Consider the following 288,358-nt stretch of genomic DNA (forward strand, 5'->3'; position numbering starts at 1 on the left):
GACTCGCCGACGAAGGGCTGCACAATCAGGTCCACTTGCACATCTGGACCAACATTTAAACCAGCAAGGAGTGGGGTCCAGGTCCATGATTCCCTGAAAGTGGCCACAGGAGGTAATAGAATTGCAATGAAGGTGTCATGTATGCCTGTCTTTATTAGTCCAGTCATCGAGTTCAAGGGTCAAGAAGTTATGTGGCGACTTTATAAAACTCTGGTAGATCGCATCTGGAGTACTGGTTTAGTTTCTGTCTGTTCCATTTCAGGAAGTATAAAACCTTTGGAAAGGGTTCAGGAAGGGTTTACCAGGATGCTGCCTGGACGAGAAGGTGTATGCTATAGAGAGAGGTTAGGCAAACTGGAATTGTTTTGGGTGGAGCAGCAGGAACTGAGAGGAGGTTTAAAAATAGTTTATCAGCTTATGAGGGGCACAGGTAGAGAGCTAGTATCTTTCTCCAAGGGTCAAAATGTATATTACCAGAGGGCATGCATCTAAGGTGAAAGGGATAAAGTTCAAAGGAGATGTGCAGGGCAAGATTTTTACACAGATGGTTGTGGGTGCTAAGGGTGGTGTTGGAGGCAGATACAATGAAGGGTCTTTAATAGGCATATGAATTTGAAGATAACAGAGGGAAACGGAACATTATGCAGGAGGGATTAGTGTGTGAAGGCACTGTTAGCTCAATTAGTTCAGGTCAACATAGTAGTTTAAACGGCCTGCTCTATGTTCTAATGGATGGTTGGCAAGAACCTCATAGGCCAAAGGGCCTTTTCTAATGCTGTATGTCTCAATCATTCAATGAAATCACCTCCAATGTTTTACCATTTTGAATTACATAATAGGCAACATCTGCAGGGTTTTCCCAAATTTTCCATGCCATGGACCCCTACCATTAACCAAGGCATCTGTGCACCCCAGGTTGGGAACCCCTGCTCTAGATTCTTCATGGCATTCAGAAAAGGGGTTGACTTCCTCATCGGTTCTTGCTCTTACTGATCTTGCAACAAGGAGGTGCTTGCTGATCACAGCCACAGATGGTTCTCACCACTAGAGGGCCTGAGCAACTCACAGGCTTTTAAGTGAACATCATGCACTGCAAAGATACTGGGGAAATCTTAGAGACAAACCATCCGACAGGCGGAGAGACCCGACCAGCACTCAAGTTGAAGCTACAGTGCAGCTGCCTGCTTGGTCTTTAAACAACTGGTCCAAAAGGGTAAGTCTGTGGACTCATTGCAGATTCTATGTTCTGTGGAAGTCTTGTTGCTTATACTTTCTTTTAGATAAGGAACATAAAAGAGTGGAAAGTGCTATTTATGTTTGAGCTGCTTTTAATGAAGAACCCATATGATGAGTAACATCTGATGAGTTTTCGATTCACTTTCGTGCTCTTCTTTGAGTGGGTTCGTAGAGAAAGAGAAAGATTCTCTGTTGTAAATCAGTAAAAAAAAGAGTTTAAAGCATTTGAACTAAAAAGTTGAATTAAAATGTCAAGCTCAGTCGGACACCTTGCTCACCATGTTGGTTAACGAGACTTGCAGAAGGCCTGTACTGTGGTGTGAAGTTCCGTGCTGCTGCTCAGACCTTATCCATCACCGCCTGCTGGTTTTCTTCACTTTTTGTCTCTCATTGACATTACAAAACATGGGCTTTGAGTAGAGAATAGTTTGATGCTCTGCTGCTCTGTCCAAATAGCTATTTAGAACACAGAACATACAACGGTACAGAGCAGGAACGGGTGCTTCAGTCCCTTATGCTTGTGCCAAACATTTACTGAACTAAATGCATTCTCTTCTGCCTGTTCATGATCTGTATCCTTCCATTGTCTCCATATTCATGTATTATTCTAGCTCCCTCTTAAATACCAGTATTGTATTTGCCTTCTCCACTTCCCCTCAACAGCCCATTCCAGGCACTGTCCCTCAACCTTGCCCATTACACCTCCTTCAAACTTTCTTCATCTCACATTAAGTATCTGTTCTCTAGTACTTGACATCTCTACCCTTATAGAAAGATTCTGTCCACCCTATATATATCGCTCATTATTTTATCAAATTTTATCTGTTTTTCTCTCATCCTCCGTCTCTTAAGAGAAAACAGTCCAAGCTTGGCCAATCTCTCACTGTAGCACCTGCCCTCTAGTCCAGGCATCATCTTGGTAAATGTCTTCTACACCCTCTCCAGAGCATCCACATCCTTCCTATAATGGGGAGACCAGAACTGAATGCCAATACTCCAGATACTGTATATCCTAGTCAGAGTTTTTGCCTGACAAATGAACACTAGAATGCCTTATGTTTTCTTTACCACCCTGTCTATTTGCACTGGCTGTTTTCATGAACAATGGACTTGGACTCCAAGGTCCTCTGTACATCATTGCTGTTGAGGGTCCTGCCATTAACTGCTTATTTCCTCTTTACATTTGACCTCCCAACGTGCAACATCACACTTTGCTCAAAATAAATTGCATCTTCCATTCCTTTGACCATATCTGTTACTGGCCTATATTCTGCTGTATCTTTTGACAGCCCTCTACACTGCGCATATTACACCACCTTTTGTGTCGTCTGCAAACTTCCTTACCCAGGCATCTACACTTTCATCCAAGTTATTATACCACAAACAACAGGGACTCCACTGCTGATGCCTATGGAACACCACTGGTTACAGACCTCTAGCCAGTATATTACCCTTCTGCCACTACCCTCTATCTTCCAAAGGCAAGCCAATTCTGAATCCAAACAGTCAATTCACAGTGGATCTGTGCATCTTAATTTTCTGAATGACCCTCTCATGAGGGACCTTGTCAAACACCTTACAAATATCCACTGCCCTATCTCAATAATTTCCTCTGTTATCTCCTCAAACATCTCAATCAAGTTTGTAAGACATATTCTCCCTTGCACAAAGCCATAGCAACTGTCCCTAATCAAAGGTTCATTTATTATCAATGTATAAACTCTGAAATTCTTCTTCTCTGGGTAGCTAGGAAACCAAGAAAGATAGAAAGGCAACACATCATCAACCCCCAAATCCCCTTTTCCAAACGTTCATAAATCTCATCTCTAAGAAGTCCCTCCAATAATTTCCCTATCACTGAGGTGAGATGAACTGGCTTGTACTTTCCCTGCATTATCCCTATGTCCCTTCTTGAATAATAAAGTGACATTGGTTACTCAGTTTGTTGAAGTGTGTTGTGATAACACCTGAACAATATTCAAAATGATTATATGATAATTAAAATGATAATGATTATAAAATTGGCTTTTATAAATCATTTGAGACCACTGTAATTCAAATGTATTTGGAGTGGATTTGATTGTTTCTTAAATAAAGAGAAGTTTACTTTTAGTGGATTCGTCCATTTATGATGAGCACAGAGAAGCTGCAATGTGACTTCTGCTATTGTGCCATTTGAGTACAAAGCTGACGGAAAAGTATTTGTGGTAGATCTTTGTGTGATAGTGTAAAAATATCTTCATTAGTGACAATGGATATAAACAACTGAAGAGAGAGAGAGATTACACTTTCAGAAGAGATGTACCATAATTCTGCCTGGATGAGAAAGCATGTTTTATGAGGAAAGATTGAATGAGCTAAGGCTTTTCCTTTTGTAGAGAAGGAGGCTGAGAGGTGATTTGATAGAAGTGTATAAGATGGTAAGAGGAATAGACTGTGGACAGTCCCACAGATTTATTCCAAGGGCAAAAATCGCTAACGCAAGGGGCAAGCTTTAAAGATGTTGGGAGGAAAGTATAAAGTGGAGTTCAGGGTTTTTTTTTAACGCAGAGAGTGGTAGATATGCGGAACACACTGTGTGTAGTGGTAGAGGCAGATACATTGGGGGTATTTAAGAAACTCCTAGATAGACACATGGTTGAAATGGATGTCTCTGTGTGAGGAAGGGGTTAGATTGATCTTGGAGTAGATTAAATTGTTGACACAACATTGTGAGCTGAAGGGCCTGTTGTGTGCTGTAAGGTTCTATATCCTATGTTCAAAAATCTACTCAACAATGTTTAGCTGCCAGCTCTGCAGGTTTATTAAAAGGTACTGAACTAAAAAACATACACACACACACAAAATGTAACAGATTCTGTGCTGTATTGGACAACTTCCATCATGGCAATGGCAAAAACAGTCTTATTGGTCTGCGCACACTTGAGATGAAATGTGAAAACAAAATGTGTGATATGAGACAGGTGAGATGGGTGAAGTGATATTGGGATTGCACATTTAGTGAAAGTCTACATAACTCCCTCTCTCAAACACCAAATTTCTTGCATTGGGCATGCTGTAAAGCTCCATGGATATGAGAGGAGTGGACAAATTATCGTGATGAATATTAAGGTTCAAAGGTTTAAAGGTTCATTTATTATCAAAGTATACAACTCTGAAATTCTTCTTCTCCAGATAGCCACAAAACCAAGACAGAAAAGAATGGCTGCATAATCATCAGCCTCCAAATCCTATCTCCCTGCACAAAAAAAACAAAAATGGAACAGGCACATTGACCCCCAAATCCCCCTCCCCTGCACACAAAAAAATGAACAAGATTGGGCGAACAGCACAGAGCATAAAATCTATAAGGCTGAAAAAATTCCATAGTCAAAGTCCATATCGAAAATGCAGAAAACATGGGTAACATTCTCCAGGCACAGCGGCAGCCTCCTTCTCCGGGAATTGAGAAGAAAATAGAAAGGGATCTGATTTTACTTAATGAGATATCACATCATACATACAACATTGTTTGAGATACAAAAGACTGCAAATGCTATAATCAGGAGGAACACATAAAAAGTTGAAGGAACTTATTCAGTCAGGCAGCAATAGTGGATGGAAATCAACAATGTTTCAGTTCAAGACCCTTCATCACTCCAGGTGAAGCATTTCAACCTGAAAGGTCGACTGTCCATTTACTCCATAGACACTGCTTAAAAATCTTGAGTTCCTCCAGCTTTTTGTATGATGCAATATTTAATTGATATCTGTGAAGTGTTAGAGGAAAACTAATTTCTGTAATTGTAGCCATTGAACCCCATTGGACATTCAATGCCAACAGCTGGATGTTTATCAATCACAGTGGAGTGTCTAAATCAAAGGGATTTTAGTTTTAAATTTAATCATGCTTTCCATGTTACAAAATGGCTTCCATCCAGTCCATAACCATATATGGTATTGTGAATTCCAGCTGGGAGGAGTAATAAATATTTGGAGATGTTTGTGCACAAATTTAAGTGTGGATTTTAAATGTATGTTTATCATATGGATTGTCATTTGATAGACTGTTAGAGTAGTTTAATATTGATTGTCATCTGTAATTTGTGCTTTGATGGTACCTCAACCATTTGTACTTATCCTAATGAGCAACAAAACAGTTACTATTACCAGCAATGATGGGATATTGTTGCACAAAGATGTAACAAGATCATAATTAAATGTAAGGTTAAAGAGAGGTTTTCTCTACTGAAAACAGTGACAAGAACAGAAAGAAGTAGACAAAACAAGATGAGAGGCATTGATTGTGTGGATTTTTTCCAGGGCTGAAGTGGCTAACATGATGGGGCACAGTTTTAAGGTGCTTGGAAGTAGGTATAGAGGAGATGTCAGGGATAGGTTTTTTACGCAGAGTGGTGAGTGCGTGGAATGGGCTGCCGACGACGTTGGTGGAGGCAGATACGATGGGTTCCTTTATGAGACTCCTGGATAGGTACATGGAGCTTAGAAAAATAGAAGGCTATGGGAAACCTTAGGTAATTTCTAAGTCAGTACATGTTCGGCACAGCATTGTGGGCCAAAGGGCCTGTATTGTGCTGTAGGTTTTCGATATTTCTATGTTTCTAAGACAGATATCAAAGTTCAGACTTATAAGCAAATTTATTATCAAAGTACATACCTGAACTTGGGTGTCCTTCTGCAGGATTCTCTAAAGGTTAATTTGCAGGTTAAGTCTGTGGTGAGGAAAGCAAATGCAATGTTAGCATTCATTTCAAGAGGACTAGAATATGAAAGCAAGGATGTAATGTTCAGATTTTATAATGCACCAGTGAGATCTCACTTGGATTATTGAGAGCAGCTTTGGGCACATATCTTAGAAAAGATATTCTGAAACTGGAGAGGGTTTAAAGGAGGTTCACGAAAATGATGGCAGGATTGAACGGCTTGCTATATGAAGAGCGTTTGATGTCTCTGGGCCTGTATTCACTAGAATTCAGAAGAACGAGGAATGACCTAGTTGAAACCTATTGAATGTTAGAAGGCCTTGTTAGAGTGGATGTGGGATGATGTTTCTTATGGTGGGAGAGCCTGAGACCAGAGTACACAGCCTCAGAATGGAGGGGAATTCTTTTAGAATGATGAGGAGGAATTTCTTTGGCCGGTGAGTGGTGAATCTGTGAAATTCATTGCCATACGTACCTGTGGAGGCTAAGTCTTTATGTATATTTAAGGCAGAGTTTGATGGATTCTTGATTGGTCAGGGCATGAAGGGATGCAGGATAAAAGCAGGAGATTGGGGCTGAGAGGGAAAAAGGATCAGCCATAATGAAATGCCAGAGCAGACCAATGGTCCATACCTTATTGTCTTATGTCACCATATACAACCCTCAGATTTATTTTCTTGCATGCATTCAGAGTGAATACTAGAAACACAATGGAAAGACTACACCCAAAAGGACACATAAACAATCATTGTGTAAAAGACCTCAAACTGTGCAAATACAAAAAGAAAAAAAAATAATAAAAAGTAAGCAATACATTTCAAAAACATGAGATGAAGATCACTTGAAAGTGAGTTTATGGGTTGTGGGAACATTTCAATGATGGGGCAAGTGAAGTTGAGTGAAGTTATCCCCTTTGGTTCAAGAGCCTGATGGCTTAGGGATAATAACTGTTCCTGAACCTGGTGGTGTAAGGCCTGAAGTGCTTGTACCTTCTTCCCGATGAGAGCAGTGAGAAGAGAGCATGACCTGGGTGGTGAGGATCCGTGTTGATGGATGCTGCCCATAATAGACAGGACCACATTCACTACTTTTGGTAGGCTTTTCCATTTTAGGGCATTGGTATTTCCATACCAGGCCATGATGCAACCAGTCAATACACTCTTCACCACATATCTATAGAAGTTTGTCAAAGTTTTAGATGACATGTCAAAACTTCACAAACTTCCAAGAAAGTGGAGGCACTGCCATTGATTCTTTTCTTTTGTAATGGCACTTATATGCTGGACCCATGACAGATCCTCACAAATGATAACACTGAGGAATTTAAAGTTGCTGACCCTCTCCACCTCAGATCTCTCAATGGGAACTGGCTCATGGACTTCTGGTTTCCTTCTCCTGACGTCAATAATCATCTCCTTGGTCTTGTTGATATCGAATGAGAGGTTGTTTCTGTGACACCACTCTGCCAGATTTTCAATCTCCCTTCCATGTGCTGATTTGTCACCACCTTTGGTGCAGTCAGTAAACTTAAATATGGCATTGATACCGTGCTTCGCCTCATAGGCGTGAGTATATAAAGTGAATAGATCAGGCGGCTAAGTACACAACCTTGTGGTGCACCTGTGCTGATGGAGATTGTGGAGGAGATGTTGCCTATTTAAACTGACTGGAGTCTGCAAGCAAGGAAATCAAGGATCCAGTTGCACAAGGAGGTATTGAAGCCTTGGTCTGGAAACTTGTTGATTAATTTTGAGGGGATTATAGTATTGAATGCCAAGCCGTAGTCAATAAAGAGCATCCTGATGTATGCATCCTCGCTGTCCTAATGTTCCAGGGTTGTGTGAAGAGCCAATGAAATGGCATCCAAAGTTGACCTGTTGCTCCAGTAGGCAAACTGGAGTGGATCCAAGTTGCTTCTCAGGCAGGAGTTGATATGTTTCATCACCAACATCCCAAAGAACTTTATTTCCTTTTTTCCACAGAAAAAAAGCTTTAATATTTTGTTTTCTGATTATTATTGATATACTGTTTAGCCTGGTTGATAGTTTAACTTTTACTTTACATATGGATATGTTATCTTCATTATTTTGATGTATTTTTCTCTGTTGTTGATTTTCAATAATAATTAATAAAAAGATTTAAAAAGAAAGGAACTTCATCACAATGAATGTTAGTGCTACTAGATGTTGTTCTTCTGAGGCACCAGTATAATTGAAGCCTGCTTGAAGCAGGTGGGTACCTAAGACACTCGAAGCGAGAGGTTACAGATATTGGTGAACACTCCAGCCAGTTACATCCATGAGCTCTGAAGTACTAAAAGATTCACCCATTTGAACTGCACATGGAATGAGTATTAATATACTTGAAAGTAATAAATATTGCTGCAAGTCAAGAGGAGGTTACAGAATGGAAAATCTGACATTAGGTGAAAAGAACAAAGGTTATCTCATTGTTGGCAGTAGAGCCCCAGAAATATGAGATGTCACTGAGTTTGCTGGTACCACTGACCACAGACAAGATCTTGCAAAGACATTGCGAAGAGAGAAGTAAACTCATGCCTTTGAGGAAATGCAAATTTAGCACTTGCAAACAAGGGTCAGCACAATCTGACTAATGCAGTATAATTATTAGACACTTTTCGGTTGGCTGCTGAGGGGGTGGAAATATGTCTCTACCAAGGGAGATGAAAGGCGCTCCTTTCCCCCGCTAGCTTGCAGATCAGCCTTGGGCAAGGTGGTGCACCTGCTTCACCCCCTGATCGGGGTCATGTGAAGTCATGGGAGCAGGTGGTGGATGGTCAGAAGTTCAGCTGGTGCACGTCACAAATTCTGGTTATATGACCACTGAGGCCAGGCTGATAATCACAGAAGCGAAGTGATGATGGCTGGGGTCACCTGTCTTGTGAAGACTCTTCCTGAAAAAAGGCAATGGCAAACCACCTTTGTCGAAAAATCTGCCAAGGACAATCATGGCCATGGGAAGACCATGACTGCCCATGTCATACGACATGGCATATAACAGACAAATGCTGTCGGATCGTTTAGTGTGTGTGTGATGGCGAATGGAGGAATTCAGGAAAAAACTTGCTTACACCCTAAGGTTCAAGGAAGCATGTAGAATAGCCGTCAGCATGGTGCTGGCACTGGACAATGTGAAACATCTTCAGTAAGGGCATCATTATCAGTCCTTAGACTTCATAATGACAGTGAGGCTTCTTCATGGGCAAATTCAATGGGAAAGCAGTCGATTACCTGAATACCACTGGGGAAAGATAAGTGTTAAAGGCATGAACCTTGCCTTGAATGTTATGGAAACCTCAGTGTACAGCACTTGCACAATGTAGCCTGGAACGAAAATAATCGTGGTAGTCTTTGGTTACAAGGGGGTAAGGTCATAGAACTGTTCTGCTGGAGGACCATCCAAAGCTGGAACTGGATAATCCGTCGCATCCTTGAAGAGGAGAACAGTGGCAATACAGTCAAGTTCAATGTAAGAATGTATTAGGATACCCATTGGTACTTTGGGTCTGGATATGTATCATCTGCCATAGAAATGTCTGAAGGAAATCTGGAGCAGGCTAAATTGGGTCTGATTTAGTGTGAATAGTTATTCACAGCCATCAGTTTGGATGAAGGCCCCATAAACGATTTGGATGGAAGGAGGCAAATGGTTTGTCAGAATCCCACGGTGATGTCTATGATATTGTTAGAACCCACAGACAATGGGGAAGGTAAGGAGCTCGACACAGGGTGAAAGAGGTTGGTTGTAACAAGATTATTTCAATTCTCAGATATTGCTATTACAGTTGATATTAGAAAATATGTAATACAATTGTATTAAATATTATGCAAAGTCAAAGTAACAATTGGAGTACAGGGTGTAAGATTAGTTATGTATGAAGCCTGTTGTGTGAACAAAGTCACCAGAGACACAGTTGGTTTATATGAAAACTAGCCTTTTTATTCGATATTCACATTCACAAATAAGCTGACAGCCCATTGGAATTACGAGAGAAAGAGAGAGAGAGTGTGAGAGGGAGGAGGAGAGAGAGAGAGAAAAAAGAGAGAAAGAAAGAGACCCTTTTGGAGCAAGAGGTTTGCCTGACCCAACTCTACATGACATTTTATCTACTAAAGATCAAAGGGCAATTCCATATTTACAATGCTTCCTTTGAACTACACACCACCTTACACCCCCGTCTTCGAATTCACAGGACAGACACCAAAATGACACCTAAATAACGAATTTAATCAGCATTGTCTAGTGTACCAATTAACTGTGGTGTCTTCCAATTTACTGTGATTCATTATCTTAGGAACCTATTATTCAGAGCTGCATTTTAGATTTAATCCATAGTTCATATTCAAATCTGAAGGCTGTTGGTTGAAGTCAGTTGCTGACATTATTTGCTATATGTGCTAACTCCAAAAAATGCTCTAACAAGGTGTAATTGAGAAGTAATCTATGGGAATTACCAGTTTCTAGAATGAATACAGTAAACATCTTGAGTTTCCTGCATTGAGTTGAGAGAGCTAAGAAAATTATAAATCTCCCATTAAATTAATAACTATGAATATATATTTACAAAGGTTCAAGGGTTCATTTATCTTCTCTAGATAGCCACGAGAAAAATGAAATACTGGTTCAGAGAGAAATAATAAACCACCCCCTCCCCCGCACAAAAAAGAACAGCAACACGATCTTTTATTATGCATAGTTGGTTGATAGTTTAAATTGTTTGCTATTTTTTTTAAATGGGGAGCAGTATCTTACCAAGTATATATTTAAAGAATTGCACATACAAGCATAGAAAGATTGTTGGTATGTTGTCATTGCTATTAGTTGAGTAAAGTCTGTCTTCAATAAGCAAGTGTCAGTAGTTCCATCCTTGTTCTTGACTTTGTGCCCATTGGCATAACACAAAAGCCCACATCCTAAGAATGAATACAAAATAGCGCTGAAATAGTTGTCCTGCGATTCCTACCTCTGCACTCCTACAATGTTCTGCTCATTAAGTTGAACAGATCAAAGTCAGATAACGCAATGTATGCCTTTACTTAGGCCCACAATGAATGCAGCAAAATATTGTCAACATGATTTTAACCTTAATCTCTCCTGTTGTTCCGCTACTGTGAACCCTAGGAGAGAATAGAAAATGACAAAAGAGAAATTACTGCAGGCTCAACAATCAGTAGTGGAATAGGTGCATAAGGGAAAATTAATTGTCTCGACTACACCATTTGTCTGTCAGCACAAACCAGGCACATAATTTGCATTCTGAGAATACTGTTCCAGCTATTCATATGAAAGACAATGCATCTGATTAAAACAACAGTAATGGAAGAGTGGTACAGTGCACAAATTTGAACAGCACCTTAATGCATTCTTCCAGCATGGAGACAAAAGATTTTTCAAAGGTCAAATCTAATGTCAGAGAAATGTTTTTTCTTCACAAACATCCACGAAAACAGAGAAGCGCCCCAAAGGACAAACGACAGTTAAACATGAGAACCCCAAAGTAACCCCCCCAGCTCCCCCCTTCCCACACGTAAGCAGCAGCGAGCAACGATCCCCCCTCCCCCCACCAGCAAAAAAAACGCGCATTGGTACCATCACCGAGTCCAAGCGTGCGCTAAGCATTAGCGAAGTCACAGACCAAGGTTACCCCAAAGGCTTCACATTTCATCCGACATTGGACAATCCACAGGTTCTCTCTCTTCCTTGGCAAGGAGGAGGGAGATGTCCCCCATTTTCACAGCGAGCAGGACACATAACAACAACCCGCTGGTTTACGATGTCAGAAGTACATTTTATCGCTTTTTCCAAGCTCTGTGTCCGAAGATCACAAAGACCTTGGGTCTTCGGGCCCACAGTGAAAGATTTTCCGACCTCGCCAATGACACTCGAGTCTCCTGCTGTGACACCAACCCTCGATCCGCCCGTCTCCAGAGCACCAAGATCTTAGGCTTCCGAACCCGATCAAGACTCTCAGGCCAAACCCTTGGCATGTCGAATAACGGCCAGTCGTGGAACCCTGAGAACGGGTCCCATTCCCCAAAGAACCGAAGCCTGCGTGCAACTCCAGGTCAGGGTCTTCAAAAGAACCCTGAAAGGGAAAAATAGGGATATTAAAGGTAGAAATAGAGCTGTTTCTGAAGATGCCGTTAGGCACCATCATCCTTCCTAAGCTCCTTATTTTATCCAAATAATCAGAATCTATTGTGAAATTTGTTGTTTTGGCAGCAGCTGTACAATGTAATACATAAAAAGAAAAAAAGTGAATTACTGTAAGTATATATAATTAAATAGTCGATTAAATAAGTAGTGCAAAAATAAAAATTAAAAATACTGAGGTAGTGTTCATGGGTTCAATGTCTATTCAGAAATCGGATGGCAGAGGGGAAGAAGCTGTTCCTGAATCATTGAGTGTGTGCCTTCAGGCTACTGCACCTCCTTCCTGATGGTAGCATTGAGAAGAGGACATGTCCTGGGTGATAGGGTCCTTAATGATGGACAGCACTTTTTGAGGCATTGCTCCTTGAAGATGTTCTGAATTCTGTGAAGGCTAGTGCCCACGATGGAGCTGACGCAGGTTATAACTTTCTGCAGCTTATTTCAGTCCTGTGCAGTAGCCCCCACCACAAAACCAGATGGTGATGAATGCTCTCCACTGAACATCTGTAGAATTTTGCGAATGTATTTGATGACAAAGCAAAATATAGAAGATAAAACTGATTGAAGAACAAGCTGCTGGAGGAATTCTGGATGGAATCTTGGCCTTTGAGAGAGAGAGTGATACTTCAGAATTGCAAAGCTTTTGTTGGATTCCTTTTCCAGACCTTTGCTCATCTTTGAGCATATACTTCAGGAGAGGAACTTGAGCTTGTAGATGATTGACCCAAAAGCTTTAAGAGGCTACCTACATAAACTTCCTTGGTATTGTATAACACTATAAGCTTAAGATCTTTACAACATATAGGATGCATTTGGAGAAACAAATTCCACTAGTGGAGGAATCTAAAACCTGAGGGTATAATCACTGGATTAGTACATGGCCTTTTAAGATTAAATCAAGAAACTTTTAGCTCTTGTACTGTGGTATCTGAGGTGGTTGTTGAGGTCTGTATGGGCCCACTGACTTCGCCACAGGTAGGGCAGGAGGTAACTGAGAGGTGGGGAAGGTATACTTTGTGAGGATATGGAGGATGTGTGACCTTTCTGGTGTTTTACATTACGTTCCTGGGTGCTCCCTATAAATAAAGACATTGCCAATTGAACACTTTTCCCCCATTTTTAGCAGTTCCTTCAAGTCGGGGGGGAGGAGATGTCACACCTCCTGGAGGAGGTTTTGAGGGCTTCCTTGAATCGATTCTTCTCGCAATTGGTAATCTTTTCCCTAGGACAGACCTGAGAATGGAGTGATAATTTCTGAATTAATGTAGGGCATGCAAGACAATTTACCTGCTCAGCAGAACTAACTGAGGCTACATCCATACTAGACCGGATAATTTTGAAAACGATAGGCGTCCACAGCAAGTGTTTTTTGAAAATACCTCCGTCCACATTAAAACGGGTATTTGGGCAGATCTCCTTCTACTGGGCATGCACAGGAAACATCTACAGAGTTCACTCGCTTCGACGAGTACGCCCGACTCCGACAGTTTGGACCAAGCAACAGGTGATGGCTGTGACATGTTCGGTGTCGAATCTCTCTGTGAAAGACTTGGTGTGCGTTCGTCCAGTTACAGACTAGAAAAACTTCATTGCCAAACGACGGACAGCTGTTGGCTCTCGTGCAGGGGGACTTAAAACTAAAAAAACAAATACTGGAGCATATGGAGGCAACCAACAGGGAGTTCACGGACAGCATGACCTGGCTGACGACGAACATTGAAAAACTGACTAACTCTGTTGCAGAGGGATTTGCAATGATGAAGAATATGATGGCTCCCCCCCCCCCCCAGTATTTTTCACCGCCACAATACCAGCCTCACAGCCACTACAATAGAACATAGAACATAGGATAGTACAGCACAGTACAGGCCCTTCGGCCCACAATGTTGTGCCGACCCTCAAACCCTGCCTCCCATATAAGCCCTCACCTTAAATTCCTCCATATACCTGTCTAGTAGTCTCTTAAACTTCACTGGTGTATCTGCCTCCACCACTGACTCAGGCAGTGCATTCCACGCACCAACCACTCTCTGAGTAAAAAACCTTCCTCTAATATCCCCCTTGAACTTCCCACCCCTTACCTTAAAGCCATTTTCCTTTTTTGGCCTTAACATTTTCATGTCTATGCCAAACATAAGCTACTACTTAAAAATGACATTTTGGAAGTAGTGACAATTGCATCTATTGAATGTTTGCACAAGCAATACTTTAATAAAACACCTTGTTAAATGTATAAAACATGTCTGCATCAGTGTTATCCTGTATTTCCATATAACTTTATAGAGAAGTACTTGCATAAATAGGTAAACCACCTTTATACAAGCAAGGACAGAAAACAGGGCAAAGTGTGTATACTTATTTATTCAGTATTCAGTAAGCTATGGGTCAAAGTATTTGGTGAGTAATTTCTAACTCTTCTGGCTTCAGTCTCGTTGCCATCTGTCCTGAAATTGTTAGGTTGTGTGGGGGGTCGAAATTAACTTAGACAATAAAGTAAACAACACATGCGTGAAGCCATCCGCCGTTGTTGTTGTGGTGTTGGAGGTTGCATTCAAGGAAACAATGAAAAGCCGCGCTGCCGCCGCGATCTGTTCCGGCACGTCATGACAGCGTTTTTAAAAAGAGCCGTTTACCCCGTACACACTACACTGGCCATTAGGCGTTTTCAGATTTATTCACTCTGGAGAGCGTTTTAGAAAAGCTCCATTTTCGGGGGAGGAAAACACCGTTTCAGTGTGGACGGAGGGTCAAAACGAAGAGAAAAAGCTTCGGTTACGGACTTATCCAGTCTAGTGTGGACGTAGCCTGAGTGTAAATAGAGCTTCAGTTCTGGAGATATTTGCTCTGGAGAGGATTGTGACTTTGATTTGCTTAACATACCGGTGACCTGGAAGCTTTTTGAGAAGCAATGTTGGTGTTGTGCTATAGAAAGTGATGATGTAATGAGTGACTTTGCTCACTGTACTTCTTCCAGAATTCATCTCATGTTGAGGAATATGTTCATTGTGCCTCAAAACAAATTGAATCCACACTGTTATTCAGAGGACAGCTCTACACTTCTATAGATGCACAGTGGACAGTATCCTGACTGATTGCATCACGTCCTGCTACAGAAACACCATTGCCCAGGAACAGAAAAGCCTACAAAAAAGTGATGCATACAGCCCTGTCTATCACAGGAAAAACCCTCCCCACTATTGAGCACATCTACAAGGAACACTGCCATAAGAAAGTAGCATCTATCATATCTATCCAGGCCATGCTCTCTTCTCATTGCTGCCATCATGAAGGACGTACAGGAGCTTTGGTCCCACACCAACAGGTTCAGGAACAGTTATTACCCTTCGACTACCAGGGTCCTGAACCAGTGTGGAATCAGTAACTTCACTCATCTCAACACTGAAGTGGTTCCACAAACAATGGACTCACTTTCAAGGAATCTACAACCCACCTTCTCAGTTTGTGTTTATCTATCTGTCTATCTATCTATCAATCAATCTACATACTTATTTATTGTAAGTTTTTGTTTGCATGGTTTTTCTGTTTTTGCACAATTGATTCTATTGCAGTTTTTTGTTCTACTGTGAACGCCTGCAAGAAAATAAATCTATGTGGTATGTGGTGACATATACGTACTTTGATATTAAGCTTACTTTGATCTTGAATTTTGAAATGCATCGCTTGTGTTAACAGCCAAATAAGACAATAATAAACTCAGAGAGATTCAGGTTAGAATCAGATTCAATTATTTATCACATTTAGATCAAAGCATACAGTGAAATGCAACGTTTGCATTTACAACTAGCACACTCAAGGATTTGCTATGGGCAGCCCACTCTTTTCATTCTGGTACCAATATAGCATGCCCATCATGTTTGGGAGAATAATGCAGGCAACAACAGCACAACAGTAACAAAACCATGGAAATGGTTTGAGGAAGCTTCTTCGGATGACACCACTGACTCCTCTGTACAATTACATTTGATTTCTTTCATGAGGATGATCAATATTAAGATCTTCCAGATATTTTAAGCACATCCTCCTCTTCTTGAAAGTTGTAATTAAAAGCTGCCAAAATTTTGAATTTCGCTGGGGTACTGTTTTCTCTTGAGATTTTATTGTTCATCAGTTTATGATCTTTATAATCAGGTGTGGCATGAGGACTGAAATTCAGTCAAGGCCAAAATTATGGTGGAGGTGTATTTTTTTACACTGGACAGTGAGTGCCTTTCAGTGGATGGTGACTGACTTTTCATCCTTGAGAAACTTCAGCTTTTCCTACTCCTTGCTGTCAGCAAGCCTTACCAGAAGATTACTCTTTTCCAACTTTGATATTGAAATCACCCAGGAAGATCAGTTTGCCTCTGTATGGGCGAATGGTTTCTCAAGGCTTGACCAGGAATCATTCATACAAAAGTAGAATTGATTTCCGTTAGATACTGCAATCAATACACATTGACCCAAGATGTTCCTCTATGTATCTCAGTCTGATTGAATGGAATAGACTTATATTTGGAGTGACCACTTACACTCCCAAATGGGTAAACATAGGTACTCCACTTTAAATCAGAAGGAAGTCTGAGATAAGCCATTAAAATAGGAATCATACTTAACTATGAGTTCATTAAGGTTTATGCCAAGCCTCTCACAACCACCTGGCATAATTTTGGTGGACAGTCAATAGAAGCCTCAGTGACACAGCTACTTACCATTGGGTTTTTAGCAGGGTGGCAGAGCAAGTTTGTCCTCACATTTACTTCCTGTCTCTCTCTCCATCCACTGAACCACTTTGAGACCTAAATGTAAGCTATTAAAGTTGGTTAGGTTCCTTAGAATAAAACAAGAATTCATCTTGCCCTTGAACTTCTCTTTGCTGACAATAACAATGCCATGTCTTCATATCTTCATTATATTGAGAACCCACCCTTTACAGCAGAGTTGCACAGTCTGAAAGAAATGGGTCAGTTTTATGGCAGGGAGGACAGAATATCAGTACCTATGTTGACATAGTTATTGCCGGAATATGGTGTAACTTTTCTCAGTGGTTACATGGTTGGCATTGAATACAGAGGTGATTTAGCTGGTTTGTTGCATAAATAAGCTTTGTAGAATATATTTACCTGATTGTTCCCTCCATTCCTTTGTTATGTTCCTTCATTTGAAGGAGAGGTTTATCTGAGTTAGATCAAGGTAGAATTTTGGCGCAATGGGTTCTAGTTTCCATAAGGCCATAAGATGTAGGAGCAGAATTAGGCCATTTAGCCCATTGAGTCCGCCCTGCCATTTCATCACTGCTGATCCAATTTTCCTCTCAACCCCAATCTCCTGCTTTCTCCTCATATCCCTTCATGCCCTGACCAATCTAGAATCTATCAACCTCTGCCTTAAACCTCCAGACCTGGCCTCCACAGCTGCATGTGACAAAGAATTCCACAAGTTAACCACCCTCTGGCTAAAGAAAGTCCTCATCTCCATTCTGAAAGAGCACCCTTGTATTCTGAGGCTGTGTCCTCTGGTCTTAGACTCTCCCACCACTGGAAACATCCTCTGCATATTCAGTCTATCAAGGCCTTTCACCATTCAATAGGTCACAATTAGGTCACCCCTCATTCTTCTGAGTTCCAGTGAGTACAGGCACAGATTCTTCAAGCACTTTTCATAGAACTATCATTTGTCATATGGAGTCATTTTTGTGAACCTCCTTTGAACTCTCTCCAGTTCCAACACATCCTTTCTAAGATAAGGGGCCTAAAACTGCTCACAATACTCCAAGTGAGGCCTCACCAGTGCTTTATATAGTCTCAGCATTACATCCTTTTTGATAAGAATCTTTTTGACCAAATATCAAAGTCCCATTTTTGTTTTAATTTATTTAGAGACACAACATGGTAACAGGCTGTACTGTTCCAACAAGTCCGCACCACCCAATTATGCCCATATAACCAATTAGCCACTAACCTGTACATATTTGCAATGTGGGAGGAAACCAGAGCACCCAGAGGAAACCCATGGTCACAGGGGGAATGCACAAACCCCCTATTGAGTGTGGTGGAATTGAACACAGGTCACTGGCACTATAATAGCGTTATGATAACCGCTATGCCACCCTGCCACCCAATGTGGTGATCTCAGTTGAAACCTGATGGGGTAGATGAGGAAGAAGATATTTCCCCAGATGAGTGAGTCAAGATCAGGGCTCAAAATACCGAAATGGTTATTCAGGACTGAGATGAGAAGAAATGTGTTAATCCAACAGAGCTGTGGAGGCCCGCTTGCTGAGTATAATTAAGACAGAGATTGATGGATCTTTGCAGGGTAATGAAAGTAACCGAGGGTTGTGAGTGGGAAAATTATGCTGATACAAAAGCCATATTCTAACTGGATGGTAGAAGAGATATGGGGGCGGAATGGCGTACTCCTGCTTCAGTTTTTCACAATTATATGTTGTAGCTATTGCTCAGTGTCCCCCAGTTAGTGTTTAGTTTTGCTACCCTTTACCCACTCAAAACAACATTAAACTCATAACTAAGCAAAGTTATGCAAACAATGTGAGAACCCTACTCTGTGCTCTGCAAGATCTGCTCAATCAAGATGCCCATTTTACGTTTATGAGGCATTACAGTCTAATGATTCGCATAAACTCTCAATCAGCAATCCTGAAATATGATCTCCTGCAACAGCTTTGCATTATTTTCAGCAGTAATATGTTGAATTATTTTAAACAAAATAATGAAAATTCTGTTGCTGTCTGTGGAAATGGAAACAAACTATTTCCTCAACATCATGATCAACTGGGGTTTTTTTTTCCACTGTGTGAAACCGATGAATCTTCTCCTTTTATTTATTAGGCTCTGGGTAGGTTTTTCATAGTTTTTAGTGTATGTTCCACAGAGTCAACAAAACATCACTGAAGAAGAGTCAACCATTTAAGTTTCAAATGGTCAGGTGTTGGCACAGTCAGACCAAAATCTGGAAAAAGCTTCAAGGGGAGATGATGGAAGTGGATACAGTTACAATTTTTAAAAGGCTTTCGGACTGTACTTAGCTGGAAAAGGTGTAGAAAGATAGGGGCCTAATGTGGGAAAATAGCTTGGCATAGATCAGTATCACAATGAGCATAGATAAAGTGGATCTACTGTAACTGGCACGGTTCATGCTATGCGATTCTGTGATCACAAATAAAACATCAAGAGACATCATAGAATCATAGAGATTTAGATCTTAGAAGGAAGCATGTTGTTGTTGCCATCTAAGGACTAGTTCGTACCACTTCTCAGCTCTACACTGCCGTAAAGCGTTAGGAGCTCAGTGAAGTAATTTTTTAAATTCTGACAACAAGCTCTGCTCCCGGCACACTGCCAGGAAATGAATTCCAGGGCCTTACCACACTTTCTCTCTCTATAGATACCATTCAAACTGCTGACTTGTTCCAACATTCTCTGTTTGTATTTTGGCTTTCCAGCTTCTGAAGTTGTTTTGGGTTTCAGAAAGTCTGAGGACTTGCACTGCTTAGGCCTCATAATCTTACTATCGGTTCACATGCTTGCGGCTTTTCACTGAAATGCAAGCAACAAATGAATGCTTCCTCCCTGTGTCAGGGACTAGATTTTGACGTGATATATAAGGTGTGGTCTGACCAGAACACTGAACAACTTGTGCAAAAACTCTGCTGCAGTTTTGGGTTACTGATAACAGTAGAGACTTGGATTCCAACACAATCAGAGTGATGTGGAGCGAGTTCCTTGCTATGGTTACAAGTGTCCTGTATGTTTTTGAAACAGAAATTAAACACGTTTCAGAGATAATAGAAGGTTTTGCCAGCTGAGAAACCATTATGTATGTTCTTCGGGGAAGTGGTGATAGTTTAGTAAGAAGGTGCAAGGGAGCACCATTTCACCGAATGGCACAAACTTTGTTGCTTGATCCTTTAGAGCAGAAAATCCCAATGGGAACAATTGCTTCGACTCATTGTTCCCATGTGGGATGGATTGACCCATCCTTCTCTGACAAAGAACAGGCCATTGCCACATCAACTATGGATGTTGCGGGTAGAAGTCAAAAGTGTTGGGAACCCAAAGCCGAAGCTAAATTGATTGAATCATTGGAGTCAGCGCTGCTCTGTTGACACAATAACCTTGGCTTTGATTAAGACTGACCCTATCGCTTCTCGGCCTTTTGGCTAAGATCAAGTGTAAGACTGACCCTATAAGACAGGCTCATACTGTACCTACTCTAATGCTTGAGGCCCACACTGTTTGTGAAGCGCTTCTGTGTATTAAATATAACAATGAGTTTTTGCTAATTGTACATTGATGCCTTGGCACACAGTGTTCTCATGTGCCACATGAACAGCTTACTGGGTCATTATTTCATTTGGAGGTATAATGCAGAGTAGGCCCTTCTGGCCCTTCAAGCCACACTGCCCAGCAACCCCCAACAATCTCAATGTAACCCTAACCTAATCATGGGGCAATTTACAATGACAAATTAACCTACCTGGTACGTTTTTGGACTGTGGGAGGAAACCGGAGCACCTGGAGAAAACCAATGCATTCCATGGGGAGGATGTATAAAGATTCCTTACAAAGGATGCTGGGATTGAACTCTGAACTCCGACGGCCTGAACTGAATGGAGTTGTGCTAACCACTACGCTACTGTGGTGCCACTGTTACGATTAATGTTGTTACTATGGTCAACCAGACGCACTCGGTGTGAGAAAGTGGGGGAAGATGACATCAAATACTTATCTCAACAGTTCACTGTTTTTTCCTGATAGTCTGCAGGATGTCAAATTTAACTCTTTCACACTAGGCAGCGACTGAACACTGACACCATACTTGGGAAGGATTCCTCTTTCTCTGGAGTCACATTTCTTCCCAAATGTATACAATATAGACTCACAAATAAGAAAAAAAGTCTGCAGATGCTGGAAATCCAAGCAACACACACTAAATGCCGGAGGAACTCAGCAGGACAGGCAGCATCTATGAAAACGAATACAGTCGACGTTTTAGGCTGAGACCCTTCACTTTTAGCTATTGAGTTTATTTAAATTTTGATAAAGCTGTTCATAATGTTGCTGGTATTTATATATTTATCCACATTTTATTCCATATCCATACTTCAACTTCTAAGTTTACTTTTTATATAATTTTTTATTCTTATAGTTGTCGAATGCTGTTTTTTTTTGTTTTATGTCGCTCCAACACACTGCAGCAGTTTCCTAATACATGTAAATGTATGTGGTGAATAAATTTAATCCTTGTCCTTGATAATGAGGTGCATAAGATGTGATGGATTTCTGGGCCTTAACCTTTATAATGAAAGTTTAGTAAAAGGTTAGCATTAAGTAAGTTGATCAGCATAAGCATTTGAGATTTAACAAGAAACTGCAATTAGTTCATATAAAGTATTTGATTCTTCCTTCAGCACAGCAATGAAGAATAGTAATAAACTTACAAGAAGGGATACACATTTGGCAATTAAATGTGATACATATCTAACTAAACTGGAGACCCAGATTGACTGGAAGATCGTTGATGTATTCACTCTTTCTCTCTTTCTGCCCCCGAACATTTCTGGCTTGTCATATACATTTTGATTACATACCAAGCAACTGTGTGGAAATATTAATGATAGCAGCCAAAGTATCAACTTATGACACAGACTGAGGCCATTTCAACCATTGGGTGCATACTAACTCCCAAATGAGCAATCCCCTCAGACATATTCCCTTCCCACATCCACTCTGTGGCCACCTCATTAGCTACGTTCTGTAGCTAACAAAGAGGCCGCTGAGTGTGTGTTTGTGATCTTCTGCTGCTGTAGCCTATCTGCTTCAAGAAGCAATGTGTTGTGAATTAGCGATGCTCTTCTGCACACCACTGTTGTAACACATGGTTATCTGAGGTTGTACTGCCTTTCTTTTAGCTTGAACCAGAGCCTTTTTACTCTGACCTCTGTCACTAACAAGGCATTTTCACCCACAGAACTGTGGCTCACTGGAAGTTTTTTGTTTTTTGCACTATTCTATGTAAACTCTAGAAACTGTTATGTGTGAAACTCTTAGGGAATCGGCAGTTTCTGAGATACTCAAACTACCCCATCTAGTGAACAATCATTCCATGGTCAAGGTTTTTAGATCGCACTTTTCCCCATTCTGATGTTTGGTCTGAACAACAATTGAACCTCTTGACCGTGTCTGCATGCTTTTATGCATTGAGTTGCAGCCACATGATTGGATGAGTAGATATTTGCATTCACGTACAGGTGTACAGATGTACCTAATAAAGTGACCATTGAGTGAATCTCCCTGTATCCTTGCAACTTATTCTCCTCCACAAGTGGCCATCAACACCCCATTGACTCTTTTTGTCTTTCACCTATGCTGAGGGTCAAAATGTAGAAATGTGCCTTTGAGCTGTTGGAGCAAATTTGGGCACTTGGAAGCAACCAACATGGTGGCAGAGAGCATCGAAGAATCTGCTGGAGGAACTCAATGGATTGAGCATCATCTGTGGGAGGAAAGAAATTGCTGGTATCTCAGGTCAAAATTCTGCATTAATTCCACTCCTCCCACCGATTCTGCTTAACCTATTGTTTTCCAGCAGAGTGTCTGATACTCTGGATTCCAGCAACTTGTGTCTCCTCGGTGACAGAGAGAAAGTGCATCCGAGGTCAGAATTGAACTGACGTACTGAAGCTGTGAAACACTGTGCCACTGTGTTAACAAACAAAAAAAATATGGAACATCTGATGAAATGTGTGTGTCATTCAATAGAACACTAATTTGGAAGTAAGGTGTTGGACATATGAGTGATTTGGCCTGTCTGCTGGAGATAAACTAGTGTATAAGCTCTTCTTGGGCTTCCAGCCGTGTACAGCTATCAATTTTAACCGACATTTCGATGATAAACTCTGCCATCATCAGGGATGATGCCTGGACACGTCCAGTCCGGTGGTACTTATTGCCCCGTGGTATTCCAGTTCTTGACTATAAACAAGGTGGGACAGCAGAAACCTGTTTGGATGAGGACCAACTAATCAGGAGGGATGGACAATGGGATTATAAATACCATCAGACTAGACATGCCCAGGCATCACTCCTGATGAAGATGGTAGAGTTTGACATTGAAATGTTGGTTAAAATCAATATCTGTACCTGGCTGGAAGCCTAAGAAGAGTTTATTCATCATATACGGTGGGAAAACACCAGATCCTCTTTTAACCTAGTGTAAGGAGAAAGAGACCACTTGGCCCGTCATGTCTCAGCTGGTTCCTGAAGAAGTTCTCCAATTAATAGCTGTCCACGGCTCCAATTCAAGTAACCCTCCAAGTACACTTCTCAGGAATTTATTCAATTCTTGAGCTGAAATTACTCCAACTGTCCTGTCAGAAAGTGCATTCCAAAACATGATAGGCCACAAGGAATCATTTTCTTGATCCTTCAATTGTTGCTTTGCCAATTATCTTAAATTAATGAAAAAAACTGCACATCTGAAAATATGAATGAAAAGCAGAAATCTCGGCACTTTTAGCAAAACGTGGAAAGAGAAACAGAGCGAACATTTCAAGTTGAAGATACGTCATCGACAGCTGCTGGGTGTTCCCAGAATTTGCTATTTTTATCTTATAACTGTGTCTTTACTCAACGACTCTTCAGCCACTGACACAGCATTTCATCATTTACTCTAACAAAATACTTTTTTCTTGTGAAACAACAGGCCCAAACCTCTTCTTGATTGCTTTACCCTTCTCTGCCCATTACATAACTGAGTTCACCTCTTTAGTATCATTTACTCATTTCCGCACCCTCTTCTGGAACTTAACGTCCTTTCCACAGAATGCCGCCCAGAAATGGACAGAATACTTCAGCTGCGACTTCACTAATGCTTTTAATCATTCAAGTTCATTGATGTGATAAGCAAACATACATGGTATGAACGCCATAAAAATAGGTTTTTGCAGTGGTGAGGCATAGTTCAAGATTATAGCCCAAATTTGTAAACCCCAGAATACTGTATAACGCAAAGAAAAAGGAGAAGGAAAAAATCGCATGGGCCCTTGAACTTACTCTTTCTTTTAATAAATTCATCAGTGTGCATATGTTAGGCTCTGGTCCACTTGTCTACCTGTTTCTCCATAACTATTTGTTTGTTTGTTAGGTGCTGTGTTGTATCACGTGGGCGATCATGGTCTTTCCATGACCATAATTGTTCTTGGCAAATTTTTCTAAAGAAGTGGTCTACCATTGCCTTCTTCTGGGCAGTGTCTTTACAAGACGGGTGACCCCAGCCATTATCAATATTCTTCAGAGATTGGCTGCCTGGTGTCAGTGTTCGCATAACCAGGACTTGTGGTGTGCACCAGCTGCTCGTATGACCATCTACCACCTGCTCCCATTGACTGAATTGAATTGACTTTATTTCTTACATCCTTTACGTACGGGAGAAGTAAAACTGTGAGGAGCTTCGTCTGAATGTGCAAATTATAGTAATTTCTAATAAATAGTATACACAGTAAGATTTACAACACATTCAATATAGCTTAGAAATACAATTGTGTCAATGTGAATTAATCAATCTGAAGGTCTGGTGGAAGAAGCTGTCCCAGAGCCCGTTGGTCCTGGCTTTTATACTGCGATACCATTTCCCAGATGGTAGCTGCTGGAAGAGTTTGTGGTTGGGGTAACTTGGGTCCCCAATGATCCTTTTGGCCCTTTTCACACACCTGTCACTGTAAATGTTCTGAATAGTGGAAGTTCACATCCACAGATGTGCTGGGCTGTCCACGTCACTCTCTGCAGAGCCCTGCAATTGATGGAGTACAGTTCCCGTACTAGGCAGTGATCCTGATCGGGGGACTAAGCAGGTGCTACACCTTGCCCAAGGGTGACCTGCAGGCTAATGGAGGGAAGTAACGCCTTACACCTCTTGTGATAGAGACGTATCTCCACCCCGCCACCATAACTGTTTCCTCCCCTATAGAGCAAAAATCTGTCTTAACCTTGAATGTAATGAATGATTCACCCTCTACTGTTCCCTGGGGTAAAGAATTCCAAAGGCTCATGACTCTCTCAGGAAAGTAATTTCTTTTATGGCTGTCTTTGCCACAAGCCAAAGTGATGATAATCATTAAATTGGTTTTACTGATTGATATTTAAGGAGTATTGACTAGAACAAAAGCCCAGCACTGTTTCAGAGCTTAATAACTACCTGTGAGAGGTGATGGATCCTCAGTTTAATTTCCCATCACTTCTGACATGTAGTGGTCATTCAGTAATCCAGATTTAGTGCTCAAGCCTCATGAGTGGGACTTGAATCCAAAGCTTTATGATTAGATGCAAGGGAGCTACCAACTAGACCATGGCTGAGATAATATTAACAATATATTTTTTTTCTTTCTTGCAGGGCTTCACTCCTCTGATCGGTCTGTGTGTGGCTAAAATGGCCACCACTAGTCCAACATGGTATCATTTGAACATCAGCCGAGCCAAAGCTGAGGAACTTCTCGCTAAAGCTGGAATGGATGGGAGTTTCTTGGTGAGGGGCAGCGAATCAGTGGTTGGAGCATATGCACTTTGTCTGTTGTAAGTATCTCTTAATGAACATGCAAAGATTAATTGCTCTATTAGGGACTCCTGTTAAAAATATGCTGAATCTCTAGAGCTACCATTGTAGTTTGAGATGAAACAGAAAATAGTCATAGTTAAGCTGATGTATTTCTGTGTTGTTTCTCAATTCTGAGAAGTTTTCTTTCCAATGTATTTAATTTCTATGTATGAGGAAGAGGAAATAAAGAGCGAAATAGAGAGGGAACTTATCAGTGAATTGATGATTCATCTGTAAGAACAGCCCACTGTTTACTTACTGGTTTTATGCAGATCTAAATAGGTTGTTCTCAATAACTGAGAAGTTGAGAATGCCAATGAAATACTGTAGGTCAGAAGGAAAGAGGGACTAAGAGGTTTTAGAGGATGTCGCCTTACATCCTTACAAGGATGTCGCCTAGATTTGAGGACCTGATTTATATGGAAAGTTTGTATAGATTTGGACTTTATTCCATGGAGCGTAGGAGAATGAAGGGAGATTTGATAGAGGTATACACAATTATGAGAGGTATAGGTAGGGTAGATACAAGCAGGCTTCTCCCACTGAGGTTGGGTGACACTGAACTAGAGTTCACGGGTAAAGGGGCGAAAGGTGAAAGAGTTAAGGGGAAGCGGAGGGGGAGCTTCTTCACTTAGAGGGTGGTGTGAGTTTGAAATGAGCTGCCAGCGGAAGTAGTGGATGTGGATTTGATTACAACATTCAAGAGAAGTCTGGATAATTACAGATGGAAGGGGTATGGAGGGCTATCATTCAGGTGTGGATTGATGGGGCAGGCAGCATAACAGTTCAGCATGGACTGGATGTGCCGGAGGGCCTGTTCCAGCGCTGTAGCACGGTATGGCTTCTGTGGCAAATTATCTATGTTCTACACTGGAGATATCTTTCTGCAGAAGTCAATTGGAATTTGAATTCTGTACAAATATTGCTTTTGACATTGGGCCTAAAAAATATTTTAAGAAGCTGTTGAAATGCTGTTAGATAAAGACGGGCACTAAAAATGATGGACAAACAGAAAGACAAAGTGAACTGGAGTCCTTTCGTACTATAGCACCTTCATATTCTACTATTGGCACCATGGGATTGTGCCCTTATTTTTCTCTGTACATGACTAACAACAAGTCATGTAAATGACTTGAGGTCAGGAATGATATGCAGAACCTATCATTCAATCCTTCTCTCTTCTGCCCTGCACTGAAGGGAAGTGATCAGGAAGGAGACACATGGCAATTGTAATCCTCCAGCACTGGTAATGCTTACTTCTGTAATCGGATTCTTACGAAATTGATTGCAATGTTCAAGGCCACCCACAAAGTAAACATTATCAATTAGTCAATGCCTAAACCTGAACATCTCCTTTGTGTTTTTTTGTGTGGTAGAGCCTCGTGTGGGAGAACTTAACATATGCAGTTTCTTATTATTTATCTTCTCCATTACAATTGCTGGTCCAACATTGACAGTAGGCCTAAAAGCTGTAGCTTGCCCACAGAATATGTGGGCTAAGAAACAAAGTGGAAGAAAAGAGGTTCCTAAAAGTCCTCTACTTCCATGAAGGAGCTGGAGGATGACTGCTGTCATTTCTTAGACTGATCATCACCAAGTTCAAGTTTAAGTTTAAGTTTAATTATCATTCAACCATAGATGAATATAGCCAATCAAAACAGCGTTCCTCTGGAGCCAAAGTGCTGTACATTACCAACAGCACACAGCTTATAGCACATAGCACAAAAATCACATTTGGTTATGTTTTCAGGAGGAAACCATATAATCACGAAGAGAGAAAAAAATATATAACCCAAGTCCCTATGTGGCAAGACAAGCTGTGTCATGGTCCAGCTGGTTCTTCCACTGAGTGAACACTAGAGGGCAGCTCTACTTTGGCATCTCCTCCTCTGGGCGAATCCCACCGGTGACCCCATAACCTCAACCTAGCCTTAGTCCTCAACCGAGTCACATCTGAGGCAACACAGCTCCCTCTTTGTCAGTCTCACCCACCTTCCAGTAAACCGCACTGGTCGTACTCTAGATTACTAATGTCCAACAGGGCCTTGCGATCACAATAAAAACACCCAGGACAATCACTTGCACTGTGCACCTTCTTGGCACAGCAAGTCCTGGTTACAACACGACAATGGTATGCAATAAGTCCAGCTCCATCACTATCGAGCAACTTACCGATGGGATAATCCAGCTGTACCTGATGCTCTTAATATCCAGCAGTGACTGGGGGTCATAGAAAAGATTTATAAAATGAACAAAAGGACCTGTGAGTGGACACGGAGTGGCCACTGCATCGGAGCACACCACCTTCTTACCGGATACTACCTATTATGGCTTCGGGAACAAAGGAAGTTCATAAGGGATCTGGACATGGCCATTTCCATGATTCAAGTGTGGAAGATGGAAGTAGGGAGTGTGGTATGGGAGTGACATTTAGGCTGAGAAATAGAAACCTGCTGACCACAAATCCATTCATTTTCAACTAAAATCCCATTTTTTTTATGTTGATGGCAGAGGGATACTATAGAAGATTAGCTCGATATAGATATTGATATCCAGGTGTTTATATTTAAATCTGGGCAAACACCAAGATATAGTAGCTCTGGACCATGAGCTGCTTAATAGGGTTAGTGTGGTTGGGTACTGGATGGTCAGAATGAAACAAGTGGGCTGAAGGCTTTATTCCTGTGCTGAATAACTCACAAACATCACAGTAATTGCATACAAGCCCTGCAGAAAACGTTGTTGACCCTCTGACATCCATTTGGTTAAATTCTTTGGTCATATCAACCAAGCATTAAAAAACCTGCTTACATACATGAATGCATTAGAAGGGCTTCAACAATACCAAGTATGAGTTAGTTGCTGTTAAACCTGTCCTGAATACACATAAAAAATGCTGGTGAACGCAGCAGGCCAGGCAGCACCTATTGGAAGAGGTACAGTCGACGTTTCGGGCCGAGACCCTTCGTCAGGACTAACTGAAGGAAGAGTTAGTAAGAGATTTGAAAGTGAGAGGGGGAGGGGGAGATACGAAATGATAGGAGAAGACAGGAGGGGGAGGGATGGAGCCAAAGCTGGACAGGTGATTGGCAAAAGGGATATGAGAGGATCATGGGACAGGAGGCCCAGGGAGAAAGAAAGGGGGAGGGGGGAAGGTCTCGGCCTGAAACGTCGACTGTACCTCTTCCTAGAGATGCTGCCTGGCCTGCTGCGTTCACCAGCACTTTTTATGTGTGTTGCTTGAAATTCCAGCATCTGCAGATTTCCTCGTGTTTGCTGTCCTGAATACATTCATTTCCATATGTTGGGTACAGAATGAAATTTCCTTATAAATAAACACAGTTTTTAAAGTTATTTTTTCAAGATAAAGCTTCAGTTGAGTTCCATTGCAGGAGATTATGTGCATTTTTCTCCTAATGTGTGTTTACAAATGTATCATTCTCAAAGTGCACTGTATTTCTTCATCTGCCCGGTCCTCTCCAGTCCTGTGACCTCTACTGTCAAAAATGAGTTCAATATCATCCTCTTCTGCATTGCCTCTGAAGGCGAATGCAGAAAGCACCTTTGACCATCTTTTGAAGTCCATTGGGCAATGGTCAGTATGAATGCTCTGGAAGCTTTGTGGGAGAAGGACACAACAGATGGTTTCCTGAGCAGAGTTTAAAAGTCATTTGGCAGAATGTATCAATGGCTGAACCTATAAACAAGCACCAAGACCTCACTTTGTTGAGAATGAGGGGACCCTGCCATCAGATCTTTTGTACACACTGTTGGCCTCATGAACTTCAGATGTGCCAATGCCTATGAGGTCACCAAACACAAATACTTAACTGCACGGGTTAAAGGTGCAGGTGCTTTATCACCTCCCAGCTGCAATTAGGAATGGGAAATGTCAGAGGTACTCTCATCCTATAACTAGGAAAGCTATGGGTTCACAATCAAACAATCTGTTCTTTTTGCCTGTTCTAGAATAAGTTTTGGTTAGCCAACTGATGTATTTTCTTCAGGAAACTGAAAACCTGAACTTCAATTTGTCATCTGAGCTGCAACTTGTTCAACAGAGCAATTGCCAGTGGAGAAAGTACAATGACCTAGTTTTAAATGTTCATTACTGGTTTTCAAGTCAGATGCTTCCTGTATAGAGATTGTCATCTCCGTTCGTTGCACTTCCTCGACTATTCACATGCAACAGCTTCCATTAGTAAATCATTTTGTCTTCAATTCCATTTAAATGCAGGCACATTTTGTTTCATTTTTCCCCAATATTGTCTGAATGTTATAACAAACAATGCAGATTTCGGAGAATGGGGGTTGAAAGGCATAATAAATCAGCTGTGATGGAATGGCAGAGCAGGCCCATTGGGCTGAATGGCCTAATTCTTCTTCCACATCTTATCATCTATTTAAACCCATTGTGCTATAAGTTGCAATATGTCGGTTTGTGTGAGCAAGCAAACTAGAAATTTGTCTAAAAAGTGCATAATGTTAAAAGGAGCCAAAGCTCAGAAACAGAAGAGATTCTGTAGATGCTGGACAACACATACAACATGCTGGAGGAACTCGGAAGGTTAACACGTCAGTCTGAAAACAGAACCTTGTATGTTCACAAGCAATTGTTTCCTTTTAACAGAATGCTCTAAAAGCACCATCAGCACTCCATTTCCAAATTATAATACAAATTCCAAACGCGAGGTCAAGTGCTTTGTCTTAACTGCAGAAACTTTCAGTGAGGAAAAGCTAAGTAGCTAAAGCCGTCTATTTAAATTTGGAAGGTGTGTGTCCTTTTTAAAATTGTCTCTGATGTTTCCTCCGCTTAAATGTTTGTCATGCTGGCACCTGGTGTTTCTCTTTGCTAAAACATTCATTATTCTTGTGGTAGTGAAGGTCATGGCCAGAGTGGACAATCATAGTCCTTTTTCCAGGGTAGAAACAGCAAGTGCAAGAGGGCATTGCTTTGAGATGAGAGAGGGGAAGATTAAAGGAGATAGATAGATAGATAGAGAGAGAGAGAGAGAGAGAGAGAGAGAGAGAGAGAGAGAGAGAGAGAGAGAGAGAGAGAGAGAGAGAGAGAGAGAGAGAGGGAGGGGGAGGGAGAGGGGGAGGGGGGGGATATATATATATGCCTGGATTGTTCTGCCAGGGGAGGTGGTGGAAGCAGACCTCATAGCTACATTAAGGGGCATTCAGATGGGCCCACGAACAAACAGAGAATGAAGGTATGTAGATTATGTGCAGGCAGATGGGAATAGTTTAATCATATAACCATATAACAATTACAGCACGGAAACAGGCCACCTTGGCCCTTCTAGTCCGTGCCGAACTCTTACTCCCACCTAGTCCCACCAGCCTGCACTCAGCCTATAACCCTCCATTCTTTTCCTGTCCAATCCAATTTAACTTTAAGTGACAACATCGAACCTGCCTCAACCACTTCTGCTGGAAGCTCGTTCCACACAGCCACCGTTCTCTGAGTAAAGAACTTCCCCCTCATGTTACCCCTAAACTTTTGCCCTTTAACTCTCAACTCATGGGCAGCACAAACATCTTGGGCCAAGGTGTTACAAATAGATATTAAGCTCACTTCAGACATGGGCTTGTTGGGTTGGATGGGCCTGTTACTATGCTGTATCTCTAAATAAATAAATGGACAATGGGTTGAGGCATGTGGTGTGGAAAATTATGGGCTCCACGTCCAGTGTTTTAAATGGTATGAAGGATCAGTGAGGTTATTGCTTATATAAATTGTCATCTGGATGAGAGAACAGTGGAAGACAAGGCCGAATTGTAATAATGTCTTAAAGCTGAGGTTGGACCAGAAGATGCAAATTAATCTAAGTCCATTATTTTTCTTAATATTCTCAAATCACTGAAACCTTTTTTGTTTGTAGCAAATACTGATTTCCACTCCCATCTTCATACCTGCCCTTTACACTGATCTGCCAATATCACCTCCCCCCCCCACACACACACACACACACACACACACACACACACACACACACACACAGCCTTTGTCCTCCAATCTTTTAAATACCTGATAATTTTTTTTATCCTATTTTCATTTTTATTGAGGCACCACAAAAAATTCCCACCAGGATCCTTTAACTTTGTAGTTGCTGCACTTTCAGTAATTTTGGCAGAGATATCTAATGGTGTTTAACCTTTATTAAATTTATGCCAAGAAAGCTCTTTTTTGATCACAGTAAAAATCTTCTTGCAATGAACCCAGAATGCACCTTCTCACATAATGAAATGTCAAAAATAACATAAGTGCAGTACCACATCACATCAGCAGAACCACTGACAACTAAAATTGACCTAAAATGAAAGGAACACAAGAAAATACTCTGCCACAGTTTGGCCATTTGCTGTCTAACTTCTTTGCTAACTTCCGCTAACTTCTTTAAAAAAATAACCGTTATCTTCTCTATAAACACTTGAAAGGCCTTTGGGGTGGATTTGGGCAGAATCAAATTGATTCTTTTCATGCTGGCTAATGACAAATTCTATAAACATTTTGGCCTATAAATGTTAACCTTGAAATGTTATATGAGAACGTGTGGGTTCATGCAGAGAAAATTATGCTTCTACTCTCTGTAGACCAACCTAGGCTTTGGTATACTCCTCTGCTGAGTACTGTGCTTCCATCTGCTGGTAAAGTCTTTATATTTAGTACTTTGGCAAAGAGGTGAATGTGGTGGAGATCTAAAATCTATATCATTTCTGAGGCTGGTATTGTCATTAGACATTTGTACCTGAACACCAAGAAAGCAATTGGCTGTAATCTCAAAAAAGGTTCTGCCTTCACTGCATATAGATATTGTCTGTCCACAAAATTCAACCTTTCTATTGAAACACAACCCATTTCTGTCGATCAATAATGATACTAATACGCAGTGTCCAGCAAGAATTGGCTGAAAATTCAGTCACTGAGCTCTTAGGTTTCTAATGTGACTACTGCTCAATGTTGAGTTATAGAACATGGAGTGCATGGCTATTCAGCCAACAGATGAGGGATTGGGGATTTGCTGAACCGAATTTGCTCTCGAGTGCAATAGAAGTTTATCTCTTCCATTATTTAGGTTTTATTTAGCAGACTTTAGAGATGAGTGACAAGTGTGGGATTTACATTCAGTGAGGATTTTTGTGTCTGTAGTGTGCTTTATACTCCCCTCATTTGTCCATTAAACTGGTAAATCAGAATGAAGGAAATAGAAATAGTTGCAATCCCTTGAAGCCACTTTCTGTGATTCATTAGAACCAGTATTCACATTCTCAACAATACCTTCTTGGCTTCACCCTTTGTCCCCAGTAGGCTCGGACTCGCTTTGTGTCTAATTATCTGATTCTCTTGTTGCCCAATGGCTCTCCATTGACCATATGCATCTACTGAAATCCACAGAACCCTCAGGTTAGAAGTTCCAAAGATGCACTGCCCTCTCATCCCTGTAGTAAATGGCAAGCCCTTAACATAGATTCTGCTGGTTCTTCAACTGGAGCAACACCCTCTCTATCCAGTGAGGATCTCAAATATTTTTATACCTTTCAACATGATTGCTTCTCTTTCTTCTAAACCACAGACAGATTGGTACCATTCAGCTTGGTCTCTTTTAACAAGGTGGTTCTGACTTTCAGGACTGAGTGTCATTATTAACATTAAAATATCAAAGTTCAAAGTAAATTTGTTATCAGAGTATGTATATGTCACCATATTCTACCCTGAGATTCATTTTCTTGCAGGCATTCACAATAGAACAAAGAAATACAATAGAATCAATGAAAAACTACACACAAAACAAACATTGACCAACAACCAATGTGCAAATACAATGAATAAATAATCAAATAATGAGAACATGCATATGCGGTAGAGTCCTTGAATTGAATCCATAAGTTGTGGAATCAGTTCAGAGTTGAGATGAGTGAAGTTTAGCAGCCTGATGGTTGAATGGTTATAACTATTCTTGAACCTGCTGGTTTAGGACTTAAGGCTCCTGTACCCACTTTCTGATAGCAGTAGTGAGAAGAGAGCATGGCCTGGATGGTAGTGATTCCTGACGATTGATGCTGCTTTCTTGTGGCAGTGCTCATTAGTATATGAGCTACATAATGTGGAGGGTTTTGCGTGTTATGGACTGGGATCTATCCTCCAATTTCCGAAGGAATTTCTGTTCTTGGACAGTAGTGTTTCCATACCAGGCTGTGATGCAACCAGTCGCAATACTCTCCACTGTGCACCTATAGAAGTTAGTCAATGTTTTTGATGGCATGCCAAATCTGTGCTAATTTCTAAGAAAGTAGAGGCACTGTTGTGCATTCAGTGTAATGGCTTTTACGTGCTGGTCCCAGGACAGACCCTCTGATATCATAGTGCCAAGGAAATGAAAGTTGATTACCGTTTCCACCTCCAGTCTCCTAATGAGGACTAAGTCATGAACTTCCTATTTTTTTTTGGTAATGGAATATGGTGTTTTGACTCCTTTTAAACATGTTCTTCTTTCTTGAATCTATCATCCTGCAGATTCAGGACCAGGTCATATTGTCAGTGTCCAATGGCAGATATGTGAACTTTCAGTTAGATTTCTGAATTACAAGGGAGAAGATTTTTCTCTCTTCAGTCTGTAGTGAATTATAAGGGAGTAATTTTCTTCCCAGCTGGCGTCAAAGAGTAGAGTACAGGAAGTAATCTCCCCTAGCCAGCTTAAGAAATGAGTACAGTGTTCAAAGCTTCCTCTATCTACAGAGTTTAATAGTTGCAAAATGAAAACATCTAGCAGTTACTATAATCCAATTACAGTGCCTGCAACCTGGTTCAATTCCCGCTGCTGCCTGTAAGGAGTTTGTATGTTCTTCCCGTGAGGACGTGGGCTTCCTCCCACAGTCCAAAGACGTGCGGGTTAGTTGGTCACCAGGGTACAGTTGGTGTCATACGGGCTGTTACTGTGCTGTAAGTCCATAAATCTAAATCTTCAGAAACTTGACAAATTAGTTAGTATTGCAGCAAGCCATGGACGGAAACTAATTATGCTAAAAAGCTGAGTAATACAGTTACTGGCCAGAGTCGAACATAACCGTAATTGGTAAACATTTTGACAGAACACTGCAATTTCACTCGGCTTTGAGTCATGGAGTCACTGAATCATACAGCTCTTTCATGCCGACCAGTGAATACCTTTAGTATTAATCCCTTCACCCAGTACTTGATCCACAGCTCTTCGCACTTAAGATATTCAAGAGTTCATTGGGACACAGCTTAAATGCCGTCCATGGCCAGCTCCACTGTTCTCTCAGGAAGCCTATTCCAGGTGCTAAACACACTCTGGTTGAAATATGTGCCATTTCACATGCCCTCTAAATCTCTTCATCCTTAACCTAAACCTATGTCGTCTAGTTTTATCCATCCCTGCTATGGGGAAATGTTTCCTGCCATCTACCCTATCTACCCTATTGAAATTCCTCACAATTTTAAATTCCTATATCATGTCCCCTCTTATTCTCTGCCACACCAGGGAGAATGGATTTTTGCTTCTTCTGAGGCTTTATAAGGCACCGGTCAGACTGCATTTGGAGTACTATGAGCAGTTTCGGGGCCCCAGATCAGCAAAAAGATGAGCCAGCATTGAAGAGGGTCCAGAGAGGTTCACAAGAATGATTCCAGGAATGAAAAGCTTAACATATGAGGAGCATTTTATAGCTCTGGGCCTGTACAGTACTCCAGGGGGTTTAGGAGAATTAGGCAAAATTTCATTGAAACCTATCGAATATCAAAAGGCATAGATAGAGTGAACGTGGAGAGGATGTTTCTTGTAGTAGGCAAGTCTAGGACCAAAGAGCATGGCCTCAGAATACAGCTGTCTATAAATTCATTGCCGCAGGCAGCTGTGGAGGCCAAGTCATTGGGTCTATTTAAGGCAGAGGCTGGTAGATTCTTGGTTAGCCAGGGCATGATTAAACACAGTGAGAAGGCAGGAGATTGGGGCTGAGAGGAAAATGGATCCACCATGATGAAATGGCAGAGCAGACTTGATGGGCCAAATGGCCTAATTCTGCTCTTATATCTTCTCTTATTATAGTCTAAACAGAGGCAAAACATTGATCAATAAGGGGGAAAACAGACTATTGCTACATTCCAATCTGACATCATTTTGTCTTTTGAACTTTAAATATTTTTTTTAAACATATACCAAGGAGAAACAATATTGAACTTTTTCTTCACACCTTCCAAGTAACCATTAACCTTTTCCCTTAGAATATTTACTGTGTTTTCCCAGCTACTATTCTTCTGTTCCCTACTAACGCTCTTGAAAAGAGGAACCAAATTTGCTGTCTTCCAGTAAGCTGGTATCTACAAGGGGAAAATATAAGAACCTCAGTTGAAGCCCGAGCAGTCTCTGCCCTTGTCTTTCGTAACCTGGATTAAATCCCATCCAGTCCTGGAGATTTATCCACCTTAAAGCCCTCAGAAGCCTTTTTTCATGGAACCTGTAAGAGACCTATACATACCCATTACCGAATTCTCCATCTACTTCACCTATTCTTCCTTGTTTCACCCTGGTTTGTTCATGGTGGCCCTAATGACCTTACCTTTTACTTGTATACTCTTTCACCCTTCATACACAGTACTTACAAAATACCCGCAGATTTACATTAGTCCTGCTTGTTTGTGATTTCTCATGATCTCTCTTAGACTTCTGAATTTCCTTTTAAGTAAGTTCCTCCCTACACTACTTCCTCTTTATGATAAGCTCCCTCATTATTAGTTTCCAATACCTGTCATATGCTTCTTTTTAATCTCTTTATCCAACACTCATAATCCAGGGTTACATCTGGATTTTACTTTAATTGGAACAAGTTGGCTTTGAGCTCTTCAGAAGTCCAGAGATTACAATGTTGGAGGTCCTCCTCTTTAAATAGCTGCCTAGTTCCCTAATCACACAAGATGCTGAAGGGACTCGGCTGGTCAGGCAGCATCTGTGACGGATATTCACTGTCCAGTGCCATGGAACTCTGTTTGTGAATCTCAGCTCTCTAACCTAGCAAACTCAATAACACTACACATCTATAGAGAGAAATGGACGTACGGTGTTTTGGGTTGATAGAATCATCTGGACTGAAAGACAGAGGGGAGTTAGCCAGTTCGGAGCTAAGCTCTGACCTCCAATTTTAGATGTTTTTTTCTCATTTTATCGGGATACTTTTGTGGACAAAGAGAGAGGGATTAGGAGTCAGATTAGTGTTTTAGGGACAGGAATATGGGGGAGTTAGAGGAATTAGAAGATAGGCTGGAGTCTTAAATCTCCACTTCGATTTCGAAGGACAGCAATGTGGATATGGAACATCCTCAGTATGTCCAGCTGGATGTCAGGCTGATGGACCTGTGTGGGTGAAAACTGATGACCCTGTCAGGGTCAGCAAGCTGTTAGCAGGTTTCAGAATCAGAGTTCCAGCCGGGCAGGAGGAATGAGGTCCAATGCTCCCCCAGGGTTCACAAATCTGTGAGACTAGAGAGTGAGGCCTAGTGTTCAGGATCCTGTCATCAGTGAAGCAGACTAAGAGGGCTGCTGTTCAGTGATGGGTGGGACTTGAGGTCAATGCTGAGGACTGAGGCCTGAAGATTGAATCGGAAGTCCAAATGTCAAGACCCATTGGCTGGAGTCTTAGGTAGACAAGTCACTGTGAGTCCACTGGGGTAATTGCAAGTACAATGTCTGAGCATCTGCATTCGAGCCCAAGTCCTTGTGGTTAAAGCGCAATGTATGTACTTGGGTGGAAGGGAGAAAAGACACTTATTTTGCTGTTATTGTTTTGCTGCTTGTGGTATTCCGTTTCATTTTGTTCTGCCGAGCATGTTATATTCATACCGAAATATGTGGCGACATTTGCAGACTGACTCCACATACTCTCAGGTGTATTGGTTGTTAACGCAAAGTGACGCGTTTCATTGTGTGTTTTGATGTACATGTGAAAATAAGCTTAAATCTTGGATCTTGAATCAATAAAATGGCGGAGGGAAGGGTGGAGCAAGAGTTGTCAGGTGATACATGGATTCAGCTGAGGAGGGATTATAGGCACATGGAGGAAAGGATTGAATTAGTGACAGAAATTGGGAGGTGATGGATGGAGGTATCAAAGAGTTGAAATTGATAGAACCAGATAGAAGAGGGAGGTGGAGCATGGACTCAAGTGAGGGAGGTGTGAAGGGCAGAGGAGAAAGATGGGAACCGGGGGGAGCGGTAGGGGGGGACCTAAGGATGAAGTGTGTGGGTGGTGAGCAGATGAAGTTCTCCCCATGACCACATGGGTTTCCTCTGTGTGCTCTGGATTTCTCCCACAGTCCAAAGACATTACGATTGGTAGATTAATTGATCATTGTAAATTGTCCTGTGATTAGGCTGGGATTAAATCGGGGGTTTGCTGGGCAGCGCAACTTGAAGGGCCAGAAGGGCCTATTCTGTGCTGCATTTCATAAAGTCATAAAGTCATAAAAAGCTTCAGCTCATCTAGTCCGAGTTGAACCACTTAAACAATCTCATCCCTTTGAGGTTAACCAGGATGCTACATGTCATCAAACAGTTCAATTATTAAGATAACACTATAAAACATAGGAGCAGAATTAGGCCAATTAGAATTAGTCTGCTGATTTGATATCCCTGTCAAACCCATTCTCCTGCCTTTTTCCTATAACCTTTGATGCTTTTAATAATCAAGAGCCTATCAACCTTAGCTTTAAATGTACCCGGCCTCCATAGCCACCTGTGGCAATGATTTCCACAGATTCACTAATCTCTGGCTAAAGAGAGTACATCTCTCTTTACTTTATCTTTATCTATTGACTACAACTCTGTCTTTAATACTATTATTCCAAATAAACTGATTCCTAAGCTCTGGAACCTGCGCCTTAGCACTCAGATCTGCAGCTGGATCTTCAACTTCTTCACAGACAAGACCCAGGCTGTAAAAATAGGGGACAAGCTCTCCTCTACAATCACTCTGAGCACCGGTGCCCCACAAGGCTGTGTACTCAGCACCCTGCTGTACTCACTGTACACCCATGATTGTGTAGCCAAGTTTCCATCAGACTCAATATATAAGCTTGCTGATGACACAACAATTGTAGGCCCTATCTTGGGTAATGATGAGTTTGCATACAGAGAGGAAATTAAGAACCTGGTGGCGTGGTGCGAAGACAATAACCTATCCTTAATGTCAGCAAGATGAAGGAATTGGTTGTTGACTTCAGAAGGAGTAGCGGACCGCACAGCCCAATTTACATCGGTGGTGCACAAGTGGAACAGGTCAAAAGCTTTAAGTTCCTCGGGGTCAATATCACAAATGACCTGACTTGGTCCAACCAAGCAGAGTCCACTGCCAAGAAGACCCACCAGCGCCTTTACTTCCTGAGAAAAAGAAATTTGGCCCGTCCCCTAAAACCCTCACTAATTTTTATAGATGCACTGTAGAAAGCATTCTTCTAGGGTGCATCACAACCTGGTATGGAAGTTGTCCTGTCCAAGACCAGAAGAAGCTGCAGAAGATCATGAACACAGCACAGCACATCACACAAACTAATCTTCTGTCCTTGGACTCACTTTACACCACACGCTGTCGGAGCAGTGCTGCCAGGATAATCAAGGACACGACCCACCCAATCAACACACTTTTCATCCCTCTTCCCTCTGGGAGAAGGCTCAGGAGCTTGAAGACTCGTACAGCCAGATTTGGAAACAGCTTCTTTCCAACTGTGATAAGACTGCTGAACGGATCCTGGCCCGGATCTGGGCCGTACCCTCCAAATATCCGGACCTGCCTCTCGGTTTTTTTGCACTACCTTACTTTCCATTTTCTATTTTCTATTTATGATTTATAATTTAAATTTTTAATATTTACTATCGATTTGTACTCCAGGGAGTACAAAGCGCAGAACCAAATATCACTGTGATGATTGTACGTTCTAGTATCAATTGTTTGGTGACAATAAAGTATAAAGTAAAGTAAACACATTCCTCCTCATCTCTGCTCTAAATGGACATCCCTCCATTCTGAGGCTATGTCCTCTGACCTTAGATTCCCCCACCACATGAAACATCCTCTCCACGTCCACTCTATCAAGGACTTACAACATGCTGATTTTGTTCTATGCTATCGTGTGCCTCCAAGTATCCTGAAATCACACCCTTAGCTCGACTCCAACATCTTCCCAACCACTGAGGTTAGACTAACTGACCTATAATTTCTTTTCTTCTGCCTCTCTTCCTTCTTGAAGATTGAAGTGACGTTTACAAATTTGCAGTCCACCAGAGCCATGCCAGAATCTACTGATTTTTGAAAGACCATTACTAATCCCTCCACAATCTCTTCAGCCACCTCTTTCAAAATCCATCTGGTCCAGGTGATTTATCTACCTTCAGACCTTTCAGTTTCTCAAGCACTTTCTCCCTAGTAATGGCAACTTAACTCACTTTTGCCCCCTGACTCTCTCAAATTTCCAGCATACTGCTAATGTCTTCCACAGTGAAGAATGATGCAAAATACTTATTTAGTTTGTTTGCCATTTCCTTGTTACCATCTCTCCAGTGTCATTTTCCAGCAGTCTGATATCTACTCTTACCTCTCTTTTATACTTTATATATCTGAGGAGATTTGGGGTACCTTCTTTGATATTATTGGCTAGCTTACCCCTACATTCTACCTTTTCCTTCTTTATGACTTTTTTAGTTGCCTCTGTTGGTTTTTAAAATCTTCCCAATCCTCGAACTGCCACTGATATATACTCTACTTATGCCCTCTCTCTGTCTTTTATTTTGCTTTGGCTTCTCCTGTCAGCCACAGTTGTGTCAGTCTGCCTTTAGAATATTTTTTTCTTCCTTGGGATGTATCTATGCTGCGTCTTCCAAATTGTTTCCAGAAACTCCAGCTATTCATGCTTTGCCGGCATCCCTGCTAGTGTTCCCATTCAATCAATTTTGGAAAACTCCTCTCTCATGCCTCTGTACTTCCCTTTACTCCACTGTAATACTGATTAATCTGACTTTAGATTCTCCTTCTCAAATTACAAGATGATTTCTATCATATTATGATTACTGCTCCATAAAGATTCCTTACCTTAAGCTCTCTAATCAATTCTGATTCATTGCACAACACCAATTTGAGAATAGCTGATTCCCTAGTGGACTCAACCATGAGCTGCTCTAAAAAGCCATCTCATTGGCGTTCTACAAATTCCCCCTCTTGGGATCCAACACCAACCTGACTTTCCCAATCTACCGGCATATTGAAATCACCCATGACTAATGTAACATTGCCATTTTGTCATGCATTTTCTATCTCCCATTGTAATTTGTAAACCACAGCTTTGCTACTGTTTGGACCTTTTATATAACTTCCATTAGGGTCTTTTAACCCTTGCAGTTCCTTAGCTCTATCCACAGTGATTCAACACCTTCCAATCTTATGTCACCTCTTTCTAATGATTTGATTTCATTTTTTAACCAACAGAGCAAACACACCCCATCCACCTTCCTGCCTGACATTTCAATACAATGAGTATCTTTGGATGTTAAGCTCCCAGCTATAATCTTCTTTCAGCCATGACTCAGTGATGCCCACAATGTCATACCTGCCAATCTGTAACTGTACTGCAAGTTCATCTACCTTTATTTCATATACTGTGTGCATTCAAACATAACACATCTTTAAGATTAAATGGTGGTGAAGAAAGCTTTACCTTTTATAGAGCTGTTTTCTTTTTTGAGTTATTTGTGTGTAGGCCAGAAGTTGCAAGAGTTGAAAAGGATTTTAAAGGTTATAAAAGGGGCAATTTGTTTGTGCAGGGGTGGGAGAGCAGGGGGAACTTTTCTCTTAGGCTAGGTCATGACCAGTGCCAGTGCTAAGAGTTGGCAAAGATAGGGACAAGCGCATAGTGAGGGTGAGAGAGAGAAAGGAGAGGGGAACAGTTTAAACAAAAGGAGAAAAATAAATAAGTAAATCACTGAAAGGAGAAATCAATGTTCATGTCAGTGGCGTATCTAAGGTACGGCAGGTATGGCACGTGCCCTGCGTGCCTCTTGAAGCGGGGAGGGAGCACCACTGAGCAGTTTCTATTAAGGTCAGACAAGTCATCCTCAGATAGCGAAAAAAGAATTTTCTTCAGATGTATAATCTATCTTTGATTATCATGGGTGAGAAGCACTAGGATGACCTTATTTCAGAGCATTGTGTAAGAAGGCCATGAAATGTTACTTCATGAAGAAGAAGGAAAGTAGAGCTGAAGGACAGAAGAGACAAAAGTTAGAGGCGGAGGAAGCCAAGAAGTCGAGCAAGTTCTTCATGCCCTTCTTTGAAAAGCCCGAAACAAGTAGTTCAACATGTTCCATGGAGTCGCCTGCACCTGCTACAAGTTTGTTAGAATCCGAAGGTGGATCAAGTACAAATGCGTCACAAGCTGAGGAGGAAGTCAAGTTAGATAAATCCGAGTATGATGAGATTAAGAGTGAGGCTGCCACAGAGAACATGGACAAGACAGAAGGAAAAGATAATAGTGGTGGTGGTGATGTTGAGTTTATTGACGAGATTGAACCTGACGATAATGAACCTAGTGAACTGGATGGTGTCAAAGAGCCTCAAACTGTCATACCAGAAGTGATTGAACAGCATGACATTGGACTTCTGAAGTTCAACAAGGATACTGGAAAAGCAATTCTGCCTGACGCATTGAGAACAGACATAATAAAGCTGGGTTCAAAATATTTCCAGAACAGTGCGGGGCCTTTCCTACCAACAAATAACTGCTCAATGAAAAAAACTTGGTTCAAGAGGAAATTGGGAAATGGCCATTGTGAAGAAGTGACTCGCTCATGGCTGGTCAATTCCCCTTCTGAAAAATCTGCATTTTGTATCTGTTGTCTTCTCTATTCCCAGTCAGACCATCAATCCTCATTGGAGCGGGAAAGTGGATTCAACCAGTGGAAAGCACCTGAAAGGATTAGTGTTCATGAAAATGCCAAGAATCATCGGGAATGCTTCACACAGTGGAAAGAAATGGAAAGAAATTTAGCTGAAAACAGGGGAGTTATTGACGCGGTATTTCAGTCACAGATTGAGAAGGAAAAGCAGAAGTGGTGTGATATCTTGACAAGAGTCTTTCACTGCATAAGATTCCTTGCGACTCAGAACCTGCCTTTGCAAGGACACAGGAAGTCACTTCAGCTAGGCGATGACTCCAATGTGGGAAATTTCCTTAGCTTACTGAAGCTACTGGCTGTCTTTGACCCTGTCAAAGAGAACACCTCACTCATTTGGAGTGCAAGGACAGAAGCAGTGAAGCACATTAACAAGTACTTTGAGGAGATATTCAAGTTCTCCAGGACATGATAGACAACGAAACTGAGACCAGTGAAACAAGAAGTGACGCAAGGCAGCTGTACAACTGCAAGTTGAATCACGATTTTCTGATTTTGCTAGGATTTTGGAACAAAGTACTTATTGCCATTGACCGTATTCAAAAGAGGTTGCAGGATCCTAACATGAACTTCCGCGATGCTGCCCTGGATTTGAAAGTCCTCCGAGATCATTTTTATGATGAAAGAGAAGTGTTGGTCAGTGCATCACTCGAAGAAGGAGTCGGTCTCTGTCAAGAATGGAATATTGAATTTGAAAGACGTCAGAGACGAAAGAAACGAATGGCTGATTAGAACTCGAGGGATGTTGAGTTAACAGCTAAGGAGGAAATGGAAAGAGTCATGAAGGGAACACTCGACCGTCTTCACAGAGAAATGGATGAAGGGTTTGCTCATTTGCACAACACTGACGCTAAGTTTGGGTTCCTGCTCGATGTCAAGGGACTGTGTTACGGCACCGACAGCAGCGACCTAAAGAAGAAGTGTGAAAATTTGAGCGAATTGTACAGCCCTGATGTTGATGGACAGCAGCTATATGAAGAAATTCTGGATTGCAGAATGTTGCTGTCAAGGCAGATCAACATGAAAATATCAAGACCTGAAGAGCTTCTTGAATTTATTGTTCAGTATGGCGATGAGAGTGTCTTCTCCAATCTTTGCATTGCTATTCAGATAATGCTAACCATCACAGTTTCCATCACCAGGTGTGAGAGCCTCCATGGGTCAAGGCAGATTCTGTGACTTTGCTCTGCTGAGTGTAGAAAGAGAAGAAACTGAAAAAACTAACTTTGATCACATCATAGACCAATTTGCATCAGTAAAAGCAAGGAAGCTGCAGTTATAATTTTCATGTAGTGCCATAATTTGTTAACTAAAAGATTAACCAGCTTGACTTGTATTTTTGAGCTGATATTATGGTAAAGTTATCTAAAAGATGGGTGTCAGATGTTTGGACGGGGTGCAATTTCAGTGCTTGCCATAGGCGCTATTTTCCGTAGATACGCCCCTGGTTCATGTCATCAGGTTAAAGGCTACCCAGACAAAATATGAGATGTTGTTTCTCCACCCTGAGGGTGGCATCATTATGGCATAAGAGAAAGCCATGGACCGACATGTCGGAACAAGAATGGGGATAGGAATTAAAATGATTGGTCACCGGAAAATTCTGCCTTTTATAGATGGGGCAAAGACTGCTTCCATCAGAAGAACACAGTTCCCTCTGTTCTTTAAAATCAGATGTATTTTTGCTTGTCATTCAATTTATGCAATTCATTTCTGCTTCTTTTGATGATTTTAACTCAAGGTTTCATTTCAAGGGTAGCTAACACCCCATTTGACTCAACACTATGAATGATCAGCACGGATTTTGAAAGGGAGAATGATCAACCTTTTGAAACTTTATTTTGAAGAAGAATATGATTTACCTAGATTTTCAAAAGGCCTTCACTAATGTATCACATTATAAGTCAATGAATATGATCAAAGAAATCAATCAGGCAATAACTTGCAGACTAGAACAGCCGACTATTTGTGTGTTGCTAAAGATTTCCAGCAGATTCAGAAACTCTTGTGTTACCTTATCCATCTTCTGGTTTCACCTGTCACCTGTCAGTTTGTACTCCTTCCCACTCCCCCGCCCTCGCCTTCGTATTCTGTCGAAGGAAGGGTATGTTGGCATTGGAGAAGGTCCAGAGGAGGTTCCTAAGAATGACCCTGGGAATGAAAGGATTTGTGTATGAGCAGCGTTTGATGACTCTGGGCCTGTACTTGATGGAGTTCAGAAGAATGGGGGTGGGGGGAGGGGAAGGATCTCATTGAAGCCTATATTGAAAGGCCTAGACAGAGTGGATGTGGTGAGAGTGTTTCAAATAGTGGGGGAATCTAGGACCACAGGGCACAGCCTTAGAATACACCCCTTTAGAACAGAGATGAGGAGGAATTTCTTCAGCCAGAGGGTGATGATTAATTCTTCATGGACACTTTCTGTGAACATATTGGTATGGGTATAACTTTATTATTATTTGGAGTATCTTCTGGTTGTGAAAGATAATATATAAATGCAGTATTTTTTTTTATTTTCACTGAACTGAGCAAGTTTAGGCTTGAACCCTCCCTTTGTGGGGCTTAAACCATAACCTTTGGAGATGTAATCCACTTTCTCCCCATTCTTTGAGTAAAGATGTTACTTCTACACCACCTCAACATTCAATTTCTTTGTGACTGCTTCGTGTTGATGGCTTTCAGTTTGCACATTCTCGAAGAATGTTCTCTATCAGAACCAATCACCACTTAGAAGAAAAATCACATCTTAGTCTTCTCTTCTGATAAGACAGGAAACTCATCAGAAGAGTTTGCCATGCCATGAATACCTTTACTTTCTTAGCATTACTTTTGTGAACCATTTTATTCTCACCAATGCTCCCATTCACTTTTTATTATGTGCCAACAAGAACCATGCACAGTATTCTAACCAGAGTTCAAGAGAGGATTAATAGAACACCTCTGATTTTTAGTAGTGGTTTGCTTTTGTAATGACCTTGTTAATCTTTGCCAAAGTTTGATCCAAGATCATTGTTTTCCTGGACTTGTACTTTCCATATAGAATATGGAATATAGAACAGTATAGTTCAGGAACAGGCTCTTTGGCACATAATGTTGTGCTGAATTAATTAACTTCATAATCAAGAATTTTTACAGACTTCTATAGATGTGCGGTGGAAAATATACTGACTGGTTCCATCATGACCAGGTATGGAAACACTAATGCTCTTGATCAGAAAACCTACAAAGAGTGATGGATACAGCCTAGTCTATCATAGGTAAAGCCTTCTCCACCATTGATCACATCTCCAAGGAGCGCTGTCGAAAAAAAACAGCATCCAACATTAAAGACCCCCACCATCCAGGCCATGCTCTCTTTTCACTGCTGCAATCAGAACGGAGGTACAGGAGCCTCAGATTCCACAAGACCAGGTTCAGGAACAAATATTACCTCTCAACCATCAGGCTCTTGACTCAGGAAGAATAACTTCACGCAACTTCACTCACTGAACTGGATCCACAAACTATGGACTTATTTTCGAGGTCTCTAGAATTCATGTTCTTCATATCTATTGCTTATTTATTGATTATTATTAATTAGTTTTTTCTCTCTTCTTGCATCTGCAAAGTTTGTTGTCTTTTGCACAGTGGTTGCTTGTCTTTGTTGTGTGTGGTTTTTCATTGACACTATTCTGTTTCTTTGTAGTACGTAATGACATATATGTATGTAGTTTGGTAATAAACTTACATTGAAATTTGAAATGTCCAAGTAGCGGTGTTCCACCAATACAATAGCTGGTAGATACAAAATGAGTCTCTCTACACATTTGATATTCAAGTCTTGAGGCTTGGTTTCTGCTTTTATGATCTGTAGAGAGGGTTAATGAGTTACTATTTTTAAATGAGAGAATCTACACTCCAGTAAGCCAAGAAGAAGCTGTGCTTTCATTTCTCCTTCAGTAGGTCAGATGAATACAATGGAATTTTCCACATTGCAAACCTCGAGGTGATCAGGAAACTTTTGACAGATCCTGTGAGTGAATGTGGCCATGAATACGGAAACATTGTTTTGAACGACTTGGGTTCATTCATTAGCAAGATGTGCTTGACTTAAACCGGAAATCCACAGATTTGCAAATGCTTGCAAATGTTCAAACTAATTTGCATAAACATTCTAAAAACTCGTTGCAAGTGTTAAATATGATAAGAATGTGAAAAATTAATGTGTTTGTATATTTATTGCAAGTCAGTAAAATAAGAACTGCTTTTATCAAGGAACTCACTTGCAGGCTCTCAGATCCTTGCACAGAACAGATGAACTCAGATATTAACTGCATGTCTGGCAGGCACCATGTTAAGGAACAAAAGAGACAATTTGATGTGACTAACGCTCAAGAAATTTTTCTACTTTTACACCACACAAAAACAGAACATGATTACCAGCTATGTCTGATTCAGTAGGATGACATTTTAACAAAGTAACACACAGAAAATGCTGGAATGACTCAGCAGGCCAGGCTGCATCTATGGAGAGGAATAAAGAGTCAATGTTTCATTCTGAGATCTCCTCTGATGAATAGTCTCAGCCTGAAACATTGACTCTTTGTTCCTCTCTATAGATGTTGCCTGACTTGTTGAGTTTCCTCGACATTTTCTGTGTTTTACTCAGGATTTTCAACATCGCCAGAATCTCTTGTGTTTACTTTTTAACAAAGAACTTTTTGGGGATTCTATATCATAGCTTTAGTAAGCTGTTGTGAAAAGCCTGGTTTCATATGTAATAAGTTATGAGCTTAGTTTGTTAAAAATATATTTTTCAAAGTAGAATTTTGAAGTATTAGTTTATTCCCAACCTGGGGCCCATGGACCTCTTGCTTAATGGTATTAGTCCAGGGCATAAAAAAAGGTTGAGAACCCCTGGTTTATACTATCAAATTAAATCTGTTGCAGGATTTTGAAATTTCAAAGATTCAAAGTACATTTATTATCAAAGTATGCACACAGAATGCATCTCTTTGATTCCTCTACCTGCAGGCAGCCAAGGAAAACAGAAACACCAATGAACCCATCCAAGAAAACATCAAACACTCAATGCACAAACAAATTGCACAAGCAACTAAAAGCAAAACAACAAACCAGGAGTCCACTGGGTTCAGTTTAGTTTAGCTCCACTCCGTGCCACTAGCCCACTGCAGGCTGCAGGACCATCCCTCAACAAAGTGTCCCAGTCCACATCGATCAAACTGATCATAAACAGCAAAAAAAATAGTAACCAGAATCCAAGAACACATGCAACATGAACCTCAAAATTTCCCAAAATGAGACTACAGCCTTGCTGATCAATCCTTGCAATATGGTCCCAGGATTCCTGCACTTTTCTCCAACAGCTGCCATTGCGAAGGAAAGGAAGGCAGGTCAAATGCAGACAAATGTCGGTGAATAGCTGCCCATCTTCTGCTCTCGTCCTCATCAACTTCGACCTTGCTCGCCACCTCAAATCAGAGAGAAGCAATGGAGTTAATCAATATTTCCTCCCAGCCGCACACTCCACTCCAAAATTCACTGAACTCCCTCACCAGATTGCTCAAAATCACACAATTAAAACGTAAATCACCCTTTCATTCACAGCTTAGTAGTAGAATCGTATTTAAAAGACGAAGAACTTGTTTTGTGAACTGTCTGCAAGGACATTGCCATTGGTTGCATTATTCACTGGCGATATCTTGAAGGAAATTCAATGTTTCTAATTGAAGTGCACCAGATAAAAGCTAGTTATTGGCTTCAGGAAGTGGAGGGATGCAGATGATCTTGTCTACATCAAAGATGTTGAAGTTGAGAGCGTCAAGTTCCTAGCAGGACATATGGATGTCATAGTCAAGAAAGATTTACCTGCTTCTCTACTTCCTCAGGACGCTAAAGACAATTGGCATATCCTCTTCAAACCTCCACACTTTTTTTATCAATGTACCTTGGAAAGCATCCTATCTGGATGCAAAGCATCTTAGTATGGCAACTCCTCATCATGTGACCACAAGAAACCGCAGAGTTGTGGACATCGCTCAGCACGTCAGGAAAATCACCCTTCCCTCCATGGACTCTGTCTAAGCCTCTTGCTGACTTGGTAAAGTAGTCAGCATAATCATAGACCCTACCCACTTTGGACATTTTCTCTTCTCCCCTCTCCCATAAGGCATAAGATACAAAAGCTTGAAAGCATTTACCACCAGGCTGAAGGACAGATTCAATCCAATTGTTACAAGACAATTAAATGGTTCTCCAATAGGATAAGTGGGGCTCTTGACTTCACAACCTACCCTGTTAATATCTTGCACCTTATTGTCTACCTGCACCACACTTTCTCTGTAGCTGTTATAATTTATTCTGCATTCTGTTTGTAATACCTCAATGCACTGCATAATGTTTTGATCTGAAGGTAGAGCAGTGGGTATAGTGTATATGGATTTCATTAAGACATTTGATAAAGTACTCCATGCGAGGTTTCTTTAGAAAGTAAGGAGGCATGGGATCCAAGGAGACCTTGCTTTGTGGATCCAGAATTGGCTTGCCCACAGAAGGCAAAGGGTGGTTGTAGATGGTTTGTATTCTGCATGGAGGCCGGTGACCAGTGGTGTTCCGCAGGGATCTGTTCTGGGACCCCTCCTCTTTGTGATTTTTATAAGTGACCTGGATGAAGAAGTAGAAAAGTGGGTTAGTAAGTTTGCTGATGACACTAGGTTGTGGGAGGGGGGGGTGGGTCTGGAGGGTTAGTCTGGAGGGTTGCCAGAGGTTACAGCAGGACATTGATAGGATGCAGAACTGGGCTGAGAAGTGGCAGATAAATGTGAATTAGTTCATTTTGGTAGGTCCAATTTGAAGACAGAATATAATTTAAATGGTAAGACACTTGGCAGTGTGGAGGATCTGAGAGATCTTAGGGTCTGTGTCGATAGGGCACTCAAAGCTGCTATGCAGGTTGACAGTTTTGTTAAGAAGGTGTGTTGGCATTCATCAACCATGGGATTGAGTTCAAGAGCTGTGAAGTAATGTTACAGCTGTATAAGACCTTGGTCAGACCCCATTTAGAGTACTGTGTTAAGTTGTGGTCATCTCACTACGGGAAGGATACAATAAAGAGGGTGCAGAGGATATTTACAAGGATGTTGCCTGGACTGGAGGGCGTACCTTAGGAGAATAAGTTGAGTGTACTTGGCCTTTTCTCCTTGGAGTGACGGAAGATGAGAGTTGACCTGATTGAGGTGTATAAGATGATGAGGGGAATTGAACGTGTGGATAGCCAGAGGCTTTTTCCCAGGGCTGAAATGGCTAACATGAGGGGGCATAGTTTTAAAGGGCTTGGAAATAGGTACCAAGGGGATGTCAGGGGTAAGTTTTTCACACAGAGAGTGGTGGGTGGTTTCTGGAGTTGGTTACATGGTCAGCACAACATTGTGGGCCGAAGAGCCTGTAATGTGCTGTAAATTTCTATGTTCTATGTTCTATCTGTATGAACAGTATGCAAGACAAGTTTATCACTGTATCTCAGTACAAGTGAAAATAATAAACTACTGTATTTCCAATTATAGAAAGCAGCAGAGTGACAAACCAAATTACTTCAGAGGTCAATCATATGATCTATATTTGTTTTAGCCAAACTGATACCTTTAGTGTAAGAATTTATTTAGCAGCTTGATTTCTGTTCCTATTGTCAGCATACAGGAATAAACAACTCTTGTTTAAATGCAGCAAAATTATTCCCTGTGCTGTTAAATATTTTGCAGAAAAATCTGCTTGCAGTCACTTTCATTCTTAGCTGTCCAGGTAACTCAATAGAATTGTGTGCTTTTATCCAGGAAACATGTCAAATTTAGTTGTTAAATAAATTAAATCTTCAATTATTAAACCAATGATGTTCTGACTCCCTCCATCCCTGTGTTAAGTTTTTAAAAAATTTCCCCATAAAACAAACATACGCACACACCCATGCAAACACTTTCAAATCAAGTTTTTAAGAAGTGTGAAGTTTCAGTATTTCTGTTTGCCTGGTGTTAGAACATAGAACATAGAACATTACAGCACTCTGCAGACCCTTTGGTCCATGATGTTGAGCCAACCTGTTAACCTACCCTAACCCCTCCCTCCTACATAGCCCTCCATTGTCTATCATCTATCAGCCAATCTAAGAGTTTGTTAAATGACCCGAATGTTCCGCAGTTATCACCTATCCTCCATCTCCCGTCGCCAAGAGTTTGGTTCTGTTACTGATGGATTGCATCTTCTGGATATTCATCACCCCACAGTTAGATTGATGGGAGACTTGTGGACATCAAATATGGCACAGTAACATAATGGTTATAGTACCATGTTTTATAGTACCAGTGATCAGGGTTCAGTTTCCGCCAATATCTCTAAGGAGTTTGTATGTACTCCCCGCCACCCTGTGGGTTTCCGCGGGGTGTTCTGGTTTCCTGCCACAGTCTAAAGATGTACTAGTTGGAAGGATAATTGGTCATTGTATAGTGTCCCATGATTAGACTAAGGTTAAACCCAGGGTTGCTGGGCGGCGCGGCTCAAAGGGCTGGATTCCAAGCCATAACCTCAATAAATAAATAAATACATTCAGTAACTACTTGTCTGGGTAATTATGATCACATGTCTTGCTGCAGCAGAACATCAATAAGGTTTCTGGTAATGCTCCATCTGATAGGCCAGGAAATTTCCCCACTGGATGCACTGTGCAAAAAGTTCTCACCGAGACACTGCCCACAAAAATACCCAAAATCACAATCGACATGGCGGACCGCAGGCTCTGACTATCTCAATGTGGGAAGTACAGTAGTGCAGCTAGTAATGTTGCTACTTAACACCTGGATTCAATCCTCACTTCCAGTGTTGCATGTACAGGGTTTGCAGCTTCTCCCTGTAACCACATGGGTTTCTTTGGGAGATCCACTTTCTTCCAGCATCACAAACACATGCAGCTTAGTACATTAATTGGCCACTGTATTATGTGGGTGTGCAAATGTGGTTAAAATAGGTGCTTAATGTTTGACTTGGACTTGATAGGCCAAAGGGCATGTTTCTGTAATGATGTCACTTTGACTAACATTATTGCCTTATTGAGAAGCATATTTGTGAGAAAAGGCTAAAGTAATAACAAAATAGGTTTTACCTACAATGAAAAGTAAAACCAAATGAATTGTTCAAATTTCAAAGTAAATTTATCAAGTATATACAGTATATGTCATCATATACTTGAGATCCATATTCTTATGAATATTCACAGACAATACAAAGAAGCACAGTAGTGCAAATGAAAAAAAAAGTAATAATAAATAAATATCAAGATCATGAGTTATAGAGTCCATGAAAGTGAGTCCGTAGGTCGTGAAATCAGGTCAGTGTTGGGGTGAGTGAAGTTATCCCCTCTGGTTCAAGACCCTGATGGTTGAGGTGTAATTACTGTTCCAGAACCTGGTGGTGTGGGACTTGAGGTTCCTGTATCCCCTTGCTGATGGTAGCAGTGAGAAGAGAACATGGGCTGGATTGTAAGGGTCTTTGATGATGGATCCTATTTTCCTATGATAGTGTTCAATGGTGGGGAGAGCTTTTGTAGGTTTTCTGTTCAAGGGCATTGGTCTTTCCATACTAGACCATGATGGAACCAGTCAGTATTCTCTCTACTGCGCATCTATAGAACGTTGTTAACATTTTACGTGGCAGCCTGAGTCCTTGCAAACTACTAAGAAAGTAGAGGTGCTGCTGTGTCTTCTTTGTAACAGTACTTGTGTGTCGGACCTCTGAAATGATAATGTTGAGGAAATTGAAGTTGCTGACCTTCTCCACTTCCGATCCCCTGATGAGGACTGGCTCATGGGCCTCCAATTTCCTACTCTTGTAGGCAATAATTGGATGACATTGGAGTGAGTGGTTGTTGTCCTGGCTCCATTCAGACAGATTTTCCATTTCTCTCCTATATGCTAATTCATCACCACCTTTATTTTGCCAACAACAATGGAGCTATGCATAGCCACACAGTCATAAGTATAAAGTGAGTAGAGCAGGGGGCTAAGCACACAGCCTTGTGGTGCACGTGTGCTGACAGAAGTTGTGGAGGAGATGTTGCCAATCCAATCTGACTGGGGTCTGCAATTGAGGAAATCGAGGATCCAGTTGCGCAAGGATGTATATAAGCCAAGGTCTGGAACTTAATGATTAGTTTTGAGGGGATGATGGTGCTGAATGCAGAGCTGTAGTCAATGAAGAGCATCCCAATGTATGCATCTTTGCTGTCCAGATGTTCCAGGGTTGAGTGAAGAGCCAGTGAGATGGAATCTGCTGTGGACCAGTTGAGCCAGTCGGCAAATTGGAGCAGATCCAAGTCACTGCTCAGGCAGGAGTTAATATGTTTCATCGCCAACCTCTCCAAAACCTTCACCACTGTGGATGTAAGTGCTGCTGAACAATAGTCAAAGAGGCAGATTGCCACGTTCTTCTTGGGCACTGATATAATTGAAGCCTGCTGGAAACAGGAGAGTCCTCAGACTGCTGAAGCAAGAGGTTAAAGATATCAGTGAACACAACAGCTGGTTGAGTAGAGCAGGTCTTTAGTACTCAGCTATGTACCCTGTCTGGGCCTGATGCTTTCTGTGGGTTCACTCTCCTGAAGGATGCTCTCATGTCAGCCTCAGAGACTAAAATTATAGGTTCATCGGGGGCTGTGGAAGTTCATGAAGTTGCCTCCATGTTTTGTTGGTCAAAGTGTGCATAAAAGGCATTGAGCTCATCTGGGAGCAAAACCTTGTTGTCATGTGTACAACTTGGTTTTTACTTTGTAGGAGATGATAGCATTCAAGCCCTGTCATAGCTGTCGAGTATCCTTCTGTGATTCAAGTTTGGTCCAGAATTGCCTATTCACAAGTGAGATGGCTTTCCGGATGCTGTACGTGGAACGCTTGTATTTTAATTTGTTGCCAGATCTGAATGATACTGATCTGGCCCCCACCAGATTGTGGACCTCTTGGTTCATCCAGGGCATCTGACTGGGGAAGACTGAACGATGTTGTGAGTACATACTTGTCCGTGACTAACTTTATAAAGATCGTGTCAACCTTGACGTATTTGTTCAGATCCTCTGATGAGTCCTTGAACATAGCTGTAACCAATCCTTTAGCTGCTCCTCTGCCTCCCATGACCAAGGCTGTCATCCTTATCTTAGGAGACTTGCTCTTTAGCCTCTACCTGTATTCAGGTAGAAGGAGGAGAGCCGGATGATCAGATTTCTCAACATACAGTCCAAGAATGGAACAGCAGGCATTCTTAATTTAAGTGTAAGGGTAGTCGAATGTGTTGGGGCCCTAGTGCTGCAGGTGATATGTTGATGATAATTGGACAGAAATTTCTTCAAGCAAGCTTTACTGCAGATACCGGCAATGGGGGTAGACTGTTTGACTGTTTCTTGTTTGCTAATCATGGCACTCAATACATCAAGCGCTTGCATGTGCATTTGGCAGCATGTAAACTGCAGTCAGGATCACAGAGGAGAACTTTCTCAGTAAGTGGAACAGACCGCTGACCTGCTACCCTGCTGCAAAATGATGCACTGTAACATAACCACAAGAGATTCTGCAGGTATTGGAAATCCAGAGCAACACTCCTGATGAAGGTTCCCAGTCCTGAAACATCGACTGTTTATTTCTCTCCGTAGATGGTGCCTGACCTGCTCTGTTACCATTTTGATACAATTTTATACAAGCAATGTATTGAATGTCAGAATGATTTATGTTTTATTTTTGTTATTTTTCAATGCTTGGTTCAATAACCAAAAATAACACAATGAAAGAAATCTGCATTCTTTTCATCACTTTATGGATTCCCCTGAGTTTTTTCCAGCCAATGTTTATGTATTTAGTACTGTAATTTTGCAAAGTCAAAGTAAAATGCTACAGACACTGAAAATCTGAAAGAGATTGGAGTGTATCTGTGTGAAGAGAAACAGTCTTCTGACAGAGTCTTTGAATGGAAATGTTAATTTTGTTTCTCTTCCCACGGATACAGACTGACCTGCTGAGTATTTCCAGAATTCTTTGCTTTATTTGTGTATTTGTTTCAAAGAATAGTTCATATTCAGAATGAATTCAGAGAATAATGAGCTACAGAAATGAAAGGTGATGACTAAGAGAGAAGAAATAAACTACAGGTATATAAAGGGAAGGAGGACAAGACGGAGACAGAAGAATCTGAACCAACAGCCTCCTATCATAGGGAATGGGAAAGACATTCCAACAATCATCTTTTTCTCAATATGATCCTTATCTGTAAAACAATGATATCTCTGATCACACCTAGTATGATAACAAGTAATGTGCCTACTTTCTCCCTACAGGTATCTAAAACAAGTTTATACATATCGGATCTTACAGGATGAGGAAGGGTTTCTGGCTGTACAGGTAGGCAGAATGTTCTTCTGTGCTCAGATTGGTATGATTTGTTTCCTGTTAACTAGTCAATCATCTTTCTCCCCATGTCACACTGTGTGACAAGCTGACTGTGTGTGTGTGTGTGTGTGTGCGTGAGTGCATGTGTGTGTGTGTCTCAACAGTGAGAAAGGAAATTCTGAACAGCAGTAACCAAATAAAAGAGATGATATTTACCAACAAAGTAAGAAATAGAAAATTCAGTGATTTATGCCTGCAATACCTCAGCCTACTACAGTGATGGTAGACAGGAAATACCACCTGAATGGATATAGCTCCATGGAGTCAGCCTCCACTTTACACACAACTCAGAAAATGTTTATAGTTGGCTTTCCAAATCCACTCCGCTGACCATAGGTACCCAATAAAGTGGCTACTGATTGTGCATGTATGGTCTTTGCTGCTGTAGCCCATCCACTCAAGGTTCAAGATGTTACAGAGATGTTCTTCTGCACACCACTGTTGTAACAAATGGTTACTTGAGCTACTGGCACCTTCCTATCAGCTTGAAAACGTTTGGCCATTCTCCTCAGACCTCACTCATTAACAAGGCATTTTTGCCAACAAAGCTGCTGTTCACCGAATGTCCTTTTTTTCCATTTTTCACGCCATTTTCTGTAAACTCTAGAGACTGTTGTGTATAAAAAGCCCAGGAGATCAGCAGCTTCAGAGGTACTCAAATCATCACATCTGGCACCAACAATCATTCCACAGTCAAAGTTGCTTAGATCACATTTCTTCCCTATTCTGATATTTGTGTGAACAACAACAGAACCTCTTGACAATGTTTGCATGCTTTTATGCATTGATTTGCTGCTACATGATTGGCTGATTAGATACTTGCATTAATGAGCAGGTGTATAGGTATACCTAATAAAGTTGCCACTGAATGCATGCTCAGATTTCCCCAAAGACAAAACCCTTTGGTAATATGCTTCAGTGTTAAATTTCAACTGTTAGTTATGGAATCATATGACTCAAGAAGCAGACTGTGCAACTGTGACTGCGCTGGATTCTTGAAAGCTTTTCAGTTCAAAGTTCAAACTCAATTTACTATAAAAGTATACAACCCTGAGATTCATTTCCTTGCAGGCATAAATCTGATAAGCATAATGGAATCAATGAAAGACCGCACCAACAGGGCATACAACCAGTGTGCAAAAGACAAGAAACTGTACAAATAAAAAAGAAATAATAATAATAATAGTAATTGCTTCATCTGTACCTATTAACGCATGTCAACCATTTCCTTAATAATCATGAAAATGTGCCTGAATTTTTGACAGAAGATAAAACATATCTTTTACCTAAAGGGGAATCACAAAAGATCCATCAAAAATTCATCCTATTACTTGTTTACAAACGATTAATAAAATTGTACCATCATTATTCTCATAACTAATCACCACTCACTTGGATAATCACAATATACTTACAGAGTGCCGACTGGATGCCATAAGGGTATGAAAGGATGTGATGAACAACTGCTTAAGGATTTCATAATTCTAAATCGAACCCGGTGGAAAAACAGAAATCTTTCATGTTGCTATTTTGACTAGTAAAAAGCACTTGACTCCGTACCATACTCATGCTTAATAGAATTTCGTAATCTATATAAACTACACCGAATACATGTGAAATTCCTCCAACATTTGATGAAGCATTGGTGCACTATAATCACCCTATCTATTAACAACCTAAAAAGAACAGCCACCTTTATCAAAATAAACCGAGGCAGTTTCCAAGGCAACTCTCTAAGTCCACTATAATTCTGTCTTGCTTTGAAACCACTCTCTAAGTTACTGAATTGGATGAAAAGCAGATATCAAATCAGAAATAATGAAATCATTTATATATTGACACACCTTCTATACAGGGATGATTTGAAATTATATGCATCTTTATCAGTAAAGCTAAAGCAATTAAGCCAAATAGTACAACTATATTTTCATTTCCATGTATTTCCTTTGAACCCTCTCCAGTTTCAGCACATCCTTTCTAATATAACAGGCCCAAAACTGCTCACGATACTTCAAGAGAGACCTCACCAGTGCTTTATAAAGTCTCAACATTACATTCTTGGGTATATTCAAAGCAGAAGTTGATAGTTTCCTGATTGTTTGGGGCATCAAGGGATATGATGAGAGGGCAGGTGTATGGGGTTCAAGGGGATTCGGGATTAGCCATGATGAAATGATGGTATGGACTCGATGGGCTGAGTGGCCTAATTCTGCTCCTATGATTTATGGACTTATGGTGGGCATTCTAGAAATTTCCCCTCTTGGAATTAAGCACCAGCCTGATTTTCTCAATCTACCTGCATATTGAAATCCCCCATGAGTGTTGTAACATTGCCCTTTTGACATTCATTTTCTATCTCCCATTGTAGACCACATTCTTACTACTGTTTGGTGGTCTGTATATAACTCCCCTGCAGTTCCTTAGCTCTATCCACAAGGATTCATCACCTTCCAATACTACGTAACCTCTTTCTAATGATTTGATTTCATTTTTTTTTTATCAACAGAACAATACCACCCCCTTTGCCTTCTTATCTGTCCTTTTGGAACTGTACAATGTGTATCCTTAGATGGAATATGCAGAACATTAAAAAATAAAGAAATGTGCAATAGAGCTAAAAGAATACAAAACAGAGTTGCAGGGTACAACACAACCGATGGATGAATATGGAAATAAAATTATCTGGGACATCGACAAGCAAAGAAAATAGACCCTAGTGTGATAAAGGAAAAACCTCTGACAGAATTTAATTCAAGGCTTAATAAAATCTGCCAAACAGAACTCAACAGTAAAATATAGCAAATGCAATATATACCCATATTAAAGCTCTGCCCATGTTAAAGTATTCTTTTGGCATAATATCTTGGTTTGAAATTGATTTGGAAAATTTTCAAAGAAAAATAAGAACTGAAATGACGAATCTCAGAAAACATTATGTAAACTTGAATGTGCTTAGATTGACACTACCTAGGCCACAAGGGGGAAGAGGAATAATAGACTGTAAAAATCCACACAACAGTTAAGATAAATCTTCTAAGGATATATTTCTATCAATGAAAACAGGATTCAGCAATCTGCACGAGCAAATGCAATTGTGATAAGAAGTAATACCACTGAAATTAAATGAGAGCACAGCCCTGAAAAATGAAGAAATTATCACTATTGAAGAAAAAGTTAATCAATGGAAGAGCATGACCCATCATGGAAGACATCCCCATAATCTGAGCAGACTAGATGTTGACAAGGAAGCTTTGAATGCCTAGCTTAGAGTAGGCGACCTCTTCATAAAAACAGAGGAGTTCCTTGTGGCGATACAGGACCACGTGGTTAACACAAAAAAAATACTAAAAGACCAACAAATTCAAGATGTTCAGAGTAGAAATGCTAAGAAAACCCAGAAACAATCCAACAAATTACAAAATACTATAGCAGTTTAACTCATTCTGATTACTTACGCATGCACAATTAAGCAGCAAACATGATTCACCAAAATCTTGCTTCAAAATACAAATTCATAAAATAAATTGTACTTTACTATAAATACAAGTCTGATCCATTTTTAGAGTCAGAATCCCATAAATTATATTAAGAGCAATCCTTTTTTACAGATAGGACAATCCATAATAACCGTCTGGATATAATAATACAGGATAAACAAGCAAGGACAACTTACTTAATAGATTTAGACATTCCAAACACACTTAATTTACAGAAATCAGTAAGTGAAAAGCACCAGAAATATGCTGACTTAAAAGAGGAAATTGAAAGACTTTGGAACATGAACAGGGTATACATTTTCCCAATAGTAATACCTACAACAGGTGTTAGAAGGCACTACACAATAGCATTAAACAATGAAGTCTACACAACAATACATACGTAAACCTTCAGAAAGCCACAGTACTAAGCACCACATGAATAGTCTGAAAGCTCCTAGCAATTGAAGTTTTGCCAGGTTGAGCTGAGAACATGAGATGAAAAGTCCTTGAAAGTCAGTACGTAGGTTTTGGGAACATTTCAGTGACGGAGCAAGTAACATTGAGCTATGTTACTCATTTTGGTTCATAAGCCTGATGGTTGAGAGGCAATAATTGTTCCTCATTCTGACAGCGTGAGCCCTGAGGCTCGTGTACCTTCTTCCTGATGGCAGCAGTGAGAAGAGACTATGATCTGGGTGGTGGAGGTCTGTTAGTCTGTATCAAGATAAAGTTGGTAAACTGCACATAAGTTCATATGACATTGTTTTTATGAACCTTTTCACACACTCCTTCAATTTTTGCAGATGTTATTTCCATTGAAAGTTCAGTGTGATCTCTGTTACATATAAAAAATTTGCATAGCTATCATACACGCAAGAGATTCTGCTGATGCTAGAACCACAGAGTAACATGCACAAAATGTTGAAGGAACTCAGAAGATCAGGCGGCATCTATGGATAGGAAGTGTTGACATAGAGCTCGAGGCCCTTCACCAGAACTAAAATGAAAGGGAGAAGAAGCCAGAATCAGAAGGCTGCGGGTGGGAGTAGAAAACAAGCTGGAAGGCATTGGGTGAAGCCATGTGAGGGAGCCAGGTACAGGGAGGTGGAGTGGGAAGCTGGGAGGCAATAGGTATAAACGCATAGCTATCATATTATTCTCTTGAGCTGGGTTCTGATTATTGTTACAGATTATTGGTATCTGCACCCAGAAGGTTGATAATCTTCTTTTGTTAACTTGTAATTTTTATTTCTCCAAATATATATCCAGTTCCTGGATACCAGAAAATTGCTTACTGATAGAATAGACTTGAATTCTCTGTCAGGACACTGGAGCAGGGATCCAACTGCGGACTCAGTACTGTGCACACAATGATATTAATTGAGTAACAGATCCCGAGGTGCAAACAAAGTCGGGCGTCAAAGTTCAGGCAGAGATCGAAACATCCAGAGAAATCCAAAAACCAGAACTGGGAAACAGGCAGAGTCGATATTCAGACGGACAGAGTTCAGAATCAAATGCTGGAAAGGCTCAGGAAAACTCATTGGCACAATCTGGCAACAAACAGGTGAAGACACAGGACTGAAATACACTGAGCAATAAACAGAGAGGCAGCTGATAGGTGGAGCACAATGAGACACAAGTAATAATGAGAGACAGATAAGAGACGGAGTACTCAGTAATACAGGGGCCGGAGTAGAGCAGGAGCGGGGACAGGAGCACATGGTAATACAAAACCACAGATTGATAGCTAGGGGAAACGCACAAAAAGACAGAGTTCAACTGAAGGTACTGACATTCTCTGATGATCTCCTGTGACTCCAGAGTAGTGTCACTGGTTTTTAGATCAATGATGTAAATAATAAGCCAAATAATATTTACACCTGAGGAAACGCACCTCACCATTGCCCCACCCCACAATCATGGAAATGACACGGATATTTTTGTCCAATCCAATGATCAGCCCTGAGATAATTTCCTATTTGCCATTGCTATTGAAATATGAAGATCTGAGTCAGCATCAATAATGTGATAATTTTTTAAAGAAGAATTAAGTAGTTCTGTATTCATATCAATATATATGGATCCCAGATAATGGTCTAATACTTCTTTTGCCCTGTCTGTCCATCTGTATGAAACACAAGTTGGGTGTTCACGGGAGACACCATAAACCATAAGATGTTGGAGCAGAATTAGGCCATTTGGCCCGTCGAGTCCACTCCACCATTTCATCATGGCATATCCATTTCTCCTCTGAGTCCCAATCTCCTGCCTTCTCCCTGTATCCCTTCATGCCCTGACTAACTAAGAATCTATCAACCTCTGCCTTAAATGTACCCAATGACTTAGCCTCCACAGCCACCTGTGGCAAAGAATTCCACAGATTCACCACCCTCTGGCTGAAGAAATTCCTCCTCATGTCTGTTCTAAAAGGACATCCTGCTATTCTGAGGCTGTGTCCTCTGGTCTTAGACTCCGCCACCACTGGACACATTCTCTGCACATCCATTCTATCAAGGCCTTTCAACATTCAATAGGCTTCATTGAGGTTCCCCCACATTCTTCTGAATTCCAGTGAGTGGAGGCCCAGAGCCATAAAACACTCCTCAGATGACAAATCTATCAATCCTAGGATCATTTTCGTAAACCTCCTTTGAACCCTCTACAATGTCAGCACAACCTTTTTTAGAAAAGGGGCCCAAATCTGCTCACAATAGTCCAAGTGAGGTCTCGCCAGTGCTTCATAAAGCCTCAGCATTACATCCTTGTGTTTATATTCTAGTCCCCTCAAAATGAATGGTAACATTGCATTTGCCTTCCTCTCCATCGACTCAACCTGTAAATTAACCTTTTGGGAACTCTGCACGAGTACTCCCTAGTCCCTTTGCACTTCAGATTTTTGAATTTTCTCTTCACTTAGAAAATAGTCTATGCTTTTATGTTTAATAGTCTACGCAAGGGACTGCAGATGCTGGACTCTGGGACAACAATCAATCTGCTGCAGGAACTGAATGGGTTGAGCCGCATCTGTGGGAGGAATGTAATTGTTGATGTTTTGGGTCAAAACCCCATATTTAGTCTCAAATGCAGGGTTTTGGCCTGAAACATCAACAATTCTTTTCCTCCCACAGGTGCTGCTTGACCCATCCAGTTACTCCAGCGGATTGTTTGTTAAGCTGTAACTGGATTTCCAACTGCTATGGGGAAACTTCTGTTTGGGAGTTGAATCTCTGTCACTTTCAGTGTGCTAATCGGGTGTTGGGAATATAAGAAACACTAAAATAGAAAGCAAAAAATAAAAATCAGGACATTTGAACATGCTTACTTTAAGGAATAGTTGTCATAATCAATATGATCATGATACCCATCTGTAGCAATATCCCGATGGAAAGATAATTTGTTTCCATCCTATTTTAAAAACAATTTGTTACTTTATCAGTCTTTAAAGTCTCGTATAAAACAAACAATCCTTAGAATGCACAAAACACACACGAAATGCTGAAGGAACTCAGCAGGTCAGGCAGCATCAATGGAAATGAATAAACAGTCGACGTTTTGGGCTGAGGCTCTTCTTCAGGACCAGAAAGGAAGGGGAAAGATGCCAGAATAAAAAGGTGGGTGTTGGGGGAGGAGAAGGAGGATAGCTAGAAGGTGATAGGTGAAGCCAGGTGGATGAGAAAGGTGAAGTGCTGGAGAGGAAAGTATCTGACAGGAGAGAGGAGTGGACCATAGGAGAAGAGAAGAGTGGAGGGGACCTAGGGGGAGGTGATAGGTAGGTGAGAAGAGGTTAGAGTGGGGAGTAGAAGAAGAGGGGAGATGGAGGGAAACATTATATTTGCAATTCCATTTCTTAGTGTGAAATTTAATGCTTTGTTCCTGTTAATCTTGTTAAACTAAATAATCTCTCAGTTATCACATCCTTCGAGTTGCTGAAGTCAAGTACTGTTGTCTCCACCGTGGCTCTGAATTGAGACAGTTGGCAGATGGCATTCACAACGCAGCTGTGTAGAGTGGGTTGGTGCCATGCGTGAGTGAGAGGCCAATGGAACCACACAATGAACAGATTAACCACACTGCATTTAAGCTTATTTGAACTTAGTTATAGTGATAGCAATCTCCAGAGAACATGGGGAAGTCCTGTATTTGTTTAGTTTGAACTTTTAGTTTATCTTTAATCTCTTTATTTTGCTCAAATTTGAACCATGATATGTGTATATCTGTTAATCTTTTAAAACCAAATCAAGCTTTTTTCTCATGGTGGGTGAAAGGTGAAATATTTAAGGGGAATCTGAAAGGGCACTTCTTCACTCAGAGGTTGTTGCAAGTGTGGAACAACCTGCCAGGGGAGATGGTAGATGCAGTTTCAATTGTAACATCTAAGACATGTTTGGATGGGTAAATGGATGTAAGGTGTATGAAGTACCATGGGCAGGGTGTAACTAGATGGGACTAATCAGAAGGGCAAGGTAATATGGACTAGATTGACTGAAGGGCCTGTTTTTGTGCTGTGGTGCTCTATGACTCAATAACACTATAAGTGCAAAATGAAAATAGAGGGTTGATATCTTACGTTTTACAATAAGCAGTTTCATTGTAAATGTATCATTGAATTGAAGCAGACTATACCTCCACAAATATAAATTCACCAAGCATCATTGGGTAAACGTAAGGTAGAATTGATTAAATCTTCTTGTCAAACTACGGTATGTTTAGTCAGAAACGCATGACCAGCGCTTCTGTCACTATCAGCCATTTTGTAGCTTGTCTTAATTTAAAATGCAAAATATAAGCTAAATGTGGGCTGTTTTGTATCTTTACCCGTGAGGTTCTGTTTAGAAAATTAGCAGGGAGAGGATGTTTTCATCTTCTCATCATGGGCTTCTTTAATCTACGTGTGTAAATTTGAAGCTTTATCATCAAGACATCTATTATTTTTCCTCAAAAAATTGAACATTTGTTTTTAAACCAAATATTCATTTTGTTTGTAATCCCCAATTTCTGCCTTTGTTGTAGATTTTTGCAGGACAATCACTCTTATTTTTTTCTCAGCAGTCGCCATGCAGGCTCTTCAATGATGTATTTCTGCCTAAAGTGTCAAGAGTTGGTTCTTCATAGCCAAGCGTAGAATAATGTCTGAGTGTGTGATCAGCTTCCTTCAAGAATACCACAAGCTTCTTGGTTTGGAGGCTTGTATACCTCAATGACCCAGAAAGCTATGCTAGATGGAATCAGGGCCTTATGCTTCCGCTTTTCATAGGGTCACCCATGTCAACCAGGTCAAAGGTTAGAATCTAGACTAAGGAGCAGTCCACTAGTCCTCCAGGTTCAGAGGTTCAGCTCAGTGTTAACAACTCTGACTGGTCAAACAAAATTGCAAACATTATGCAAACAGCAATGAAGAATCTTTCTACATCTGTCTGTGATGGTATGATGGCCAAGGACAGATAGAGATGGAGGACCTTCATTGCTGCCCTAAATGCCAGTTGGCATAACAAGTAGTAGTTGAGTAAGTAAGTGTGATCAGTTTTTTCCATGAAGAGATAGAAAATACCAATTCTACATGTTAAAGAAACAGTGTTGAATTTTACTGGAATGAGGATGGGGGATGCTTCCAAGGCAATTGCATCTATAAATGATTGGGTAATGAAATTAGAAAACTATTTGTTTAGGGAAAATGCATCAAAGAAATTTTTTAAACTTCTTGATGCAATGAGCACAGAAAGAAAAGGTTTCCTTGTTCAGGGGAAGTCCTGCTATATCATTCATCAGGAGGCATTATCTCCTTTCTCTAAAATGTATATAAACTGCAGTCTCAAGCAGGCTTTTGAAATCAAACTAGAACTGATAGAAGGCCTGGAAAGTTGTGACCGCACTTTCCAGGGTCAATGACTTGAATTCATTTATTCTTATCTCAAGAATATTTCCCTGATGTTGTAGTGAGATGCTGCCTACCTGCAGAACAAAGGGGTTAACTACATACACTTGCCCATCTATTAAGATGTTCCCACAACCAATGATCTCACTTTAAGGACTCTTTATCTTGTTTCCTTATGTTCTCGTTACACCTATCACCTTCCAACTTGCACAACTTGTCTTCTGCATGCTGGTTGATCTTTCATTGATTCTGTTACTATTCTATTGATTTGCTGAGTATGTATGCAGGAAAAGGAATCTTAGAGTTATATATGGTGGCATATATGTTCATTGGTACTAAAATTTACTTTGAACTTTAAACTTTTGATTCCATGATCAGTTTGAAAGTGAAAAAAGGGTATTAAAATCAATTTATTGTATGGGGGGGGGGGTGGGTTAAAAAAAGCAATTGAGCCAATGTGGGAATAGTGCACTAGTAAGTCTTTAAATGGCTGGAAGAAATAAGTAGTCTAGTGCAAAATTAGCTATTTTTTGGGAAAGATGATGAATGGTTGCTGTGGTGAGGAGAAACGTTTTAAAAATATATAATCCATGTGGTGGACATGAGAATGAGTTACAAGGTAATTGTAGACAAGGGGTTCTCAACCTTTTTTATGCCATGGAGCCTTACCATTAACCAAGGGGTCTGTAGACCCCAGGTTGGGAACTCCTATTGTAGACAATAGGAATAATTGAATTTATCATTTGATGCTGAAATGCCATGAGGAGGACATGGTAAATGCTGGAAGAATTCTTCCCCAGAAGATAAAAATCCAAAGAATCAGAATCAGGTTTATTATCAGTGTCTTATACGATGGGAAGTTTGTTGTTTTGTGGCAGCAGTACACTGCAAAGACATAAAACTGCTACAAATTACAAAATGAATAATAGGAAAATAAAGGAATAATGAGGAAATATTCATGATGTTTAGAAATCTGATAGCAGAAGGAAAGCAGCTGTCACATAATCATTGAGTATGGGTTTTTAGGCCTCTGCCATTCCTCCGTGATGGTAGTAACAGGAAGAGGACATGACCCAGATGACGAGCGTTCTTCGTGATGGATGCCGCCTTCTTGTAGATACCCTCGATGGTAGGGAAAGTTGTGCTCATGATGGAGCTGGCTATGTCTACAACCCCCTGCAGCCTTTTGCAATCCTGTACATAATGCTGTGAAGAAGAAATTTGTTCTTGCTAACTTAGTTATCTGCTTTGAATAGTGGCTGTGCATTTTACTTGGACAAATTCATTTTTGTTTCTGTCAAAGCAACACAAATGTCAGAAATTTTACAGTGCACATCTAAACTTTATCATGTTCTGTCTGAGTAGACTCCAACTGAACATCACAAATATGGATCTTAGAAATTTCACCCCTCTCCCTCACCTCTCATTCTCCATTCCCCATTCCAGCTCCCCTCTCACCTCTTCTCTTCTCCTCACCTGCTATCATTTCTCTCTGTTGCCCCTTCTCCTTCCCTTTCACCGAGGATCTATTGTCCTCTCCTATCAGATTTCTTTTTTCTTCAGCCCTTCACTTCTTACTTCAACCACCACCACCACACCCGCCCCCCCGCCGCCCCCACCCATCCAGCTTTGGCCACACCGGATTTCATCAACCACTTTCCAAGGTTGTACCCCTTCTCTTCTCCCACCTTTTTATTCTGGCTTGTTTCTCCTTCCTCGTCTCCTGAAAGGGCTCTCAGCCTGACAATCTATTCCTCATATAGATGCTGCCTGACCTTCAGAGTTCCTCCAGCATCCTGTGTGCGTTCCTCTATTCATGAAATTAACTCGTGACTGAGGACAAATGGGCACCTTGGTTAAAGTGTTTGACTCATCTGATTTCCTGCTAAGTCATCCAGGAAAGTCTCCAAAACCTCCTGCTTTGCCGTTTCATAGCCAGTTATCGGATGATTCTAAACTGAGAGAATTTGCAATTGGATAACACCTATTTATACCAACAGGCCATACCACAATGTTTTGTGAGCAGTGACTTCTCTCTGAAGTGCAATGCTTGATATTTTGAACAAACATGACATGAATCCTTATAGCTTGATTCCTCAAGAGCCATAAGAACAGAAATAGGACCTGCAGCCCAAATGGTCTATGCCAACCAATCAACCAATCTAAGTCCATCTAATCTAGTTCCATTTGGCACATATCCCTCTAAATATTTCCTGTCCATATACCTAATAAATGGGGTGGCTGATCAGTTACCTTATTTGGTGCTGATGATGATGGATTATCAAACAGGGAATCATTAACTGTTTTGTCTCCTACAAAACATACATGACAGCTCCCTATAAAACTGGCTGCTATTCATTGGCAACTCAATTTAAAATTTATTCAATATGTTTTCTGCTTCATGCTTCACCAGCAACTCCTGTAAACCCTCTGTGTGTGTTAATTCCTTTTCTTACTACCTGTCTTAGACTTTGCTTAGACTGACCTTATCTTCAACCTTAGTCACGAACTCCACCCCATCCCAGACCAATGTTTGAAGCAGACCCAGATTTTGTCAATTTTCAATGGTGTTTCGAATCACACATCTCTTTCAGGGCTTATAATGTCCGTATCTATCTTAGTACCACCAAACACTGTTAACATTTTTACCATTAGTATTTTTCCAGTTTATCTCACTTATTCTTCCTATACTTCATATTTCATAGTTTGAGCTCATAATTATGCACTTTTCCAGAATGTTCTATTCACTTCTTGACTGCACTGTTTCCTTCTTCCTTCTGCATTCCTCATCCACATTACTATGTATGAGGACAAGATCTCAGTATCAAAAATTCTCAGTTTTGTTTTCAAATTAATTTCAATCTTTTTTAGATTTATTTAGATTTACAAGCCTCTGAGATTTCTCTGCTCCCCCAGTGTGCGCCTTCTGTCACTTCTATCACTTTACATCAACAACTATCCTAGGTATTCGCTACTGGAATCCCCACAAATATCTCCATTTCACTGCCCCTTATTTCCTTATTGTTAGCATGATTTGACTTCTTTTGATGACGTTTTAGTCTTTGTTTATGTATATCTTTTCATAAATTATGTTGTATTTCCTTATTTTCCAAAAAGAAATGCCTGAAAGAAAATGAATCTCAAGGTGGAATACGGTGACATATTTGTACTTTAATAATAAATTTACGTTGAACTTTGTACTTTAAATTACCTTTACCATTCATCACACGTCAGCAGCATTCAAAGGCTGACTGGGATTTCAATTTGCTTTTCTCCAATCTTCTCATGCAGAATCGTTTCAGATAGCATAGAAGATAGTTGGACACGAAAGCTTTTTAGTTTTTAAAGAGTTCATTACTTACTCAGATTGTTTTCCACTGGTCACAACAGTAGCATGAAAAGAAGAACTGAGTGTGGTTTGGTGCCACTTCAGCCCTCTTCTGATTTGACTAGATAAAACGTGGTCCGGAGTTCCTTGCACTATTTCTGAGCTGCAGCATTTGGTTTAACTAGTATTTTTAGCTTAGCAAAATTTTTGCATTTTGCAGAGTTGGGAACTCCTATTGTAGACAATAGGAATAATTGAATTTATCATTTGATGCTGAAATGCCATGAGGAGGACATGGTAAATGCTGGAAGAATTCTTCCCCAGAAGATAAAAATCCAAAGAATCAGAATCAGGTTTATTATCAGTGTCTTATACGATGGGAAGTTTGTTGTTTTGTGGCAGCAGTACACTGCAAAGACATAAAACTGCTACAAATTACAAAATGAATAATAGGAAAATAAAGGAATAATGAGGAAATATTCATGATGTTTAGAAATCTGATAGCAGAAGGAAAGCAGCTGTCACATAATCATTGAGTATGGGTTTTTAGGCCTCTGCCATTCCTCCGTGATGGTAGTAACAGGAAGAGGACATGACCCAGATGACGAGCGTTCTTCGTGATGGATGCCGCCTTCTTGTAGATACCCTCGATGGTAGGGAAAGTTGTGCTCATGATGGAGCTGGCTATGTCTACAACCCCCTGCAGCCTTTTGCAATCCTGTACATAATGCTGTGAAGAAGAAATTTGTTCTTGCTAACTTAGTTATCTGCTTTGAATAGTGGCTGTGCATTTTACTTGGACAAATTCATTTTTGTTTCTGTCAAAGCAACACAAATGTCAGAAATTTTACAGTGCACATCTAAACTTTATCATGTTCTGTCTGAGTAGACTCCAACTGAACATCACAAATATGGATCTTAGAAATTTCACCCCTCTCCCTCACCTCTCATTCTCCATTCCCCATTCCAGCTCCCCTCTCACCTCTTCTCTTCTCCTCACCTGCTATCATTTCTCTCTGTTGCCCCTTCTCCTTCCCTTTCACCGAGGATCTATTGTCCTCTCCTATCAGATTTCTTTTTTCTTCAGCCCTTCACTTCTTACTTCAACCACCACCACCACACCCGCCCCCCCGCCGCCCCCACCCATCCAGCTTTGGCCACACCGGATTTCATCAACCACTTTCCAAGGTTGTACCCCTTCTCTTCTCCCACCTTTTTATTCTGGCTTGTTTCTCCTTCCTCGTCTCCTGAAAGGGCTCTCAGCCTGACAATCTATTCCTCATATAGATGCTGCCTGACCTTCAGAGTTCCTCCAGCATCCTGTGTGCGTTCCTCTATTCATGAAATTAACTCGTGACTGAGGACAAATGGGCACCTTGGTTAAAGTGTTTGACTCATCTGATTTCCTGCTAAGTCATCCAGGAAAGTCTCCAAAACCTCCTGCTTTGCCGTTTCATAGCCAGTTATCGGATGATTCTAAACTGAGAGAATTTGCAATTGGATAACACCTATTTATACCAACAGGCCATACCACAATGTTTTGTGAGCAGTGACTTCTCTCTGAAGTGCAATGCTTGATATTTTGAACAAACATGACATGAATCCTTATAGCTTGATTCCTCAAGAGCCATAAGAACAGAAATAGGACCTGCAGCCCAAATGGTCTATGCCAACCAATCAACCAATCTAAGTCCATCTAATCTAGTTCCATTTGGCACATATCCCTCTAAATATTTCCTGTCCATATACCTAATAAATGGGGTGGCTGATCAGTTACCTTATTTGGTGCTGATGATGATGGATTATCAAACAGGGAATCATTAACTGTTTTGTCTCCTACAAAACATACATGACAGCTCCCTATAAAACTGGCTGCTATTCATTGGCAACTCAATTTAAAATTTATTCAATATGTTTTCTGCTTCATGCTTCACCAGCAACTCCTGTAAACCCTCTGTGTGTGTTAATTCCTTTTCTTACTACCTGTCTTAGACTTTGCTTAGACTGACCTTATCTTCAACCTTAGTCACGAACTCCACCCCATCCCAGACCAATGTTTGAAGCAGACCCAGATTTTGTCAATTTTCAATGGTGTTTCGAATCACACATCTCTTTCAGGGCTTATAATGTCCGTATCTATCTTAGTACCACCAAACACTGTTAACATTTTTACCATTAGTATTTTTCCAGTTTATCTCACTTATTCTTCCTATACTTCATATTTCATAGTTTGAGCTCATAATTATGCACTTTTCCAGAATGTTCTATTCACTTCTTGACTGCACTGTTTCCTTCTTCCTTCTGCATTCCTCATCCACATTACTATGTATGAGGACAAGATCTCAGTATCAAAAATTCTCAGTTTTGTTTTCAAATTAATTTCAATCTTTTTTAGATTTATTTAGATTTACAAGCCTCTGAGATTTCTCTGCTCCCCCAGTGTGCGCCTTCTGTCACTTCTATCACTTTACATCAACAACTATCCTAGGTATTCGCTACTGGAATCCCCACAAATATCTCCATTTCACTGCCCCTTATTTCCTTATTGTTAGCATGATTTGACTTCTTTTGATGACGTTTTAGTCTTTGTTTATGTATATCTTTTCATAAATTATGTTGTATTTCCTTATTTTCCAAAAAGAAATGCCTGAAAGAAAATGAATCTCAAGGTGGAATACGGTGACATATTTGTACTTTAATAATAAATTTACGTTGAACTTTGTACTTTAAATTACCTTTACCATTCATCACACGTCAGCAGCATTCAAAGGCTGACTGGGATTTCAATTTGCTTTTCTCCAATCTTCTCATGCAGAATCGTTTCAGATAGCATAGAAGATAGTTGGACACGAAAGCTTTTTAGTTTTTAAAGAGTTCATTACTTACTCAGATTGTTTTCCACTGGTCACAACAGTAGCATGAAAAGAAGAACTGAGTGTGGTTTGGTGCCACTTCAGCCCTCTTCTGATTTGACTAGATAAAACGTGGTCCGGAGTTCCTTGCACTATTTCTGAGCTGCAGCATTTGGTTTAACTAGTATTTTTAGCTTAGCAAAATTTTTGCATTTTGCAGAGTTTAGGTTTAGCAGTGTGTCAAAATACTGTGCCATTTCCTGCCAGAGATATCCGATACAAGTAGCAATGATTCAGAAACATGTCCCTTCTGAAGAGAAATTGCAATCAATTTTATTGATTCAACATTAATGACCAGCCATGTTTTAACCAGGGCATAGAACCAGGTCCAAAACTGAAGGATTAAAACACCCCAGACAGTCCTTCCAGGTGAGGCGACACTTCACCTGTGAGTTGGCTGGGGTGATATACCGCGTTCGGTGCTCCCGATGTGGCCTTTTATATATTGGCAAGACCCGACACAGACTGGGAGACCGCTTTGCTGAACACCTACACTCTGTCCGCCAGAGAAAGCAGGATCTCCCAGTGGCCACACATTTTAATTCCACATCCCATTCCCATTCTGACATGTCTATCCACGGCCTCCTCTACTGTAAAGATGAAGCCACACTCAGGTTGGAGGAACAAACACCTTATATTCCGTCTGGGTAGCCTCCAACCTGATGGCATGAACATTGACTTCTCAAACTTCTGCTAATGCCCCACCCCCACCTCGCACCCCATCCGTTATTTATTTATATATGCACATTCTTTTTCTCTCTCTCCTTTTTCTCCCTCTGTCCCTCTCACTATACCCCTTGCCCATCCTCTGGGTTTTTCCCTCCCTCCCCCCTTTCCTTCTCCCTGGGTCTTCTGTCCCATGATCCTCTCATATCCTTTTTGCCAGTCACCTGTCCAGCTCTTGGCTCCATCCCTCCCCCTCCTGTCTTCTCCTATCATTTTGGATCTCCCCCTCCCACTCCCACTTTCAAATCTCTTACTAGCTCTTCTTTCAGTTAGTCCTGATGAAGGGTCTCGGCCCAAAACACCGACTGTACCTCTTCCTAGAGATGCTCCCTGGCCTGTTGCATTCACCAGCAACTTTGATGTATGTTGCTTGAATTTCCAGCATCTGCAGAATTCCTCGTGTTTGTGGATTAAAACACTGTCATCCTGTGGAAAATCACAATTTTCTTGCTTTTTACACACTCCACTTCTCTTTATCCTTTCCTGAGGCTTGTGATTCCTTGTTTGAACTGTAGCATCCTTTTACCATTTTACCCAACTGGCAAGTTGAGGCAGGGAAATGTTGGCAGAGCTTATTTTCCTTGCCCACCCCTCTTCCTTGACAACAATATTGGCAGCCATGTTTTCATTTCTCCATGGTTTCACAACTTCACTTCTGATAAGGAGTCCAGAACCCTAAAACATTAATAGTTACTCTTTCCAAAGATGCTGTTTGATTTATTGAGTGTTTCCACCACTTTCTATTTTTATTTCAGATTTCAAGCATCTGCAGGTGTTTGATTTTCTGTTAACATCACTACTCCCACTACAAAGCCCACAGATCTGACAAAACCTTCAATCATATTTTAAGAAGGGCTCTTTCTTTAACTCAGTTTCCTGCACAGGATATGTGGATGTAAATTTCTGCCTCAATTTATGGTCGTTATGTGTCTCCAGTCCTTCCTTGTCCCAGCTCCCTCAATTCTAAGCCTTGGTGCATGTCTTGCTCAACTGTGCAACAAATATACCTGCTGTCGACACACAGAAACTACTGGAGAAGTTCAGCAAGTCAGGCAGCATCTATGAAAGGAAGTGAAGAGCCAATGTTTCGTGCTGGGACCCTTCATCAGAAATTATACAAAATGCTGGAGGAGCTCGGCAGGCCAGGTAGCATCTATGAAGTGGAATAAGCACTTAATGTTCTGGGCTGAAACCGTTCATCAGAATGATGAAGCATCTTGGCCCAAAACATCAACTGTTTATTGCCCTCCATAGATGCTGCCCAACCTGTTGAGTTCCTCCAGTATTTTGTGGATTCCAGGAGCTACAGTCACTTATGTCTCCATTGGTGTCCATGCCTCCGAATGACTTTGTTGCAATCTCTGGAATTCCTTCACCTCTCCTCACTTCTCTATGATCCTTCTTCAAAACTCCGCAGACAGTCTCTTTATTTGGGTTCAGATGATTTATCTGCTTCTCTCTGACGTGCCGAACTGTCTACTAACTAGTAACTGTCCACTGAAGTACTTCAGCAAGTTTATCCTGAAATCACTGGTACTCTTATTTCCTTATTAGTTTTATGGGTGACTTGCCTTTCACTGTTCTTCAGGATCTGGCTGTCAGTGGCAAGGATGGTATTAGTTGCTCTTGAGAAAAGGGGTGATGTGTCACTTTCCTGAACAGCTGGAGTCCTTCTGCTGACAGTTCCCACAGCGTTAGTTGGACAGTTCTACAATTTGGACCCAAGGCAAAGAAGGGATAATAATATATTTCTAGATCAGGATGTGGCGTGATTTAGTGGCGAACCTGCACATGATGGAGCTCCCGTTTATCGGCTGCCCTTGTCTTTCTTGATAGTAGAGATTGTGGGTTTGGAAAGTGCTTTTGGAGTGCATTGTTTTTATGTGGTGCACACAGAATCCACTCTGCACTAGTGTGGAGGCACTGGATATTTAGATTGATTGATAGTGTGTCAGCTGAATGGGCAGCTTTATTTTGTGTCCTAGAACCTTAGTGCCATAGAATACTGTACTACAACACAAAAACAGGCCCTTTAGTCATAGTCATAGTCATACTTTATTGATCCAGGGGGAAATTGGTTTTCGTTACAGTTGCACCATAAATAATTAAATAGTAATAAAACCATAAATAGTTAAATAGTAATATGTAAATTATGCCAGAAAATAAGTCCAGGACCAGCCTATTTGCTCAGGGTGTCTGACCCTCCAAGGGAGGAGTTGTAAAGTTTGATGGCCACAGGCAGGAATGACTTCCTATGACGCTCTGCGCTGCATCTCGGTGGAATGAGTCTCTGGCTGAATATACTCCTGTGCCCAACCAGCACATTATGTAGTGGATGGGAAACATTGTCCAAGATGGCATGCAACTTGGACAGCATCCTCTTTTCAGACACCACCGTGAGAGAGTCCAGTTCCATCCCCACAACACCACTGGCCTCACGAATGAGTTTGTTGATTCTGTTGGTGTCTGCTACCCTCAGCCTGCTGCCCCAGCACACAACAGCAAACATAATCGCACTGGCCACCACAGACTCGTAGAACATCCTCAGCATCGTCCGGCAGATGTTAAAGGACCTCAGTCTCCTCAGGAAATTGTGTTTGGCCCATCTAGTCCATTCCAAACTATTATTCTGTCTAGTACCATTGACCCGCACCCAGACCATTGTCCTCCAGACCCCTCTTACTCATGTGTGAATTTCTCATAAGTGTTGAAACTGAACCCACATCCACCACTCACCCCATGCTCCGAGTGAAGACTTTCTCACCATCAAGACTGTACCAGGAAGGATGAGGATTGCTCTTAACTTGTTTTGCAATCTTTAGGCAAAATCACCCATCATCTTGCAGACCCATGTTGATCTGCCATCTCCTCCAGCGCAGATGCTCCACCGTGCGCCTTGCAATCCTAGTGCACCTTCTCCTGTTATCCTGTGCTTCCATTAGGTGACTCTGCTGATGCTTATGCTCCTTGTGCCTCACAGATTCAATAACTCCAATTAGCTGAGCCTCACCCCCTCCCTGACCTCAATACCTTCAGTCCCCTTTTAAAATTGTGGAGCTAGCAAAGGAACAGACTTCTGATCTTCCCTTTCATTCATGATATCATGGATCTTATGTGTGATAAGATTTCTGTGCCTGCGCCCTTTGCAAAATCAGCTTAATCTTCCCCAGAGAGCTTCCACTCCCCTTTTGGATGCTGTAAAATTTCTTAACCAGAAAGAATAAGAACAGGCTGAAACAATCAGTTTACCAGAAAAAAAAATTAGCATACAGATCATGGGAAGGATATAGAATTTTTTATAGTTTCCCATTACCATTCTACCAATAAAGTGCTGGGTAAAGAGGTGACAATGCCAAACAGGTTCAGAGCACTCTACTGAAGAAATTCACTCATAGGGGCAGGAATTGAAAGTATTTCTCAATCACATCAATCAACTACTCACAGCTCAATAAAACGCATCACTTAGATCACTGCTTCCCTCCCAACCCTCTGCAATCCCCCCCATCACCCTCCATGCACATGAAGCCCCTTTTTACAGGGCGTCTCTAGAAGCAGCTTGTTAGCCCCTCGCTAACAGCCACCAGACTTAGAGCCGAGAAAACCCACTTTTCTCCAGCTTCGTATATCTAGGGTGTATACGACTTTGATCCCGCCAAATCCGTGGGGTTAGAATGTCTTGCCCACCCATCCCCAGTTTTTGTGAATGCTGTGTGATTTACTGCCCTGCAAGAGCTCGTCGGCATGAAATAACGGATCGCACTCTTCATGCAATTATAAAACATATTTGTGAATGTTAACTTAATCAAAGAGTTAGTAAAGAAACGAAAGAAAATAAACAAAAGGGCCCATTATAATGAAACAGTCAAATGTTCACAGCTTGGAGCTCAAATCTGCCAAAAGCCATTTTCACCAAGCCTCGGTAAACCTCCGCACCTTGGCTCCATCGAATTGCATTTTCCCATCAGATCGAATCCTATGACTGATTCTCTCCAGCGTCTTCTCTCTTCATCCCCCGCTGAACCAAAAGACAAAAACCCACTGCCAGTGTCAGTCACAAAGCAGTCCTCCCCAGCCTCTCTAGAACCTTCTCCCCGTTCCACTCTCCTGACTGGATGGCCTGCATTCCAAAGCATCCCTTATCTCTAACAGCAGCCCAAATGCTGCTTCTACTGAAAGACCATGACATGAAATACCCTACAACACTAGCAGTAAAACCTTTACCAGGGCGTTACACACACATCTGTGAGGGGAAAAATATCCTATCTGAACACACACACAGATTTACAATGTATTGGGACGTGAGTAAGGATACAGAAAAGGTAGGTTACTGATCCCTGACAGGACCTGGCACATGGATGATATACTAAAGGGTTACTGTGAGCCAAACAAAGGGCAGCATGGTAATGTAGCAGTTAGCAAATCACTATTACAGTGCCAGCAATCAGTGTTCAATTCTGTTGCTCTCTGAAAGGAGTTTGTAGGTTCTCACAATGACTGCGTGGGTTTCCTCTGGGTGCTCTGGTTTCCTCCCATATTCCAAAGATGTATGAGTTACGGTTAGTAAGTTGTGGACATGCTATGTTGGTGGTGGAAGCATGGTAACACTTGCGGGCTGTCCCCAGGACATCTTCAGACTGTGTTGGTCGCTGATGCAAACAATACATTCACTGTGTGTCCTGACGTTCGAACTACATGTGCCAAATAAAGCTAATCTTTCCTTACCTCTAACTGATGCAAATTTTTACAGAAAATAATGGTTTGAGTTCAGAAATCTCAGAAGTCAGTTTTCTCAATGGTCTCTTGTGATTGTGCTTTATTGCAGACTGAGAAAGGGGTTCCAGTGAAGAAGTTCTCATGCCTCATGGATCTGATGTTAAATTACCAGCAACCATACCAAGGACTGGTGACACCATTGCAATATCCCGTGGAGAGAGAAAATGAGAAAGAGATCATAGATGATTTGTCAGGTGGTCCTTTGTCAGCAATCATTAATGAATGAGCCTGGGAGAAGGCGGGAGGATGGGGTTGAATGAAAAAAAAGTTATGATTTGACGGCAGAGCAGACTCAATGGTCTGAGGGGCCTAATTCCACTCCTATAGTTTTGTGGTCTTATGATTTGATAACATGGGTGATGTAAGCCCCCGGGAAGTGTTATTGAACAGTGAGACCTTGGAGTTCAAGTACATAGTTTCCTGAAAGTGACAACACTGGTAGACGGAGTGGTGAAGAAGGTGTATGGTATGGAATAAATATATGACATTTTTTAGCAGATAAATAGTGTGAATAGGTTCATAATACAAATGCCTTTTTTCAGGAATTGCAGAGTGGTATGACTATGCATGTTGTTCTGGCTGTTGTTTCCAACAGCTTCCTCACTCACACAGATCATGGCTGCCGGACATTATGCAGTTCTCCTTTCCCTTGCAGATGGTGAGGATGAGAAGCCAGCCTTGCCACCTCGTCCATTCAGTGCTTCCATCACCACTGCCTCCGAGGCAGGGAACATGATAGTTCAACAACTGCAGGAACGTTTGCAGGAGGGATCTTTGAAAAGGTATTTTTCTTACAAAGTATTTTCAGTGTTGAGATTTGAAATAAAAACACTTCTGGCTTAACACAGAGAGAATAGTGTCTGTTAATGTGCCCTGCTTTAAGCAAGGGGAGAAGTGATACCCTGGTAACAAAATAAATCGGTGTGAAAAATGAAATTTGGGATCGCTGAAATAATTTCATGATGCATTATGCTCCATATTGCAATGAAAGCTTACCAATTTGGATTAGAGTACATGGAAGCCAGCCAATAAGCAGTGAAATTATTGTGAGGTTTAAAGAAAGTCAACTAAAGAAAAACTGAAACTGTAAGAAACAAATTAACATCTAAATACAGAATATAGTTGATTGATGGATATAATAAATCTAATGCAGAAAGTTCTGGAGGAGACTAAGGTAGAGACATGGAAAGAAACTTGGTGACAATAAAAGTGAATCTGAAAATCATTTAATATTAACAGAAAAATATCCTACATGTTCAAGGAGGCTGTCCCCAGATAATAACAAGTACTGCTAAAGTAAAGATTAGCTTTACTTGTCACATGCACATCAAAACATCAAAAGGTAAAATGAAGACGTCAGTCCTCACGAAGTGTCTCTGCCCGAAACGTCGACTGTACCTCTTCCTAGAGATGCTGCCTGGCCTGCTGTGTTCACCAGCAACTTTGATTTGTGTTGATAAAATGAAGTGTGTTGTTTGTGTCAACAACCAACACTGTCCCAGGATGTGCTGGGGGCAGCCTGCCAGTGTTGCCATCCTTCCAGCATCAACACATCATGTCCACAATTTACCAACCCTTACGGCTTTGGAATGTGGGAGGAAACTGGAGCACAAAGTGGAAATCCACACAATCACAGAGAGAATGTACAAACTCTGTACAGACAGCAGTTGGATTAGAACCCAGCCTGTTGGCACTGTAAATCTTTACGCTAATCACAGCCCTACTGTGCTGTCCCAGGCATCCCTGTCCATTTAATCCATAAGTCTACTACTACTACTACATCGACTCAGGCCTAGGGGGCCGGCGTCGGGCACTATGACGGACTCTCCACTTCTCCCTCTCCCTCATCAGTGTATTCAGTTCATCTACATTAGCCGCGCCGCTGTCTTCTAGGAGCGTGTTGACCATAGTCTTGGGAGGGCACCCAGGGTTCATCCTCCCATGCTTGGACTCCCATATGATGACTAGGCTGGCAGGTAGCTCAGGGTGGTGTACACAGTGCCCCGCTAGTTGCAGTCTTCTCGCCTCGATTTTAGTGGTGAGCATCAGTAGGTCGTTATAGAGCTCAACGTTCATCATGTGCTGTTGCCAACACACGTCAAGAGTGCTGGCAACAGCATATCCATAGGTCTATAAGTCTCAAAATCGGCTAGATAGCCAGATCTTTTACCCAAGGTTGAAGGGTCTAATACTAGAGAGCATGCATTTAATGTGAGAGGAAGTAGGTTAAAAGGAAAATGAGTGGGGCAAATTTTTTTACACAGAGAGGGGTGGATGCCCAGTATGTGCTGCCTGGGTGCTGATGGAGGCAAATATGACAGGGGCATTTGGAGGGGCTCTTAGATAGCACAGGAATGCACAGGAAATGAAAGGATTAGTTCAGTTGGAAATTTGATTACTAATTTAATCAGTTCAGCACAATATTGTGGGATGATGAGCCTGTTCCTGTGCAGTACTACGTTCTATGGTTTTGTCCTTAAGTCAGAAAGTGCACAAAAAGTACACGATATGCTAACCCCATACCTCCACAGTACCTGAATGAATGGCAACAGGTGAATGATAGGAAAGAACAATTACTAATGATCAGTAGAGAGGAATTGCAATCCATAGGATCAAGCTTTTATACTTCCAGTGTGTCAGAGTTTTGAATTCATTGATGTTATCTGAGCTCTTTCATACATAAGACTGTCCATAACTGAGGTATTCATGGCCCGTGGATGGGCTGTACAATTATAATTAGTAAATGTGAATTTTGAAATCTGGAAGGAGTGATAAGGGAGTTGTGAAAATGGTTATGAATATTCAATTCCTACTGTATTCATGCAAACAGGCAACGAGGAGAAGAAATGATAAATAAAAGATAAATATCAGAGGAAATAGGCTAATTGAGGACTAATTATTGGGAAATGGTAGCATATATCTGAGGATCATGAGAAGAATAGGAATATATATTTCAAAAACTACAATTTAAATTCTTGCATTCTGCTGAGTGTGAACATGGGCTGAAGCAGGGGTTCCTAACCTAGGGTTCACGGACACCTTCACTAATGTTATTGGACCATGGCATAAAAAAGGTTGTGAACCCCTGGGCTGAAGAGTGACTTATGTCATCCTTGTCTTATAATGGATGTACAGTGCTAATGCAGTTAGTTCAGCACATGTTGTAAGGAAAGACATGAAATCTTCGAATTGAGATGTAATCAGTAGTTATCAGGAATTTCCAAAGGGAAGATTATGATGGCCAAACCTTGAAGGAGTAACAGTCCTGGTAAATAGAGGAAGAGCAATGAGTGTAGAGATAATGGAAACCCATTGGCAAGGCACCAGACATACATAAACGAATGGAGAAAACTAATCAGCGTGGAATTGGACTCCATGATGATATAGGAAGTCATGCAGTATATCATGCCTGACGGTTGTGGAACCACTGTCCAGATTAATGCCATTTACCAGCACTTACTGTGAATTTAAAAAGACCTGGCAGAGGTAATGATAGAGGTAGATACATTAGGGGCATTTAAGAAACTTTTAGAAAGGCACACCAATGTAGAAAAATGGAGAGTTAAGTAAGAGGGAATAGTTAGATTGGTCTTAGAGTAGGTTAAAAGGTCCGCAGCACACCATGCGCTGAAGGACCTGTATTCTACTGTAATGTCCTATGTTCTAAGACATCCAACGGCTGATGATGTTTCTGCCTCTAGCACATTTCATGCAGTAGACTCTAAACACCTACTCTTATGGATGAAAAGATATCCTTGTCTTCACTCTACTCATTCTACTAATACCTTTGGTTTTAGATCTTTCCTATTTATTCTAGCCTTTTCAAAATGTTATCTCACTCTCCCCAGTATCTTTTATTTCAAAATAAACAGTATTAGCTTAACAAATCCTTCCTCAGAGCTAAATATTTCCAGTCCTGGCAACACTCTAGTAAGTCACACATCTTTCCTGTTATGTGGCAACCAGAACTAAATGCAGTTTCAAACTGTGGTCTAAATACTGTACACTGCTCTAATATTATCTTCCTGTTTCAAACCGTAAACCTCACCTAATAGTTGCCTTTTAACTGCTTAATTGATTTGTCTTGCAATGATATACAGTACTTGCAAAAGTCTTAGGCACATGTTAAACTATTCTGTGAAGCAAAGATGCTTTCAAAATAATGAAATAAGATGTTTCTAAATATCAAAAAATTACTATGACAGCAGTAAACAGTAAAAAATAAAATCAAAACAATTGTTGGTTTGACCTCCCTTTGCTTTTAAAACTACATCAATTATTTTAGGTACAGTATACTGCCATGCAGTTTTATAAGAAAATCAGCTGGTAGGGTGTTCCAAGCATCTTGGAGAACTTGCCCCAGTTCTTCTGCAGACATTGGCTGTCTTGCTCGCTTTTGTCTTCCAGGAAATCCCAGACAGCCTCATTGATGTTGAGATAAGGTCGCTGTAGAGAATATACCATTTGAAACCATAGTAACAAACCTGGCATGCCTAAGACGTTTGTACAGTACTATACAGCAAGGTCCCTCTCATTATCTTCCCATGTACACTTGCACTCCTTTCCAATGCATCAGCTCTCTCTTTTCCTTTGGCACCATTTTTTTTTGTCTAATTGGCCAATTCAGTAGTATCCTCCTGCAGTCAAACGTGCAACCAGTAGAATAGCTTGTGGTCTGTCTGGGGTTTGCAACTCTTCCTGTGACCCCTTGGATTTCCTCCCACATCAGAAGATGCATGGGCTGGCATGTTAATTGGCCACCACTATTTATGCTATGTGTGTACATGAGTGGTAGAATCTGGGAAGAATCCAATGGAATTAGTGTGGGATTATTGGAAATTTAATTTTAAAAAATCAGTGAAAAAATTAATCGGTAATTGTAAGTTGTTCCTTGATAAGAGCAACACACTCAAAATGCTGGAGGATCTCAGCAGGCCAGGCAGCATCTATGGAAAAAAAGTACAGTCAACACTTTGGGCCAAAGCCTTTCGGTAGGATTGGAGGAAAAAAGCTGAGGAGTAGATGTGAAAGGTAGGGGGAGGGGAGAGAGAAATGTCAGGCAATAGGTGAAACTTGGAGGGAGAGGGATGAAGCAAAGAGCTAGGAAGGTGATTGGTGAAAGAGACAGAAGGCCATGGAAGAAAGAAGAATGGCGGGGGGGTGGGGAAGGAGCACCAGAGGGAGGCGATGGCAGGCAAGGAGTTAACATGAGAAAGGGACAAAGGAATGGGAAATGGTGAAGGCATCCCTTTGTCCCTTTCTCATGTTAGATCCTTGTTTGCCCATCACCTCCCTCTGGTGCTCCTCCCCCCCTTTCTTCTTCCTTCCATGGCCTTCTGTCTCTTTCACCAATCAACTTACTAGCTCTTTGCTTCAAGTCTTCCCCTCCAGTTTTCACCTATTGCCTGTTGTTTATCTCTCCTCTTCCCCCACCTTTCAAATCTACTCCTCAGCACTTTTTCTCCAGTCCTACCAAAGAGTTTTGGCCTGAAATGTTGACTGTACTTTTTTCCCATAGATGCTGCCTGGCCTGCTGAGTTCCTCCAGCATTTTGTGTGTGTTGCTCAGATTTCCAGCATCGGCAGATTTTCTCTTGTTTGTTCCATGATTAGGTTAGGGTTAATTGGGGTTGTGGAGTTGCTGAGGGAGCAAGGCTCAAAGGGCCTGAAAGGCCTGCTCTGCGAAGTATCACTAAATAAATAAAATAAAATAAAATAGATAAAATTTGGTGCTTGATAGTCAGTGAAGATTCAGTGGTCTAGAGCAGTGGTCCCCAACCACCGGGCCGCGGACTGGTACCAGGCAGCAAAGCATGTGCTACCGGCCCATGAGGAAACGATATGATTTTACGATATGAAATTATATAAGTCAGCTGCACCTTTCCTCATTCCCTGTCACGCCCACTGTTGAACTTTAACGCACGCGAGGTCATCAGTGACCCAAGACGTGCGAAGGAATGGGTCTGTGACCTATTTGTGAATGTTTCTGGTGAATCTTCCATGTCAGCGCGGGAAAAAGATCAACTCCTCGAGCTTGCAAATGACAGTGGACTGAAAAGTATGTTTGACATATCATCTCTGCCAGCATTCTAGATCAAAGTCAAGGCTGGATATCCTGAGATAGCCACAAAAGCACTGAAAACATTGCTTCTGTTTTCAACATCATATCGCTGCGAAGCGAAGTTTTCTGTAATGAATGCAATGAAAACTAAATTGCAGAATAGACTGGACATAAGGAACCCCCTTCGAATATCGCTGTCTCCCATCACTCCTCGATGGTACCGTCTTGTTGCGGGAAAACAAGCCCAGGGCTCCCACTGATTCAGCGATATTGGTGTGTTGCAATGTTCATTCGAGGAAAATATGTGCTGTGTGTTTAATATCCAAACGTTACTTAAAATCTTATGATGCTATTGACCTATAAGTGACTTATAATTCAGTGGTTCCCAACCTCCGGGCCACGAAGAATGTAGCGGTACAGCGGTAGCCGGAACGCACCCAGCACATCTTTAAGAAAAAAGCCGAAATGAACAAACTAATTAATTAGGTGCTGCCGGGCACGTAAATGTCGGCCCAGATCAGAGGCAATTGTCGATATGAAAATATGGCTTTAAGCTTTAATCTTTCTGCAGTATGTGGGTGTTTTGACTCCTTGAAAAATAAAACCAATTAAAACAGGACCACTGTTATAATTGACTTATCACTACATTCATGCGAGGAAAATATGCGCTGTGTGTTTAATATTAAATTTGTTAGATAATCCCCTTTAGAAACAAAATTGAGTGTATTAGCCACTTATAAGCGACTTATAGTTGACTTATCACCTATATTCCGGTCATGTTTAACACTGCCCTCCCCCCAAGTCAGCTGGTTGGCAAGAATATTGTCAATATTAAACTGGTCCACTGTGCAAAAAATGGTTGGGGACCCCTGGTCTAGAGTTCCTGTTTCTATGATATATGACTGAATGACTTTATGAAGGATTTCCTTTTTTCCTGTTTACCACAACTCTAATTTCTGGATCATTGAAAACTTCTTTATCATGTCACACACAATTTGAATTTAATTCATGAATCTATGCTGTAAATAGTCAACAACCAGGTCTGCGGTAAATCTATTGGAATCAAGCTCAAGTGTAAGTGTTGACATTCCTCCTTTGCTTCCTGCTGCACAGCCAATTTTTAATTCCATTTGTTATTTAGACCTCATGGGTTTTTAGCTTTTTAATTTGTCTGCCATTTAGGATCTTGTCAAAAATACTGCTAGAATCCATCAAGTATTCTGTCCCCATATAGGGTCCATTTTCATCACCTCAAAAAGGAGGGAGACAAGGAATTTCTTTAAAAAAATTCTTGTTCAATGTCCTTGATTAATCTGCCCCTTCCATGGTTAAGATTTTTTACTGTCCTAGTAATTTTGCATAATCTAAGGAATAAACAGGAAGGAATATAACTCTAGGGGAAAGTGTAGAAGCAGGATACAGAAAGACTAGATGGATTTGAAGACAAGAATGTTTTTTTAGGGGGAAGTTCTTACTGTGGGAAATGGCATGCTAGATGTTTCAGCAAACAGTGTTACGGTCTTTGATACTCGCTCAACATTGTGGAGGAGAAATTAACAGAAATATATGAGAGGAATCAAATCTATAAGAATAATGATTTTCACAGCAGAGTTCCACAGTTAAGTAAATAGAAGTGTGCCATTATCCTGTATATTGTTGAACATGCAATATATTTGGTAATTTGAAGTCTATTTGCATTGACTTCATTGGATCTACTGTAAATGTTGGAAGCAAATTGCAATACACACATATGAAACATCTGTGGAGGAAGAACATGAAGTTTGAAGCTCATCCTGGGGTAGAGAAGAAACTGCATGTTTTAAACAGTTTGTTTAAGCTGATGAACATTTAGGGGGGAAAAAAACCTGACCTAAGAGCAGGGGAGCACAGATATGGAGTGAAAGGAAAATATGGCTTTAAGCTTTAATCTTTCTGCAGTATGTGGGTGTTTTGACTCCTTGAAAAATAAAACAAATTAAAACAAAAACCATTCACATCTTCCCTCACCTCCATTCAGAGCCCCAACCAATCCTTCCAGGTGAGGCGACTCTTCACCTGAGAGCCTGTTGGGCTCGTCTACTGGATCTGGTCCTCCCAATGCGGCCTCCTTCACAATGGTGACACCCGACATAGAATGAGGGACTGCTTTGTCGAGCACCTCTGCTCCATCTGCAGAAAGCAGGATTTTCCAGTAGCCAACCATTTTAATTTCTATGCTCATTTCTATTCCGATATGTCAGTCCCTGGCCTCTCTTCTGCCATGATGAGGCCTTTTTTAGGTTGGAGGAACAACACCTCACACTCTGTTGAGGTAGCCTCCAACCTTTCAGCATGAATATTGATTTCTCCAACTTCCAGTAACTTTTACCCCCTCCCCATTCACTCTTCTTCAATTTCCCATGCTGGCCTCTTACCTCTTCTCCACACCTGCCTATCACCTCTCCTCCTACCCTTTCTCCTATGGTCCACTGTCCTCTCTGATCAGATTCCTTCTTCTCCAGCCCTTTACCTTTTCACCTATCTTCCTCCAGCTTCTTACTTCATGCCCCTCCCCCGCCCATCTGGCTTCATCTATCACCTTCTAGTTTTTCGTCCTTCCCCTCCACCCACCTCCTAATTCTGGCATCTTCGTCCTTTCTTTCCAGTACACATGAAGGGTCTCGACCCAAAATGTTGACCGTTTATTCATTTCCATAGATGCTGCCGGGCCTGTTGAGCTGCTCCAACATTTTGTGTGTGTTGCTCTTGATTTCCAGTATCTGCAGAATCTCTTGTGTTCAAAATAAATGATGCCTTGATCCATCTGCATTCAGTAGCCACTTTATCAGGCCCCACCCGTACCTACTGAAGTGGCCACTGAATGGATTTCTGTGGTCTTCTGCTGCCATAACCCATCCACTTCAAGGTTCAAAGTTTTGTGGGTTCAGGGATGCTCTTCTGCACACCACTGCTATAATGAGTGGCTATCTAAATTCTTGTTGCCATCCTGTCAGCTTGAACTAATCCCAATCTGGCCATTCTCCTCTGACCTCTCTTATTAAAGATTTTTTCACCCACAGAACTGCCAGTCATTGATTTTTTTTAAAATTTTGTTTTTCTCACCATTCTCTGTAAATTCTAGAGACTGTTGTGAAAATCCCAGGAGATCAGCTGTTTCCGTGATACTCAAACTACCCTGTCTGGTCATCCCAAATCATCCCAAATTTAAAGTCACTTAGATTACATTTATTTCCCATTCTGATCTTTGGTCTGAACAACATCTGAAACTCTTGATCATGCCTACATGTTTTTATATTTTTAAGATTAGGTATTTGCATTAATGAGCTGGTGTAGAGGTGTACCTAATAAAGTGGCCAATGTGTGTATATTATTGAAGTGACTTAAACTTCTGCCCACACTGAATAATTGTTGGAGCACTGAACATATAAATGCCCACTGATCACAATTGCTTGAATATTATTTGCAGTTCTAATTGTGGAAATATTGAAAATGTTTTATTAACTAATCAGAGCTTTGAAGGGCATGTTTTCCTTTCTTTTGCATTCTGTAGACTATGCATTTATATAATTCCCTTGTGCACTGTCTATTTAGTGATTATGCTGCTTTGGTGAACGACTACTTGAAGACAAATCTTCAGAAGGATCTTGATGCCATTAGTTCAGGAACCACAACTCTGTCACATCTCAACAAGAGCCTGGTGAGGTTCTGCAAAGACCTAGACAGGTACAGTCTGGCAGGAAGCTGCGTATCCTGCATTATTTCCTGGCTTTAGGTCGCATCTGAAAATACCAGCTGGCGGACAATTTCCCTCCATGCCGCTCTGACATATTGGGAAGTCATGTTCTCGGCAGGTCACAGCAGTGGTTTGCCTTTGCCTACTGCCGGGTGAGTTTAAAGAGATCACCACCTCTTGCTGAGGATGAGCAGGATGTCTGAGTGCCTTGTCATTCTCTCAGCGCTCCACCAACGCCTGCTGGCCTGCCTTCTTGACCGTTGGACCATTAATTGGTCTCCTCTGCTCCATCTGCCAGGGCCAGACTGCACACGCTAGGATAGGCAAATCCCTTACTTCACCGAGGGTCGAGGACCCGTCGGCTACTCTCACTTGGTTTGACCCGTCTGCCGAGACGGTTTGCCGGGGTGTGGCCGCTGCGCGTGCTACAGCTATTTGGAGCCACAGGTGAGAGCTGAGTGCCAGGTGGGGACCAAAGGTGGACGAGCTGTCCTAAAAAAAGGGCACGGCAGGCCCCCCTACCAGAGATGCTACCCCTCCCTAGACACCACATTATTAATGAAGTGAAATACGATGAAATGGAATTCTACTGATTTGATGGGATAGGCCCAAATTTTTTTTAAAAAAGCTCAACATCTTTAAATGCCCTGAAATCCTTGTTAAGGATCCTTGATTCCGTGTTCCTGAAAAAAGGACATAAAATGCTGGAAAGTATCAGCTGGTCCAAGGAGAAAAGATGGATTGATTATCTGGACATAGATCATTGACTAGAATGTAGGTCTTGCAGAGAGTCATTAGTGAAATGTTGGCTTCATTTCCTTTCAAATGATGATTTGCCTTTATTTTATATTCATTTTTGGGATGTCGGCATTACTGACCATTCCTTCAGCTATGGGTGGTGAATCTGTGGAATTTCTTGCCACAGAGTGCTGTGGAGGCCATGTCACTGGGTGTATCTAAGGCAGAGATTTATATGTTCTTGATTAGTAAGGAGGTTAAGAGTCACATGGAGGAGCAGGAGAATGGGGCTGAAAGAAAAAACAACCATGATCGCATGCTAGAGCAGACAATGAGCCAAGTCGCCTAACTGTGCTCCTATTTCACATAGCAAGGCCAGATTTTATTGGCTATCCCTAATTTTTCTTCAACCCAATGGATTGTAAATCCAAGTTAGAGAGTGACATGGTGGGTATATGTTCAGTATAAGATTGGATTGGATAAATGCAGCAAATTGTCTTCTCTAAAGGATGGTAGAGCTGCTGTCTATTTCCAGCAGTCTATGTCCTATGTATTCCTTGAGTTTTGTGCTTCAGCATATCTAATCAGTCAGCACCGGAACTTTTGATACAAGTTCTAAACAGGAAATGCTGGGAGTTCAGGCTAAACCTGTGAAGAGAGAAACAGAATTGCTGCTTCTAGCTCAGAGTTTCCCAACCTGGGGTCCACAAACTCCTCAGTTAGTGGTAGTGGTCTGTGGGATAAAAAGGCTGGAAACTCCTGTTAGTTGATGATTTTTTCTTTTATCAAATCCTTAGGGATTCCTATCTCATTGATAAAGACAAGACTAATCATTCTGCTTGCCTGTTTACAAATGGGCATCACTAATTAAATATGAGAAACCATTTGTGATTGTTGTTACTCTCCCTCATTGAGGGTATTTCTATCCTAAGATAAACAGACTTGGCTAAGTTTACTTTTAATCTGAAAATCCAACACCTGCTTTGCAGCTAGTCTACAGTTATTCAAGTGAATTATCTTGAACTGGACCCACTGCCGAAGAATTTCATCTATGGTCCCTTCCTGCCCACATTTCCATGGGCACAATGTAATCGATCTCACTGATTCTCATACTTTCAAGTCAAATGGTATGGTAAAATAAGGCTTCAGAGGTAAACAGCTTAGTGTACAGGACACTCCCAGAAAGTCTTCAGTGGGAAGTAAAATTGGGGAAGGAACTTTTTCTTGTGTCAAAATCTGGGAGGCATTTTTACAATTCATTAATCAATTAATTAGTTAATTAATGGCTTTGTCTGTCTAAGTAGACAATGGATGAGCCTGGTTTTCTCCGGGTTGCAGTCCTGGGCGATGAATATGGAGATCCTGGACTACTCAGACATCAAAATCCCCCTTTCGGCCTCGCAGATGTGGTCCAAAGGATTGCGAAGCAGTACATTTGGCATCAGTTTGGCTGCAGGAGCTGCCGGGAGGTGACGTGGTACGTCATCCAACCGCCTTAGGGGCTCCGCTCCAGATTTGTATAGGGTTTACTCCTTAGCCTTCTCTTCTCTCGAAGATACCCACAAGGCAGTGGGATCCGTAACCCTGGATAGGGGCCCAGACCGGGTACTGTCAGCCGGAGCCAGCTGAGCCCGGGACTTGTGTAGGGCAGGGTCGTTACACCCTGTAGTAGTGACATATGGAGCCACTACCCAATTACACAATTTTTACAATTAGGAATATAATAAAGCTGATTGGAATGAAGAAAGCAAATAAAACATTAAACAAAATCTAGAAAGAAAATTAAAGAGCTATAAATTTAAAAAACATTGAACAGAAGAAAAATTTTGTTGAAAAATCACTTGGTATTTCTATACACGATAGCCGACAATTCCCATAGAGATACAGCCAGTGTCTTTATTCCTAGGGCAACAATAGCTAATATGAGAGGACATACTTCAAGGTGATTGGAGAAAATATAGGGATCAGTCTGATGTAGGTTTTTTACACACTGAGTGCTAAGTATATGAAATACACTGCCAATGGTGGTGGTAGAGACAGATACAGTAGGGACTTCTAAGAGATTCTTAAAATCTTGGATGAAAGAAAAATGAAGAGGTATGTGGGAAGGAGGGGTTAGATTGACCTTGGAGTAGGATAAAGGGCTGCACAACATTGTGGGCCGAAGGGCCTGTACTGTTCTTTGTTCTATGTTCTAGTGAATGTTGTCTCGAGTCATAGGGCAGGACTAAAGTGCAAAACTGAGGATTCGGCTGCAGGCTAGAGTCTATTGACTTCCAGTGATGGAGCAGAGTATCAGATGTATTGTATCTGCCACTCGGTATGTCCCAGAGTGGTAGAAGAGCCACATAAATCTGGGATTATTGGGTGAATAGCTGTAATTCTTTTCAGAAATGATTGCCAACATCACATTAGTGATTCTATTTTAAATTTACGCAGGATGCATTTGAAATTAAGGGAATCATTTCACAGTCTAATCAATTATTTTTAATATGATCAAAAAGAGTTACAAAATACACATGGACTAAGATGTTAACTGTCCTGTGCTATCACCAGTGGGATCATCAGTTGATCCGCCACCTGTCTTCAGGAGTTTCGGCCCGCTTATGATCAAGACTCCGTCGAGGTGGTGGGCCAGCAGTGCTAAAGCACCACCTCCCACTGGTGAGCTTAAAAACTTGGCATCTGCCTCTATCAGAGTTGTTGGTCACTTCCATCCAACAGATAGTCTGCTCTTCAGGTGTCTATGCAACTACTGAAGGATTTGCAAGATATGTATACACTGTCTGACTATCTGCCCCTCTGGACATATCTGGTCCACACCCATGCTGATCCTTTCTCTGCTGCCTCAGCTACAGCCCTGCTGGTTGACTTGATCTCCCTTCTAGTGAAGATTTTCCTTTCAAGGATTTCAGGGCCTGAGGCTAATACATTTATGTTAGAACAGCAAAATTTTATTTCAGAAGTAACTCTGCCTTTTGCCTATATCTAACTTCACCAGTTCATTTCTTTGCTGCCATCAACAGGGAAATGGACCTTGTGTCTAACAACCTTGACATGTTAGTGCACGTGTTCAATGTCAATACTCCAAGCAACACATCCAGAAAAGAGGTAAGATATTAATCCAATTCAAACTCATGTTCAGATTCAGATTTTTTGGTCATATGTACATGGAAACAAAGTTAGTCCTGACGAAGGGTCCTGGCCCGAAATGTTGACTGTACCACTTCCTATAGATGCTGCCTGGACTGCTGCGTTCCACCAGCATTTTTTTTGTGTGTTGCTTACATAGCTTCTACATTGTCCTAGATTGCTTTATTCCCTGAGGCAGCAACTCAAGTGACATTTAGGGCTTCTTCCATGTGACTACTTAATGTGTAATCCCAGACACTGAAGTTTTCCAAAGTCCTTGGAATCAGAAAGATAGAAACCCTTATTTTGGTTGAAATAGAGTGGGGTTGGTGATGGTTGAGTTAGTTTTGTTGGTATTTTACCCTCTTAGATTCTGCTCGTGGGAAGATTTCTCACTGAGCACCTTCCAAGAATCACCCACTGCATCATATTGAGATGGACTTTGCAAGCTCACTTGGGAAGCCGCAGTTACTGGGAGCTGAATGAGCCTCCTGTGAATTCCACCGAAGGGCCAGTCAACCACTTGATTTCTTTGGAGATAAGGGATCACTTGCTGTATTTTGAGTGCTGCAAATTGATTATGTCATGCTAGGCCCACATAATGTGAAGTCAGTGTAAGTGGGCACACAATCTTCTCAGAGCCTCTCTATAGGGACTTAATTAGGAATGGGATTGACCCTCCATATACTTGCTGGTACCAAAATAAAAAGGGGATCTGCTTAGATTCGATTCATAGGTCTAGGAATTTAGGACAAATACAAGCATTTAACTATTATATACAGACACCAATGTCTGTCTGATTTACTCTGCTTCTGAAATTTGCATCCATTGAAATTATGGACATGAGTTGAATGAATTTTTTGGAAGTAGAGCAGAATTTACAAACAGAAGAGGTTCTGCAGGTGCTGGAAATCCAGAGTAACACACACAAAATGCTGGCTGAACTCAGCAGGCCAGGCAGCATCTATGAAGGGGAATAAACAGTTGACATTTTGGGCTGAGACCCTTCATCAGAACCATCAGGAATGCGGTGGTTCTTCTATTTAATGTTCTAATCCTGATGAGCAGAAAAAAACATATAGACAATGGAAAGTATTTTCATGCCGGGTGTCTCCAGATACGATCAAATTAAAACTATGCTGTCTAGAAGATAAAATAGGAAGCGAGCACATAGAATGGGTATTGGATGTCGCCAATGCTCATCCCTAATGGTCAGCTGAAACATTGTCAAAACTGAAAGATTGATATTGGTTTATTATGACATATGCACCAAGGTACAGTAAAAAGGTCAAATCATTTCACAACATTGAGGCAGAACCAGGTAAAACCATAACAATGCAGAATAAAATGTAAATACTACAAAACAAGTTCAATGCAGATAATTAATAAAATGCAAGGTTGTAACAGGGTAGATTGTGAGGTCAAGAGTCCATCTTATCATACAAGAGCTTTGTTGAAATGTGTGATAGCAGCAGGACTAAAGCGGTCCTTGAGTCCGGTGGTATTTGTTTTTGGGGTTGTGCATCTTCTGTCTGATGGAAAATGCGAGAAGAAAGAACATACAGGGAGGTAGGGTCTTTGAATATGCTAGCGGCTTCACTGAGGCAGTGAGGAGTTACAGAGAGAATCCATTGAGGGGAGTCTGCCTTCCATGATGTGCTGAGTTGTGTCTGCAACTTCTGCAGTCTTGTGAAGAGCAGTTACCATACCAAGCATCCAGATAAAATGTTTTCTTTGGTGCATTGATAAGACCTGTAAAAGTTTTGGCTTCCTGAGGAAGTAGAACCATTGGTGAGCTTTCTTGCCCATGACATCAACATGGTGGGACCAGGACAGGCAGGTGCTGATATTCATGCCTGGGAACTGGAAGCTTTTACCCAGCTCAACCTCAACACTTTTGGTGTAGTCAGGAGCATATGCATCAGCACCATTTCCTGGTCAATGACGGGGGGTTTTATATTGTTGACAAAGGGGGAAAAGCTTTTGTCATGAAATCATATCCCTAAGCTCTATCTCCAACAGTGGGGCTGTGGTTAGTGCAATCCTATTACAGCTCAGGGCATCAAAGTTCAGAGGTGAATTCCAGTGTCCTCTGTAAGGAGTTTGTACATCCTCACTGTGGAATGCGTGGGTTTCTGCTGGGTGCTCTGGTTTCTTTTCACAGTCCAAAGACTTATCAGTTAGTGGGTTAATTGGTCAGTAAATTGTTACACGATTAGGTTAGGGTTAAATTAGGGAGGGTTGCTGGTGACACAGCTCAAAGGGTTAGAAAAGCCTATTCCAAGCTATATCTCCAAATAAATAAAAATAAATCTCCTTCCTGTAAAATAACTCGTCGTTATTTGAGCTATGGCCCACTAGGTAAGGTTCTAATGAGTAATTATGGTACAGTTTGTAACTTGACTGAAATCTAGGACAAGTTTTGGGGGTTTATCTTTGTTTCTGTCTTTAGTTGAAGAGCAGTAGTGAACCATTGAAATTTTCATAACCATTTGGTTTTGCTGACTATTATAGGACCATACTACTGCATGTGGTTCTTTTTACCACAAGAAGAGAAACTTTGTAAATCAACATTCCTTTTCAGCCCCAATGTTAATATCTTTTCATTTGTATTTTGGCAGGAACCTCTCAGCCCAAACAATGTCAGTGAGCTTGAAGGCATCATCAACAAAATTAAGATTCTGGGAAATCTGCTTTCTTCTGTAGAAGAACGGGTACAGTTCCTTTTTCTACCTTTGTGCCTTTTGGAGCTCGTGAATACTTCAGAGGGTTATTGTACTAAACCATTTAATCCTGGCGATTAGGATCAATAACTCTTTGATCTTCTGCCTGTGAGGACTGAGGTTGAGTGCAGTCCTTGATCTAGTACTAAGTTCAATTACATTAATTAAAAAAAACTTGTGTTGCATTTAATGTAAAAAGAGGAAAGTTGGCAAGTCAATGGTGAGATGAGAGAAATGACCAAACTTTACCTCAGATAGAATGGAAGAAGGAAATTAGAAGGGCAGTACAAGTAAGAAGGGTGAACTTCTGACTGGTATTGATGGAGTAAAGGGAAGAGGGTAACAACAGTTCAGAAAACAATGGTAGGTCTGTAGAAAATAGATTGAGACTATGATAGGACTTGATGTGACTATGATGAGACTAAGTCAAGGACAAAACAGAACAGATGTTAATTTGCAGGCTGCTTTGAAGAGGACATAATGGGATATGGATTAAATTGTAATCTGTAATGGATTCTACAGGTATTTCTCAACAAAGGCAGATCCTTTAAAGTGAATAGGAAATTATTTTTGCTTTGGAGACACAAGAGACTGAAATTTGGGACAATCTACTGGAGGAACTAAGTTGGTCAAGCAGCATCTGTGGGGGAAAGGAATTGTCAAGGATACTGTTCCAGATGACCCAAGGTATCAACAGTTCCTCTTCCACCAAAGATGCTGCTCAACCCTCTGAGTTCCTCTGGCAGACCGTTTGTTGCCTGGGTTGTAAGGAGAGCCAAGAAGGAGATATTTTTGTATTACATATGTTGATAATGATGCAATATAATCTTTGCATCACCAGTTTGTGTATTAGTTAGCAAATGAAAACGGAAATGACTTTATGCAAGATGATTCTTTGAAAATTATTCATATGGAACCATATCTTAGTAATGTCAAACTAGGAGTGATATTTCTAGTTGGTAGGACAACTACGTGATGCTGAACATTACAGAACTCAGCTCACAACACAGAATCTGCCACCGCCTAGTTATTTGGCACCTCAAACCTTATGGCCATAACATCAACTAAACACTAAGTCTGGTAGACTGCAGAGAAAGACAGACAATGAATAAGTAGGCAGAATGATCAAATATCCCATTCCCATTCTGACATGTCTATCCACGGCCTCCTCTACTGTAAAGATGAAGCCACGCTCAGGTTGGAGGAACAGCACCTTGTATTCCGTCTGGGTAGCCTCCAACCTGATGGCATGAACATTGACTTCTCTAACTTCCGCTAGGCCCCACCTCCCCCTCGTACCCCATCTGTTACTTATTTTTATGCACACATTCTTTCTCTCACTCTCCTTTTTCTCCCTCTGTCCCTCTGAATATACCTCTTGCCCATCCTCTGGGTACCCCCCCCCCCGTCTTTCTTCCCGGACCTCCTGTCCCATGATCCTCTCGTATCCCCTTTTGCCAATCACCTGTCCAGCTCTTGGCTCCATCCCTCCCCCTCCTGTCTTCTCCTATCATTTTGGATCCCCCCCTCCCCCTCCAACTTTCAAATCCCTTACTCACTCTTCCTTCAGTTAGTCCTGACGAAGGGTCTCGGCCTGAAATGTCGACTGCACCTCTTCCTACAGATGCTGCCTGGCCTGCTGCGTTCACCAGCAACTTTGATGTGTGTTGTTGATCAAAATATGGTTTGTTTGGGGGATGGTTATCAAGTTGGAGATGCCTGTAGCAAGATAAAATATTTTACATAGGGAATTCCAGACCGGTGATAAGAGAGCTAAAAATTCTGCAGCTGATTTCAGACTGCAGGGGTCCTAAGCAGGAGGGTAGACAATCCAAGCTGACATATCAAACTAGATAATATTATAAGGATAAAGGAAGACAAAGGTTTGGAAGTTGGTGTCAGTGGGTAGTAATGTTAAGTAACTACTTTTGACTATCTGTAGCAACACACAAAAATGCTGGAGGAGCTCAGCAAGTAAGGTGGGATATATGTAGACAGTCAATATTTCAGGCCAGGATCATTCATCAGGGCTGGAAAGGAGTGGGAAAGAAGTTGGAATAAGAAAGTGGAGGGAGGACAAGGAGTATAAACTGGTAGGTGAGAGGTGAAACCAGTTGAGGGGGAAGGTTGTTGGGTGGGGGAGTGGGGAAGGAGTGAGAAGCAGGGGGGTGATAGTTGGAAGAGGAAAAGGGCGAACATACTTGTGAGCAGGTTTTCTAAAGCTGCTGGGGAGGGTTTAAACTGATTTGGCAGGGCGAGGGAGGTGGGAACTGGAATAATAGGACTGAGGATGGAGCAGTTGGTATACAAGTCAATGCATTGTTTAGAGAGGCGGTGAGGAAGGACAGGCAGGTGAAAGGGCAACATTGCAGTCAGTGGGATGAGTTAACATCATAAAATCAGAAGGCACAGGAGCAGAATTAGGTCATTCAGCCCATCGAGCCTGCTCCACCATTCCATAATGGCGGATCCCAGTTCCCACTCAGCCTCATGCATCTGCTTTCTCACTATAACCTTTGAAGCCCTGACCAATCAGGAAACTATCAATTTTCACTTTAAGTACACCAACAGTCTTGGCCTCCACAGCTGTCTGCGGCAGAGCATTCCAAAGATTCACTACTCTCTGGCTAAAAAAAAATCCTCCTTACTTCCGTTCTGAAGGGTCACTCCTTAATTTTGAGACTGTGCCCTTCAGTTCTGGATACCCCCACTACAGGAAACATCCTCTCCATAAGCACCTTATCTAATCCTTTCAACATTCGGTAGGTTTCAATGAGATCCCCCCACAATCTTCAAAATTACAGTGAGAATAGGCCCAAAGGTGCCAAGTACTTTTCATATGTTAACCCCTTCATTCCTGGAATCATCTGCGTGGACGTGCTCTGGATGCTCTGCAATGATAATACGTCCTTTCTGAGATATGGGGCCCAAAACTTTTGTCAATACTCCAAGTGTAGCCTGACTAGTGTTTCATAAAGCCTCCGCATCATCTCCTTGTTTTTATATTCTATTCCCCTTGAAATAAGTGCCAACATTGCATTTGTCTTCTTTACCACAGAATCAACCTGTATATTAACCTTTTAGGAGTCTTGCACAAGAACTCTTAAGTCTCTCTGGACCTCTGATGTTTGAACTTTCTCCCCATTTAGAGAATAGTCCGCCCTATTGTTTCTTTTACCAAAACGCATTATCATATATTTCCCAATACTATATTCTATCTGCCACTTTTTTTTTACCCATTCTTTCAATTTGTCTACAACATTTGTCAATTTGTGTATAAGATGATGAGAGGCATTGATCATGTGGATAGTCAGAGGCTTTTTCCCAGGGCTGAAATGGCTAGCACGAGAGGGCACAGTTTTAAGGTGCTTGGAAGTAGGTACAGAGGAGATATCAGGGGTAAGTTTTTTACGCAGAGAGTGGTGAGTGCGTGGAATGGGCTGCCGGCAACTGCGGTGGAGGCAGATACGATAGGCTCTTTTAAGAGGCTCCTGGATAAGTATATGGAGCTTAGAAAAATAGAGGGCTATGAGTATCCCAAGGTAGTTTCTAAAGTAAGTACAGGTTCGGCACAGCATCATGGGCCAAAGGGCCTGTAATGTACTGTAGGTTTTCTATGTTTCTATGTTTAAGTCCTTCTGCAAACACATTACTTCCTCAGCACCAGCTATCCCTCCACCTGTCTTCATATCAACTGCAGACTTTGCCACAAAGCCATCGATTCCATTATCCAAACCACTCACAAACAATGTGAAAAACTAGCTGTCCTTTCAGTTAGTCCTGACGAAGGGTTTAGGCCCAAAACGTCGACTGTACCTCTTCCTAGAGATGCTGTCTGGCCTGACAAATTGAAAGCAGGCTGAATACAGGACTGAAAGTGTTATGTTAGGAGAAAATGCTTGGGAAGCTGAAAAGCCTGAAGGTAGATAAGTCATACAGCCAAGATGAACTACAACCCAGGGTTCTGAAAGTGGTAGCTGAAGGGATTATGCAGGCTTTGTTAATGATCTTTTAAGATGTACTAGGTTCTGGAATGGTTCTGGAGGGCTGAAGAATTGCAAGTATTATTCTACTCTTTAAGAAGGGAAGGAGCCAGAAGGAAGGAAATTATGGGCCGATTCACCTGACTTCAGTTGTTGGAAGATGCTGGAGTCCATTATTAAAGATAAGGTTTTGGGGACTTGAGGCTATATGATAAAATAGGTCAGTGTCAACATAGTTTCCTTAAGGAGAATTCTTGCCTGACAAATCTGTCGGAATTTTTTGAGGAAATAACAGGCAGGATAGACAAAGAGGAGTCAGTTGATGTGGTTTACTTGAATTTTCAAAAGGCCTTCAACAAGGTGTCACACATGAGGCTGCTTAACAAGATACGAGTTCATGATATTACAGGGAAGATACCAGCATGGACAGATTGGCTGACTGGCAGGAGGCAAAGAATGTGAATAAAGGCGACCTATTCTGGTTGGCTGCCGGTGACTTGTGGTGTTCCACAGGGGTTGCTATTGCGACTGCTTCTTTTCACATTATATGTCAATGATTCGGATTACAGAAATGATGGGTTTTGTGGCCAAGTTTGCAGATGATGCAAATATAGATGGAGGGACAGGTGGTGTTGATGAAGCAGGGAGTCTGTAGAAGGACTTGGACAGATTAAGAAAATAGGTAAAGAAGTGGGAGATGCAATATGCTGGAGGAAAGTGTATGGCCATACAATTTGGTAGAAGAAATAAAGACATAGACTATTTTCTAAACAGGAAGAAAATTCAAAAATCAGAGGTGCAAAGTGACTTGGGAGTCCTCATGCAGGATTCCCTAAAGGTTAACTTTCAGGTTGAGTCTGTGGTAAGGAAGGCAACTACAATGTTAGCATTCATTTCGAGAGTGCAAGAATATAAGAGCAAGAAATTAATGTTGTGACTTTATAATGCATTTGTTAGACCCATACTCAGAGCACTGTGAGCAGTTTTGGGCCCCTTATCTAAGAAAAGGTGTGCTTGCATTGAAGATGGTCTGGAGGAGGTTCACGAGAATGATTCTGGGAATGTGGACATTTGCTGGCTCTGGGCCTGTACTCACTGGTGTTTAGAAAAATGAGAGAGGATCTCACTGAAGCATATCCAATACCGAAAGGCCCAGACAGAGTGGATATCAAGAGGATGTTTCCTATATTGGGGAAGTCTAAGATCAGAGAGATCAGCCTCAGAATAGAGGGGCATCCATTTAGAACAGAGATGAGGAGGAATTTCTTTAGCCAGAGGGTGATGAATCAGTGGAATTCATTGCCATGGATGGCTGTGGAGGCCAAGTCTTTGAGTATATTTAAAGTGGAGGTTGATAGTCTGAACATCAAAGATTACATGAAGATGGCAGGAGAATGGGGTTGAGAGGGATAATGAGTCAGCTGTGATGGAATGGTGGAGCAGACTCGATGGGCTGAGTGGTTTACCTCTGCTCCTATGTCTTATAGTCTTGTGGTTTTCTGGTCTTAAGGCTGAAGATGAAGGAAGAAGGAATCTGATCTATCTGTAATTACTCTGGATATTAGGAGTCGCCTGTGTAGTGTGGGATTTGAGCCAAATGAAAGCCACCTATGGTGAGCAAGCTGATTTTCCTGAAGAAAATACATAAATTGGTTAAATTTATTTACAGGGAAACAACACATTTTGGGTTAATTTCATTACTTGATACTTCCTAAGTGTATACAATAGTTCAGTTGAGTAATCATTGGTACTGAGGGAATGAATGTAAGGAAAAAGCGCAGGGGGAGCAAGACTGTATCTGGAGTTAAAATGTCAATGGGAGATTGGATTTTGGAACTAGTCTGTATAACCCCTCCATCATGCCACCCAATCTTCAGCTCCTTTAACTATCCTTCCAACAGATTTTCCTTCTTGACTGATACCAAGAAAGTTCTATGGATTGTATCATCAATTAAATACAGAAGGGGAGGAAATGCTTGACTGCATTCTGTTTGTAAGGTTTAAGTAATTTCCATGTATTGTGGTCAATATATTGACAGGTTGTGAAGGGGTTGCAGCACATGGCAATCACACAGAAGGTGGAATTACCTGCTCTTTTCACATCCTCGGAAAACAGCGGACGGAATTCATGTAAACCTATCCCAATACAGAGCTTTGAGGTAAAAGATGACTTTTGCTGTGTTGTCTTTTACTTTGTAGCAAGGGATTACTTTGGAGTGATTTTACCCCAGTCACTCACCAAAGGCCGAACTGTCATTGCAATGGTGACCAGGAAACTCATTTAGTTCACCGATTTCCTTCACAGAAGGAAACAATTCCCTTCACTTGGTGTGGTCAAAAAGTGACCTCATTCACATCAATATGACTAACACTTAACTGCCCTCTGAAGTGGCCCATCATGGGCCCTATGTTAAACCAGAAAGATATCAGAAACACTTCACTAACACAAGAAAGTCTCCAGATGCTGGAAATTCAGAACAACACACACAAAATGGTGGAGGGTCTCAGTAGGTCCATCTATGGAAATGAATAAAGACTTGATATTTCGGGTCACTTTTCATGAGGATGGCTCACCAACACCTTTGCCAAGGTAAAGTAATTAAAGGTTAGCATTATTTGTCACATGTACATCAAAACATAGTCACATGCATCGTTTGTGTCAAATCAAATCAGAAAGGATCATGCTTGGGTCAGCCCACAAGTGTCACTATATTTCTGGTGCCAACATTGCACGCCCACGGCTCGATCACTCTAATTGGAATGTGGAAGAAACTAGAGCACAGTGGAGAAAATACATAAGGTAATGGGAAGAAAGTACAAACTCTTTACAGACAGTAGAAGGTATTGAACCCCACTCTTACAGATAGCGCCGTAAAACATTGCGCTAACATCTATGCTACAACCACTGGCCTTCCCAAAGATGACCCTATCCCAGAAATGAAATCAGCACAACATGAAGCAAGGCTGTTTGGAAGGAACTTGCTGAGAAAAGCAGCTGTTCAGAAGGAGATTGTTTCTCCGTCTCTCTATCCTCCACATGTTATTCCTTTGGTTGCTAATATAGTAGGCGAACTGAACCTCATATTCCTTCAATGCTATCCAGAACCATCCCTCCATAAACAGCTTGGTGACAACTAAGGCAGGTATTATCCACTCGATATAAAGAGGAACCAGATGTCCTTGTTGTATCCCACATCAATAGGAATTGCGGGGGTGTACAGTAAATGAACAGGTATTGCCCAAGATTATGCACATTTTTGTACCCCTACTTTGTATTTTATATATCCCTGTTTATTTTCCAAAAGTTTATTCCCTGTTAATTTCCCACTGTATCTTCCTTAAAGAATAAAGAAATAAATCCACATGTAATAAAAAACAATAACAAGCCGCTTAATGTCGTACCAAATGGCAATCTTTCATACACAAAAAGAAGTGTATTCAACAGTAAGGATCTCTCCCTGTCCCTCCCCCTCCCTTCCCCCTCTTCATCTCCCTCTCCCCCTCCCCTCCCTCTCCCTCTCCCACTCCCTTTCCCCCCTCTCCTCTCCCCCCTCCCCTCTCCCCCCTCTCTCCCCCTCTCATGCTGTCAGACTCTTTCAGTATTATTTCTGATTTCCACCATTGACAATAATTTGTATTACACAGCTCCAATGCTGCTTATTCACCCTCCTCTGTTCTCATTCATCTTCTTTGATTGTATATCCCCAAAAGTAATTACCATGCCTTCACCTTCACTCACAGGCAGCATAACCATGTCTTTTTTTATCATCAGTCTAAAGCAGACGTTCTCTTGGTCTTCATTGTCTCTTTCTTTGCTTTTCGCCTTAGAGTAGGTGTACTGTACTTTTTTAACCTTTTCTAGTTCTGATAGACAGTCATCATTGTGGAATGTTAAAACTTAAACTTCCTCTACAGATACTGAAAGACCTGCTGGGTATTCCCAGCTTTTTTTGTATTATTTCTGCTAAAGTTATTGCTTGGTAAAAAATTATCTTTCTCTTTTCTCTTCAGGTAAAATTGGGAAAGACCCAGAAATATACATTGAGTGTTGATGTGGACGGAGGCAAACTGCAAATCTCAAAGAAAGCGACTGGTTCACCTGAGGAATCCATCTCTTACGATAAAAGTGAGGAGAATTCAGCATGTGTGAATACTGTTGCATTGCATTTCATACATTTGGCGCTTCTGTTTGTATGCTTTGTGGCAGTATTGAAATGCAGCCGCATAAGAACAGGTTTCACATCATCTAAGTTATTGATAATAAATCTGATTCTGATCCTGACACTTCATTTAACATTTTATCCAATTGTGATATATGGAAACACATAAGAAGTTGCAAGATATTTACAGGTTATTTTGATTTGGGTCTTCTTTATTTATTCAGTCCCCTGAACTGAGTCCAAATGATGTTGCATTCTTCCAGACCTTGTGTCATCATGATTCTTTGCAAAGATTTTTTTGTACATACCAATCAAATTTCTTCTTCTTCAGCCCATCTCCCCTGTAGGGGCAGAAGCCACCAACAACAGCTCGCCAGAGTCCTCCATCCTGAGTCAGTCTTCCAAATTGTCCCCAGTTATAGCCCATCTTCTTTCTTTTCAAATCTTATTATTATTATTATCCAAAATTAACAAGAATCCATTGAAGTAGGCAACACTTACAATGTCTCAAGAAAAAAACATTGTTTTAAAGATTGAAAAAATTTGGTGACAAAAAAAGAAAAGAAAAAACCCCTACAAAGCAAGGAAAAGTGAGAAAAAAAAACATTAGGTGTTCAACCCTGGAGCCATGTGTCATACAAAAAGCTTCTAAAGATAAACATCAAACCGCCAGCAGCCCATCTTCTAAGATCCTTCCTCCCCCAGGGATGAGGTCTTCGGAGCCTTTGTTGGTATTTCTGTAACACTGGTTTTTAGCGGGATGGTGTTGCTAACCGTATGTCCCATCCTCCTCTGTTCATAGCTGGGCTTGGGACTGTCCATGGAGGACTTAATCAAATTTGCATGGGTAGGGATTTCTTGAACTGAGCTTTCAGAAGTTTGAACATACACTTCCTTGTAACTTATATTCACACTCAGTTGCCACTTTACTGGGTACCTTCCCTCCTCTACCTAATAAAGAGGCCACTGAGAGTATTGTTTGTGGTCTTCTGCTGCTGTAGCCCATCCATTTCGTCTCAATGTGTTGTGCATTCAGAGATGCCCTTCTGCATGCCAGTGTCGTAACACAATATTATATGAGATACTGTCACCTGTCACCTTCTTGTCAGCTTGAACCAGTCTGACCATTTTCCTATGACTTCGATCATTAACAAGGTATTTTTACCCACAGAACTGACACTGGATATATTTTTTTAGTTTTCCACACCATTCTCTGTAAACTCTTGAAATCATTGTTTGTGAAAATCCCAGGAGATCCAACAGTTTCTGAGATCCTCAAACCACACTGTCTGGCACCAACAATCATTCCATGTTTAAAGACACTTAGGTCACATTTCTTCCCCAATCTGATGTTTGTTCTGAACAACAACTGAAGCTCTTGATCATATTTGCATGCTTTTTTTTTTGCATTGAGTTGCTGATGATTTGCTGATTAGATATTTTCACTAGCAAGCAGATGTACAAGTGTACCTAATAAAGTGGCCACCATGTGTATGTAGGGACAATCTTGTCAATTCATGACAGAAAATCCAAAGAGATCCATAACGATTCTGTTGTTGGAATGAAATTGAGGCCTGGATTTAGAGGAATGGCCTGTGAGCCTGATACCTGTGGACTGACCAATGATGTCATATCTATCACTCTGCTCTGAGATGGAGTCCACAAAGTGCAGTCTTGCTGGGGTTCCCTAGTTCTGACATGGGGATCCGTGTTTTAATGCAGGACAATGCAGACACTGTACGCACAGGAAAGCCCCACAAACTGTAATGCAGTCAGATGATCAGTTTTGTTGAGCAATGTTAGACAATGAATAACATTGAATTGATATCATGGGATCTATTGCAACAAGCAGAAAGATTTAATGTCTCATCTTAACTGTGCCTCCATCTCAGAACTGTTTTTTTGGTGTGTCAGTTTAAGTATTTGTGTTCAGATCACTGGACAGTGTCTTGATCCTGGCACCTTGTCACTCAGAGGTGGAACAGTACAGTCATAGATGGCCCTAAATCACATGTCGTTAGTCTTATTTACCTCAGGAAGCATAACCACCGTGTGAGAGGGGCTGAGCAGTGAGGTTAAACTTCTTGCTGTGTCTCACATCCCATACATATTCAATCAGGCCTGTGGAGATCAAATTATTCCAGGGTTACTCTGAATTTTAGGCTTGCAAGCTAGTGCTGGACGGATTATTGATTGGCTGTATCCACTTTCTTTCACAGTTTTGCAGCTGGTTAAATATCAGAGCACACCAAACACATTACAGATCGTGACTGACAAGGAAAATCAGAAAAATCAGCAGAGGGATTACATTTTTGAAAACGCTCGAGTAAGTTTTGAACAGTAGAGATTCTGAAGTCTGTCATGTTCCTGCAAACACACTGTGCACACAACATTACAAGAAAGTGACCAAGGCGAGTGAAATCTTTGGCAGAGAAATGCGCACTATTTCATCGCAGGCACCTTTTATGAACACAGGGGTTTCTGCAGATGCTGGAAATCCAGATTAACACATACAAAATGCTGGAGGAACTCAGCAGGTCAGGCAGGATCAATGTAAATAAAAAAACAGTCGATGTTTTGGGCTGAGAACCTTCATCAGGACTAGAAAGGAAGGGGGACAAAGCCTGAATAAGAAGGTGTGGGTAGGGGAAGCAGTACGAACTAGAAGGTAATAGGTTGAAGCTAGGTGATGGGGGCAGTAGATGGTTGGGAAGAGGGTATGAAGAGAAAAACTGGGAGGTGATTTGTGGAAAAGGTAAAGGGCTGAAGAGATAGGAGTCTGATAGGAGAGGTGAGTAGACTATGTGAGAGAGGGAAGGAGGAGGGACACTGGAGGGAGGTGATAGGAAGGTGAGGAGAACGGATGGGGTAAGAGGGGACCCATCATGATGAATGGACAAGGAGAGGAGGGGGATGGGGGTAGTAAGCTATCTTTTAGGAATGTGGTTGATTATTGACATTATCAACCATGGTCTTATGATTATAGTTTTATCGATAAAAACCCTAATCTTAATATACCTACATGATATACCAAGGAACTCCACAACGTGAACCATTATTACAATGTTATGTAATAATATGTGCACCATGTTATGTTGAGAACCAACAGATATAATTTAATCATTTATCAGATTAAATCAGATAAATCTATCAGATTAATTATTTATTCACTTATGGATCACTGGACGTAGGATTGCATCTAATCATCAAAAAATGAAGGGAGTGGTCCTGAGACTCCAGTGGTGGGAAGAATTGAATAGGTTTGGAAAGAAGTTTGTGAATTATGTACACATAAACAGTGAAATGGGAGAGTTTGTGTAGCTCCTCATGAAAAGACCATGGCAACTTCTGAAAATCTGATTAGATGGTTAAAGATGGAGGAGACTAAGACCTGAGGACAAAGTCTCTGAATAGAGAGACGTCCTTTTAGAACGACCATGAGGAGGAATTTCTTTAGCCAGAGAGCAGTGAACCTGTGGAACTTGTTGCCACAGACAGCTATGGAGGTTAAGTCACTTAAGGCAGAGATTGATAAATTCTTGATTAGTTGGTGCATGAGGGGATATGGGGAGAAGGCTGGAGATTGAGGCCGAGAGGAAAAATCGATCAGGCATGATGAAACGGGAAAGCAAACTCAATAGGCTAAATTTCCTAGTTCTGCTCTTATATATTATGGTCTTATGGTCTAAAACGACAGGATTAGTCAGTTCACATTTGGATAACAAGCTTATTATTTCAGGGCCACTGTTGGAAAATTCTGTAGCCCTTGAGGTTCAAAATGGACATACTCTGCAGAAGGAACAAAAGTTTGGCTAATTCTAAGAGCTTGGTGAGGGGTGTGTGGGGAAGGTGATGCCCAAGAATGTAGGGGACAGTCCAGAACTAGATCTACGGTGGCAAGAGTCAATCATTAGGTAACAGGGTGAGGATTAATAGTTGAGGATTAGTGGGACAAGCTTGCTTTTGGATGCGAGATTGGCTGAGGAGCCTTGTTCAAAGGGTAGGGGTGTATGATGAAATCATTTGTTGTGGTATGAACAGCAGTTAGGAGTGCCAGTGAATTTGAGACCCTGATTTTGATTGGCAGATTGGTGGGAGAGTGGAGTTCAGTCAATGATCATTTTTGCCTTTGGGATTACTGCAGGGATATAGGAGGAGGATGGCTAATTCTAGTCATTAGATACCAGTGTTGAGCAAGTCTAGTTCCCATTATAATATTGCAAATTGCTACTTTAATATGGAAAAGGGACCTGCTGTGTGGATGGTGTAATGGCATACACACAGGGCCAGTGTTTTTATCTGAATTATACAATAGACAATAGACAATAGGTGCAAGAGTAGGCCATTCAGCCCTTCGAGCCAGCACCGCCATTCACTGTGATCATGGCTGATCATCCACGATCAGTACCCTTTTCCTGCCTTCTCCCCATATCCCTTGACTCCACTATCTTTAAGAATTCTATCTAACTCTTTCTTGAAAGAATCCAGAGAATTGGCCTCCACTGCCTTCTGAGGCAGAGCATTCCACAGATCCACAACCCTCTGTGTGAAAAAGTTTTCCCTCAACTCCGTTCTAAATGGTCTACCCCTTATTCTTAAACTGTGGCCTTTGGTTCTGGACTCCCCCAACATCGGGAACATGCTTCATGCCTCTCGCGTGTCCAATCCCTTAATAATCTTATATGTTTCAATCAGATCCCCTCTCATCCTTCTAAATTCCAGAGTATACAAGCCCAGTCGCTCCAATACAGTACAGAGAACAGAGTATTGTATAATCCAGTTCCATGACGTGGTTAGGTAGTTTTCTCTTTAGCTTTCAAGCAAAAACTTACTCATTCATTCCTCTAACTAAGAGATAAGCTCAGTGTCAAACTCAGAAATCCGAACAGCAGAAGATATAAATGATTCCTAGGCCATCAATTATTTGTACAGGTTTTGGAGTCTTGAAATAGTCACCTACACAACTGTCCAAGACATTCACCAGAAAAATTGGAATTCTCTGCCACAGGAAACAGTTGAGGCCAGTTCATTGGCTATATTTAAGAGGGAGTTAGATATGGCCCTTGTGGCTAAAGGGATCAGGGGGTATGGAGGGAAGGCTGGTGCAGGGTTCTGAGTTGGATGATCAGCCATGATCATACTGAATGGTGGTGCAGGCTCGAAGGACCGAATGGCCTCCTCCTGAACCTATTTTCTATGTTTCTATGTTTAAAAAGTCTGCAATGAACATTTAAGCGGATACCCCAAGAGAGCGGGTAGTGGAGACATGATAGTCATGATCAGAAAGCAACTTGGTAACACACACAGAAAGGCTGGAGGAACTCAGCAGGCCAGACAGCATCTATGGAAAATAGTACAGTTGACGTTTCCAGCCGAAACCCTTCGGCAGGACACTTGGTAACTTGGTAACTTGACATTGGTGAACTGATCCAATAATAGATACACAGTAGTGAACTGTTCACAAATAAACCTTCCTGCAATTTATACCCCTCCTTCCTAGTTGCCCCAGAACTGAAGACTTCCTGAGACAATCTCTGAGAACAGTTTCGAATCACAAATTTAGACCTATTTCTAGGGTCACATATCAGCCATACTTGTAGGAACAGCAAGGCATTGGTGAAACAAATATTTTTTTCGGCACTGTTCAGAAGCTTCATAGTCACAAATATAGCAGCATTAATACTGTTTTATTTCAATGACTGGATTTGCATATCACAGCTACCTTGATGGGATTCGGTAGGTGAAGGGCAGTAAATGTCAGTGTTACTTTCAATGCCCACAAGTCAAAAATAAAATTTTACAAAGAGCGAAACTAAAACACTGGAGTGATATGTCTTTGCAAAGTGAGCTGTGACGTATGAACTCAGCAGTCTGTAGCAGTCACTCACAGCAACCAAGCATGACACGAGAGACTTACAGATGCTGGAACCTGCAGCTGCAAACTATCTCCTGGAAGAATTCAGCTAGTTGACCTGCATTAATTTGCAAGTTCAGTCTGTGGTGAGGAAGGCAAAGGCGATATAAGCATTCATTTCAATATGACTAGAATCTAAAAGCAAGGATGTAATGTTGAGACATTATAAAGCACTGGCGAAGTCTCATGGAGCATTGTGAGCAGTTTTGGGCCCATTATCTTAGAAATGATGTGCTGAATCTGGAGAGGGTTCAAAGAAGGTTTACGAAATTGATTTCAGGATTAAACGGCTTGTCATATGAAGAGTGTTTGATGGCTCTTGGCCTGTATTCACTGGAATTCAGAAGAATGAGGGGTGACTTCATTGAATCCTATTGAATGGTGAAAGACTTTGATAGAGTGGATGTAAAGAGGATGTTTCCTATGATGGGAGAGTCTGGGACCAGAAGACAGAGTCTCAAAATAGAGGGGCGTCCTTTGAGAATGGAGACGAGGAGGAATTTCTTCAGTCAGACAATAGTGATTCTGTAAAATTTGTTGCCACAGGCAGCTGTGGAGACCAAATCTATGTATATTTAAGGCAGAGGTTGATAGGTTCTTTATTGGTCATGATATGAAGGGATAGGAGGGAAGGCAGGAGTTTGGAGCTGAGAGGAAAAATGGGTCAGCCATAATGAAATGGCAGAGCAGACTCAATTGGCCAAATGGCCTAATTCTGCTTCTGTAACTTATGGTGTTATGGTCCTGATATGGGGTTTTGAACTGAATCTTTGATAACTCCTTTCCTCCCACATATGCTGCTCAATGCGTTGTGTTCCTCCAGCAGATTGGGACTTGTAGAAACTAAGTTGCATTGTCATGAACAAGAACAAAACCCTCATGAAAAATTGTCATCACAAAATATAATCATTTCCAACACAGAAGATGTTTAATAGAATTTCCCTCTGGTGCGGCAGGAAAATTCCTTCTGAAATCCTGGGCTTGTCCTTGGTCCAGAATGGAATATATTTCATTATATAGCCAACCCATCTTTACCAATGGGATGATGGCCTAAATATTGATGTTATTCCTCTTCTTTGCAAACATCAATATTTGCTGAATAAACCAGGGAATTCGTGCAAAAAACAGAACATCAAACTGAAGTAGCGTACTTTTAATACAGTGGTCCCCAACCTCCGAGCTGCAGACCGATATCGGGCCGCGAAGCATGCAGGGGTGCAGCGGTAGCTGGAGCGCACCCAGCACATCTTTAAGAAAAAAGCCAAAATAAACAAGCTAATTAATTAGGTGCCGCCTGGCACGAAAACATTGGCCCAGATCAGAGGCGATTGCCGATTTCACTTGCTCTACGGGATGTTCACTCCTCTTTCCAGGGCACTGGAGCCTTTAGCTGTTCCATTGTTTCGTCAATTTAAACGCCAGCCCAGACAGGCTGAAAAGACAGGGCTGTCAGGATCGAGGTGACATGTTGAATCTACACAAACTTCTAATAAAGTCTAGGCACTGCCGTGCTTTCTTTGTAATGACAGTTACATGCTGGTCCCAGAACAGATCCTCTGACACTTTTCAGAGAGAGAAACATCGATCTTTAATGCTGAAGAATTTAAAGTTATTGACCCTCTCCACCTCAGTTCCTCTAATGAAGACTGGCTTCTGGGCGGCACCTAATTAATTAGCTTGTTTATTTTGGCTTTTTTCTTAAAGATGTGCTGGGAGCACTCCAGCTACCGCTGCACCCCTGCATGCTTAGCGGCCCGGAGGTTGGGGACCACTGTTTTAATACATTCAATGTCCTCTCCTCTCATTCTTTCTTCTTCAGCCATTTAACCTCTTCCACCCATCATCACCCAGCTTCTGACTTCATCACACCCCTTGCCTACCCACCCACTTTCAGTCTTATTTCACATATCACCTGCTAGCTTGTACTCCTTTCCCTCCTCCCAACATATTATTCACCCTTTCTCTCCTGTCCTGATGAAGGGTCTCAGCCCAAAATATCGACTGTTTATTCATCTCCATAGATGCTGCCTGACCTGCTGAGCTCCTCCAGCATTTTGTGCGTATTAATCTGCTCAGTTTGAATCTCTTCGACGTGATATTACATCCAACAGCATGTAAAATTAATTTGTGTGTAAGCAATGGCTTTACTCTCTGCTTATGAACTTCTGCAGTTTATTGATATTCACTTCATCTGGATTTAGATTGATTCTCTCTATTTATCTCCCTGCAGAAGCGAGAGGCGTTCTGTCAGCTACTTCAGCTGATGAAGAACATACATTCTCAGCAGGACGAGCCGGACATGATATCCATTTTTATTGGAAGCTGGAACATGGGTTAGTTGTTAAAGGATTGCTGCTCAATTTGAAAAAGTGGTATGCTGCGTGTGTGATTCATCATGGGATCAGGAAGGAACAACTGCACAGGCATGTGGACGTCAGCGAGGCCACTGGAAAGAGTATAAAAAGAAGACAGCTTTATAGAGCGGGCGTCAGGTAGAGGTGGACAGAGTAGGAAGGCTTTGGCTCAATGGGGCTTCGGTGATAACGGGTCGAGGTGACGTAGGTTAACTGTGGAGAATAGAAACGGGAAGTATGTCTGTGAGGCCGGTGTTCTGTACTGGGTGTCAGATGTGGGAAGTCTGGGAGACTCCCAGCCTTTAGGAAGGCAACATCTGCGCCAGGTGCGTCGAGCTGCTGCTCCTTAGGAACCGGGTTAGGGAACTGAAGATGCAGCTCGATGACCTTCGTCTGGTCAGGGAAAGTGAGGAGATGATAGAGAGGAGCTATAGGCAAGTTGTCACACCAGGGCCTCGAGAGACAGATAAGTGGGTAATAGTCAGGAGAGGGAAGGGAAAGGTTCAGAAACTATAGAGTACCCCTGTGTCTGTCCCCCTTAACAATAAGTACTCCTGTTTGAGTACTGTTGTGGGGGGGGGGGGGAACAACCTAGCTGGGGGAGGCCACAGTGACTGCACTAATAGGAAGTGGGTCAGACAGGCGATTCTGTGGATGCAGGAAAGAAACATGGATGGTTGTTTGCGTCCCAGGTGCCAGGGTCTGAGATGTTTCTGATCGCACGATATTCGGAAGTGGGAAATTGAACAGCCAGAGGTCGTGGTACATATTGGTACCAATGACATAGGTAGGAAAAGGGAGGAGGTCCTGAAAACAGACTACAAAGAGTTAGGAAGGGAGTTGAGAGGCAGGACCTCCAAGGTAGTAACCTCGGGATTACTGCCTGTGTCACATGACAATGACTATAGGAATAGAGTGAGGTGGCTGAGGGATTGGAGCGGGGGCAGGGATTCAGATTTCTCGATCACTGGGACCTCTTTTGGGGCAGGCATTACCTGTACTAAAAGGATGGGTTGCACTTGAATCTGAGGGGGACCAATATCCTGGCAGGGAGGTTTGTTAAGGCTATTAGGGAGAATTTAAACCAGAATTGTTGGGAAGTAGGAACTGAACTGAAGAGATGGAAGAGGCGATTGGTTCACAAATAGAGAAAGCTTGAAGAGTGCAAGAGGGAGGATAAGCAGGTGATAGAGAAGGGGTATGCTCAGATTGATGGTTTGAGATGTGTCTATTTTAATGCAAGAAGCATCATGAACAAAGCGCATGAGCTTAGAATGTGGATCAGTACTTGGAGATATGATGTTGTGGCCATTACAGAGACTTGGATGGCTCAGGGGCAGGAATGGTTACTTAGAGTGCCAGGCTTTAGATGTTTCAAAAAGGACAGGGAAGGAGGCAAAAGAGGTGGGGCATGGCACTGCTGATCAGGAATACTGTCATGGCTGCAGAAAAGGAGGAAGTCATGGAAGAATTGTCTACTGAGTCTCTGTGGGTGGAAGTTAGAAAAAGGAAGGGTTCAATAACTCTTCGGGATTTTTTTTACGAACAGGGACATCGAGGAGCAGATAGGGAGACTGATTCTGGAAAGGTGTCATAATAACAGGGTTGTCGTGGTGGGAGAGCATTTTGGAGATAGTGATCACAATTCTATCTCCTTTACCATAGCATTGAGAGGGACAGGAACAGACAAGTTAAGAAAGTGTTTAATTGGAGTAAGGGGAAATATGAAGCCATCAGGCAGGAACTTGGAAGCATAAATTGGGAACAGATGTTCTCAGGGAAATGTATGGAAGAAATGTGGCAAAAGGTCAGGGGAGTTTTGTCAAAGTTACTGGTGAACGCAGCAGGCCAGGCAGCATCTCTAGGAAGAGGTACAGTCGACGTTTCGGGCCGAGACCCTTCGTCAGGACTAACTGAAGGAAAAGATAGTAAGAGATTTGAAAGCGGGAGGGGGAGATCCGAAATGATAGGAGAAGACAGGAGGGGGAGGGATGCAAATAAATTTGGATGCCTTTATAAGATCTCCCCTCATTCTCCACCTTCCAGGGAGTAAGGTGCTAAGGTATTCAACCTTTCCCTGTAACTCAAGTCCTCAGCTCCTCAGGTCCCAGCAACATCCTTGTAAATTTTCTCTGCAATCTTTCAAGCTTATTCATATCTTTTCTATAAATAGGTGACCAGAACTGCTTACATTACTCCAAATTCAGCCTCTCCAACATCATGTAGTACTTCAAAATAACATCTCAACTGCTGTACTCAATACATTGACTTATGAAGGCCAATATACCAAATGCTCTCCTTACGACCCTATCAGTCTGTGACACCATTTTCAGCCCTCTGATTTGTTATTAAGGGGTTTAATTCAATAAAAACAGTATAACCAATTTTGGATCATTGCAGGGAAAAGGAAGCTGGTTAACTTGCAGTCATTTGTGAGTTCTAAATGGTTGGTGAATGATGGTGATAAAGGAACTTGGTAACGTTTATGGGGTGCCTCGTTCGTGCGGTAGCTCGCGCAACAACTAACAGTGCAGGCGATCACTCATCACTCGTCAGGGTTTCATTCCTGCTGCTGTCTGTAACCAGTTTGCACATTCTCCGCATGACTACGTGGGTTTCTTCTAGGTGCTCCAGTTTCCACTCCAATTTCAAAGAAGTACGGATAGGGTTAGTGGGTTATGGGCCTGCTATGTTGGAGCCAGCAGCTATGCAAATAAACATGAAAGCAGATAAATGGTTGTGGCTTAGTCGAGTTTATTTTCATATGCATAATTACATATATGCAAAGGTGCAGTGAAAAGCTTACAGAGGCATCATAGGGACAGCATCTTATAAGCAGCATTCACAAGAAAAAAAGAACATAAATTAAATTTTAATTATACACCTTTTTTACAAGTAAGAGCACAATTAGAACCAAAAAAAGTCCATTTTATTGTAAGGTGATCAAACTGGTCGTAGTTTTGCTAAACTGTAATGACTAGTGCTGTGCAGGTTGTTTCAGGAACTGAATGGTTGAAGGAAAATAGCTATGTTTGAACCTGGTGGTCTGGGACTTCAGACTGCTCTACCTCCTGCCCAATGATAGCTGCAAACAGATGGCATGTCCCAGATGGTGGAGATCACTGATAATGAACATTGCTTTCTTTAGGAAGTGCCTCCTGTAGATGCCACCAGTGATGGGCAGGTATGTGCCCATGATGTATTGGGCAGAGTCCACTACTCTTGTATTTCTGTGCATTTGAATTGCTGCACCAGTCCATGATAAATTATCAGTTAGTGCCAATCTAATGACATGTATTTTAAAATTGCATATCAAATAATTTTCAGTTTTCTCAAGGTAAAAAGGTTAAGAAATAGCAGGCAAAACTGAAGGGAGAGAGGAATCTAAGGTGTTGTCACATTAGCATGCAGCTGCTTGATATTCATGATTAATATTTGAATATGCAATGAAAGAAACATGAATGAGTAATTAACCTTTTGAAATATTTAATAGGTGCCGCTCATCCCCCAAAGAACATTTCTTCTTGGCTTATGTCAAAGGGTCTCGGGCGCACAAGAGATGAGACCACAGCCACTATTCCTCATGATATCTACGTGATTGGAACCCAGGAGAATTCACTAGGTGACAAGGAGTGGGTGGATTTCCTGCGAGCTGGGATAAAAGAAGTGACGGAGCTGGACTTCAAAGTGGTAGGAATTGTACATCCATTATTGAAATAACAGGGCAACACAGAAGTGTCATCCACTGTTGAAGCATTTAAAGCATTCTATACCTTAATGTTATATCATAAATAGAGATGTAAGCTGGGAAAGTGATGATGTGAACATATTGCATTTGACGAATCAACATATTCTCAAATAATATTGATGATTTTTCCAAGATCAGGAAAAGGGATCAGATTAAGCCACTCCAATAGAATAGATGTCCTGGAAAAAATGCAAATGATATGAGGGTTGAGGAAGTAACCAGATGTGGTACACTGGTGAAAAAATCTACCAGTAATTTATATTCAAATTATTAAGTAATTATGGGGTTAATAATTTAGCATCAGTAATAGTGGCTATAACCTTATTGTACAACCTTCCAAACAACATTCAGGGTAGTCAGTAGACTGGTCTACAGGTATATCTGACTTCAGAGCTTTAGCAGTGGATCATAATTGTCCTCTGGGAGAGTCTTAGAAGCCATTCTGATCTGGGACAATTATAGTAGAGGGAGATAAACGTTGACCCAGACAGTAAAGCCTACATCGCTTCAATGAATAAAGCAAATTAGTTGGCACTCAATTGGATTCTACACTTAATGGCCGTTTTATTAAGTACCCCATCATCTTCAGCGGCTGTAGCTCATCTACTTCAAGGTTCAACATGTGTGTTCGGCGATGATCTTCTGCACGCTACTGTTGTAAGGCATGGTTACTTCCTGTCAACTTGAGCCAGTCTGACCATTCTCCTCTGATCTCTCATTATCAAGATATTTTCACCCACAGAACTGCTGCTCAACAGATCCTTTGTTTTTTTTTTCTTTTTCACACCACTCGCTATAAACTCTGTAGACATTTGTGTGAAAATCCCAGATCAGTAGTTCTGAGATACTCATTCATCCACTCTGGCACCAGCAATCATTCCATGGTCACAGTCACTTGGATCACATTTCTTCCCATTGTGAGCTGAGCAACAACTAAACCTCCTGACCATGTCTGCATGCAGTTATACATTGAGTTGCTGCCACATGATTGGCTGACTGGATATTTACATTAACAAGCAGGTGTAGAGGTGTACCTAATAAAGTGGCTACAGAATGAATATTCAGAGTCAGATAGAAAGGTTGAAATCAGCTCAACAAACTATTGCAATTGAGATGCATTCCCTATAGATTAACATGCACAATCTCACTGGGAAGGCTGGGCAGATAAAGTAATGCACTAGCAAAGTATTGCAGTGATTTGAAAAACTAAACTGAAACAGAAACGCTGGAGATGCTTGGCAGATTTAATCTCACTGTAGTGTTTGTCTTGCACTGCCACAGTGCTGTTTTACTGGCAATTTATCAGCAGAGGGAGCCAAGAGCAAGAAACATTAATGACTGCGCACAGGTGAAGTAGTACATGTACTGTTGGCTCCTTCTCTGTTATTATTATGGTTAGCAAAGGCAGCATTTGTAATGAAAGAAACAGTGATAACAGATGATTGACCACTGACCAAGTTACCAAGCCCCAAGGAACACAACTCTCTGATTAGGTCAGTGGGAGGTAAAATGTGAGCCAACACAAGGAAGAGGCCTACTAAACTTGTAATCTATTGATGAGAGCTTTCAAAGAAGTGATCACTGCATAGTCTTATGCATGCAAAGTTCAAGGAGGCACAATTAATGTCGTGAGCCTTTCAGTTGTACTAAATGGAATAGACTCCGAACAGACCTGGCACTGTGGACCGTGTTTGATGTCCTCTTGAGACCCACACCCTCACAGAAGTCTGTCTTTAACCAATTCAATTCACTTTGCATGATAACAAGATACAGCTGAGACCATGCAGCAAAGGCAATGAGAATAAAAAAAACAATATTCCATTTGAAATACTGAAGACCTGTTCTCCACAACTTCTAATGCTTCTAGTGAATTATTTTTCCCCAGTACAATATAACCCTGGTACCTATCATCAACATGGAACATTGTTCATATACGCCTAGTTCTCGAAAAAAAAAAGCACAAATTCACTCCAGCTAATTATTACTAATTAATGTACTTAGAATGCGATGGAAACTTTTGTAGACAGTGCTATTAGAGAATGCTTGTTGACCCTTGAGCTTGTCATCTGTGGTTAGTTTATGTTTCAATGGAATCATCTCATCTCTCACCCTTATGTAACCCTCTCACTGTGCCTCATAACAAATTAGACTGTTTCGCTATCTCTGACTAACAGCCACGTGACTCAGTAATGTGTGGGTAACAGTGAGGCAACCATTTCCAATAATCAACGCATACCAAGGATCAGTATGATTTGAGTTCAACACAAGCAGAGAAGTTGGAATGTTCTTTTAAAGGAACAAAAAGGATGGTGAATGCTGTATAAATACTGCCCCATGCAAAAGTTATCGTTCACCAGGAAATAATGGAACTTACACTGACATAAACTTAAAGTGGAAGTATATTTACAAATATTTCAACTTTAATAAACAATTAAAAAGCATTTCAGGATGTATATTGTATACATTCTTCTGACATTAAACTTGGCCTTTGAACCTTTGAAAAAGGGCCCATTACAGTTAAGCCATATAATGTGCCCATAAACATTGGGGCTCATTGTTGTGTAGTCATGTGTTATGCTTTAATTATTCACGACGCTGAACCCATGTTCAACATGAAAAGCACCAGCTTTCCTCGAAGTCCGTTACGAACTAACTGGCTAACTCTGAAGTATTGACACTTTATCGGTGGAACCATTTGTCTGCATAAAGAACATCTTACAACGATATCTGTGCTTTTGGCAGGGTTCTGTGAGAATCTTCCATTCTGCTCCTCTCCGTACCTCCCTTCTCCCCCAACTCCGGCAAAAAAGACCCCCAAGAAATTAGATGCCGCCAATCTCTCAAATGTTCCATGGCATCCCATTGGACAGAATACTATCAAGTCAAATCCAATTGGCTGATACAACATTCCGAAGCTACTCAAATGACTCATTACCTTAACAGAAAACAAAGTACTGGACTGTAAAATTTGATTAACTGAACACACTGTGTTTTACAAAAAACCTGCGGAAAATAAAATATCCAAGAGCATAACTGCAGTAATAAAGTAAAACATGTTGTTAACCAGGGTATTACCGTTGATAAAACGTTTATCCAAACAGGGGCCAGTGTAGTGCACTCTTGAGATTATATGCAAATAAACATACACAGAATGCCGGAGGAACTCAGCAGAATCAGAATCAGGTCTATTATCACTGTCATGTGACGTGAAATCTGTTAACTTAGCAGCAGCAGCAGCAGCAGTTCAGTGCAATGCATAATATAGAGGAAAGAACACAAGATAAGATAATAATAAATAATTAAGTAAATTAACTACAGTATAAGTATATTGAATAGTTTAAAAATCATGCAAGAACCAGAAATACTATATATTAAAAAAAGTGAGGTAGTGTCCAAAGGTTCAATGTCCAAATGGAAATCGGATGGCAGAGGGGAAGAAGCTGTTCCTGAATCACTGAGTGTGTGCCTTCAGGCTTCTGTACCCCCTACCTGATGGTAGCAGTGAGAAAAGGGTATGACCTGGGTGCTGGAGGTCCTTATAATGGATGCTGCCTTTCTGAGGCACCGCTCCTTGAAGATGTCCTGGGTACTTTGTAGGCTAGTGCCCAAGATGGAGCCGACTAAATTTACTACCCTCTGCAGCTTCTTTCAGTCCTGTACAGTAGCCCCCCCCTCCATACCAGACAGTGATGCAGCCTGTCAGAATGCTTTCCACCGTACATCTATAGAAGTTTTTGAGTGTATTTGTTGACATACTGAATCTCTTCAAACCCCTAATGAAGTATAGCCACTGTCTTACCTTCTTTATAACTGCGTTGATATATTGGGACCAGGTTAGATCCTCAGAGATCTTGACACCCAGGAACTTGAAACTGCTCACTCTCTCCACTTCTGATCCCTCTATGAAGATTGTTATGTGTTCCTTCGTCTTACTCTTTCGGAAGTCCACAATCAGCTCTTTCATCTTACTGACGTTGAGTGCCAGGTTGTTGCTGTGGCACCATTCCACTAGTTGGCATATCTCACTCCTGTGCGCCCTCTCGTCACCACCTGAAATTCTACCAATAATGGTTGTATCATCAGCAATTTTATAGGTAGTATTTGAGCTGTGCCTAGTCACACAGTCATGGGTATATAGAGAGTAGAGCAGTGCGCTGAGCACACACCCCTGGGGTGCACCAGTGTTGATCGTCAGTGAGGAGGAGATGTTATCACCAATCCGCACAGACTGTGGTCTTCCAGTTAGGAAGCTGAGGATCCAATTGTAGAGGGAGGTACAGTGGCCCAGGTTCTGTAACTTCTCGATCAGGATTGTGGGAATGATGGTATTAAATACTGAGCTATAGTCAATGAACAGCATCCTGACACAGGTGTTTGTGTTGTCCAGATGGTCTAAGGCTGTGTGAAGAGCAATTGAGATTGCATCTGCCGTTGACCTATTTTGCGATAGACAAATTGCAATGGGTCCAGGTCTTTGCTGAGGCAGGAGTTGAGTCTAGTCATGACCAACCTCTCAAAGCATTTCATCACCGTAGATGTGAGTGCTACCAGGCAATAATCATTAAGGCAGCTCACATTATTCTTCTTAGGCACTGGTATAATCGTTGCCTTTTTGAAGCAAGGGGGAGCTTCTGCCCGTAGCAGTGAAAAGTTGAAAATATCCTTGAATAGTCCCGCCAGTTAGTTAGCACAGTTTTTCAGAGCCTTACCAGGTACTCCATTGGGACCTTCTGCCTTGCAAGGGTTCACGCTCTTTAAAGACAGCCTAACATTGGCCTTTGAGACAGAGATCACAGAGTCATTAGGTGCAGCAGGGATCTTCAGAGCTGTAGTTATATTCTCCCTTTCAAAACAGGCATAGAAGGCATTGTGATAGTGAAGCAATGCTGCCATTCATGCTATTGGGTTTTGCTTTGAAAGGATTATCGGAATGAGCAGGTCGAGCAGCATCTATAGAAAAGAGTAAACAGTCAACGTTTTGGGCCGGGACCCTTCATCAGGACTGCGGAAGAAGGGGGAAGATGCCAAAATAAATGTTGGGTGGAGGGGAAAGAAGCTAGCTGGAAGGTGATAGATGAAACCAGGTGGGTGGGAAAGGTCAAGGACTGGAGAAGGAATAATCTGATAGAAGTGGGAAGAGGAAAACAAGAGGAGAGGAGGAAGAGGGGACCTAGGGAGAAGTAATAGGCAAGTGGGAAGAAGTGAAAGGTAAGAGTGGGGTTTAGGGAGAGGAGGATATTGCTTTGTATTTCCAGCAACTGCAGACTTTCTTGTACAAGTTTCTGCTTTTGACATCAAAGCAGCACTTCGTCAAATGATAAAGGTGAAGCATCAAGGGAAGAGTTTGAATTCTTGCACACAACAAGATATAGTTGTGATTTTTGAGGTCAATCAACCCATCGCCAGGACCTCTTTACTGGAGTTCCTCATGGCAATGATTTCTGCACGACCATCTTCAATTGTTTCATCAGATGGCAGCTCCCAAATCCTTCTGCATCACAACACGGCAAGATGAGGGTGGTAAGTGTATAGGAAAACCACTAACAGCACGTTCCACTCCAAGCTTGGAAATATATTCTGTTTCTTGTTTCTCTTGTACCTCTTGCCTATCTCACTGTGGCAGCACCTTCACCGGAAGGATCGTGGTGGTCCAAGAAGGTGGCTCAAAGTTAATTAGTAAAGGGCAATCTATGTTGGCCTTGATACTCAAGTCCCCAAAATTAATAAATAAAATGTACTGTACCTCAGTAAAAAATACTAGAGAAACAATACTGCCTGAATATGTTCAAAAGGAAATGGAGACATTTAGGTTTGGGAGACATTGTAATGATCAGAAGATACCGGTCCTGGATCTTAAGAAAGAGCTTGCTCTTACTCCTCAAGAATTGTCATAGTTCATATAGTTGTAATAATTCACATGTCCTTACATTTAATTGGTGAAGTCTCAGTCTCAGGGTTCGACTTTTCTGGACGAATTTGATGCCTCTTTTGAATGATGTTTGTATAGATATTGAAGATTCTCGTTTCAGCCCCCCACCCCCTGACCCCACAAACCTTCCCCACTTCAGTGGCAAGAAAACTTATGTTTAGATTCATCCCCCTTCCCAATAACAACAAATGGTTCAATACTTGTTTACACTTTCTACAAACTAGGGGCACTTTCAAGAACATTGAAAGAGTTTATTTTAATATTTTATTATTAATAAATGTATTTCTGATGACTGAGAATGCTGATCTTGCTGCCTTTTACTATGACACACTTGACATGAAAACTTGTTAAAACATTCTTTGCTGAGAGGCAGGCCATTCCGGGTGCTGAAAATTAATCTTTGTAAGACACCATTGAGCTGTCTTGAGTTTTTATTTTGTTGATATTCTTATCTATCGCTCATCAATATGCCTGTCTTATAGGTAGCCACACATTCACTGTGGAGTATTAAAATCACAGTGCTGATTAAACCAGACCACGAGAATCGAGTCAGTCAAGTCAATGTGTCCAGTGTGAAAACTGGAATAGCAAATACATTTGGTAAGTAGTTGTGATGTTGGAATCCTCTGGGCTGGGGCAGGAAGCTGGTGCTTGGAATCACCAAGGAATTAGAATTGGGCTAAAGCTTGGAAAGATCTGACAGGAGAACAAGAATTCATTCGCGATTTTTTTCCCATGTTAAATTTGAAAACCACCAACTGCCTCACGCCTGATTTGACAGGTATTTCTGAATATCATCTACATGGTATGGCAGGAAGGTTGCAGGAATCTAAAGCAGTAGGCAGCACATGATGCAAAACAGTGCAGTTTAATAGCAATAGGAAGTCACAGAGTTATTGAGAAGGTTAAATAAACCGCACTTGCATTTCAGTATTAGGGCTCTTCAAATGTTACCGGTAAATCAGATAAAATAAATTCAGGCAAAAATTAGTTTGGGTTTGAAGTGTGTGATCAAAACAAGCCTATTCAGGGGGACCTGCATGAAATATAATATCAGTCCTTAACTAAATGATGTACATTTTGGGCCGTTGATTCAGAACTGATGGGCTGTATTGTACAACAGGATATAGAACAGTACTGCAGAGGAACAGGCCCTTCAACCTATGATAAGCGTGCCAAGCAAACTAATCCCATCAACCTACACATGGGCTGTATCCCTTCTCTGCCTACCTGTTCACGTGTCTGCCAGTATGCTTGTTAAGTGTTTCAATCATACCCAATTTCACCACTTCCCCTGGCAGTGCATGCCAGGCATCTACCTCTCTCTCTCTCTCTCTCTCTCCTTTAAACTTTCTTCCTCTCACTTTAAAGCTACACCCTCTAATATTTGGCATTTGCACCCTGGGGAAAAAGACTCTGACTACCTCCTCTATCTGTTTATTTTACTTAGAGATACAGCACGGTTTCAAGCCCTCTGACCCAATGAGCCCATGCCACCCAATTACATTCATATGACCAGTTTACCTACTAATTCGTCCATCTTTGGAATGTGGCAGAAAACCAGAGCCCCAGAGGAAACCCACACACGCAAAGGGAGAATGTATAAACTTCTTACAGACAGCAGGAAGAATGGAACCTGGGTTGCTGGTGCTGTAATAGCATTAAGCTAACCATTATGCCACTGTGCTGCCCCCTCATAACTTTATATACATCCATCAAGTGACATTGGATTAATAAACACTGAGTTTTCCTTTGGAAATATGGTTTGTACAAAGAGATGACGTGACAGTTCGCACCTTATGCTTTTGACAAAAATTGATACCCTCCCTGCTTCAATGTTTGTTATTTGACTGGTGAAAATATGTAACTTATACCAACCCTCATGTGTCTTTTCTCTTCAGGGAATAAAGGAGCAGTTGGGGTTTCATTCCTCTTCAATGGAACATCCCTGGGTTTTGTCAACTGTCATTTAACGTCTGGGAGTGAAAAAGTTCTCAGGTATATAGACTAATTTATTTTAGCCAGTTAAAGTCGGACTGGGGGATAGACTGTTCAACCTTCAGGCTTCTGAACCATCTCGGTGCATAGCTTAGTGCTGGCCAATCTGTGTGAGGGAGCTGCTTGCCTCTCTAGTATAGATTTGACACAGAATATTGAAATTTTGAAATAAGCTGACTGTTAACCCCAACCACAATAAAATGGCAGAACATAATGTTGCATTGTGTGGTTGGAGAAATTTGACCTATATGTCTACTTTGGCCTAGTATTGTTGAGAGTGATGGCATGGTGTCTGCCTTGAATAGCAGTGGGGCATGGGTTGGCTTTGGTTTTGAGTTATAGCAGTGAATCCAGGTTATCGAACTGGTAAGTTGGATCAAAGAGAGAGAAACATTGTCTGTTTTCTACAGTGAGCTACCTGACACTTAGGATGGGGAGAGGGGAAGATTTTAAGAGGGTTGGAGTCGATTTATGGATCGAGAAGTTGCAAGGTTTTATGGGACTGTTTTTGAGTGGACCATTCCCCTCATGACTTGATGCATGCTTTGGCGTCCAGTTATGAATCACCCCATGCACATTTAGTGTTGGTGTCTGCAACTTTAACCTGACCTATCTTGGATGTAAATTTCCTCTGTTGGTTCCATTTTAGGCGAAACCAGAACTATTTGGACATTCTCCGATTGTTATCGTTGGGCGATAAGAAACTCAATTCTTTTGACATTGCCCTGCGCTTCACTCACATCTTCTGGTTTGGTGACCTAAACTATCGACTTGATATGGACATCCAGGTACTCCTGACTTCCTTTCTGTTTTATTGGAAGTCTGATGGCCACACGGACAAAGAAAAGAATAGGGAAGGCTAACTAACTCCATCCAGTTCTCTCAAAATCTCCAATCGATTGGCTGCTCACTGCTTCCTTTGGTTCTTTCTTCCTCCAGAAACATATTTATATAGCTGCACCCATTTACACTCCTCCTTACACTGTCATCTTGTTAAATTATTCATTGGCTTGACACTTTCACACAGTCAGTGAAATAGTTCAGAGCCAGTCACCTTTTGCAATATGCTCAAGATGGAGTCACAACCATACAGCTGGGAAGAGGCTCATAAGACCAGGAGACAGAAAAGCAACAATAGACTATCCAGCCCATTGAGTCTACTCAGCCATTCCATCACAGCTGATTTATTACCCTTCTCAACCCCATTCTCCTGCCTTCTCTCTGTAACCTTTGACACTCTTACTAATCAAGAACTTATCATCCTCTGTTTTAGATATGTCCAATGACTTGGCCTCCACAGCCATCTGTAGAAATGAATTCAACAGATTCACCAGCCTCTGACTAAAGAAATTCCTTCTCACCTCTGCTCTAAAGGAATGCCCTTGTATTCAGAGGCTGTGCCTTCTGGTCATAGACTCCCCCACTACAGGAAATGTCCTCTGCACGTCCCTCTATCTAGGCCATCAGGGATGTCCATTGGGTAACTGATAAGCTCTATTGCTGCACCCCTGTGAAAATGTGCCTCTGGAGAAACATTTTCTCTTCTCTGGAAGGAGTAAGTTTTGTGGTAAAGGAATAGGATGTATCTGCTGGATTTTGTGGAATTCCTGTTCATTGGTTGCTGCTATAAGTTGTGTTGTGGCTCAATGTAGATCTCTTCTCCTTTCAACTGAGGGTGAAAAGCAAGCAGAAGACCCTTGAATCCTTTTATCCTTCACTCCCTTCCAGAGAACACCAAGATATAAATCATGATGATCACTGGTGCCTCACCTTCTAATGTCCAAGCTGTAACTTATGGAAATGCTCTTGAGTCCTGATGAGGGTTGTGGTAAACAGCTGGTAAAAGTGTCTTGAAAACACTTGAGGGAATAAAACCATGTTGGAAGGTGAAGTGAACTTTAGGATGGAGGTGGAGTGAACTTTAAGGTGGAAGGTGAAGTGAACTTTAGGGTGGAAGATAGATGACGTGAGAGGAAAAATGTTCTTTCGGGCACCCAATCCAATGAAAAGAATCTTATTATACTTTATCGTTTAGGATATTTTAAACTACATCAGCAAAAAGGAATTTGAAGCAATACTGACTGTTGACCAACTGAATTTGGAACAAGAGAAAGGAAAAGTGTTCTTGAACTTCAGTGAGTACAATTTTCATGATATAAATGTATGAGGTTGTTGCTATGTTGTTTTCAAATATGTAAGTATAGGGTGCCATGATGCCATAGCAGCTAGTGGGATGCTATTACTGCTTGGGGTGTTCCAGAGTTTGGAGTCAGTTCTGGCACCATCTGCAAGGAGTTTGTACGTTCTCTCTGTGAATACAAGGGTTTCTTCTGGGTGCTCTGGTTTCTTCCCACGATCCAATGACATACTGATTAGTAGGTTAATCGGTCATTGTAAATTTTCCTGCGATCTGGCTAGTGTTAATTAGGCAGGTCACTGAGTGGTGTAGCCCATTGGGCTGGAGGAATTGTTCCACTCATAATCTTTAAGTCAAACAATCAATAATAAATAAATATTTAGATGTCCTGGCATCTTAACATCTGAAGCACTGGTGACTTTTGGATTGCAGCAGACCCAAAATGAAACCTAAATACACATCCTGTTCTGTAAATTCTATCCAATTACGTACATTGTTCACCAGTAATGACATCTTCAGGTTTAGTTCATACGGCAAAACATGATGATTGTACCATATAGTTAACGTCATTTCTTCCCAAGGAGAAATACCAATGATGTTAAAATTGAGAAATGAATAATCTGTGGTGAAGTGAAACTCAGGGGAATAAAGGTTTGCACTTATACAATACGTTTTGTATGCCAAACCACTTTAAAGACACCGCTGGGTATTTTTGTTTGTACTGTGGTTGTTGCAATGCAGGTAATTTCTTTTACTAATTTGCGCATTGAAAGCTTTTACCAATAGTAATGACAAATTTAAGTGTGTACCAGTCACACACTGGCTGAGGGTAGCTAACTTCTCATGATCTCTCCAAAAATCTGCATGCAGATAGGGAAAATTTTAAGATCTCATCTTCACAGATGTCAAATTCGATTCCTTCAATGTTGCACTAAAATGTGAGCCTTGATTTTGGTGCTCATCTCCACAGTGGACTTCATTCCACCATCTTCGGGTGCACTTAAGGAAAGATTTGAGGAATGAAGGAGCTCTGTAGTTTTGAGATCATGGGCAAAGAAGATGTTAGAACAAAACCTTAATTTAAGCACAAGGAGAATGTCAATGGCAGCAAGTTACAAAACACCTCATATTGAGCTAAGAAGGCATAGAACTTCAAATGAAGTGGAACATCCTAAGTGTTAGTCCATGCATGAAGAGTTACGAGAAAGGATAGAGATTATCACGCAAATTTTACTCTTTCTGCTGTTTAGTCATGTAAGATGTGCCCTAAATATGGAAACAATATTTAATTGCAAAATATATTTTTGGCCTTACAGACATATGTTTTGACTGAATTACTGATGATGACTCATATCAATTTGTTTCATATCTTTAGTGAGTGCAGTAACTAACAATCTATAAGGCAGTTTTTGATCACCATTGGTGATGTGCAACATTTATAAGAAGTTAGATATACATTAGTCTTATGTGTAATAATTACCACCTTATATAGTCTTATGGTCTAAGTTACTGATGAAGTGTATTTGTCATGAGCCATTAACTTTTCCATTATTGGACACAATCTTTGTCCTTCTTTCTACATCTGACAGGTGAAGAAGAGATCACTTTCCCTCCTACATATCGATATGAGCGGAACACCAGAGACATTTACTCATGGCAGAAGCATAAAACTACTGGAGTATGTGTTATTTAGCTCTTTGTTGTCTTAACTTAATACCTTCACTTCTTATTTGCTGCTCAAGCACACTATTAGCAGTGTGTCAAAGAGGCAGAGGTGGATTTTGCAAGAAGGCCAACAGAACACAAAATTATGGAAGCAGTCTGCATATTTAGATTAAGCATGGGAGTTTGGAGAACAAATTTAGTTCTGAAGGCACAGGAACTTAACTATAAAATGGAAATGATTGAGAACTAAATATTGCAGCCTAAGGGTATTATATGAAAATAAGCAGGGACAAGAGCACAATAGTGATAAAGGCATACATTTAGAAATTAGACGCTTGCACACAGTCTTTTATTCAAATCAAGTTCAATTCGACCATACACAATTACCCATGTATAGGGCCAAATGAGACAATGTAACTCTGGGGCCAAGGTACAAAACACAGTACCAACAGTCAGACACAGCACAAAGTATATATACAAGATAGAAAACACATGTAAGATATCAGTAAAATACAGTCACACACACAAATAGTCCAGAGCCTGAGTCCATGAATGCTGCAGGAATCTGCAGTTGACCACAATTCAGCTTGTCTTCTGCCAAGTGACCACTGGGGGGCAGCACTGACTCCAGCCTGGACACTGCACCATGTCACTCTACCCCTGGTGGTAGGCGTGCACAAATATGGTATCTTTGTGTACGCCTCATTCGGTAACTGGCCCACGTATTTTAGTACACACTTCTCCTTAGCCAAGGCCGATATTTGTTCTGCAATAGTTAATAATTAACTGATGACATCACAGGTCATATTTCAGTCAACTATTCCCTCTAATATCCCGTCACACAAAGTTACCATCAGGTAGGAGGGATTGAACCCTGAAGGCACACACTCAGCAATTCAGGAACAGCTTCCACTCCTCTGCCATCCGATTCCTAAATGGACATTGAACCTGTGAACACTACCTCACTTTTTTAATATATGTTATTTCTGTTTTGCATGATTTTTAATCTATTCAATATACACATACAGTAATTGATTTACTTATTTATTTATTTATTATTATTTTTCTTCTATATTATATATGGCATTGAGCTGCTGCTGCTAAGTTAACAAATCTCACGACACATGCGGATGACAATAAACCTGATTCTTATTCTGATTCTGATCAGTAGCATATTGAGCAGATTTGGGAAGGATGTGGGAATTAAAGATTAAATACCACCAGATCAGTATCCTGCATACAGTATCTGCCAATAATAAAGTTCTTTATTCACCATTATGGAAAATTACTCAGAGGCTCCCATTTCACGGAGTGTAGCCTTTTTCATTAAAATAATTTCTGAACTGTATACTCAATTATTGTGTCTTCGATCAACCTGCAGACTGCAATAGTTTAGGGCTCTCTAGATTGGGCTAATTCATCTGTAACAAGAAGTATTTCTGAGCTGTCAACCATTTTTATTCCAATCACCTTTCCCATTCTGATATGTCAGTCTATGGTCTCCTCTATTGCCACGATGAGGCCACTCTCAGCTTGGAGGAGCAACACCTCATATTCCACTTTGATGGCATCCAACCTGTTGGCATGAAATTTGATTTCTCCAATGTCCAGTAGTTTCTCCCACCTCCCCCTTATCTCTTTTTTTCATTCTACATTCTGGCTCTTCTCTTAACCCTTCTCTTCTCCTCATCTGCCCATCATCTCCATCTAGTGTCCCTCCTCCTCCTCTTTTTCCCTTGGTCTACTCTCTTCTATATCAGCTTCCTTCATCCTCAACCCTTAACTTTCTCCACCAATCAACTCCTAGCTTCTCTCCTCATTGCCCCTCCCTCAACTAGTTATCTTCCCCCTCACCTGGTTTCTCCTACCATCTTCTAGTTTCTACTCTTTCCCTCACCCAACTCATTATTTTGACTTCTTCCCCCTTCCTTTCCAGTCCTGGTCAAATTATTTATTCCTTTCCATAGATGTTGCCTGATCTGCTGAGTTACTCCACTACTTTGTATATGCTACTCTGGGCTAATTTGTTACATGGGTAAGGTTGTTGAAGATGTATGGGGGTTCAAACACACTGGAGATCCCTCTGACCCACTCCTAACATCCTTCCTCACTTCTAGGGCAAACGTTGCTCTACTGTTTTGTGGTTTCCTTGAGAAAGTTCCTGAAAGTGGTATTCAGGTCAGATGAGATCGTAGATCGACACTTCATCACATTTTATTTTCCACTTGAAGCTAATATATTTTGCATTTAACAGGGGAACAGATAATAGCAGACAACACTGCAAACACCTGATAGCATCAGATAACATCTGTGGAGAGGGAAACCATCAAAATTTTGAGTTAATGCAGAGATATTGAAAGAGAGGTAGAGAAATTTTAAATATATTGTTTTGAGCTTTGTAAATCTTCACATTCAGGAATTAGGCTTTTTGAATGAAAATGCAAATTTCTGGGCATTATTCAGGTTAAAAACAAGCAGAAAGCAGATAACCAAAGCCCTTCTTATTGATGTTCTTTGTCTCTGTTATAGATAAGGATAAATGTTCCTTCTTGGTGTGATAGAGTCCTGTGGAAATCCTACCCTGAGACATATAATCACTGTACTTCATATGGTGAGTAAACTCACTCCTTGTGAGTGTTTCCTCCGCTAATAAAAGAAAGGAGATCAATTGGAAAGGATTGTCTACGGTTCTGTGGTCATTCCTTCTCTGACGTTTCCCTCTAAGGTGAACTGCAGCAACCTTTCCAATGCAAACAATGCCGCTATTTATATTCTTCAAGAACAAACCCAGCACAAAATGAGGGCATATTTTGCACATGCGAGCATATCTACGAATTGTAATGAACAAAGCTCTAAACTTAACACAGCAGCTGCTTAAAGCTAGTTTTCAAGACAATAAAAAATTGTTTGTGAACCACTTATTATTTGTGGTTTGTCGAAAGTGGAAATGGACATTTTTTAACTCCCGTTCACCTGTTTTCTCAAGTAATGCTGCAAATAAATATTAACTCCTGCACGTTTACTTGGAAGTTACCTGAGTATTGAGAATCATAGAGACAGAGGACACTACAGCACAGAAACAGTTCCTTCGGCCCATTCAGTCTGTGCTGAACTATTAATCCACCTAGGCCCATTGACCTGGACCCGAACTAAAGCCCTTCATACCTCACCCCTCCATGTACCCTTCAACCTTCTTGTAAATGATGAAATCAAACCCATATCCACCATTTCTGCTGGCTGCTGGTGTTGGTTCAGCTTATCTCTACAATACAGAGAGTAACATTTCATTCTCATTCATTCCTGCAGGCTGCACAGATGACATCATGACCAGTGACCATTCACCTGTCTTTTCTACATTTGAAGTTGGAGTAACTTCCCAGTTTGTATCTAAGAAAGGTATAAGAAGCAAATGATGAACTTGACAATTTGTACTGCATTACATGACTTCATGATTCATAAACACAAGAGATTCGTCAAATGCATTTGTGTGTGCTGCTCATGACTTCATGGTTAGCTCTTTATATGGATCTAAGTTAAGCTAACGCTTCTGGGGTCAACACTGTGGGATGCACGTAGGTCTTCCATTTCTTACACTTGGGGACAAACCTATGATGGAAAGAGATTCTGCAGATGCTGGAAATCCAGAGTAACACCCACAAAATGCTGGCGGAACACAGCAGGTCAGGCAGCATCTATGGAAAGGAATAAAGAGTCGATGTTTCAGGCCAAGACCCTTCATCAGGACCTGAAATGTCAATTCCTTATTCATTTCCAGAGATACTGCCTGATCTGTTGAGTTCCTCCAGCATTTTGTGTGATCGAATAAAACTTTCTTCTGTCTATGAAATGTGTCTCAAGTAAATGTGTGGGAATCAGTTTGCCAAGAAAAATAGTATTCTTAATTCATAAAAACATTATATAGAGTAAAAACATACTATTGGCACATTAGTGATTAGTGATTTTTGAAATGCTACTATGATTCAATATTGGAATATCTTCTCTTGTTTGCCTGTTATTGAAGCAGAGGAAAATATTGCACTTAAAAGACATAAATAAGGAAGTTAGATGTACAGGAATTGTTAATGTACTGTTGAGCTCTATAACTCTATAGTGTTATATAATGTGAGCATTTTCATTAAATGAAGAAAAGCATTTTTATACCTGGAAAAACACAGGCATTCAGCCAGGGTTATTTCAGTATTGAACATTCTAATTACAGTACTGTGCAAAAGTCTTAGTCACGTGTAAAACAATTCTATAAAGCGAAGATGTTTTAAAAATATTGGAATAGAATGTTTCTAAATAATAAAAGATTACTACAAAGAGCAGTAAACGGTAAAAAAAGATGAATTAATATTTGGTGTGACCACCATTTGCCTTCAAAACTGTATCAATTCTTTTAGGTACACTGTTGAGCAGTTTTATAAGAAATTCAGCTGGTGGTTTGTTCCAAGCATCTTGGAGAACTTGCCACAGTTCTTCTGCAGACTTTGGCTGTCTCACTTGGTGCTGACTCTCCAGGTAATCCCAAAGAGCCTCGATGATGTTGAGATCAGGGTCTGTAGAGGCCATACCATCCGAAACCAGTTAAAAAAAAATCAAGGATGCCCAAGGCTTTTGCACAGTACTTGTAAGTGGAAGTGTTTTAGAAGTTAGATAAACCCTGGCTGAAAAATTCTTTCATGTTGACTAAAAAATCTACATGGTTTTCTCAAAGAATTTGAGGGGACACCAATTAAAATTTGTGAGAAAGAATTGTAGTTCAGAATCAGCTTGATAAGACAACCGTAAACCTTCAAGTGTTCAATAAACTTCAAACTTGTGTTGGAGACACAAAGGAACAAATTATGTTATGAAAAGGTGCTAGTGTAAATCAATAAAAACAGTTACATTTATTGAGCTAAATTATTATTAAAACTTCATGATAGTTCTTTATGTTCATTTTATTCTACACTTATCAATGGTCATTTAGATTTTTATAACTGTTATATAAACAGGTCTGACCTGGTATGCTTCTGAAACATGAGATGAAAGTTTTGAAGCATAACATGTATAATGCAGATTTAGTCATATAGACATGCAATATTAAAAGGCTTTTTGGCCCACTGAGTCTACACCAACCATCAACCACCTTTTTATACTAATTCTACAGTAGCCCCATTTTTACATTAACTACCTTGGATTCACCTATTGCCACTCACCTGCACACTGGGGAAAAATTACCTTGGCTAGTTAACCTTTAAGCCCATGTGTCTTTGGGATATGAGGAAACACTGCAATGACTGTAAGAAATTCACCTCTGGGTTAAAGAGAGAACTAGAAAACAGCACCCTGGATCAGGAATCAGTCCAGATCACTGGAGCTATGAGGTGATCATCTCTACAGACAGCATCACATAATAGATAATGATGTTGTATTTGTATGTTCATGAGTCTGGATTAGAGATTCCATGTTAATGTAAGTTTTTCTTGTATTTCAGATATTTTTAAGTTCAATTAATTATGTTAATTCTTGTTCACTGCAGGCCCTTGTAACAGTTCTGGACAAGCTTGCATTGAGTTTGAAATTATTGAGGCCATTGTGAAGACAACTTGCAAAACAAAGTTCTTCATTGAATTTCATTCAAGTTGTTTGGAAGGTATGGGGAAGTGTAATCATCAGTCTTGTTAATATTATCATCAAACCTTTAATTCTCATGGAAGGTCCTTTTCATTCAATGGAGTTGTACCCCAATGATTTAGTCCTGCAGACAAGGATTTAGGTTCAAGTTTATGTTTTCAAGAATTGTTTGACTGCAATCCAACTTCTCCACTATCAGCCTCAGTCTCTGGGCTGAAGTGAGAGAACATAGAACTTAGAAGACTTAGAAGACAGAAGCAGCAGATCATTCTACTGGTTGTATCTCCTCTTCCATCCAATGTTCAAAGTTTTCAAATCACAGTCAATGATATAATGTCCCTGATTATCATGCTAAGTTCATGGAAATTTGCCTTCTCTCCTTAGTATTTAACAGTGGCCACATACTGAACCCCACTACCAATTTTTTTTTTTTGCAATCAAATGTTAGAAGATGCAGCTCTTTTCCAAATGTTAAAACATCTGTATATTGTGGTAGGGTTAAAAATTCCTTCAGCCATAACCTAGAATAACCAATAGTCATCCAGCCACCCACTGTGCACACCATCTAATTTTCCTTTGTGTTGACTTCAATCAGACAGGCTGCACCTTGTCCATTATTACCTCCTTTATCCAAAGTACAACGTATATTAATTATCAAAGTATGTTTGTAGTATACAACAGAGATACATCTTCTCCAGACAGCTACAAAACAAAGTGTGGCCATTCAAAGAAGGACATCAAGACTCCATGCATAAAAAAAATCACACAAATGACAACAAGAACATCACACCTCCCCATGCTCAAAAAAATCACTCAAACAACATCAAACACCCCACATGAAAAAAACAAATTGTGCAAACAGCAACAAGAACATCAGCCCCTCCCCCCCACACACACACAACGAATCAGACAAACAGAAACAAGAACATCAAATCCCCCACATGTAAAAACAAATCACACAAATGGTAACAAGAACATCAAACGTCCCCACCATGCACAAAAAATAAAAAAATTGCACAAGCAGCAACAAGAACATCAACCTTTCCCCATGCAGAACAAAACAAATTGTGCAAATGGCAACAAGGACATCAAACACTCCACATTCAAAAAACAAACAAATCACGCAAACTGCAACAAAACCATCAAACCCCTCCATGCGCACATGCAAACAGCAACAAGAACATCAACCTTTCCCCATGCAGAACAAAACAAACTGTGCAAATGGCAACAAGGACATCAAACATTCCCACATTCAAAAAAGCAAACAAATCACACAAACTGCAACTAAAATATCAAACCCCTACATGCGCAAAAAAGACTTGCAAACAGCAACAAGAACATCAATCACCCCATGCTCAAAAAACAAACAAATTGTGCAAACAGCAACAAGAAATGTGTTTGCAGAAAATGACCTTCCCTGCAATGGCAGGTTACTGGATGAAATAGCAGAACTGCCTGCAATCCCAAAACCAACCAATAGGGGGAATAGGGGATAATTGTTAAAGAAAGAGTGTTTAGTAATGCATCATTTACTCCTCAAAATAAAGTTAAAACATTCAGTAATTTTGCATCTATATATTGCAATAATAATTATTAATATTAGTTAAATATGTAGCAAAACCATTTGAACTTTCCATGGGAGAATCTTTCGATGAGTCATAGAGTTCCAAGCATTTATTCCAATGCCAAGACTTTATGCCCTTTTTCTTAACTTATGTCAAGCCTTGTGGCCCTAACACTCAACCTGATAAATATATGTTTGCTAAGATCTTCACCCAGCATGGCTGCACAAAAGTCTTAGGAAGATCCTTGTCCCCAGTTGATGAGGATTATTCTTAGACTGAGGGGAAGAGTAGGGCAAAAGAGTCATTGACCTGTGACCTGCCATCTGGAAACATGTCATCTTAAAGAGAGAAGCAAAGTCCCACCTGATCCGCAGGACATGGTGTCAAGACACTCACTTCTCTATAGTCTGTTCTCATCCACCCTGAGCAGTCTATTACCCAGAGACCTAGGAAAACCAGTCAGTCTGTGTTAGACCTTAAAGAAACTTTTAGGCCTTATTATGATACTTAAATTGTAACCCCAATACTTTCAAGATGGAGGAGAATTAGGGTCAGGTTTGAGATAGCTCAAAAATATAGACAGTTGGCGATACATCAACCAACTAGTTTTGTTTGGTTAATGTCACTCCCAGGCCTCTACTGCTTTCACCATTTTATTATACATTTAAAAAGTCCATCCATCAGCACCCACAACAAGAGTAGGTGTAATCCATTTGCTTTCTCAAGTCTGCTGAATTATTAAACAACTTTTACTTTACACCTTATCAGCAATATTCCTTGATTCCATGTCCACAAACACCAGTTGATCTTATTTATGACCATATTCAGCAAATGAACATCCACTGTTTTTCAAAATAAAGAATTTCAAAGATTAATAAAGACCAAAATAATGAAGATTCTTTTGGTATTAATCATAAATGCCGACCTCTTCCCTTGACATTATGCCCATTGTCCTATTCTGGCCTTTCAACAGTTTTGCCCTGAAGGAACCCTTGAAATAATTTTTAGGTCTCAGCGAATCACTGCGGGAGAATTATTATAGCTACAGCTCACATTACGTTAGTGTGATCAGTAAGTTGTAGATATAATAATCCAAAAATAATTGTCAATGCTCTTTTCAGTATAGAATGATATCTTTTCTTGGAAAAAAAATGGTGGTTAAGCTTAGCTTACCTTTCTTGAAATTAATCTCTTTCTTTCCCTTTCATAAATGTTAAAAACTCACAAGGAAAACTTAATAAATTTCTGTTAAATAACTGGCTTAAGCCAAAATGGGATTTAATTTTTCTAATGGTAGGCTCAGTAGATTTGATTTAAATAAAGGTTGTAAATTGGTTTAAATTAATGCTATTTACTACATGAAAATTTATTGGCAATGTTGAACCATATAATTACTAAAAACCATAAGCCAAGGCGATACGAATAAAAATACAGCCTAAGACACAATTTTTTTTACAAGACTTTGAAAAAACATTTCCTTACTAAGTGACATGACCAGGCTCAAATATAGGCCTAGTATGTGAAACCTGTTCTTCTTGTTTGGCACAGACTAGGCACAATAGAATAGGACAAATTGGATTACTAGTCCATGTAAAACCCAATCATAAGTATCTTTCATTGTAAAGGCAGACTTTTTTGTGCCTATTGTTGTACTAGTGCAATGAAATGACTCAGAAGATTCTTATTAGAATTGTCTGTAGGTCTAAGCATAAAATCCTCCTCTTCCATTTCACATTTCCTCTTCAAAAATCACCAGATTGGAGAGTCCTTAAAATGAAAAATTCTCTCCAATTTTCTACAATATCAGTAGAGTTTCTTCGCTGCCATAAGACAGTTGGCAGCATGTAAGGGGAAGTTGGAGGAGGTAATTCGAGAGGGAGAGGCTGATGTCACAGCGCAGGTTGGGCGAGACAATTCAATGCTCAGAAAACGAACTTCACGCTCCTCATCGGCCTACAGTCCTCTCCTCTGTGCAATATAACACTCACCAGTTATCAACTCACTGTCCTCCCCTCTGTGCAACGCAGCACTCCTCATCAGCCTACCATCCTCCTCTCCGTGCGATACTGCGCTCATCAATTATCAACGGCCTCCCCTATCTTGCGTCAAAAACTGAGAATGGACTCAACCAAATCAAAATGGTCCTACTGCGCACTGACTGCTGGGCTGAGAGATCTCTACCAAGATCACTAACGGGGTTGACCGGTCACTGCCCTCCACTGCGAGCTCCAGCATCGAGCATCGAGCGAAGTTCAAAATACGATGATAATGTTTTTAACGACGATCTCTCGCAGAACTCTAGCAACCTCTCGTGGAACCCTGGTTGAGAAAATCTTGATTTAAACTAGCTATTCTGACTTACTGTCATGATGGTTGTTACTGTTAATGTGTAGTCCATTTAATAAGCTGCTTTATCATTTTATGTTTAACATATTAACTGCCCACCAATTGCCTTCCTTGGCAAACTCAACAACCCTCTATCTCTATGCTATTTTCTTGAGTAGATCCTTATCTTCAACAAAGACTTCAAATCTTTCCCACTAAGAAAGGGACCCTAAAATCAACTGATTTACTTTTTCCCTTACTCGACAAATGAAGCATTATGTTATACAGTATATACAGTACATTCCTATCCATCTTCTGCATCTGCAGTTTATGATTTTCTTCCTTCAATTGTGCACCACAATGCTATTCAATTGTGTCCATTATTAAAACACACCGTTGGTTTATCAGACCTAATTCATTAGTTTAATGGTCACTCCAAAAAAACAGACCTGTAGAAAGAAATCAATAGCAAAGTAATATTAGCAGTCCATATCTGGGTCAGAATAAGTTAATTCACTTCCATCTATCTTTGCTTTTGTGCTGATTCAGAGTCAATTTATCACATGTACAGTATATTGAATAATAAAGTGAAATGTATCATTTGTGCTAACAACCAACACAGCCAAGGAGGTGCTTGGTACAGCCCTGGTGCCAACATAGCATGCCCACAATGTTCAGCAGAACAACACAAGCAGAAACAACAAAACAAAACAACACCAGCAAAACAAGCTCCTTTCCACATGTTCACACACTGAAACGATGATGTGACAATATCACTGAGTCCTAAATTTGTCATCATTTTAACCTAGGGCAGAAGCCTTGCAATTATTATTGAAGGACCTATTTGTTCCATCACTTTAAATAACACTTTTAGCCTATTGTTTTCCTATGACCCTCAAAGAAAGTGTTTTTATGCAATAGCAATATTGCCAGCTGAACAGTTCTTTTATTCAAACTCTTTCCAAAGGCAACCTCGTCTCTCAAGTGTGATTATGGACTGAAGTGACTAAAGTAAGGATGACTATTATAAATAGAACATAGACCATAAGACCATAATAGAAAGGAGTAAAACTAGGATATTTGGCTCATCGAGTATGCTCTGCCATTCCATCAGGGCTGATTTATTAATAAATAGCAAGTTAAGCTGAATACATGGAACCCCTCTCTTCCTTGTTGTACTTAGTAAAGAGACACAAGAGACTGCAGATGTGTAACCCACTTAAGTAACTCAATGGGTCAATAGACTGATGAAGGGTTTTTGCCGAAAATATCATGTTTCTTTTCTACTTGCTCAATTCGTTGAGTTCCTCCAACCAGTTGTATTTAGTAGGAGTTTGGTTTAACAGAAAAGATATGTGTGAAAATGTGTTAATAATGTCGGATTATCAAAAATGCATTTTCCCTTCACAGAGTTCAAGAAGAGTTTGGATAATGGCACCCAGATCTGCATTAAACATGGATTTCTGAGAATTGAATGGTCTGCACACCAGTTGCCAATGGTAGGTTGCAGCCTATCCTAATGAAAGCTGATTGAGAAAGAGAATTCTAGAGGTTCATCATGTCTGAATAAAGAAATTTCACATCCGTCTATTTATCTGACTGATTTTGCTGGATGATTTGGCTCAAAGGGCAAAAAGGCTTATTCCATGTTGTATCTTAATAAATAAATTAATTCTGTTTTGCTTTTAATAGTTATCTCCAATTCTCTCTGATATTGAGTATCTACAAGACCAACACCTCCTCCTGACCATAAAATCCACAGATGGGTATGAATCCTATGGTAAGTTTGAGCTGTTTTAACATTATGTTTATGGGATCAAGAACATAAGAAGGTGACATGCAATTTCCTTAGTAATCTGCATGAAGCATGCATGACAGTAACAGCTCAGTCTCATACTTGCCTTCCAAGTTTTGATGACATTCACTTTACTGCAGCAATAAATACCACTCTTCTGCAGGCTTACTGCTGGTGATCAAGAATGAATTTCAATGTGTTAGCAAGATATAAAAGGATGAAAGCCTGCTTTGTATGACTCCTCCTGTGGCTGGTAAATCCAAAGTTTGCCAGAGATTATGCATCAGTCAACACTGGGCTCACCTGTTTGAGCAGCTATTCCTCTCTCACCACTTGCTACATACCCATTATGAATTTTGGGCCAGTGAGTTCTCTGTTTGGCACAGAGATCATGGGGGGTTAATTACTTTCAAGACTGACATTTTCATGTCAGCCTCAGGGTTTGCTCAATTTTGGTGGTCAGTGACGATTTTCACTTCTTGTTTAATACTTTTCTGGCAGCCTTGGTGACTTCCTTAGAAATTTCTTAGTAGCTGACTTTATCACACTAACCGTTGCCATCTGCCTGATGTCAGATGAGACCCCAAATGACACAAAGGTCCCTAAGTGCCCATTAAGATGTGACTTCCAGTATTTCTGAGGATGTAGCCAGGGCGATGGATGAATTGAAATAGATCCTCCAAAAATGGAGCCTTGAGAGCTAGTGATGTGTCATATTGTTTGATCGCCAGAACAGAGAACACCAACTCTCCTGCTCTTGCTCTTCTGCAATGTGCTCCAGACAACCAAAGAATCCCAGGATTCAAAGTTCAAAGTTCAAATTAAATCTATTATCGAAACATATATATGTCACCATATACAACACTGAGATTCATTTTCTTGTGAGCATCCTCTGTAAATACAAAGAAACACAATAAATCAATAACAAACACACACGGCAAGACGGACAAACAACCAACATGCCAAAGGCAACAAACTGTGCAAATGCAAAATGGAAAGTAAAAATATTAATAATAAATAAATGAGAAGTAAATATCAAGAACATGAGATGAAGGGTCCCTGAAAGTGAATCCTTAGGTTGTGGGGACTGTTCAGTGATGGGGGGAGTGAAGAATCTGATGACTGAGAGGTAATAACTGTTCCTGAACATGGTGATGTGAATTTTAGTGAAACCTATCAAATATTGAAAGGCCAAGATAGAGTGGACTTGGAGATGATGTTTCCTCTCATGGAGGAGTCAATGGCAGAGGGCCCAGACTCAATACACTAGAACAGTGATGAAGAGATATTTCTTTAGCCAGAGATTGGTGAATCTGTAGAATTCATTGGCACAGTTGGCTGGGGAGGCCAAGTCTTTGGGTATATGTAACTCGAGGTTGATGGTTCTTGATTAGTAAGGGCTTCAAATGTTACTGGGAAAAGGCATGAGAATGAGGTTGAGAGGGAAGATAAATCACCCTTGATCAAATGGCAAAGCAGATGTGATGGACTGAATGGCCTAATTCTGCTCCAATGTCTTTTGGTTTTATGATTTTTCTTTCACTCAAATCCTGTGTGAAAACACATCATCCTGTCACTCATCATTCCCTGTCCTATGGCCTCAAGTTGTGTCAGTATCTTGGGTTATAGAGATAAATTTACAACACTGGACAATCCCTCAGTAACTTCCTCAGCAGGAATCCAGAGTCCTGTTGATTAGAACGTAGAAATCTACAGCACATTACAGATCCATCGTCCCACACTGTTGTGCCAACCATGTAACCTACTCTAGAAACTCTCTAGAAATTCCATACTGCATAGTCCTTATTTTTCTAAACTCCATGTACCTACTTAAAAGACCCTATTGTATCGCCTCAACGACCATCACTGGCAGTGCATTCCATGTACCCACCACTCTCTGTGTGAAAAATGTACCTCTGACATCCCCCTTGTGCCTACTTCCAAGCACCTTAAAACTGTAGCCCCCTTGTGTTAGCCATTTCAGCCCTGGGAAAAAAGCCTCTGGTTATCCACATGATTCAGGATGAATACAGTAATGGTCAAGTCTATAGATCAAATGCAAGGATTGAAGGAAAGCTGCCCAAGTCATGCTATTTCTGACACATATATGACCGCCACATAAACCACATTAAGGATGAACATGTATCATTCACACTAATTTTTCTGTGGCCACCACCACTAAACAAGGCTAAAGTGTAACTTCTGTACCAAGGGGACTAGTACCCTCCCACGCCACACCTCCCATTCTCATCCCCCTCCACCTGCTTGACACCAGTACCCAGGATTTCAATCAAGGCATGACACCAACTGAGAAGACTCAGGCATGGGCAATGGGTAACCTTCTTTTGGAGATGTCATCTATCTCTGACCTAAGGACAAGCATATAGGTGGAATTAGTGTGCACATTCTGGGCTAAGCAGCCATCTCAGTTGCCCATTATCACCCACCCCAATTAAAATCACCAAAAATTAATTAATGCAATATTATCACAAACCAGAAGCTCACAAAACATTTAAAATAACCACTAAATCTAGCAAATCTAGTTTGCTGTAACACCATTAAGGAGTACCTTATATGGGAATCATGTAATTGAAAATCTTGCTTTTTGTATTAACCTCTGCTGAAACCTTGCTTCCTCTGTGTTTCAGGAGAGTGCTGTATTGCACTAAAATCCTTGATTGGAAGCACACCACAGAGGTTTGAAACAGGCCTGTCTCACCTGGGAGATGAGTCAGGATCTATTCGTGTGACGATGAGGGTCGTTGTTCCAGCAGAGCGCAAACGGACTCGGGAGCGCCTCTACGGTGAGTCCTCCAGGCGGTGACATTCTCAGTATGTCCTGATTCTGCTAAAGTTCAGAGGTTTCCTCATATTTGATTGAAACAAAAGACATAACAAGATCAATAAAACAGCATACTGCAGGTGCAGGAATATTGAGATGAAAAAAAAAAGGCTGCGATTCTTCAGCAGGTTAGGCAACATCTGTGGAGAGAAAAAAGGGAGCTATGTGTAAAGTAATCAGAACTCAGAAGATTTGGAACTGAAGCATGTTTTAGGTTACAGAGAAAAGGGTAAGGTGGAGAGAACAGAGAAATGTCTGGGATAGGGTGAGATCACGGCAGACTAGTGTTGCCACAAGAGTCTGCAGGTGCTGGAATGTGGAAAACAAACAATTTCCTGGAGGTACTCAGTGGTTTGAGCAGCATCTGTGAGAGGAAATAAACTGTTGATGTTTCAGGTTGAAAAATTGTATTAGGACTAAGAATGGAAAAGAAAGATTACCTGTACAAAGAAGAGTTAAAATTAGTGTTGATGTCAATCAAGAGAGCACAGTGGGGGTGGTTCTTTGGAGCTAATGTGGCTGGTGTAGATATACTAGCCAGATTATGTAGAGAGATGAATGAGAGTAGTGATGTATGAAAAAATACTACTGAAACTTTGAAGTATGTAACTGAGTATATGCTGGAAATACCCAGAGGGTCAGACAGCATCTGTGGAGAGAGAAAACGCAGAGTTCATGTTACACATCCATGTTCTCCAAAGCAAAATTTTAACTAAATTATTCTTTCCGCACTTGCTGCCTAGCCTGCTGAGTAAGGAGTTGGACATGCACAGGAATGTGTGGTGACACTTGTGAGCACATCCTTAGTTTGTATTGGTTGTTAATGCAAATGATACATTTCACTGTATGTTTAAATGCACATGCGGTAAATAAATTAACCCGAGTCTAAATCTGAACTTTGTTTCTCTTCCCTCCCTTGCCCGCTGAGTGCCTCCAGCACTTTCTGTTCTCATTTCAGACTGTATCTAAATCAATGGATGTGTTCTGCAAAGCAGTCACCCAGTCTGTGTTTCAGTTTTCCAAGATAGAGGAGACAACATTCAGAGCAGCAAGTACCACACACTAAATTGGAAAAATAGCAAATGAATTACTGTACTGCTTCAACTGCGAGGCATGTTTCAGTCCCTGGATGCCTGGAAAGAGCGGGTTAAGGGCAGGTGTTACAATGCAAGGGTTGCAAGGGAAGATGCCGAGAGAAGGCGGCTATACCTTGGTGGGAGTGAACGAGTGAGCCACAGAAGGAGTGGTGCATTCAGAATGCTGAAAGAGGTGGGGAAGATGTGTCAGCGGTTGGAATCTGTTTGAAAGTGGCAGAGCCTACAGGACATTGAACGTAATGGCTGATGGGTTAGGAGGTGAGGGGAAAGAAGTCCCATCTTAGCTGTATGTGGGAGGAGATGTGGTGAAAAAAGAAGTGAAAGTAATAGAGCATAAGCAACTGAGAGTCCTGTTAATTATGATAAAGGGCAAGGCACAGTTAAGGAAGAAATCTCGAAAGTACAGATGTGGAAAATCTCATCACCAGAGACCTTCATTGGAAATTAAGAAACAGGGAGAATGGAAGCGAGTCCGTGTAGGAAGCTGGTGGTAGAAAGAGCACTCAAGGTAGGAACCTTGTGAGCTTAGAAATGCATATTGGTTCTGGTTCCTTCCTCCAGAGGTAGAGAAGTCCAAAAAAAAGTGCAAGAAAAACCATGTGAAAGCGAGAGCTGTTTGTAAACCAGTTGTGTTGGATGTCGAAAGCTAAGCACAGTCATATTATCAGCCCTTTACAAAGAGGCACATTCAATCCCATTGTAACAGTCAGATACAGATATTTGAATGAAATAGAACAACTTTCATTTGAAATCTGAAATTTTATGGAACACAAGTGGAAACGTAAAAGCTGCTTCCATTGTTGGCACAGTTCCACGTAAGGCCATATGATTAGTTCACCTATGTTTCTTTCTGTGCAGAATGGATCAGTTCTGAAAGGGACGAGACCAAACCTTCAAAAGATAAAGCTCAAACATCTAAGCCAATTCAGGAATGCATTGGGTAAGCAGTTTCATTTGTGGGGTTCTTATTGCAAGCACCTTATATCTTTCCTTAAAAACACACTCATGTTGTGTAATTAACTCCTAAATCTGATGACATTTTCCCAACTATTTTCTCTTTAAGCTTGATTAAAGACTTATACCAGTTTACATCTTCGGAAGGCTTATTCCATAAGACATAGGAGAAGAATTAGGCCCTTCGGCCCATTGAGTCTTTGCCATCATTCCATCATGGCTGATTAATTATCCTTCTCAACCCCATTCTCCTGCCTTCTCCTCGTAACGTTTAATGCCCTGACTAACAAAGAGCGGTGAATATCTGCTTTAAATATACTCAATAAGTTAACCTCCACATCTGTGCATAGCAATGCATTTGCCCTACCACCCTCCGGCTAAAGGAATTCCTTCTTATCTCTGTTCTAAATGGATATTCCTCTATTTTGAAGCTGTGCCCTCTAGTCCTAAACTTGCCCACTACATGAGACATTCTCTCTACAACCAGACCTTTCAATATTCAATAGGTTTCAATGAGATCTTCCCCTCATTCTTTGAAACTTCAGCGAGTACAAGCCCAGAGCCATCAAGAACTCTTCATACATTAACCCTTTCATTCCTGGAATCATTCCCACGAACCTCCTCTGAAACCTCTCCAACGCCAGCACATCTTTTCTCAGAAAAGGTGCCTAAAACTCCAAGTGCAGTCTGACTAATGCCTTATATAGCATCAACATCATACCCTTGTTCTTATATTCTAGCTTTCTTGAAATGAATGCTGACACTGCATTTGTCTTCCTTATACGGATTCAACCAGTTATGTTTACCTTCAGGGAATCCCAAGTCCATTGGAACTCTGATTTTTGAATGATCTCTTCATTCAGAAAATAGTCTACACCTTTAACTCCTTCTACAAAATGCACGACCATGCATTTCCTGCACTTTATTTCATCTGCTACTTTTTTGCTCATTCTCCCAATCTGTCCAAATCACTCTGCAGACTCCCTGCTTCTTCAGCTCTACCTGCCCCTCCTCCAGTCTTTGCGTTGTCTGCAAAGCTGGCCATAAAGCCATCACCTCTGCCATCCAAATCACTGACATATAACGTGACAAGAAGTGGTCCCAATACTGACCCTTGCGGAATACCACTCGTCACCGGCAGCCAACCAGAATAGGTCCCTTTTATTTCAACTCTTTGCCTCCTGCCAATCAGACAATCTTCCATCCATGCTAGAATCTTTCCTGTGATATCATAGGCTCTTATCTTGTTAAGCAGTCTTACGTATGGTCATCTGAAAATCCAAGTTAAGAACACCCACCGTCTATCCTCCTTGCTATTTAGAGTCATAGAGTCTTCAAACCTTACAGCACAGAAACAGGACCTTCGGCCCATCTAGTCTGAGCCAAACCATTAATCTGACTATTTGCATCGACCGCACCTGGACCATTGCACTCCATATCCCTCTCATGTATGTACCCACCCAAATTTATTTTACGTATTGAAATTGACCCCGTGTCCACCACTTGTGCTGGCATTTCTTTCCACACTCTCACTACCCTCTGAGTGAAGAAGTTCCCCCTCACGTTGCTGTTAAACATTTCTCCTTTCACCCTTGACCAATGACCACTATTTGTAGTTTCACCCAACCTCATGTAGAAAAAAGCCTGCTTGCACTTACCCTATCAGTACCCCTTCTAATTTTAAATTCCTCTATTACCTCTCCCCTCATTCTTCTATGTCCTAACATAGTCAACCTTTCCCTATAACTCACAACCTCGTCTCAACAAAATCCTTGTAAATTTTCTCTGCACTTGTTCAAACTCCTTACATCTTTCCTGTAGGTAGGTGACCAAAACTGCCCAAAATTTTCAAATTAGGCCTCACCAAAGTCTTATACAGCTTCAAAATATCAGCTCATCTCCTGTTCTCAATACTTTGATTCATGAAGGCCATTGTGCCAAAAGCTTTTTCTATAACCCTATCAATCTGTGACATCACATTCCAGGAATTATGAATCTGTATTCCCGGATCCCTCCATTCTACTGCACTCTTCAATGCCCACCATGCAAGATCTACCATGGCTGTTCCTTCCAAAGGCCCCCAATCTTAATGCCATCTGCAAATTTGTTGATCCAGTTTACCATATTATCATCCATAACCCTGATATAGATGACAAACAACAATGGACCCAGGACCAATTCCTGTGGCATACCAATCTATGTGGTCCCCAGTCAGAAAGGTGACTATCTACTACCACCCGCTGGCTTCTCCCACAAAGCTGATGTCTCATCCAATTTACTATCTCATCTTGAATGCCAAGCAACTGAATTGTCTTGACCAACCTCCTCTGCAGGACCTTCATCAACATCAGCCTTCACTAACTTTCCTGTTATCTTCCTTGAAAAACTCTGTAAGATTGGTTAGACACAATTTACCACTATCCCAAATCAGTCCCTGTTTATTCAAATAATTATGTATCCGGTCCTTTATAGTCATAGTCATAGTCATAGTCATACTTTATTGATCCCGAGGGAAATTGGTTTTTGTTTCAGTTGCACCAACCAAGAACAGTGTATAAATAAAGCAATATAAAACCATAAATAATTAAATAGTAATATGTAAATGCCAGGAAATAAGTCCAGGACCGGCCTATTGGCTCAGGGTGTCTGACCCTCCAAGGGAGGAGTTGTAAAGTTTGATGGCCACAGGCAGGAATGACTTCCTATGACGCACAGTTTTGCATCTCGGTGGAATGAGTCTCTGGCTGAATGTACTCCTGTGCCCAACCAGTACATTATGTAGTGGATGGAAGACATTGTCCAAGATGGCATGCAACTTGGACAGCTTCCTTCCTTGGATCCTTGGATAGAATGCCTTCCAATAACTTTCCTACTACTGATATCACGCTAACTGGCTTATAATTTCCTGGCTTATTCTTAGAGTCTTTCATAAACAACAGAACAACATTAACTCCAATTCTTCAGCAACTCACCCACGGCTAAGGATGTTTGAAATATTTCCGCTCAGGCCCCTGCAATTTCTGAACTAGTCTTCCATAGGGTCTGAGAGAACACCTTGTAAGGCCCTGGTGATTTATCCACCCTAATTTGCCCCAAAGTAACAAACACCTGCTCCTCTGTAACCTGTACAGGATCCAAGACTGCGCTGCTCTATTTTGTCACATCTATAGAATCTGTGTCGGTCTCTCAAAACATCCATTTAAGATCACCCAACGTCCCCTATTTCTTTCAGCTCCAGGCATAGATTACCACTCTGATCTTCCAGAGGACCAGTGTTTTCCCTTGCTGTCCTTTTGCTGGTAATAGCAAGCATGTAACGCTGAGGCTTTATAAAACACTGGTGAAGCCTCACTTACAGTATTGTGAGCAATTTTGGGCTCCTTATCTAAGAAAGGATGTGCTAATTTCGGAGAGGGTTTAAAGGAGATTCACAAAAATGGTTTCTTATATCATCAAAATTCACCTTTCTCCAATTTAGAATCTCAGCCTGACCTATCCTTTTCCATAATTACCTTGAAACTAATGGCATTATGACCACTAGATGCTAAGTGATCCCCTACACAAACTTTTATTGCCTGTCTTGTCTCATTCCCTAACAAGAGATCTGCTATTGCACTCTCTCTAGTTGGGACTTCTATGTACTGAGTAAAGAAACTTTGCTGCATGCAGTTGACAGATGTTTTCCCATCTAGCCATTTTACAGTGCGGAGTCCCAGTTAATATATGGAAAGTTCAAATCACCTCCTATCACAACCTTATGTTTCTTGCAATAGTCTGTGATCTCTCTACAGAGATCCTGTGGACTATTGTGTGGTCTAAAACATAATCCTATTAACAGCCACAGAAGTACTCTGCAGTGACTGTCTATTCCCTTTCCCTTTCCTGGCAGTCACCCAGGCACCCGCCTTATTCCTCATTTCTACTCACAATTGAGCTCTCGTGTCTGTTCTGACGGAGCACTGCTGTGATATTTTGCCTTGCTAGTAATGACACCCCTCCACCTTTAATTACTGCCGCTCTGTCACGTCCAAAACAATGGAACCCCATTGAGCTGCCAGTTCCGCCCCCTCCCACAACCAAGTCTCGCTAATGGCTACAATGCCATAATTACACATGCTGATCCATGCCCTAAGCTCAACCGCCTTTCCTACAATAATCCTTGCACTGAAATATACATAGATCAGAACATTAGTCCCACCACGTTTGATTTTTTGTTTCCTGACTTGGTCTGTAGACCTAACAACTACTCCATTATCTGTTCCGGTGCTCTGGTCCCCGTTCCCCATGACTCAAGTTCAAACCCTCCCTCTTTCCCTCTCTCCCCCCACCCCATCCCACCCCCAGCTTCCATACAGCACTATCTAATCTTCCCACTAAGATATTAAACCCCCTCTAGTTCAGGTGTCAACTGTGCCTTCTGTACAGGTCTAACCTTCCCTGGAACAGAGCCTAATGATACAAAAATTTGAACACCTCCCTTCAGCACCAACTCCTTAGCCATGTGTTAAGCTGTATGATTTTCCTGCTTCCTATTTCTGCCCTTACTAGAATGCAGCATGGGGTAGGAACCTTGAAGGTTCTGTTCTTTAACTTAACACCCAACTCCCTGAACTCACCTTGCAGGACCTTATCACCCATCTACCCCTACCTTTGGTTACCAACATGGACCACGAGCTCTGATTACTCACCCTCCTACTTAAGAATGCTGTGGACTCGATGCAAGATGTCGCTGACCCTGGCACCCAGGAAGCAACAAACCATTGGGAATCTCATTCTCATCTACAAAACCACTAACCAACAAATCCCCTATCACTGCAGCTCTTCCCTTCTCCCTGCTTCCCTTCTGAGGCATTGAGCCAGACACAGTGCCAAAAACCTACACGCTTCATTCCCAGAAGTATCCAAAGTGGTATGCTTATTATTTAGGGGATGAGCCACAGGGTACTCGGCACTGGCTGCCTATTTCCTTTCCCTCTCCAGACAGTCACACAGGTACCCGCCTCCTGTAACTTACCGGTGACTACTTCCCTATAGCTCCTCCTCATCCCTCCTGTATGAGACGAAGTTCATCAAGCAGCAGCTCCATTTCCTTAACGTGGTCCCTGAAGAGCTGCAGCCAGATGCACTTCATGCATACATAGTTATCAGGGAGACTGGAGGTCTCCCAAAGTTCCCACATCTCACACAAGGAACATACCACTAACTGTGGACCCATTCCATTCATAGCACACTAGCTATGTACTAACATAGCTATGTATAAACTTTCTGGAAGCTTAGAGCCTGCATCTGTAAGCCTGTTGAACCAAAACCGAACTATTCTAACACGGCCACACTCCAAAAATGGCCACTCCGCTTACACCTCCTTTCTTTTTTACTGGCTCAGACAATGGCTCACTCACAATGAGACTGGAATCATTCCAGAATCTAGAGGTTCTTGGAAGATCATTACAATCTATTCTGTTACTTCTTCCAACGCCTTGGGTTGTAGTCTGACTTAAATACCTTTAGAACGTTCAGTATCTGAAGCACCTTCTCCTTAGTAATAGCAACTACATTCGCTTCTTCTCCCTGACACTCTTGAATTTCTGACATTCTACTAGAGTCTTCCACAATGAAGAAAGATGCTTGTGCCCCTTCCATTTAACTTTGGCCAGCTTCTTTTTCATGCCTCTGCAATTCCCTTTACTCCAGTGAAATAAAGTCACATCTGACTTTATCTTCTCTCTCTCAAAATGACTTCAAAGGTTCAAAGGTTTAAAGGTCCAACTTAATGTCAGAGAAATGTATAGAATATACATCCTGAAATGCTTTTTCTTCACAAACATCCATGAAAACAGAGAAGTGCCCCAAAGAATGAATGACAGTTAAACGTAAGAATCCTAAAGTCCCCCCAGCTCCCCTCCCTCCCACGTATAAGCAGCAGCAAGCAACAATCCCTCCTCCCCCCACCAGCAAAAAAAGAAGCATCGGCAACGTTACCAGCGCTCGAGCCTGAGCAAAGCAATAGCAAAGACACAGACTTGCAGTTACCCCAAAGACTTTGCCTTTCACCCGGCATTCGACTTCCCACAGGTTCTCTCTCCCCATAATAAGGGAGAAGGAGATGTCTCTGTTTCACAGCGAGCGGGAAGACATAACAAACAACTCATTGGTTTACGATGTTAAAAGTCTGCTGCATCGTTTCTTTCGAGCTCTGTGCCTGAAGATCGCAAAGATCCCCCGGTCTTTGGGCTCACAGCAGTAGATTTTCCAACTCCCCTGACGACACACGGGTCTCCTGCCATGACACTGACACTTGATACACCCATCTCCAGGGCCCTCGGATTAGGCTTCCAAAACCGAGCCGGACTCTCAGGCTGATCCCTTGGCATACCGAACAACAGCCAGTCCCGAAACCCTGAGAACAGGTCCCATTCCCACAAAGAACTGAAGTCAGCGTGTAACTCCAAGTCAGGGTCTTCAAAAGAACCCTGAAAGGGAAAAATAATGATATTAAAGTTGGAAATAGAGCTGTTTCCAAAGATGCAAACAAAGGAGTCGCTGCTTAGCACTACCTTCACTTCACTCCACCTCCCCGAATGATTTTGTGAATTATATCATATTATGATCACTGTCTCCCAAGGGTTCCTTTACCTTAATCTCCCCAATCAAATCTGGTCCATTACATAAGACCCGATCTAGAATTGCCTTTCTCTTATTGGGCTCAGCAACAACCTGCTCCAAAAAGCCATGTTGTAGGCATTCTACAAATTGCCTTTCTCGGGATCCAGCACCATCTGATTTTTCCAATCTGCCTGCATATTAAAATCCCCCATGACTAATGTTATATAGGCATCCGTTAGTCTCATGAGACCATGGATTTGCACCTTGGAAGGTTTCCAGGGCGCAGGCCTGGGCAAAGTTGTATGGAAGTCCAGCAGTTGCCCATGTTGTAAGTCTCCTCTCTCCACGCCATCGATGTTGTCCAAGGGAAGGGCATTAGGACCGATACAGCTTGGCACCGGTGTCGTTGCAGAGCAATGTGTGGTTAAGTGCCTTGCTCAAGGACACAACACGCTGCCTCAGCCAAGGCTCAAACTAGCGACCTTCAGATCACTAGACAAACGCCTTAACCACTTGGCCACGCACTGGCACACGACTAGTGTAACACTGCTCTTTCATCATGCCCTTTCTATTTCCCATTGAAACTTATGTCCCACATCCTGGCTTCTGTTTGGAGGCCTGTTTATAACTCCCATTAGAGTCTTTTTACCCTTGCAGTTTCTTAATTATACCCACTAAGTTTCTACATACCTTGATCCCATGCCACCTCTTTTTAAACATTTGATTTAATTTTTTTACCAACAGAGCTGCCCTATCCCTTCTGCTTACTTGCCGGTGCTTTCAATACAAGGAGCAAGCTTGGATATTAATCACCCAACTATGATCTTCTTTTAGCCATGTTTCAGTGGTGCCACAACATCATACCTGCCAATCTATACCTAATTCTGTATGCCAGGTACATTCAATTATAACACCTTCAGTCCTGTATTCATCACCCTTTTTGATTTTGGTCTCCTGTTACACTTCACCTCATCCCATTGACTGCAATTTTGCCCTATCATCTGCCTGTCCATTCTTGCAGTCTCACTACACACTGCATCTTGTTGTATACCGTCCTCAGCCCTATCACTTCAGTTTCCATCCCCTGCCAATTTAATTTAAACCATCCCTAGCAGCTTGGGCAAACCTGCCTACAGGGATGTTGATTCCCATCAGGTTCGTGTGTAACCCATCCTTTTTGCACGGGTCATACCATCCCTAGAAGAGAAGGATCATTGGGATCTTTTCATGGAACATAAAAGATTGAAGGGAGATTTGATAGAAGGATACAATATTATATACAAAAGTATACAAAGTTAGGGTAAATGCAAGCAGGCTTTTTCCCACTGAGATTGGATGGGACTACAAGCAGCGGTCATGGGTTAAAGTTGAAAGGTGAAATGTTTAAGGGGCACATGAGGGGAAACTTCTTACAGAGGTCATGAGAGCTGGGAACAAGCTGCAAGTGCAAATGGTGCATGCAAGTCAATTTCAACATTTAAGAAAAGTTTGGACAGGTACACAGACAGTACGGGTATGGTGGGCTATGGCTCGAGTGCAGGTCGATAGGAGTGGGCAGTTTAAATGTTCGGTATGGACTAGATGGACTGAAGGGATTGTTTATGTGCTGTATTTTTCTATCACTCTGTGACTCTAAATCTGAAACCTTGCCCCCTGCACCACTTCCTCACCCACTCATTCACCTGTATCATCATCTTTTCCTGCCCTGTCTAGCACATAGCACTGGGACTAATCCAGAGTTTGCTACCTTGGAGGTCATGTTATTCAGCTTTTTTTTCCTAACTCACTATATTCACTGTGCAGGATCTTTTACCCCTTTCTACCTATCTCATTGGTATCATTGTACACTACAACCTCTGGCTTCTCACCCACCTTTCTGCATCTGCTCTGAAACATCCCAAACTCTAGCACCTGGGAGGCAACACACCTTCATTTTCAGTCCTCCGAACTGTCGTACATCTGATTGCTCTGATTGACTTTACTCTTCCCTGCTGAGCCTCAGAGTTGGCCACAGTTCCACTGGCCTGGCTGCTGTTGCTGTGTCCTGGTAAGGTTATCACCCACCCCCAGCAATATCCACAGGGGCACACCTATTGCTGAGGGGGATGGCTACAGGGCAGCCCTGCATTGACTTTTTACTCCCCTTACCTCTCCTGCTGGTCACCCAGCTACTATCTGGATGTGACAGCCTGAGCAAAAGACTCATCAGTGAAGTTTTCAGCTACCTAGATGGTTCTGAGTGGATCCAGCTCCAGTTCCTTTTCCTTTTCAGTTGGGAGCTGGCATTGGGTGTGCTTCCTGCAAATGTAGTCATCTGGGAAACCGCTAGGTACCCTGTGATCACACATCCCACAGGAGGAGCATTCCACCGCCTAACCTACAATCCCGCCTACACTTGTTGTGCCTTGTAACTTCTCAAACGAGTTCTAGCCTGTGTCTGTTCTTGCCCAAGCCTGTTGAGCCAAAGCCTGACCACTCTAACACTGTCCACTTGCTCAATAACCCCTGCAACAATGGCTGCTCTGCTCAAACCCTTCTTTTTATTGGCCCTTGCAAATTAACATTAGTTACTATTAACCCAAGCAATATCCCACTGCGCAGACAAGTCCCAAAAGGCTCTGCTCGCATTTTAAAATTGGCGCCCCAGAACTTTTCCCTTCCTTTGCAACTATTCACAAAGTAAGGTAATTTGACTCTGAGCATCATAAAATTCTGCGTACCGACAGTGCATTTGGTCCATTATACCTGTGCTGTCTCTTTGAAACTGCACCACTGCACTTCAGTGTACTCCTACATCATCTCAACGCTCAAGACTGTCTCAACACTCCCCTTTCCCTCTTCCCTTCTTCAAACTAGCAGCTTGCCTCTCCACTTTCAGTCCTGATGCAGTTCTTAAACAAAGGTGTTGACAATTCTATTCTCTCTGAAGATATTGTTCGATATGCTGAGTTCTTCCAGCAGACTCTTTGTTATTCATACATTCCCATTTTTGCCTACAGCCCTGCAGATCCTTTATTCTTCATCTTACATTCAATTCCCTATAGCATTAATTTTGGAACCAGCTTCCAGCAGTTTTTTCAAGTGAAACATTCCAGATCCAGGCAACTATCTGGCTGGGAAAGATTCACATCTCTTCATTAGTTCTTATGTAAATGATTTCGTAAGCATGACCCCACATTGCTGGGCAATACCACGGGGAATAGTTGTTTTACCCAGTTGTAATTTATTTTAAATATCCTCTCCATTCCAAGGGAAACAATTCTAGCTTTCTAAATAGCCCTATGAGCTAAAGTTCTCATCTCTGGTAACATAGAAACATAGAACATAGGTGCAGGAGTAGGCCATTCAGCCCCTTGAGCCTGCACTGCCGTTCAGTATGATCATGGCTGATCATCCAACTCAGAACCCTGTACCTGCTTTCTCTCCCTACCCCCTGATCCCTTTAGCCACAAGGGCCATATCTAACTCCCTCTTAAGTACAGCCAATGAACTGGCCTCAACTGTTTCCTGTGGCAGAGAATTCCACAGATTCACCACTCTCTGTGTGAAGAAGTTTTTCCTCATCTCGGTCCTAAAAGGCTTCCCCTTTATCCTCAAACTGTGACCCCTCATTCTGGACTTCCCCAACATCAAGAATAATCTTCCTGCATCTAGCCTGTCCAATCCCTTTAGAAGTTTATACGTTTCCCCCTCAATCTTCTAAATTTTGTATTGATTTTGTAAACCCTTTACTGCCTTCCAGAGTTTTTATAGCTTTCCTAAAATGTCAAGAATTGATCACAATGCCTCAGGTGAGGACCTACAATCAATTTATAAAAATCTCTTTTATAAATTTTACTTATTTATAAGCACAGGTAATTCAATATTAGACCACATTTGGAATATTGTGTTCCGTTCTGGTTGCCTCATTATAGGAAGGATGTGGCAGCTTTAGAGAGGGTGCAAATGAGATTTCCTAGGATGCTGTCTAGACTAAGGAGCACGTCTTATGAGGACAGGTTGAGCCAGCTAGGGCTTTTCTCTGTGGAGGATAAAAGATGACTTGATAGAGGTGATAAGTTGATAAGAGGCATAAATTGAGTGGATAGTCACAGACTTTATCCCAGGCAGAAATAGCTAATGTGTAGGCACATAATTTTATGGTGATGAGAGGAAAGCATAGAGGTAGGGGTGTCAGAAGTTAGATTTTTACATAGGGAGTGGAGGGTGTGTGGAACACCCTGACAGAGGCGGTGGCAGAGGCAGGTACATTAGGACATTTTAGGTAGAAGCATGGATGAAAGAAAAATGGAGGGCTATGTAAGAGGGAAGAGTTGGATTGATCTTAGAGTAGGTTAAAAGGTCAGCACAACATTATGACCTGAAGGGTCTGCATGGTGCTGTAGTGTTCTATGTTCTATGATTGTTTTTTTTTACTCTATTATCAACTAGACATGACACCTTTGAAGTTTTGTAGAAGTGGACAATTTGCAGCATCTGCAAGTTTGTTGATGATCGGTTTTAGAGTTATGTCAGCTGGAGGCTTGCTGTTCTGGCAGATGTTTTGACATATGAAATGTGGAAACAGACTCACAGATCCTGAATTAGAAAGAAAACTTCCGAACTCCAGAGTTCTGAAGAAAACATATAACATACTGGAAAAGAAAATCAAGGCTGTTTGCTTTGAAAATGGAGTGATTAATATTTCAGTGAGTTGGGTATTGAAAGATGAAGGAGAATTTTGTCCTCAGACATGTGTTAAATTTGTGACAGAGACAAGGCTGTGTACTTATTCTGTTTCCAAAATTTAATTCTACTCACTTCTGTAGCATTGCTTGTCAGGAGTGAAATACATTATTGCTGTATTATTTAGAACAAGCTAATAACGACAAATTTCAACAAATGATTCAGAAGCAAAATCTGAAATACAAGTAGAAGATGCTGGAATCTTCATTACATCAGGCAGCATTTGTAGCAGGGGTTTCTAACCCGAGGTCTATGGACACCCTGCTTAATGGTATTGGTCCATGGCATTAAAAATTTGGGAACCTCTGGTCTATAGAGAAAGGAAAAGAGTTAATGACTTGTTAGACCATTGTTATAGGGTCCATCTGGTCAACCTCACTGACATGATACATCCAAAAAAAAAAGCAATAAATAAATACAGTTGACTTTTCAGTCCAAGACCCTTCATCAGGACTCACGATCCCATTCCTGATGAAGGGTCTCGGCCCGAAATGTTGACTCTTTCCTCTTTTCCATAGATGCTACCCGGCCTACTGATTTTCTCCAGCATTCTGTGTATACCGTTTGTAGGAGCTTATTGGGCAATTTATAAACAACATTAACTTTTGTCTATAAACACAAAAGATTCTACAGATGCTGAGAATCCAAAATAACACATGCAAAATGTTAGATGAACTCAGCAGGTCCGGCAACATCTATGAAGAGGAATAAAGAGCTAAGGTTTTGGGCTGAGACATATACTGACGAAGGGTCTTAGCCCAAAACATCAACTCTTTATTCTTCTCCATAGATGCTGTCTGACCTGGTGAAATCCTCCAGCAGTTTGTGTGTGTTTCATTTATGTAAAAAAATATCTCTAGTATGGAAGAATGTAATATATAAAAAGGAAATTGCCATATAAGGTGATATTAGAGTAGATAACCAGAGATTAGTCAGAAAGATAAATTTTAAGAAAGATGTTGAAGAACAGGTGTATAAAATGATGAGAGGCATTGATCGTGTGGATAGTCAGAGGCTTTTTCCCAAGTCTGGAATGGCTAGCACGAGAGGGCACAGTTTTAAGATGCTTAGAAGTAGGTACAGAGGAGATGTCAGGGGTAAGTTTTTACGCAGAGAGTGGTGAGTGCATAGAATGGGCTGCTGACGACAGTGGTGGAGGCGGATGCAATAGGGTCTTTTAAGAGACTCCTGGACAGGTACATGCTCAGAAAAATAGAGGGCTATGGGTAACCTGAAGGTAATTTCTAAGATAAGGTAAGGACACGTTGGACACAGATTTATGGGCCGAAAGGCTAACAGGAAACTGGAAGCAAGAAGCAGTGCAGTGAGACTTTCAGAGCCTATACCCTTGGCAACTGAGGGTTTGGCTCATAGTGCTGCAACAACTAAGGGCAACGGTGCTCATGGGCACAGATATCTTAGCTGGATAGAGGCCTGAACGAGATTAAAGACAAGGGAGGTAGGGACTATGCAGAGGTTTGAAAGCAACCATAAGCACCTCAAAACTGGGCCATAGTTTAACCAGGTACCAATGGCAGACGCAGTGGTAGTGGATTAATAGAACAGAGCTGAGGATGAGTAGAATCAGATTCAGTATTATGAGCCTCTCTGTTGCGCATTGTACACTTCTGTAGGCTCAGCTGTTTAAAGGAAGTACTGGAGGGAGGAAGGCAAAAAGGAAAGAAGTACAGTTCATTCTTTCAAACCAGGATCATTAGAAAAATCTTGCAGAGGTCTGGTGCAAAGTCAATATGATCTGAAAAGTAACCATCCCTATAATGGAAAAAATATCATATAATTCTCTATTCACATATTCAGAAGCTGGTGATTTGTTCTAGGCATGGTTTCCCAGTTGGTATCAACACTCTTGTGTCTTCTGCACATAAAATGACACAACATCTTTTCTTCAAATGATATCCAGATGCTGAGAATTTGCAAGCTCCTAGGCAACAAGGCCAACAGCGACAAAGACAGATTCTGATCTTGCCCAATGTTCTCAAGTGCACGTTTTATTCTAGGATTAGGAACATGGGTCATAACTGCTTATTCTTCCTTTCCTATGTGTCAGTTACTGCTGTACGTCTGTGATGTAATATCAAGTGCATTGGCACTTCTAAAGATATTATCACACCGATCCAACCAAGAATCTAATGCTGGAGCCCAAAGAACTACCAACTCACAAAGACTATAGATTCTTCTCATGGAATTAAATACCTTGAATTCCAATAATTCAATTCAGAAGTAATATTTCTTTTGAGTGTAAAATATGCTTAAGACAAAATGAATCCTGAGTGAGAAGTGGTCTTGATTTTTGTAACAAGTGGTCCAGTTTTGAGTGAGAAGTTTCATGGCTTTTGTTCATTGATTTGGAATTTCACAGAAGCAGTGGTAAAAAATCTGGCCAGAACTCAGCTTTCTCTGAAGACGTCAGTGCGATGTTTTCCAATTCTCCTGATGATTATGGGACGGCTGCCCCGGGAAGCAAAGGGAAGGGAAGTGAAGAGACCCTTCAGCCAAGGTACAGTGACCACCACATCAGAGGCTGCACTAAAATGAAACCTGTTGTCTTCTCATCTCTTTTATATCATCTCTCAGAATATTGAATGTTTGTGCAATTTATGCAATAGTAAGTCCCATGGTAAGACATGAGTTCACAGCACAAAGTTACTGAATATTTGGTAGCAAATGAGAGTACAGAAAAAGATAAAGGTTTGATTTATTCATCACATTGACATCAAAACATCGAAACATACAGTGAAATGTGTTGCTTATGTTGGGGGCATTTTTGGGCACAGCCTGCAAGTGTGGCCCCGTTTCTGGCACCAACACAGATTGCCCACATCTTATTAACCCTAACCTACACATCTTTGGAATGTGGGAGGAAACCTGAGAACCAGGAGGAAATGCACACAGTTAAGGAGAGAATGTAGAAACTCCTTACAGACAGTGGTGGGAATTGAACCCCAATCTTACAGCTGGCAATGTTATAAAGCATTGTGCTAACCATTACACTACAGTGCCATAGACAATGTTAACAGGTTTGCTGTACTGTAAACTTACTAACCTTGCCTTTTATTCAAACAGGAATGTACAGAGTTTGTATGTTCCTGTTAGAATAAAAGGCAAGGCTAACTAGTTTTGGGAACATTGATTTTTAAGAGATATTGAGGGCCAAGTTAAGAAAAAGTAGGAAATGCATAGAAGTTATAGGCAGCAAGGAACAATTGAGGTACTTGAGTATAAGAAATGCAAATAAATACATAAGGAAAAAGTCAGGAGGGCTAAAAGCTGGAACGAGGTTGCTCTGGCAAACAAAGAAAAGGAGAGTTCTGAGAGTTTCTACAGGTACATTAAGAGCAAAAGAATAGCAAGGGACAAAATTGGTCCACTTGAAGTTCAGCATGGTCATCTATGCACGGAGCTGAATGAGATGGAGGAAGTCTTAATTGGATTTTATGCATCTGTACCTGCTCGTGAGATGAGCACTGAGTTTCTAGTACTGAGGCAAAACTGTAGTAAGGTTGTGGACTATAACCAGATTACAGAAGAGTTGGTAATTGCTCTCCTGAGGCAAATTAGGGTGGATAAGTCCCCAGGGCCGGGCAACGTGACCCCTTGGACCTTGTGGGAAGTTAGTGCTGAAATTGTAGAGGCCCTGGCTGAGGTATTTAAAACAATCTTAGTCACAGTGGGTGGAGGATAACTAACACTACTCTGTTGTTCAAGGAAGCCACAGAAAATAAGGCAGGAAATAATAGTTGGTGAGCCTGATAAATTATCGGAAGGTATTCAAAATGACAGGGTATGTAGGTAGTTAGATCAGGCCTGATAAGGGATAGACAGTATGCTTTGTGTGTGGTCGATGGTGACTAACAATCTTATAGCTCTTTTGAGGCGGTTTCCAGGAACGTTGATGAAGGAAAGGCAATGGATGTTGTCTTCGTGGATTTAGCAAGACCTTTGACAAAGTCCCATAGGAAAGCTGCTCCAGCAGGTTCAATCACTTGGAATTCAGGATGAAGTAGTAAATTAGATTCAACATTGGCTTAGCAGAAGCCGGAGAGTGGTAGTCAATGGTTGCCCTCTGGTTGGAAACCTGTTACATAAGGTGTGCTGCAGGAATCAGTGCTGGACCATTATTATTTGTTAATTATATTATTGATTTGGGTGATAATGTGGTAAACTGGATCAGCAAATTTGAAGATGACACCAAGACTGGGAACATAGTGAGAGCAAGGAAGGCTATCAATGCTTGCGATGAGCTCAGGATCAGCTGGAAAAAAGGGCTAAAAAATGGCAGATGGAATTTAATGCAGAAAAGTATGATGTGTTGCACTTTGGGAAGACAAACTAGGGAAGTACTTCTGCGGTGAACAGTAAGGCTCTGAGGAGTGCAATAAAAAATGGGACCTGGGAATGCAAATCCATAATTCCTCGAAAGTGACGTCACAGGTGGATAGGGTCCTAAAGAGAACTGTTGGCACATTGGCCTTCATAAATCAGAGTACTGAATACAGGAGTTGTGGTGCTTTGTTGAAGTTGTATAAGATGGCGAGGCCAAATTTAGAGTATTATGTGTAGTTCTGGTCACCTGCTGACAGGAAAAATATTAATAAGATTGAATGCGTGTAGATACCATTTACAAGGATGCTGCCAGGAATGAGGACCTGAGTTTTCGGGGAAGGTTGAATTGGTCAGGATTTTATTTCAAGTGACAGAGAATAATAAGGAGAAATTTGATAGAGGTATACAGAATTGTGAGGGGTATAGATAGGGTAAGCGCAAGCAGGTATTTTTCCACTGAGTTTGGGTGAAAACTCAGGTCATAGATTTAGAGTGAAAAATGAAATATTTAAGGGGAACCTGAGGGAGAAACTTCTTCACTCAGAGAGTGGTGCAAGTGTGGAAGGAGCTGCCAGTGGACGTGGTGGATACGGTTCAATTGCAACACTTGAGAGAGTTTTGGATAGGTACATGGATGGGAAGGTTATAGAGGGCTGTAGTCCAGGTGCAGGTAGATGGGATGAGGCAGAATAACAGTTTTTGCTGATGGCCTTGTTTCTGTGCTGTAATGTTCTGTGACTTTATCTCTCTCAACCATACTGCTTTCATAGTCAGGGGAAAATGTGGTTCTGAGAGCAAATATTGATGGAGCAAAGTAAACAGTCATTTTCAACACAGTCTAACCTGACATGATCCAGAGATGCTGGGTGGCCTGTGGTCATATGTGAAAGGAAAATACCATTTGAAAAAGAAACATTCAGTGAGGTGAAATGCCCATACTAAGTGCCTGGTGTTTATCCCTAGGCTCAACACAGGAGAGAAGAAAATGCATACAAAGGGAAGAGAAACACAGAACAAACGCATTGTCTTCAAATAATCCTAAAAGGAATGCTCTGTTTTCAGTCTAACATTTATTGAATGAAATTAAATTTGGAGCCAATATTTCTTACCATTGTGATATTGAAGCAGAGTCTTGGTTGAAGAATCTTTATATGCCACACCTATGAATTTGCCAGCTGAACTATTAGTTACAGAACATGAATTTAAAGCTCTCCACTGGATCTAGGGAACTTAAACTCCATTAATTAAATAAATTTTATCACCTCATAACTTTATCCATCAAACTGTTGGATAGCCATTGGAAACCAAATCCTGTTTCTTTCCTGTCCTTTAGAAATCTGCTGTTTTTATCTGCATAGACCCTTATGGGCAATGAAGGGTGAGGAAACATACTGAACTGGTTAGGAAAGACCACATCCTGTGATATCGTGCATAAAAGCAAAATGAATTTATGAAGCAATAAGAGAGGATTATTTATTTATACAGTATTTAGATTTGCAGATAATAGTTTCTAAACAATAGGTGTCTGACTTTTACACAGAGTGGTGGGTGGTTGGAAAGTGCTGCCAAGTACGGTGGTTGAAGTAGATATATTGCGTTCTCTAAGAGACTTAGATAGGTACATAAATGATAGAAAAATGGAGGGCTAAATGGGTGGGAAGGGTTAGATTGATCTTAGAGCAGGTTAAAAGGTCAGCACAACATTATAGACCAAAAGCCCTGTACTGTGGTGTACTGGTCTATGTTCTATAGTTTGGGATTTGTATGCAGGAGAACTTTCCGCTGACATTGACTAAATATCAGTCAGAATCAGAATCAGAATCAGGTTTATTATCACCGGCACGTGACGTGAAATTTGTTAACTTAGTACCAGCAGTTCAATGCAGAGAGAGAAAATAAAACACAATATAAATAAATGAGTAAATCAATTACATATTTTGAATAGATTTTTAAAAATGTGCAAAAACAGAAATACTGTGGTAAAAGTGAGGTAGTGTCCAAAGCTTCAATGTCCATTCAGGAATCAGATGGCAGAGGGGAGGAAGCTGTTCCTGAATCGCTGAGTATGAGGTACAGGACCCAATTTGAAATACATTTAATGGTTATAAATAGTCTGTCTCTTACTCAAACTGATCTTGAATAAACGATAAATGATAACTATACTTCTTGGAATTTCAGCTTCCTCACCTGGACCATAACTGCTAATGCTTTGTTTTCAGGTTGAAACCTAATAGCACTGCCGATGACGACCCTCATTCAAACAGTTTCAACAACCCGGCCTATTTTGTACTTGAAGGACTCTCTTACCAGTCTGGAACAGGTGGTCAAGAAAACCCAGGGAATCCGGTGTCGAAACCTATCCCTAGGAATAAGACACACCCTCTTCCTCCAACACCAATGGAGAAGCCAAAGGACTACTCACTCCGACATCTAAACAATGAAGGTGGATCCTCTGAACATGAAAGCACTTATGATCAAAGCCAGCACATGTACCACAAAATGCTGGAAGTTGAAATGCAGAACAATCCACTTTATGCCAGTACAGACGATGTATGGGTTAAATCATCCCAGACTTCACCGGCCAAAGGCAGCCAAGAGCGGCTCAAGAACCCAGCTCGGGACCATCTTGAATTCAAAGCCCGCACCATGGGCACAAGGACCAGGCCTCAGGTGGCGGCAAAGAGTGGGGCTCAAGCTTCCTTGATCAGCGAGGTCAGAGACAAGATCAACGAGAGGAGGTTAGAAGACCAACCTCCACCTGTCGGCCACATAGCCAAATCGTTGAGCGATAAGGACCGGCCGTCCAACAGGGGCGAGCTACTCATTCCCGTTCGTGAGCGTCCTGCCAAAAGTCCCCGGCTGCCCGCGAGAAACAAAGCCCCAGAGATTCAGCCTCGCACTGCTCGGATGGATCATCTGAACATGCCCCCACCACTGCCAGTCAAGAGCCGGACAATGGAGTATGGGGTAGGAGGAATTAATTATTTTGATATTATTGACTGAATGATCATATTTGAGTTTCAGCCATAGACTTATTAATAACATAAATGTAAATGAAAATCCAGCTCTCCAAATATCTTGTGCACAGATATACTGTATTTAGTACAATTTGAATGAAATGTATAGAATTTTGATCAGCACCAAATTAGTAAAGAGTCAAATATTGTAGTGGGATATAGTGTAGTAGGTAGGTCAACAAATTGTTGGATTAATTCAAAACCCTGGACGAATGGCTTGCAGACTTTACTGTGGCAATTGTGAAATTTAAACTTAATGAAATAAATCTACAGTTTACAATTAGAATTAGTAACAGGGATCATTGAACTTCCAGATTGTTGCAATAACCCATTCACTGATATACCTTGGCCATTTGACCCATATATTATTCACTCATAACTTTCACTCTGAAGTTGCTGATCAACTCATTGTGGGAGATGTAAAATGAGGTGGGATTGGAAAATTATGTCAGTGGTGCTGGGGTAAGGCAGGTTCTACAGATTGATCAACCCTGTTCACCACATGATGTGATAATGTGTGTGTGTGTGTGTGTGAGAGAGAGAGAGAGAGAGAGAGAGAAATATGTGTGTATACCTCACCATTATATCTTTTATGTCTTGCACTGTACTGCTGCCACAAAACAATGAACTTCATGATATATGGCAGTGAGAATAAACCTAATTCTGAATATGTGTGTGTGTGTGTGTTGCACAAATTGTTTGAAATGTTAATCATTCTTAACATATAGTAATGACGTGTTTAGTGATTTAATGAATGTTTAGTGATTTGTAATATTACTTTTCTGAATCAAATGACGGAAATATGGATCACTGAGGAAGTGCTGCTTTGTGAGCCTGTCAGTCATCAGAGACATTAAACTCAGACATTACAGTCCCTGCTGTAATCTCAGGTGGGAGATGCAGAAAATCATGTCAACTAATATCAGAAAGAAATAGTGAATTCTTAATATCCGGCATTCCATTTACCTTTTAACTCACTTCACTAGATGGGGTGCCATGGCAGTGTCACAGTTGGCACAACGCTCAGAGCATCGGATTTCCGAGTTCAATTCCGGTGACCTCTTTGAGAAAGTTAGTACGCTCTTCCCGTGTGCACGTGGATTTCTTCCGGGTGCTCCGCTTTCCTTCCATAGTCCATAGACGTGCCAGTTAGTACATTAATTGGTCCTTGTAAATTGTCCTGTGATAAGGCTAGAGTTTAATAGGAGGTTTTCTAAGCAGCGCAGCTCAGTGGTTTACTGAGTAGCAGAGCCTGTTCTGCACTATATCTCTAAGTAAATATATATATAAACTATTTGGTCTTTATCACATACTGTTTATGTACAAATTGGCATTTATGCTTTCTGCACAATAATGACCACAATTCAGTTGTTCTCTGTTGCTGTATTTCACTGAGACTTTACAAGGTTGAGACAGTTACTATATGAATGCAAATTGTTCTCTATATACTTACAGAGTTTTCTGTCTGACCAAAATTCACCAGCTAGTGACTAAAATTAATTAATCATGTGGAGTATGGCCATATAGAGCATCAGAACATCTCAGCATTATTACTGTAGGCATAAACCAAAAACAGTCATTAGGGTTTAGGTGCTAAAAAGGCAGTTATATTTAAGAACTTATAATTCTCTATCCAAAAACATACAGATCTTTTGTTGTCTCTTTTAGACTTCTGAGAACCGTAATAGTACAAGCATCATCTCGGAGTTTCTGAAGCACTTGGGCTTGGAGAAATATGAAAGTGGCCTGATTGAGAATGGATGGGATAACTTGGAATTCTGGAGGTAATTACAGTGAAAATACATCAAACCCAGTGGTTTCTGCTGGGTGTTTGTGTAAAGTATTTGCACAAGTTGTAGCCTTTTATTTATTGCACTGCCGCTACCAAAAAGAAGGGTGAGTAGAATGTCAATCTTAATGGTGGAGTTTCCCCCTGTGCATTTTAGCACACACTGGTGGATTAAGAGGCATCTCAAGATGCCTTACGAACCAAACATTTTCAGCTCAGTCCAACAGGGTGGAGCTGCCCATAATTAAGCACAGATTGGGATGAGACCAACACAGGTTCTCTTCAACCTCGTTATTAACCTGGAAATTAGGTCGGCAGTGTCTTCCAGCAGGACTGTAGCTGCTTGTTTGCAATCCCCACCCACCAGCTTTCCATGCTGAAATTGGAACACACTTGTAGTCTGACGCAGAAGTTCTCCTCATCGCTGAAAGAATATTCTTTTCTGCTGCCTAAGGAGTCCTGATACAGAATCCATGGTGGGATCAAAATGCAGTCACAAATAATTGGCCCATTGGGTATATTTAGTGCACAAAATTCCAGGTCTTTCTCAATTCCCTCGTCTGTTCCCCTGGCCCCACTACAACTCTAAGCAGCTACGCCCCTCTCTGAGCACTTACTATCATGGGAATGATTTCATTCATACCCTGTCTCTTCAGGCCAGGCTTAGCCAATCAGATAGATGGATTTGTAAAGCTATGGGTCATGATGTTTGCAAGATTTAATCTATGAAATTGTTTTAGGAATGTGTTTGCAGTAATGGTTTTAACTTTACTAAATATATGCATGTTTACTACTGAAAAGCAATAACACTATGGTCTCTTTTTTGGTGTAGTGGCATCACTGATGATGACTTACGAGAAGCTGGTGTCACCGATGCCAATCACAGGAAGACTCTTCTGGAATTAACATACCAGAATAAGCCTAGAGACTAGACTGGTAAAAAATGGAAGAGGACCACTGGTCACTCTTTATGGACCTTGCCATTAAATTTTGTTTCCGAAGTCCTACCTGAGTAAGAAAACATTGGGCGAAATACTGAATCTGAGCACATCCTGAAGGTTCTTTATGACATCTGGAAGGAATTGAGTGCGGAAAAGTGAATGGTGTTTCCAGTGTAATCCCAGTGACAGGTGCCCTAGTCGTTTCTGGTCTAGACTCTAGTGTTAGTAAGAAGCAGAACCCCAGTTTGATTTTTCCAAGGCAATTTATAGCTGGAGTCTGGGACCTGGAATGGAAGAATGCATTGTCTTATCTTGAAGCCCCATTCCTGAGTGTTAGCATGGCATTCGGATAAAATACAAGGACGGTTTAGTCTCCATGGGTGAAATAACGAATGGTCAAGTAACCAGAACCCTTGAAGGCTTTGTTTAGAAATTCAGTGTCCCCACTTTTCATACTCAGAAAACTTTTCAGCAAGAAATTCAAGCAAATAAGTACGATGCCTTTCATTTAGAAAAAGGCAGACTGGTAAAGCCCTCAGAATGCCTAGCAGAGAAAATTACTGGAACTGACACCGATTTGAGGCTTCCTGTACAAAATGGACAATGCCAGAAGAAGCCAACACCGAGCCAGATGCCTCAAAGTATTGGTTACATGGCACAGGAAAGGACCACAGCAAGATGTTACTAAAAACAAAAGCGAAGATCTCAACTTAAGTGCATGTTACTCAACTTAGACTTATGGTGTATATCTTGCTTATCATATTGGAGGTTCAAGTGTCTGTTTAACATCTGAAAGTGGTCAATTGGTCATGGGGGGAAGGAGTATGAAAATTCAGATGTTTATGGCGTGCCCCAGTATTTTCAATCTTTTAAGCCAGCCACGTGCAGCTCCTTCCTATGCTGCTCATTGATGTTGCATTTGTCCCATATGAAAGACAAATTCATGTGAATGTCCAGAGTTTATACCATCCTTGTGTAGGCTAGAAACTTACGCTTGGCATGAGTGCTCTGTGCTGATTTTTATTTATCTTCATCACTGAGAACTGCACAGCATTCCCTTTATCAAAACATGGAAGCTTAGAAATCTGTCATTCCATTTTCTTAAACATGTTGGAGTCCGAATGGGATTAAATGAGAGGTTGGTGGGTGCAACATGTAATATCCCTATGTTAAGAGAAGTTTAAAGGGATACAGCGTGCTTGGTTCATGAGCATTATTGCTAATGTATTTTTTCTTGTTTTGTACTGTTTTTAATGTTCTAAACAATGTTACTTCATTTTCAGGCCATTTTGGCATGTGCTGACCGAAAGATTGGTAGAAGTTTAGATGCAATATGCCTCTGCATGTTTGATTCAGAATGTAATCTCTCCCACCCTTATTTGTAAATTGGACATTTTAATGAGGATTCGCGGCATTTCATTCACTGAATGGACAAACAAACAACAAAAGAAACACAAGGTTACAATACACAGAGATTGCAGATACTGGAATCCAGAGCAAAAAAGAACAAACTGCTGCCTAACCCACAAAGTTCCTCCAACAGTATGACTTTTCACAAAAGACCAAGGTCATTGCCAGAGTTCACAGGGATGCCCTGTGGTTTTAGCTGCTGCCCTGCCTTCCTTGTGGTGATATCTCTGGTCTAAGTGTGGAAACTTAAGCAAATGGATCCTTAATTCGTCTGCACCTGGGCCGTAATGTAGGTGACTGGATCCCACACCCTTTATAGATCAACATCTGATCTTCATGGCTTTACAATAAAAACTAATCAATTTCTGAAGCTGGCACTGTGACTCTGTCTGCCATGTAGTAATGATGAATGTTCTGTAAGTGTGTCAAACCTTCTCAGAGTTACAATGATTACATTGGTTAGAAAGTTAAGGGTATTCCAAAGATTTATATAAACTGAGGTTACACAATTTCTTTGAGTTTGAAATGAAAATGTAGAAGGTGGACATGCTACTTGATAAGCTACACTGAAACACAGACATCTGAGCAAAATCTTAGCAACTAGTCTCAGGGCAAGAAGCTGGATGAAATTACATTTGTTAGTTTTCTTTTGGAAGCACTGCTAGCCACACCACATCAGAGCTTCGTACATGACATGACATGTACTTCGGTGTGATTTTGCTCAATAGGGAAAGAACCAAAGCTTGCTAGTCTTTCAGTCTGAAGGATAGCCATTGCCATGAATTGTTGAATGCTGTATAACTTTGAATATTTTTATCTGCATGGGTATCATATTGGATGATTGTTGTTAATGGCAGTGTTGTTATGTTTACTCCAGTGTTATCTTTGGATATTGTTTTAATTAAATATCATTTGGATCTCTGAAGTATATATAAATAAATTTAGAATGAAACTATCTTATGAGAATATATTTCTTCTGCCTTCTAGATTTCAATGTATTGAAAAATTAAGTTACAAAACAGATGGGCTTGGATGCACGCTCAGTGGTCACTTTATTAGGTACATTTGTACACCTACATACAAGCATGCGGACATGGTCAAGAGGTTCAGATTTTGTTCGAACTAAACATCAGAATGGGGAAAAGATGTGATCTAAGTGACTGACTGCAGAATGATTGTTGGTGTCAGACGAGGCAGTTTGAATATCTCAGAAACTGCTGATCTCCTAGGATTTTCATGTATCTGCAGTTGACAGAGAATGGTGTGAAAAACAAAAAAAAAATCCAGTGAGCAGCAGTTCTGTGGATGAAAACACTTTTCCCTCCAAATATCCAGACCTGCCTCTTGGTTTTTTTTGCACTACCTTACTTTCTTTTTTCTATTCTCTATTTATGATTTATAATTTATATTTACTATTTACTATCAATTTGTACTCCAGGGAGTGGAAAGCGCAGAATCAGATATGATGATTGTACGCTCTAGTATCAATTGTTTGGTGACAATAAAGTATAAAGTAATGAGAGAGGCCACACAAGAATGCCCAGACTGCTTCAGGCTGGCAGGAAGACAACAGCAACTCAAATAACCACAGAACAGAACAGCATCTCTTACAACATGTTGAATCTTGAAATGGATGGGCTCAGCACCAGAAGGCCACGAGCATACACACAGTTATTTATTATTTATTTACTATGTGGTACCTAACTAAGTGGCCACTGAATGTATATATAGGCTGGAACCTTAATGTATGCAAATCATCTGCCACACCTCCTTTTGCGGCACTATTTATGATGTGTAAAATGTTTTGACCACTCCACTAATAACAAAGGATTCTGCATGAACCTCCAATGCAATATTAGCAAAGAAAAATTCTTAACATACACTCATGGAAAGATTCACAAGAAATCAAAACAATAATCTTTCAGTAAAGTGGAAAGATTGTGGCAACTTAGATGATGTAAGAATTTGGGATGATAAAGCGAGCTACAAATGCAGCAGAAAAATCAAATGCAGAAATCTTGACAATTGAAATGTCTGCTGGCCTATGTCATGTGATCTAACATCAAACCACGTCATGTGTTGTGATCAAAATGTATGAATTTATTTCTGACCTAACTACAGAGCTTAACTTCAAAGATAATTTATTTTGAAGCATCTTAGAACAGACATAGGAAGTGCAATATAAATGCAAGACTTATTTTCTTCCTTTGACATGTTACAATAAACAACCCTAAAGAAATTGAAAGCATTTTTCACTTGCTTAAAAATCTTTCATCTGTGGAGTTAAGTGAGTTCTACAATTGACTAAACTGTGACACTTTAAAACAACTTCGAAAGGATCCTCTAGGAGAGTATTATTTTGTGTCTCATCTCTCCTAAGTGCACATCTGCACATCAGTTGTGAACAGTGATGCCATATACAATGAATATTTAGCAGATATTGCCCATGTTCCCATTTATTTTCTTCCAAAATAAGCTGAAACTTTGAGATTGTTTTGTTCTTTAATTTCACTCTGTGGTATGCCAAAACAAAGTTAAGCTACCAATCAGTATAGGCAATAGTGCAGGAATTTGTGCATTGCACTTTTGCATTAGATGCAACCATTGTGAGTTCTGAGGCTCAGGGCTCCTCAGGTATTGACTTATAGTTCACTTTCATCTATGTGATGAAGAATTTTCTCAGTTGAGCCTCCTGAGCACATGCCAACAACCCTTGGGTCTATGAGCTAGGAAATATAGTAGAACATTTAATGTAAGACATAGAACAGTACAGGAACAAACCCTTCACCCCATAATGTTGCACCAAACTAATTGAACTAAGTAATTAACTGCCTAATTAACACAACTCTGCCTACACAATATCTATATCACTCTGTTCTCTGCACATTCATGTACCTATCTAAGAGCCTTTAAAACACTTCTGTCATATTTGACCACACTACCACCCCTGGCAGTGCATTCAGGGTACCCACCATTTTCTCCGCAAAAACTTGCCCCACACATCTCCTTTGAATCTACCCACTCTTTCATTAAATATGTTCCAGTGTTAGACATTTCAACCCAAATAAAAAGATATTGGCTCTGTACTCTATCTTTTCCTCACATAATCTTGTAAGCTTCTGTCAGCTTTCCCCTCAGTCTTTGCCACTCCAGGGAAAATAGCCCAAGCTTGACAAAAATCACCTCCTCGCTCGTGTCCTCTAATCAAGGCAGCATCCTGATGAACCTGTTTGCAAGCTCTACATAGTCTCCACATTCTTCCTATAATGGGGACACCAGAACTGAATGCAATATCAAGATGCAGCATAACCAGAGATTTATAAAGCTGCAGTGTAACTTCCTGACTCTTGAACTGAATCCTTTGACTAATATGCATTCAATACTCTGTCATAAGGTGACGATGGGAGCGGACCCAAATGCAAGACACAGACACTGAAGTACTAGGAACTGGACTAAGATTATCAAGAAAACAAAGAGAGTCAGGAAGAAACAACCCTGGACATGGACACAAGACCTGGACGAAACAAGGACACCGGGCCTGGGCTAGGGCTAAGACTAGGAAAGCAGGACCAGGATAAGGAACTTGGAACAAGGAGACTGGGCTAGGGCTCCGAGCCAGAGACTGGACAGGGACCCGGAACCTGGGTCTTGACTCGGGCTCAGACCCCAGATCTAGGTGAGGACAAGACGTGGCTACAGGACTAGACGTGGAACTCCTGCACAGGACGAGGCACGTGGACAGGATGAGAATACAAAGCCATGACTTGGACTAGACAAGGTCCTTGGACGTGGCTTGGACTAGACGAGAGAACTCCAGCACAGGAGGAGGGAATCTCCAGCACAGGGCTGGGCGAGGTAATCCTGGGCTGAACGAGGAAACTCCAGCACAAGACGTGGCTCTTGAACTAGATTTGGCTCAGCTCTTGGACTGAGCTTGGTTAGGCTCTTGGGTACAGAGCCAGGACTCCTCCTTGGAGCACAGGGCCAGGATCCTTTCTAGGACACAGAGCCAGGATGACTGCCAAGGATACTTGCCGAGGGAACTGCCAAGGTAAACTGCCGAGGATTCAGATGGGGACAATCCAGCACAGGACAAGAAACTCCAGCACAGAATAAGAACATAAAGCCTTGGCTTGGACAGGATTAGAACATGGCACCTGGGACTTGGAACACAGGAACACGGGACACAGAGCCAGGGCCCCTCCTCAGGAACAGGACATAGGGCCAGGACTCATACGCAGAACACCAAGCCAGGACCTCTCCTTGGGAACAGGACCTAGGGCCAGGACTCTTCTATGACACAGGCACTAAACACAGGGACATAAAGAGACAGTTCCAAACTCAACAATAGATAGTTCCTTATCTTGGCATGGCAAGGCTCCGGTCCCACTCCAGCAGTTGAACTTGCCAGCAATTCTAGCAAAGTCACAGACAAAGGTGACTGTCAGGGATTCAGAAGGGAACAGTCCAGCAGTGAATCCTTGGTTTGAGAGGTAATTATGTGCCAGTCCAAAACAAGAATCAGGTGCCTCAATTAAGGCACCCAATGGAACAAGGGAAAACAGGAAAACCCAGAATAAGGATCGATTAACTAGACCGCGAACTGGAATGCGGATTTCACAGACCGGACCATGACATACTCTTCCTTTACTACTCAGTAAAGCTGTGCATCTAACTTCAGGGAGCACAAGATCCCTCAGTCCATCACCACTGTTAAATGTTCTGCCATTAACAGTGACTTCATCGCATCATCACCCCTACAGCCTGACATGGTCACTCTGTCAGAACCTTGAAGTAGGTGGTCATGGCAGAACTGACAGATCCTTGGCAAGACCAGATGGAGGAGATATTTGTGCGTAAGAAAGCCATTATTCATCTATTTATTTATGTGTGATTATAGTCACTATTTATGTCTTGCACTGCACTACTGCCACAAAACAACAAATTATACGACATACAGTATGTCAGTGATAATAAGCCTGATTGTGATTCTGAACACTGAATAATGCTATTGAGCCACAAGAGGGAACTGTGGTGTTAAATAGAATTGTGATCAGTGAGATGTAATGTCTTTCCTGCAGAAGAGTGAGATCAGGATAGAAGTGTTACTAAATTAATTGGGATTTGGTGGTATAGTGCTGAGACCTTTCAGTGTCATCATTCGGTTCTGAAGATAGCACAATTGGAAAATCTTCATTTTCTGCAAGTTCTTAAACATAATAGGTTTACAATGAAAACGCCACAATCTGAATCAGAATCAGGTTTGTTATCACTGATGTGCCATTTACCCCTCTTATTTACCCCTCGATCGTGACCCCACTAAGGAGCACCAGGCCATTGTCTCCCACACCATCACCGACTTTATCCGCTCAGGGGATCTCCCATTCACTGCTACCAACCTTATAGTTCCCACACCTCGCACTTCCCGTTTCTACCTCCTACCCAAGATCCACAAACCTGCCTGTCCTGGCCGACCTATTGTCTCAGCTTGCTCCTGCCCCACCGAACTCGTTTCTGCATACTTCGACACAGTTTTATCCCCCCTTGTTCAATCCCTTCCTACCTATGTTCATGACACTTCTCACGCTGTCAAACTTTTCGATGATTTTAAGTTCCCTGGCCCCCACCGCTTTATTTTCACCATGGATGTCCAGTCCTTATATACTTCCATCCCCCCTCAGGAAGGTCTCAAAGCTCTACGCTTCTTTTTGGATTCCAGACCTAATCAGTTCCCCTCTACCACCACTCTGCTCCATCTAGCGGAATTAGTCCTTACTCTTAATAATTTCTCCTTTGGCTCCTCCCACTTCCTCCAAACTAAAGGTGTAGCTATGGGCACCCGTATGGGTCCTAGCTATGCCTGCCTTTTTGTTGGCCTTGTGGAACAATCTATGTTCTGTGCCTATTCTGGTATCTGTCCCCCACTTTTCCTTCGCTACATCGACGACTGCATTGGCGCTGCTTCCTGCACGCATGCAGAGATTGTTGACTTTATTAACTTTGCCTCCAACTTTCACCCTGCCCTCAAGTTTACCTGGTCCATTTCCGACACCTCCCCCCTCTTTCTAGATCTTTCTGTCTCTGTCTCTGGAGACAGCTTATCCACTGATGTCTACTATAAACCTACTGACTCTCACAGCTATCTGGACTATTCCTCTTCTCACCCTGTCTCTTGCAAAAACGCTAGCCCCTTCTCCCAATTCCTCCGTCTCTGTCGTATCTACTCTCAGGATGAGGTTTTTCATTCTAGGATGACGGAGATGTCTTCCTTTTTTAAAGAAAGGGGCTTCCCTTCCTCCACTATCAACTCTGCTCTTAAACGCATCTCCCCCATTTCACGTACATCTGCTCTCACTCCACCCTCTCGCCACCCCACGAGGAATAGGGTTCCCCTGGTCCTCACCTACCACCCCACCAGCCTCCGGGTCCAACATATTATTCTCCGTAGCTTCCGCCACCTCCAACGGGATCCCACCACTAAGCACATCTTTCCCTCCCCCCTCTCTCTGCATTCCGCAGGGATCGCTCCCTACGCGACTCCCTTGTCCATTCGTCCCCCCCATCCCTCCCCACTGATCTCCCTCCTGGCACTTATCCGTGTAAGTGGAACATGTGCTACACATGCCCTTACACTTCCTCCCTTACCACCATTCAGGGCCCCAAAAAGTCTTTCCTGGTGAGGCAACATTTCACCTGTGAGTCGGCTGGGGTGATATACTGCGTCCGGTGCTCCCGATGTGGCCTTTTATATATTGGCGAAACCCGACGCAGACTGGGAGACCGCTTTGCTGAACACCTACGCTCTGTCCGCCAGAGAAAGCAGGATCTCCCAATGGCCACACATTTTAATTCCACATCCCATTCCCATTCTGACATGTCTATCCATGGCCTCCTCTACTGTAAAGATGAAGCCACACTCAGGTTGGAGGAACAACACCTTATATTCCGTTTGGGTAGCCTCCAACCTGATGGCATGAACATCGACTTCTCTAACTTCCGCTAATGCCCCACCTCCTCCTCGTACCCCATCTGTTATTTATTTTTATACACGCATTCTTTCTCTCACTCTCCTTTTTCTCCCCCTGTCCCTCTGAATTTACCCCTTGGCCATCCTCTGGTTCCACCCGCCCCTTGTCTTTCTTCCCGGACCTCATGTCCCATGATCCTCTCGTATCCCTTTTGCCAATCACCTGTCCAGCTCTTGGCTCCATCCCTCTCCCTCCTGTCTTCTCCTATCATTTTGGATCTCCCCCTCCCCCTCCAACTTTCAAATCCCTTACTCACTCTTCCTTCAGTTAGTCCTGACGAAGGGTCTTGGCCTGAAACGTCAACTGCACCTCTTCCTACAGATGCTGCCTGGCCTACTGCGTTCACCAGCAACTTTTATGTCTGTTGCTTGAATTTCCAGCATCTGCAGAATTCCTGTCGTTTGCCATGAAATTTGTTGTTTTGTGATAGCAGTACAGTGTAATATATAAAAAAAATTACTATATTGCAATAAGAATATTTCAAAAATAAATAAATAGGTTTCAAAGGTTTCAAAGATTTCAAAGGTATATTTATTGTCAGAGAAAAAGGACCGCAAAGGTAGTAATCTCGGGATTACTGCCTGTGCTACGCGACAGTGAAAGTAGGTGTGCAATGACGTGGAGGATAAACGCGTGGCTGAGGGATTGGAGCAGGGGGCAGGGATTCAAGTTTTAGGATCATTGGGACCTCTTTTGGCGCAAGTGTGACCTGTACAAAAAGGACGGATTACACTTGAATCCTAGGGGGACCAATATCCTGGCGGGGAGATTTGCGAAGGTACTGAGGTGACTTTAAACTAGAATGGTTGCGGGGTGGGAATCAAATTAAAGAGACTAGGAGAGAGGAGGTTAGTTCACAACAGGGGGATGGGAACCAGTGCAGAGAGACAGAGGGGTATAAAATGAGGGTAGAAGCAAGAAGTAGTGTGAAAAGTAAAAGCGGCAGACCGGCAAATCCAGGGCAAAAATCAAACAGGGCCACTTTTCAACGTAATTGTATGAGGGCTAAGAGTGTTGTAAGACCGAGCCTGAAGGTTTTGTGTGTCAATGCAACGAGCATTCATAACAAGGTGGATGAATTAAAAGTGCAGATTGTTATTAATGAATATGATATAGTTGGGATCACAGAGACATGGCTCCAGGGTGACCAAGGATGGGAGCTCAACATTCAGGGATATTCAATAGTCAGGAGGGATAGACATGAAAGAAAAGGAGGTGGGGCAGCATTGCTGGTTAGCGAGGAGAATAACACAATAGAAAGGAAGGACATTAGCCGGGAGGATGTGGAATCGATATGGGTAGAGCTGCTTAACACTAAGGGGCAGAAAACGCTGGTGGGAGTTGTGTACAGGCCACCTAACAGTAGTAGTGAGGTTGGGGATGGTATTAAACAGGAAATTAGAAATGTGTGCAATAGAGGAACAGCAGTTATAATGGGTGACTTCAATCTACATAGAGATTAGGTGAACCAAATTGGTAAGGGTGCTGAGGAAGAGGATTTCTTGGAATGTATGCGGGATGGTTTTTTGAACCAACATGTCGAGGAACCAACTAGAGAGCAGGCTATTCTAGACTGGGTATTCAGCAATGAGGAAGGGTTAATTAGCAATCTTGTCGTGAGAGGCCTTTTGGGTAAGAGTGACCATAATATGGTGGAATTCTTCATTAAGATGGAGAGTGACATAGTTAATTCAGAAACAAAGGTTCTGAACTTAAAGAAGGATAATTTTGAAGGTATGAGACATGAATTGGCTAAGATAGACTGGCAAATGACACTTAAAGGGTTGACGGTGGATATGCAATGGCAAGCATTTAAAAATTGCATGGATGAGCTACAACAATTGTTCATCCCAGTTTGGCAAAAGAATAAATCAAGGAAGGTAGTGCACCCGTGGCTGACAAGGGAAATTAGGGATAGTATCAATTCCAAAGAAGAAGCATACAAATTAGCCAGAAGAAGTGGCTCACCTGAGGACTGGGAGAAATTCGGAGTTCAGCAGAGGAGGACAAAGGGCTTAATTAGGAAGGGGAAAAAAGGTTATGAGAGAAAACTGGCAGGGAACATAAAAACTGACTGTAAAAGCTTTTATAGATATGTGAAAAGAAAAAGATTGGTTAAGATAAATGTAGGTCCCCTACAGACAGAAACAGGTGAATTGATTATGGGGAGCAAGGACATAGCAGACCAATTAAATAACTACTTTGGTTCTGTCTTCACTGAGGAGGACATAAATAATCTTCCGAAAATAATAGGGGACAGAGGCTCCAGTGAGATGGAGGAACTGAAAGAAATACATGTTAGTAGGGAAGTGGTGTTAGGTAAATTGAAGGGATTAAAGGCAGATAAATCCCCAGGGCCAGATGATCTGCATCTCAGAGTGTTTAAGGAAGTAGCCCAAGAAATAGTGGATGCATTAGTGATAATTTTTCAAAACTCTTTAGATTCTGGACTAGTTCCTGAGGATTGGAGTGTGGCTAATGTAACCTCACTTTTTAAAAAAGGAGGGAGAGTGGAACCAGGGAATATAGACCAGTTAGCCTGACATTGGTGGTGGGAAAAATGCTAGAGTTAGTTATCAAAGATGTGATAACAGCACATTTGGAAAGCGGTGAAATCATCGGACAAAGTCAGCATGGATTTGTGAAAGGAAAATCATGTCTGACGAATCTCACAGGATTTTTTGAAGATGTAACTAGTATAGTGGATAGGGGAGAACCAGTGGATGTGGTATATTGAGATTGTCAAAAGGCTTTTGACAAGGTCCCACACAGGAGAATAGTGTACAAACTTAAAGCACGCGGTATTGGGGGTAAGGTATTGAGGTGGATAGAGAATTGGTTGGCAGACAGGAAGCAAAGAGTGGGAATAAACGGGACCTTTTCAGAATGGCAGGCAGTGACTAGTGGGGTACCGCAAGGCTCAGTGCTGGGACCCCAGTTGTTTACAATATATATTAATGACTTAGATGAGGGAATTAAATGCAGCATCTCCAAGTTTGCGGATGACACGAAGCTGGGCGGCAGTGTTCGCTGTGAGGAGGATGCTAAGAGGATGCAGGGTGACTGGAATAGGTTAGGTGAGTAGGCAAGTTCACGGCAGATGCAATTTAATGTGGGTAAATGTAAGGTTATCCACTTTGGTGGCAAAAACAGGAAAACAGATTATTATCTGAATGGTGGCCGATTAGGAAAAGGGGAGGAGCAACGAGACCTGGGTGTCATTATACACCAATCATTGAAAGCGGGCATGCAGGTACAGCAGGTGGTGAAAAATATATCCTTACTCATTCCCACTTGATTAATTCCTTATCCTCAAACTATTATCCGGTTCCTAGATTCTCCTGTCAGCAGAAACTTGCATAAGAAAATAGGAGCAGGAGGAGGCCATTCAGCCCTTCAAGACTGTCCCACAACTTAACATGATCATAGCTACTGTGCTGCAGAACCATCTCTTCCTCTGTGCCAGAACATCTTCTTTGCATCTATTCCGTAAAGCTCTGTAAGGATTTTTCACATTTTAACAATATCACCTTTCATTATTTTTTTTAAATTTCAGAGAACATGGGCCCATTCTACAATTGCGTTTGAGAGCTGATCATTAACAGAGGTGGGGAATAGTGTACATTTCCAAATTTTGCAACCAGTTCTTATTTTGTTAGCACTTTAAGCCGCACACATGCACACAAACATGATACGCAGTGCATCTTCTTATCGGCAACAATGTGCAGCAAATATAGATATCGGTGAGATGTATGTATAGTTGCCAAAACAACAAACCTTGATGAGTAGCTTTAGCAATTAATGCTTAAATTTAACATGACATATGGAATGAATGAGCTTTCAGTCAGAATATAGAGCCAAGATGCTGTGAATTATTGAATTAATAATTGGAAGCTTGAGTGGGAGCCTTCTAGATGATCAAATTAAAGTGGGACAAGTGTCTCTCTTGATCTGTAAATAGCTTGTAATCTTGCTGGATCAATGACGCTCAGGTGATGTGTTTCAAATCAATAATTATCCAGTGGATTTGCACTAATCTCACTATTGAGAAGCAGGAGAATAAAGTGGGAATCAGAATCAGAATTATTATCACTGTCTGATGTTACGAGAAACTTATTTTGCAGCGGTAGTGAAGCACCTTCAATTACTCCAAAAGACTGAGGTTTGGTAAAATACTGAAAGGCTTTTATTCGCTGTACAATACGACCTCCACAGTGAGTGCCTGCCCCCGTCTGAGGGGGAGGGGCAAGGCAAACACCTTTATACAGGACTCTGTGGGAGGAGCCAGAGGGGCAGTCAGCAGAGGTGTGTGTCCAGACAGGTAACCGAGTTACAACATATATACATGGTTTACCACATTCACCCCTCCTTTTTTTAAAAAGAGTCCCGCGGGGTGAAGTGACTGACAATATTTACAAGAAGTATATTTACAGGTTAAGTCTATCAGGCGGTCGAGTCCGCCACTGTGATCTACGTAGCACCGGCGATGGCGGTTGTGCTGGCTCCGGCCTGACTTCAGGTGCCAGCAAGTTAGGCGTCGGTAATCCCTCGTGCGTGTGCGTCGCGCCCGGTATGGGAGTGTCGTGTGGTGTCTGTATAGGGTTTGGGGTGCACGGTGTCTTGTAGGTACATACATTGGTGGGTACAGGGTCAATAGTCACCACGGAGTGTTCAGGGTAGGGGCTCGGAGCTCCTGCGGGCGCCAGGTCGCGGAATGAGACCGTGTCCTCCCGTCTATCAGGTAAAACCATGTAGGCATACTGGGGGTTCGCATGAAGTAAGTGAACCCTCTCGACCATCGGGGAGTACTTATTGCTCCTCGCATGTTTCCGAAGCAGCACTGGCCCCGGGGACGTCAGCCAAGTCGGTAGGGTGGTTCCAGTGGTCGATCTTCTGGGAAAAGAAAAGAGCCGCTCATGAGGGGTGGCATTGGTGGCTGTGCATAACAGGGAGCGGATGGAGTGGAGTGCCTCGGGAAGGACCTCCTGCCAGCGGGAGACCGGCAGTCCCTTTGACCTGAGGGCTAAGAGTCTGGCTTTCCACACTGTGCCATTCTCCTTCTCTACCTGTCCATTCCCCCGGGGGTTATATAGAAACATAGAAACATAGAAAATAGGTGCAGGAGTAGGCCATTCGGCCCTTCGAGCCTGCACCGCCATTTATTATGATCATGGCTGATCATCCAACTCAGAACACCGCCCCAGCCTTCCCTCCATACCCCCTGACCCCCGTAGCCACAAGGGCCATATCTAACTCCCTCTTAAATATAGCCAATGAACTGGCCTCAACTGTTTCCTGTGGCAGAGAATTCCACAGATTCACCACTCTCTGTGTGAAGAAGTTTTTCCTAATCTCGGTCCTAAAAGCCTTTCCATCTATCCTCAAACTGTGACCCCTCGTTCTGGACAACCCCAACATCGGGAACAATCTTCCTGCATCTAGCCTGTCTAATCCCTTTAGGATCTTATACGTTTCAATCAGATCCCCCCTCAATCTTCTAAATTCCAACGAGTACAAGCCCAGTTCATCCATTCTTTCTTCATATGAAAGTCCTGCCATCCCAGGAATCAATCTGGTGAACCTTCTCTGTACTCCCTCTATGGCAAGGATGTCTTTCCTCAGATTAGGGGACCAAAACTGCACACAATACTCCAGGTGCGGTCTCACCAAGGCCTTGTATAACTGCAGTAGTACCTCCCTGCTCCTGTACTCAAATCCTCTCGCTATAAATGCCAGCATACCATTCGCCTTTTTCACCGCCTGCTGTACCTGCAGGCCCACTTTCAATGACTGGTGTATAATGACACCCAGGTCACGTTGCACCTCCCCTTTTCCTAATCGGCCACCATTCAGATAATAATCTGTTTTCCTATTTTTGCCACCAAAGTGGATAACTTCACATTTATCCACATTAAACTGCATCTGCCATGAATTTGCCCACTCACCCAACCTATCCAAGTCACCCTGCATCCTCTTAGCATCCTCCTCACAGCTAACACTGCCACCCAGCTTCGTGTCATCCGCAAACTTGGAGATGCTGCATTTAATTCCCTCATCCAAGTCATTAATATATATTGTAAACAACTGGGGTCCCAGCACTGAGCCTTGCGGTACCCCACTAGTCACCGCCTGCCATTCTGAAAAGGTCCCGTTTATTCCCACTCTTTGCTTCCTGTCTGCTAACCAACTCTCCACCCACACCAATACCTTACCCCCAATACCGTGTGCTTTAAGTTTGCACACTAATCTCCTGTGTGGGACCTTGTCAAAAGCCTTCTGAAAATCCAAATATACCACATCCACTGGTTCTCCCCTATCCACTCTACTAGTTACATCCTCAAAAATTTCTATGAGATTCGTCAGACATGATTTTCCTTTCACAAATCCATGCTGACTTTGTCCGATCATTTCACCACTTTCCAAATATGCTGTTATCACATCCTTGATAGGCTAACCGGTCTATAATTATAGCTCGTGGTCCTACTGGTTGCAATTCCCCTAGCCAGTAGATATTGGCGCAGCTCGTCACTCATAAACGAGGACCCTCTGTCACTGTGGATATAGCATGGGTATCCGAACAGAGTGAAGAGCTTGCGCAGGGCTTTTATAACTGACGTGGTAGTGGTGTCGGGGCAGGGGATGGTGAAGGGGAACCGCGAGTACTCGTCAATTACGTTAAGAAAGTACACATTGCGGTCGGTGGAGGGAAGGGGGCCCTTAAAGTCAACACTCAGTCACTCAAAGGGGCGGGTGGCCTTGATGAGTGGTGCCTTTTCAGGCCGGTAGAAGTGCGGTTTGCACTCTGCGCAGACTTGGCAGTCCCTGGTCATCATCCTGATCTCCTCAAGGGAGTAAGGCAGGTTCCGGGCTTTCACGAAGTGGAAAAGCTGGGTGACTCCCGGGTGGCAAAGGTCTACATGTAGGGAGTATAGCCGGTCAATCTGCGCGCTGGCACATGTTCCCCGGGATAGGGCATCGGAGGGCTCGTTGAGCTTCCCAGGCCTGTACATGATGTCATAGTTGTAGGTGGAGAGTTCGATTCTCCACCTCAGGATTTTATCATTTTTGATTTTGCTCCGCTGCTGAGTATTAAACATGAATGCGACTGAGCGCTGGTCAGTTAGCAGGGTGAACCTTTTGCTGGCAAGATAGTGCCTCCAGTGCCTTATAGCTTCCACTATGGTCTGGGCCTCTTTCTCTACCACAGAGTGCCGAATTTCAGGGCCTTGAAGGGTACGGGAGAAGAACGCCCCTGGTCTTCCTGCCCGGTTGAGGGTAGCAGCCAGTGCAAAGTTGGAGGCGTCACTCGCTACTTGGAAGGGAATGGCCTCATCCACCGCATGTATTACTGCTTTGGCTATGTCCCCTTTTATGGGGTTGAAGGCCGTGTGGGCCTCGGCAGAGAGGGGGAATGTGGTGGACTTGACTAGGGTGCGGGCCTTGTCTGCATAGTTAGAGACCCATTGGGCATCATATGAAAAGAAGCCCAGGCACCTTTTGAGGGCTCTGAGGGTATTGGGAAGAGGGAGTTCCAACAGGGGGCGCATACGGTTGGGGTCAGGGCCAATGACTCCATTCTCCACGACACACCCAAGGATAGCAAGTCGGGTGGTCCCAAATACACACTTGTCCTTGTTATAGGTGAGGTTGAAAGATTTGGCCGCTTGGAGAAATTTTTGGAGGTTGTTGTCGTGATCCTGCTGGTCGTGACCGCAGATGGTGATGTTATCCAGATATGGGAACGTGGCCTTCAATTGGCACTGGTCCACCATCTGGTCCATTGCCCTCTGGAAGACAGATACACCATTCGTGACACCAAAGGGGACGCGCAGGAATTGATAAAGCCTGCCGTCCGCCTCGAAGGCAGTGTAAGGGCGGTCCTCCAGGCAGATGGGGAGCTGATGGTAAGCAGATTTTAGGTTTATGGTCGAGTACATCTTGTACTGTGCTATCTGAGTGACCATATCCGCGATGCGGGGTAGAGGGTACACGTCGAGCTGCGTGAACCTATTGATGGTCTGGCTATAGTCCACGACCATCCTATTGTTCTCTCCGTTCAGAGCAACGACCACCTGCGCCCTCCAAGGACTTGTGCTTGCCTCAATGACCCCCTCCCTGAGCAGCCGCTGCACCTTCGACTTAATGAAAGCTCTGTCCCCCGCGCTGTACCTCCTGCTTTTAGTTGCCACAGGTTTACAGTCGGGGGTCAGGTTGGCGAGCAGCGGTGGGGGAGGGATCTTGAGGGTGGAGAGGCTGCAAGTGGTGTCGGTAGTGTGGCAGTTGGCATGGTGTTGGGTGGGATGTGCGGGTCGGTGTGTGTGTGTGGTCAGTAGCGGGGTATGTGACATATCTCTACAAAACAGGGGATTTATGACAGTAATTGGTGGGAGGGGCCCATCATACTTCATTGTCATGCTTTTCAGGTGGCTCTGGAAGTCCAACCCCAACAGCACAGGGGCACACAGTTGAGGCAAGACCAGTAACTTAAAGTCCCGATATTCTGTGCCCTGCACCACTAGCGTCGCTACACAACCCCCCCCCCCGGGATGTCTGTTGTATGCGACCCGGAGGCCATGGTGACCCGCTGACTCACCGGCCGTATCATGAGTCCACAATGCTGCACCGTGGCCGGGTGGATAAAACTCTCCGTGCTGTCTGTGTCAAACAGGCAGCTTGTCCTGTGCTCCTCCACCAGGATGTCCATCATTGACCTTGCGAGCTGGTGGGGAGCGCTTTGGTCGAGGGTCACGGAAGCCAGGGTGGGGTCGCTGTCTTGGTCGAGTGCGGTGGGGTGGCCCGTGAGCACCCGTTTGTCGTAGGCGGTGGGAGGTGGCGCCGACCAAGATGGCCACCCCCATGTCTCACACGTGGTGGCGGCGTGCAGGGAAGATGGCGGCCCCCATGTCTCGCACGTGGTGGCAGTGTGCAGGGAAGATGGCCGCCCCCACATCTGGCATGCAGCGCTGCTCGATCCCGCTCGTGGTTTTGACTTACAGACCTTGGCGAAGTGGCCCTTCTTTCCGCAGCTGGAACAGGTAGCTTGTCGGGCCGCCCAGCGTTTCCGGGGGTGCTTCTCCAGTCCGCAGAAGTAGCACTTCGCAGACTCACGACTGGCTGCAGCCGAGGTCGATTCGCCGGCGGGTTGCGGGGTCTGCGGCGCCCACGAGGCCATTGGGGGATCGCGTGCCTGGAGAGCCTTGGAGTTATGCAGAGCGGCCTCCAATGTATCAGCCAGTTCGATCGCCGAACTTAGGGTAAGATTGGCTTTTTCCAGCAGCCGCTGGCGCACGTACACTGACCTGGTCCCCGTGACGAAGGCGTCTCTCACTAGGAGTTCTGTATGCTGCGCTGCCGTCAGCTCCTGGCAATTGCAGGCCCGCACGAGCGTCTGTAGGGCCCGGACAAACTCAGCACTCGATTCCCCGGACCGTTGTTGCCGTGTCGCTAAGCGATGCCAAGCATAGACGCTGTTTATCGGCCGCAAGTATTGTCTTTTGAGTGCGTTCATCGCGCCGTTGTAGTTCGGCTGGTCTCTGATCAGTGAATAAACCCGTGGACTGACCCTGCAGAGTAGAACTCTGGGCTTCGCTACGGGGTCGGTCGCTTTAATCTCCTCTAGATACGCCTCGAAGCAGGCCAGCCAGAGTTCGAAAGCATTTCCAGCGTCAGGCATTTGCAGATCGAGATCTAATTTGTCTGGTCTCAGGGCCTGTTCCATGTTTTAAAATGTACAGCGAATAAAATTGAAGCACCTTCAATTATTCCAAAAGACTGAGGTTTGGTAAAATACTGAAAGGTTTTTATTCGCTGTACAATATGACCTCCACAGTGAGTGTCTGCCCCCGGACTGAGGGGGGAGGGGCAAGGCGAACACCTTTATACAGGACTCTGTGGGAGGAGCCACAGGGGCAGTCAGCAGAGGTGTGTGTCCAGACAGGTAACCGAGTTACAACATATATACATGGTTTACCACAGGTAGTCAGTGCAAAAACATTGAGTGCTGTGCAAAAGTCTTAGGCACACATATACAGCTAGGGTATCTAAGACATTTGCACAGTGCTGTATTTGTCAACATGGAGAGGAAAGCAAGTATTTAAATTTGGAGGGAGCAAAGGATGTTGAGAATGGCGAGGGTGGAGTGCTGCGGGAAGGGTGTGGGATAGGCGGCAGAGAATAAGTTCAGGGGCAGGCGGCGGTGTGGGTGCAGGCACACTCAGCCCTGAGACACCAGGCAAGGTCAGTTGATTCTAAACTATTAGCTTTTTGATCATTACAGAATATCCCTCTAGTGCTCCCCACTCCTTCCCCTCTTCCTTCCACTTTTCCCGATCATGATTCCCCTCCCTCTGCCCCCTTCCCACTCTCAGTACACAATAAAGACCCATATCAGAATCAGGTTTATCATCGCTCACATATGTCATGAAATTTGTTTGTTTTGCAGCAGCAGTACAGTGCAATACATAAAATTACTACAGTACTATGCAAAAATCTTAGGCACCCTAGCTATACATATATAACCCTAGCTGATTTCTTTGAGACTGTGACTAAGTGCTGTACTGATACACAGAGGGGCGATAATATTTATATATAGTAGTTATAGAATAATACAATATGAAAGCAGGCTTTCAGCCCAGTTATCCATGCTAACCAAGATGCCCATCTAAGCAAATCCCATTTGCCCATGCTTGCACATAACCCTCTAATATTGACCTACCCATTGTTCCTATAAAGGCTCTGGAGTGGTAAAGGTGTACATAGACATTGCCTGTTGGGTAGATTCATTCCTGGGAACTCAGTTCTGCTGAATTCAGAAAAATCTTTTTTTTTAGTGTATGTGGCTCTGTGGAGGATGCATAATGCTACTCTTAGTGTTTGGTTGACCACTTTTTAAGGAATATTTCAGCCCATTTGAGTCTACCACAGCACAAGAAAATCAAACACGAGGAATTCTGCAGATGCTGGAAATTCAAGCGACACACATCAAAGTTGCTGGTGAACGCAGCAGGCCAGGCAGCATCTCTAGGAAGAGGTACAGTCGACATTTCGGTCCTGTTACAAGAAAATCAAAGACTTTTTTCTTGATATTTCTTTCTTTCAATATTGTAGGAATACCTTATGACTTCTAGATGTTAGATTAACTGAAGTAAACACTGTACATAAAGTTTGATAGACTCATTGAAAACAGGGAACATTACTGAAACAGACCTTCACTCTAATGGGTTAGCTTTAATCATCAGAATCAGAATCAGGTTTATTATCACTGGCATATGTCATGAAACAACACTCACAAAATACTGGTGGCACACGACAGGCGAGGCAGCATCTATATGAAGAAGTACAGTCAACGCTTCAACCTGAAATGTCGACTGTACTTCTTCCTATAGATGCTGACTGGCCTGCTGCGTTCCACCAGCATTTTGTGTGTGTTTCTTGAATTTCCATCATCTGCAGATTTCCTCGTGTTTGGGCATATGTCATGAAATTTGTTTACTCTTTGGCAGCAGTACAATGAAATACAACGTACTACAGAAAAAAAGTTACAGTAAGTATATAAATGTACTGTAGTCATTTCTCAAACCAATTGCTCTGCCCTTTTATACAGTGTATCTTTCTAGTGTGTTTAGAGAGAATTAATTATTCCCTCGCCATCATTTTCTCAGTCTTCGCTAATTAGTGCAAACCAGTCTATCTTATGCCAGGCTTCAAAATAAATTAATGTTTCTTATCATTTCTGTCTTTAGAAATATAGTAATAAACGCTGTCATATTCAGCCAATTAATTTAATTTATGTTGGTTGAAAGTCAGATAAAATTGAGAAAAGATTAATCCTGCATGGTTTCTAGCAATAATTATGTTTTAATGAAAATGGATGTTTATGAAAATTTATAAATGAAAGTGAATACAGTTTTGATAAATTATATTAGTCCCTTGAGGATTCAGTGGTAATGAAGATTCTGCTATTGTAAGATTGTTGATTACACCCAGCAAGTGTGGACTCATTGTTTTCTTAACATTTCTGGGAAAAAAGAACTTCCGATAACTTTAAGACATTAAAACACAAAAAAGGCAGTGATGTGGAATGAGAGAAAGTGTTCGTATAGGAAAGAACACTAGGTCATGAAGAAAAGACTAGGACTGGTACCATAATGCATTAAAGAAGTGTCCCCAGTCTTAACTTGGGCATGAGTGCAATGGCCAGAGGAGATTTCAGGCTGGTAGGTGTGGATGGCAATGATGGGTGATTGGGAGAGCTTGATGAGACTGGGAAAGAGAACTTCGAAATTTAACCCCGTGGTCCTTGCCTTGAACTGGAAATCTCATTTAAATCTGGAATTTATACAATCAGTCAAACTTAAACCCAAAGTACTATTTCATCTAGATCTGCATCATCATGGGATAACTTAATGCAAAATGTTGTAATTTCAAGCTTAAGTTCAAATCCAAATTTATTGTCATCTGACTGTACATATATACAACCAAATGAAACAACATTCCTACAGACCACGGTGCACCCACAAAACATATATCGCCAACAACGCATAAACCAAAACATTACCACAAATATGTTAATAAAATATTATTCAAAATGTATCTAGTGTGCAGCACTGGTAAACAGTAAACAGCTCACTGTCTTAGTAATGAGACATCAGTAACAGCAGGGTGTTTGTAAGTCTCACATCCTCTGCAATACAAAATTTTCACAATGCAAAACAAAATTTTTGAGATCCTTTGGTTGAATGTTGCTAAGCTATGAAAGAAAATTTTCAGCAAATTATTCATTTTAATTAATATATTCTGATAAGGAAATTTAAAATGTATAGATTATGATTAAATAAATAAATGAGGAAGAATTATTTAAGGCAAATTGTATTTGTTTCATATGAAAGCAGGTGGTGTAGGAACAGAGAACTCAGAACTGAGCCCTCACTAGTTGCAACATGGACTGGTATGCAAATTCAAATGCACAGGATGTAAGAAGCTGTAGAGAGTATTGGACATCACGGGCACATCCCCCTCCACTACTGGTTGTACTTATGTGAAGTGTTGTCTCAAGAAGACAAAATCTATCATTAAATATCTCTAAGCCAGAATGTTTTCTCACAGTTACCATCAGGCAGGTGGTACAGAAGCCCAAAGTCCCACACCACGAGGTTCAAAAGCTATTACTTCCCTTAAACCACTGAGTTCTTGAACCAAATGGCACAAGTGAACCCTGAACATCATAGTTTAGCAACACTATAACCACTTTAATCACTTTGCGCTAAATTGGACTTTTAATGTTCTAATTGTGTTCTTTCTTTTATAAATTGTGTATAATCTAGGTTTAATTTATATTGTACTTGTGAATGTAATGTATCTGATGCTATGTGCCTATAGCGCGGCTACAAGGTTTTCATTGCACCTGTGTATAGATGTAATTGTGCATATGACAAGTAAACTCAATCTTGGACATTGGATTTTGGGTGAAGGTGGAATCAGACTAATCCTAAATCTCATTGGGCCAATTTATATTTTCATGTTTGAATATGTTTTGCATTTTTATGCAGTTGAGGTGTTCATCCCAATCCCTTCCATAAATGATAACAGTACTTCTAAGCACTTGTTAAATTACTGGGGACTTCTCTGAAAATCCACTCAAAGTTCAAAGTTCAAAGGGTAGTGCAGTGGATGTGATCTACATGGATTTTAGTAAGGCATTTGACAAGGTTCCACACGGTAGGCTTATTCAGAAAGTCAGAAGGCATGGGATCCAGGGAAGTTTGGCCAGGTGGATTCAGAATTGGCTTGCCTGCAGAAGGCAGAGGGTCGTGGTGGAGGGAGTACATTCAGATTGGAGGATTGTGTCTAGTGGTGTCCCACAAGGATCTGTTCTGGGACCTCTACTTTTCGTGATTTTTATTAACGACCTGGATGTGGGGGTAGAAGGGTGGGTTGGCAAGTTTGCAGACAACACAAAGGTTGGTGGTGTTGCAGATAGTGTAGAGGATTGTTGAAGATTACAGAGAGACATTGATAGGATATAGAAGTGGGTTGAGAAGTGGCAGATGGTGTTCAACCCAGAGAAGTGTGAGGTGGTACACTTTGGAAGGACAAACTCCAAGGCAGAGTACAAAATAAATGGCAGGATACTTGGTAGTGTGGAGGAGCAGAGGGATCTGGGGGCACATGTCCACAGATCCCTGAAAGTTGCCTCACAGGTAGATAGGGTAGTTAAGAAAGCTTATGGGGTGTTAGCTTTCATAAGTCGAGGGATAGAGTTTAAGAGTTGCGATGTAATGGTGCAGCTCTATAAAACTCTAGTTAGGCCACACTTGGAGTATTGTGTCCAGTTCTGGTCACCTCACTATAGGAAGGATGTGGAAGCATTGGAAAGGGTACAGAGGAGATTTACCAGGATGCTGCCTGGTTTAGAGAGTATGCATTATGATCAGAGATTAAGGGAGCTAGGGCTTTACTCTTTGAAAAGAAGGAGGATGAGAGGAGACATGATAGAGGTGTACAAGATTATAAGAGGAATAGATAGAGTGGATCACCAGCGCCTCTTCCCCAGGGCACCACTGCTCAATACAAGAGGACATGGCTTTAAGGTAAGGGGTGGGAAGTTCAAGGGGGATATTAGAGGAAGGTTTTTTACTCAAAGAGTTGTTGGTGCGTGGAATGCACTGCCTGAGTCAGTGGTGGAGGCAGATACACTCGTGAAGTTTAGGAGACTACTAGACAGATATATGGAGGAATTTAAGGTGGGGAGTTACATGGGAGGCAGGGTTTGAGGGTCGGCACAACATTGTGGGCCGAAGGGCCTATAATGTGCTGTAATATTCTATGTTCTATGTTCTATGTAAATTTTATTATCAAAATACATATACAACTCTGAGATTCATTTCCTTGTGGGCACACTCACTAAATCTACTATAATAGAATGAATGAAAGACCAATTTGGACATTCAACCAGAGTGCAGAAGACAACAAGCAGTGCATATACAAAAAGAAAAAGCAATAATAATAAATAACTAAGCAATACATCTCGAGAATATGAGATGAAGAGTCTTTGAAAGTGAGTCCATTGGTTGTGGGAACATTTCAACAATGGGGCAAGTGAAGTTGAGTGAAGTTATCCTCTCTGCTTCAAGAGCCTATGGATGAAGAGCAATAACTGTTCCAGAACTTAGTGGTGTCCTGTACCTTTTTCCTGGTGGCAGCAGTGAGAAAAGAGCATGTCCTGGGTAGTGGAGGGGGTTTGGGGGGGGGGGGGGTCACTGATGATGTATGATGCTTCCCTGTAACAGTATTTCATGTAGATGTGCTTAATGGTTGGGAGGACTTGACATGTGAGTGGACTGGCTGTATCCACCACATTTTGTACAATTTTCTATTTAAGGTCATCGGTGTTCTCATACCAGGCAGTAATGCAGCCACTCCATATACTCCCCACTGAACATCTATGGAAGTTTGTCAGAGTTTTGTCAAACCTCTGCAAACTCCTGAGGAAGTAGAGGAGCTGTCGTGCTTTCTTCATAACTGCACTTAAGTTCTGGGCACGGGAAAATCCCTCTGAAATAATACACCTAGGAATTTAAAATTGCTAACCTTCATCTCTGATCCTCTGATGAGGACTGGCTCATGGATCTCTGGTTTCCTTCTGCTGAAGTTTATAATTGGCTGCTTGGTCTTGCTGACATTGAGTAAGAATATTTTTCTCACACAGCCACCTATGGACTCACTTTCAAGGACTCTACAACTCATGATATCAGTATTATGTATTTTTATTATTATTATTATTTGTTTTATTTTGTATTTGCATAGCATGTCTTCTTTTGCACATTGGATGTATGTCAATTTTTGTTTGTGTGTAGTTTTTTTCATTGATTCTATTGTGTTTCTTGGTTCGACAGTGAATGCCTGTAAAAAATGAATCTCAGGGTAGTATATGGTGACATATATGTACTTAGATAATAAATTCACTTTGATCTTTGAGACAGTGATTCCAGAGACTAAATATAATATCTGATCACAGGCAATCCACAGGATTGGGCAATCATCAAGGTCAGAGACTTACAAGTCCCACTTTTAAATTCTCTGTACTTTGCGTGAAGATTCAAATCAGTGATAGGAAAGGGTTCATTCTCCTCTTTACTTGTTAAACTGCGGGACACTGTTCATGCAACTTTTGCCCAAGTAGAATATTTGCCTATATTCCTTGCACCATACTTAATTTCTAAAACTAGACACATCACTATTGCTCATGAGAACTTATTTCCTGAACAATATGAAAAAACAACAAAAATATGCAGAATTAAATTAGCATAAGTCAATAGTAATGGGTGAATTCATTTAATAAAAGCAGAGAACAATTAAAACTTCACACATCACAAAGGTTTATAATAACATGGAATCAAGGAAGGTGACTGAACACAGAAGAGAAAGGGCAACAAGATGCTGGGGCAATGAGCTACAGAACATAGCAATTGCCTGAAACCTGAAGTAAAAGAAAATGTTGGAAATACTTGGCAGATTAGAAGACATTCATAAAATCTCAGTTTTTGCTAATAAGGGGCATCCCATTTAATGGGCTTACTCCACTCATAAAATAACCCTTCCACAGAATAGTTTTACTCTGAGGCTCTAAAACTTGGTACCTCCTGTACTTAATAAAGTGGCTACTGAGTGTATGTTCATGGTCTTTTGACACTGCAGCCCATCCAACCAAAGTCTGATGTATTGTGCTTTAAAGCTCGACATGCTATGTATTCAGAGATGCTCTTCTACACACCACCGTTGTAATGCATGGTTAACTTGAGTAACTGTCTCCTTCCTGTCAGCTTGAACCACTCTGCCATTCTCCTCTGACCTCCCTCATTAACATGGCATTCTCACCCATAGAACTGCTGTTCTTTGGATGTTTTGCTGGATTTTTTTTTTGCACCATTCTCTGGAAACTCTAGAGACCATTGTGTATAAAAATCCCAGGAGATCAGCAGTTTCTGAAATACTCAAATCACCCCGTCAGGCACCCACATTCATTCTATGGTCAAAGTCACTGAGATCACATTTCGTCCCCATTGTGATGCTTGATCTGAGCAACAACTGAACCTCTTGACCATGTCTGCATGCTTTTATGCATTGAGTTGCTTCCACATGATTGGCTGATTAGATATTTGCATTAACAAGCAGGTGTATAGGTGCACCTAATAAAGTGGCCACAGCAATAATTTTAATAGTATACTGTTCACCATGATATCTGGCATAACCCTGATCACTACCTCAGTACAGCAATACTATAACCATTTTGATCACTTCGTTCTACAGCGACTTTGTTTTTTTTCTTTCTTGCAAAAGTATTTTATAATTCACGTCAAAGTACTGCCATTGCAAAGTACTACATCAAGAAGGCAACGTCCACCATCAAAACACCCACCATCTGGCCATGCTATCCCCTCAAAATTGGCTTGGCTCTAGAAGACAGATGCAAGTGCTGGGGGTTTGTTACCTTAATTGTGATCAGAGGTCTTCTGCAGGGATCAGTGCTGAAGTTCGTGATGTATATAAATGACTTGGATAGAAAAACAGATGAGCAGATGATTAAGGCCATTTATGAAATAAAAATTGGTGGAACTGTGGATTGTGAAGGAAGTTATTAAAGGATACAGCAGGACTTGGATCAATTTGGATATCTGTGGGAAATGGCGGATGCAGTTTAATCCAGACAAGAACATGGCATTGCACCTTGAAAGGTCAAATTTAAGAGGGTAAGTATAAAGTAAGTGAAAGGACCCTTAATAATGTTGATGTACAGATGGATGGTGGGATCTAGGTCCGTCATCAGAAGTATCATAACAAGTAGATAGGATGAGGAAGAGGATGTAATGCATGCGTGCCTTCATTGGTCACTGAGGATAAGAGTCCAAAGTCATACAGCAACTGTATAAAATTTAAATTAGCCCACATTTGGAGTTTTATACACAATTCTAGCTGTCCCGTTACAGGAAGTATGCAGAGATCTTGAAGGAATTCACCAGGATGCCACCTAGATTAGCTATAAGAAGCAGTTGAATAAATTTGGCTTGTCTTCTCTGGAGTATGGGGGACCTGAGAGAAGCTTATGTACGGGGTCTCTTTTTTTTGTATGTTAAATCTAAAATGGCTTCTTTGTTGTGTTAATCTTTTAAATTGCTGTGTATATGGATTAAAATGGCTTCTATGTTATGTTAAATGCTGAGAAAATCTCTAGCTAGAAATTTGCTTGGGTTAGTACAGACAGCAGGGTGCTATTAGCCAATGAGTATTCATGTTATCGTTTTTTCGGGTGATAATGTTTTCTCATATGACTGGGAACGGGGGTTTTTGGCGGGGAGTCGGAGGAGAGACGGAGAGGACGGTGGACATGTGAAAAGGCCCCAGTCGATCACTCCGGGTGGTCCCGAGCCGTGAGCTGACAGGATCCGGGTGGTCGTCAGGAATCGATTGAGCTCCAACAGCTGTGCACGAAGAACTTGGACTTTGATAAGTCTGGCACCTTTTTTTTCCATTACTTCCTTTTCTGTATCGAATTTATATTAATCTCATAGACTTAGTAATATCTATAAAGTGTATTTGGTAAAAAGTACTGTGTGTGCTGGCTGATGATCGATGTTTCGGGCGGCAGTGGTGCAGCAACCGACTCCGTGGGAAGCGTTCAGGCAGGTGCTGGGCGGGATTTCCCTTAGACATATACGAGCCAATATAGCTGAGCGTTACACTTATAAAGATATGAGAAGCCTAAATAGTGTAAATAGTCAGAGACATCCACCCAGTGTAGAAATGTCCAATACCAGTGTACCCTTCAGCTGAGAAGGGTGAGATTTAAAGGAGATGTGCAGGGTAAGCTTTCTACACAAAGAGTAGTTGGTGCCTAGAACATAATTTTGCATCATGGTTAGCACAAATATTGTGGGCTGAATGGCCTGTTCCTTGCTGTACTGCTCTATACTCTAAATTCTAACCCAAATCAATACCAGCAATGAAGATAATGATTTTTTGATGTATGAAAAATTGATGAAATCCAGTTTCCAGGTTCAAAGTTCATCAATAAAGGCTCATTACAACACCATAACAGCAAAACTGCAGTCAAAGATTGTTTGAACCTCATGAAGAACAAAAATTTGAACGAGAACTGTGTTATTCCAAGAAACAGACAGCAAGATCTGAGTAACATACCCTACCCAAACAAACATAATCCAAAGAAATCAATAGCTTGGAAGTGTTTGATATATCTGAGTCAAACTACAATTGTTCAAGATAAATACATCCCCAGCGACAGACAATCAGTTCCTGGAGGTTGGGGAGATTTCTGAAGCTGTGACCACGTAACAGAAAAATAATCGGGATATTCTGTGGCAAATAGAGTGCTATCAGGAGTTCAGAGACTTTTGGTACTCATGTTCAAAAAGTGATCAAAAATACAGGTTCATTACTTTAAATCATTTGTATTCATTATCATGAGAAAGCTTGAAAAATAATTTTAAAATGATGGAATGACAGTGTCATAGAGATACACAACAGAGGGCTTTCGGCTCATCTAATCCGTGCTGATCAAATTGTTCATCTGAGTTTAACCCATTTGCCATGTCCCTCGAAACGTGATGGTAGTTTGTTCAAAAGAGAAAGGTCTAACCTAGCCAATATCTTGGATCTTATTTGCTGGAACAACAATACAATTAGGTTTCACAAGTGGTTTTGACTGTGGAATGGTTGTTGGTGCCAGATGGGGTGGTTTGATTATCTCAGAAACTGCTGGTCTCCTGGGATCTTCAAACATAACAGTCTCTAGAGTTTACAGACAACGGTGTGAAAAATAAATAAATAAATAGCATCTGGTGAGCAGCAGTTCTGTGGGTGAAAAGGCCTTGTTAATGAGAGAAGTCAGAGCAGAATAGCTGGAGTGGCTTATGCTGACAGGAAGGTGATAGTAACTCAAATAACCACACGTTACAACAGTGGTGTGGAGAAGAGCATGTAAAACCTTGAAGTGGATGGGCTACAGCAGCAGAAGACCATCAACGTACACTCAGTGGTCACGTTATTAGGTACAGGAGTTAAGTGGCCACTGAGTGTATTAGACTCCATAAATGATAAAAATAAGTGGAAAAATCAATAGGAGACATCAGATAACAGTGAAAAGTGCTCAGAAAGTACATTGCTGTTGAAGTAAAACTGAGCAAATGCCGCTCAAATGGATGATATTGAAATAGCTAAAGGCCAACCCCAAGAAGTCCTTGTGAAGGTAATGCTGAACTTTAATATTCAGTTAATATAATGTAGTAATCAACAAGGGTAACTAAATGTTTAAAGATTAGCTTTAGTTGTCAGGTGCACATCAAAACATCGAAGCATACAGTGCAATGTGTTGTTTTTCACCAACGACCAATAAAATCTGACTATGTGCTGGGGGCAGTCCACAAATGCCATTATGCTTCTGGCACCAATATAATATTCTCACAATTTACTCACCCTAACCTGTACATCCTTGGAATATGGGCGGAAACCAGAGCACCGGGAGGAAACCCACATGGTAGTGGCAGAACATTCAAGTTCCTTACAGACAGCAGCGGGAATTGAACTCCAGTTGCAATCACTGGTACTTTGTTATGCTAACAACTACATTATCATACTGCCTTTGAAAGCTGTCTGCAATGCTCACGAGTCTATTTATGAGTAAAAGATGGCAGAGTTGAGGAAAGCTATTCAGGAAAAGATGCCAAGCTGCTTAAGTAGCTAGCTCAAGTAGTATCAAGTAGTTTCTTATAAACTGCTAATCTTCTTTCCAAACAGAATTACTGCTTTGTAAATGTTAAATGCCCATGTCCGTGTGACATAAACTCAAATGGAGACTTACATTCAAATCTGCTCTTACCTAATGAGGGTTCACACAATAAATCTCCTAGCTGACTTTTAAGTTTCCTCAGATTGACAGCAGGAGGACAGACAATAAATTTCAGCCTCACCAGCATTTTCCACATCCTCTGAGGAAATAAATATAAAGACATTATTAGCTCTAGCTTTGACCTGTTAAAGTGATGGAGTCACAGAGATATACAGCATGGAAGCTGGTCCTTCAGCCCAACTCATCTGTGCTGACCAAGATGCCTACCTGAGCTTGTCCATTTTGCCATTTCTTTGGCCTACATTCCTTCATAACTTTCATATAAATTATTTCTCTCAATATATTTTAAACAATGTAACTGCACCCACTTTTTCATACATAGAACATAGAACATAGAATAGTACAGCACAGTACAGGCCCTTCCGCCCACAATGTTGTGCCGACCTTCAAACCCTGCCTCCCATATAAGCCCCCACCTTAGATTCCTCCATATACCTGTCTAGTAGTCTCTTAAACTTCACTAGTGTATCTGCCTCCACCACTGACTCAGGCAGTGCATTCCACGCACCAACCACTCTCTGAGTAAAAAACCTTCCTCTAATATCCCCCTTGAACTTCCCACCCCTTACCTTAAAACCATGTCCTCTTGTATTGAGCAGTGGTGCCCTGGGGAAGAGGCGCTGGCTATCCACTCTATCTATTCCTCTTATTATCTTGTACACCTCTATCATGTCTCCTCTCATCCTCCTTCTCTCCAAAGAGTAAAGCCCTAGCTCCCTTAATCTCTGATCATAATGCATACTTTCTAAACCAGGCAGCATCCTGGTAAATCTCCTCTGTACCCTTTCCAATGCTTCCACATCCTTCCTATAGTGAGATGACCAGAACTGGACACAATACCAAGTGTGGCCTAAACAGCGTTTTATAGAGCTGCATCATTACATCGCGACTCTTAAACTCTATCCCTCGACTTATGAATGCTAACACCCCATAAGCTTTCTTAACTACCCTATCCACCTGTGAGGCAACTTTCAGGGATCTGTGGACATGTACCCCCAGATCCCTCTGCTCCTCCACACTACCAAGTATCCTGCCATTTACTTTGTACTCTGCCTTGGAGTTTGTCCTTCCAAAGTGTACCACCTCACACTTCTCCGGGTTGAACTCCATCTGCCACTTCTCAGCCCACTTCTGCATCCTATCAATGTCTCTCTGCAATCTTCGATAATCCTCTACACTACAACACCACCAACCTTTGTGTCATCTGCAAACTTGCCAACCCACCCTTCTACCCCCACATCCAGGTCGTTAATAAAAATCCCAGAACAGATCCTTGTGGGACACCACTAGTCACAATCCTCCAATCCGAATGTACTCCCTCCACCACCACCCTCTGCCTTCTGCAGGCAAGCCAATTCTGAATCCACCTGGCCAAACTTCCCTGGATCCCATGCCTTCTAACTTTCTGAATAAGCCTACCATGTGGAACCTTGTCAAATGCCTTACTTAAAATCCATATAGATCACATCCACTGCACTACCCTCATCTATATGCCTGGTCACCTCCTCAAAGAACTCTATCAGGCTTGTTAGACATGATCTGCCCTTCACAAAGCCATGCTGACTGTCCCTGATCAGACCATGATTCTCTAAATGCCTATAGATCCTATCTCTAAGAATCTTTTCCAACAGCTTTCCCACCACAGACGTAAGGCTTACTGGTCTATAATTACCCGGACTAACCCGACTACCTTTTTTGAACAAGGGAACAACATTTGCCTCCCTCCAGTCCTCCAGTACCATTCCCGTGGACAACGAGGACATAAAGATCCTAGCCAGAGGCTCAGCAATTTCTTCCCTCGCCTCATGGAGCAGCCTGGGGAATATTCCGTCAGGCCCCGGGGACTTATCTGTCCTAATGTATTTTAACAACTCCAACACCTCCTCTCCCTTAATATCAACATGCTCCAGAACATCAACCTCACTCATATTGTCCTCACCATCATCAAGTTCCCTCTCATTGGTGAATACCGAAGAGAAGTATTCATTGAGGACCTCGCTCACTTCCATAGCCTCCAGGCACATCTTCCCACCTTTATCTCTAATCGGTCCTACCTTCACTCCTGTCATCCTTTTTTTCTTCACATAATTGAAGAATGCCTTGGGGCTTTCCTTTACCCTACCCGCCAAGGCTTTCTCATGCCCCCTTCTTGCTCTTCTTAGCCCCTTCTTAAGCTCCTTTCTTACTTCCCTATATTCCTCAATAGACCCAGCTGATCCTTGCTTCCTAAACCTCATGTATGCTGCCTGCTTCCTCCTGACTAGATTTTCCACCTCACTTGTCACCCATGGTTCCCTCACCCTACCATTCATCTTCCTCACCGGGACAAATTTATCCCTAACATCCTGCAAGAGATCCCTAAACATCGACCACATGTCCATAGTACATTTCCCTGCAAGAACATCATCCCAATTCACACCCGCAAGTTCAACTTAGTTAATTCCATATGCACACCATCCATCTGTAAAATCACAGCCTTCAGTCACCATCTTTACTAAAATCATGGTTAGGTCGATTGGGGCCATTTGCAAGTAAGCAGGACTTATTCAGTTCAGCTATGTTATACAAAAATGAACTATATGTTTATTCTGATACTCTACAATATAGTTCCAATCTGTAAGAAACTCTTAGTTAACTTTTGAAAGGTTCATATGAGGGGTAGCACAGTAAGGCAATTTAAATCATGAGATAAAAAATATCCGAATCAGAATCATTGTCATAGGTCTTACCGTACAAGCTGACGAAAACCAGCTTTATGCATTTTTTCTTAAACTCTCCATTGTGCCTGTTTTTTAGACAATTTGCACAAGATCCAGTCATGAATTTCCTCCATGGAGTCAGAAGTCCCCTCCAAGAGGACCACAGCCTTATCATGGTTTGGAGGCTTGCATGCCTTAGTGACCCGGAGAGCTATGCTGGCTGGACTCAGGGTGTTATGCATTTGCATCTTGGTAGGGTCAGCCATGCCGAACAGGTCAAAAGGTAAAGGCCAGACTAAGAGTGGTCCACCAAACTTCCGGGTTCAGGGGTTCACTAATAGGCAGTAAGTAGTCAGACGTCCAATGCTAATATCTTCATTTCCCATTACATTATACAGTCGGCCCTCCGTATCCGCGGGGGTTTGGTTCTGGGACCCCCTGTGGATACCAAATTCCTATGATGCTCAAGTCCTGTATATAAAATGGTGTAGTATTGGCATATGACCTACGCACATCCTCCCGTATACTTTAAATCATCTCTAGATTACTTATAATACCTAATACAATGTCAATGCTATGTAAATAGTTGTTATACTGTATTGTTTAGGGAATAATGACAAGAAAAAAAGTCTGTACATGTTCAGTACAGACGCAACCATCGTAGCTCTTCTGGGAACACTGATGCTGCCTCGGCATCATCTGATGCTGATTCTCCCGTGATCTTTAAGTTCTTGAGGCTGTAGCGCTTTACATAGCCAGCCAGCCATCCCTTACTAGCCTTAGATTCCTTCCTCTCGCTCACAACACAAGTAGCGAACGATTGAGACGCGAGGCGAACAATGCTCAAACAACGAGTGCTGGAGAGAGAACTTCCGGGGTTTTTTTTCAATCCCGATCCACGGTTGGTTGAATCCGCGGATGTGGAACCCGCGGATACGGAGAGCCGACTGTATGTTCCTTTGTCATAGATCCTATTCTGCCCCTGATAATTATCAGAAGCAGGCCAATTTCTAACCATGAATTCTCATTTGACACTGTGTTGACTTCTAGGTCTCATATCCAATATCGCACATTCCATATTAAATTGGGTGGCTTGGTAGTATAGCGATTAATGCATTCGCTTTACAGCGTTGGGACTCGGGTTCAATTCCCACTGCTGCAAGTAAGGAGCTTGTACGTTCTTTTAGTAGATTTCCTCCAGGTTGTTCCCAAATTCCAAAGGTACAGTATATGGGATAGTGAATGAACTGGTCACATGGATATAATTATGCCTGTTACCATTTTGCGTCTCTAAATAAATAACTAAATCAACTGTGGAACATTTCTGCTTTTATTTCTATTTCTGGTGACTTCATTTTTTTTGAAATCATCTCTAATATTACATACTTTCATCTCACTCACATCACTGACTCCACGCCTGCCTTTGCCCATTTATCAATGAAGCCTCATTCTTGCCTTCGTTAATTCTCAATATAACTTTTCCAACACACTGCTGAATAGCATCTCTTATTCTACTTTTGATTAATTCAAGTCTATGTTAGTGTCTGAACTCACGCCATTCTGGTTCACCAAGCAATCCCGTGCTTGTTTATGTATAAGGAGGTTTTATTAAGTAGAATCTCATTTTTTTTTAAATTCTTACTATCATCTGAAATATTTTTTTTCATGAAAAATTTAAAAATTATCAGATGCCTCAAATCCGAAATTAAAACAGACACTGCTTGAAACGCTCAGCTAGTCAGGCAACCTTTGTTTAGAGAGTTAATATTTCAAGTCAGACTGAAAAAGAAAGAAAATAAATCAGTTTTAAGGTTTGAGAGGGAGGGAGCGAGAGGGGTGAGAGTGGAGATGATCAGAGTGCGTGGCATGGAAGCATCACAATTCATGAAATGCTTTACAGCACCTGCTGTAAGATCAGGGTTCAATTCTGCTGCTGTCTGTATGTTTTCCCCATGATCACATAGATTTCCTCTGTATTCCTCCCACATTCCCAAAGATGTACAGTTAGGGTTAAAGAGTTGCGGACCTGTTATGTTGGTGCCAGAAGTGTGGCGACACTTGCGGGCTGCCCAGAACAATCTTGGCTGATTTAATTTGACTAAATTTATGCATTTCACTGCATTCTTCAATATACATGTGACATAAACCTTATCTTAAACTTAATCTCTCCTTCCCTCATCGGCCTGTCGATCCCGTTTTCATCTGGTCCATCTATCACCTGACAGCTTTTGCTTAACCGCTTCCCTCCAAAATTTTATGCTCGTTGTCTCCCCCCTTTCTTCCCAGACTAGATGAAGAGTCTCAAACCAAAACATCCTCTATTTTCCTCCATAGATGCTGCTTGACCTTTTGAATGCCTCCAGAGCTGGTGCTATCTGATGAAAGGCTAATGAAGGCTGAGAGGGAAACAGAGAGTGAGAAGGAGAGGGAGAGAGTGAGTAAGTGTGTGTGTGAGAGAGGAAGAGAGAGAGCGAGAATATGAACAAAGTAACAATGCTAAAAAACGGTTGGTTGAATGTGAGAACATAAAGGAACTGAAACATTGAAATGCAAGAGTTTAAAATGTTATCCACTCTGGCAGTGCTAAAGGAGAAAGAAAAAAGGAACTGAGCCAATGTTGCATGTGATGACATTCTGTAGAACCGGCCACTTCTGACTCAAATGATGTAACATATTGGAAATTGTTGAATTCTGTACTAACTGTATCTTTCCCTGAGGAAAACGAGGTACTCTCCCTCAAGCTTGCCTTCAGCCTCATTATAATAGTAGAGGAGACAACAAGCAGATAGGTCAGAGTGAGAACTGCCTCCCTGCTGAACGCTACTGCTTTTCTTGACCATACTCCTCCACCTTCTTTGTAATATCTCTTTGAGACATTTGTAGTGCTCCAGTCCTAGCCTCTTGCTCTGCCTTGATTGCTTTGTCTTCAGTTGCTCAAGCTGAGCTTATCTCCCTAAGCTACTCGACCTCTCTTATATTAGCTAGCTGCAAAGCAAGAAGCCTATAGCAGCAAGAACAGACCCTTATGCCTGAACTGCATAAATACTCCTACTGTCCTCAACCATACATATTAATGTCTATTCTAAAATCATATTAAAACTTGATGTGGTTTTGTTCTTATTCGAAAGAAGGTTCAGGAGGATAGCTTGCTGACCCGTTGCTCAGTCTTTCCCCTCTATCCATTCTCAAAATTTCTCCTGACAATATCATAAACTGAGATCATGACCTATTCTTTCATTTGAACATTTTCAGCTCCCTTTCAAAGCTCACTGAAATAGTTTAAGTGCTTTTCTTCTTGAACCATTTCCAGAGATTGGATGTATTCTTGACAGCCATGCAATACATGAGGACAAATGATCCTAAACTGTAACAGGAAAATTCAAGCAATCTTTTTAACAACGTCTAACTACATACTCTGCACTATCTGTAAAATGGTTATAATTGCATTGGCATAAGTTTTTCATGAGTTCTCCTGATGTCCTTCCAAGTTTTGGTAATAGCAAATGGCATGGAATACTTCTATCAGTTAATACTCCAACTCATACATTAACAGTACTTCATACATTTTCCTAGAGAAAATAGGAAAAAAGTAATTTCCCACATTTTCCATTTAATCCAAGCCAGAAATAAACCCCTTCCCAACCACAAAAGAATTCCTTTCCAATTTAATAAAATAATTTCTCATAATTTAGGCAAGTGTTTCTGGTCCAGAAGGAAGCCTTCTCTGAGGTAGCCCCTAGTGATCTAGGATGATATGTGCCCACACTATTTCTTCTAGTTCTGTCTTTTTGAGGTGGTGAATGAGGCCAATGTGTGTTTATGGACTCTGCCACATGTGAAGCAGGAGATGTTTGACAGGGCAAAAGGTAAGTGTGGGACTTTGATAGGATGCTGGTCCTTCCTCTGACAATATACTGGTTTCTCTGTGCTCCTGACAAAGGGATTGAAATTCAACCTGAATTGTTGTTCTCCATTTTGAGCTGTTAAATTCTGAGAATGCCCACAAGTTGCTGGAAACTTTGACAACACTGTTACACCTGCAAATTTTATGCCATGATAAACCTCTAAGGAGAACATCTGCTTAACAAGTACAGAGTTTGACAATGAAATGACATGGTCTACCAACTGTCCCCAGATGAGTTCAATCAGGCTGGGCATTTTGGCCTGGAAGATGACATTCGTCCTGCTACTCAATTTGGAGAATCTTGCAGAAGTACACTTCACTGGTATGCTTGGAGATAAGGCCTGATGTTTTATGCCCTTTATGCCACTGCATTACATAGACCATAGAACATAGAACAGAACAGCACAGTACAAGCTACTTTGCTCACAATATTGTGCCAACCTTTTTACTGACTCCAAGATCAATATAACCTTTCCATCTCACAATGCCCTTCACTTTTAGACCATAAAACCATAAGATATAGGAGCAGAATTAGGCCATTTGACCCATTGAGTCTTCTCCATTATTTCATCATGGCTGATCCAATTTTCCTCTCAGCCCCAATCTCCTGTCTTCTCTCTGTAACGCTTCATGCCCTAACTAATCAAGAATCTATCAATTTCTGCCTTAAATATACATAAAGATTTGGCCCCACAGCTGCCTGTGACAAAGAATTCCACAGATTCACCACTCTGGCTAAAAAAATTCCTCCTTATCTCCAGATTAAAAGGATGCCGCTCTATTCTCAGGCCGTTTCCTCTAGTCTTAGACTGTCCCACCATGGGAAATGTCCTCTCCATATCCACTCTATCAAGATTGTTCACTATTCGATATGTTTCAATGACATCACCACTTGTTCTTATGAATTCAAGTGAATACAGGCCATATGCCTATCTAAGAGTTTCTTGTCAACAGGATTAACAGTATTTAAACCACTGTATGGGAAAGCCAAGCAGTGACATTCCCTAACAGAATGGAGACGTTTCTGTAGTTACCACAATTATATTTGCTGCCTTTCTCTTGTTCATGATGCAACATCTCTGAGATCTTTCTCATCCTACTTGTGTAAGGTGAACTTGTCTATTATTCCTGAAGCCCTTATTTTGATATTTAGCAGGAATACACTCAGTGGCCACTTTATTAGGTACATCAGATACATAATAAAGTGGCTACTGAGTGTATTATCTGCTTTCAAGGCAGTGCTGTTTTTCATTTGACAGAGATGTCAATAATGTAAAATGTACCAGTAAAAAAATACACTTTTATCTCATTTGACGGATTTAATACAACACTGTAGAATTGATCTGACTACCTTTGTACATGCTCTTTGTAGAACTTTTTTTAAAAAAATAACTAAGTACAATTAGTTTCATAGATTTAATCTGTAGGCACTCCCAGCTGTGTTCCAGCCGATGCAGTCACAAAGCATAAATCATTGAAATTAAACATTAATCTGTGCAATCACCTAAATTGCCTGCTAATCTATGTAAATGCCAGAAGTTATTAAACCAACTAATCGGGTTCAGAAATGTCAGCTTTATGGCTACCCATTGACTTTGTGAAAGCTGATTTATAGATGTCAACAAGGATATGATAATTAAGGCAAATTAAATAAATGTCTGAAGTAGGTCAAGATACATGTTATTCAGGGAGAGCATAACAATTGGATTAGTCCTGTTCTGCTCTGGTTAGAAGCAGTAGCAGGTGCGATGGTTCACTTTGCAGGCTGTGAATAGTAATTGTTTACCTATTCTGAGATATTAACATATTCAGGTAATTGGTTTATCACTGTTTTCTATTTCTGATTTTAATAGAACGGAGACCTGTATTATATCCAACCTTTCCTGTAACAGGAGACCCGAAGCCAGTCGGGCCAAAGGCGCTGCAGCATAAAAACCGCAAGTGTCAGGAGGGGTAACAGCTTCTTTCCCCAGACAGCTGGACACCTTAACAACACACACAAACTGCTGGAGGAACTCAGCAGGCCAGGCAGCATCTATGGAAATGGGTAAACAGTCGATGTTTCAGACCCAGACCCTTCATTAGGACTCTTGCTTGTGATTGGACTACTACACCAGGAAGTCTCTCCCAGGGATGCCTACCCTAAAGAAGTTTAAATTTTCCCTTCAATGGGAGTTCAGTGAAACCCTCTTTCACTGCTCCCTCTCTGTGATCTCTGACGCCAGTCCTGATGAATGGTCTCGGCCCAAAACGTTGACTATACTCTTTTCCATAGATGCTGCCTGGCCTGCTGAGTTCCTCCAGCATCTTGTGTGTGTTGCTTGGATTTCCTGCATCTGCAGATTTTATTTTGATTGTGAGCTAGAATTCATAAAGAAATTTGGCCTGTCCCCTAAAACCCTCACTAATTTTTATAGATGCACCATAGAAAGCATTCTTCTAGGGTGCATCACAACCTCGTATAGAAGTTGACCGGAAGGAGCTGCAGAAGATCGTGAACACGGCACAGCACATCACACAAACCAATCTTCCACCCTTGGACTCACTTTACACCACATGCTGTTGGAGCAGTGCTGCCAGGACAATCAAGGACACGGCCCACCCAGCCAACACACTTTTCGTCCCTCTTCCCTCCGGGAGAAGGCTCAGGGGCTTGAAGACTCGTACGGCCAGATTTGGGAGCAGCTTCTTTCCAACTGTGATAAGACTGCTGAACGGATCCTGACCCGGATCTGGACCATACCCTCCAAATATCTGGACCTGCCTCTCGGTTTTTTTGCACTACCTTACTTTCCCTTCTCTATTTTCTATCTATGATTTATAATTTAAATTTTTAATATTTACAATCAATTTGAAATCCAGGGAGCGCAAAGCGCAGAATCAAATATCACTGTGATGATTGTATGCTCTAGTATCAATTGTTTGGCGACAATAAAGTATAAAGTATAACACTGCTGCCACCTAACACACGTGTACACCCTGTCTGAATGCCCCACTACCCCCTTCGCCACTCCCCAACTCACAGACACACTCTCATCCCGTACTGGTCACTTTTCATCTTTTATTACTGCTGTTTCAGATATTTATACTACTACTAAATGTTTTCTTATAGTAGTATCTGTAAAGTTATGCAGTGTTAAACATGCACCTCACACTTTATGTCAGCCTGTCAATCTTCAGGTCATTGTGCTAACATTACATTGTAGCTGTGTCTGCTGGGTCTTAAGAACGGTAGTGTGACGCTATTACACCTCGGGGCGTCAGAGTTCAGAGTTCAATCCTGGCACTGTCTGTAAGAAATTTGTAATGTGGGCATGTGGGTGCCCCTTTGGGTGCTTCAGTTTCCCTCCACAATCCGAAGATGTACCGATAAGAAGGTTAATTGGTCATTCTAGTTATTTCTGTAATCAGATTAGGATTAGTAAAAAGCTGGACAATGCAGCACATGAGACCAGAAGAGCCTGTTCTGTGCTTTATCTCAAAAATAAAAAATAAAAGGATACAGTATATGTGCTGTGTATAACTATATATACTGTGGTTTGCACCTTGGCTCCAGAGGAATGACGTTTCATTTAGTTGTGTGCATGTGTATGGTTGAGTGACAATAAACATGAACTTTAACTAACCAGCATAACCCAGTTCACAATTCAGTCTCTTTTTTCTGTGTAGCATGTTCTCATTGACTATATTTGATGTCATTTGGTACATCTAAAACAGAGATGGATAGGTTCTTAATTAGTAAAGGGATCAAAGGTTATGGGGAGGAAAATGGGGCTCCGGGGGAAAATAAATCTGCATTGATCAAATGGCAGAGGAGACTCAATGGGCCGAAGGACTAATTCTGTTCCTGGTCTTCTACACATCTCTTCATCCCTTCACGTCTTCATTCTGTCACTCATGCACAACTTGGGAAAATTTATAGTGATCCAAAAACCTATCGACCTGCATGTCTTTGAGTTGTGAAAGAGAAGCAGACCACCCATGGAAATCCTAGGTTGTGACAGGGAGAACGTGAAAACTCCACAAAAACAGCACGAAAGTTCAGGGTTGCTATGACTATGAAGCAGTACTAGAATGAGAATCAGATTTACTATTACTGGCATGTCGTGAAATTCGTTAACAGCAGAAGCAGTTGAATGCAATACATAATTTAGAAATAATAAAATAATAATAAATAAATAAATACATATATCAATTACAGTATATGTGTATTGAAGAAATCAAAATTCATGCAAAAACAGAAATAATATATATTTAAAAGGTGAGGTAGTGTTCAAGGGTTCAATGTTCCTTTAGGAATCGATGACAGAGGACAAGAAACTGTTCCTGAATTGCTGAGTGTGTGCCTTCAAGCTTCTGTACCTCCTACCTGATGGTAACAGTGAGAAAAGGGCATGACCTGGGTGCTGGAGTTCCTTAATAATGGACGCTGCCTTTCTGAGACACCACTCCCTGAAGATGTCCTGGGTACTTTGTAGGCTAGTACCCAAGATGGAGCCGACTAGATTTACAACCCTCTGCAGCTTCTTTCGGTCCTGTGCAGTAGCCCCCTCCCCCACATACCAGACAGTGATGCAGCCTCTCTCAGAATTCTCTCCACGGTACATCTATCGAAATTTTTGAGTGTATTTGTTGATATACCAAATCTTTTCATATTCCTAACGAAGAATAGTTGCTGTCTTGCCTTCTTTTTAACTGCATCGATATGTTGGAATGAGGTTAAATCCTCAGAGATCTTGACACACAGAAACTTGAAACTGCTCATTTTCTCTACTTCTGATCCCTCTATGAGGTTTGGTAGGCGTTCCTTCATCTTACACTTCCTGAAGTCCACAATCAGCTCTTTCATCTTACTGACGTTGCTGTAGCACCACTCCACTAGTCGACATATCTCGCTCCTGTACGCCCTCTCATCACCATCTGAGATTCTACCAACAATGGTTGTATCATCAGCAAATTTATAAATGGTATTTGAGCTATGCCAAGACATACAGTCATGGGTATAGAGAGAGTAGACCAGAGGGCTAGGTGTATTAGTGTTGATCGTCAGCGAGGAGGAAATGTTAACACTCTTCTACACAGATTGTGGTCTTCCAGTTAGGAAGTTGAGGATCCAATTGCAGATGGAACTAGCTCTGCTACTGCACCGCCACATTTGATATTTCCCCTCTGGGACCAAAAATCCAAATTTTCAGCTGCCCCAGACTCATCGTCTGACCCTTTTGTCCTTCGAATGCTCCCACATTGTCATCTTGTCATCTGCTTTGAAGCCAAAGGACATTCATTAACCTTATGTTGACAAATTTTTGTCCATACATCATGTCCGTTCCTGGTGAGAAATATCCTTTACAAGAAGATTGCTTGAAATTTAGTAAAAGTACCTTTGTAGAATAATGCAGACCAAAGGGTATAGTTCAGCGCAAGGTCTTTCAATCAGTCTCACAATCCTGTTTCTTCCCAGGTGATGGTGCAATCAGTTTACTTTCACTATATCACACTCCCTTTCAGGAATTTCTGTTAAAGTGTGCACACTGGACTCAAGAACAGCTTTACCCCACTATTAGAGGACTATTGAATGCTCACAACCTCACAATCTACTTCGTTATGATCTTGCACCTTATCGTCTGCCATTTCTCTGTAGCCATTGCACTTTATTCTGCTTTCTGCCATTGTTTTATCTTGTTCTACACAATACATTGTGTAATGATTTGGCCTGCATGAGCAGTATGCCGGGCAAGCTTTTTACTGTATCTCAGTACATGAGACAATAATGAAGCAATTCCAATTCTAATTCCTATATTTGCATGGAGCACCATTCCAGGCATTGAATTAGTAATAAAATCAACTTAATGTGTAGAATACTGGCCAACATCAAAGTTCAATGTTCAAAATTCAAAGGAAATTTGTTATCAAACTACATATATGTCACCATATAAAGCCAGGTGATTTGCCTCCTTACAGGCAAACTCAGTAAATCAAAGAAACATAATGGAATTAATGAAAGCCCACACTCAATGGGACAGGCAAATAACAAAGGTGCTAAAGACATCAAGCAGTGCAAATACAAAAGGAAAAAAGAAATAATAATAATAAATTTAAAAAAGCAATAAATATCAAGAACATGAGATGAGAGTCCTTGAAAGTGAGTCTACTGGGGTTGAGGACCAGTTCAGTGTTGGGATGAGTAAGGTTATCCCCGCTGATTCAGGGGTATGACAGTCGAGGGGTGATAACTGTTCTTGAAGCTGCTGGCCCCTCTACCTTCTTCCTGATGGCAGCAATGGCAACAGTGAGAAGTTAGCATGGCCTGGGTGGTGGTGGTCCCCTGATGATGGATGCTGCTTTCCTGTGACAGCGCTCTGTGTAGATGTGCTCAATGGTGGAAAGGCCTTTAACCACGATGGATTGGGCTGCATTCATTATTTTTGTAGAGTATTCCATTCAAGGGCATTGGTATTTCTATACCAGGCCGTGATGCAGCCAGCCAATATATTCTCCACCACACATCTATAGAAGTTTGTCAAAAGTTTAGATGTCATGCTGAATCTTAGCAAACTTCCAAGGAAGTAGCGGTGCTACTGTGCTTTCTTTGTAATTGCACTTACCCAGGACAGATCCTCTGAAATTTTCTGATTCTTTAGTTAATTAACTTCAATCTGTATAATCTGGTTATTGATTTCATTGAAAGTAGAAACAGTGTCTTGCTATGTTCCCAATTAAAACCTTCACAGTCTCACCTGGTATATGTTCCAAGTTGGAAATGAACCTGAGAACTTTGGATGTGTTAATAAACTCTCAGCATTTACATTTGAATAAATTTACAGTGTAGAAACTGCTATCAAATCAAAAGGTCCTCTTTTTCCACATAGGTCACCTCACAAATAAAGACAGTTTATTGTACAAATCTGGGTGCATTTAGAAGAGTCAGTTAAATACGTACAGAAAATGTACTGTAATGTTGTTATGTGGTATCCCCAGGATACAGCAGTTCCATTCCCCTGAACTATTCATAACCTGAACAGTTTGCAAGTTGGAATTGAGGCCATGAACCGAGTAACCACCCAACAGAGGACGCCTACAGTTCTGCAGCTGTCATCAAATCCATCTCGCCAGACTGTTAAACTCCCATTTGCATGTGCAGACTGTGCATAAGTCAGGCATTACTAAACCAGGGAGGGAGTGTATACATTGCTCTCCCCGTCACACAGACAAGGTAACTGCTGGCAGAAATGGACAAGGTCAGCAAAGGGAGTCAGACCTGACTGAGATGAAAAAATAAATGTGTAAATTAGGTTTGTGCAAAACAACTCAGAACAATAAAGCTGTTTAGCTTCCAAACAGTAAGTTGGAAAATACATACAGCAGTTTTCAAACTAAAATTAATCCTCCCTCTTCTCTCTTTTTCCATTCCCATTCTAGCTGCCCACTTACCCCTTCTCTTCTCACCTACCTATCACCTCCCTCTGCTGCCCGTCCTCCTTTCTTTAATCCTATTGACTATTCTCCTCTCCTATCAGATTCCTTCTCTTCAGTCCTCCACCTCTTCCACCTATCCAATCCCAGCTTCTTACTTCATACCCCCACCCCACTCACCTTCTTTTCCCCCTCAGCTGGTTTCACCTTTCACTAGCCAGCTTGTACTCCATCATCTCCCCGACCATCTTTCTCTGACTTCTTCCCCCTTCTTTTCTAATCCTGACGAAGAGAGTCGGCCCAAAGCATCTCCATAGATACTGCCTGATCTGCCGAGTTAATCCAGCATTTTGTGTTTGTTAACTCTGCCTGTTTGCACCAGGCTAGAAGGGCCTGAAGAAAGGCCCTAGACCCCAAAATTTCATTCAACTGGTTCAATTTCCTCACTGATACCATCCAACATCCTGGGTGATTAATATTTCTTAATATTGTTCTTAACTTCACAAAATCTTCAGGTATTTCAGGCACTCCAACCATTTGAAGTCACAGCACCTAGATTTGCACTGTTCTCCTGGTTAGGTCAACCTAATGTATCTCTCTCCATGGATGCTACCTGGCATCTTGGGAACTCAATCATTTCTGGAGCAAAGCACACAAAACTCTGCAGGACAGATAGCATCTATGGAGGAAAAAGAATGGTCAACATATTGGGCTGAGACTTTTCATTAATCCTGTGTTTCACTATGCCTCTATGTTTTGAGTTTGTAATGTATGTTTTGTGTATTTGAACTCTACATTAATTTGCTCCTCTACCCCAATGGCATAGTAGTTCAGCAGTTAGCTCAATACTTTACAGCACCTGTAATCACAGATCAGGTCTTAACACCCATCGCTTTCTTCAAGGAGTCTATGCATTCTTCCCGTGACCACAAAGATTTCCCTCAGGTATTCGGTTTACTCCCAGATTCCAAAGACATACTGTGATCGTTAGGGTTAGTGATTTGTGGCTATGCAGATCGACCTTCACTAATCCGGCACCAATGGGACCTGAGGAGTGCCGGATTAGTGAAAATGCGCCGAATTACAAAAGGATCGCATTAAGCATAATCAGTGCTGAATTATTGAAGGAACTGGATTACAGGTAGTCGGATTAGTGAATGTCAACCTGTACTATGTTGACGCTGGAAGTATGGCAAAATTTATAGGCTGCTGCCAGCACAATCCTTGGACTTTAACGTATACAATTCATTTCACTATAAGTTTTGACGTACGTGACAAATAAAGCTAATCTAATTTTTAATCTTTACCCTTAGCTTCAAAGTTAAATATAAATTATTTTTTCCTACAAAAACATAATGCCTCTATTAGTCAGCATTGAAATTAACTAACCAATTACGTTGCTTAATCTAGAGCAGTAGTTCCCAACCTGGGGTCTATGGACCCCCTCTGTTAATGGTAGAGGTCAATGGCATGAAAAAGGTTGGGAACCCCTGATCTAGTGACTCATTAATACCTTCCAATAACTTGTCGCATTCCTCTTCATTATCAACTTTTGATCCATCTGACCTCATCAAATGTAACAACTCAAAAGGTGCCTTTTAATTCTAAATTTTAAATCATGAATATAAACTATGAATAAATGAGAGCACCAGTACTAATCCTTCTGGGATCCTACTTCATACCAGCTGTCACTGAAATTAGCTGCCCTACCAGCCCATCCTCGGCTTTCAATCCTGACACCAGTTAGGTATCTGTTCTGATTCATATCCCCTGACTGTGCATACCCTGACCTTTGTCAATAATTTATTATGTGATACCTCACACAAACTGAGTTGCGTCTGTCTACTCTCTCAGTTAAATCTTTGAAGAATTCAGCGAGATTCACCATCATTATGACGTCCATTAAGAAATACTTTGAGCACCTGGTCATGGAGCACATTAAAGCCTTTCTTCCAGGACCCTTTCCAGTTCCCTTATTGCTCAAATTGATTCACTAATGCTGCAATAGCCTTTGCCCTCAACTCTGTCCTGTCCCACCTGGAAAATGGGGTCTCAAATGCCAGGCTGCTGTTGGTAGACTTCATTTTGACATTTAACACCATCATACCCCAGAAACCGGTGGGGAAACTGTCCTCGTTGGGCCTTAAAACCTCCCTCTGCAACTGGATCCTAGACATCTTAACAGAAAAGCCACGGTCAGTCCGTGTGGATGTCCACATCTCTAGTCCCATTATGCTGAGCACTAGTGCTCTCCAGGGCTGTGTGCTAAGCCCACTGCTGCTCACACTGTGGACACGTGACTGTATCGCAGGATTTAGCTCAATCCGTGTCATCAAGGGTGCGGATGACATAACAGTGGCTGGCCTCATCAACAACAATGATGAATGATTGGAGAGAAGATGGCAGCGCGACGCAGAGCGCAGTGGCCACTACGGAATGAATATCTGTTATTTGTTAAGTACGATGCCGTGCACAGTCCTGATTTGATGGAGTCGGACGTGAGCGGCATCGAGGAACGTCTGGTGAAACTTCTGAAATGCCTGTTTCGCTGCCACTGTTACTGTGCGATCCAGAATCTCCGGAGGGGAAGGACCCGAATCCTTGGCTTTGCCTGTTGCTTGGCGGCCGGGGCCGGGGTCGAAGCGCTCGGCAGAGATAGTGCTTGGTGCTCGGTGTCGGAGGGCTGGTCGGAGGCTCGAAGTTTTTGGACGGACTCAGAGTCGGACTGTGATCGGGTGCTTCCAGTATGCTGCATCGGCAAGTTTGCAGCACTGGAGGTTCATGGCAGGGAGAGTTTCTCCCTTCTACCGTCTGCGTCAGATGATGGGGCTATCAGGACTTTGAGAATTTTTTTTATCGTGCCCATGGTCTGCTCTTTATCAAATTACGGTATTGCTTTGCACTGTTGTAACTATATGTTATAATTATGTGTTTTTTGTCAGTTTTAGTCTTGGTCTGTCTTGTGTTCCTGTGATATCATACTGGAGGAACATTGTATCATTTCTTAGTGCATGCATTACTAAATGACAATAAACGAGGACTGAGTGTCCTCATAATCTAATCTAATCTAATTGGAGTACAGAGAGGAAGTGGAGCGACTGGTGCACTGGAGTGAGAAGAACAATCTAAGTCAGAATATGGAGAAGACCAAAAAAAATATTGTGGACTGCTGGAAGGGGCATTTAGACCATCTCCCTCTGTGAATGTTGTACATGGCTCCTCTGTAGAGAGAGGTAAGTGCACCAAGTTCGTGGGAATTCACATCATGGATGACCTCACCTGGTCCCTTAATATCACCTCCCTGATCAAGAAGGCACAGAAACACCTCCACTTCCTAAGAAAATTGAGGCATGCAAGGCTCGCCCCCTCACCACTCCTCCTCCATCTTAACTGCATTTTATAGGAGCACCATTGACAGCATCCTGATGAACTGCATCTCCATCTGGTATGGGAGCAGCAGAGTATCAGACTAGAACACCCTACAAAGGACTGTGAGAACAACTGAGGGAATCATTAGCGTCTCCTCGTCATCCATCAAGGGCATTTACCAGGAGCACTGAGTATGCAGGGCCCTTAGTATTATCAAGGATCCCATCCATCCATCCAGCATCTTCTTTGACTTTCTACCATCAGGAAGGAGACTCTGATTCATAAAAACAAAAACAGTCAGGATGGGAAACAATTTCTTCCCTCAGGCCATGAGGCTTCTGAACTTCCTGCCGCACCGCATTCAAAGTGTCACTGGTTAATCTGTTCTGTAACTTACAATATTTAACTTATGCACTTTAGTTTGTTTATTTATGTGTAGATTTCATCCTTACTTTCATATGTGTTATATGTGTTATGTATACCACAGTGCTTTGCACTCTGGTTTGGCAAAACATTGTTTCGTTTGAAAGTATACATCTATAATAGTTAAAACTTGACTTGACGTGGGCAATCATGTTATTTCCAAGACCATGATTGTTCATGGAAAATTCTTCTGGGCAGTGTCTTTACAAAAATCTGCAGATGTTGGAATTTCAAGCAACATACATAAAATCTGCAGATGTTGGAATTTCAAGCAACATACATAAAAAATGCAGATGTTGGAATTTCAAGCAACATACATAAAAAATGCTGGTGAACGCTCGGTCTGAAACGTCGACCGTAACTCTTCAAATAGATGCTGCCTGGCCTGCTGCGTTCACCAGCATTTTTATGAATGTCTCTACAAGATGGGTGGCCTCAGCCATTAACCATACCCTTCAGAGATTGTCTGCCTGGTGTCAGGGGTAGCCTAACCAGGACCTGTGATGTGCACCAGCTGCTCATATGATGATCCACCACTTGCTTCCATGACTTCACATGACCCTCATCCGGGGGGGGGGGATAGGCAGGTGATACACCTTGCCCAAGGATGACCTGCAGACTAGCAGAGGGAAGCAGCGCCTTACACTTCCCTTGGTGGAGAAGTACCTCCACCGCAACAATACAACTTCTAGGCAAATGAATTTCTGAACAATGTAAGAGAGAAAATGAACTTACACATTCCTATGAAGTGAGACACTGAGGAACTATTTATAATTTTATTGAGAATGGATTTTAGCATTCACAGCTATTATCTGTACAGCAGGTTATATAAAAAGGAATAAAGCAAATACGCTTTGCATCCATTATAGATACTTTGCAGTCTATGAGGCTAAATATGAAACTATATTTTGTAGTATACCAGAGACATTAGCATTGCAATTACTAGGCAGAAGGTGCTTCGGAAGCTGAAAGGCCTGAAAGTAGATAAGTCACCTACACCAGATGAACTACACACCATGGTTCTGAAAAGATTGTGGGGGCAGTAGTAATGATCTTTCAAGAATCAACAGATTCTGGAATGTTTCTGGAGGACTGGAAAACAGCAAGTGTCACTCCAATCTTTAAGAAGGGAGGGAGGAAGAACTTGGCCTGACCTTAGTGGTTGGGAAGACACTGGAGTTGATTGTTAGGGACATACCTTTGGGGTACTTGGAGGTACATGATAAAATTGACTAGAGTTAGCATGGGTTCCTTCAGGATCCTCTTTATTTCTCAATACTACCTGCCCCTCCATCTATCTTCATATCGTCTGCAAACTTTGCAACAAAGCCATCAATTCCATCATCTAAACCATTGACATGTAAGATAAAAAGAATTGGTCATCTGTGGAACACCACTATTCACTGGCAGCCAACTAGAAAAGGCTTCCTTCATTCCCACTCTTTGCTTCCTGCCAATCAGCCACTGCTTTATCCATACTAGAATCTTTCCTGTAATACCATGGGCTTGTAGCTTGTTAGGCAGCCTCATGTGCAGCACCTTGTCAGAGGCCTTCTGAAAATCCAAGTACACAACATCAACTGATTCTCTTTTATCTATCCAGCTTTTATTACTTCAAAGAATTCTAACAGATTTGTCAGGGAAGGTCTTTCCCTCGAGGAAACCATGCTGACTACGGCCTATTTTTTCATGTGCCTCTAAGCACCGTGAGACCTCATCCTTAATAATCGACTCCAACATCTTCCCAACCACTGAGATCAGACTAACTAGCTTATATTTTCCTTTCTTCCTCTTCTCTTCTTTCTTGAAGAGTGGAGTGACAATTGCATTTTTCCAGTATTCCAGAACCATTCAGAATCTAGTGAAAGTACAATATTATTCTTTCTGTCAAAGCATGCATAAAGGCTTTGAGCTCATCGTGAAGTGAAGCATCACCACCATTTATGCCATTAGGTTTCACTTTATGGGAAGTAATGGCATGCAAACTTTGCCACAACCGCCGTGTATCTGATTCTGCCTCTAGCTTCAGTTGGAGTTGCGTTTTCACTCTCACAATGGCCTTCTGTAGGTCATACCTGAAATTTTTTTTATAGAATTCTGAATCATTAGTCTTGAATGTGTCAGATGTAACCCTCACCAGACTGTAAATTTTCTAGTTCACCTCATGCTTCTGGTTTGGGAAGATGTGGTGTGTTTTTGAATTTATTATTTCAATGATGAATTAATGATCTGATCTGCCATATTGCACTTCCAAATGTTCAGAACTGAAGTTTCAGCCTAAATTTACTGCTCAGTTGTCTGTGTCTGGGTATGAAATTTGATCTGCAATCTATCTCACTGTGGAAGTGCCTCCAACTAAACTATGGCAATCTGAACCAGTTAGACTGTCACGTCTTTCTTTGTGAAGTGACAACTAAGCTTATTGGTTAGAATACAGGACGAAAATTCAGGAATAATTTCTGTTCAATGAAGGACATTTTCAAAGCAGTAAAATTAACTAGATAAAGAGTTAACCTAGATTACAGAGTCACTGAATCATAGAATCATACAACATGGAAACAGTCCATACTGACTGTGTTGCCTAGTGAGATAGTCACATCTGCCATGTTTGGCCCATAGCCTCAAAACTCTCCTATCTATGTATTTATCCAGATGGCTTTTAAATGTTGTTAATGTGTCCACATCAACCATTATTTCTGACAGCTCATTCCAGATGCACATGAGCCTTTGTGTGAAGAAGCTGCCTTGGATTGCTCTTTTAAATTTCATGCCTCTGATCTTAAACCTCTGCCCTCTTGTTTTTAGCACCATCACCATGGGAAAATATGTGCTTCAACCCTCTTTATGCCTCTTCTGATCATATATATCTCTGTCAGGTCACCTCTCCATCTCCTATAAAGTTTTAGCCTATGCAATCCTTCTTTGTAACTCAGGTCCCAGGTCCAAGTAACACCTTGCCAAATCTTTTCTGCATGTTTGCCCTGTTTATAAACATTTTTCCTGTAACAGAGTGACTAAAACGGTACACAATGCTTCTAGTGAGGCCTCACCAATGTTTTATATAATTGTAGCATAGTCCCAACCTCTAACCAAAAGCTATCATTAAACTAAGAATTTTTAACATATTCTTTCCTTATTTTAGCTCTTTGCAGGTAGAATTCATTTGCAATCCATTTTCATTCTTAACTGTTACTGTTTAATAAATGCTGGCTGAGCACAAGGTAGAGATAACGTAAGCCATCCAGTTTGAAATATTGTAAGCAACACACACAAAATGCTGGAGGAACTCAGCAAGCCAGGCTGCATCTATGAAAAAGAGTACAGTTGACGTTTCGCGCCGAGACCCTTCAGCAGTCCAGCGTTCCTGCTGAGTTCCTCCAGCATTTTGTGTGTGTTGCTTGGATTTTCAGCATCTGCAGATTTTCTTTTGTTTGAAATACTGTTTCTCCAGTTATAATTGAACTAAGATTTAAATTATTAATTTCAAGAAACAGATGTGAGGCAAAAAGGGTTAATATCAGCCTTTATTTCATAGCTTTATAAAACAATATTTCGACTGAGGCTGTCTCTTACTTATCTCAAACTGAAGAATGGAAGATGACTTTCTCTTAGGATGTTGCTAGGTTACTGAAGCTGGAATCAGCTTTATTCCAAGTGTGCGTCTGCTAACACATCTACATTTTGGTCATCAGAAAACTGTTGTAGCAACTCTAAAACCATAATACTGTACATGCTGAAAACTTAGAATATAAACAGAAATTAGTGGAGACACAAGAGTAAATGCAGATGCTGGAAATCTGGAGCAACACACATAAAATGCTGGAGGAACACAATATATTGAGTGCATGCTCGGGTCTTCTGTTACTGCAAACCATCCGCTTCAAGGTTGGACATGTTGTGCATTCAGAAGTGGTCTTCTGCATGTAGTTATTTAAGTTACTGTCGCGTTTTTGTCAGCTTGAAAAAAACTTGCCATTCTCCTCTGTTCATTAACAAGATGTTTTCACCCACAGAACTGCCACTCACTGGGTGATTCTTTTTTTGTTTTTCACTCCATTCTCTGTCATCTCTAGAGACTGTTGTGCGTGAAAATCTCAGGAGATAATCAGTTTCCAAAACACTCAAACCACCCATCTGGCGCCAACAATCATTCCACAGTCAAAATCACATTTCTTCCTCCATTTTGATGTTTGGTCTGAACAACAACTGAACCTCTTAACCACGTCTGCATGCTTTTATGCATTGAGTTGATACCCCATGATTGTTCATTAAGTATTTGCATTAACAAATAGGTGCACAGGTGTACTTAATAAAGCGGCTCCTGAGTGTATATTTAAAGAGAGTTCAGATACATACAGGAAGGGGCTCCATTTTTGTGTGTGTTGCTTAGGAAAGCACAGTCCAGTCGGTGGCTATAATGTACCTTTAAGCTGGACTGCCAACTAACATTAAAAGACAGAAGAAGAAGAAGAAATAACAATGCTGTCAAGGCCTAGTCGGTCTGATTGGCCTGCTTTGGTTCAAGAGAGTGAAAACCAGTGGCCGGACACTATTCTTACAATACTTCTGCAGCCAGATTACATCCCTAGACTTACTTCAGCAAAAGATAAATCACTTAGTCTTATTGTAGAAGCAAAGCCCACAGGAAATATGAAATGCTGGAAAAGTATTGCAGGCCAGACCCAACTGGTGGAAAGAGAAACACACATAATGTGCTATGTTACTGTTTCCCAAATTCTAATCAAAGGTTATTGATCTGAACTGATAACCTTTTCTCCCCCTACAGCTGCTATCTAATCCATTGAGTATTGCCTGCATTAACTGGCTTAATCCGATAATGCAATCTTTATCTTTGATAAATCTTTTTAAACAGCATTTGGGTCAAAGAATTCCAATGATTGCTTTATAATGTAAGCTGTTGTCCTACCATGGTGATGAAAGATCAGAACTGGAATTACTTTATTGCCAGTATGTGAAACATACTGGAATTGGTAGGTTTCAAAAGATTTCATTATGTTTCAAGGGTTATATTGAAATTACTATGTAATTTCTTTCTTTCTTTTTAAATCTTTTTATTGAATAAGTATACAAAAGGGTAAGCCATAAAGGCACTAATACACTGTTAGAATATAATAAAATTACAGGAGATATTAATACAAAAAAAATGATACAATGTAATTTAAACATAACATACTAAGGTAACAGAATAGTATACTAATTTTTATATATATATACCAATAGAGAAAAGGAAAAAAACCCCCCCAAAAAAACCACCGTGCAACTAACTAAAAGCAAAGCAAAGCAATGGGCTAACTTGGAACCAAGCAGAGTTAAAAAACTTAAAATCACGTCCTCAATCCCGACCTCCATTAAAAACAGTAAAAAAAAACAAGAAGGGTATATAAATATGGAGCAAAAAAAGAGGAGAAAAAAAATTACATTAAATGAAAATATTGAATAAAAGATCTCCAGGTCTGTTCAAATTTAAGTGAGGAATCATAAAGATTGCTTCTAATTTTCTCCAAACTCAAACATAATATCGTCTGAGAAAACCAAAAAACGGTAGTTGGAGCATTAAGCTCTTTCCAATGTTGTAAGATACATCTTTCCGCCATTAAAGTAAGAAATGCAATCATTCTACAGGCTGAAGGAGAAAGATTACTGGAAATTTTAGGTAGTCCAAAGATAGCAGTAATAGGGTGAGGAGAGATATCTATATTCAATACCTTGGAGATAATATTAAAAATGTCTCTCCAAAAAGTTTCCAGAGTAGGACAAGACCAAAACATATGAGTTAAAGAGGCTACCTGTCCCGGACATCTATCACAAAAAGGATTAATATGAGAATAAAAGCGAGCTAATTTATCTTTGGACATATGTGCTCTATGAACAACTTTAAATTGAATTAGGGAATGTTTAGCACAAATAGAGGAAGTATTGACTAATTGTAAAATCTGCCCCCAGTCATCCACAGAAATGATAGACCCCAATTCCTGTTCCCAATCTACCCTAATCTTATCAAATGGAGCTTTCCTAAGTTTCATAATAATATTATAAATCATAGCCGATGCACCTTTCTGACATGGATTAAGGTTAATTATAGCATCTAAAATGTATGTAGGAGGAAGCATTGGAAAAGAAGAAAGTATAGTACTTAGGAAATTTCTAACTTGTAGATATCTAAAAAAATGTATTCTTGATAAATTATATTTATTAGATAATTGTTCAAAAGACATAAGGGAACCATCTAAAAATAAATCCAAAAACCGTGAAATACCCGATTGACCATATTACTCAACTTTCATCTAAATGGTTTCCTTTATATTTAACTTTGATTGGTCGTATTAATGCAGTTAAGATGTTTTTTTTGCCAAAATTTCTATATGTATTTCAGGCATTACCAATCTTTGTTCCAAAATCTTTTTTTGATAAAATTGACTCAAAAATTTCTTCATTTATTTGGCAAAATAAAAACCCGAGACTGGGTAAAATACATTTACAGAAAGCTAAGAAAGATGGAGGTTTAGCATTACCCAACTTTAGATTTTGTTATTGGGCAATTAATATTCGACATATGAAATTTTGGTTATTTGACCAGGATATACTATCCATTCCTAAATGGGTAGCATTGGAATTACAATCTGTTCAGGGCTATACACTTGACTCTATTTTAGGTTCCTCTCTTCCTTTTGATTTGAAACGCCTCAAACAGGTATCTAACCCGATAGTTAAATATACCTTACGTAATTGGTTTCAATTCAGAAAATTTTTTGATCTTAACCAATTTGGGCTAGCGATTCCTATTTTAGGTAACATATTTTTTCCTCCCTCTTTTATGGATCGTGCTTTTCAAATTTGGAAGATTAAGGGTATTTCACGGTTTTTGGATTTATTTTAGATGGTTCCCTTATGTAATTTCTAAAAGCAAAAGTAAAACGCTTCATGTGATGGAAATGAAATATAAACAGGCACATGGATGAAAGAATCAATGGGAGCTATGCGTGAAAGAAGGGTTACATTCATCATGGAGTATGTTAAAAGGCAGCACATTATGGGCCCAAGGGTCTGTACCAGACATCCCATCCTGCAAAAACTCATTTCAGGGAGGTAGCACCATCAATTTGTGGGAGACTTCCGGGAGAGGTGGGATATCTGTAATAGAGTAGCTCCTTAGCAGCCAGCCAGCTGGTTTAAATAACGTTAGCTATGCTAATGAACGAATGACACCTGTTAAACTCACCTCAACATGTCTTTTACAGTCTTAACCCACAATGGGCAATAGAAAAGTCATTGTTGTAAACAGTGCAGCGAGCAGCACTGTCATTATTTTTGACCCCTATTAGGCAGGGGTACACTTTAGTGTAGTCTGGGGTGACGTACGTTTTTTTTTGGAACACTTTGCAATGGCGCTCTCTCGCTCATGCTCTCTCTCTCTCTCTCGTGGGCACTCGCGCGCTCTCAAGCGCTCTCGCTCGCTCTCTGTCGCTCTCTCGCTCGCGTGCTCGCTTGCCTTCGCTCTCGCTTGCTTTTCTCTCGCTCGCTCTCAAAAAAATTGATTTCCGTGATATTGTATATAATAGGGAGCCACTATTAATATGTGGGAGACTCCCGGAAGTTCGGGAGAGGTGGGATGTCTGCTGTACTGTGGTGTACTATGTTGAACTGAAAATACTGGAAAAGTTCAGTACGTCAAGTAGCATCAAAGGAAAGAGTAACATAGCTAATGTTTAAGATTGATGACTTTTCATGAAAAAGTTAACACCTTATTTCTTTTTGTTGTCAACAAGGGAAAAAAAGAAAGGAACTTCTGTGTGAACCTCCCAACCTCCCATCAGATTCACCTACCTGTCTTGTTAAGCATCTTCTGCCATAACTGTGAGAGTGTCTGCAGTTCAAACTTTCACCCTTAATTTACAACCCAATTTCTACGTGTGTGTGTGTGTGTGTGTGTGTTTGAATGCGCATATGTATGTGGCTAAGTGCATGTGTTTGTTCATTATGCACGATGCTGTATGACGTAGGCAATCATGGATTCATGGTTTTTCCATGACCATGATTGGTTGTGGCAAATTTTTCTGCTGAAGTGGATTGCCATTGCCTCCTGGGCAGTGCCTTTACAAGAAAGGTGGCTCCACCTATCAATACTCTTCAGTTGTCTGCCTGCCATCAGTGGGCGCATAACCAGAACCTGTGACATGCACTGGCTGCTCATACGACCATCCACCACCTGCTCCCACGGCTTCTCGTGACCCTGACTGGGGAGGGGGTGGGTGCTACACTTTGCCCAAGGGAAGTCTGCAGGCTATATGAGGGAAGAAAAACCTTTGGTAGATACGTATCTCCACCCCACCTCCCCAACTGCATGTGTGCACATATGTATAACAACTTGTCTCTATGAGGATATAATGAGCGCAGAGTATCGAGGGGAACGGTGGATATTTTATGCTTGGATTTCCAGAAGACATTTGATAAAGGGTCGTCCATAAAATTACTTGTCTATAACATAAGGATTGGAGCTAATGTATTAGCATGGATAGAGGATTGGAAGGCAGTGAGTAGGGACAAATGAGTGTTTCTCTAGCTGGCTGTTGGTGGAGAGCAGAATGCCAGAGGGGTCAGTGCTGGGCCTGCAACAGTTCACAAATTACATTCATGATTTGGAAGAGGTGGGTGAGCGTAGCATATCTAAGTTTACTGATGATACTAAATTCAGTGGAAAATCGAATTGTGCAGAGTATGCAGAGAGATATAAACAGGATAAGTCAGTGGGAAAGGATCTAACAGATGGAGTACAATGTTGGCAAATGCAAGTCATCCACTTTGGAAAGAAAAAGTGGATCAGATTATTATGTAAAAGCAGAACATTTGCAGCATGCTGTTGTGCAGAGGGACTTGGGAGTGCTTGTGCATGAATCACAAAAACTGGTTTGTAGGTGCAACAGGTTATCAAGAATATAATTGAGCCTTTTTTTGCTAGGGGAGCTGAATTTAAGAGCAGTGATGTTCTGCTGCAACTGTACAGGGCACTGGCGAGGCCGTACCTGGAGTACTATATGTAACTTGAGAAAAGATAATAAAAGGTTTGGAGTTGGTGCAGAGGAGGTTTACCAGGTTGATTCCAGAGATTGGGGGAGGTGAGTTAACCCATGAGCAGAGATTGATTCACCTAGAACTGTACTCACTAGAGCTCAGAAGAATGAGAAGGGATCTTATAGAATCATATAAAATTAAGAAAGGGATAGATAAGACAGAGGCAGGAAAGTTATTTCCATTGGCAGGTGAGCCCATAAGTAGGGGACATAACCTCATTACTTCAGATGCAGATGAGGAGAAACTGCTTTTCCCAGAGAGTAGTGAATCTATGGAATTCTCTGCCCAAGGAAGCAGTAGAGGCTAACTTATTAAATATATGAAAGCCACAGTTAGATTTTTGCGAAGTTGGGGAAATAAAGGTTTAATGGGAAAAGGCAGTTAAGTGGAGCTAAGTTCATAGCCAAAATTGCCATGGCAGAACAGGTTGGACGAGCCAGATGGCGAACTCCAGCTTCTATTTTTTATGTTCTTATACAGGCATAAGAGAGTCAGGAGGAGAAGATGGTGGCGCGATACAGCTCGCAGCGACTACTCCAGTGGTGATGTCTGTTATTTGTCAAGTAGGAGGCCGTGCACAGTCCTGATTTGATGGAGACGGACGTGAGAGCACAGAGGAACATCTGGTGAAAATTCTGAAATGCCTGCTTCGCTGCTGCTGTTACTGTGTGGTCCAGAATCTCCGGAGGGGAAGGCCCCGAGTCCTCAGCTTTGCTTGTTGCTTGGCGGTCGAGGTGGGGTCGAAGCATTTGGCAGAGGATGGTGCTCAGAGTGGCTGTGTCGGAGAGGCTCGCAGTTTTCAGACGGACTCAGAGTCCGCTGCGGTTGGGTGCTTCCAATGGTGTTGCATCGGCAAGCTGGCAGCGCTTGGAGGTTCATGGCAGGGAGAGTTCCTCCCTTCTGCCACCTGCATGAGATGATGAGTCTATCGGGACTTTCAGACATTTTTTACCGTGCCCATGGTCTGCTCTTTATCAAATTATGGTATTGCTTTGCACCGTTGTAACTATATGTTATAATTATGTGGTTTTGTCAGTTTTAGTCTTGGTTTGTCCTGTGTTTTCTTGTGATATTATTCTGGAGGAACGTTGTATCATTTTTTAATGCATGCATTTCTAAATGACAATAAACGAGGACTGAGTGTCCTCATAATCTAATCTACTCTAATGTATGTTTGCCTACGAGTGAATCATTGTTCTTTAATTATTGAGAAACAAAATGGAATAGTCCTTTCTGGCACTTAGAGCCATGCCACTCAGCAACTCCTTGATTTAACCCTTGCTTAATCACGGGACAATTTACATATCCAATTAACTATTTTTCAAAATTGACCAATTTTTCCTATTTAAGCTTCCAGTAGAAGGTGGCATGACTGAAGGTGAGAGACAACTTACTAGTAGGTTGAAAGGCAAGAAATTTGACTAAAAGCATTATTAATAATACCTTTCCTGAAGTAAATTGTGGTAAACTACCACCGCAAACAATGAAGAGGCGAGCTATGGCGAAGAGAATCCGAGAAATGAGCTGTGCTGGTGCATTATGAAATAGACACAAATGGAGTTGGAGTGATCGATTCAGTGAGGAGGAGTCGAGACAGAGAAGCTTTGACGCTCGTCCAACTAACCCAGATGCAAGGCTGGATCACTCTAAGTGCCGAGCTGGTTTGGAGAGGTTGAAAATGACTTCTGGGTGGGTGACGAGGTCTAGGCCCAGAGGGAATCGTTAGGCGGCATGGTCTAGGATGAGAACGATTTGCTCTGGCAACACCCGGGCCCTACTGGGAGGCACAATCTACTGTTTGGACAATTTAAATGCTGGCCCACACAAGCTGGAAGGGTAGGGTGTCAGGACCGGAGATGACCCTCGCTCGCTCTCCCGTAATGTTCACGCCTGTCTCCATGATGCTGAGGCTGTGAGATTGGCCTGGCTGCTGCGCTTCACAGCCATTCGCTCAGATCAATCCCAGCAATCCTGTTCCCAGGATACTTACTTCCCTGTAAACTGCTCTCTCCTGTCCATTAACTCCCTCCTGATTCTCCTTCCACCTGCCTACTCAATGGGTAATTTGCAGTGGATAATTAACCTGCCTGTGAGTCAGTTTGTAAAGAACTGGCAAGCAAAAGTAAATCAAAAACCTTGTTTGTCCAGGTTTTGCATTTAATGTGCCTTTCTTATGGAAATGAGATGGAACAGGATGGTAGCCTTTGTCTGCTACTTGGATCAATGCATATATCTAATCATTTTTGTTTATTCACTCTTCCACTTTCAGTACATAGATCATAAACTGCTCAAAGTTGTAGGAGAGAAATAGGATCATATGGATTCAGTAATGTGACAGTCCCTGGTCTTTCAACCACCTCCACCATGGGCACTAGCCTCCCCACCATCGAGGGCAGATATTAAGAAGGAGCATGTGCTGGAGCTTTTGGAAAGCATTAAGTTGGATAAATCACATGGACCGGACGAGATGTACCCCAGGTTACCGTGGGAGGCGAGGGGGGAAATTGCTGAGCCTCTGGCGATGATCTTTGCATCATCAATGGGGACGGGAGAGGTTCTGGAGGATTGGAGGGTTGCAGATGTTGTTCCATTATTTAAAAAAAGGAGTAGAGATAGCCCAGGAAATTATAGACCAGTGAGTTTTAATTCAGTGGTTGGTAAGTTGATGGAGAAGATCCTGAGAGGCAGGATTTATGAACATTTAGAGAGGCATAATATGATTAAGAATAGTCTGCATGGCTTTGTCAAAGGCAGGTCATGTGTTCGAGCCTGAATGAATTTTTTGAGGGTGTGACTAAACACATTGATGAAGGTAGAGCAATAGATGTAGTGTATATGGATTTCAGCAAGGCATTTGACAAGGTACCCCATGCAAGGCTTATTGAGAAAGTAAGGAGGCATGGGATCCAAGGGGCATTGCTTTGTGGATCCAGAACTGGCTTGTCCACAGAAGGCAAAGAGTGGTTGTAGACGGGTCATATTCTGCATGGAGGTAGGTAACCAGTGGTGTGCCTCAGGAATCTGTTCTGGGACCCCTACTCGTAGTGATTTTTATTAGTGACCTGGATGAGGAAGTGGAGGGATGGGTTAGTAAACTTGTTGATGACACAAAGGCAGGAGGTGTCGTGGATATGGTGGAGGACTGTCAGAGGTTACAGCGGGACATTGATAGGATGCAAAACTGGGCTGAGAAGTGGCAAATGGAGTTCAACACAGATAAGTATGAGGTGGTTCATTTTGGTAGGTCAAATATGATGACAGAATATAGTATTAATGTTAAGACTCTTGGCAGAGAGGAGGATCAGAGGGATCTTGGGATCTGAGACCATAGAACACTCAAAGCTGCGTGGGTTGACTCTGTGGTTAAGAAAGCATATGGTGCATTGGCATTCATCTATCGTGGGATTGAGCTTAGGAGCAGGGAGGTAATTTTGCAGCTATATAGGACGCTGGTCAGACCCCACTTGGAATACTCTGCTCAGTTCTGGTTGCCTCACTACAGGAAGGATGTGGATACCATAGAGAGGGTGCAGAGGAAATTTACAATGATGTTGCCTGGATTGGGCAGCAAGCGTTATGAGAATAGGTTGAATAAACTCGGCCTTTTCTCCTTGGAGCAATGGAGGATGGGAGGTGACTTGATAGAGGTGTACATATAAGAAGATGAGAGGCATTGATCATGTGGATAGTCAGACGCTTTTCCCCAGGGCTGAAATGGCTAGCACAAGAGGGCACAGTTTTAAGTTGCTTGGAAGTAGGTACCGAGGAGATGTCAGGGGTAAGTTTTTTACGCAGACAGTGGTGAGTGCATGGAATGGGCTGCCAGCGACAGTGGTGGAGGTGGATACAACAGGGTCTTTTAAGAGACGCCTGGACTGCTAAGTGGGGCTCAGAAAAATAGAAAGCTGTGGATAACCCTAGGTAATTTCTAAGGTAAGGACATGTTCGGAACAGCTTTGGGGGCCGAGGGGCCTGTATTGTGCTGTAGGTTTTCTAGACCTCTATAACGTTAAAGAGGATATCAAAAGGTTCTTCAGATACATAAAGTGTAAAAGAGAGGTGAGGTGGATATCGGACAGCTGGAAATCAATGCTGGAGAGGTAGTAATGAGGCAAAGAACTAGGGGACGAACTGAATAAATTGTTTGCAAACAGCAGAATACCTGCAGATGCTGGAAATCCAAGCAACACACCCAAAATGCTGGTGGATCTGAGCAGGCCAGGCAGCATCAATGGAAAAGAGTAAACTATCAACGTTTCAGGCTGAGACCCTGCATCATGATAAAGGGAGCCTTTTCTGGTTGGTTGCTGGTGACTAGTGGTCTTCCACAGGGGTCTGTGTTGGAACCAATTCTTTTTACATTATATGTCAATGGTTTTGATGGTGGAATTGATGGCTTTGTTGCAAAGTTTGCTCATTGATATGAAGGTAGTTGGAGGGGCAGGTAGTTTTGAGGAAGAAGAGAGGCTACAGAAGGATTTAGATAAGGAGAATGGGCAAAGAATGGCAGATGGAAGACAGTGTCAGGAAGTGTATGATCATGCACTTTGGGAGAAGAAATGAAAAGACTGACTGTTTTCTAAATAGAGAGAAAATACAAAAAACTGAGGTGTAAAGGGACTTGGGAGTCCTTGTGCAGGATTCCCTAAAGGTTAATTTGTAAGCTGAGTCTGTGTTAAGAAGGCAGATGGGATGTTAGCATTAGGCAGATGGGATGTTAGCATTTATTTCATGAGATCTAGAATATAAAAGCAAGAATGTAATGTTGAGACTTTAGAAAGTATTGGTGAAGCCTCACTTGGAGTATTATGTGTGTTTTTGGCCCTTATCTTAGAAAGGATATGTTGAAACTGGAGAGGGTTCAAAGGAGGTTCATGAAAATGATTCCAGGATTGAATGGCTTGTCATATGAAGATGCCTCCAGGCCTGTATTCACTAGAATTCAGAAGAATGAGGGGTGACCTCATTGAAACCTATTGAACGTTGAAAGGCCTTGATAGAGTGGATGTGGAGAGGATGTATCCTATGGTGAGTGAGTCTAAGACCAGAGGACACAGTTTCAGAATAGAGGGGCATCCTTTCAGAACAGAGATGAGGAGTAATTTCTTTAGCCAGAGTGGTGAATCTGTGGAATTCTTTGCCATGGGCAGCTGTATTTATACTTAAGGCAGAGGTTGATAGTTTCTTGATTGGTCAGGGCACAAACGGATATGGGGAGAAAGCAGAAGATTGGGTTTGAGGTGAAAAATGGATTGACCATGATAAAATAGCAGAGCAGACTCAATGGGCCAAATAGCCTAATTCTTCTCCTGTATCTTCTGCTCTTATTATGGTCAAAAAGGTGGCATCCATCATTAAAGATGCCCCTTCACCCAGGACATGCCCTCTTCTCATTGCTACCATCAGGGAGGATGTACAGGAGCCTAAAGGCACACATTCAACTATTTAGGAACAGCTTCTTCCCCTTCATCATCAAATTTCTGAACAGACAATGAACCTATGAACATTCTCTCACTATTTCTGTTCGCCTTTTGCACGACTTATTAATGTTTTAAATATATATTTCTTATTGTAATTTACGGAACTTTTTATAAATTGCACTGTACTGCGGCCACAAAACAACAAAATTCACAACATGCAGTATGTCAGTGATAATAAAGCTGATTCTGATTCTGATTCAACGTACCGATTTCCTCTGAAATGAATATTATACAGGGCCCAATTATTGTGATCAATCCCAGGTCTTTAGCCTCAATGTGCGAAGACCTGAGCCCACCTCAAAACAATACCTTCTCAATTTCACATACTGTATATACTTGTAATGTTACAGTTGAAGGATTTTCCACAAATGACTCCTGCTTTCTGCTGCTAAAATATGGATTTTTAAGAAATTAATGCAGGCTTTTAGCCAAGTGACAGTGGATGAATAAATTAAAAATAAACGTAGAACCACAGAGCCAATGACTAAACTAATAATAAGATGATAAGATTCGGAACATCAAAACAAACAGAATAAATAAAAGGAATAATTATGTGAAAGAGGAAAGCCCCCATAGCTAATGACCTGCTCTGGAATTCAATTAAATTATAGCTGATTCTTACCTCAAGCCTGTTACCATCCCAACCTCCATATCCCTGATAACCTTCTCCACAAGTTATATTTCATTCTCCTCTTCCTCCTGTTCCTCTGGCATATGTCAGGAAATTTTCATTCAACTTAGAGATAACTACTCATAAAATAAAATATATTGAATTATTTATTTATTTATTTATTTATTTATTATTTATATTTTGTATTTGCAGTTTGTCTTTTGCACATTGGTTGCTTCTCCATCTTTGTATGTAGTTCTTTCTTTTTCATTGATTCCATTGTGTTTCTTTGTATCTACTGTGAATGCCTGCAAGAAAATGAATCTCAGGGTAGTATATGATGGATACATAAGTACTTTGATAATGCATTTACTTTCAACTTTGAAATCTGAACCCCACTACCTGTCGGAATATAAATGGAAGAACCTCAGGATGTGAGGCCATTCACTGAGGGTTCTTGTGCAAAAAAAATTGTCAGCTGTAATGTTCTTAATTTATTCTATTTTATTTGCAGGTACAGCACGAACAGGCCCTTCTGACCCAATGAGCTGCGCCTCCCAGTAACCCACATATATAACGCAAGCCGAATCACAGGACAATTCATAATGAGCAAGTGACCTACTAATTGGCATGTATTTGGACTGTGGGAGGAAACCAGAGCACCCAGGGGAAACCTACACATTCATGGGAAGAACATACAATCTCCTTATAGACAGCGCTAGAGCTGAACTCCAACACTCCGAACTGTAATTGTGTCACACAAACCATTAGCTACCGGGGTACTGAAGTTGACCATCAGAGAGAGCAAAGTTTAGAATTCAAAAACATGAGAAAATCTGCAGAACTTGGAAATCCAAGCAACACAGACAAAATGATGGAGGAAGGTCAGGCAGTAGCTATGGAAAAGAGTAAACAGTAGACGTTTCGGGACTGAGAGGGAACAGGTGAGATGGCTGATGAATTCAGAATTTACTGGAGAAAACACAAACTGCATAAATTCCTACATGATTTACTGAAGGTCCTTCCTCTAGATTTGATTTAGCTCAGTGCCAGCTACAGAGTTGATATTTCTTTCCTTCCAAGTATCTTCAGTGGTTATAATTTTTCTAAAGACTTAAACTCACTGGGAAAAATAAAGGTCAGTGGGAAAGGATCAGTTGAGAATGAAAATGTCCTTTACTAGCGGTTTGAGATCGTTATTTTGATTGCTATCAATTCCCTTATTAAATATCTTTAAGAAAATGTCTTTCTGGGGAGAAGTTTGTCCTTGGGTTCCAGGATGAGAGCTTTTCAGCAGCTTGTCGTAACCAATCTCTCTCCTAGATTTTATTTACTTTATTTAGAGATACAAAGTGGAATAGGCCTCTCTGACCCTTTGAGCCCCACCATAGACCAAGCCCTGGCAACCCCAGTTTAACATAGAAACATAGAAGCATAGAAAATAGGTGCAGGAGTAGGCCATTCGGCCCTTTGAGCTTGCACCGCCATTCAGTATGATCATGGCTGATCATCCAACTCAGAACCCTGTACCTGCTTTCTCTCCATACCCCCTGATCCCTTTAGCCACAAGGGCCATATCTAGCTCCCGCTTAAATATAGCCAATGAACTGGCCTCAATTGCTTCCTGTGGCAGAGAATTCCACAGATTCGCCACTCTCTGTGTGAAGAAGTTTTTCCTCATCTCGGTCCTAAAAGGCTTCCCCTTTATCCTTAAACTATGACCCGTTGTTCTGGACTTCCCCAACATTGGGAACAATCTTCCTGCATCTAGCCTGTCCAAACTCTTTAGAATTTTATACGTTTCCATAAGATCTCCCCTCAATCTTCTAAAGTCCAGCGAGTATAAGCCTAGTCGATCCAGTCTTTCTTCATATGAAAGTCCTGCCATCCCAGGAATCAATTTGGTGAACCTTCTTTGTACTCCCTCTATGGCAAGAATGTTTTTCCTCAGATTAGGGGACCAAAATTGCACACAATACTCCAGGTGTGGTCGCACAAGGCCTTGTAGAACTGCAGTAGTACCTCCCTGCTCCTGTACTCGAATCCTCTTGCTATGTATGCCAACATACCATTTGCCTTTTTCACCGCCTGCTGTACCTGCATGCCCACTTTCAATGACTGGTGTACAATGACCCCCAAGTCTCGTTGCACCTCCCCTTTACCTAATCGACCACCATTCAGATAATAATCTGTTTTTCTGTTCTTGCCACCAAAGTGGATAACTTCACATTTATCCACATTGAATTGCATCTGCCATGAATTTGCCCACTCACCTAACCTATCCAAGTCACCCTGCATCCTCTTAGCATCCTCCTCACAGCTAACACTGCCACCCAGCTTCGTGTCATCGGCAAACTTGGAGATGCTGCATTTAATTCCCTCGTCTAAATCATTAATATCTATTGTAAACAACTGGGGTCCCAGTACTGAGCCTAATCATTAACTAAACCTAACCTAATCATTAGACAATTTACAATGACCAGTTACCCCACCCAGTATGACGTTTGACCGTTGAACATACCGGAGGAACTGGAGAAAACACATGTATTCTGTGGGGTGGACGTGCATAGGATGCTGGGATTGAACTCTGAACTCCAACGTCCTGAGCTGTAATAGCATCACACTAACTGCTAGGCGACTATGGTGCCCAATGGATGCAAAAAATCCACCAACATTGGGGGAAGTATGCCTGGTACTTTTGCTAATATCGTACTGGTGCAGAGTGAACTACGACAATGGCTATCACCTGGTAACTCTCAAATCTACCATGGTGAATTGCTTCCTGAGGTTGACCATGGCTTGCATCAGTTCTGGCCTGAGCAAGGAACTGGACCTGCTGCAGTCTGCTATCACTACAACAGGTCTACAGCAGACACAATCTCACCGGCTCTCCACTTGGCCTTGGACCACCTGGACAATAGCAATACCTATGTCAAGCTGCTGGTTATTGATTACAGCTCAGAATTCAACACCAGCATCCCCTCAGTACCAATCCCAATAAGCTTCAAATCTTGCACCTCTGTACCTCCCTCGACAAGTGATTCCTTGACTTCCTTATTAGGAGACTACAGTCCGTGCAAATTGGTAATAACATGTCCTTGTGGACAATCAACACTGGTGCACCTTAAGGATGCATGCATAACTCACTGCTCTACTCTCTCCCCAAGATTGAACGGCTGTGGGCAACCCAAATGCTCTCTCTAAATTTGTTGATGTCGCCACTGTTGTTGGCAAAATCTCGGATGGTGACGAGGAGGCATGCAGAAGTGGGATAGATCAGCTGCTTGAGTGGTGACACAACTACAACCTTGAACTCAATGTCAGCAAGACCAAAGAATGATTGTGGACTTCAGGCAGCAGAAGTTCGGAAAGCATACACCAGTCCTTATTGAGGGTCAGCAGTGGAAAGGATGAGCAGTTTCAAGTTCCTGGGCATCAACATTTCAGAGCATTTATCCTGGGGCCAGCATATTCATGTAATCACATGCCAGCATCTATACTTCATTATGAGGTTGAAAAGATTTGGTATTTCACATTTTGACAGATGTGCTGTAGAGAGCATTCTCACTGGTTACATCACCATCTGGACGCTCCAATGCAAAGGATCGAAAGAGGCTGCAGAGGTTTGTAGACTTAGCCATCTCCATCATGGGCATCTCCACGTTCGACTACATCTTTAAAAGACAGTACCTCAAGAAGATGGCATCCATCATTAAGGACCATCACCATTTCATTACAACAATCAGGAGCCTGAAGATGTGCAGTCAACATTTTAGGAACAACTTCCCTTCTGCATCAGATTGCTTAATGGTCTCTGAACCCACGAACACTACCTCACTATTCCTTCTTTGAACTGCTAACTTTTTTTTTTGATTTTACTTATAGTTTTCTATGTCTTGCACCATACTGCTGCCACAAAACAACAAATTTCACAAAATATGTCAGTGATAATCAACTTGATTCTGATTCTGTTTATGTCAGTGTGACATTGCTCTTTCTAGGAATGCACTGTGTGAAGATTGGCTGCTACAACTTCTTTACACTCGTGACTATAGTACACTACGTGTTTCATTTTCTGGATATAACAGTGTAAAATAGCTACAGATATGTATGTCTCTTTTCATATAAAATGAAGTGAGATTCAGCACTGACAGTAGACAACACATTCATCAGATGGGCTACCGATGGAACTGATCAAGTTACACACCAAAACCACTTGGGGAGTGTGCTGATGTTCAGCACAAGAAGCATTTAATGCTCTCTGTTACATGGTTATTAGAAACCAGCAATAGTGGTTGAGGATGCTGCAGTATCCATTGTGAATCCCCAAGGGAAATTCTATTTACGATAAGCCTGCAATTTACATCCAGGGCATTGGAATTCAATTGACGATGCTCAATACAGAGTAACTTTAATTAAACTGCAATGTACGAGATATCACTGAGTTTTGCTGACAGTTCCAATCACAACCCACAAGGGATTTTTCCTTTCGCCAACTGGACATCCATAGAGGAGAAGAATTCTGGAGGTTCCTGAGTACCAGAAATTCACAAGTGTCACCACACTGAGTTGCTGGATTCTTTGTGCGGTTCTACAATAGAGATTCTCCAGCAGCACATTGCAAAGCAACCATTCGATCCCATCTTCATGAGAGCTGGTACAAGTCTGGAAAGTCCACTGATTTCAGAGCATGTTCTAGGCTAAGGATTAGGGTCCAAAACTTTCTATTTCATTATTTTCCTTGTTTGTTGTTGTGATTTTTTGTCTATAATTAACTCTTCTTAAATTTTTAGAATGCAATTTGTTTATTGCTGTGATTTTTTTTGTGTGTCTAGAATTAACTTTTCTTTATTTTTGTAAATGGATATGAAATCTCCCCTATTTAAATGTAGTTAAATGGTTCTTTATATCACGGATAGGGTCTCTGCCCTAAGCCACCCTCAGCCTAGGTAATGTCAGAGTCATAACACTGGATGTGAGGATGCGATGTGGGGGTCCAAGTAAGCACATGCAGGCAAGGATTACAGGCTGCAAGCTCGTCGCAGAATGAGCCAGCACAAGTACAAGACAGTTTGCAGATGCTGGAAATCCAGAGTAAATAAACAGCTGATTTTTTTGGGGCCAAAACCTGAAGGAAGATCTTGGCGCGAATAATCAGCTGTTTATTCCTCTCCCTCAATGGTGCCTGACCTGCTGCATTTTGTGTATGAACCAGCATAATATCCTTAGACATCTCTGAATGCATGGAAGGCTTGAATCAAGCAGAGATCACCTTTGCTTTGTGGTAATGCCCATCTCAGTTGCTTCTTCACATTGTAAGCTAATTTAAATTCTATGCAAGTTAGCACTTAGCAGCAGAGAGGTTGAGAGGTGCAGCAGTTAATGAATATGGACCTTAGTGCCATGTATCTGTGGCACATCAAAGAGATGCTCTAAAATATGGTTATAAATATAAGTTGAGCAACTAAAAGTTCAGTTAGACTTTTATATGCAATTATAAGGTGCACTGTCTTTGCGAACAAACTTTTACCTTGAAGATATTATACTTAATGATATTATTACATCAGAATGTGTCATCACTGGTTCTTCCTATGTTAGAACCAGACAATAGCCTTGGTTACTCTCTAATTTTGCAAATAAATACCTCCTGTCATGAAAACTGTGTTCTTTTAATTAGGTACTATATATCTTATAGCATAGTGTTCGCACAGTGACAGTAATTGAGAACAATATTCTCTTTGATTTTAACATTTTTAGGCTAATTTTTACAGCCAGTGTATTGGAAAGGGGGCAGAATAGATAAACATTTGAGTGAACCATCGTATAATGATGATAGAGAAAGGAAAATATTAATAAGAAATGAAAGCTTCTTTTACATTTGCAGCAAGGTGGATGCAGCAGCAACACAACTGGAAATAAATGGATATAAATCTGAGCTGTACTTCAAAGTGACCGAGAATAGGAAAATAATACTTTTGATAGACATTTTAGAAAGACAAGTAGAAAGGAAAATTGGGAGGGGCGATGAGAGGTGGGGAGGTATATTGACTGACTACATCACAGCCTGGTATGAAAACAACAATGCCCTTGAATGGAAAATCATACAAAATCGTACGGACCAGACCATCGCGGGAAAAGCTCTCCCCACCATTGAGTACACCTACACAGAGCGCTGTCACAGGAAAGCAGCATCCATCATTAGGTATCCCCATCATATAGAACATGCTCTCTTCTCACTACTGCCATCAGAAAAAAGCTACAGGAGCCTCCGGACTCACATCACCAGGTTCAGGAACAGTTATTGACCCTCAGTCATCAGGCTTGTGAACCAGATGGGCTAACTTCATTCAACTTCACTTGCCCTATTACTGAACTGTTCCCACAACCTATGGATTCACTTTCAAGGACTCTTCATCTCATGTTCTCAATATTTATTGCTTATTTATTTATTGCATTATTATTATTATTTTGTTTCTTTCTTTCCTACATTATTTGCACAGTTTATTGTCTTTTGCACATTGATACTCTGACCTGTTGGTGCAGTCTTTCATTGATTCTGTTACGGTTATTGGATTTATTGAGTATGCCAGCAGAAAATGAATCTCAGGGCTGTATACAAAAATATATATGGACTTTGATAATAAATTTACTTGAACTTTGAACATTGATTAAGTTCCGTTAGTAAAGGAATTCACTGTAGTGGTGAGGGGCGATATTAGGGAAATTTAAGATGCCGAATCATCTTGAGTGGAGGTGAAAAATAATAAGGATAAGAACTCTCTGGTAGGAGTAATATATCTCACAACAGTAGTGTGTGCTTTTAAGAAACTAACCATAATTGTCATTGGTGATTTTATTAATTGTCTGAATTGAACAAATCAGACTGGCAATGAGAGCTTCATAGATGAGTTCAGTTAATATATTTGGGATGATCAATATGATGAAAAGAAACAGTCAAGTTGACAGCTTTTTTTAAGAATACGCATTGCAGGATTAATTGATCTGAGAGTAAAATATTCCCTGAAAAGAGTGGCCATTTCATGGATGAATATCACACTCAGTTTGAGGATGAGAATTTTAGACCCAAAATTGGTGTCCAAACTTAAATAAAGGTAACTTATTTCATGGTGATAGTTGGTTCATGGACCAAGTTGGTTAAAGATGCCTGAGAAAGTGAATGAAGGAGTAAGATATATGGCACAGTAGCATAATGGTCAGTGTAATGTGCTACAGTGCTGGTGTCCTGGGTTCAATTCCTGCTGCTGCCTGTAAGGAATTTGTACAATTTCCCCGTGACCATATGGGTTTCCTCAGGGTGCTCTGGTTTCCTCCTACATTCCAAAGACATACGGGTTAATAGGTTAATTGGACACATGGTGGATTGGGCAGCACGGGCTCATTAGGATGGAAAAGCATGAGGTATAGGAGCAGAATTAAGACATTTGGCCCACCAAGTCTGCTCTGCCATTTCATCATGGGTGATCCAATTTTCTCCTCAGACCCAATCTCCTGCCTTCTCCCCATATCCCTTTATGCCCTGAGCAATCAAGAATCTATCAATTTCTGCCTTAAATATACATAAAGGCTAGGCCTCCATAGCTGCCTGTGGCAAAGAATTCCACAGATTTGCCGCCCTGGGTGAAAGAAATTACTCCTCCTCTCCATTCTAAAAGGATGCCCCTCTATTCTGAGGAGCTGTCCTCTGGTCTTAGATCATCCCATCATTGGAAACATCCTCTCCATATCCACACTATCAAGGCACTTCCTCATTTGAAAGGTTTCATTGAGGTCACCCCTCATTCTTAAGAATTCTGGTGAGTACAGTGCCAGAGCCATCAGATGCTCTTCATATGACAAGTCATTCAATTTTGAGATCATTTTTGTAAACCTACTTTGAACTTTTTCTAGTTTCAGCACATTCTTTCTAAGGTAAGGGGCCCAAACCTGCTCACAATACTCCAAGAGAGGCCTCATCAGTACTTTATAAAGTTTCAGCATTACATTTTTGCTTTAATATTCTAGTCCTCTTGAAATTAATGTTAACATTGCATTTGCCTTCCTCACCACAGACTCATCCTGCAAATTAACCTTTAGGGAATCCTAAACAAGGACTCCCAAGTCTCTTTATGACTCAGTTTTTGTATTTTCTCTCCATTTAGAGAATAGTCAACCCTTTCATTTCTTCTACCAAAGTTCATGACCATACACTCCCCAACACTGTATTCCACCTGCTATTTCTTTGTCCATTCTCCCAACCTGGCTAAGTCCATCTGTAGCCACTCTACTTCCTCAAAACTACTTCTCCCTCCAGCTATTTTCATATAGTCCACAAATTTTGCAACAAAGCCATCAATTCCATTATCCAAATCATTGACATATAATGTAAAAAGAATCTGTCCCAACACAGACGCTTGTGGAACACCACTACTCACCAGTAGCCAGTCAGAAAAGATGCCTTTTATTCCTACTCTTAGCTTCCTCCCAATCATCCACTGCTTTATCCATGCTGGAATCTTTCCTGTAATACCATGAGCATGTAGCTTGTGGCAACTTGTCAAAGGCCTTCTGAAAATCTAAGTACACAACATCAACCGATTCTTCTTTGTCTATCCTGCTTGATACCTAGAAGCATAAAAAAACTACAGCACAATACAGGCCCTTTGGCCCACAAAGTTGTGCCGAACATGTCCTTACCTTAGAGATTACTAGGTTTACCTATAGCTCCCTATTTTACTAAGCACCATGTACCTTGAGGAAGCTATGCTGACAAAAGCCTATTTTATCACGTGCCACCAAGTACCCTGAGAACTCATCCTTAATAATCGACTCCAACATCGTCCCAACCACCAAGGTCAGGCCAACTGGCCTATAGTTTCCTTTCTTCTGTATCTCTCCCTTCTTGAAGAGTGGAGTGACATTTGCAATTTTCCAGTCTTCTGGAACCATTCCACTATATAGAGATTCTTGAAAGATCATTACTAATGCCTCCACAAACTCTTCAGCCACCTCTTTCAGAACTCTGGGGTGTACACCATCTGATACAGGTGACTTATCTATGCTCAGACCTTTCAGTTTCCCAAGAACCTTCTCTCTGTTTATGGCAGCTTCATACACTTCATGCCCCCTGCCACCTGAAACTTATAACATACTGCAAGTGCCTTCTACAGTGAAGACTAACGCAAAATACTTATTCAGTTCATCCACTATTTTGTTGTCCTCCATTACTATTTCTCCAGAATTGTTTACCAGTGGTCTAATATCCACTCTTGCCTCTCTTTTACACTTATGTATCTGAAGAAACTTTTGGTATTCTCTTTAATATTATTAGCTAATTTACTTTCATATTCCATCTTTACTTTTATAATGATTGCTTTAGTTGTCTTCTGTTGGTTTTTAAAAGCTTCTTCTAACTTCCCTTGAATCTTTGTTCTATTATATGTCCTCTTTTTGGCTTTTACGTTGGCTTTGACTTTTCTTGTCAGCCATGATTGTCTCATCTTCCCTTTAGGATACTTATTCCTCTTTGAGATGTATATATCCTGTGCCTTTCGAATTGCTTCCAGAAATTCCAGCCTTTGCTGCTCTGCCGTCATCCCTGCCAGTGTTCTTTTCCAATCAGTTCTGGTCAGCTCCTCTCTCCTGCCTCGATAATTCCTTTACTCCATTGTAATACTGATACATCTGATTTTAGCTACTCCTTCTCAGATTTCAGGGTGAATTCGACCATATTATGATCACTGGCCCCTAAGGGTTTTTTGTTACCTTAAGCTCGCTGATCAGATCTGGTGCATCGCACAACACCCAATCCAGAATTTCTGATCCTCGAGTGGGCTCAACCATGAGCTGCTTAAAAAAGCCATCTCGTCAGCACTCTAGAAATTCCCCCTCCTGTAATTCAGCACCAACCTGCTTTTCCCAATTTACCTGCATATTGAAGTCCCCCATGACTATTGTAACATTGCCCTTTTGGCATGCATTTTCTATCTCCTATTGTAATTTGTAGGCAAATCCTTACCACTGTTTGGGAGTCTGCATACAACTCACATCAGGGTCTTTTTGCTCCTTTTTACCCTTGCAGCTCCTTAACTCTATCCACAATGATTCAATGCCTTCTAACCATATGTCAGCTCTTTTTAATATTTTGATTTCAATTTTACCAGAAGAGCAATGCCACCCCCTCTGCTTTCCTATTGATCCAATGTAAATCCTTGGACATTAAGCTCCCAGCTATAACCTTTCAGCCATGATTTTGTGATGCCTAAAATCATACCTACCAAGCTGTAACTGTGCTGCAAGTTCATCTTTATTCCGTATACTACACGCATTCAGCTTCAATGCCTTCAGTCCTGTATTCACCCTTTCTGATTTTGTCGCACCATGCTCAACCTTTGATTCCTAACTTTGTCTGAGGATTAGCCAACATCTGCCTCCATAACCTCTCCACTAGCTGTTCTAGCACTCTGGTTCCCATCCCCCTGCAACTCTAGTTTAAATACCACCATGCTGCATTTACAAAGCTTCTCATTAAGATATTAGCCCCCCTCCAGTTCAGGTGCTGTGATGGTGCTGCAGCTCTAAATAAAATCAACCATGGTGTATATCTAAAAAGGTTTCACAAATGTCAAAAAATATATTCTAGCAAATAAAAAAAGTCTATGAGAAGGATGTAGCACCTATAGCTAACTGAAAGGTTTTAGAAATCAAATTAAAATAAAAGCCGAGGAAAATTGGTAAGATTAGTGGTATATAGAGGATTGGGGAATATTTAGAAATCAGCAAAGAATGATTAAATGGTTATAAAAGGGAAAATGCTGGAGAATGAGAGAAAATTAGCTTACAATATAAACATGGACAATAAGAGATTATGTAGGAAAATAAGAAGATTTCTTAAAGTAAATGTTGGTCCCTAAGAGGATGAGAACGGGGAATTAGAATGAAAAATAGAGAAATGAAAGATGTTATAAATTATTTTAGTTCAGTCTTCTGAGTATTTGATGCTAAAATCCCAGTAAAAAAAAAATTTAAAAAACCAGGCCAACAAATGAGGCGAAACAAATTCCCTTGACTTGATGACCTACATCCTAGGAAGTGGCTACAGAGAAGTTGGATGCACTGTATTGTCTTTAATCTACCAAACTTCCTTGAGTTCTGAAGAGATCCTAGATAATTGGAAACTGTAGGTGACCACTATTCCAGAAAGGATGGAGAGTGAAACCATGGGCCACACAGCCTTATACCTGTTGGAATCTATTATTAAAGCGGTATCAGAGGATACAGTATTTAGGAAATCATGAGAAAATCAAGCAGAGTCGTCAAGGTTTAATGAAAGGAAAAATGCATTCGATTAATTAGCTAAAGTTCTTTGAGAACAAAGGGATCAGGGAAAGAGGTCCATAATTAGTAGAATGTGGCTTCATAGGTTTGTAAAGAAAACTTTTAGCTCATTTGTCTTTATGAATCAAGGCATTGAGTACAGGAGGTGGGAAGTTATGTTAAGACCAAAAGACCAGATGATGCAGGAACAGAATTAGGTCATTTGGATCATCAAGTATGCTCTGCCATTTCATCATGGCTGATCCAATTTTCCTCTCAGACCCAATCTTCTGCTTTCTCTCTGTATCCCTTCATGCCCTGACCAATCAAGAATGTATCAACTTTTGCCTTAAATACACATAAAGACTTGGCCTCCACAGCTGCCTGTTGCAAAGAATTGCACAGATTCACCACTCTCTGGCTAAAGAAATTCCTCCTCACCTCTATTCTAAAAGAAAGCCTCTCTATTCTGAGACTGTGCCCTCTGGTCCTAGACTCTCCCTCCATAGGAAACATTCTCTCCGCATACACTCTATCAATCCCTTTCGCTATTTGTTATATTTTAAGTAGGTCACTCATCATTCTTCTGAATTCCAGTGAATACAGGCCCAATGCCATCAAAAGCTCTTCATATGACTTGCTTTTCACTTGTGGAACCTTTTGAACCCTCTCCAGTTTCAACAATTCTTTTCTCAGATAAACGGCCCAAATCTGCTCTCTGCTGAAGTTGTATTGTGTGCACCTACGTACAGGAAAGATGAAAATAAGGTTGAAACAGTACAGAGACCTGAGTCATAAGGAAAGATTGAACAGGTTAGAATTTTATTCCTGAGAATGTAGAAGATTGAGAGGAGATTTGACAGAGGCATACAAAATTATGAGGTGCACAGTTTGGGTAAATGCAAGCAGGCTTTTTCCTCTGAGGTCGGGTGGGACTACAACCAGGGGTTTAAGAGTGAAATGAGAAAAGATCAAGGAAAACACAAGGGGAAGCTTCTTTGCTCAGAGGGTTCTGAATGAGTGTGGAATGAGCTGCCAGCACAAGTGGTGCATACGTACTCAATTTCAACGTTTAGGCAAAGTTTGGATAGGTGCATGGATGGTATGAATATGGAGGGCTATGGTCCTGGAGCAGGTTGATGGGAGTAGGAAGGTTAAATGGTTTCAGCGTTGACTAGATGGGCTGAAGGGCATGTTTCTGTGCTCTACCCTTCTATGACTATGATTCTAAAGGGATGGAATCCTGGGATAACTAAGAACCAGTAGATACGGTGTTTTTGGATATCCCGAGCATACTTGATCACATGTTATTCTACAAAAAATGCTTGGGATTTTGGGATAATACGTTGGTATATTAAAAAATTTCAAGAGATGTGTAGTTGAGTGCATTCTGACTGGCTGTATCATTGCCTGGAATAAAGACTCCATTGCGCAAGATCACGAGAGGCTGCAGAGGATTATAAACTCAGCCAGCTCAATCACAGGCAAAATTCTCCTTATCATCGAGAACTTCTTCAAGAGGTAGTGCCTAAGGAGGTGGCAACCATCACTAAGGACCTTCACAATCCAGGGTATGCCATCTTCTTATAACCACCATCAGAGAGGAGCTACAGGAGCCTGAAGACCACATTCAATGATTCAGAAACACCACCCAATTTCTGAATGGCTTATGAATCCATGAATGCTACCTCATTATGCCTCTCATTTGCACAATTTATTTATTGTAATTTAAAACAAGTTTATGTCTTTGCACTGTACTGCTGTCACAAAACAATAAACTTAATTGACATTTGAATCAGTGATAAAGTTCAAACTAAGTTTGCTATCAAAATACTCTTAATATTTTTATTAGCTTCTACATAGAAGAAGTACAAGGAAGTATATATAAAGTTCAAAACAAAACAACCCCATATTCATGTAGGTTAGTCAAAGTTATATTGAAATATTCTGATTTATTACAAAAAAGGAGTTTAACCCCTACCGAGACCGAAGCTGTTTATTAAGGAGAAAAAAAAGGTAAAATACCTTCTCATGTAATAAAAATTAATAATAACCAACATCTAATTTAAACAACGAATTGAGGGCTTTGAAAGTTTTGAAAATAATTCAGAAAGGGTTATCAAAATATGTATATGTCACCATATACAACCCTGAGGTTCATTTTCTTGTGGGTATACGCAATAAATCTATGGAATTATAACTATAACAGAATCAATGAAAGACAGCCCAACTTGGGTGTACAACCAGAGTGTAGAAGGCAACAAACTGTGCAAATACAAAAAGAAAGAAATAATAATCATAAATAAATAAGTAATAAATACTGAGAACACGAGATGAAGAGTCCTTAAAAGTGAGTCCATTGGTTGTTTGAACATTTCAATGACGTGGCAAGTGAAGTTGGGTGGAGTTATCCCCTTTGGTTCAAGAGCCTGGCAGCTGAGGGGAAATTACTGTTCCTGAATCTGGTAGTGTAAGTCCTAAGGCCCTTATTCCAGATAGCAGCAGCTGGAAGAGAACTTGTCCTGGGTGATAGATCTGATTCTGATTCTGAAGGATGGGGAGTGACTAGGTAACAGAAAATGGTGATTCAGCACCTTAAGAGAATTTGAACTATTATTACAGTAACACATATTGGCTCAGTTTGAAGAATTGATGGCATATTAGAGAAAGTTGTTATAGAGAAATAAGGTGGAAATGGAACTGAAGACAGGGGCTGGAAATCTGAAATAAAAATAGAAATATTGGATACACTCAATAGGTTAAACAGCATCTGTGGAGAAAGAAACATAGTTAATATTTCAGTTGAGGATCATATTTTTATCTGAAATATGGGAATAGGATTAATGAAATTGCTCCTGATTGGCATGACACATGAAATTTGAACATATTCCAATTCATATTAACAATATCATGAAAATAAGTTATGTGTTTAGATTTTAATATTAGGTAGATATCCTTTATTGGAGATAAAAGTATTTTGATCTTAAACTTTTAAAAGGATTCTCAGCATCCTTTGCCAACAGAAAAAGATGAGAATGCACTCACTAATTACCCCTTAGAATGACAATGATCCTAGAGAAATATGAGTATTTCATGAAGTGGAATTCTGAACCCATGAAAGTAGGTGTGAGGTTTAGAGAGAGTATTTATCATCCTAACTCACAGAAAACATATTGAAGTAGCAAGCTAAAACTTTATTTTCATGCTGATATCTGGTATCTAACGTCCTCCTACCCCACCTGTTAAACAGACTCACATATAAGGTGGATTGCAAGATGTCAATATGAGTGATTGTTTGGAGCAGAGTATTCTTATTGAGCTTTAATATTTGATACTTGTAGGACTAAGATTAGACAAGGAACTGCTAGGTCCCTGTCTGTTCTTAATTTGGTGCAGTTTCTGAACCAAGAAATAGCCTTATGCATTAAATCTTAAACAGAGTTAACTAATGCAGTTGAAAGTACCTAACAACTCTTCTGTCAGTGGCCCTATTGCTGCTGTTATGAATTGAATTGAATTGAATGATCTTTATTGTCATTATGCATAGATACAATGAAACTCTGTTTGGCTTCCTCTCAGGCAATTAAATAAAGTGGTAGATAAAATCAAGACAGTAATAGAAAAGCAGTATTAAATAGATAAGTAGCAGAAAATAAGTCGCAGCAGCACCAGAATATCACAGTAATGCACAAAGTGCCGTTAGTGCGAGTATTTGAGTCCCTGTGTGTGCATGTGTGTGCTCACAGTTTCAGTCATTGTTCTGTGGGAGTGGTGTGATGGAGACCACAGCTCTGGGACAGAAGCTGTTCCTCAGTCTGTTTGTTCTGGCTTTTAATGTCCTGATCCTTTTGTTGGACGGCTGCGGCCCTATTAACTCGGTGGTAATAACTGGAAAGGAAGTGGAAGCAATGATGAATTTTCTCTTCCTCGGTTCAAAGATTTCTATAGATAGTAACTGCAGCCACAAAATTAAATGGTGCATACTTCTGGGGAGTGCAACAATGGTAAATTTGCATAAAATACCGACGAGCAGCGACATAACATTGTCTACGAAGATCTGTATAGTCAAGTCTATGGTATCCAGACCCTCCAAATATCCGGACCTGCCTCTCCGTTTTTTTGCACTACCTTACTTTCCATTTTTCTATTTTCTATTTATGCTTTATAATTTAAATTTTTAATACTTACTATCGATTTGTAATCCGGGGAGCGGGAAGCGCAAAATCAAATATCGCTGTGATGATTGTACGTTCTAGTATCAATTGTTTGGCGACAATAAAGTATAAAGTATTTCCAGTTGTGATGTATGGCTGTGACAGCTGGACTATTAGTAAGGCTGAATACAAAAGAATCGATGCCTTTAAACTTGGATACTGGAGGAAAGTGTTAAGAGTTTGCTGGACAGCAAGAAGATGCAACAAGCCAATACTTGAAGAAATACAGCCAGACAGCCAGAGGCTTGATTATGAAACAAAAGCTCAAATATTTTGGCCACATCATGAGAAGACAGGATTCCTTGGAGAAGAGACTCATGTTAGGTAAAACAGAAGCTGAAAGTAGAGGACGACAGAGGCTCTGATAGATAGATAAAATTATTCAGACAATGTGTATAACTTGGGGGATCTAAGTGAGGCAGTTTCCAACATGAAGGCTTGATGTGCAGGCATCCATGAGGTCACAAAAAGTTGGACTCGACCTAACGACTGAACAACAAAGAACTTTAACCCTTCCAACCATTGTTCAAAAACAGATCACCCTGTCATTACAGAGCGGACTGTGGCAAACTGATTTTATTGCTGGACTAATAATCCATATACATGGATGAATAATCTGGAAACATAAATTCTAAAGCACAAGAGATTCTGCAAGTGCTGTAAATTTTGAACAACACACTCAAAATGCTTGAGGAACTCAGCAAGCCAGGAAGAATCAAAGGAGGGGAATAAACATTCAATGTTTTGGGTCGAGGACCTTCATCAAGATCCACTCTCTTGGATTGTCATAAATACATACCTTGTCATGGGACTTAAAGAATCGATAGGCTGTTTATGGATTAAATGAAGGTAATTTGAATTGAGCTGTTAACAGAAATAGTGACCACAGAGGTATCGAATTTTCAAAAAAAAAAATCTGCTTCTCTAATTATCTTCATGAAAGGAAATTTGAGATCTTGATTATTTCCTCGACATTCTTGAAGGAAGGAAAACATTGCACTGCTTTTACTGGTGACATGGCTGTGCTGTTAATCAGCACATTTGCAAAGAGGCATAGCAGCATAGTGGTTAGTGCAACACTCTGCAATGCCAAAGGTTAAAGGATCATTTTATGGTCAAAGTATGCATGTACAATACAACTCTGATATTTCCCTTCTCCAGATAGCCATGAAAAACAAAAAAGAAACAAACTCGCAGACCCCAGAATCTCCCAACCCTTCCCACGCAGTAAAAAACAGCGACAATAGCAATAGCCAGTGATCAGTGATTGGGGGTCAATTCCCACCGCTGTCTGTAAGCAGTTTGTAGGTTCTCCCCATGACCATGTGGGTTTACTCTGGGTGCTCCAGTTTCCTTCCACATTCCAAATATGTATGGGTTAGGGTTAGGGTGGGCACGTGGCCGAGTGGTTAGGGCATTCAACTGGTGACCTGAAAGTCGTGAGTTTGAGCCCCAGCCAAAGCAGCGTGTTGTGTCCTTGAGCAAGGCACTTAACCACACAGTGCTCTGCAACGACACTGGTACCAAGCTGTATCGGCCCTTGCCCTTCCCTTGGATAACATCGGTGTCGTGGGGAGGAGAGGCTTGCAGCATGGGCAACTGCCGGTCTTCCACACAATCTTGCCCAGGCCTGTGCCCTGGAGAGTGAAGACTTTCCAGGTACAGATTCATGGTCTTGCAAGACTAACGGATGCCTTTATTATTATTTTAGGGTTAGGGTTAGTGAGTTGTGGGCATGCTATGTTGGTGCTGGAAACATGGCGACACTGTGGGCTGCCCCCCAGCATATCCTCAGACAGTATTGGTTGTTGAGGCAAAATGAAGTATTTCCTAGTATGTTTCGATGCCTAGATGACAAATAAAGCTAATCTTTATCATCTTAATCATTATAGCAGTGCCTGCGCTTTAAAAGCTACTTCTCTTTGGAGAAAGGGCTTTGGACCTGAAAAGTTTATAAATGCATCTTTACATTCTGTGTGCTGTAATCTTCCTTGAAACCTCTCTACCTCCTCCTTACCATTTAATCACAGGCCCTTCACAATCTGCACCAACACACACTCTTTCTCACTGTCTCTCTCTGGGTTGGTGAGTATCTATAACAGATGTAACTGCTCATCAAACTGGAGTTTAATGACGGTTCCTAACTAAATTGGATCAAACTGCCCATTAAATTTTCACTAGTGAGCACCACATGTGTTAATACTCTGCAAAATAATGACAGATTAAGAAAGGAGATTTTAAGCTGAAAACAAAAATGTTTATTTTGCCAACTCAAATTTAAGGGAGCTCCCATTTCAAAAACGCCTGACATTATTGTTAAAAAACAAAATACCTTCAGAAAACGTACATTCTGTAGATACAAACACAGAATACTGAAGAAACTCAGCAGATCATGCAACATCAATGGAAATAATAAAGGATTAATGTTTTGGGCCAGGGTCTTTCAAGATCCACAATAGGTGATACAGTTCCCATGGAGATAGAAATAGTTTTATTGTTTTAAGTTGAAGTTTCATTGACCTGAAATATTAACTATATTTTCTTCCATGGATGCTGACCTCTTGTATATTTTGAGCATTTTCTGGTATTGTTAATGTCTGTTTCTTTATCTATTTTTATTTAGATCTATTTATATTTAGAACTATTTTTAATATAAAAGCCGAATTTCGTGGTGAGGTTTAATTAAGCCAGAAACAATGATATTACAAGCTAACGGTTCTGTTGTTCAGCTTTGGGTAATATTTTCCACATATCACAATAAAGACAGTTGTGAAGAGATTTGTTTTCCCAGGTCACTTATTAATCTTCAAAATTATCACAGAGCCTAGACAGAGATGTAGGGATTTTCTGCTTCCCAGATTGCACCATGTAGGGAGAAAGTAGTATCCATCTCATGTTGGTATTTCTAACCCGGGACACTTAGAGCTTCGTTTGTCAAAGGTTTAATGAGGCACTTGTGCCTTTTTGAGGTGTCTTCACTGGGGATGCAGGAAAGTTCAGGACACAAAATTGCAGTGGCATATTTCAGTCAACTTTATGGCCAGTAGGTGGTGCACAAGGAACTTTGTGCATGGCACAAAAGGCAGGTATACTGTATCTCATACCATTGTCATTCCACGATCCATTAAAGGTTTCCAGCAGATATATTCTATCTTCTATGTATTCTGCAGAATCCTAAATGTACCAGAGAGGAATTGAAGCTGGTAGAGGAATTGTCTCTTGCTTCTTTTGGGGGATTAGGCCACTGGTAGTTCATTGTGTTTGCAAGTCATGCACCTTTCACACATTCATCAGAAACAGTGGAAGATCTGTTCTGATCTGAACAACTTTCAGTGCTGTTGAAGTTCAAATTACAAAGCAAACTTATTATCAAAATATGCATATATCACCATATACTTTCTTGAGATTCATTTTCTAACAGACGTTCACAGTAGAACAAAGAAATACAACAGAATCAATGAAAGACTATACACAATGACTGACAAACAACCATTGTACAAAATAAGACAGACTGTAAATACAAAAATAATAAAGATAATTAATTAATAATTAACAATTAAATAGGTAGATAGATAGATAAATACTGAAATCATAAGTTGTAGAGTTTTGAAAGTGAGTCCATAGGTTGTGTTCAAGTTATTCATACTGGTTCAGGAACCTGACGGCTATAGCATAGTAACACCATCATCCCAAGGAAGATCTCCATGGAAGCAGTCTTACTGCATAAGTATGCCTAGTTTCTATGTCCTAAAGCAGTGTCAAGAATTTACCAGTAGTGAGGCTGCGGAAATGCCTGTGTCACGGTCCCAAATGTTAATTCCTCTTATAATCCTAATTCCCTTTTCCCCGTATTCTCCAGGGCTCCTTGATTGCGACACCTGATTTTCTTCTAAACCTGATGCATGAAAACCCCGGCTTTGCATCCACTCATTGCCAGACCGTTGCTTCAGCCAGTGAGGTAATTCACGTTCCCAGACGCTTAGAATAGTGTATTCTGAGTTTAACTTCAGTACCGAGGTTTACCTGTGAAGCTCTGTCTCTCCGTGTCAAGATAAATTATTCTAAGCTTTACTTCAGTACTGAGGTTTACCTCTGTAACTCTGTCTCTCCGTGTTAAGAAAAGTATTGTCTGCTGCTTGCTTTTCTACGCTCCGTGTCAAGATAAATTTTGCCTGCTGCCTGCCTCCTGTTTGCAATTCAGCTCCAGCAATGCTGTGCGTCAAGAAAAGTATTGTCTCCCATTTGCCTTTCCATGTAACGCTCCATGTCAAGATTAATATTGCCTGCCGCCTGTCTCCTGTTTGCCGTTCAGCTCCAGCAACGCCCTGTGTCAAGAGAATTTTTGCCTGCCTCTTGCTCCTCTGTCCACCCACACTGTTTGCCTGTGTTAATTCTGTCTCTCGACAGCTTAGAGTTGTGTATTCTAAGTTTGGTTTCGCGCTGTTTGCCTGTGTTAATTCTGTCTCTTGACCACTTAGTGTTGTGTATTCCAAATTCTGTTTCCGTGCTGTTTGCCTGTGTTAACTCTGTCTCTCTGTGTTGCATGTCGTCTGTCTTCCTGTTCAGCCTTCCGCCTGCTGTTCTCCTCCAGCCACGCTCGCACCCTGCTCTGCCTCGTTCCGCCACCCGCCTACATTCTCCGTTGGCTTGGTGGTTAAACGCCGCATTCCCACCGTAGTGACCCGGGTTCGATCCCCGGCCTTCCCCGTAACCGTTAATAAACACTTTAGATTACTCTTCCTCCGTGTCTGTATCCTGCGTTTGGGTTCTCCCTGTTCCATTGCAACAGCCTGACCTGGGGACCTGGACATGAATAGTGAATTTAGAAAGTTCCCAAATACTTCAGCGCATTGAGACCTTGCTACTCGGAAATTCCACATTCAGACACTTTATCTCTGTTTGTTATTCCTCTCACAGCACAGTTAATCTGCAGCTGCACATCAACATTCAGAGCATGCATTGCAGGGAGAACTCAAATAATTTCCTGTTTAATTGAAAACAGTATTTTTTCCCTGCAAATAGCTGATGATTAAATAAAAATGTTTTGTGACAAACATTTGATCATGTCTATGAGAGACTGAATCATTGCCCCAGAGTAGTAACAGATTATCAGGGAAAAAAATACAATGACCAACTTAATGTACCACTTCTAACTGATCCTTGCTTCATTCATTCAAATTTAATTGCTATTTTAAAAATGTTTCTATTTACCCTTTTCTACCCGTCCAAAACAGAATACAGAAAAATTACATGTGAGGAAAGCGAGTTGGTCCCTCTCAATTTATCCAGGGAGATTGTGGTGTTGTCTAACATGCTGTCTAGTGATACTTTAATGCCTAGAAATTAGATTGCACCAATCCAAATGTGTTGAAACACTTCATGTTTAGTGTTGCCATCATTTCATCATGGCTGGTCAATTTTTCCTCTCAGTCCCAATCTCCTGCCTTCCCCCTGTATCCCTTCATGCCCTGACCAATCAAGAACCTATCAACCTTTGCATGTGGCAACGAATTCCACAGATTCACTACTCTCTGGCAAAAGAAATAACTTCATCTCCATTCTAAAAGGATGCCCTTCTATTTTGAGGCTGTGTTCTCTGGTCTTAGAATCTCCCGTCATGGGAAACATCCTCTTCACAATCACTCTATCAAGGCCTTTTGCCATTCGAAAGGTTTCAATCAGGCCAACCCTCATTCTTCTAAAGTATAGTGAATACAGGCCCAGAGACATGAAACGCTCTTCATATGATAAGCCATTCAATCCTGGTAACATTTTTGTGAACCTCCTATGAGCCCTCTCCAATTTCATCACATCCTTTCTAAAGTAAGGAACCCAAAACTGCTCACAATACTCTAAGTGAGGCCTCATCTGTGATTTATAAAGTATTAACATTACATCCTTGATTTTATATTCTAGTCCTCTTGAATTGAATGCTAACATCGCATTAGCCTTCCTCACTGCAAATTCAATCTGAAAATAACCCTTAGGGAATCCTGCAAAAGGACTCCCGAATCCCTTTGCACTTCAGATTTTTGTATTTTCTCGCCATTTAGAAAACAGTCAACTCTTTCATTTCTTCTACCAAAGTGTATGACCATACACTTCCTGACACTGTATTCCATTTCTTTGCCCATTCTCCTTATCTGCCTGAGTCCTTCTGTAGCCTTTCTACTTCCTCAAAGCTATCTGCAACTCCACCTAGCTTCATATCAACTGCAAACTTTGCTATAAAGCCATCAATTCTATCATCCAGATCATTGACGTACAATGTAAAAAGAATAGATCCCAACATAGACTCCTATGGAACATCACTAGTCGCTGGCAGCCAACCACAAAGGGCTCCCTTTATTTCCACTGTTTGCCTCCTGCCTAGCAGCCACTGCTTCATCCATGCTAGAATCTTGTAGCTCACTAAGCAGCCTCATGTGTGCCACCTTGTGAAAGGCCTTCTGAGAATCCAAGCACACAACATCCACTGATTCCCCTTTGCCTATCTGGCTTGTTATTTCTTCAAAGAATTCCAATAGATTTGTCAGGCAAGATTTGGGGGCTGCAGCCAGCACATCATTTTTAAAATTTTTATTTCAAGATACAGCATGGTACCTCTAAATAAAAATTAAAAATCATGTGCTGGGGGCATGGTAATAGGCCATTCCACCCAAGCACAACCTTGTGAACAATTTATCTTCTAACAGTGTATGTCTTTGGAACGTGGGAGGAAACCAGAGCACCTAGAAGAAACCCATGTGGACACGGGGAGAACATACCAATGCCTTACAGACAGTGGCAGGAAATGAATGACGTTAATGACTACTCTACCATCCCACTCAACAACATAACTGCGCCTCCACATCATTAGGTCTGTTGGTTGCCAACCAAACTGACAAGATTCACTGTATGTTTTTAAAGTACAGATAATAAATAAATGAATCAGATCTGAGCATTTCCTGACAGAACCATACTGAATTCTACAAAGCTTCCAATGATCAGAGAAGGATGTCTGTTGTGGCTGACTTAGGAGTAAGATATGAGAGAGCTCCTGGATTTTCTGAAAGGGACATCAAAGATGAGGCTGAGGTTAAGGTGCACGTCCTACGTGTCAAGGGGCAGGGAAGGGATAAAGGCCTGCCAGAGCCATCAATAGTAGAGCCTGACTAAGACATGGCTACCAGAGGGAGAGCCCTCAAGTGATGGTACAAAGGGAAAGAAAGTTTTTGGCCTCACAAGGTATACCACTGTCGTCAGGTTCTTGAACTGACTTGGAAAACACTGACCCTTCCTCAGACAATATTTCTTTTCTCTGTCCCTCAACTTGCACTAAAAATGCTATCACAATCAAGAGAAAATCTGCATATTCTGGAAATCTGAGCAACACACACAAAATGCTGGAGGAACTCAGCAGGCCAGGCAGCATCTAGGAAGAAGAGTATCGTCGATATTTCGGGCCAAAACCCAGCCCATTGAATCCTGCTGAAGGGTTTCAGCCCAAAATGTCGATTGTACACTTTTCTTAGAGGTTGCCTGGCCCACTGAATTCCTCCAGCATTTTGTGTGTGTTGCTAAAATTTTTATTTCTATTCCATTTATATGGTTGTGAAAGTTAGGTTACTTTAAGCTTATATTATGTTTGTCAAGTTTGCAACATGCTGCTGCTGCTGCAAGAAGCTAATTTCCAAGGCATCTATACCCTGGGTATGAATGCCCATGATAATAAACTTGAATTTTAACTTGAACTTCAGTTGCAGATCATTAAAAACTACTCAGAGACACAAGAGACTGCAAATGCTGGAATCTGGATCAAGAAAATAAGATGCTCGGGCATCTCAGCCAATCAAGCTATGGAGGAAAATGGGCAGTCAGCATTTTGGATCGAGATCCTTTAATTAGACTCATTGCTGGAGGGTCACAACCAGCTCATGTCTCATCCACCCTTGCATTTTTAGATAGTGACCTTCTTTTCTCTCCTCACATCATACCCCCACCAACCCTAATGCAAGGTCGCTACACAAAACATTCACACATCTCTTTTCCCTCCACAGATGTTGCTTGACAAGTTCAGTTCTTCCAGCACTTTATGTTTTTCTCCAGGTTCTAGTGACAGCAGTTTCACATTTCCCCCATTACAGATGATTCCTACAACTCTTTGGGAGCCAATTATCTATTAAGAACAGAAATTTCTCGTCAGGTGTCTGACACCTCTGCGTGGGTGAGATATGGAGGTTGCAAAGTGTTAAACCTGTATTTGTTATTCTGGGTGGGATTTCTCATCGATGTCATGGTGATGTAGAGGTTAGCACACCACTATTACAGCTCGGGGCATCAGAGTTCAGAGTTCAATTCCAATGTCATCTGTAACGTGTTTGTATGTCCTCCCCATGGAATGCATGGCTTTCTTCCAGGTGCTCTGGTTTCCTCCCACGATCCAAAGACGTACTGGTTGATAGGTTAACTGGTCATGGTAAATTATCCGTGATTAAGCTAGCGTTGAATCAGGAGAAACTGGAGCGGCATGGCTCGATGGGCCAGCAGGGCCTACTCTGTGCTGTGTCTCTAAACAAAAAATAAATGAGTGTGAATTCATTTAGTTTGAAGCATCTCCCTGGCCACTGCATGTCAGTTTGACTAATCTATTGTGATGACCATTTTCTACTTTAAATTCAACAGTAAATAGTCATCACCATTGTTGAACAATAGTCCAAAGCATTCAAACTCTTGACCACCTGTTATGTCTGCTGAATGGAGGCCGTCCCAGAATTGGGCATCTTCTACAATAGGCAGAGTTCTTTAAATGAGATAACATTCATCAGTAAATATAGAGAGAAGCTGAAGTAAGTCATTTAAGTAAGTGCATGAGGGATTCTTTAACTGATGAGTTCTAATCAGTCCAAGTGGACCAGTACAACAAGAAGTGAGGGAGAAACTCATGACCACTTAATATCTGGGTTGTCTTGCTGATTCATAGGTACATCGCAGTGCTGGTGACAGTATGAAATGTGATATATTGCTTCTATTGGGGGGAGGGGGGAAATGTCTTTCTCCTGCCTGTTTAGAAACATCCCATGTTCTGTGAAAGAATCTTCTATCTCAGGCATGGATAACTACTTCACTTATCTGGGAGACAGACAGGGTAACAGTTTAGCGCAGAATAGATGGATATGTTTCTCTGCTGTAGTGCTCTGTGATTCTATGGAGAGGCTGACATTAGGCAGGAACATACATCTGGGAAGTTTCATAGGAAATATAGTAAATAGGAGTTGGAATAGGCCATTTGGCCTGTCACGCTTTCTCCACCATTCAATAAACCATGAGATACAGGTACAGAATTAAACTATTTGGCTCATCGACTCTTCTACACGATTCCATTATTGTTGATTTATTATCGCTCTCAACCCCATTCTCCTGCCTTCTCCCCATAACCTTTGTCACCCTTACTAATCAAGCACCTATCAACCTCTGCTTTAAATATACCTAATCATTTGACTTCCACAGCCATCTGTGGCAATGAATTCCACAGATTCACCGCACTCTGGCTAAAGAAAGTCCTCCTCATCTCTGTTCTAAAGGGATAGCCATCTATACTGAAGCTGTCTCCTCTAGTCCTACTATAGGAAACATCCTCTCCATATCCTCTCTATGTAGACCTTTCAATATTTAATAGAATCATGGGTAATCTGGCCATGGGCTTCACTGCACCTACTTCCTTTTTCTCCTTAATCCTTAATTATATCATATGAGAGGGTTAACATATGAGGAACGTTTGTCTGCTCTTGGACTGTATTCCTTGAAGTTTAGAAGAATGAGGGGGGACCTCATAGAAACATTTCGGATGTTGAAAGGCATGGACAGAGTGGATGTGGCAAAGTTATTTCCCATGATGGGGGAGTCTAGTACAAAAGGACATGACTTAAGGATTGAAGGGCACCCATTCAAGACAGAGATGCGAAGAAATTTTTTAGCCGGAGGGTGGTGAATCTATGGAATTTGTTGCCATGGGCAGCAGTGGAGGCCAAGTCACTGGGTGTATTTAAGGCAGAGATTGATAGGTATCTGAGTAACCAGGGCATCAAAGGTTATGGTGAGAAGGCGGGGGAGTGGGACTAAATGGGAGAACGGATCAGCTCATGATAAAATGGCAGAGCAGACTCGATGGGCCGAATGGCTGACTTCTGCTCCTTTGTCTTGTCTTATGGTCTTAATTCATCATCCTTCCACGGCCCTTACTCCCTGCTGGTGTCCAGTATGCTTCCTGGCTTCCTCATGCTTCTGGTCTCTTTTTCCAGTTGATGTAACATATAGCTCAATGCGATCGGGTCTCCACGACTGTTGGCCGTACATGTCAGTCTGCTCCTGGACTGAAAGCACTGGAAACTCATGCTCTTGTTTCTCTTGGTGTTCCTCACCACTACTTGAAATCTTTCATTGGTCCTCTTATTCTTGATGCCGATGTGGTGTCACCAGCTGCTAAAAGCCCCCGAAGCGGAGTGTGACCTTCACTATACAGGGCATTGGTGGCGACTAAAAATGCCCAGTAGTGCAAATTGACTTGGGATGTAGGATTCACAAGAGCAATTAAGAAACACAATATTCACCATCATAAGATTATTCTCATCCTCCATAACCAAATGAGCATTGTGTAATTTCTGTTAATGAAAGGAGCAACACACACGCTGTTGGAGGAATTCAGCAGGTCAGGCAGGATCTATGGAGAAAATTAACAGTTGATGTTTCTGGTTAAAGCTCTTCATATGAACTGAAAGATTCCAAATGAAAACAGTGAACTGGAAGGAGACTTCTATCCTAGCACGAAGGCTTGCTGGTGCTGCATTGGATGGGAGGGATGGTATTTTAAGCTGGAGTTGTAGGGTGATGGGAACCAGAGTGCCAGAACAGATATTGGAGAGATTACGGAAACAGGTGTTGTTAAGACCTCAGATAAGGTCTGGAACTGAAAGGTTGAGCATGGTGCGACTTCTGTCTGAGCTGTATATGTTTCAATACAAGAAGTACCATAGGAAAGGCAGATGAGCTCAGGGCATGGATCAACACCAGGAACTATGATATTGTAGCTATTAGTGACACTTGGTTGCAGGAGGGACAGGACCGGTAGCTAAATATCTTGGGGTTCCGCTAATTTTGATGTGAAAGGTGGGAGGAATTAAAGGAGAAGGCTGGAGTACTAGTCAAGGAAAATGTCAGAGCAGTGCTCAGTCGAGAAAGACTGGATAACTCAGCTTGTGAGGCATTGTGGGTGGAATTGAGTAATAAGAAAGGCATGACCACATTACTGGGGCTATATTACAGACCACCCAACAGCCCAAGGGATTTAGAGAAATAAATTTGTTGGAAGGTCACAGACTGTTGCAAGAAACATAAAGTTGTGATAGTAAGACATAGAAAATGCTGGAGGAACTCAGCAGGCCAGGCAGCATCTATGGAAAAGAGTACAGTTGATGTTTCGGGCCTAGACCCTTTGGCAGGTTGTTATAGTAAGTATTTTAATTTTCCTCATATTGACTGAAACTTGCATTCTGTAAAAGGACTAGATAGGATAGAGTTGTCAAATGTGTTCTTACCGAGTTTTCTTACACAGTACATAGGTCCCAATGAGAGAGTGTGCTATACTTGATCTGCTATTAGGGGATGAGACAGGGCGGATGACAGAAGTTTGTGTGGTGAACACTTTGCGTCTAATGATCACAATGCCATTAGCTTCAGTTAATATGCATAAAAATAGGTCTGGTCTAAAAATAGGTCTATGACATTCAAAACTAGAGAAATGCCAATTTTGATGGTGTTGGAAAGAATCAGGCAAGAGTGGATTGGGACAGGCTGTTTTCTGGCAAAGGTGTACTTGGTAAGTGGGAGGCCTTCAAAAGTGAAATTTTGAGAGTATAAAGCTTGTATGTCAGAATAAAAGATAAAGATAACAGGTTCATGTAATCTTAGTTTTCAAGAGATATTACGGTTGCGGTTAAGGCAAAAAGGAGGTACAAAGCAGGGACAGGCAGCTGAGTTCTTATGGAATATTAGAAATGCAGGAGAACAGGGTTAAGAAAGAAATCAGGAGCACTAAAAGAAGGCATGAGTTTGCTTTAGCAGCCAAAGAGAAGGAGAATTCTAAGGGATTCTACAGATACGTTAAGAGAAAAAGAATTGCAAGGGACAAAAATGACCCTCTGGAAAATCAGAATGGTAACCCATGTGTGGAAACAAAATGGATGGGAGAGATCTTAAGCGCACTTTTTTTGTTCTGTATTTACAAAGTGTATGAAAATGAAAAAAAGTGGCATAAACTTTATGAACCCTATACAGATTAAAGAGGAGGAAGTGTTTGCTGTCCTGAGCTACATTAACTTGGATAAGTTCTTAGGATCTGACAAGGAGTTCCCACATACCCTGAGGGATGCTAGTGCAGAAACTGCTGGGGCCCAAGCAGAGATATTTATATCATCCTTCGGACCAGGTGAGGTGCCAGAGGATTTGAGAATAGCCAATGTTTTTTTACTGCTTAAGAAAAGCTCAAAAAATAAACCAGAAAATTATAAAATGGTAAGCCTGACATTAGTCCTGGGAAGGTAATTGGAAGGTATTCTAATGGACTAGATATATGAGTGTTTGGATAGACATAGACTGATTAAGGATAGTCAGCATGGCTTCATGCATGGTAGGCCATAGCTAACCAATTGTATAGAGTCTTTCGAGGGAATCACCAAGAAATTTGATGAAGGCAAGGCAATGGATGTTGTCTACATGGAAGACAAATGCAAGGCATTTGACAAAGTCCTACATGAGAGGTAGTTCAAGAAGGTTCTGTTGCTCGGCATTCAAGATGAGGTCATAAATTGGATTAGACATTAACTTTGTGGGAGAAGCCAGAGAGTGATAGTAGGTGGTTGCCTCTCTGACTGAAGGCCTGTGACTAGTGGAGTCCTGCAGGGATCAGTGCTGGGTCAATTGCTGTCCGTCATCTATATCAACAATCTGGAAGATAATGTGGCTAACTGGATCAGCATATTTGCAGTTGACACCAAGATTGGGAGTGTAGTGGACAGTGAGGAAGGCTATCATGGCTTGCAGTGGGATCTGGACCAGCTGAAAAATAGGCTGAAAAATGGCAGATGAAGTTTAATGCAGATAAGTTGTACTTCAGTAGAATCCACCAGGAGATCCCGCTTTTTCTGGTGGACGGAGATTAGGAGCTCAGTGAAGTAGTCTCTCAATTTACAACGAGTCTCACTGATATACAAGAGGCCACACTGGGAGCACTAGATACAGGTTAGGACATTATTCCTTGGAATGCAGAAGTTGACAAAGGATTTAGAAGATACAGTATACACAACTATGAGGGGTATAGAGATGGTAAATGCAAGCAGTCCATTGTCCATTGTCCTACAACGAGCAGTCATGGGTTGACGGTGAAAAGTGAACAGTTTAATGGGAACATGAGGGGATCTTCCTTCAGAGGGTCATGAGAGTGTGGAGTGAGCTGTCAGCACAAGTGGTTCATGCGAGCTCAGTTTCAACATTTAAAAGAAGTTTGGATAGGTACACGGATGGGAGGGGTATGGAGGGCGATGGTCCCGGTCGCAGGTCTAGGCAGATGGGACTAGGCAGTTCAAATTGCTCAACACAGTCTAGATGTGCCACAGAGGTGTAGAAGATGATGAAAGGCATTGATCGTGTGGATGGTCAGAGGCTTTTTCCCAAGACTGAAATGGCTATGTGCTGTACTTTTCTATGGCTCTATAACTGTCCATTTCTCTCTATAGATGCTGCCTGACTCACTGTGTTCTTCCAGTGTTTTGTGTATTGCTCCAGATTTCAGCATCAGTAGTCTCTTGCGTCTCCCGTTTATTGACAAAAATGTTGGGTTATTCAGTGGAATCTTTATAGAAGCTTGATTACCAGCAGAGTGAATAGCCAGTGATGCTGGTAACTCACAATGCCTGAGTTTCATGATCTTGACTGAACAGTGGCTGGTCTCTAAGTTTCAGAACTCCTATTCCCCAGAGTATGGTTAGCTGTTGTTGTCCCTTTGAGTCTCAGACAGTCAATTACTGCCTGCCACATTCCTTCATGGAAAGTCTGTACTTAAAGGCCTTGCGCTGCGCACTCAGTGTTGAATTGTAGGAGTTCCATTTCTAGTGCTACTGTTTGTAACTTTTTCTTTGGATTTTGGTTGTGCTGTCTTGTTTATTTCAAGTCTGACATAAATCTAGATCTTACTCTGGACTTAGGTTCACCATCATCCATAGCTCTCTCATTACACTGAGATGCTAAATGTCTAATGTGTCTGAAGTGCCTTTGTACATGAGGTCCGTGAAGAATTGAGGTATAAAGACATGGAGTTACACGAAGAAACAGCATTGAAACAGACTCCTCATCCCATTAAACCCGTGCTAATCATCAAGCACCATGTTTACTCTAGTCATTTTAATCTCCCTCCTTTTCCATTTACACCCTCCTCAACAGCCAAATTCTACCACTTGTCTACACTCAAAGCTGCTACGTAGGTTGACTATGTGGTTAAGAAGGCATATGGTGTATTGGCCTTCATCAACCATGGGAATAAGTATGAGAGCCAAGATGTAATGTTGAAGCTATATAGGACCCTGGTCAAACTCCACTTGAAATACTGTGCTCAGTTCTGGTCACCTCACTACAGGAAAGATGTGGAAACTATAGAAGGGGTGCAGAGGAGATTTACCAGGATGTTGCCTGGATTGGAGAGCATGCCTTATGAGAACAGGTTGAGTGAACTTGGCCTTTTCTCCTTGAAGCGACAAAGGATGAGAGGTGACCTGATAGAGGTGTAGAAGATGATGAGAGGCATTGATCATGTGGACAGTCAGAGGCTTTTTCCCAGGGTTGAAATGGCTAACATGAGAGGGCACAGTTTTAAGGTGCTTGGAAGCAGGTACAGAGGAGATGTCAGGGGTAAGTTTTTCACGTAGAGAGTGGTGAGTGCTTGGAACGGGCTGCCAGTGGCTGTGGTGGAGGCGGATACAATGAGGTCTTTTAAGAGACTGCTAGATAGACACATGGAGCTTAGAAAAATAGAGGGCTATGGGTAATCTTAGTAATTTCTAAAGTAAATACATGTTCAACACAGCATTATGGGCCAAATGGCCTGTATTGTGCTCTAGGTTTTCCATGTTTCTAATATACAGTAGTTACTAGCCTGCCAACATGCACATGTGTGTGTATGTGGGAGGAAACAGTACAGTCCTGATTTCTTTAGAGGGAAAGGGGGTTTCATGATAATGTAGCAGTTAACAGTTTGCAGCGCCAACTTTAAGATTGGGTTTCAATTCTCACTGCCATCTGTGAGCAATTTGTGTGGGTTCCCTGTGACTACATTTTTTTTTCCAGGTGATCCAGTTTCCTCCCACATTCCAAAGACATATAGGTTAGGGTTAGTGAGTTGTGGGCATGGTTCGTTGGCATCGGACGTGTGGTGACAATTACAGGCTGCCCACAACGTTGATTTGATGCAAACAATGATTTGCCCTGTTTTGATGAACATGTGACAAATAAAGCCAAATATATCAGTATTACAGTGGGATATTATATTTGTTAATTTTGTATTTTTTTTCTCTTTTTCAGTACGGTCACATCCTATCAATGAATACTCTAAGTGAAAAACAAAGAGGCCAGTCACTACAGGAACTGGTCAAAGGACATTTTCGGGCTGTCCTCCACAATAATTTTTGTAACATTAGAGAGTGTGATGTCCGGGACTTGTCATTTCACATTTCTTCACATTTTGTTCCTGCTAACAACAAATATAATGTTGTGCTGCCAACTGATGCCCACCATAAACTATTCTGAGCTGGCCCAAACTTGCCCTTCACCTCTCAGTACAACTTCAATTATCACAAATAGCTGCAGGTCATTCAAATTCAAAAGCATTGCATGCACCATTATATTCAGAAGAGATAAGCAATGGGAAATGCACATGGAGTTCACACCACTGAGGTGAAGTGGTCTCAGTTTTAGCTTTATTCTGTTATGAATAAATAAACCCTAATGACTGAAGGTTTTGTTTCAATCTAGAACAATAGCTTAACCTTGAGAATCCTTGGAGTAACATAATTGCAAACTTAAATAACATGATTAATGTGATGGTAGCTTCCACCTGCTCTGTCACTGCAAGAGTTAGGATTGATTCTAGGAATTCACTCATCTTGAAATATCAAACTATTAAACCATCAACTGAATCAAAGACAAGGAAGAGATCCCTGATGGGCAAGTGATCATAAAATGATCAAATTCACCCTGGATTTTGAAAAAGAGAAGCTAAAGTCAGATGTATCAGTATTACAGTGGAATAAAGGGAATTACAGAGGCATGAGAAAGGAGTTGGCCAGAATTGATTGGGAAAGGACACTGGCTGAGATGATGGCTGAGCAGCATTGGCTAGAGTTTCACGAAGCAAATTGGAAGGCACAGAATATATACATTTAAAAGAGGAAAAAATATTTTAAAGGTAAGACCAGAAGACATTGGAGCAGAATTAGGCCATTTGGCCCATCGTGTCTGCTCTGCCATTCAATCATTGCTGAATCATTTTGTCCCCTCCCCACCCCCAGTTCCCGGCTTTCTCCCCGTAACCTTTGATGCCATGTCCAATCAAGAACCTATCAATCTCTGCCTTAAATACACCCAACGACCTGGCCTTCACAACTGCATGTGGCAACAAATTCCACAAATTCACCACCCTCTGGCTAAAGAAGTTTCTCCACATCATTGTTTTGAATGGACGTCCCTCTATCCTGAGGTTGACCCTCTTGTACGGGACTATCTCACCATGGGAAACATTTTTTCCATGTCTAATTTGTCTAAGCCTTTCAACATTTAAAAGTTTTCAATAAGACCTCCCTCATCGTTCTAAATTCCAGAGAGTACAGACGCTGAGGCATCAAACGTTCCTCGAATGATAACCCTTTCATTCCCGGAATCATCCTTGTAAACTTCCTCTGGACCCTCCCCAATGCCAGCACATCTCTTCTAAGATGAGGAGCCCAAAACTGTACACGATACTCTAGGTGAGGCTAACAAGGGAAGTCAAAGCCAACATAGTAGGCAAAGAGAGGGCATATAAGAGCAAGAATTAATGGGAAGTTAGGGAATTGCAATGTTTTTAGATATCAGTAGAAGGCAACTAAAAAAGTCATTAAGAAAGTAAAGATGGAATATGAAAGTAAGCTAGCCAATAATATTAAACATGATACCAAAAGTTTCTTCAGATGCATAAAATATAAAAGTGAGGGCAAGAGTGGAAGTTGAAAAGCTGGAAAATTATACTGATTTCATGGTTTGCCATGGGGAGAAAGGGAAATGGTGGATGAACTAAGTAAATATTTTGCATCAGTCTTCACTGTGGAAGACACGAGCAATATGGCGGTAGTTCCAGGTATCAGAGTCATGAAGTGTGTGAAGTTACCATTACTAGAGAGAAAGCTCTTGGGAAACTGGAAGAACTGAGGTAGGTAAGTCACCTGGACCAGCTAGTGTACACCCCAGAGTTCTAAAGAGGTGGCAGAAGAGATTGTGGAGGCATTATTAATGATCTTTCAAAAATCCCCAGATTCTGGAATGGTTCTGGAAGAATGGAAATTTGCATATGTCACTCCAAGAAAGGAGAGAGGCAGTAGATAGGAAATTATAGGCCAGTTAGTCTGACCTCAATGGTTAAGAAGATGTTGGAGTTGATTGTTAAAGATGTGGCTTCAGGGTACTGGGAAGCACATGATAAAATGAGTTGTAGTCAGTTTGGTTTCCTCAAGGGAAAATCTTGTCTGACAAATCTGTTAGAATTCTTTGAAGAAATAACAAGCAGTATAGACAAAGGAGAATTGATTGATGTGTACTTGTATTTTCAGAAGGCCTTTGACAAGGTGCCACACAAGAGGCTGCTTAACAAGGTACAAGCCCGTAGTATTACAGGGAAGATTCTAATATGGATAGAGCAGTAGCTTACTGGCAGGAAGCAACCAGTGGAAATAAAGGGAGTCTTTTCTGGTTGGTTGCCAGTGTCTAGTGCTGTTCACTGGACTAGTGATTCCTTTTACTTTATATGTCAATGATGTGGATGATGGAATTGATGACTTTGTTGCAAAGTTTGTAGGTGATATGAAGATAGGTGAAGAAGCAGGTAGTTTTGAGGAAACAGGGAGGCTACGGAAGGACTTAGACAGATTAGATGAATCGGCAAAGAAATGGCAGATGGAATATAGTGTCACAAGATGTATGGTTGTGCACTTTGGTAGAAGAAATGAAAGGGTTGACTATTTTCCAAATAGAGAGAAAATACAAAAATCTGAGGCACAAAGGAATTTGGGAGTCCTTGTGCAGGAGTCCCTAAAGGTTAATTTGCAGGTTGAGTCTGTGATGAAGAAGGCAAATGCTGGAATGATGCTTGTGACCTTGAAAAACGAGGGGACAATGGATTTTTCCAGAGAGATGCTGAAGATATATAGATATTGAAGATATAAGAGGAGGTCATGTCTGACTTAGAGTCATAGAGTAATAGAAAATGACAGCACTGAAGCTGGCCCCTCAGCCCATTCAGTCCCGTCGACCTACACTTGGACCATAGCCCTTCATACCCTCCCATCTATGTACCATTCCAAACACCGCTTAAATGTTGAAATCAAATTCGCACCCATCACTTGAGCTGGCAGCTCATTCCACACTCTCAACACCCTCTGAGTGAAGAAGTTTCCCCTCACGTTCCCCTAAACAGTTCATCTTTCACCCTTAACCCATGACCTCTAGTTGTACTCTCATTTAACCTCAGCTGAAAAAGAGTGTTCGCATTTACCTTATCTTTACCCCTCATAATGTGTATACCTCTGTCAAATCTCCCCTCAATCTTCTGTGTTCTAGGGAATAAAGTTCTAACTTATTTGATTGTATTTTTAAGGAGGTAACTAAGTGTGACAAGGTGGATAGTGAGACTGATGTTGTTTATGTGGACTTCAATAAGCTCTTTGATAAGGGTCTACATGGAATCAGATTGTCTTGGCCAATTGGATCCAAAATTGGTTTGGTGATCAGAGGTGGAGAGTGATTATCAACAGTTCTTTTTGTGAGTAGGAGCCTGTGACCATTATTGTATCATGGTATTGTTGTTGGGTTCCCTATTTGTTATATGCATTCAAAATCTGGACATGAGTGCATGAAGTACAATTAATAACTTGATACAAAAACTTGTGGTGCTGCTGACAGAGAGGAGGGTATTCTTTAGCTGGGTGTGATGGGTTAGTAGACTGGAAATTAACCTTGAAAAAAGCGGAGTACTACTTTTTGGGAGGACTAACCAGGCTAGAAGTTTTCCCAAGTTGGTAGTACAATAAGGAGAATTTGGTAACAGATGGACCTTGGTGTCCAGGTCAAAAGATCCATGAAGGTAGCAAAGCAAGTAGAAAAGATTGTTAAGAAGATATGCAGACTATTTGCCTTCATCACCTTGGGCAGAGACGTCATGGTAGTTCTAGGGTTGGCCATAAATGTTTGCTGGGAAAATCAAAGAACGTAATGGTGGTGAGCCAAAGGACCTGTTTTTGTGACACTATGATTCCAAAAGAAACGGGAACAGGAATAAGCCCTTCAGTCTTTTGAATCCCTTTGAAAAAGACATAGGCCATGTGTCATTTCGGAACAAATGTGGTGATGGAGAACATATAGCCAAGGCTGTATGAGCAGGGTACATTTCAGGAATTGGGAATGCAATTAGGGTGAAGAATTTGGTGACAGGTGAAGAATGAAAAGGCTAAGGACTCGGGGAAGGGGGAGACCTGATCAAGGAGAGATAAGGGAATCTACCAGAGAGGTTGAGAGCCCTGGGCTGAGACGTGCTCGGGCTACAGCAATATTAATGCATAGTCTTCCGACTGTGCGCAAACAACTGATGGTGTTCAGAATGACACACTACTCAATAAATGATATGTTTCCATGCAGTGCGAATCGTGCCATTGAAATCTACAGCATGAAACACTTCTGTGTTCTTAAAATGCTTGGTTTAATTCTGAAATTGTTGGAATTCAATTTTGATCTGGCAGTAATGTTTTTGTGCACTTAGCCTGAAAGTAAACAGACAATTTTTAATGAATTTCTAAATAAACACATGATCCTTCTGCAATTACACAGGTTTAGTCCTTGTGCAGATCCATAAACTCTCATTTAAGTAGTTACTCTGCATGTGTGAACTTCGATTATGAGTGTTGGTATGATAGTCAACTTCGCTGGAATTATATTAGGTACTCCCTCAGTTGTTTACATCTAAGCATCTAAATAAAATTGTGCAGGTCAGTAGATGCAATTGAAGATAACAAACATTTGCCAAACCTTTCCCACTGTAACGTGAAATCACTCTCACTATAATTAGTTGATTCAGGATCGGAAGCAGACTTCTTTGCTCCATTGGGATCAACTCTGCAGCAGTAGTCATATAGTACTACGGAACAGAAACAAGCCCTGTGGCACACCTAGTCCAATGCTAAACTATTATTTGCTTAGTCCCATCGCCCTGCACTTGGTCCATTGACCTCCATACCCCTTCTGTCTATGGACCTATCAAAACTTCTCTTAAGTGTTGTAATAAATCTTCATCCACCACTTTCATTGGCAGCTCATTCCACACTCCGTGTGAAGAAGTTCCCTCTCATGCCGCATTTAAGTATTTCACCTTTCACCCTCAACCTCTAGTTCTAGTCGTACTCAACCTCAGTGGAGAAAGCATTCATACATATATCCCAATTTTGTATACCTCTATCAAATCGCTTCTCCTTTTTCCCATGCTTCAGGGAATAAATTCCTAACATATGCTAGTTCCGAGTTGAACATAAAACAACAGGGGCCCCTGGGTTATAGACTTTTTTATTCCTGTGAAATGCTGCACAATCTGCCCAATTATTTCAAACGTTTGGTAGTATAAATCTGCTCAACATCGGAGGGCTTCACCTGAAATAGCATTCTAAAGAAGTCCACAACAGGGGAGTATTATATTAATTTTGGAGAGGATAGATAGATGGACAGGAAGGGAATAGAGGGTTATGGACTGAGTGCAGGTCGGTGGGACTAGGTGAGAGTAGGAGTTCGGCACGGACTAGAAGGGCCGAGATGGCCTGTTTCCGTACTGTAATTGTTATATGGTTATATGGTTTATATAAGAATGCAAACTCTGCCTCATCACGCAGCATCTGTAGAGGGAAATGGACAGCATCATTACAGGTCGAGACCGTCATCAGGACATTTAGCAGGTTAAGTAGCACCTATGGAGGGAGATGAACAGCTGACATTTCAGGTCGAGACTCATCATCTCGACTATTTGCAGACCTGCAGTCTCTTGTGTCTCTGCCTTATGATGTCCACATTCTTTCTTTCACTTTTCACCAAGAAAAGAAAACACTTGAAAGACTAAGCAATTTATCTGCAAGCATGTCCTAGACACACGGCAAGAAACAGCATCACTGGCAGTATGTGCAAGATCCATGCAGTTAGCACAAGACGACAGAATTGAACCAGACCTCAGCAGTTCTGGGATGGCAGCACGACCAGCTGCCTATCTTAATTCAATCAACAGATCAACTAAAATTGAATGTCTCACGTTGATACATGTTTCACTGCAGACTGCTAACATTTCCCATCAACTAAAATAACCCAGTATGAGAGACACTCACACAAGCAACAGTGAACAGAATTAAAAACTCAACTGTCAAACAGAGATAGTCCTCTAGGAATGCTGCAGGAAAATATCACTCTGAAACCATGCTGAGGTTGAGTTTCTACACATCTTATCATCTTTAGTTCAACATGGGAGAGATATAACAAAGTATTGCTCAGCAACAGTGAGATGCTTATTATACTAAACAATGAAAGACCATTGGATACATAAGGGAATGCAGATGCTGAGATGTGAAGCAACTAATAATCTGCTGTGGGAATTCATAAACACGAGATTTTGCAGATCCTGGAAATCTAGAATAACACCCACAAAATGCTGGACTAATCCTGATGAAGGGCCTCAGCCCAAAAAGTCGACTGGTTATTCCCCTCCATAGATGCTGCCTGACTTGCTGAGGCCCTCCAACATTTTAAGTGTTTGCTTCTGTAGGAAGTTAGAGGATCAAGTGGCATCTGCGGGGAGAAAGGAACTAATGCGAGGTTTTGACCAGAAACATTGACTGTCCCTCACCCTCACTACCCGACTCCCCCTCCCCCACAGATGGTACTCGACCCACAGAGTTTCCCCAGTTTTGAATGACCCCTGGATCATGCCAGCTTTAAATGGATAAATAGATGGAGGTTGTAGCCACTGAATATATCCCAGATCATATTTTCCCTGAACCACTTGAATATTCACATGAACTTCAGTTTATGCTAAGTTACGGTATCCTTAATTGGCTATCCACTTTGCAATAGGAAAGAGTTAAAATGATCAGTGTTAACTTCACAAAAATTAATTTTTAACAACTTTGATTATTGTTGATCTGAAAAGGCATTGTTCTAGATGTCTCCAGAAAACCAACCATAATATGCAACAGTAGCTATATATCACCCACCCCTAGTTTCCTCCCCTGTCCTTCCTTGTTGAAAAGAGAGATTAATTTATTATACAAACGTTTGTACATTAAAATACCAAGACTTACAGCGGAATGCGCTGTTCCCATCAAAACAAATACGTGAGAATATTGCTGGGCAGCCCAAAGGCTAGCCCTGCTTCTGGTACCAACATAGCATGCCCACAACCCACTAACTCTAAACCCAACCCGTATGTATAGGACACCACAGGGAGCACACCCAATCAAGGGGAGAAAAACTCCTTGTAGACAGCAGTAGGATTTGAACACCTGTCAGTGATATCTGGTGCTGTAAAGCAATGCACCAACTACTGTGCTTCTGTAACATCCTAAACTACTGTACCACTCTCTAAACCACAGTACTGCATTCTGTTCTCCAGACAATGAATACCAAAGTGATTCTTCAGCTGAGTGAACAAAGATCACGTATGATCCTCTCCAACACTAGTTATCCCAACCCCACAGCTAAAACCTAAATTTAGATTCTAAGACCACATTTTTTTTCCAATTCTGGGCTCAAAATTCACCCATACCATTATTCCCAAGTTTCGAAACTACTCTATACTTCAACTACCTCACAACGAGCAAAGACAAGGAAATTAATCTTATAAAGAAAAAAGTTTCTATCAGTAAAATAAAAAAGAACATGATGATTTGCCAAAAAGTCATTCCTTAGATTGGATACAGAGCTTAGTGGGCCGAATAGCATCTTTGAAAGAAGGAACTGTCAATGTTTTGAGTCAAAACCCTGTATTAGGACTGAGAGTAGAGAGGCGAGGCAGCTGGTATATGAAGCAGAATAGGTGTGAAGGAGACAAAGAAATTTACTCTGCATTCCAGCACCTGCGATCTCTTGAGTCTCTTAGATCACCATGTTTGTTCATGCTCCTTTGGACTCTTCCACAATACATGTGTGACGAGAATACACATAAATTAAGATGTTTGCTGGCCTGGGCTAGCATCAGTGGCATCAGCAGTTGGTCTGCCACCTGTCCTCAGGGGAAGGAGAGATAAGGAACAGTGAAGCAGCATCTGGGGATGTGTAATGAAGGGACGGGAGAGAGAGCTGTCTAGAGCGGCTCCCCCTTTGAACTCTGAACTGTTTGAAATGATGGACAGGCGATCTGGAGATGTGTAATGAAGGGACGGGAGAGAGAGCTGCCTGGAGTGGCTCCCTCTTTGAACCTTGAACTGTTTGAAGTGATGGACAGGCGATACCCCAGCAGGGGGATAAAAAGGGACAGGTTCGCTAAGGCAGGACACGACACTCGAGGTAACGAGACTCTGGAAGCGGTGCGCCTCTCACGAGTCGGTGGGAAGCTCTTTGACGGCTGATCAGGGGATCGGCCTTAAACGCACAGGGTGGAAAGGTACTATCGCCGGGAACCCGGTGTGTGTCCGCCCTTGCTTGGGTGCCGGGTTCACTGCAGAGGATCGACCGCATCTGGAGGAGGGATCACAGTCGGTGACCTCAGGTGACATCACAAAGGACCCGCCCGAAAGCTGCTTGTGAGCAATATCACCGGTCTGTGAGTGGAAGTCGTTCTGAATGATCAGTCGTTCTCGTTCTCTCTCTCCCTCCCCCCACATTGTCCATGCCATGGCAACGATTACTGCGAACTGAACTAAATTGGACTGAACTTTGTGTCACTTTGAAATTGATAGAGCTTGATTGATGCTGTTATCTTAATTCTGTGCACATGTGTAGTTATCATTGCTGAACTGTTGCATTTATTATCCTTTCGATTACTGTGTTGCTTGTTTCTTTAATAAAACTTTCTTAGTTCTAGTAATCCAGACTCCAGCTGAGTGATCCATTTCTGCTGGTTTGGCAACCCAGTTACAGGGTACGTAACACATGTCATTTCTGGATGTTTCTCAAGTTTGAGGGGATATGTCATACTTTATAAGTACTTTATCAAACAACATGGGGGACCGCTTCATCTAGCACATCCACACCATCTGCTTCAAGTGGGACTTTCCAGTAGCCAAACATTTTAATTCCAATTCCTATTCTTGTTCTGACATGTTAGTCCAAGGTGTCCTCTTACACTAAGATGAGGCCACCCTCAGGGTGGAGGAGCAACACCTTATATTTCTTCTGGGTAACCTTCAAACTAATGGCTTGAAAGTTGGTTTCTCCTAGTTAAACAAAGTTTCTACACCCTTCCTCTGTTTTCCACTCTGACTTTTTACCACCTCTCACCTGCCTGTTACTTCCCCCTATGTCCCCTCCTCCTTCCCTTTTCCCTATGGTCCATTCTCCTCTTTTATCATATTCCTTCCCACCCACCTGGCTTTACCTATTACCTTCCAGCTATCCTCCTTCCCCTCCCCCCATCTTTTTTATGCTGGCACCTTCCCCTCTCCTTCTCAGTCCCGAAGAAGGGTCTCGGCCCAAAACATCAACAATCTATTCATTTCCATCGATGCTGAGTTCCTCCCGCATTTTTTGTGTGTTCCTTTGGATTTCCACCATCTGCAGACTTTTTCAATTTTATGAATATACAGTATCTTACCTTAAGTATGTTTCTCTCACTTTTCCATTTCTGAGGTAGTTCCCATTGACATTATAGGGCCAGGAGTTCTTCCAAGTGACTTAAATAGTAAATGTGGCTCACCCATGTTTTGTCGAGGCTACTGAAGCAACTTCTGACTCAGGAACAGGAGAAAATTTGCAGATGCTGCAAGTTCAAGGTAACACACAAAATGCTGGTGGAACTCAGCAGGCCAGGCAGCATCTGTGGAAAAGAATAAACAGTTGATGTTTTGGGTCGAGACCCTTCATCAGGACTGAAAAAAGAGATAAGAAGTCAGAGTAAGAGGGTGGGGGGATAGGGGAGGAAGAAATACAAGATAGTTGGTGATAGGTGAAACCGGGAAAGAGGGAGGAGTGAAATAAAGAGCTAGGAAGTCCACCCGGGCTGCTCCTAGCTTTAGGTTTATGGACTCAATTTCATTCTGACTGCTGACGCTTGCTTTCTTGTTTGCATGATTTGCTTTTTTTTTTAATTCTCGTTTGGGTTTCTTGTTCTGTGGCTACCTGTAAGCAGACAAATCTCAAGGTTGGAGAATTTACACATACTTTGATAATAAATGTATTTTGAGCTTTGAACTTTGGTATATACACTAAATATAACATTGAAATTGGTTACCTTACAGACAGACACAAAACAAAGAAACACAGAAAATGTATTTTAAAAGAAGACCATCAAGCACCCAATGTGCAGAAAAAAAGCAAATTGCGCAAACAATAAATGTAAGCAAATAACATTTACAACTGATGTTCACACAAGTGAGTCCACAGAGATGAAGCCAGTCATCATTGCAGCCACTCCAGGAGCCCATTAATTACAGGTCACAGCCTCAGTTCAGTTGAGAGACGACTAAACCTTGTAGAGCAGTGAGCTCCTCCAGCTCCGATATCTTGACCTTTTCAAATCGGCTCAGTACTTAAATCGGCCAAAACATAGGTTGTTCCTCACTCTCGGACCAGGGTCTGCTGCTTCGATATGCTCTGGGGCCCAGGCTCCGCCGCCTCAATTTGTCCCGTACTGACCTTTCCAATATGAGCTGGCACTTAAATCGGTCAAACGGCAGGTCATTCGTCGCTTTTGGGCCAGGACCCTGCTGCTTCGATGCACTCGAGAGCATGGGCCTCACAAGCTTGTTTCAGCCCATACTCGACCATTCCAATCTGGCCTGGTGCTTAAATCGGCCAAACGGTGGGTGGTTCCTCACTCTCAGGCCTGAGCCCTGCCGTCTCGACTCTGTCCCGCCTCGGCTCGCCTCGCCTCGGTTCTGCTGCTTTGAATCACCTATCAGTCCACTCCAGCAATGGCCATATATCGACTCATTTCCTACTCTTGGGCTCAGCCCACACACGCCATGATGCAACTATCCTGCATTTTCGAGACTACAGTTCACACCGCAAAAATTCCAGGTCATACAGGTAGTTCAAAAGTGCAGCTCCAAAAGGGAAGTTACAGGCTATCGATCACAGTAATCATTTTTGTGAAAGGGTGTGTGTGATTTATGAGGCAGCTAACAGTTTTGTTTGCTGCCAGCAAGCCATCGTTGTGCTTCACCAGCGTCATCTTGACCTCTGAGCATGCCATGAAAACCGGACAGTAGTGGCAACAAATGATTACAATATGCTTGCTTTTTCCCAATTCTTATTTCTGAGGCAAATCTCAGTTCAAGGAGTTGGAATAATCCAATTCAAATAGTGTCTGATGTTATTATAAACATGAACAATTCTGCAGATGCTGGAAATCCAGAGCAACACACACAAAATGCTAGAGGAACTCAGAAGGTCCACAAGCATCTATGGAAATAAATACGGACCTATGTTTTAGGCTGAGACCCTTCTTCAGGACTGGAAAGGAAGGGGGGGGGGTTGTTAGAATTAAAAGGTGAGGGGGGTGGAGGGGGTGAGGTGTGAGAGGAAAAGGAGGATAGTTGGAAGGTAACCCAGGTGGGTAGGAAAGGTAAAGGCTGTAGAGGAAAAAATCTGATAGGAAAGGAGAGCGGACCATAGGAGAAAGGGAAAAAGGAGGGGACACAGGAGGGTATGTTATGGTGACTTTATAATATTATTATAACCACTGACCACCATCTCATTTAAATGCTCAACCTTTCAGACATGCCATCAGCATTAACAGGAGGATTTCTCAATACCCCAAAATGATTTAATTAACTTTCCTTTCTGTTATCTTTTTCTTTCTTCTTCTTATTTCATTTTTTCTCTTTTGCATTTGCACAGATTGTTGTGATTTGCTCACTGTCTGACCACCCTTTTAGGGACAGTTTTTCATTGATTTTATTATGGTCATTGTGTTTACTGAGCATGCCTGCAAGAAAATAAATCTCAGGGTGTGTGTGGTGACATATACTGTATGTAATTTGATAAGAAATTTACTTTAAACTTGAACTATCTATCAGTCCATCTATCTATCTGTGTCTATCCGTTTTTCTGTCTATCTGTCTGCCTACCTATATGTCCATCCATCTGTCTGTTTGTCAACCTATCATCTACCTATCCATCTCTGTCTGCTTATCTATCCATCTTTCTGTTTATCTATTTACCCCTCTGTCTTTCTGTCTCTCTGTCGTAGTGCCCGTCTGTCTATCTACCTGTCTGTCTGACAGTCTGTTTCACTATCTGCAGTGTTTATCCATCTGCCTATCTATGTATGCCTGCCTGTATCTGTCTAGCTATCTCATCAGCTCAGGATTTCATATTAAATACGAGCATTCTATCAGTTACATCAGAAGGCATTTAGACTATCTATCCTCAGGTTCAGCTTTCTTCATATACCTCACTGCCTAATTACTAGAGTATTCATCCCGTGCTGCTTTGCAGGCAGAACTGATTTTGAAAAGAACTGTAGCTTACATTGTTTGCATCTTTATTACGCAAGTGATTATGGACTTCTTTTCTAATTGTGTGCAATCAAGAGGGAGCTTGTCCATTGGCTATGGATGTTAAAGTTAACAATGATCTGTTTAACACAGCTGGTGGGCGTGGCTCTGTTCCACTCATTGCTTGATTTGTATGTTCTGCAGTTAAGTTCAAAGTCAAAGACAAAGAATGAACAGAAAAACAAGGTAAAATGTTAAATTTCAGATCTTTAACATCTGCAGTGTGTCAGTTTTCTGCATTTTAATTTGATGCTTTCTCCCTCTTCTTTGAGATTCTGTGCAATATAGTGGTGTGGCGGGGGCAAGGTGGGGGCTATTACACAGGACTGAAAGAAGCTACAAAGGGTTGTAAATTTAGTTGGCTCCGTCTTGGATACTAGCCTACAAAGTACCCAGGATATCTTCGAGGAGCATTGTCTCAGAGAGGCAGGGTCCATTATTAAGGACCCCAGCACCCAGGGCATAACTTTTTCTCACTGTTACCATCCGGAAGGAGGTACAGAAGCCTGAAGACGCACACTCAGCGATTCAGGAACAGCTTCTTCCCCTCTGTCTCCGATTCCTTAATGGACATTGAAACCATGAACACTACCTCACTTTTTAAATATATATTATCTCCGTTTTTGCACAATTTTTAATCTATGCAATATACATATACTGTAATTGATTTATCTTTTTTTATCTACTTATCTAGTTAGCTATTTATTTATTTTTCTTCTATATTACGTATTGCATTGAACTGCTGCTGCTAAGTTAACAAATTTCACGTCACATGCCGATGATAATGAACCTGATTCTGATTCTGAATATAGTTGTGTAATTCCAGGTGATTGTTTCATCAGTCTGAATATTGGCCTAAACGCCCATGATCAAAAAACGTTGGCATAACTAGGTTTCACAAACATAAACAAATAACATAAACAGGTTTCCTGGTTGACTTGGGACTCTTCCGGAAAATGTTTATGTTTTGCTGGATTATCCCAGAGGACAACATTCAGACTTGATTGTTGCAATTAAGCTCACTGCATTTATTTATTTACATACAATGATAAGGTAGCCAAACTTTAAGGCGCAGGCTGTAAGATCAGGGTTCAATTCCCACCGCTGTCTGTAATCAGTTTGTATGTTCTCCCCATGATCATGTGGGTTTCCTCCCTCATTCCAAGGATGTACAGCTAGGATTAGTGAGTTGTGGGCATGCTGTGTTTGTGCTGGAAGTGTGGCAACACCTGCAGGCTGCCCAGCCCAATCCTCACTGATCTGATTTGATGCAAACAACATATATCACTGTAGGTTTTGATATACATGTGATAAATAAAGCTAATCTTTAAATCTTCAAGAAGATGGATGAGGTAGTGGCTCCTTTTTAATTATATCCTGCCACCAGCCAATGTCTCCAAGAATTTAAAGGAACCAAAGGTACTGTATTAGTGAAATTTTACATCCATTGTTGTGCTCAGGATGCTCTAAATTCCAGCATCTACAGTCTCTTGTGCCTGCTTTAAACAGAATCAGAACCAGAATCACGTTTTATACTGGTCTTTTTGTATGTTGTGAAATTTGTTGTTTTGCAGCAGCAGTACATTGCAATACATAACAATCTTAAAATCTATAAATTACAATCAGAAATATATATAGGTCTAAAAATTAAATTCAATAAGTAGTGCAAAAAGAGAGCAAAATAAAATAGTGAGGTGGTACTCATGCGTTCATTGTCCATTCAGAAATCTGATGGCGGAGAGGAAGAACCTTGAGTGTGTATTTTCAGGCTCCTGTAAACTCCCTTCCTTTACGGTAGCAATGAGAAGAGGGCATGTCCTGGATGGTGGTGATGGCAACATTTTTCTCTTGGAATATTACTCACTGATCTTGATAATAAACACAATAGCGGTCAAAGGTTTAAAACAACTATTCCAGAACAGAAGAATGGGCAATGTTTTCAATTTAAACAAACGTTTGGAAGTACCCCCAAGGATTATTAATGTCCCCTGTAGCTGTTTTAGAATTCCAAGAAAACCTACCATAATTGATATCAACTTAATTGAAAGAGTAGATCTCGGAGGTATTGATTGACTCGTCATGGGTTTATGGGTCAAAAGCTGTTTTTAAGGAGCCATCAGTGCCAATTAAATCATAAAATAGGCCTAGATACAAGTTTTCAGGAATGAATGATGTGCAAAATAGCAGTCTCTCATTCTCTTTATTCTCCTTTTTACTGGCGTTGCTGGAACTCAAGGTCCAAATAAATCGAAAGCCACAAGAGAGTTGCCATCTGTTTCCTCTGAGATAAGAAACAATAGATCCATTCTGAAACAACTCAATAGTATCCAAAGCCTCAACAATGGACAGAATTAATTATTATCATAATAAGAGGCCTAGATTAAGACAGTGAACTACTTGTGTGGTGAGACTTGCTCACGTAGGAGAACAGCCAGGAGCAATAAATTCTATGCTTTCCTGTACATGATAGATTCAGTGCCCATGATGCTGCACTATTGGTTAAATAGAAAATGGAGGTGGCAAAGTTCAAAGTAAATTTTATTATCAGAGTATATACATGTCACCACATACAACAATGAGATTCTCTTTCCTGCGGACATACTTAGCAAATCTATAGAACAGTAACTTTAAACAGGATCAATGAACAAACTGTGAAAATGCAAATATCTATAAATAGCAATAAATAACGAGCATGAAATAACAAGATAAAGAGTCCTCAGAGTGAGGTTTTTGGTTTTGGGAACACCAGAAGTAGAATGAGTGTAGTTATCCCCTTATGTCAAGAACCTGATGGTTGAGGGGTAATAACTGTTCTTGAACCTGGAGATACAGTCCTGAGGCAATTGTACCTTCTACATGATGGCAGCAGTGAGAAAAGAGGATGGCTTTGGTGGTGAAGGTCGTTGATGATGGATGTTGCTTTTCTATGACAACATTTCATGTCGTTGTTCTCCATGGTTGGTAGGGCTTCACTGGACCGAATCTTTTATGTTTTGTAGGATTTTCAGCTCAAAGGCATTAGCATTTCCACACCAGGCTGTAATAGCACTTTCCACAACACATCCATAGAAGTTTGCCAAGGTTTTTGATAACATCTTGAATCTCTATAGACACTTAAGGAAGTAGAGGCACTGTCGTGCTTTCTGCATATATTATTTATATGATGGGTCCAGGACAGGCCCTTTGTGATAGCAACAACCAGGAATTTAAAGTCTCTACCCTCCAATGATTACTGATTCATGGAGATTTGGTTTCCCTCCCCTGAAGTCTACTATCAGTTCCTTGGTCTTATTGACATTGAGTGAGCGGTTGTTATTACACCACTCAGCCAAATTTTCAATCTCCCTTCTGTATGCTGATTCATCACCCCCTTTGACACAGCTCACAACTGTGGTGTCATCAGCAAATGTGTATATAGTGTTGGAACGGTACTTAGCCAATCTGTCATAGGTGTAAAGTGAGTTGAGCAGGGGGCTAAGTACACATCCCTGTGGTGCTGCTGTGCTGGTAGAGATTGTGGAAGAGATGTTTTTGCCAATCCAAACTGACTGGGGTCTACAAGAGAGGAAATCCAGGATCCAATTGCACAAGGAGGTATTGCGGCCCATGTCTTGGAGTATATTGATTAGTTTTGAGGGGTTGATGGTATTAAATGCTGAGTTGTAATCAATAAAGAGCATCCTGATGTATGCATCTTTGCTGTACAGATGTTCCAGTGTCATGTGAAGAGCCAATGAGATGACTTCTGTGTAGACCAAGACATCTTCAAGGAGCAGCGGCTCAGAAAGGCAACATCCATTATTAAGGACCCATCACCTAGGGCATGCTCTTTTCTCACTGTTACCATCAGGAAGAAGGTACAAAAGCCTGAAAACACACACTCAGTGATTCAGAAACTGTTTCTTCCCCTTTGCCATTACGATTCCTAAATGGACCTTAAAACCATGAACACTACCTCACTTTTTAATATATATTATTTCTGTTTTTATACTTCTTATTTTAATGTAACTATTCAATGTGCATGTACATACTTACTGTAATTTATTTATTTATTATTGCTTTCTATATTATCATGTATTGCATTGTACTGCTGCTACTAAGTTAACAAATTTCACGACACATGCCCCTGAGTTACAAAATACACGTGGACTAAGATGTTAACTGTCCTGTGTTCTCACCAGTGGGATCATCAGTTGATCTGCCACCTGTCTTCAGGAGTTTCGGCCCGCTTATGATCAAGACTCCCTCGAGGTGGTGGGCTAAGGTGCTGCTACTAAGTTAACAAATTTCATGACACATGCCCCTGATAATAAACCTGATTATGATTTTGATATTCACAAGTAAGAATGCAAACAACACCATGGACTCTGGAATTATCTGAGTTACAATTTGTCCAAAGAGGAAGCTAAAGAAACGGAGGAACTGACGTTCAGATCATTAAGAGAGCTGTAGGAAAACAAGAAAATATTTCTAGGCAGACTGTAATGTAGCTGATGCTTCACTTTCTTTGAAATGAATTTAACTGCATTGAGGGAAGCCAGAGTAATTACTTTTATGCAGGTATAGTTGAATACGATCTCAGTGTTTTCTTGTTATATTTTTCCTGCCACTGGGCTTACGTGACAAGACCCTTTTGACGAAAAATGAAGAAAACTAATCAAAAACAAATTAAGAAAATGCTGAAAACACCCAGCAGCTGTGGCCACATGTGTAAAGAGAGGAACAGAGTTAAGTTTCAGGTCCAAGAACTTCATCAGAACTGTGAAAAGAAGTGAGAATAATAACTTACTTTCTCACTCTAGAACTCTTACAATGGCTCATCAACCTGGGAGTGAAGAATGGACTTATCTTTTACTGATCACAAACAAGAGAAAATCTGCAGAAGCTGGAAATGCGGATGTGTGCGTTGCTTATCTTTTCCTAAAATTCCTTGCTGTGGAGCAAATAATGTCTTTGCCATCGCAGTTTATTGCAGGGTGCTACCAGAGCTGTCGTGAAGTGAGGTAGCACTGACAAGGAGTTGTTTACACCATAAGACCAACACTCAGTGGCCAGTTTATTAAGTACACCTGTATACCAGCTCGTTAATGCAAATATCTAACCAGCCGATAATGTGGCCGAAATTCAATGCATGAAGGCATGCAGACAAGGTCAAGATACTCAGTTGCTTTTCAGAACAAACAACAGAATGGGGACGAAGTGTGATAGAACATAGAACATAGATTTGTACAGTACATTACAGGCCCTTGGGCCCACATTGTTGTACTGACCATGCAACCTACTCTAGAAACTGTCTCAAATTTCCCTATCACATAGCCCTCTGTTTTTCTAAGCTCCACGTACCCAAGAGTCTCTTAAAAGACTCTATCGTATCCACCTCTACCACTGTCACTGGCATCCATTCCATGCATCTACCACTCTCTGTGTGAAAAATGTACCTCTGATATCCCCCCTGTACCTATTTCCAAGCACCTTAAAACTATGTCGCCCTTGTGTTAGCCATTTCAGCCCTGGGAGAAAGCCTCTGGCTATCCACACAATCAATGCCATGCATCATCTTATACACCTCTATCAGGTCACCTCTCATCCTCTGTCACTCCAAGGAGAAAAGGCCGAGTTCACTCAACCTATTCTCGTAAGGCATGCTCCTCAATCCAGTCAACATTTTTGTAAATCTCCTCTGCTTTCTTTCGAAAGTATCCACATCTTTCCTGTAGTGAAGTGACCAGAACTGAACACAGTACTCCAAGTGGGGTCTGACCAAAGTCCTTGGCCCGAAACATCGACTGTACTCTTTTCCACAGATGCTGCCTTGCCTGCTGAGTTTCTCCAGAATTTTGTGTGTGTGTTGCTCAGATTTCCAACACCTGCAGATTTTCTTTTGTTTGTCTTATATAGCTGTAACATTACCTCACAGCTCTTGAAATCAATGCCTCAGTTGATGAATGCTGACACACCATACACCTTCTTACCACACTGTCAACCTGCACAGCCGCTTTGAGTGCCTATGAACACTGACCCCAAGATCTGTCTGATCGTTCACACTGCCAAGATTCTTCCCATTAATATTATACTCTATCTTAAAATTTGACCTACCAAAATGAATCACTTCACACTTATTTGGATTACACTCAATTTGCCACTTCTCAGCACAGTTCTCCATCCCATTGATGTACTGGTGTAACCTCTGACAACCTTCTGGACTAACCACAACACCCCCAACTTTTGTGTTATCAGCAAACTTATTAACCCACAGTTCTACTTCCTCATCCAGGTCATTTATAAAAATCACAAAATGGAAGGGTCCCAGAACAGTTCCCTGTGAAAAGCTACTGGTCACTTGTCCTCCACGCAGAATATGAACCATCTACAACCACCCTTTGCCTTCTGTGGGCAAGCCAATCCTAGATCCACAAAGCAAGGTCTCCTTGGATCCCATGCATCCTTACTTTCTGAGCAAGCCTTGCATGGGGAAACTTATCAAAACTTGTAAAAGTGACTTTGACTGTGGAAAGATTGCTGGCGTCACACAGTGTAGTTTGAGTATCTCAGAAATTGCTGATCTCCTGAGATTTTCACACAGGTTTTACAGAGAATGGTTAAAAAAAACAAAAATAAAGCCAGTGAACAAGAGGTCTGTTGGTGAATTGCCTCGATGATGAGAGAGGTCAGAGGAGAATGGCCAGACTGGTTCAAGCTGACAGGAAGACAACAGTAACACATATAACCATGTGTTCCAACAGTGGTGTGCAGAAAAGCATCTCTGAAACCTCATCACATCTAAACATGAAGTAAGTGGGCTCCAGAAGCAGAAGAACAAGAACGTACATTCAGTGGCCACTTTATTAGGTACAGGAAGTATCTGACAACAGGAGCATAATTAGGCTCTTTGGTCCATTGAGTTGCTCTGCCATTCAATCATGGCGAATTTAGGTTCCCTCTCAACCCCATTCTCCTGGCTTATTCCCATAACCTTTAACATTCTGACTGATCAAGAATCTATCAATCCCCACTGACTGTTTCCTTATTAATACCTCAATACCTAGAGCGTGGATCAGTACTTGGAGCTATGATGTTGTGGTCATTATACAGACCTGGATGGCTCAGGGGCAGGAATGGTTACTTCAAGTGCCAGGCTTTAGATGTTTCAGAAAGGACAGGGAGGGAGTCAAATGAGTTGGGGGTGTGGCACTGCTGATCAGAGATAGTGTCACGGTTGCAGAAAAGGAGGAAATCATGGAAGGGTTGTCTACTGAGTCTCTGTGAGTGGAAGTTAGAAACAGGAAGGTGTCAATAACTCTAATGGGTGTTTTTTATAGACCACCCAATAGTAACAGGGACATCCAGGAGCAGATAGGGAGACAGATTTCGGAAAGGTGTAATAATAACAGGGTTGTCATGGTGGGAGGTTCTAATTTCCCAAATATCGATTGACATCTCCCTACAACAAGGGTTTTAGATGGGGTGGAGTTTGTTAGGTGTGTTTAGGAAGGTTTCCTAACACAATAGGTAGATAAGCCAACAAGAGGAGAGGCTGTACTTGATCTGGTATTGGGAAATGAACCCGGTCAGATATCAGGTCTCTCAGTAGAACAGCATTTTGGAGATAGTGATCACAATTCTATCTCCTTTACCATAGCATTGGAGAGGGATAGGAACAGACAAGTTAGGAAAGCGTTTAATTGGAGTAAGGGGAAATATGAAGCTATCAGGTGGGAACTTGGAAGCATAAATTGGGAACGGATGTTCTCAGGGAAATGTATGGCAGAAATGTGACAAGTATTCAGGGATATTTCTGTGGTGTTCTGCATAGGTACGTTCTAATGAGACAGGGTACACGATAGGGTACATGAACCATGGTGTATAAAGGCTGTTGTAAATCTAGTCAAGAAGAAAAGAAAAGCTTATGAAAGATTAAAAAAAACTAGGTAATGACAGAGATCTAGAAGATTATAAGGCTAGCAGGAAGGAGTTTAAGAATGAAATTAGGAGAGCCAGAAGGGGTCATGAGAAAATCTTGGCGAGCAAGATTAAAGAAAACCCCAAGGCATTCTACAGGTACGTGAAGAGCAAGAGGATAAGATGTGAGAGAATAGGACCAATCAAGTGTGACAGTGGAAAAGTGTGTATGGAACCGGAGGAGATAGCAGAGGTGCTTAATGAATACTTTGCTTCAGTATTCACTATGGAAAAGGATCTTGGTGATTTTGGGGATGACGTACAGTGGATTGAGAAACTTGAGCATATAGACATTGAGGAAGAGGATGTGCTGGAGCTTTTGGAAAGTATCAAGTTGGATAAATCTCTGGGACTGGACAAGATGTACCCCAGGTCATTGTGGGAGGCGAGGGAGGAGATTGTTGAGCCTCTGGAGATGATCTTTGCATCATCAATGGGGCCAGAAGAGGTTCCAGAGGATTGGAGGGTTGCAGATTTTGTTCCCTTATTCAAGAAAGGGAGTAGAGATAGCCCAGGAAATTATAGACCAGTAAGTCTTACTTCCGTGGTTGGTAAGTTGATGGAAATCCTGAGAGGCAGGATTTATGAACATTTGGAGAGACATAATATGATTAGGAATAGTCAACATGGCTTTGTCAAAGGCAGGTCGTGCCTTATGAGCCTGATTGAATTTTTTTTGAGAATGTGACTAGTAGATGTAGTGTATATGGATTTCAGCGAGGCATTTGATAAGGTACTCCATGCAAGGCTTAATGTGAAAGTAAGGAGGCATGGGATCCAAGAGGTCCTTGCTTTGTGGATCCAGAATTGGCTTGCAACAGAAGGCAAAGGGTGGTTGTAGATGGGTCATATTTTGCATGGAGGCCGGTGACCAGTGGTGTGCCTCAGGGATCTGTTCTGGGACCCCTACTCTTTGTGATTTTTTTAATAAATGACATGCATGAGGAAGTGGAGTGATGGGTTAATAAATATGATGATGGTACAAAGGTTGGGGGTGTTGTGCATAGTGTGGAGGGCTGTCAGAGTGGGACATTGATAGGATGCAAAACTGGACTGAGAAGTGGCAGATAGAGTTCAACCCAGATAAGTGTGAGGTGGTTCAGTTTGGTAGGTCAAATGTGATGGCAGAATATAGTATTAATGGCAAGATGCTTGACAGTGTGGAGGATCAGAGGGATCTTAAGGTCCGAGTTCATAGGACATTCAAAGCTGCTGCGCAGGTTGACTCTGTGGTTAAGAAGGCATATGGTGCATTGGCCATCATCAACCATGGGATTGAGTTTAGGAGCTGAGAGGTAATGTTACAACTGTATAGGACCCTGGTCAGATCCACTTGAAATACTGTGCTCAGTTCTGGTCACATCAATACAGGAAAAATGTGGAAAGTATAGAAAGGGTGCAGAGGAGATTTACAAGGATGTTGCCTGGATTGGAGAGCATGCCTTACAAGAATAGTTTGAGTGAACCTGGCCTTTTCTCCTTGGAGCGATGGAGGATGAAAGGTGACCTGATATTGGTGTATAAGATGATGAGAGGTATTGATCAGAGGCTTTTTCCCAGGTCTGAAGTGGGTATTACGAAAGGGCACAGTTTTAAGGTGCTGGAAGTAGGTACAGAGGAGATGTCAACGGTAAGCTCTTTATGCAGAGAGTGGTGAGTTCATGGAATGGGCTGCCAGTGATGGTGGTGGAGGCAGATACGATAGGCTACATGGAGCTTAGAAAAATAGGGGGCTACGTGTAATGCTAGGTAATTTCTAAAGTAAGCACGTGTTCAGAACAGCATTGTGGGCCGAAGGGCCTGTATTGTGCTGTAGTTTTTCCATGTTTCTATGTTTTTAACAGCTGGACAATGCTACAAAAACATTAATGATCAGACTATGCAGCCATTGCACTGTAAAAGAGCTGGGGGTCCTTCCTAAAGGACATTTACACTATCTTCCTCTCCAGTTCAACTCCCCCCCCATTCCCTGCACCACCCTGATTCCATGCCATTAACTCAAGTTCAAGTTTAGTGTCATTCAACTGTACACATGTATACCTTCAAACAAAACAACGTTCCCCCAGACCATGGTGCACAACACAATACATATAACTCACACACAACATCTAAAGTAATATTACCACAAGTAAGTTAATAAATAATACAATACATTCCAGAATTATACAAAATAACAGCAAGTTTTCAGTCTGAATTAGATATTATCCTCAAAGTTCAATGCGAAATTGCTATGAATCATGACTTGGGCTCCAGTATATCTGTGATAATTCAGTGCTGCACTTTGAGTAAAGCAGATGTTTATCCAATCCGAGTCCAATGAATCACAGAAGTGACACAAATCTGCTCCCTTTAGTGTCTCATTGTGTCAGTCTGCCTCATTGCTCGTACCAAATCATTTTTAGGATTAGAGGCTATTGCTTTCTAATGTGCTCTTTGTTAAAACTGAAATACAGTCAAACATCTATTATTCCTGGACCATGAAACAATAAAATGAAATGGACCAAGGCAACATTTATTAATTCTGTATCATGCTTGCTTCTGTGCTGAAAACATGTTTGAAGCAGGACTATGTCCTTTTGTGTATGCTAAACCTATGACTTTGTAACATGTGCTTGTTAAACTCAGCTTTTGCAATTGTGCTTCCATTGGCTTCTGCACTGGTTGCTATCTGGGTTGATATAAATGTGCATGAAACATATGATAATTTGTTCTTAACTCACATCTCTAATCTCTCTCTCTCTCCCTTTTTAAACCTTTCCCATTTTATTTTACAATTTTCCTTCTCTTGTTCCTTATAGGCTTGAAATATATCAGCATTTCGTTACCTCCTTGCCTTCTCAGCAAATAGAAATTAAGGTTTATTGAAAGTCCTGTCATACTTACTCCTCCAAAAGAACCACAACCTTGCCGTAGGGTTTGGAGGTTTACATGCCTCAATGACCTGGAGAGCTATGCTAGCTTGTCACGGCTTTATGCTTTGACTCTTGGTAGGGCGTCCCATGCCAAACAGATGGTGGAAGCCAGACTAACCTGGTGGAAGCTCAGGTTCAGGGGTTCAGCTCAGTGCTAATAACCTTGACTGGTCAAAAAAAGATTTTTTTAAAATGTAAACAGCAAGAAGCCTGTGCTCAATGCCAGCGACATAACAGGCAGTAACTACTATGATACTTCCTCTTACTGTGACCTCCAAAACAAAGAGTTGAACATATCTGCTCCACGGTAGTGTAGTGGTTAGCACAACAGTTTACATCACCAGTGACCTAGGTTCAATTCCCACTGCCGCCTGTAAGGAGTTGGTAAGTTCTCCATGTGACCACCTAGATTTTCTCCGGGTGCCCTGGTTTCCTTCCACAGTTCAAAGGCATACCATTTGATAGGTTAGTTGGTCATTGTAATTTATCCCCAATTAGGCTGGGGTTAAATCGGTGGTTACTGCACGGCACGGCTCGAAGGGCCAGAAGGGCCTTTTCCGCACCATGTCTCAACAAATAAATACATTTTACAGTTATCTGAAAAGGAAAAGGAAGTATTGATGATATGTCTCATCTGATAAGTGGTCTATTCAAGAGAACAGCACAAACTCAACACTCTAGTCTGCTGTGTCAATCTAAAATTTTTGTTCTTTGGAAGGTTGTCTTCAGTAGTAAGAACTAAGTAGTAGCTATGAAATTGATTCTATTGCATTTCTTGTATTTAATTCAATTGAAAAATAGGACTGTAACATTGGGTTGAGTTACTAAACTATTATCTAAAACCAGCTAAAAACTGGGAAGACATTGTACTCAATTGATAAACCAGGAGGAAATCTGTTCAAGAGGGAGCTGTGCCTAATTAGAGCAACCTCCACTGTGTCACAGAGAACAAGCAACAGCTGTGAAAGGAGAGACTGAACAACCAAAAGACCCAACTACTAACCACAGCCACCACTTACTCCTTCCCACACTGTACCAGAATATATAGTTCCCGGATCAGCTCTACAGCCACCTCAGAACCCACCAACAGACAACCCTTAGGAGAACATCGAATGGTTGCACTCCTACTAGTATAACTGATAAGTCCGATGAAATTGTATTGAGGAAATTTGAAGCCAGCTCCCAACATAGTGACTGGGCGGTTTAAATTCAATTAATGAAATAAATTTGAAATTAAAAGCTTGTGTTGGTGATGGTATCAATGATTTTTTTTGTTTAAAAATGCATTTGGCTTGCTAATATTCTTCAGAGAACCAGATACTTTTAAAAATAAAGTCCTTACCTGGTCTGATCTACATACGGCATTCCAACCAGTTAATAGCGTTAAAGAGTCAAAGAGTCATACAGTCCATCATGTCTACATAGTTCAGTAAGGACCCATCTACAGTAATCTCACTTGGCGCATGGATGTCAATGCATAGGCGATTCAAGCGCTCTCCTGGGCAACTTGGAGATACTGTTACTGACTCATATTCCACCATTCTCTTTGCCAGTACATTCCAGGTTCTCACTGTTCTCTGGGTGAAACAATATCCACCTCATATCCCCTCTGTATATCTTACCCTTACTCTGAGTTCCTGTGCTCTAGTTGTATTCACCTCTGATTGGAGGAAAAGATTCCTGTATTTACCTTCAGTCCCTGTAGTACCCCGAAGTGGTCTTCAATTCTACTCTGTCTGGCAAGTATTTAGGGATGGACAATAAGAATCTGAAATTCCATGAATGCTCATGCCCTTTAAATGAATACATCTAAAAATTATCAAGTAGAAGTTTACAATGGGCAGCTCATGTTAGTTATCAAAGACCAAGGTCTGGAGTTGCTGCTGATTCTTATTTGCAAAGAGGCTCCAAACTAGGGACAGGCCATCACTTAACAGAACTTGAATAGTGTTGATGTGCAGGGGGATCTTGGGGACTAAGTACACAGCTCCCTGAAAGTGATCGTGTAGGTTGACAGAGTGGTAAAGAAGGCATACAGCATGCTTGCCTTTGTAAGTTCAAAAGATGTGAAGTTATGTTGCAGCTTTATGAAACTCTAGTTAGGTTGCATCTGGAGTATTACATACAGGTCTGGTCGCCCCACTATAGGAAAGATGTTGAGGGTTTGGAGAGGGTACAGAAGAGGGTTACCAAGAGGTTGCCTAGATTAGAGAGCATGTGCTATGATGAAAGGCTGCAGTTATTTTTTTCAAGAATGGTGGAAGCTGACGGGAGATCTGATAGAGGCTTTTAAGATTATGAGAGGCATGGATAGAGTTGACAGACAGTATCTTTTTCCCAGGGTTGAAATGGAAATACTAGAGGCCATGCTTTTAAGGTGAGGAGGTAGGTTCAAAGGCAGTGCGTGGGATATTATTTTTAAGACAGAGAGTGGTGGGTGCCAGAAATACACAGCCAGGCTAGTGGTGGAGGCAACTACAACAGAAGCATTCAAGATGCTCTTAGAAAGGCACAGGAATGTGCAGGAAATGGAAGGATATGGACATTAGTTTAGTACGATGTTTGATTGCCTATTTATTTAATTCAGCACACTGTCAGCCAGAGAGCCTGTTCCTGTGCTGTAATGTTCTACATTCAATGTGATAGAATTCAAATCATTAAATCAAGGAAACACTATTAAATCAACAGTATATTCCTATAGTTTCATTGTCCTCTCTTTAGACTCAAATCTGAGAGGTAGGTTGGTGTAGATCACCATGTCCATTCTTCTGTTATTCATATCATAAAAGAAGAAAAATCGACCATTTTGAACACCACTGAATGCCATTAAGGAAACATACTGTGTTACTGACGCGCAATGATGCATCAGTGCCATTTGTAACCACTGGCACTCTACAGAGATCAATGCACAACTTGTTTTCTCCCATCAGTCAACTGACACATGACATTCCATCAGAAGTATGTGAGTCTTTCCTTGATTATGAATAAGAAATCTTGTGATGAATATAACACTTCTAAAAGGGTTAATTTCAGTGAGAACTCTTCTTGATGTAGCTGAAGAATTAGGTAAGTCAATGGGTGTAAAAATAGAAAATGTAGGAGATATTAGTATAGCTAAGGTTATTTTGCTGTTTAGGAAAGGCTCTAAGAATAAATCATTATAAGCCAGTGAGCCTGACATTAGTAGTGGGAAAGTTATTGGGAGGTATTCTAAAAGACTGGATATATGAGTATTTGGATAGACATAGATTGATTAGGGATGGTCAGTGTGGCAAGTCATGTCTAGCCAATCTTACAGATTTCTTCAAGGATGTTACCAGGATAATTGATGAAGGCAAGACAGTGGATGTTGTCTATCTGGACCTCAGCAAAGCATTTTATAAGATCCCACATAGGAGGTTGATCAAGAAGGATTAGTTGCTTGGCAATGAAGATAAAATAGTAAATTGGATTACATATTGGCTTTGCAAGGTAAGCCAGAGAGTGGTAGTAGGTGGTTGCCTCTCTGAATGGAGGCCTGTGACTAGAGGAGTGTGGCAGGATTCAGTGTTTTGTTGTTTATCATCTTTATCAACGATCTGGATGATAATGTGGTTAACTGGATCAGCAGAATTCCAGGTGACACCAAGACTCGGGGTGTAGTGGACTGCGAGGAAGACTATCAATGCTTGCTGCGGGATCTGGACCAGCTGGAAAAGTCGCCTGTAAAATGGCAGATGGAATTTAAGGCAGACAAGTGTGAGGCGTTGCACTTTGGAAGGACCAAGCAGTAGGGCACTGAGGAGTGTGGTAGAACAAAGGGATCCGGGAATGCAGTTCCACAATTTATTGAAAGTGGTGTTGCAGGTAGATAGGTTTCTAAGAAAGCTTCTGGCACATTTACAGCTAGAGGGTGGTGAATCTGTGGAGTTCACTGGATGTGAAGGCCAAGTCAGTGAGTATAGTTAAACTGGAGATTGATAGGTTCATGATTAGTAAGAGCAAAGGTTATGTAAAGGGAGAAGGCGGGAGAATGGGGTTGAGAGGGGTAATAAATTAGCCATGATAGAATGGGGGTGCAGACTTGATAGCCGAATTGCCTGATTCTACTTGTATGTCTTATGGTCCTATAAAGTTCAAGATCATAATAAGGCAGAGTGTAAGATCAAGAGTCTAACTTAGTGTACAAGAAGTGCATTCAAGGGTCTGATTGTAGAAGAATAGAAGCTGTCCTTGAACCTGATGATATATTCTTTCAGGCTTTTGTATTTTCTGCATGACGAAAGAGGGAAGAAGAGAAAATGTCTGGGGTGCGTGGGGTTTTTAAAGCTTCCTGCTTTACTGAGGCAGCAAGAAGTATAGACGAAGTCTATAGAGGGGAGGTTGGCTCCTGTGTTGTGCTGCGTTGTATCCACAACTCTCTGCAGTTACCTGAAGTCACATACTAACCCATTATGCACCCAAACAGAGTGCCTTCTTGTGGTGCATTAATTAAAACGATTTAGAAAGTTCTGAACCTGTCTAATCAGCTCCATTTTGTCAGTAGGGTATCCATCTCAATAATGATACATGCAACAAAACGTACAATGCGTTCCTAGTTATATTGAGGTTGTTCAATTATGGGTTGACACTGCACTCTAAAGGTCCAATTTATGTCGGGAAATAAGTTGTTGTGTGAAAAATGTTATCGTTAGATGTGCATTTGTTGCCCAGAGAACATCAAGCACTTTAATGCAAATAGTGCATACAAGTGGCCAGTTCAGTTTCACATGGACATGATAAATAATATTGTAGAACTTGTATTTAAGCATAGTTCAAACACATAAAACAGTTGCTAACAGACCCAGTATATATCGCATCTGTAAAGGTCCATATCTATAGATCCCTCAAAGTTGCCGCACAATTTGATAGGATTGTTAAGAAGGCATAGGCTGTGTTGGTCAGGGGATTGAGTTCAAGAGCCGCAGAGTAATACAGCAGCTCTATACAACTGTGGTTAGGCAACACTTGGAATATTGTGCTCAATTCTGTCTGCCTCATTATACGAGGGGTGATTGATAAGTTCGTGGCCCAAGGTAGAAGAAATCAATTTTAGAAAACCTAGCACATTTATTTTTCAACATAGTCCCCTCCTACACGTACACACTTAGTCCAGCGGTCGTGGAACATACGGATCCCTTCCTTGCAGAAGTGGTTCTCTGCAGGGGTGATTGGTAAGTTTGTGGCCTAAGGTAGAAGGCAGTGAGTTATACAGCTCTTGTTACATGCACGTGCAGTTCAACTCTTTGAGTGAAAATGCAGAAAGTTTGAAGTGAATAACTCATCTCCTTCTACCTTAGGCCATGAACTTATCAATCACCCCTGCGGTGGACCACTTTCTGGAGGTCCAAGATGCCGACTTCTACAAAGAAGGGATCCGTATGCTCCACAACCGCTGGACTAAGTGTGTAAATGTAGGAAAAATAAATGTGCTAGGTTTTCTAAAATTGACTCCTTCTACCTAGGCCATGAACTTATCAATTACCCCTCATAGGATGAATGTGAAAGAATAAGAGAGGGTGCAAAGCAGATTTACCACAATGCTGTCTGGGTTAGAGAGCATGTCTTATGAAGACAAGTTGAGCAAGCTGGGCTTTTCTCTTGGCAGCAACGGAGAATGAGAGGAGACTTAATAGAGGTGTACAAGATGAATGAAACCAAGTGACATAGATAACAAGAAGGCTTCTCTCCCAAATGAGCTCAATATCTTTTATTCTCACTTTGATCATCTAATCACGGAGGTACCTTCGTGAAATCCCAAGCCCCCGATGATCCTGTATTTTCAGTCTCTGAGGCCTACTGATGTGAGAGGATCCCTTAGGAGGGTGAACCCATGGAAAGCATTTATCCCAGATGGCAAATCTGGCCAAGTACTGAAGACCTATGCTGATCAGCTAGCTGGAGTGTTCACTGTTATCTTTAACCTCTTGCTTCAACAGTCAGAGGTTACTACCTGCTTCATGCAGACTTCAATTAGACCAGTGCCTAAGAAAATGTGGTAACCTGCCCCCATGACTATCGTCCAGTTTCAATTGATGAAGTGCTTTGAGAAGATAGTGATGACACATATCAATTCCTGCCTGAGAAGTGACTCGGAACCATTCCAATTTGCCTGCCGTCACAACAGGTCCAGAGCAGAAGCCATCTCATTGGCTCTTGACTAACCCTGGGAAAATCAATACAGTGAAGATGCATATATCTGGATGCTCCTTATTGATGACAGCTCGACATTCAATACTATCATCCCCTCAGAACTCATCAATAAGCTTCAAGACCTTGGCCTCAACACCTCCTTGAACAATTGGATCCTCAATTTCCTCACTTGCAGACCCTGTCAGTTCAGATTGGCAATAACATCGTCTCCACTATCTCCATCAGCACAGGTGCACCACAAGGCTGTGTGCTTATTCTCCTGCTCTACCTGCTTTATACTTAGTACTGTGATGCTGAGCACAGCTCCAATGCCATATTTAAGTCTGCCGACAACACCACTGTCATTGGTTGATTCAAGAGCGGGGACACATCAACATATCAGAGGGAGACTGAAAATCTGACTGAGTGGTGCCACAACAACAACCTACCACTCAATATCAGTAAAACCAAAGAGATGATTATTGACTTCAGGAGGAGGAAACTGAAGGTCCATGAGCCAATCCTCATCGGGAGATTAAAGATGGAGAGGATCAGCAACATTAAACAGTGTTAACTTTTCAAAGGATTTGTCCCGGGTTCAGCATGTAAGTGTCATTATGAAGAAATAATGGCAGCACCTCTATTTTTTTTAGATATTTGTGTTGATTTGGCATATCACCGAAAACTCTGACAAACTTCTATAGATGTGTGGTGGAGAGTATATTGACACCTTGTAGCACAGACTGGTATGGAAGTACCAATGGCCTTGTACAAAAAAGCCATAAAAATGTAGTCCATACAGCCCAGTACATCACGGGTAAAGGTCTCTGCCCAATAAGCACATCCACATCGAGCACTGTCACAGGAAACAGTGTCCAACATCAAGAACTCCCACCATCCAGGCCATGCTCTCTCCCACTGCTGCCATCAGGGAAATGGTACAAGAGCCTCAGGAAATGCACTACCGTGTTCAGGGACAGATATTATCCCTCAGCCATCAGGCTCCTGAACCAGAGGGGATAACTTCTCTTGCCTGATTACCAAATTTTTCCCATAGAACTGGAAGCACTTTCAAGGAGTCTTCATTTCACATTCTTGATATTTATTGCTTACTTATTTATTATCATCACTATTATTATTACTTTTTGTATTTGCACAGCTCTTGTGCTTTTTTCACATTGGTTTTTGTTCGTCTGTTGGGCATGATCTTTCATTGATTCTATTGTGTTCGAAGTTCATAGAAGTTCAAGTTTAATTGTCATTCAAACATACATGAATACCCATGAACACAACCAAACAAAGCAAGGCACATATTGGACAGCAAGCATATATAAGACAGCAGTAAAATATAGTCACACAAAAAATATATAGTCCAACATTTTGAGTTCATGAATGTTGCAGCAACCTACATTCGAACATGATAAGGCTGGTATTCTGCCAAGCAAACACTGGGGGCAGCACTGATGCCAGCTTGGATTTTGCACCACACTGCCTCCAGTGGAGAACACAGTCTGACGCTTCTTTCCTGGATGGTTGTAAATCGGCAACACTGTGGCTTGAAGCCTAGTCCTACAACCGAGGCCACGAGACTCCCACTGTCCACCAATAAATCTGTGAATCAGACTTGCAGGATTCCAAATTAACCATGTCCAACAGGATTGTGCGATCACAAGAAAAGAGACTAAAATGATCACTCACTATTAGACGGCACACTGCCTTCACACATCAATTCCTCTGATGAAAGCAGCAGCGCAATTCACACCTAGTTCAGTTTCTCCACCAACGAGCAACATGCTGATGGGGTACACCTGCAGTACTTTAAGTACTTAATGTCCAGCAGGGTCTTGTGATCATAAAAAATCTGTTTAAAAAAGATAACAACACCTTTTGTTTGACCCCGTAGGAGCTGCTGCATCTGAGTGCATCACCATCTCACCAAAAGGAATACAAGGAATGATCAGTACCAGGTTTCTCGTATTTACTGTGTTTGCCTGTAAGTCAAGGAATCTCAGGGTTGTGTTGGTAAGACTAAAAAAAAGAAAAAAGAAAAAAACATGAAAACATGAAGCTAGAAAGTTCAAGCATTCCATTGTAAAAAAGAAAAATGAGAAAAAAGAACAGTAACAAGCCTTCTTTAAAGTCTGAATATTATTTACCCCTCCTTGTAAAGCATTGTTAAAAATTTATAGAGTTAAGTTTTTTATCTCTAGATATTTGTCCTGCAGCTTTTAATATTTTAATTTTCTGTCCAACATTTTTGTGCTGTACAATTCACCAAAACTACCATGAAAGTAACAAACTTCAGTTTATCAACAATCAATAAGTCCTTTGCTATAAAATCATCCCCCTGTCTTCTGAAGAACCTTGCCATATCACATGCCCTGTTCCACCTGAACATGCTACACTTCCATTTTTCTTACATACAGGCCACCCTGCTTGAGAATCAGAATCATTTTAATGCCAGAATGTTGAACTCACCTGAACTGTGGTTCAGTGTCAAGCGTAAAAGGCAGGACAATACCATAACAAACAACAGAACAGCAACCAACAATTTACAGGTCAATTGTTGGACAGTAAACAATTACTGCAGCCATGAGCTCATTTAGCAGAACAGTCACATGCGCAAACATCTCAGAGGGGGCTACAGAGGGGGTTACAAAGAATAAACTCATATTGGCTAAATTAACCCTATCTAGCAACATCTTTCCATCAGATTTCATCAATAATCTATTCAATAAGTTATCTGTTCTCACTCAGCATCTTCATCTTTTCCCACAACTAAATAAATTTTAGCTTGGTCCATGGATAAATCTAGAGGCATGCCCGTGATTATTTCCCATAGCTAGTGTCATTCAATATAATTCCTTGGTGTTACTTACCTTCCTCCCACAGCCTTTAATCCCTAAAGTTTTCTCATGTCGCTTACTATCTTTAAAAAACACCAAGGGCACCCTATCTCTTAAAGGTCCTGTACCCACAATATCTCCTAGCAATTTTTCCAAATCCTTAAATAATCTAATCAATGTGATATCAGAAACAGGTCCACATTCAAATCTCACCAATACTGTAAGTTCTTCCTTCTTTTATTTAAATTCTGTCTACTGCCTTCATCACTAGATGATCAGCAACCCATTAAGTTCAATCCTGATGTCCTGACCACTGTGGAATTTGTATTTTATCTCCATGATCTGTGTGGGTTTATCCCGCAAAGTTCTCCAGTTTAAACATAGAAACATAGAAACATAGAAAATAGGTGCAGGAGTAGGCCATTCGGCCCTTCGAGCCTGCACCGCCATTTATTATGATCATGGCTGAT

The 288,358-nt window shown here is 41.4% G+C and overlaps 1 protein-coding gene and 1 non-coding gene across 2 annotated transcripts; both read left to right on the forward strand.

The window, feature by feature from the left end:
• The first annotated feature begins 1,134 nt into the window (after positions 1-1,134).
• Positions 1,135-164,503, forward strand: LOC140204321 (phosphatidylinositol 3,4,5-trisphosphate 5-phosphatase 2A-like). Its single transcript, XM_072270942.1, has 29 exons — positions 1,135-1,213; positions 25,524-25,702; positions 55,044-55,107; positions 76,298-76,442; positions 76,904-77,030; positions 85,900-86,031; positions 89,806-89,890; positions 92,533-92,625; positions 98,657-98,776; positions 100,629-100,743; positions 102,997-103,103; positions 108,922-109,024; positions 112,539-112,735; positions 119,205-119,322; positions 120,624-120,720; positions 121,370-121,508; positions 122,756-122,855; positions 124,447-124,535; positions 127,052-127,133; positions 127,829-127,918; positions 130,047-130,160; positions 135,442-135,530; positions 135,724-135,811; positions 138,475-138,630; positions 140,624-140,705; positions 154,428-154,565; positions 158,611-159,358; positions 161,077-161,192; positions 162,030-164,503. Exons 2-29 carry the CDS (start codon positions 25,560-25,562, stop codon positions 162,127-162,129), a joined length of 3,777 nt encoding a protein of 1,258 aa, XP_072127043.1. The 5' UTR covers positions 1,135-1,213; positions 25,524-25,559; the 3' UTR covers positions 162,130-164,503.
• LOC140204621 (U2 spliceosomal RNA) lies at positions 20,273-20,468 on the forward strand. The gene has a single exon (XR_011887690.1). It is a non-coding gene; the product is annotated as a U2 spliceosomal RNA (small nuclear RNA).
• Positions 164,504-288,358: the final 123,855 nt, after the last annotated feature.

The sequence above is a fragment of the Mobula birostris genome, chromosome 10, assembly GCF_030028105.1.
Source record: "Mobula birostris isolate sMobBir1 chromosome 10, sMobBir1.hap1, whole genome shotgun sequence".
Lineage (NCBI taxonomy): Eukaryota > Metazoa > Chordata > Chondrichthyes > Myliobatiformes > Myliobatidae > Mobula > Mobula birostris.

Coding starts and splice junctions, on each gene's coding strand:
- LOC140204321 (XM_072270942.1), top strand. CDS start 25,560: ATGGCCACCACTAGTCCAACATGGTATCATTTGAACATCAGCCGAGCC. Junction 98,777..100,628: donor TCCCAATACAGAGCTTTGAG/GTAAAAGATGAC, acceptor TTTTCTCTTCAG/GTAAAATTGGGAAAGACCCA. Junction 122,856..124,446: donor AAAAGTGTTCTTGAACTTCA/GTGAGTACAATT, acceptor TACATCTGACAG/GTGAAGAAGAGATCACTTTC.